At 36.0% G+C, this 256,522-nt stretch overlaps 4 protein-coding genes and 1 pseudogene across 5 annotated transcripts in view; 2 read left to right on the top strand and 3 right to left on the bottom strand.

Annotated features, from left to right (window-relative positions):
* Positions 1–11,827, top strand: part of RIOX2 (ribosomal oxygenase 2) — a 41,491-nt gene extending 29,664 nt beyond the window's left edge. Inside the window, exons 4-9 of the mRNA XM_044669259.1 lie at positions 148–251; positions 3,909–4,011; positions 5,085–5,256; positions 6,426–6,517; positions 9,808–9,903; positions 11,329–11,827. Coding sequence (XP_044525194.1) covers positions 148–251; positions 3,909–4,011; positions 5,085–5,256; positions 6,426–6,517; positions 9,808–9,903; positions 11,329–11,487 — 726 coding nt within the window. The 3' untranslated portion in view covers positions 11,488–11,827. The remainder of the gene's footprint in view (positions 1–147; positions 252–3,908; positions 4,012–5,084; positions 5,257–6,425; positions 6,518–9,807; positions 9,904–11,328) is intronic.
* Positions 11,828–13,463: 1,636 nt separating this feature from the next.
* Positions 13,464–159,782, bottom strand: CRYBG3 (crystallin beta-gamma domain containing 3). Its single transcript, XM_044669258.1, has 22 exons — positions 159,546–159,782; positions 138,689–138,755; positions 119,015–119,439; positions 80,095–84,841; positions 78,627–78,674; positions 78,233–78,348; positions 76,862–77,009; positions 66,650–66,786; positions 61,756–61,870; positions 58,525–58,560; positions 53,800–53,933; positions 52,129–52,255; positions 47,581–47,723; positions 47,344–47,470; positions 45,351–45,383; positions 40,277–40,386; positions 38,553–38,679; positions 24,106–24,245; positions 21,065–21,188; positions 17,207–17,365; positions 15,584–15,743; positions 13,464–14,049 (listed from the first exon to the last, which is right to left on the bottom strand). Exons 1-22 carry the CDS (start codon positions 159,689–159,691, stop codon positions 13,961–13,963), a joined length of 7,458 nt encoding a protein of 2,485 aa, XP_044525193.1. The 5' UTR covers positions 159,692–159,782; the 3' UTR covers positions 13,464–13,960.
* Positions 159,783–179,381: 19,599 nt separating this feature from the next.
* On the top strand, positions 179,382–179,494 carry LOC123243513 (annotated as a pseudogene).
* A 935-nt stretch (positions 179,495–180,429) lies between these two features.
* Positions 180,430–208,361, bottom strand: ARL6 (ADP ribosylation factor like GTPase 6). Of its 2 annotated transcripts, XM_044666936.1 has the most exons (9): positions 208,162–208,361; positions 199,808–199,958; positions 194,207–194,268; positions 192,478–192,546; positions 187,828–187,922; positions 186,874–187,003; positions 183,258–183,313; positions 183,120–183,132; positions 180,430–180,988 (listed from the first exon to the last, which is right to left on the bottom strand). In XM_044666936.1, exons 2-9 carry the CDS (start codon positions 199,928–199,930, stop codon positions 180,955–180,957), a joined length of 582 nt encoding a protein of 193 aa, XP_044522871.1. In that variant the 5' UTR covers positions 199,931–199,958; positions 208,162–208,361; the 3' UTR covers positions 180,430–180,954. The 2 variants fall into 2 exon arrangements, with proteins under 2 accessions (XP_044522871.1, XP_044522870.1); XM_044666935.1 differs by lacking the exon at positions 183,120–183,132.
* A 25,522-nt stretch (positions 208,362–233,883) lies between these two features.
* Positions 233,884–256,522, bottom strand: part of EPHA6 (EPH receptor A6) — a 1,373,534-nt gene continuing 1,350,895 nt past the window's right edge. Inside the window, exons 15-16 of the mRNA XM_044666934.1 lie at positions 241,305–241,454; positions 233,884–233,998 (exon numbers count right to left, since the gene is read on the bottom strand). Of these exons, the coding sequence (XP_044522869.1) occupies positions 233,884–233,998; positions 241,305–241,454 (265 nt within the window). The remainder of the gene's footprint in view (positions 233,999–241,304; positions 241,455–256,522) is intronic.

Raw genomic sequence — 256,522 nt, 5'->3', positions numbered from 1 at the left:
TATATATATATATATATATCCAAATTGCCTGGTGGGTCATTACATAGTTGTTGAAATTCAAAAGAAGTTGAAACTCAAAGACTTTATAAGAACTAGGAGAAGAGTTTATATTTATTTTTCCCTCTCCTTCCCTCCTTCACCTTTTAGCCAGGGGATTTTTTATACTTCCCTCGTGGGACCATCCATCAAGCTGACACTCCTTCTGGGTTAGCCCATTCTACTCATGTGACCATCAGCACCTACCAGAACAAGTGAGTATTATTATCTGTCCCCCTCTTTACTACTTCCCCCTTTGAAGCACTTCTCCTGTGGCCAGTGGTCACCTCCAAAATGGGGGGAAGAAGGGCTAATGAGAATCTAGTGTCTCATATAAGTTCTTCAGTAGGCTTCTGCTTGCTAATTCTCATGGCCTGGGTAAATTCTTTATAGTTTTTAGGTGTGGTTTTTCCATCTGAAATAATGGCGGGCTAGACAATAAGGGTACGTGTATTAAACTTCCTCACAGAAGTGTTTTGAATCTGAATGTGTGAAGAATGATTGTAAGGGGTAAGTGCCAAAGTTTGTATTCTTTGGAAACAAAAAGAATTATGTCCCTGGGCCCTTTAATGACGCCATTTATGGATCTGAGATTCTTCCTTTCCAAAGCTTTCATTTCTCATGTTTGTAGGAAGAGCTAAAAAAAGCAGTCATGAGATGATTAACTGTATTAAAAATTGTTTTCAAAGCATGCTTTCAGAATCAACTCCATCTTAAAATGAGTAGTTTTTAACATGGGGTCTGTGAACTTTAAAAAATTGATAACTATTTCAGTGTAACTGATTCCTTTATAATTCTATTTATGCATTTAAAAAAATTCTAAGAAGGGTCTCATAGGTCTTACTATGGCAGCCAGAGAGGTCCATAAAGTTAAGAGTTTCTGATCTTTTATATCAAGTTAGTTTTAAACCTCTTAATGGCTTTTCTAAGAGTGAAGTGAAACTCAAATGTTAATTTTGCTTGGCTGAGAGCCTAAAGATGAGGAAGTGTAATGCTGTATATTTCTATGTTTGCTCAGTCTGTTGTCTGCTAGTGACACAAGAAAAATATTTCTTAAAGAAAAATTAACCCACCTAAGGAGGAGTAATAATTATATCTAACATTTAAGAAGTACTTTTAAGATTGAGAAACATTTCAACATAGATCATTTGATCCTTACCACAACTGCAACAATAATAAGTAGGTACTACTATTACTCCTATTTTACAGAGAAGGAAATAGAATCTGAGTAAGGTTAGGTGACTTGCCCAGGGTCACAGTGTCTGAATAATATACTTATTATTATATGTAACATAATAATAATAACAATAAGTGTCTGAAGCAGAATTTGAACCTAATTCTTCCTGACTCTAGGTCAGCTATCAGGGTACTATTTTTTATTCTGACTATGTAGGAATTCTAAATTCTTAATTCTTCATGTTAATTAGAGGTAGAGAAAGCATGAATAATTGAAATCTACAGATAGCCCAGTAGCTTTTGCCTTTTCCCCTAGCAGACTTATTAAACATAATGTAAAATGTGTTTATTTGAGTTTCACTTCCTTTTGAAGCTATAAACCAAACCTTAGGAGATTGCGCCCCTTGTCTGTGAATTATCCCAACAAGGGAAACCAGACAAGAGGAGCAAGGGAACAAAGGACTGGAATGTTATTGCTGAGAATTTGGTTTAGGTTGGTTTGCCAAGAATTTAATAGTGTGTGTCTTCATGTTATAAAATAAGTCTTTATCTATAATATGTGAGCAGTTAAAAAAAAGGTTTAGTCTAGGATAATACTTACATTTTTCTGATTAATAGAGAATTTTAATTGTTAACATTAGATACATAGCCCTGCATTCATGTTACATTAGAAGAATTAGTTACATAATGTGGTGTGTTATCAAGAAATATAAGTAAATATAGTAAATAGGGTCAAATGAATGCAATTTGAGTGTGAGGAAGGATAAAGGGGAATATTAGAGTGATTATAAGGTGATTGGAGGAGGAATGAAGGTAAGAGAAGGTATATAGGAGATAAGGGAAATAGAGTATGTAGGAGAGGGCAGCTCAAACAGGTTTATTCCCAGAGGCTTGAGACAGAGAATACAGGGAGGAAACTAGAGCCAGTAAGAAACATTTAGGTTTGACTGGAGGGTTTCTCTTGTTAGTTTCAAAGTCTCTTGAGGGAGGGGTCGAGAGGGCCCCTCCCTGCCAGGCAAACTGATGGCTGGAGGAAATCTCAGGGAGGTACTTCCTGTCAAGATGGATACCCGAGTTTTCTCAAAAAATAAAAGAAAAATGATTCCTTCTCCTTGAGCCCTTGTCTTAATTTTTGACACAATGACTCACCACAGGGTTTGAATAGGTAACAAGGGGATTTATTAATACCAGGGTCAGTCAGAAGGGCGGAGGGGTTCAGGGTTTTCTAACTGCTGCTAGGGAGAGGGTGAGGGTGGGGGATGGGTCGTGGAGAGGTTTAGACAGAGAGAGCCCGGCTCTCCCAGTCAGGAAGATTTGACTTCCTTTTAAGTAAAGTCTTTATCAAACCTAGGGATAACTTATTTGAGGATACTCCAATTATCTAAAGAAACTAAAACCCACAATGTACAATCACCAAGTCCTCCCTTCCAACCAGAAGCCAAAGGAAAATCAGGGAAGGGGAGGGATGGAGATGGGAGATCAGGGAGAGGTCCAGAGAAATGAGATAGATCCAAATTTCCCAAACAAAATAAGCACAGGCCAAGGCCAAAGCAATTAGGCCAAAGCCAAAAGGCCAAAGCAAAAGCCTCCAGCCACAGCGAAAGCCAGAAGGCAAAAGCTTCATCAGTTGGAACTTCTATTTATAGCTTTAAGTTCTAACTGACTTTCTGAACATTCTAAGATGTTTAACTGACTTTTTGTGACCGTTAGAAATTACAGAAGCAAAAAGTTTCTGTTAGCCACCTTGCATTACAGGTGTCACTTTAGAGTTTCTTTATGTAGAAATCAAATTTTTGTTTTAGCATTGTTTTGGTTTTTTACCCCTTAACTTCTATGCCTTTAGTATCTTAAAATGTGATTGGACCCATGTGCTAGATTCTGCTATTTCCTAGGAAGCACTCTTTATGAAATCTGTGTTGTGTTTTGAGGCTTGTTTAATATTCCTTTGTTCTCATGAATTTCCTGTTTTATGAAAGGATATGATTCATTTCTCCAGTAGCAGCTTAAGTAGGCCTATGAAAATGCACCAATGCTTCTCAGCTTCCTCCTTTGAATTTATTTAGGGATCAGAGATTGTGGGGATAGGCACTGTAATTGAAATCAGCATTTTTTGGGGTGAGAGAAAACATGGTTGGCATTGTCTTTTCCTCTATAGGAACAGTGTGTTATAAAGCCATATTGAATTCACTGTATAGTCAAAGGAACTTTTACTTTTTACCCATCATTCATATCTTCTACACATGCATACACTCCTACATCTATGCATACAGAGACACAAGTGTACACATACATCTTATTTCCATGCCAAAAGCATTTGTAATTTTGTCTGGTGGGCCATTCCTGACCTACAGTAGTAAATGGTCTTCAGAAGTGATTGTGGTCAAATTAATCATCCTGAAATCAATATGGCGATGAGCCTCTCCAAATGGACCACCTTACTTTTGAAATCTTTCCATTTAGATCTGCCAGAGATTGGGTTCTGTTGGCATAGGCTTTTGGGTAGGAAACATGTCCACATACGTATGTACACACAAATGTAAATCTGGAGCTTGGCTTCTTTTCCATGTCCTGGACCACAACTTTGGGAACCGTGCCTCTCTAGTCTGTGAATTATCTCAAAGAAGTGAACCGGACAGGACCTTTGTGCATTTGTGTATTCTTGGGTGCACCTGACTTTTTTTCTTTATGTGCTTCAGTTCATGGGGAGACTTTCTTCTGGATGTGATTCCTGGACTTGTGTTCGACGCTGCAAAGGAAGAAGTAAAATTGCGGACTGGCATACCACGGCAACTACTTATGGTAAAGAAACCCAAGAATGGGTGAGATGGGAAGAGGACAGTCAGCGGCCTCCATATCAGGGCATCAGTCTCAGGACTGAATTTTCAAGGTTGCAGCAACAGTGGATGAGAGTTTCTTTCTGGAGTACTTCAGATACTTTCCACTAAGTATCTCCTAAGTGAATTGGGCCTCTCTGTGACCAGGGAAATAGGTCGTAGGATATTTATGAGTTATGGGAGTCAAAGAACTAGGGGCAATGATGGTTTTCATTTTAAAATCTGATGGCGGAGGGGGCAGCTGGGTAGCTCAGTGGAGAGTCAGGCCTAGAGACGGGAGGTCCTAGGTTCAAATCTGGCCTCAGACACTTCCCAGCTGTGTGACCCTGGGCAAGTCACTTGACCCCCATTGCCTACCCTTACCACTCTTCTGCCTTGGAGCCAATACACAGTATTGACTCCAAGACAGAAGGTAAGGGTTTAAAAAAAAAAAAAAAGAAAAGAAAAGAAAATCTGATGGCGGTAGCTGTATCTTGAGCTATAATTTTGATAAGACCTACTTGGAAACCTTGATGGGTACCTTCCTTGCTCTCTTGAATTTTTTTTTTAACACAAAAGAGTATTCATAACTGAGTTTGCACATGTTAATTAATCTGCTAATTTGGACAAGGACATATCCACATCTGATATATGATATTTGAGACAGAGCCACATGAATCAATTGATTATTGACTCAAAATATACAGTTTTGATTGATACAATTATTGATTTGTATTGATACAAATTGATACAAAATAGACAAAAACTTCAAGGGACACCATCTCCTAAAAGAAGGTAAAGGATGATTCTCTTACCCACAAGTCTCTTTTAATAAAACGGGTTTCTACCATGGGAGGTAAAGAGTCCGTTATTCTTGGAAATTGTCCCCTACCTGATCCACGATCATGATTTTGGGGAGTTTTTATAGTACCTACTGGATAGACACACTTGGAGTTTTGTTCTTAAGTAGATGCTACTGAACTGAGATTTAAGCAAGAAATGCCCCGTGTTTGTTTGGACCCAGGCCAGTGTTTGTTTTGTTTTGGTTTGGTTTTCTAGCAGGTAAATGGCACGGCTGTTGCAACCAAGAGATTAAGTGGCTTCCTGCGGACTCTTGCAGACCAGTTGGAGGGCACCAGAGACCTGAGGTCGTCTGAAATGAAGAAGGACTTCGTTAGGAGCAGATTGCCACCTTTCTATTTGGGAGATGGCTCCCATCTCTTCGCCCCAGGTGAAATTTACTGTTCACTCTTTGGTTCGATTGTGGGGATGCTTTATGAAGATGTGTATGCTCCCATTTGTGTGTTTTACCTTAGCATAGGATTGGCGTGGACCTAGGTCCAGTGTTGGTTTATTTTGTCATTTTTGTCCTGTTATAGTTTCAGGGGCAGCCTTTGAATGCTGTTATTCCAATGTGTCTCAGCTATAATTGAGTTACTACACGGGTGTGTGATAGACACAAATGAGTACAGCATATTACCAACAATTAATCGATGGATAGATGAAGATCCCTACTCTGTCCACATTTGGGACGAACATCATCCCTCTTCTTTTCGTGAAGGATTCAGGACACCCAGGAGCAGGTCTGCATCGATTCCATCCTGCACTGTGGAAGAGAGAACCTCGTAGCTCTGCTGAAATACTGAAGTCATTTAGTCACTGAATCATGTTAACTTACCAAATATTCCAGAATCTTTCCTATAAGATAGGCTTTTCATTCTGTTTTGTTCTGGGATGGTTTTATTTTTGGACTTTTTTTGTTTCTTGGAGTTTTTTGGCCTCTTCCTCTGAAGCAGCATATTTTTGCTTTCACAAAGACTTTATTATAGTCATTCGTACAACTCGTAAGAACCTTTGAGTGCCTGCTATTACAAGGTATCATATGTCACTTATGAACAAGAAGACATTCTTATTAGGCCAGGAGTTCTGAATCAGGAAACCATGAACCTGTTTTTATTTTTTCTATACATACTTTTACAACTATTTTTGTTGTAATTGATGTATTTCATGCACTTTACTTTTTAATTTTTTTAAAAATTAAAAAAGTTTTTTTTCATGCATTTTAAAACCCTATTGAGCCATAGACCACACTAGTCTGCAAATGGCATCAATGACAAAAAGGGTCAAGAACCTCTGCATTACTTCCTCCCAGAGCATCTTGTATACTGAGATAACTTTAGTTTAGGGAAACTGGAGGTTAGTCTCTGACTTATTAGAATTACAATAGGAGAGCGAGGCCATTCCAGGAAATGGATGGGATCTGCTGAAACAAAAACAAGTTGGAGAAAACACTTGAGCCTTTGTCCCCTACCTTTGCATCTTTTATGATCAAGTTGTATTTCTTACCTAGATAAAATGTGAACCATTTTACTTCTTTTCTTTGGATGGGTTTTGTTATAGGTGGAAGGTTCCCAAAATTAGACAGTAGAGTCAGACTGCGATTTAGAGACTACGTTGTTATGACAGTGGAGGTGGCAGACAAGGACACATCTGTGAGTATCCATGAACCAACATTGTCTGCACTGCTGGCTACCCCCCCCCCAAGGCTCTATGGCCTCCATCCCAGCAAGAGTCAGGTGTGTGTGTGTGTGTGTGTGTGTGTGTGTGTGTGTGTGTGTGTAGGTGTAGGAACTGAACTCTCCATACGTCTGTCAGTGTCTCCTTAGATCCTCTGCTTACGGGATCTTACAGTTTCTGATGGTGACTGCATTGGAGGCTAAAGGGTAACTTAAAAGAGAATTTAATCCAATTCTCTCATTTTATAGACGAGGGTATAAGTGCCATAGTCCAAGACATACTTGGGTCTAGAAGTGGATCGAGCATCCAAACTGTTTAGTATTATCTCTTTTCTAATTTCATTTTGTTTTCAAGGCATATTTTAAATGTAGGATTTTTTTTTCACCCATTTGATTTAAAAAAAAAAAAAAGCTACCCATATATGTGCCCATGGTTCCATAGACTTGTGCATTTAGAACTGGTTAGGACCTTATAGCTATTGCATTCAGCCCTTTAATTTTGCAGCAGAGGAGGTTAAATGACTTACCCAAGGGTAAGCAAGAAATGAGTCGCAAAGCCAGAGCTCAATCCCAAGGCTGTCGGCTTCAAAACCAGGGCCTTGGTAATGGTGCATTGTGCCTCTAACCCTTCCCTCCCTCCTGAGCTCTAGGCCAGCTTAAGCCAAAGACTTGGTAGGCTTTTGAGATGTGTCATTTCAGACTTAATGTACCCTATAATTACAGTCTTCATTTTATCTGCCCCTTCAGTCTTCTCTTTGAATCGATCACCTAGACTCAAAATATGTCACTGTTTATTTGTAGCTTGGTGACTAGTCTTGGAGTCAGGAAGAACCAAGTTCAAACCCTACCTCAGACATTTGGTAGCAGTGTGGCCTTGGGCAAGTCACTTGTTTGCCTCAGTTTCCTCATCTGTAAAATGATAGCACCTAACCTTTAAAGTGCTTTGCAAATCTTAAATTGTTTTTATTTTCTCCCCTCCTTGTCCAGCCATCTTTAGCCAGTTAGAAATTTGTCTAATCTTAAATGTCTCTCAAATTCATCTCTTCATCATCCCCACTGCCATCCCTCCATCTGTCTCTTGGTGGAAATACTCCTCTAAGCCATTGGCCGGCTTCTCTGCTTAGCCCTTTCCTTCATTTCATCCCGTCTGCTCAATTAATTTTTTCTCTAAGTTTCTGACACTCTTGTTGCAAGAATCTCTTCGTGCCTTTCCATCGCCATCTGGCACATACAGAGATCTGATCTTTGCTCTTTGAAGATAAAAAGATTCAGGGTTTGAGACTTGTTGGTTGGGAGCCCCTGAGCCAGTCTTCTTGGTAGGAATTGTAGGGTCCTGTAGCAATAGAGGTATGCTCAAGCGTGGGTGAGGGAGATATTTCTTGGGGGAATTCCCTTCTCCCCCCTCCTTCCTCAAAGCTCATATGAGCTTTGCATTATGTTCATTTAAAAATGATGTTGGCAAAGAGACCTAAAAGGGACAATTGCTGTAGGAAACCTCTTAAAGGTAGGAGCAGTGGCAGCAATTTTGTTCAAACAATTGGCAAACTGTAAATTGAAGGACTAGAAACATGACACCAGGCTCTCCAGGTGGGATTGGGCCCTGTCTAGGTTCTGGTGGTAGAGGATGCTTTTGGGAAAGAATCCCTAGGTCTCAGTGCCTTTCAGTAATAGGGACCCTGGTCTTAGTGCTTTACATATGTGACAAGTTAAGTGACTGGCTCAGGATCACACAGCTAGTGAATGGCAGAAGCAGGATTTGAATAAAGATCTTTCTGACTCCAAGTACTACTTTCTGTCCTCTATACCACAGTACATAGCAGCGTAGTAAAGAATGGAATTATCTCTGAGAAGTGGAGTTACTGCTCTAATAGTCATAGTCTTTAAATATCCTTAGGGGTTTAATTTACTACTTTAAGAAGGCCCTTGGAATTTGGTATAGTTGTTGAAACAATAATTACATTTTGTCATATGATTTACAGTGCTGGGCAAAACTAATAAAATCATCCCCCCATTTTTATGCCATGGAAATGCTTTGCAGATGTTCATTTTCCCACTCGCAGATTGGAATTAGGATAACTTAACAAGCTGTTCACTGCTCCGTGGTTGGATTTTTTTTTTTTAAACTTGGTCACTAAGTTACATTCCCTTCTTGTTTATCACTTTTCTCTGTGAAGAGAACTCGGAACAATTCAGGAGGAATTGCATACAGGCAAACTTGGATCCATGTAAGGAAAAACTTTCTATCAGTCCCAGAGTGGGATGGGTTGCCTTAGGAGGTACTAAAGTTCCCCTTTCTGGAAGAGAAGGCTAGATGACCATTTTATCAGTTATGTCACAAGAAGATTCTTAGATTAGATCTCTCAGGGCATTTCCAAAATCTTTGGGAAGTCTTTGGGAATGTTTGTAAAGTACCCAAAAAGTGGATCAATCAGAACTTTAAACCATAAAAATTAATCAATCCAGATAGGCAAAGTTGGAGCAGCCACTCCTGAAATGACTCAGAAGAAAGGATTTAGTTTCTTGCCTTTCAATACTAAATATTCCACTTCACCTTAAACAAATACGAGGTTTCTTGAAAACTTAAGTCTGTCCTATCTCTTAAGATTTTTGTCCAAATTCAACTTTGTTTTTAGTACCTTCTACATTCTGGCTTCAGTGTTTTCAACCTTATCTCCCCATCTAGTCATCTACAGAAATCCTTTTGCTTTCAACAGGCTTACTAATCAACTTTGCTCATACTTGTCTCTTTGTTGAGGTTTCCTTCGTTCCTTTCTTTGTCTCTGAACACCTTCAGGTTCATGTAAACAAAACCCTCCTCATTCATGAAATCTTCCACTTCCAAATTGTCCTTTCCATCTGTTGAACTCATACCTGGTGACCTTTCTTCTATTGTTAATTTACATTTATCTTAGCTTTCCATGTATATGTGTGTATTCCTTGTCTGCCTAGCTGGAGAGAATGACAGATAAGTAATGGAAAACCCAGGTATTCAATTGCCCACATAATGTTATGGAAGATTTATGAGAGATCATGGAGCACCATCACATAGGAGGGAGAGGAAGTATGGATGAGTTTGAGATGTATATACCCTTGGGAGAATATACCTAACACAAATCCACTGGGGCATTCTTTTTTATAGTCTTGGACTTTTCATCTGCCAAATTAGTGAAGCCTTGAGTACGTAGAAATTCAACCAAAACTTTAAGCTCTTAATGCTTCGTTAGCCCTGCAAATTTTGTAGCTAGTGACTTTTCTCTCTTTTTAAGGATGAGACTCAAGAACAAATGGTTTACATCTATCATTCTTTGAGAAATAAGCGGGAGACACACATGATGTTTGGAAATGACAATGAAATGGCAGAGGTTTGTTTCTACTGAACTCAATGAATACACTTTGTTGTGAGTTTTGGATGGTAAAAGTGGCAGTGTTTCAAAGTTAATTTTGTTTTGAGGGAGGCTTTATTTATTATTGGTTGATGAGCCATAATAATATAGCTTTCTTTACACTATTGTTTTTTACATCATTCCTTTAGAAATGACATTAAGCTGCTAGAAGGGGCTGTTCTTTCTCCCAATTTAGCAGAAGATCATAGACTTCACATTAGAAAAAGGTTTTCTAACTCAACACTCCCATTTTGTGTATAAAGAAGCTGATGCTTAGAGATAAAAAGTGATAGAGCATCATTAAGAAGTCTTCTCCCCCCCTAGGTCTTCTTTTCTCTCAGCTTAAGTTATAACTTCTAACTTGCTTCTAAGTATAGAAGTATAGAAGGAAAGACACTACCACCACCCCTGCTGGACTATGCAAATATAGTCTTCACTTTTCCTCCAACATATAAGACCCTGTTCTTTCCATATCTATACATCTATATAGCCACAGAAATTCCAGTTTTGATCCCAGAACCTTGTGGGTTACTTATAGAAACATACAATCTCTCTTTGGTCCAGGCCAAATACCTATTCTTCAAGAGCCCAAAGTGTTTTTGGTTCTATTGGTATGTTTTAAGCCCATGAGTGTTTAATAGCCAAATTAGTTGCTTCTATCGATTTAACGGAAATGATTAGAATTTTTTAGCCTTTTATATAGGTTATAAAATAATAAGGAACAAATAAATAAAGCAAGATTACTGCAGAAGAATTTTATCATGGGATCCAGAGTTGAAAAGGCCCTTAGATTTTAAAGATGAGATAACTGAGTTTTGGCCTCTCTTATTTCAAAATTCAGTTTCCTATTACATTTCCCCTTCTACAATTCAATAAAATATATAAATTCTCTGCTTTTTAGACCACTAACACTTTTGAAGTTTCACAGTGGTTAACTCATAGGAAGTTTATAGGGTAAAGACTAGGAGCAAGATATGAATGAGGGAAGAGACAATGAAGTAAGGAGAATTTGTTATATTTGGTTATGGTAGTCATTGGCAATTTTGACAATTAGTATAGTAGTACTAAGTCATGATTGTTACCTAGGGAAACATTTAATGACCATTATCATTCAGATTATTATTTTTTGGCTAATTTTTACATGTGTGTATCTCACTTTTGGTCTCTATTTTCATGGCTTCCATCAAGGACAAGCAGTATTTTTTATTCAGTCATTATAACTTTCTCTGAGGGACATTAGCAGTCCCTTTGGATCTGAGGAGGTAGGCCCAAATCTATGAAAATAGGAGGACTCGTATAGATGTTTCACAGTAGCATTTTCTCATAGACTTCCAGTGTTCTTTGGAATACAGTTTGGGAAATGTTGAACTAATTAAAAATTAACTTTTTTTTCCCCCTTTTCAGGTTCCTGGACTTCGCTTTCCTTTGTCTCATATGGATGCTCTGAAACAACTTTTGAGTTCTGAAGTTATTTCTGTTAAAGAACTGAAACTTAATACAGATGCAGAGAAAGAAAATCTGGTGTTAGCCCTCTGGACTGAATGCCTAATGGAAGTAATCTAATGCCTTTGCAAAGTCAGTCACCCCTTCTTATAAAAGGGTAAAATGATTTTTCCACTTACTTAATAAAGAATCGTTTGCTATCTTTGCTTAGTGAGGCCATTTATCTATCCACAGGGAAAAGTGTCTTACTGTCTTGTCTGCCTTGTCTTCCAGCCAAATCTTCATCCTGTTTTAGGAAAAAGGTCCACTTAAGATGGCTCATTTTAAACTACTGTGAAAACCAAGATCAGTTTTTAAGATATTCAGAATGGGAATAAAAAGGGGCTCTATTAGTTACAGGAAGAAAAGCAGCACCTGCACCAGCTTTGTTAAATGTAAGGTTCAGGTGTTCAGATCTAGCCCCTAACACAATATTTGTATGAATATGTACTAAGTAATTTGGCCACTTTTATTTTCAGAAAGGGGCATTTAAAAAGTGAAGAAACCACATCTGTGTATGACAAGTTTATTTTATTTAATCCAGTGTTGTAAAAAAAGCACAACTCTGATTTTTTTTTTTCAATTTAAATGTGGTACCTGGCCTTGTTCTTTGGATATAATAACTTTTTAAAGACCACCCATTTTTTTGCTTCAAAAAGAAATTCCTTAAAACAATTTAAGAAGGTTTTTTTTTAAGTCTAGTTTTTACATTAAAAATATACAGGTTTCTTGTATATGTACACAAGGAAGGCTTCCATTAAAAATTCTAAAGCCTCCAGTTATTCCTGTTACATAAAGTTCTATTAAATAACACTGGCACAGCAACGAGATGCATTCACATCAATGGGTCCACTGGAATTTTTACAAATGCTTCTTGAAGGAGCCAAGACGACAAAAGGGGGGGGGAGGTAATTCCTGTCTCTTTTAAGTTCTAAATACCAAAAAAAGTAGTAAATCGGAAATATTTACATTGAAAGATCAAGTTACTATAAAAAATTCGGAACAGCAGATTAGGTCTGAATTTAACTTATTTACAGTTAATTTATATCTAAAGTGCAAGGAGGCTGATACTTTAAAAATATCTCTGGATTTTCATCTGAATCTCTCCGAGTATAAAAATAGAGAAGGTGTTGAAATTTGGGGTGTTTCAATGCATTTTTAAATCTAACTCAGAATAAATTCTCTAAATTCAGGTGGGAAAAATACCTTAATCATTCACTAGAATAATGAAAAGGTGGAAAAGATTACCTGAAATAATATCAAAGATGATTATTTCCTACCTGATTTTGCTGCCTGTTTAGTTTCTTTTTTTAAAAATGTTTTATAGAAGAATGGGGGTTATCATTTAAAGAAATCTGCATAACCTGTATTTTGGGGGAGGGTGGGGAATTGTTATGGTCCAGGCCTAAAACACAACTAGGCTTTAATTTCAAACTAACATTGAAACTTTATACCATTTCAAGTAAACAAAGTAATTATTTGGCTTGTCTTACACTATTGTAAAGGAGCTCTCAAATACTTTTTTGGCAAGTGTAAAGGAAGAAGACTGCCTAAATTCAATGCATCTGGGATTGGTTACTAGTTAGATCCATACTGCCTTTTTTCCCATAGTACTTAAAATGCATTGTCTTTTTTATCCAAAGGGCTTCGTTCTTGTCATCTGTGCTTTTTCAAAAATAGAAGGAATCCATCCTTTAAAAGGAATAGCATCATGCTGTTGAGCAACAGGAAATAACATGTTACAGAGTTGTGCTTTTAATCCTGGAAGAATTGAGGGTCTTCTTTTTGTCACTGCCAGTGAGCTAGTTGCTTTGTGTAACATAGTGCTTCAGGTATCAAAAAAGGGAATGCTTTAGAAGGTGGGCTTAACTGCTTTTCAGATAACCTCTGAAAGCTACTCAGTTCTTACTCACCACTCTGATTCTGACTATAACTTGACTCATATAATTCCCCATGATATATAAATACACACACACACACACACAATCATCTACTATTTAGTCTTTAGTGTAGTCACCCTGTGGTAGTTATTAATAGCATAAGTGGAATGACAACTCTTTGAAAACACTAGCCTTTATAGCAACAATGTAAATTTGAGCCTGGCTAGCCAAAGCTGACTTTTCAACTTGCTCATTTGTGTCAGATAGCTTTCTGGGGAAAAATGGTATAGAATGCTGCATAGTATTCACTATGCTCCCAACCAGAATTCCCATCAAGAAACATCATCACAAAACAGGAAAGGTGGGCTGAAAAAGAAGAGAGCATATTCACAGGAATCCAAGTAATCTGTCACCTTAGTGACAGAAAAGCATTTTCTATAGGCTTATGTAGAAACTGGCAAAAATGTTTTAACTCCACCTGGCCTCTCCTGGTTTAGGCAATAGTTTAGGAGTCTATGTCCATAAACAGATGAAAGAAACATGAAAACAAGTTCATTATCTGCTTATTTTCCAGTGGCCTGTGACTTCAGTAGCTTCCTTTTTCACATGCTTAAGACAATGAGGCAAACAGTTCCACCTTCCTTAGCTCCTCTTAGTGATGATGGTGATTTTATTCACAATATTTCAATGTCCCATTTCTGTGTAAGTTCCCCCTCCAGAGGCTGGTTTATAATTATATGGGTCTTATCACAGTAACTTCCTCCTAAAATAGGGAAAAATGAGTACCTTTTGTTAAAACTCAGGATGTAACTGTAGCTTACAAAATGCTCTGAAACAGATAAAAGTTCATAAAACATTCATTCAAATTAATCCAGAATCCAAATCAAGTTTTAAGAGAGTACATTTCCCATGAGAATACTATGCTTGAATGTCAGACACTCTTAATGATGTCTATGGCTATTTGGGATGGCAAAAGGGAGAACAGGGAGATCATGAAGGGAAAGGAATGTGGATCTATGATTTCATCATACGGGCATTCCTGGGTTTGGAAAATCACTGTCCTAGAGAATAGCCTAAGGCCATGTTGGCAAGCCTATGGCACACATGCTAGAGCATGCCGGAGGGGGCTGCTCCCCTCCCCCTCTCTCCTCACACTTGCAGACATTTCTCTCATCACCCACCCCTCTGCTCAGCAGTCCAATGGGAGCAATTCCTCCCTCCCCTGACTGGGGTAAGGCCAGGTGGTTCACACATGGCATGAGGGTTGCAGTTTGGGCAATTGGTCTCTAAAAGGTTCGCCATCACTGGCCTAAGGCATTGAGAAATGGCCACCTAGCAAATACTATCAGGGGTAACATTTCAACCCAGGTCTTTAATTAAAGCAGCAGGTATGATCAAGGAAATAAGCACTGTGGCAAAATTTGGAAAGACACTGATCCAAAACCTTTCTCATTTAACTAGATGTGCAACCCTGGGTAGGATATTAAAACCTCTCAGCCTCAGTTCCCTCAAAAGCAAAATAAGAATAATAAAGGTCCTTATATCAAAGGGTTGTTGTGACTCTTAAATGAGCTCACAAGAACTAGAAGGGGTTTTAGAGGTCACCCAGTCTAATCCCCTCAAGAGAAAAGTGAAGCTCAGAAGCAGAATATTTTATAAAGCACTTTCTGTTCTTTACAGTGTAACTACAAAGATCTGTAGTCAAAAGAATTATAAGGCAGGAACAAAAGCTGGTATGAAAAAACAGGGATGTTTTCTTTTTTTAAAAACACAAGAGTAAAATTAATTCTATGGCTTATGGGGCATAGTAATTGTGATAGGTCATGTAGTAAAAAAGTTGCTGAGAATGAAACCTATTTACTCATCTAAGTGACCCTCTCTTTCTTCTTTTATCCTGTTGTCCAGCTAGTTTACCTTGAATTTGTGTCCATGTATTCTTTTAAAAATGTATATTTGTGGGGCAGCTGGGTAGCTCAGTGGATTGAGAGCCAGGCCTAGAGACGGGAGGTCCTAGGTTCAAATCTGGCCTCAGACACTTCCCAGCTGTGTGACCCTGGGCAAGTCACTTGACCCCCATTGCCTACCCTTACCACTCTTCCACCTATAAGTTAATACACAGAAGTTAAGGGTTTAAAATAAAAAAAAAAATTATAAAAAAAAAATGTATATTTGTGGAAGTAACATGCTCAGAAATATATAGTGGGATTGCTTTCATCTAGCTTAATGTTTGGATAAAAAGAAGAATCTAAATTAATGTGCAATTACAAGATGGAATTTGAGACCCAGTAAATTCATACCTTTAATGTCAAGGACAAGATGGTCATTCAGGTAAGAACTGATAGTTCCATTTTTGTTCATCTTCCACTTTTGCCTAAGCCTCCCATGTTCAGTCCATACAGCTACTTTAGCTCCAGCTGTCTCTTTTCCACCAATAACATCAAGACATGTATCATTAGCCTAAAATATTTTAAAGAGATAAAACTATGACGGCAAATGGAATAAAAAAGGATGAATTCCATATAGAATGGCTCTTTTTGCTTTATTTCACTTGGTATAAAGCAATGATGGTGAACCTATGGCACAAGTGCCAAAGATGGCATGCAGAGCACTCTCTGTATGTGGCCATTCCCCAACCCCCTCAACCCCCCCCCCCCAGTTCATTACAAGAAAGGTAGAGGGACTCTGGAAGAGCTGCTCCCCTCCCCCTCTCTCCCATGCCTGATATGTGTGTTCACATCCTCTGCCCCTCTGCCCAGCAGCCAATGGGAGCACATGGGGGTAAGGTGGGCAAGTCACAGGCGGCAGAGGTAGAGCACAACAGAACTCTCGGAACATTCCTCACTTCACCCACCCCTCAAGCCCAGCAGCCCAAAGGGAGTGCTTCCTCCCTCCTATATGGGGGCAGGGTGCACCTGACACTCAATGGGGGAAGGGGCATGGCATGCTGGGGGGTGGGGGCACAGCACTCCATCTCTAAAAGGTTTGCTATCACTGAGGATCTGGTCTTGTAAGGGTCAAAGTGAAAGCTTTTTTTTTTTTTTTTTCCAGTTTATAACATGATGAGAAAGAACTTCTAGAAAAGAAAATTTTTTTAACAAAATTACCTAGATATATTTTACAAATTTAACATTCTTTATGATGTGAATCATATTTTTTAGAAAATTCCATTTCAGAAAGGGAATGAGACAAGGAAGGGAAGAGTCTCATTGAACAGAACTTCCTACTTAGAATTTTTTTTTCAAAATGGACTTTTCATTTGCCCCTGAAGACTGTAGTCAAAGGCTCTTGTACTTGTCCAAAGGTCTCTAGCCACCATCTTTTAAGATAGAAAAGTGCCTGTCATAACATATTTAGACATTATAACTATTGTAAATGCTGCTTGTAATGCCATGTAATGATTCAGTTACATGTAGCAGTGTCATTTGCATTTAAGCCTTTAGATCTCAAATACAAGAGAAGTAAATTTAAGTATAGTGAATTGGTTGGCAGCAAAATTCTCCTCCTCAATAATGTCTTTCATTTTTCCTTCAGCAGAAGCATGCTTATTAGAATGTCAAAAGTTGTTTTATCAAGAGTAGGAATATTTTTACCACTGGGTGCACATACTCCGTTTGATCTCATTCTGTTGTGGTATTACATATACATTAATTTAGATAACATTTTGGCTTAAAAATGCATAGGATTGGGCAGCTGGGTAGCTCAGTGGAGTGAGAGTCAGGCCTAGAGACAGGAGGTCCTAGGTTCAAACCCGGCCTCAGCCACTTCCCAGCTGTGTGACCCTGGGCAAGTCACTTGACCCCCATTGCCCACCCTTACCAATCTTCCACCTATGAGACAATGCACCGAAGTACAAGGGTTAAAAAAAAATGCATAGGATTAAGGATATAAAGTATCAGCAATTAGTTTTCAAAACCATTTACCTTGGATTTAAAGAGTCCTCGACAGTAGTGCCACACTTGGGTATTTTTTCCATTATAGGGAGAAATACATAATGATGTTGTCCTCATATCAGCTAGATTTCCAGTGATTGTTAGATATTCACCTTGGGCTCTGTTCTTTATTCTGATATATACTGAAGGCTAAAACAAAAGAAAGAACTTATTTAAATTAGGGTAGGGGAAGAGGGGAGGTATTTAACCTTAGGATTTAACTAATTTCCCAAACAAATTGTAGACTAAAGCAGTTGCTTATAGGGAGGAATATATTTGTACGCATGTCATTTATGGATTATTTTTGTAATTTGCATATATTGTTGGGGGGGTGTGGGGAGCACAATTTCAGAGGAAAATGAAATTTTGAATTGGAAGGGGGACTTCATTTTACAGTGAGGAAACTGAGGCCCCAAGAGGATAAAAGATTTGGCCTGGATTTGGCTCTAGGTCTTCTGTTTCCGAATTACTTGCGCTTTCCATTATGTCACTGATATTGACTTAAGAAACCCTCCCAAGCTGCCAGCAATAACTTTGTTTTGTACTATAGGCCTCGCAGTGCTAATATCCCATGCTGGATCTTCAAAATCATCAAAGCAGCATGTAAGATGGGTGGAAGGATAATGACTAAATGAACATAAAGTAGTGAAACCTTGAAACTTTGGATACTTTCTTAGACCTGGTGGTAGCTGAATGGGGACCAGGTTAAAGTTCAAGAATCAAATCAATCTTGTGAATAGAGTGTTTTGACCTTCCTTTTCCCTTTCAACAGTGCCTTCTGTGAACACTTTTCTCTTGGTTCTGTACTCTCTGTTCCTTTATCTCCTTTTCTAGGTCATTATTCTTTTTGTCCATTCACTTTGAGTGCCCCCACCCCTCAAGGCTCTGTTGGGACCTCTCCTTGAGGATCTCTCTCATCAACTCCCATGAGTTAAATAATTTCTCTAGAAATGGCTTTATAGTCTATAAAATGTAGTCTTCATCTTTCTCATGAGTTCCTTTCCCCCATTATTAATAGAACATTTCCCAGCATGATGCTCTCACAAAGATGTCTCTATTTCAGTATGTCCCATGACATTTTCCCCTAAACTTCCCTCTTCTGTCAAAGACATCAGCTTCTTCCTTAATGTATCCCTTGCTTCCTACAACCTCAACCAGTTACTAAATCTTGTCAATTTTACCTCTACTTCTCTTGCTAGCATCTTCTTCTCTTCACATGGCCACTGAGACTCTCTCTTAGGCCTGATTTATTGAAATAGTTTTCAAACTGAACTTCCAGCCTGTCCACTAATCTATCTTTCACACAACTGCAAAAACAATAGTCCTAAAAATCAGATTTCAGTGTCTCCTTATTGTCTTTCAGATAAAATAAGATATAAATCCTCAGTCTGGTAATTACACCCTCTACTTGCATTTTTAGTTTAATTTTTTCACCATTGTCCCATTTATACATTCTTTATTCCAAACTGGCCTACTTGCCAGCCCCTATCCTAATACCTATGGACAGGTAGCCTCATCTTTAGAATGCATATCTTCCTTCTTAGTATCCACAGCTTCCTTCAAGACTCAATTCACGCCCTCCACCAAGATCTAAGTTGCTAAGTGTTTTCTCCCTATTAATTAAATTGGATTTCCCCCCTCTGTTTATAGGTTGTTTTCCCCTATTACAACGTAAGCTGCTTGAGAGAGTTTTGTTTTTTGTTTTTCTCCAGATAGATGAGATGTTAAATAGCAGTCCAATGGAAAAAGCATTCTCTAAAGTCAGAATACTTGAGTTCTGATCCTACCTCTGATGCTATCTCTGTGACCTTGGCCAAGATACTTGTTCCTTGGGCCTCAATTTCCTCATCTATAAAATGACATGGTTGTGTGAGATGGCCTCTGAGGTCCCTTCCAGTCCATACATATAAGCCTATGTTAAAAGACAGGCTGAAAGATGTGGAAAATGTAGAAGGTTATAGTCTAAAAGCAGAATTTCCAAGTTTAAGATCTTAGAGTTGGATGGAGTTCACAAATTGGTGAAGTTTGAAGTGTGAGTTGAGGAATTGTGGTAGTGTCTCAGGGATGATGGTAGGGAAGGAGCATGGAAGTGAATACAGAAGGCCTAGAAATAAGCAGTATGTGAATACAGAAAAGAACCATCATCTGATCATTTGAAAAGATTTAGGAAATGAAAATTAGAGGCAACTCTTTCTAGATCCAAGATTTAGAAATGGAAGGGAAGCCAGGGGTCAGCTAGTTTGATCCCCTCATTTTACAGATGGAAGACACTGAGGTCCAGGGAAACCATACAAGTAATGAATGGTAGAGATGGAATGCAAGTTAAAATCCTGAGACTCCAATTCTAGCACTCCTTCTACTTGGCAATGATTGGTTGTGAAAGAGAAAGAGTAGCTTGAGGGAATGGCAGGCTGTGAAGATGTTCTTACAGATGAGGAGATGAGTTAAGGAGAGCTTGAAAATGGGGAAGAGGGAATAAAGAAGGAGGTAAATAGCTGGAGATAACCTCCATCAGCTAGGCAGCAAGCACTTACTAAGTCCTAACCATGTGCTCGGCAATGTAAATAAGAATGGCAAGAATAAAAAGTCCCTGTTCTTGAGGAAAGATGGATTCTGTATAGCAGATGAAAGATGACCTTAGAAGGGGGGGGGCTTATATAAATGGGGAGTCTGAGAAGGCCTCCTGGAAAAGATGCAATTGAGGTGAATTTTGAAGGAAACCAGGAGGTAGAGGTGAAGAGAGCATTCCAGGGATAGGGAATAGCCAATTCCTCTCCTCCTAACCTGTGTACTCTATCCCCACTTCTCTTTGCAAAGGCCAGACCCTTCTTGAAAATGTCAATCTCTTCTTGAATTCTTGATTTTTCTTAACCCCATCTTCTCCAGCAAATTGCCTCCAAATTGCCTTAGGTAGAGCAGTGGAGAGAATGCTAGGCCTGGAGTTAACAAGACCTGAGTAACAATCCAATGTCAGATGCTGACTGTATGACCCTGGACAAGTCACTTAAACCTGAGCCTCAGTTTCCTCAATTGTAAAATGAGGACTAAGTTCCTAGGATTGATGTGAGAATCAAATAAAGTAACTGTAAATCACATAAGCACAATAACTGGCACATAGTAGGTGTTCATTAAATGCTTATTTTCTTATAGCTCTCTTCCCTTTTATAGCCATACTACTAGAAAAATGCTCTCTCCTAAGTTTTTGATCAACTGATGTATAACATCTGACCCTGTAGACTGTCTCCTCCTCCTAGACACACCTTCTTCCCTGAGTTCTAAAGCTGCTCTCTCCTTAATCTCTACCTATTTGGCTTCATCTCACTTTCCTTCCATGTATCATCATTCTTGTCTCATCCACTCATTTGCATTTGTGTATTCCCAGAGTTTTGTCCTGGCTCCTTTTCTCTCCCAGTGTTCTCAGACAGCTCTCACCTTTATGAAGGTGACTGCCAGATCCATACCCACTGCTAGGCTCTCTCCTAAACCATCTCCTTTGCCTACGGGACATCTCCAACTGGATAAGGCTCTCGAACTCAACTTGTTGAAAAGAGAACTCATTAACTGTCCCTACTATGTCTTTTAAGGGCAACCATCCTTCCAGACAATGAGGGTCAAAATTACACAATAAACCTTGCTTTTCCTCTCCATCCTTCATGTCAAGTTGCTGAGTCTTACTGATTCTACTTCCGCATCTATCCCCTTTTTGCAGCCTGGTAACTGTAATTCAGGCTCTCAGTAACTCACTTGAACAGCTGCAAAATCTTATCCTTAAAATAGAGACCATTATAAACTATTATCACCATTATATGAAGTACTAGGTGGGAAACTGGTTTAGATTTTTCTTATTACCTGTTTGACTGGACGGAGAGAACCAATTGTTTTCCAACCACTGAATGCTGTCCAGTTTGAAATCTCGCTAGGCTCTAGCAAAATTTGTCTTCCCAGGAAATTAGACCCTTCATAAGCAATCCACCTGAATAAAAGAATTAAAGAGAAGATTTCGAATATGCTGAAATAGTAATTTAGTGATAATCATACTTTACCAATCCCTCTGTGGCCTTTTGTATGTCTTGTATTTTCTCGGTTGGTGATCTCATCAGTTCCTATTGGTCCAATCATATTCTTTATGCAGATTATATCTATATATGCAGACTATGACTCTCTCCTGAGCTAGTCTTTAATTCATCACCAGGATACTTTAAACTGAATGTCCTGTAGGTCTCTCTAGTTCAACATGTCCTGAACTGAGCTCATTATCTCCCCCAAGCCCTCCTGTTTTCTGGGTGTCTGTTTTACTTTCAAGAGTACTGCCTTCAGCCCTAGCCACTCAACTTTGCAACTTCAGTATCACCTCCACTTCTCACTCTCCCCTTATATATCCCATACATTACAGTGGCTTCCTTGGGCTCCTTAAGTTAGTAAACAGTTATTTATTAAGTGCCAGCTGTGTGCCAGGCACTTTTCAAAGGGCTGAGGATATAAAGAATGGTAAAAGACAATCCCTTCTTTCAGAGAGCCAAGTCTGATGGAGTAGACAACAAGACAATAGAGGAGTCAATAATAAAGAACTACAACAATCTGTATACAGGGTAAACTGGTAATAATCAATAGAGGGAAGCACTAGAGCTAAAAGGCTTCCTGTAGAAGGTGGGAATTTAATTTGGACTTGAACAAATAAATAAATAAACAAACATAAATAAATAAATAGATAAATGCATCTATGAAAGCTATCAGGCAGAGATGAAGAAAGAGACAGACCACTGGGACAGAGCCAGTGAAAATTCTATTGAGTCCGGGAAGTAAGCTCAAATCTCACCTACCTCAGACAGACATCAGTGACCGATTTGCTCATTTATAGTGCTTTTCATTGCTCTCTATTGTTTGCCATTACCTAATTATTTACATTTCACCACAACTAAAGTGTATGTTCCTTGAAGGTAGGGACTGTTTTTGTCTTTCCTTGTATCCCCAGCACTTAGAGGAGTGCCTATCATATATTAATATATACTTAATAAAGTCTGACTTCTTTACAAAGAGACCTGATCTCCCAATTCTTGAAAAACAAACAAAAGATAAAAACCTTCACTTGATTCTATGATTTCTACTACATTTTTCCTAGAAAGCGTGGTCTATACAATAAGTTCTTAATGTGAGAGGAGGACCTTATGGATAGATTCAGGAGATCAAGGAATCTGGATGGGTAAAAAAAATTAGATCTTATTTCAACATAATTAATTTCCTCTTTAATTTTATGTATTTTATTATAAGCATTTAAATACATAATTCTGAAAAATCTAGAAGTTTAACCAGACTGCTAAAGTGGCCCATGATCCAAAAAAAGGTTAAGAACCCCTTGGTCTATACTCGTTGCTTCCACTTCCTTAACTCCTGCTTCTCATTCCCTTGAAATAAATGCTTTCGCTCTCTCTACAGTGTAACCAATTATCTTACCTGCTAAATCCAATAGTCTTCATTATGCTCAACCTTTCTGCAGTTTTTGACCTGTCAAGTGCTTTTCCTCCTATTTGTCTCTTTATTCCATTGCCTTCTCTGACCTTATCTTCTTTCTTGCTTCTTCCCTTTTCCCCTCATATCGGGATCCTTTTGGATATTAGCCATCTCCCACCCATTAAGCAGAGGTTATCTACTATCTATATCTATCTATAGGTTCTACTTCAGCCTTCTTTTTTCTCACTGAACTTGCCCTTGGTGATCTTCCCAGTTCCCATGTGTCTCTGTGTGGAACTCTTACTCCCCCTAAAAATTGTGAACAAAAACCAAGACCATCCTAATAGGTTCATAGTCTCAAATGATTGCTACCTTCTCTCTCTTTCACTCTGCTTTAACACATGACATCTTTTTTTTTCATCCACTGAGTCTTGCCTGTCCCACATTTCCTATCACATTTCAGCCTTTATCTTCCTCTTGTATGACTACTGCAGTAGCCTCTTAATTGTCTCTGCTTCCAGTGTCTACTCTCTCCAACCCATCCTCCAACTGGCCAATCACATTTCTCCCTTAAAAATCTTCAGTGCTTCCACATTCCACAAGTATTCTTGTGAAGTATGGTCAAACACTTTGTAGAATCAGGTATAGCTGGTCTGGGGCATTCTATGTGAAATCTTCCCTGAATCCTCCAATTGGTAATGTCTTTTCTCTCCAGAAATGGCTTTATTTAATATATGTTAATGTTAACATTCTTCTCCCCAACCTCAATAGAATGCCAGTTTCTTGAAGATATGAATTGTTCTGTTTGGGGCTTTGTAGTCCCAAAACTTAATATTTATTTGCTGAATTGAATGGAATGTCCAGTATTTCTACATGGAAGATTAAAACTTCCTTAAAGGTTATGAGGGAAGATGTACCCTATAGTGATTATTTTGGGCGATATTTGAACTATACAGCACTGCTGAGCCATCTTAGATGATTATTTCAAGCAGAATCATAAAATGAAAAAATTAAAATAGAAAGGTCCATCTCCACTATCTCCTGTTTCTGGGAGCTATGTGATGTCCTCTGGTTCAAGGACCAATTATGTATTTCTCTAGTAAGATGGCTGAGGAAATCTGCTCTCAAACTGTTAACCATTTCCTAGATTTAGACAATATATTATGCTTATTCTATTGGCTATGAATGAACAGCATTATCTCTTTTGGGGAGGTGGGAGCAGGAATCAACCATCTTCAGAACTTTACCTTGGAGAATGATGCTAGTTCTACATAGACAAAAGTCCTCATTACCAATTTTGCCCTATTTGTGAGAAATTCCAATATAGGAAGAATATCTTTAGATGTTCTAAAACCATGCTTGATAGCTTTAAAAATATTCAGAAATATTATCTGATGCTTAAGCCAGGGGGATAACTAAACCTAAGGTTCAATCATACTTACAGTCCACTTTTTACCCACACTGACTGTGTGTAGAAGTAGAAGTCTTTGTTTAGAACTGAGTTAATTGCATCTCCTAAACAGAGTTCTCTTCCTTCACAGTGTTCCAAAGCAAAAAGACTGATGAAGGGCTCTTCAAAAACCTAGTAACACAAGGTAGATATGCTGTTATGCATATGAGTATGACAGTCACAATTCAGCATAGCTTACATATAATTTGTTGTTCAGTTGTGTCCAACTCCTGCTGACTCCACTTGGGATTTTCTTGGCAAAGATACTGGAGTGGTTTGCAATTTCTTTCTCTAGCTCATTTTACAGATAAGGAAACCTAAGGCAACCAAAGTTAAGTGACTTGCCCAGGGTCACACAATTTTGAAGTGTCTATGAGGCCAGATTTTAATTAGTTTTCCTGACTGCCAATCCAGCACTATATCCACTGTACCATTTAGCTACCTCTATATCTATTTTCAAGTAAACAAACCCATTTTTTTTAGGTTCTAAGCCTAGGTTTGTCAGAGAATAACACTAAAAAACATGGGCTTCACATACTATCTCTCATATCACTGTATTTACGGTTTTATTTTGGGGTTTGGGTTTTGTTTAAGTGTGCTTTTACAATAATGCCCAATATGGAAGTGATTATACATGTATGACCCAAATCAAATTGCTTATCATTGCCGAGTGGGGAGAGGGAAGATAGCTTGGATCTCATAATTTTGGAAAACATATGTTGAGCATATATTACATGTAACTGGGAAAATAAAATTTCTGTGAATTAAAATGGAAAAGGAAAAGATGACAAGCTTATTTTTTCTTTTTTACTAACAAGTTTGACTTTAATGATATTTACATATTAGCATAATAGAGCTAGAATGATAAAATTTCTAGTACAGTGGGTGAGGAAGAAGCAGTCTCTAGTTATATGACCCTCAGTGAATCCCTTCACTTAATGGTGAATCTGGTTGATTCTGCCTCTACACTTTGTCACAGGGAGATTAAACATCCTAGCTTAGTGAAGGTGAAACTTTTAGAGATGGAGTGCTGGGCCCCACTCCCATCCAGTGTTAAGTCTACCTTGCCCCCACCCCTTACTCCACACAGGGAGGCAGGAAGTGCTCCCTTTGGGCTGCTGGGTAGAGGGGCAGGTGAAGTGAGGAATGGAGTGTAGAGAGGGCGAGGGGAGTATTCTGAGTGCTCTGCTCCTCTCCAGCTCTGCTGCCTGTGAGCCGCCCACCTTATCCCTTGTGCTCCCATAGGGCTGCTGGGCAGAGGGGCAGGGAGGTGTGGTGGAGAGGGGGAGGGAAGCAGCTCCACCCAGGTCCCTCTGCCTTTCTAGTAAAGAACTCTGGGGGAGAGGTGCGGCCACAAGCCCACAGAGTGTGCTCTGTGCGCCGTCTATGGCACCCATGACATCACTGTCCTAGTTCATGCTCCTAACATTGCCTCATTTCTCTTCAGTCTCCAATCCATCCTTCACATAGCTGCCAGATTGATATTCCAAAGTGTTACGATTAAAAATAATAAAGACTGATATAATAATATAAATCAACAGTTTAATTAAAGCCATGGCCATGCTGGTAAAATATATATAAGACCGCGCCTATGTTTTATATTTACCGCCGGAGACCATTCTCTCTGTGCGTCAGTCAGCCCTTCAGGAAGACCAAGAGGCGTTACTTACAGATTTCCTCCCATTTAAACTGTCCTATGCGCCCAAAGAACTGGAAACGAAACCCGCTGGACCACGGGAAATGTAGTTTGATAGTTCCCACATGTCCATAGAAAATATATATATACTTTTAAATGGCATCTCTCAAATTCCAATTTTACAAAAGACATCATAGTACCCACCTGCTTACAAAGTTCCAGTATAACATACAAACTCTTTGGCTTTTTAAAACCCTTCCAAATCTTAGTCCAGCACATTGTACATTGTACATTGTACATTATTCTCCTGTGCACTTTCCACATTATAACCAAACTGGCCTTCTTCCTATTTCATCTTCTATCTCCATGCCTTTTCCTAGGCTGCCTACCTCACTTTCTCCTTTTAGAAGGCTTAGTCTTTCTAAGTTGAACTGAAATACAACCTCCAATACGGTATCTTTCTTGATTTCTTGATCTAGTCTTTTCCTCCATTTTTACCTTTTTTAAAAAAACTTTTAGGTGCACATGTTAATCCTTCTGATAAGATGCAGGCTCTTGGGACTGTTTTTGTTTGGCATCCTCAGAGCCTGGCAGTCTCTGGAACATCAAAATGCTTGCTGATTAAGTGTCAAGAAGTCTGCTAGACAATTAACAGTAAGCAATTCTGTGACTTACGGGACTTCATAAAGGTCACGGATAACAGTTTAATATGTATTTTATGTTTTGAAGTCAATCATAACTACCTTTAAAAAGACTGAAAATTTTTTTGTACTAAGTTCAGAAACATTCTTTCACCTGGCTCTCAGGCTGTGGCCTGATGCTAATCTGGCTAGACTCTGGTATCTTTTGTGGTAAACATAAGGTTGGAGTAACTTGCCACTTCAAGCAATAGTCCAGTCCCCAAAAAGGTGCCCTGATTTATGGTTCTACTACACACCTACCTTGTCTCTCGACCTAATTTTTCAGCTTCTTTTTACAGTTTTTTCCCCATTAGATTGTAAGTTCCCTGAGGGCAGGGATTGTCTTTCATTTTTTGGGAGGGTAATTCCCAGTGCTGAGAGGAATATCCAGCACAGAGTAGGCACTCAGTGTTGACTTATTGATTGACAGTAATTACTGAGTGATGAACATAATATATCCTTGCTTTAGGCCAGATCTTAAAAAGAAAAAAAAATGTTTCCAGCATTTCTCCATTACATATGATTCTGGCTCTTGATTTTAGATGAATATGATTTACTATACTAAAGAAAGACCCATCTATATCTATTCTTTTTAGTGTTTCTAACAAAAATTGGTAACATGATTTATCAAGTTTGAAAAACTTTATCTGTTGATATAAACTGTGATTTAATTATTAATCATATATGTTTAGAATACATATTTGATATATATGAAAATGCAGATATATTCATTTCTGATTTTACTAATATGGAACCATCTCTTTATTCCTGGTATAAATCCAACCTTGCTAGTTTTTATTGTTTTTTTTTTTTTTGTGGGGAGGGGCCAATATATTCATTAACATGATTTGTATATGCCAGGTTCTTAGCCATTCTTAGGTTTTTAATCTTCGGCCATCTAGTGAAGCCTATGGACACTATCTCAGAAGGATGTTTTTAAATTCATAAAACACATAGGATTACAAAGGAAATCAAAGGTTAGTAAAGATAAAGATGTAAATTTTTTCTTTATCCAAATTCACAGACTACCTGAAAACCCCATGAACTCTTTTTTGAGTCCATGAACCTCAAATTAAGAATCCTTGGCCTATAGTTTTCTTTCCCTGTTCTGTCTATCCCCGTTTTAAAAAAACCATATTTTTATAACATAAGGGATTTGGAGGGATCTCTACTTGTTTTTGCAAACTTATGTAATGTTCAATGTTTAATTGGATTCACTTATAACTCCATCTAGTCTTGTTTTTCCTCCCTTTCGGAGTTCATTTATAGTTTATTTAATTTATTTTCCTAAGATTTATTTTCCTAAGATTTATCACATTACTTATTATTCCATTAAATCTGGGCATTTTGTACTTTTAAAAAATTCATCCTTTTTATCAGTTTTGTGGACCTATAATTGAGCAAAATTATTTCTAATAATTACCTTTTATTCTGTTTCCATTTTTGATACTTGCAGTTTGGTTTTCCTCTTTACAAAACAGACAAAAAAACCATGTTATTAATTTCTTTTAACATCTTTTAGTTTTATTTAAAAATTAATTTTTTCTTTTGATTTTGTTAATTGCCTCTTTTTTAAGAGTATCTATTTTAATGTTTAGCTGTTTGCAGTGGAGGGTGTGGGGTTGCTTTCCTAGATGGTTTTTTTTTTTCATTTTATGCCCAATTAGATGACTTGATTTTATCCTTTTTTTCACTAAGGAGAATGTGTAGATATACAATATTCCCCCACTTTGAGTGCATCTCACAAGATTTTATGTTATCTTATTGTTGTCATTTTTTGATGAAATAACCCTTTTTTCTTTGAGCTATTCTTTGAACAGCTTTAAACTTTGAACAAATTTATTTAGATCTTTTCTTCAAAAGTCTTTTATAAATATTATAATTCTTATTGAGGTCAATAAATAAATTAATATTTATGCTTTTTTGCTATTTCTTTATGAGATTTTTATACTCTAGAAAATGGATAATTTTTCTAAAAGCAGAATGCACAGATGAGAAATAAATGTACTCTTTTTTCCTATTTAGTAATCCAAAGACCTACTTCATGTAACCTTTTAAAAATAAGATTTATGTATTTAAATTCTTTTTTATATTTTTCTTAGATAAATCTATATTGAATATAGATAAAGCTATATTGAACTCTCCAATTATTATAGTTTAGTTACTGACTTTTCTCTGATTTAACTAACTTTTCCTTTAAGTACCTTAGCCATTTGATGCTTATACACTGGGTATTTATATTTGCCTGGGATTGGTTATTTCTTTTAACCATCTCTATCTTTACTTTTGCTTTGTCTGAAATGATTGCTAACTCAGCTTTTCTGAGTTTAATTGATATTTAATTAATTCTACTTCATTTAGTATACCTATGTTTTAAGTGAGTTTCTTATAAATAATAGTTTGATTTTGCTTTCTGATCCTTTTCTGTTATCCACTTCCATTTTATGGATCAGTTCAACCCAGTGACATTCACATATTTGTTAATCGTGTGTTCTTTCCATCATATCCTTTCTTAAATGTTTTCCTTTTTGTTTCCCACCCTTCTCTTTGCAAAGAAGGTAGTGAAAGAGGAGTTTAATCAATAAATGAAATGAATTGCATCCCCCTTTTTTTCTTCCTCTTGTGCAGGCACTGATTACTGGTTTTTACCCTTTCTTTTCTTTACTTTTAATCCCTTTTTGGGGCACTCCAAAACAATTTTGTTTTGCTTTGACTCTTCCCCACTCCCAAACATTACTTCTGTCTCAATTCTCCTTCCTATCTGTCCTTGGCTTTACCTGTATCCTTTTGATGAGAAAGAGAGAGAGAGAGAGAAAGAGAAAGAGAGATAAAGAGAGAGACAGAGACAGAGATAGAGAGAGAGTGTGAGAGAGTGTGTTTGTGTCCCCTTCTTGAGAAATACTGAAAAGTCCAATCTTCCTTCTTTACTTTCCAGTATATTCCTTCAACTTTCCATTTTATTTCCTCTTTTAAAACCAACAAAAGACCCCAGATAATTTATCTTACTTCCTCTACAACCCTCTAAGAAGTTAACATTTCTAAGAGAATATTTGGTTTTCTTCCCCCATTATATTAACACTTCATATATGAAGGACTTCATAGTGCCTTCCAAAAGCTTAAATTAATTTTTCTCCCAAATTACTATTTCAAATATTTCAAAACTTATAGAAAGTTAAGACTTTGTGATGCTGATAAGTCACTTTCCCTTTAATATTAAAAAGCTTTTCACCAACAGCAGGCAAATATAAATTCCCAATTTTTTTGGCTTAGATTTTATTTTCTCAACCTCCATGCTAACTAATTGACAAGTCATGACCAGTCCATGAAAATAACATAAAAGCAATAAATCCAAAGCACCACCCATCTTGAGGGAATGATCTAAGATGGAAAATTCACTTCACATTAAGTTCTGCCTGGCTTTAATTCAGGATGGTTACACATGAGTTCATGAAACTGAAACTGAAAATGAGACACTGTAGAATTATAAAAACCTTCAGTGTCAAGATCTGATGTCAAACTATAGTTTTTCATTCTCTATTAATATGAAATGATCTTTTCTGGTCTTTCTACCTCAGACTCCTTTGCTGGATTCATTATCTATGTTCCACCCCCTTACTGTGGGTACCCACCATTTGCTCTTCATTTTTCTCTTGCTCTACCTTTTGGTTTATCAGTTCCCAGAGGTTCAACTATCAAGTATGCAGATAATTTCTAAGCCTACCTATCTGGCCATAATTTCTTTCCAGAGCTCAGGATTACTATATTATTAGCTGTATAAAAGGAGGTCCATAAACCTGTATATAAAGATGCTTCCTTGGCATGTCCTCTTGGCTTATTCACAGGCATCTTCTCTTGGACATTTCATCAGTGAATATCCAAAGTTCAACAGGTGCAAGATAGAATTTACCTATCTCCCTAAACCTGTCCCACCTCCAGACCTCCCTATTCTCAGCATCCTCATAAGCCACCCAGGTTTGTAGCATTAGAATTATCCTTCTCTCTTCCCTCTTTCATCATTCTTCACATCCAATCATTTGTCAAAAGTCTTATGGATTCTACTTCAACATCTCTCAAACTTGCCCCCTTCTCTCCACTCATGCTTTGGTTCATTCCCTTATCATTTCTCACCTGGCACATTTCCTTCACCTTTTAACTAGACTATTGGCTTCTAATATCTCCTTTCTCTGATTCAACTCAATACATCCCTCCACCCTCTATATCCAGACTTACTTTATACAGTTTCACTCCATCTACTAAGTTTCAGCTATCTTGACAACTGACTTGACCCTTCCTCGGTCTCAGCAGTCCATCTCCCTCCTTTCTGCCTTGGTACAGGCTATCCCCCAGAACTACAACATCCATCTTCTCCATGTCTCCTCCTTTCTCCCCCCCTTGCCCTCCGAAGCTTTTCCTTCTAAATCATCTTGGATTGGCTTCCATATTTATTTTTTGGAAGTAATATGTAAATATCTTGAAAGCATAGACCATTTTTTCATTTCTGGTTTTATATCCCCAGCACCCATCACAATCCTTCGTATGTGTGTGTGCATACCAGTGCACATGTGCATACCAGTGCACATGTACACCCACAGAGCTGAAAGAACTAGGGAGAGGCCAGAACCTGTGATTTCATCAATCCTCCACTAATGTAGAAAGATTAATATAGTCACACAATTAGTGCATGTCAGAGAGAGGATGTGATTTCAGGTCTTTCTGAATCCAAAGTCAGTCCTGCATCCACTGAGGCATCTGGTAGTGCAGTGGATAGAGTACTGGGCCTGGCATTAGGAAGACCCGAGTTCAAATCTTTCCTCAGACCCTTATTAGACATATGACTGTGGGCAAGTTGTAATAACGTCTGTTTGCCACAATTTCCTCAATTGTAAAATGAGGACAATCACAGTTACCTACTTTACAGGGCTGGTGTGACAATCAAATGAGATAATATATATTAAAAAGTGCTTAGCATATGCCTAGCACATATTAGATATCTGTACATACTCATACTCACTGCAGTAGGTTTCCTTTCACTTTGCAAATAGTTGGTACTTAACTACTCCTGATAATACATTCACTGTATCCTTCTAAGATACCTATTTTGGGAGGTGGGAGAAATGGGGAAGTGTGGTGTGTGTGTGTGTGTGTGTGTGTGTGTGTGAGAGAGAGAGAGAGACAGAGACAGAGACAGAGAGACAGAGTCAGACAGAGTCAGAGAGACAAAGAGAGAGAGATAGGGGGGTGCTTCACAAAATTACTAATCTATTTGGTTTTCCCCTTTATAGCATCCCAACTATAATGGAGTTGGCCCCCTGGACTTCCACATTAGCTTCTTACTTTCCATTCCAATATATCTTGTTTGTTTCATAGTCCTATCTATACTAAATGTTTGTAATTATCTTTTAGAAATAGATCATAGAATTATATAACTAAAAGAGACCTCAGAAACCATTCCAATCCAACTACCTCATTATACAGATGAGGAAACTGAGGTCCAGGGAGATTAAGAGATTTTCATAAACACTTTGGTTCACAAAATTATTTATCCTGTCTTTCTCCTTTATATTACCCAGCGTATGTACTGAAATTAGCCTCTCTGACCTATATATGATATGAACTTCTTATTCTCCATTCCAGTATTTGTGTAGGGATAATAAAACACAGAACCCAAAGATATTAGCATTATAGTAAGGCTTCACTAGTCCTAATTACCAATCCAATGAACCAAGAGTCCTCTTTTAGATCATTTGAAGATAGTTATGTTGTTCCCAATTTTAATTGGTCGATGGCAGTGGGGGGATAACTCCACCTCCTCCATCAAATTGTGATATGAAAAGATTATTTTTGTCTCACATAGGTATTTAAAAGTAATTTCACAGGTTTGGGGAAGTTAAAATATGCAGTTTTAAATTGCCTTCAGTGGTTAAGGCAAAGATATTTAAATATGTATACTTTAATAGAGGGAAGCTTTATAAGTTTAAGCTTATCGAAAATGCTAAACAGAACTAAATGAAAAAGAACGTTGTTAAGACTTGACTGGAATTTAGAATGTTGTGTGTGATACATCATTTACCATATTCCTTAAAACCTAACTGCATCTGGTAAAAGCCTAATGATACTATTCTGTGTCTGAACACTAATTAAAAGAGTTCCATGGCATTATGGAAAACTTGAAGACCTGGTTTCAGACAAAAGTCCCTTTTCTGACACATACTACTAATATTAGTGTGATCATGATTGAGTCGCTTAACTTTGTAGCACCCAAAGCAACACTATGATTATAATTCAATTTGGTAGTGGGAGTTTCTTTATGGAAGGTACCTTTCCATATATACTGGTAAAAAACACTGGTCCAAAATAAAAATAATGCTACTTATCATCCCTGGAAAATTTTACCAATCCAAAAAACAATTCTACCTAGTCATACATACTTGGTGTTTGCCCTGGGCCCCAGAGATTTGGTGGGGTCATCCTCTGTACATGGTGCTTTAGAATTTCCTTAATGTCATGAAATAAAGTCTAAGTTGTCAATTCCAACAGGTTCTGAATTTTGCCTAAGGCTTTACCAGGTCTGGAAGCTACAAAGAACCTTTGATCTAAGCTGTCTACTCAAGAGATTCCATAAGCTAAGATGCCAGATCACATTTCTTAAAATAGCTATAAGTTTCTTAGCCCTATTTGGGCTCTATCCTGAAAATATGAATCAATTGTTACAATGGTTTTAGGAACACCTACAATGTAGTGAAATAGAAACCTGGTTATAATCCAAGGTAGTTACATGAGATAATATCAGGTGGTAATAAAGTAAGCAAACCTTGCTCTCCCTTCAAAACAAAAAAAATGAAATATTTTTTTAAATGTTGGAAGATGGAGGGAAAACATCATTTTTTCTACTTTTAAGAATAAGATGAATAATTTTTTCTTCCTCAAGCAGGGCCCTTGAACAAAAGATCCGAGAGAGGGTATTCTCATACTTACATAGCACTTCAAATAGAAACACTTGCAGTTCAAGGTACAGATCTAGGCTGGGCAACTACTATTCCTTTCCTCAAAAGAAGAGCAAAACTCCTATAGTCAAATGCCTGAAGAGTGCTAAGCGTGGGACTACTATCACTGTGGAAAGCAATAATCAGACTTGCTAACTGAGTGGCTACGTAGAAGGTGGTCATGCAGAGGTCTAGAGGAAATGTGGGCATTAGGAGGAGACTAAAATTTTCCTACCATCTGCCAGGGGATATTTTTATTCCCAAGCACAACAAATGCAGTTGTCCCAAAAAGCTCCCCAGAGTTCACCATCACTGCATTAATTTGCCTGCATTATTTTGGAAATATTAGTTGCCAATCTGTTAAGCCTTCATTCAGATTTTCTTTTTATTTTAATGCTTTGTTATCCAAAATTCAATCTCCCAAATCTTTATAAAATTCTCAAGCTGGCTTCCAATGCCTTCCCAAATAAGACTACTGCCTGCCTTTCCAGGCATATTTCATATGACTTACCTTCACATCCTCTCTATTCTAGTTAAAACTGGTCTGTACATTGTTCTCTGTTCTCACTATTCCCTAACATATCTGGAAAGCACCAGTCTCTCTTCATCTCTACCTCCTAGAATCCCTTAACTTCCTTAAAGTGTTGGTCAGGTATCACTTCCTGTGCCAGCTTTCCTTGACTCTACCCTCTGAGAGGCACAATTACAAGTACTCTCTTTCGTGAAATTACTCCTGAAATTATATTGCATTTACTCATTTATAAAACATATTGTAACTCTCAGTAGAAATTAGGAGAGCAGGGACTATTATGTTTTTTTCTGAGAGGAATACTCCCAGCACCCAACATATTGCCATACAAATAGAAGGTACTTAATAAATATTTGTTGAATTATGAAATGACACTTGGGCCATTTGTGAAAGGATTCAGATACCCATTTTGATTTGCAGTGATGCCTCCTAGCCAGCCACAGAACTTAAAAAAAATTAACTTGCATTGTAAACTAGGTTGAAAAACAGAAAAAAATGTTTTTTTTTTAAACTGGCTACCACATTTTTATGAATCTGTAATGTTCTGTAATAGTTTTAAGTTTATGCTAGTAACAGAGAACTTGAAAATTGCTCCAGTGGTCACATTTGCCAACATTGTAGAAAAGTAATTAGCTGATAAAGAAATTATTGTTCTTATAATAGTATATATTAGCTACCCACAAAATATGTAATAATTCTGTACAAAATATATAAATGAATATTAGGGTAAATATATGAAAACAATGTTATAACTTAATCTCCCATCTGTATGTTATTCCTGTTCTTCCTCCAAAATAAATGACTGCTTCTTCTCAGTCCCCTTTGCTGGACCATTATCTATCAACCACCCCTTAAGTATAGAGGAAACACAAGGCCCTGTTCTAGTACTTCTCTCAGCACTCTATGTGTAATATCACTTGGTTTCAATTATTATTTCATATCATATGATATGACTCTACAACCTGTATGACTTACTAATTCCGAGAGCCATACATTGATTGCCAAGCCCTGCTCTACATTCACAAATTCGAACTCTCATTAGCACTTCTATATTCTATCATATTAATTATATAATTAACTATTGTATTAGCTTCCTTATTCTTCTCCCTGCTTCAACTCTCTCTCTACTCCCATTTATCCTCCTCCACACAGCTTCCTTCTTTAAAGCACAGGTCTAATAATGTAAATTCTTTGTTTAAAAACAAAATAAAAACTTAAGTAGCTCCCTACTACAAATTCCTAAGCCTTGAATTTAAGCCCTCTATAATCTGGTTTTTATCTAACATTCATGTTTTTTAGTTATATTATTTCATTATTCCCCTTTAGCTTCTCAACATTCCAGCCACTCTTGGCATTCATGCCCCACTGGCTATCCTCCACATCTGGAATGTACCCCAACCATGTTTCTGCCTCCTAAAATCCTTTTTTTTAAGGGAAAAAATTATATTGAACTTAACAAAAATAGCAAAAAGAATTTTATATGAAATTGTGAATTTCCATTTCATGCCACTTGTTTTTTTAAAATATGATAAATTTTACACATTACTTTCAAAATTATCCTGCTTGTTAGTGCTTCCTTCCTTCCTTCTGATCTAACTTCTCTTTTTGTCTTTGCATAAAAAATGTTTTCAGTGGCTTTATTTTAGTATCACTATTGCTAAGAACTTGAAATTCCAAAAACCGTCCTTCATTAAAAATGAATCTACATAGTGGATATGCCCAAAAATGTCTATTTCTATACCTTCTCTACCAGCAGATGGATAACATGCTTCATCATAGTTCCTCTGGAGAAATGATTGGTCATTGCATTGATCACAGTTATATCTTTCCACATTGTTTCACTTTACTTTTTTTGGTTCTTATTCTGCTCACTTCACTCTGCCTAAGTTTATGACATTCGGGATCCTCTGGAAGCTATCTCTTAAGTAATTTTATATAACACAACAACATTCTGTTACATTCGTATGCCAAGATTTGTTCAGTTGCCTAAAAGGCAGTATCTCCAAGATATACCTTCATGCTTCCTAACTCTTTATTATTTTCTCCCTTTTAATTAAGTTTGTTTTGCTTGTGATGCTTTTTTCTCTGCTATTATTTTCCCTATTAACAAAACCCTCTTATCTCTGCCTATTTCTACATTTAAGTTTTTTGTATTTCTACACCACACTGTTTCTACGTGTGTGCATTCAATGCTTCTTTATCCATTTCAGATAAGAATGAGGTTCACTTGAAGTCCACTCCCCTTACATATTCTTCTTCCATATCAGTATATACTCTTCCTCTCATATAACCCACTTTTGAGAAAGATCAAGTTCCATCCCTTTTTTCCTCCTTTCTAACACCAGTGTAATTCCTTTCACCCTCCCTTCTCTTTCCCTGCTTCAAATAGGACCAACTCATCTCCAAGACCTCTACACTTCTTACTTAACTCCTTCAATACCCTTTCAAAACAGTAATATTCTGAAGGGATACTTGTTTCTTTTCACTATTAGAATGGTAATACTACATCATCTTAGAGCTCCTTCCAAATGCTCAATTTTATCTTTTTAGGTTGCTCTTGATCCTTGTGTATGTATTTCAAAGTTCCTACTCAGCTCTGGTCTTTCCATCAGAAATGCTCGGACATCCTCTGTACCCTACATTAAAGGCTCATTCTGTATCCTACCATTCTTCTTGAAAGATATATTAACTTTTTAGGGTAATTTCTTATTGGTTGTAAGCCACTCTCTTTTACTTTTGGGATTCTGCATTCTAAGATCTCTTTTTATAGTAGAATGTTCCAAGTCTATTGGAAAGTATTTTGTCTATTGTATTATAGTCTATTGACTATACTTTCCTTGGTAATTGAACTGATTCTTTCTAGATGCTTGAAGTCATTTTTTTGGGGTATAGGATCTCTAGATTTTAGGTATGATATCCTTGGCACTTTTCCTCTTAGGAGATATCACTGGGTTTTTTCTTTAATTTTATGTTATCCTTCACTCTAGAGCTAATAGATCTGAGTAGTTTCCATTTATTATTATTATTTTTTTTAAAACCCTTACCTTCCGTCTTGGAGTCAATACAGTGTATTGGTTCCAAGGCAGAAGAGTGGTAAGGGTAGGCAATGGGGGTCAAGTGACTTGCCCAGGGTCACAGAGCTGTGTGACCAGATTTGAACCTAGGACCTCCCAGTCTCTGGGTCTGGCTCTCAATCCACTGAGCTACCCAGCTGCCCCCTTCCATGTATTATTTATTGAAATACAATGTCTACACTCATGATTTTTGGAGTCTAATGGTTCTTAAATTATTTCTCCTTCATTTGCTTTATGAGTCAGATGCTTGTGGTATCAATCAATTTTTCAATTTTGTTCAGGGTATTTGGTTTATCCTAGCTTTATGGAATCCATTACTTGGGTAGTTTATCATTTTCCCTCTAGATTATTTCTAATCTTTCCAATTCTTTTCTTAGAGCTTTTATTTTATTCATTTTTTCTAAGTATTCATGTAGTCCCTGTGGGAAATCCATTTTTTTCTTTTGAGACTTCATTTGCAATTGCTTTGGGGTTACTCCTTTTTGATGGTGACCAAATAGTAATTTTCCCCTCACTGGTCAGGGTTTTCTTTCATTTATTAATCTCTTTATCCTTATTTTCTGATTTGATACTTTGTTCCAGGTCCATGTTCTGACTTCTGCTGTACTCTTAGAAGGGCTAGGCAGTCCTTTTTAGTCTTATTACTCCATCTCCCCTAGCTTCCTATATTGAACTATAGTTCCTTAGGTTGATCCTTGACAGTTCAGAGTGTTAGATCTTCAGGAATGGTATCACAGAATAGAGTGCTACTAGACACTAGTGTTCCAATTTAAGTCCTAGAGGAACAAGCTTGTCACTGCTTACAGCAAGGGATTGCTGGGCCTCCATGTTTCTACCACTGGGGTGTTACCACCTGGACCACATTCTCCTACTCCCTTAGGTCAAAAAATCTTGCAGGCTACCTATCATCTAGTTTCTGGCTGCCCTAGGAGGCTACAATCTGGTGTTAACTTTGCTGATGGGGTCCCCTATTCTACTGCCCTTGTGTTGGTAGCTGACTTTTTGTGTAGTCCTAGGGTAGAACTACATTTATTTAAATTTCTTACCAGATTTCTTGATTTATTATGGTGCGAACCTCAATATTTTTAGTAGGTATGTGGAAGCTTAGTGGTCTGCCTTGTGTTCAGGTGACCATTTTTTTCTGGAAGTCAGTCCTTACTTTCCTTCAAAGCCGGTGCCAGTTTTAACATAAAGCCTATTAAAATTCCCCTGGTTTTTAAAGTTCTCTCTTTCTTTAGTTATCTCTTTATAGAGTGTATCCTCTAGTACCATATAAGTTTCTTGAGGACAAGAACTATCTAATATTTGCTTTCCTGTCACCAAGTATAGTATCTTAAATGTACTAGGTCTTTAATCAATGTTAAGTGAATTTAATTTGAACATTTTTCCCAAGAATGATAAAGAATATCCACACCAAAGATCCCAAAGCAAAGAATCCACTTACATATTTTCTCCCTTACACTTATCTCTAATACCCCTGCTATAGGCCTAGGTAGTAAAGCATCCTATAAAAACAAGATTTCAATAAGGTTCTTACATATTTAATAGGCTTGAGAGATTTGACTTGAGCTGGAGAGCAGCCACAGGAAGTAAGGTCAGCATAGAGTCCTTCTTCTAACACACACTGGTTACTTGTGAAATCCCCTTGGCAATGCATGAGCCAACTAAAAGGTCAAAGTATAGAAAATGTAGTCAGATAACAGTTTTTTTATATTTACTCTGTACTCCATTCTATGTTAAGGGCTAGAAACATAAGAACAGGAAATAAAAAACTATTATAGACAAGATTCATACACCTAAGATAACTACAGAGCAATGAAATACAAATCCTGTAGTAATTTAGAATTTAGATAGGCAGCAAATGACTAAGGAGAAGGGTCTTGAATTAGGCCTTGATGGAAGAATCTGGATTAGTAGTAAAGGTTAGTGAGAAAAAGAACAATAAAAACAAAGGAATAAAAATGATAGGGGTGTATTGGGAAGTGGAGCATTGCCATGATTTGTTCACCATTTCCCCAGTTGCCAAAGAGGCAATCTAAAACATTTATGTTGGTTCCTAGCTCTTTACTATTTTTTATTATACACTGAACCATCTACCTGCCTCCAATGAAAGATACATTTAACTTTTTAGAGTAAGTTGGTATTGGTTGTAAGCCATTCTCTTCTTCTTTTGTAATACTGCATTCTAAGATCTCCTCTTTATGGTAGAAGCTGCTAGGTGTTGGATGATACCAACTATACTTCTTAGACAGAGGATCTCTGGATTTTGGCTATGACAATCCTAGGCCACTTCTTTTTAGGATTCCTTTCTACATAATGGAGTCATTTTAGGTTTGGTCTAGTCTTGTTTACAGGGAGTTCATTACTTGGACTTTCATATACTTTCCCTTCTAAGCTTTCTAAGTCTATTATATACACTTTCCCTTCTAAGCTCTTTATTCTGTTTCCAATTCTTTATTCCATAGTTTTTTTGTAATTAAAAATGAAACTCTTGCTTCATTTTTGTTGGCATTCATTTAGTCATCAAGAAAATTCTCTTTTTCTTCTTTTGAGCCTTTGCTTGCAGTTGTTATTGAGTTATTCACTCCACTTTGGTGATCATCAAACAGTCAATAATTTTTTTACTGGTTGTTATTTTTTTTCTTTTACTTGTCTCTAGTTTTAATTCCTGAACTAGAGATCTATGTTACCCCACAGTCCATTCTGATATCACTTCACTTTTGTACAGGGCGAGTAATCCTGTATGCTCTTGTCCAGGATCTCCTGTGTTCTTCTGCTGACCTTTTTAACTTTCCAGGGGATTTTCTCAGCTTATCCTTTGCTTTTGTTCCTTGGACATAGATCCTCATACATTGAAAATATCTTTGGCAGCTACCTTTCCTATTGTCTATAGGCCTCCAGATCACTTTTTGCACAGTTCTGACATGAGAAGTCATATTAATATAGTTTTTCATTGAATTTCTTGAAAATTTTCCAACTAGGTAAATTTCTGAAATCTAATAGGAAATGGGCATCTGCACCCATCTTGGCAGGCAGGTAGTCTGTATTTAATTTTTAAAGGAATGATCTGCCTTAAATGAATATGCAAATCAGTATTTCCCATACACTATTCAAATCACAGGTTCAGATATATAATCCTCATCTCTACTAAACAAAGGGAAAAAAATTAGCTATGTACACAAGAAAAACTACACTACATTTTTGAGCATTAAATACATTTCATTTTTAAATAAGTAGGAAAATTACATTAAAAATACTCACCTTCCCCGAAGAACCTTAAATGAATGTGGTGTGAAGGCTGTCAAATCAGAAATATGACCTGTGAAATCTACACAATTTCCTTGGAAATTTGGTTGATCATATGCTTTGAGCTATAAGAAAATAAAAACACAACTAAAAACTAGAAAAAAGTATCTATCATCTATAAAAGCCAAAACAAAGACCGTCTTCTTTATGCACTTAAAAATCACAGAAATCAGTCACTATTTCACAATGCATCTTTCAATAAAAAACAGACACAGGAGAATCAGTCAGCTGTTCTATAGTGCATATTCACTCTGAACAAAAATTATCATTTCACTGGATCTGGAATTAGGAAGACCCGAGTTAAAATAGAGCCTCAAACTCTTACCAATTGTGTGACCCTGGCCAAGTCACTAGATTTCTGCCTGCCTTGGTTTCCTCCTCTATAAAATGAGGATAATAATAGTACCTTCCTCTCAGGGTTGTTATGAGAATCAAATAAAATAACAGTTAATAAAGTGTTTTGCAAAACTAACAGCAATATATGAAATTATATTATTATCCTCTATACTTTTTGAGAATACATCTATTAATCATTTTCTTCACCTTCCCACATTAAATTGTAGCCACAGAAAGAACTAAGCCTGGAAAACAAATACATCCTCTGAAATAGGTTTTTTTCCAACATGAAAATGCTACTTGTCAATTACACTAATTCAGCTTCATTTCCTATAGCGGTACCACATTTAGCTAAAGGAAAAGAAAATTCTTTGTTAGCCCCACATTTTGGAGAGGAAGGAATAAATTGGTACTGCCTTTCTCTCCACCAAACTCCCTAAGTCACAATTAATAAGGGAAAATAGAAGGATATGATAGAAGATAATCAACCCACCAATCAACATGTGTCTATTATTTGCTTGGCTCCAAAGATACAAAGACAAAAAAAATTAAACAAAAATACTCCCCCTACCACCTTTATGTTATACTGAATTTTATTTTATCAGGTACAGTCAACATGTATATATAAAAGTATATATAAAAAAGCAAGACAATTTTGGAAAAGAAGACAGTAGCAACTAGGTAATAAGCAAAGATGAGATACATTTTGAAAGAATGTAGAATTTCTACGTATTTCTAGGTAGAGCTAAGGTACAGGATGCAGCCAGTAAGTTCAAAGACATTAAGATGTGAGATGGAATGTCACATTAGGTAGATCAAGGAATGTGTAAAGAGAAGTAATGTATAATAAAGTTTGGAAGACCATGTTTACATCATATTGTGAAGCGGTTTAGATGCCAAACAGAGGAGTTTGTATATGATCCTAAAGATAAAAGGAAAACATTGGAATTCATTAAGTAGAGGAGTGGCATGATAAGCCCCAAGCTTCAAGAAAATCACATTGACTATCACATGGAGGATGGAAATAAGAAAGAGGAGGAGGAGGGGGAGGAGGAAGAAGAAGTAGCTCATCAAACGCTGCAGAGGTAGATAAAGTTTTCTTCAGAAACAGAGAGCAATATTAGAAAGATAAACCCTACTGTGAGAAGAGGGAAGATAAAGATGAGCATTGCTCAACAAAAGTACAATCAATCTTTTGGGGTAGAGACTTACATTTTTGTCTTGGTTTTTCACAATGCCTCGTGCATAATAGGTACATAATAACTACTTTTTAAACTGATTTGGTTTTTCTCCTTTCTATTTTCTCCCAGGAAATCTTGAGAGCTGTATTATTCTAAATTCTGTTCAGTTATCCATTTATATTGCTCCAATAACTATAAGAAAAATATCTAAAAACTATAATATTTAAACAAACTAAAATAACATAATTATGTTTAGGAGGGAAATGCTTCCACTGTGCCTGAATTAATCTTTTTTTAAGAAGTAAGAACAAAAAAGCTTTTGGAATAGATATATGAAACTGAATAAAATTGAGAAATATAAATAATGCTGTAAATGTTATGAAAAACACATTTTTTATGTAAAACTAAATCCAGATGACAAATGATGGTCAATTATTTGAAAATAATTGAGTAATTTAAAGAATTCTTATGATCTTTTGATCCAATTATCCCTCTACTTGATCATATACCCTCTAAAGACAAAATATCCCAAAGTATTTTTATCATGGGTGCCTAAAAATTAATGTGCTTGAAAATTATGGTCAACAATCAAAATAGAATATTATTACACTGAAATAAAATGAGGAATCCAGAGAAACAATGGAATTGTAATGATGCTGAATGTTGCATTTACTGCAATATATGACTGATGTTGGTGGTTTTTGCTTATTTCTTTATAAGAAAGTAGGGCTTCATCAGGATTGGATGTGGTACATTTATAAAAAAAACTTTTACTAAAAGCTCTAGTGTTGAAAATGATAAGTTTGATATGGATTTCTCCTGATTTTTATTTTGTTCTTAAGTGGGAAAGTAAGGAAATGTATCCCTATTGAAGTATTGGGGATTATTATTCATGTTGAGGATGCTGTGGTAAAATAGTTTGTTAATGTTCACAAAAGTATCTTTTAGCTTTCCCCTCAAAAGGAAAGACAGGAGTGACTTCCCCTCACCAGGTCAGTACCTTACTTGGAGACTATATATTTGTAAAAAAATCTACTTATTTATATTTAACAGATATAAGTATAAGGATTAGTAACAAGAAAGTCTTAACACTAAAAGGAAACTTATCTCAACCCACTTTCTACATTTGCCTCACAGCAAACTCTTCTGTGTCTTGAAGCTACTCTGAAACTGCCTAAAAACCCCAAAACACTATCTGACTATAATCTAACTATAAACCTCATTAAAATTAACTTAATATTATTAAAGATGTCTTCAAGTAAACACCGAGTCAGTCAGTCCAATATGGCAAAGGCCGGCTGACCAAAGGGTAACCCTGAGATGGCCCAGAGTCCAGGCAAACAGGCCTTCAATCTGTCTTCTCTCAAAACCATTTTCCACCAAAGGAGATATGCCAACTTCTCCAAGGTGAATTCTCATGGTAAAGAGGGTAGGAAAATCTCTTTGTGATGATTTTAGAGTTCTCTCTCTCTCCTATATATATAACAAAGAGCAAGGTCTGAAATGTCTGTCTTCACCAGAAGCCAGAGAGAGTTCCCTAACTAAAGCCAGTGAGTGAGTATCAGTAACTCCCCCAGCTCAGTCACTAACTGTCAGAATTTTATCTGCTTCTTACCTTCAAAATTCTGATCTCACGCACAGCACTCTGCCTTGCCTGCAATCTCAGAGACCCCTTTCTCAAAGTTCTTATCTTATCAATACCTAATCAATATATTTCCTAATCCATTTCTACACTATGGCTCTTCTCACTTCCCCCTGCACTATTTTGCCATACAAATCTGTCTTATACTCTCTTCGCTGCTGTAGTAGGGCATTAAAAAAAATCTCAACAGTGAAGGTTTATAATTACAATAAATCTGAATACATATTAATTATCCACAATGAAATGGAAAGCACATAAACAGAGCATCTCCTTGATCAATTCCATAAAGTCGTTTTACTTTTAAAAAACTTCCAATAACAGATTCTACTCTATATTCTCCAATAACATACACAATATATATTTAATGTTAAATATTATTATATATATTCTTTAATAACTATTTACTACTATTTACATAACAATAATAATCTTGGGATAAAGAAAAGAAGAAAAATGAAGATTAAGAATGAGTTAAACATTAAAAAACACATGGAAGGCTAAAAACTGAAATTTGAGTTTTTAAAAATAAAATCTTTTTACACAGAGACTGATGCACTGTAGTACAATTGAATGTAATGGACTTCTCTACCAGCAGCAATGCAAGGATCCAGGACAACTCTGAGGGACTTATGATAAAGAACACTATCTACATCCAGAGAAAGAACTGTGGGAGCAGAAACACAGAAGGAAAATAACTGCTGATGGGGATATGACTGGGGATGTAGACTCTAAACAATCACCCTAGTACAAATATCAATAATATGGAAATAAGTCTTGTTCAATGACACATGTAAAATCCAGTGGAATTGCGTGCTGGCTACAGGAGGAGGTTGCGGGGAAGGGAGAGAAAGAACATGAATCTTGTAACCACAGCAAAATACCCTAAATTAATTAAATAAAATTCCCAAAAATAAATAAAATCTTTTTTATATAATCATACCTAGTTATTAAAAAATCTGTGCTATTCAATTTTTTAAAAATGTATTTTAAAGACAATATGTAATGAGAAATTATATTATAAACCACATTATAATATCATTCTTCATTGAGAAGAATTTGTTATACAATGGAGTAATGCTGGACAAAATCCAAGGGTGGTTACTCAAACACCAAATGAAGCGTGGCATGAACTCTCAGGATAGAAGTATAGTGAGGTCTAATTTTTATATAGTGCTTGATATGTCATTTGATATAGAAATAATGGCACTCTGATATTTTTGACACTGAGATTAGGAAATAAGGGAGGTGGAAATTACAACATAACTGCTTCCTTTAAAAAGAAATGTAGTTACAGAAATATATTTCTACATTTAACAGACTAAGCAGCACAGAGATTTCCACAGGAAAAGGCTTTTTTTGGTTTGTTTCTTTTAAACCTTCATTTTCTGTCTTAGAATCGATACTAGTTATCTGTTCCAATGCAAAAGAGAGGTAAGGAAGGGTCAGGCCATTGGAGTTATGTGACTTGTCCAGGATCATACAACTAGGAAATGTTTGAGGCCAAATTTCATAGAAAGTTTGTACACACACACACACACACACACACACACACACACACACACACACACACACAAGAATAGGAATGTGATCTAAAGGACAGCATGGGAATGAGGGGAAAAAATGTGGCAGAGATCCAAAAATTATCCTGAAGTTGTATGAGCTCCTAACATTATTAGGGAAAAACAAAGGGAAATGAGACCATTGACAAATAAATGTTTACATTCCAAGGTACCAATTATATATAACCATCTTGCCACTAGGTAGGAATCACCAGAGCAGGGGACCTTGTAGGAAAGGTACAAATATTTACAACAAATCACTTTAAAAAGTAGTCATGAAATAGAAATGTTGCTTTTTTTTTTTAACATACCAAATATGGAGGCTCATTTATCCCAAGAGGTTCCTGCAAAATATATAATATATTTTTAAAATATATTTCAAATATTGTGCATACTTTAAAAAATAACAAAATTTTCAGACTGATTTTGTGGTTCAGTTTATGGAACACTGGGATCAAAATACAAAAATCTAAGGTGGCAAGGGGAAGATGCATGAGTTGAGATGGAGAAAAATTCAGAAAGTCGCCCACAGACATCTACACCTGTAGTGCAGACAACAGATGATGTTGTTTTATTTTAGTCACCTTCTAGGACTAATACTGCTAGGAGTAACTTTCTGAGTTACACTGCAGGCCCATTTAAAGCAGGGCTTCTTAACCAATAATTCATGAACTTAAAATAAATATATATATTTTGTAAACTATGTTTCAATATTATTTCTCTGTATTTTTTTTTAATTTTATGATTGTAAAACATTCTGAGGAAGAGTCCATATACTTCAGCATTCTACCAAAGAAGTCAATGACACACAAAAAAGTCCAGAATCCCCGCTTTTTCCCTGAGGGGCCCAATGATTTTGGCAGCAAGAAACTATACCAACCATACTCTCAGGGAGATTATAGTCCTTTCAGAGGCTGGATCTTCATCAAAAGCAGGGTTCCTGACCTTTGTTGTATCACACTCCTTTTGCAGACTCCTTTTCAGAATGATATTTTATTTGTTTGTTTTTTTTAATCCTTACCTTCCTTCCATCTTAGAATCAATTCTAAATATGGTTCTAAGGCAGAAGAGCAGTAAGGGCTAGGCAATGAGGGTTCAGTGACTTGCCCAGGGTCACACAGCTAGGAAGTGTCTAGGATCAAATTCAAATCCAGGACCTCCCCAATCTCTAAGCCTGACCACTGAGCCACCCAGCTTTCCCCTCAGAATGATGTCTTAAACACATAAAGTAAAATACATAGGATTACAAAATAAACCAATGGAGTTGAAATACAATTATGACAAATAAGAATCCTAAAGGATCCCCTTCTCTTCCCAACAACAGTTGATTCTCCAAAGCCTGATCAGAGACAGAGAGCATGTAAATGACATTTACTGAGCTTTCTGTATCGTCTCTTAGAGAGGTTTATGATTACATTCCATTACTTCGCTGTGGCCAACTCAAACTCTTTTAAGAGTAATTTCAGGGGGGGATGTATGTTTTATAATCTATGATGTAAAGTTTAAATTCTTTTGAGAGTAATTTCAGGATAAAAAATGTACCATCTCCCCAAAAGCCAGACAATGAACCTGTTTGGAGAAGGCACCATGAATATGCCTGAAGAGCCTTCACTGGATCATGAAGATCCAAATTGAACTTTGGTGTGCAGTTGATTGAACTATGGGGAGTTGAATGCACTTGTTTTGAATGTACACTCTTATGCCAATAGGGGACTACCCCAATTGGCTTTTTGTCAATGCGGCTAGTTTTTTATCCTCTTTTCTTTTATCCCCAAATTTCTGTAATTTAAAAGCTATGTTTACAAGAGCATTCAAGGAGACGAGTCTCTTTTCCACTCTTAGGGGGGGATGTGTTAGTGGAAATTTGGGGTTCACTGCACTTAAATATTTAGATATATGACCATAAACTTCCTATGGACATTTAGGGGACTTTGAAACTACATTTCCCATGATTCAACGGGTTTCCTGTCTTACATGGTGACATGAGCCAACGTAAAGCATAACTTAAATAGAGAGAACTTGATTCGATTGGAAAGCTCCTTTTCCTACGAAGCAGCCAGGTAGGCAGAAGGTAATGGCGGGTGATTTGAATTAGGTCTTAGCAGGCATGTGGTCTTCTTTATTTTTACCAACATGGCTTTAAATAAAATATTAATACTTCTATCTATATCCATCTATATCAATTTTACTCATAATAGAGGGGAAAAACTAATCAATGACCTACATAATTTTTTACTGTAATAGTTACAATTTAATTGATGGCCTACTGCATTAGTCAGTTGGAATATTCAAAAGTTAACTCACCAGTCTAACAGGCCTAATTGACAGGATTTGGTTGTTGGCTCCTCCCCAGTCAAAAAAGCTCTTGTATTTCCCTTTCTCAAGTATATACTGTTCACCGCAATAGAACCGCTGCTGGTAGCCAACCCAACTAACAAAGAAAGACAAAAATCAAAGTTAGAAAATTCAGCAAAACCATAGGTAATTAAGCTATCAAAACTTGATAATAAAATACTTTGCATATCTCTGCAAAAAACTTACACTCCACTTTTAACATGAATACATCTCGTTTCACTACCAAACCCGACTTCTTCCAAATCAGGAACCTCTCGATTAATAATATTAACAAATTTTGAGTTTTCTACAGTATCCTCAAATAGTGTGACTGAAGATTCTATAAAATTCTAAAAAGAGGGAAAAGAAAAATTAGTAAGTTGTTTTATAGGCAAAAGTATTTTAGTTTCAATTTTTTGTTAGAGAATGTATTATCAAAAGGGTCTCAGGTACAGCATGACTCCTACTTCAAAACAATTTTATTTCTGTTCATTTTTATTACAAGGTGGGGTCTTTGAATAATACAAATCATCTTTCATTTGACATATTTGAGAAAGTAATAATTATAACCAATTAATGATACTCTTTTATATTTTAACCATGGTATTTTAGTAAGAAAAAAAACCTTCTAATAAATAAGAGCCCTCCTAAAATTGAATGGGCTCCTTTGAGGCCCTTCACTGGACTTCATCAGGGCAAGGTTGGATGATCACTTGTCCAGTATGTTGTAAAGGGGATTCTAGTACAGATAAGCTTTGAACTAGGTGTGTGTATGAGTATATGCATGCTCTAGATGAGGAGTAGGAGGAATGGTTGGGACAAGTTTTTCTATTTTAGTAGAAATAAGAGTTTTCTATTTAATTATAGCATTTTCCACTAAACATTTCAGCAATGTTTTTAGACAAAGGTTAATACAGGATTTAATTTAACCTGTGAAGGGAGGGGCTCAGGAATTATTTCTTGTCTGCCAAAAGAATTGAAATGAAAATATAAAATCAAATGCTTCATCTCTGTCTCATTAACTATGAACACATTTCGAGGAGGGGAGGGACCTCAATTATCAGGTCTCCTGAAAATCTACTATGGTTCGACAAGTGTCTATCAAGATCATCTATTTTTTCTTTGCTTTTTTTTCATACACGCTAGACACTGGGGTAGGAATGTGAGGATTCCAAATAAGAATTTTTCCTTTTAAAGCAATTATATGAAGGAAATACCTGAAAATTTCATAATATGTTAGCTTAGGAAGCAAAGAGGGGCAACAGTTTTATTTAAAAACAAACCATCTTCCATCTCCCCAACTCCTCTGTCTCTCTAAATAAAAGGCAGAAAAGGTAACTTAGGGGGAGAAATTTATGCGTTCCAATTTTTTTAAATGAAAAGGTAAACTGTATTTAGCAAACTAAAGGCCATTAAACTTAACTTTTACTTACAGGAAAATCTAGAACTTATTAAAGAAAGAGTGATCACCAGTATTAACAGTTTCATGTGAAGAACAGATTATGCTAGACTAATATTATTTCTTTTCTGCCAGGGTTATTAAACTGATACATCAAGACTGCTACTGTGCAATGGATAGAGGGCTGGGCCTGGAGTCAGGAAGACCTCAAATCAGCCTCACACTCAGTATCTGTTTGACCCTGCAAAAGTCACTTAACCCTATTTACCTCAGTTTCTTCATGTTTAAAATGAGCTATAAAAGGAAATGGCAAACCACTCTAGTATCTTTGCCAAGAAAACCACAAATGGGGTCACAGAGTTGGGATACATCTGAAACAACTAAAAAGCATCAATAAAATAAATAGTTCTGTATGCATACAAACACATAAAACAGAAAGGAGGCCAGAAAATAATACAGACAAGCAGGACAGCTTTTGAAATTCCATATTCAACTTATTATATACTTAAAAGGAAAAATAAGCTATATATAAAAGGCCAAAGTCATTCAGTCAAGATTCAAATACAAGACTTTCTGACTCTGAGTACACTACTATTTTTTTAAGATATCAGAATTATTTTTGAAATTTTTTTCTATTGTATATTGTGTACCCAATCTATTCCACTGATCCGACACTTTATTTCTTAGCCACTACCAAATTGTTCTGGTGATTAGCACTTTTTAATATAGTTTGAAATAAGGAACTGCTAGGGTATTTTCCTTCAGATTTTTTTATTGAACTTGATGTTCTTTACCTTTTATTCTTTCAGATGAATTTTGTGACTATTTTTTCCAGCTTTATAAAATAAAGTCTGATTGGAATGGCACTGGAAACTGAATTAATTTAGGTAGAATTGTCATTTTTATTATATTGGTTCCACCTATGTGTAAGCAAATAATATTTTTTCTGATTGTTTAGATCTATATTTGTGTGGAGTTCTTTGTAACTGTGTTCATATAATCCCTAGGTTTGTGCTAGGAAGAAAACTATTTTATTTTGTTTGCAGTTATTTTAAATGGAGATTATCTTTCTCTTGCTGCTAGGTTTTGTTGGTAATAAAGAAAAATGTTGATGATTTATGAGGGCTTATTTTTATATCCTCTAGCTCTGCTAATGTTAAATATTTCTACTAGGTTTTAGTTGATTCTCCAAGGTTCTTGAAGTATAACATTACATTGTCTGACAAAGTGACAGTTTCTTTTCCTTGTAGCCTATTCTTATTCCTTCAGTTACTTTTTTTTGGTCTTATAGCTAGTAATAGTGATGATAATAGATACCCTTGTTTCACTCCTAATCTTACTGGAATTGGCTTCTAGTTTATTCTCATTACAGATAAATTTTGCTCTTGATTTTAGATAATCACTTATTTCTATGCTTTCTAGTGTTTTTAATAGGAATGAATGCTGTGTTCTGACAAAAGCTTTTTCTGCATCTGTTGATATATGATTTTTCTTTACTTATGTAATCAATTATGGTTACATTTTTCCTAATTATTAAGCCAGCCCTACAATCCTAGTATGAATCCCATCTGGTCAGAATATATAATCTTTGTGATAAATTGCTGTAATTTCCTTGCTAGTGTTTTGTTTAAAAATTTTCTATCAATATTCATTAGGAAAATTGCTCTATAAGTCTTCTTTCTCTGTTTTTGCTCTCCCTGGTATAGGTACCAAAACCATATGTATGTCATAGCAGGAATTTGGTATTTTTTCAAATAGTTTATATAGTACTGGAATTGTTCTACAAATGTTTAGGAGAATTCACGTGTAAATCCTGGGGAACTTTGCTTGAATTTTTCTCTTTAAACCTTTACCTTTCATCTTAGAATCAATACGGTATGTATGTATGTTCCAAGGCAAAAGAGCAGTACGGGCTAGGAAATAGGGCATAAGTAACTTGCCCAGGGTCACACAGCTAGGAAGTATCTGGGGCCATATTTGAACTCAGCATCTGCCATCTCTAAGCCTGGTTCTTGGTCCACTGAGCCACCCAGCTACCCCTTTGCTTGATTTTAAATGGAAAAATAGAACAGTATTAGTGGAGTGGTGAAATGTGTCAGTTATCCTGAAAAATAGTTCTATACTTTTTCACCTAGATATCCTACTACAATGACTTCTCAAGGAAGTCAGAGAGAAAGACTGAATATTAATAAAACACTAACAATAGTATTTTTTGTAATAGCAAAGAACTGGAAATGAAGTAGATATCAATCAGGTTGGAAACAGTTGAATAAATTCTGGCACATGAATGTAATGAAAAATATTACTCTGCTATAAAAAATGATAAAAAATTAAAAGAAATATGAGAAGATTTCTATGAACTGATACAAAATGACTATAACACAATAAATGGAAAATAAAAAGCAAAACTGGAAGCTATTTCATTATAATGACAAGGCTCAGCCCAGAAGAAGCACTGAGAAAACACACCTCCTTCTTTGGGGTAGAATATGAGTGAAGAAATGCAAGTGCAGAAAATGCTTATACTTTCAGATAAGGAACCTATGTGGTTTCATTTTGTTGAACTCAATTTCTTTTTTAATCTTTATTAAAAGGGAAGTCTATCTTCCTATAGGAAGACTACATATTGGAAAATAAATAAATATAAATAAATAAATATAAATGCAAAAGGAATCAGTTTCTTAAAAAATAACAGAAAAATAGGCTTGGGTAACAATGAAAATCTATATAACATGTACTGACAATTTCAAAACCTAATCTCAGAGATGGAAAACCAACAAAAGCAAATACATTTTTCTAAACTGTATTTATCAATATATTTTTTCAGATGTTTATAGCTTACTTCATACTTACATGGGTAAACAAATATAGATCCTGTTATTTGTCTGCATTCTTACATAGACTGGATAAGAATTTTTCAAATCCTGAGAAGGATGACTAAGAAGGAGATAAAACCCTGCAGGGGGTGCTGGTAGCCACTTTAAAGCTCCATAGCTTTAATTAAATGTCCTCAGATAGGTGCTTAGGAATTTACAAAGTAAAAGTTAAGAAATTTTTAAGACAAACTAATATATGCCAATAAACCCCCCTAAGTAGTTAAAATTTGTCTCTTTAAACATCCTGAGACATCACTGGAAAGATAAGCACATTTTGTTAAGAAGTAATATATATTCCATAATTCATCATGATAACATGGCAAATGAGATATTGAGCCAAGCACTTCACTGTCCTGATCCTCAAGTGTCAGTAATGTTTTTATAATTGTCTAATCTGTACAGAATTATGACTGATTTCCAGCCATATATATTAGGTAAGGTGAGTGTGAAAACAAAGACAACAAAAGAATAAAAACTTACTGCTTGTAAATACCGGAAAGACAGTAAAGTGCTGGTCAATGTCTGCCAGGTACTGATGTCTTCATATTCTCCCTCTTCAAGTAGATACTGTTGACCTTTAAAACGTTCTTTTTCATAGGCAACCCACCTAGATATACACATGACACAAATCCAGCAGTTAAAAAAAAAAGGTGTAGGTGTAATCAGCAAGTATAAAAGAGAAACAATGCAAATAACTTAATTGAGTATTACAAATCTGATTCTACAAACCAGCACCAGCTTTCTTTTGGTTTAAAAACAATAATTCTTAGTCATGAGGTTTTCCCCAAACAAGAGATTAATTGTAGACATGTAACAGAACACCATCACTTTTTGGGTGTTTGCAATGTGATCTGATACCATATGTTTCAAAACAAATACAGTCCTATCAGAAAAAATATATAAATAAAAAAGAGAAGAAAAGGTAGCAACTACACAGCTGAATCCTATACGGTCAGTTTTTAATCACTTCTATTCACTGGCTTTAGCTTATATGTTTCTATAGTAAATCATTTATCCAAGGTTTGAATCAAAAGATAATGCCACAAAGATGTCAGAAAATTGTTGTTTGGGGCCTGAGGGTGGGGTGGGGGGTGGAAGAAACTGGGGGAGAGGGGAAGGGACAGTAAAAAAGCAACAGTAAAAGCAACTAGGAAAGTCAGAGTTGCTTTTCAGGAAGAGATGTTGGTTGCAGTCTTAAAGCCCAACATTTACGTACAGACATATAGATAATAGATAGATGTTTCTCCACCTTTGGAGATGATAAAAAAATTGAGATGATTACTCTCCCCAAAACTAGTAAAATGAGTTTCATATGGTTGCTCATTCATAATCTAAAACTCTATCAAGAGAAGAAAAATTCACTCTTTAATTTGAAAACAACGATACTTATCTTTTTTTAAGTGTTAAGAATAAAACTATAGAAATTTCTTATTTTTTACATGTAAACATAGTTATGACGAAAATGCCCAAATTAAAAAAAAAGTCTTTCTTAATCATTTGTTACTTTTTCTATGTTCATATCTTATAAAAAGGTCAGAATAAAAATAATTCCAGTTGAATTCCTCAAGCTGGGGCATAGGAAAAGAAGAATTAGTACCTGCCTCCAAAATAAATTGGATGGCCAATAAAAAATAAAAATAATAAGCAATACAGAAATTAGACAAATAAAATCATCTCTTGATCATAATGTAATAGGGTTTCCATGAGTTTAATACTACTAAGTACTCTTTTATTGTCTTCACTTAAATGATATATGAATAATAAATCTTTCTGGAATAATATTCTCATGGGAATTCTAAAAAAATGTTTCTCTAGGTTTTTTTTAATCAGCTGCAAAAAAAAATAGTGGAAACAAATGTTGCAAGGAAATTTTAACTTGACAGGAAATTTCCTTTTTAACACAAACTACATTCAATCAACCAATCAATAAGCATTTAATATGAGTCCATTATGTGCTAAGCATTAGGAATACAAAATAACACACAAAACCATCCTTATCCTCAATGAGTTTACATTCTATAGGGGAAGGTAACATGTACAACATACATATGTGAGAATATATACATTTGCAAATAAACAAGGCAATTTATTGGGCAGATCAAAGATATTTAGAGATCATTAAATAACTAATAATGAAAATATACCACTCACACTCCACCAATGACACGAATTGATGCAATTCCAAAGAAAATCTCCTCTTTTCTGAAAAGCTCTGGGACAGAGTCTACATGTTCGTTAAACTCCTTGGCGTGTCCAAGGAAATGTGTTTTATCATATATAATCACCTAAAATATGAATAAAAGATATTGTACTATGTAGAATGGCAAATATTTACTAAATGTAAAGAGACTAAGATTAAATCAAAGGAAACAAGATAAAATAAACATCAGGTACATCTATATCAAGTAGCTAACATTTGCATAACATTCATATAACAGAATGCTCTAACAATGTATTGGGGGTCACTTCCCTAGAAGGACTTTATCAATGAGTAATTTCAGAACATAAATCTCTGGGAATGGAGCTTAAGAAAGATGTGCCTTATCCTGAATTCTACTGGAAAGTATATCGTTACAGTGAGCTTTCAATAAACTCTATAAACATTAAACTGATCTAAATAATAATATTTATGTACAAAGATGCTCTCTGCAACACTGGACCCTTCCACATCCTTTACTAAATAGTAGGCATAAAAGGCATGCCAATATTTTAAATGAAATGGACAGTTACCAAAAAATCATAAAAGCTTATATTCTTGTAGTGCTTTAAAGTCTGATCCACATAACAACCCTACAAAGTAGGCACTAGAAACTAAGGCTCATTGACAACAATGTTTGTTTCATTTTTATGTAGTGCCTTCTATATAGTACCAACCACATATTAGGTGCTTAATAAATGCTTGTTGAAGTGATGAATAAAACGAGGCTCGAGAAGTCAGGTGACTTGCTATTTGTTGTTATGCAATCACCAAGTGTCAAAGGCAGGATCTGAATTCCAAGTTGCTTCCAATTACAAATCCAGTGCTCTACTACATCACATTGCTTTAGAGCAGTGATGGGCAAACTTTTTAAAGGGGGGGGGCAAAGGAAAGGAAATGCTCATCTGTCTGTCAGTCTGTTTCTAAGACAACTCTTTCGAAGTTTCATTGTATCATATCCTACTCATTGTATTCATCAGATTAGGAATAATGTCATGTGGCCAGATAGAACATTTCAGGGGGGCATATCTGGCCCGTGGGCCATAGTTTGCCCATCACTGCTTTAGAGGATGTTAACTATGTATAATTCTTCTTCTATTTGCATCATGTAAAAAATACAAAAATGAAAAAGGGGAAATTGTTAAGAAACAAATTTCTAAATCTATATTTTGAATCCTTTCTTCTTCCTTGAAATCCAGTCCCAATTAATTTACTACATGCTAAATATCTTTACCTGAATGTACTGATCATCTCTGCAACTAAATTTACATGAAATTGAATGCCTTCTCTTCTGTGTCTCCTAAGATCTTTCCTGTTGCTGTGGAGGGTACCATCATCTTCCCAATCACTAAGGTTCATGACCTTTGACTCTTCCTTTTTTTAAATCTTCCAGATTCTAGCAGAGCATCTGCCACAACCTCCTCCTCCTCTCATGATGCTACTCGTTGTCTGGACAGTTGTAACAGCATCTCAATTGCTCTTCCAGTCCCTAGTCTCTCTCCTTACCAAACCATTCTTGTATAGCAGACTCCAAAAGTCTTCTGAAGGCAATCCAATCATATCATTTCCCTTGTTCAAAAATCTTCAGATGTCCCTCTATCACAGGGGTCAGCAATGTATGGCTCTCAAGCCATATCTGGCTCCACCTCCCGACGAGCAAGTCTGGGCAGAGCCCCAGAATGTGCCCCAAGGGGCCCTTCAGCCCCCGCCCCATATTCCAGCACCTTCCGCCTCCATCCTCCTCCTTCCGCAGGCATTTATGGCTCTCACAGCCAAAAAGGTTGCCGACCGTTGCTCTATTATCTAGAATTTGAAGTGCATTTCTTTTCACAGTACTTAAGATTTTCCACCACAATCTATCAATAAGGGACCTTTCTACCTTACTTCATAGTACTCCTCTCATCATTTTCTGTACTCCACGCAAACTAGATTAATAGTGTGCCAGTCATCTCATGCCACAAGCTTTAGGCATCACCACTGTCCATAGGCTCATTCTCTCCTTATTTTGCCTTTCAAATTCCTTCTCTTCCTTCAAGATTCAGCTCAAGTTGCATCTCTCTGAAGCGTTCCCTGATGCTCTGTGCCATCACTGTTGTCTCACTCATTAAAACTTCCTTAGCCACTTTGCTACTTTAATCCCTCCACTCCTTGTAAGCATTTTATAAATATTTGTTGACCTGACTGTGATACTGATCTATATCTGTATCTTCACCAGCATGACATAACCCCTCTCCCTAATGGCAAAACCTTTGGACATTTTTATCTTAATACTGCCAGCATCTAGAAGAGAGCCTTGATTATATATAGCATGCACTAAATAAATATTTATTGAATTCATTTGTTTTATAACTGAACAAAAGGACAAGGAATAGACTCTGACTCTGGTCAGCCTCACAAAATATTTCTAGCATTTCACATAATTCTTGTCCTTTTCAAGTGATATGGCCTTAACAACTTGGCAAATGGCATCAAGTTTCCCCAGATTCATAGTGGTGTGAAATCCTTAGTTCAGACAATTTTCTACACTCAAGGCAGGAGAACTAGGTTAATTTGCCCTCAACTCCCAAGACAATTTGGGGAAAACTTGTGTTTGCAGTCAGAGAGAAAGGACCAATGAAAGGTTCTTTGGAAACAGAATAAATAAGTGCTTCCTGAAGATCATTAGCCACTTTTTCAGAAATTATGAATCCAAATTATGGAAGCATGGGTAAGGTAATAGTTTGGAAGTATTTTCTTAGGAAAATATTAATGGGCCCTATTTGAGAAGGGGTGGAGCCAAGATGGAGGCTTATAGCAGCAAAAGCCAAAACCACTCTGACTATCCATTTCCAAATCAATCTTTAAAAATTGCCTCAAAACAACAGGAGTTAAAAACCCAAAATGAGAGGGAGTGAGAGGGATCTCCTACTGAATACAACTTGAAAGGCAGGCAGAGAGAGAGAGAGAGAGTCATTTCTCATGGGATAAAGGGGAATCAGAAGCAAACCTGCACACAGAGGTATGCTGGTAGATCACTCTCCAACCCCTGCCAAACACACCTATCACACCAGGTTCTGAGCCTGCCTATAGGCCAACTTTGAGACCCCAAGAGCTGGATTATACCACCACTAACAGAGCCCCACAAAATCCAGATCCACCCCCTTGAAGTCCCAGGCCCTGGCACCAGATCATGGCGAGGCCCAAAAATTCCTAGCTCTTGGCCCTTTCAAACCTGCACTGTGGTGAAGCCCTTAACCCCAGAGCAAAATAACTCAGTGCTGCTGAAAGCCAGCAGCAAAGGAGCTAGAATCATCAGCTTTCAAAACTTCCAGTGCACAGGCAAAAAAAGGCTAGGAAAATGAGCAAATAGCAAAAGAAATACCCAACCCTAGAAAACTTCTATGGAGATAGAGAGCAAAACACAGAATCAACAGTGGACACTAAGATTCAAGAAACCACAAGCAAAACTTCAAAGAAAAATGGGAATTGGTCTTAGGCTCTGGAAGAACTCAAAAAGGAATTCAAAAATAAAAAAAAACCAGCCCAAAGAAAAATGGAAAAAAAAGAAATGAATGTAATGCAAAAAGAAAAGGGCTTAAAAAGCAAAACTGGTTGAGACACAAAAATACAATGAATAAGAGTTTCCTAAAAAACAGAATTGACCTAATGGAAAAAGGAGGCAAAAAAATCCAATAAAGAAAAGACTGCCATGAAAAAGCAGAATGGACCAAATGGAAAAGGAGAATCAAAAAGTCACGGAAGAAATTCATTCTTGAAAAATTAGAATTGGGTAAAGACAAGCCAATGACTTCGTGAGACACCAAGAAACAATAAATCAAAAAGATGAAAAAATAGAAGAAAATATGGAATATCTTACTGAAAAAACTGTCCAGGAAACTACATCCAAGAGAGACAATTTAAGAATTATTAGACTACCTGAAAGTCATGATATAAAAAAACCCTAGACACCATATTACAAGAAATTATCCAAGAAAACTGTCCTAATATTTTTGAACAAGAGGGTAAACTAGAAATTGAAAGAATCCATAGGTCACCTCCTGTAATAAATTCCCAAATGACAACCCCCAGGAATGTTATTGCTAAGTTCAAGAGCTCCCAGGCCAAAGAGAAAATACTGAAAAGAAGCCAGAAAGAAACAATTCAAACATCAAGGAGACCCAGTCAGGATTAGGTGGAAACTGCCTTGTATTCATTCAAGAACCCTGAGAGGTAGATATTATCTTCATTTTATAGCTGATATGCCCAGGGACTGAATTAATAAACTGGCCTTCCTCACTCCAAGGCCAGCACTCTCTCCACTGTGCCACTTGGCTGTCTGGAGTAGCCAATGATACTCATGTGATCTTGAACTACATTAAGAGCAGCCTAGTATCTTACAATAAGGCAGTGATAGGCTCTGCTGTAGCCAAACATAATATCTGTTCAGTTCTGGGCTCTGCATTTTAACAAAGACAGTTATTGAGTTTACCAGACACTATGCAGATATAAAGAAAATGGGGGTAAAAAGTAATACCTGCCCTCAAAGAACTTATGTTCTAATAAAGGAGGCAAAATGTGCCTAAACTATACATACAAGATTTATGCAGAATGGATGAAAGGTAGCAGAACATACTAGAAGTTAGAAGGTCAGAGAAAGGCCCTTTACAAGATATGGGGTGAACTAACCATTAAACACTTACCTTTAAGTTCATGGGCATTTCTACCTTCAATCCACCCTAAGGATAAAAAGAAATTTTAAAATTAAATATATACCTATTTGTACATAAATGTGTTTATCTGAAGAAACTATATGCTATTTTTAATTATATCAATATCTGAAATAAACTACTTAGATTTAATTATAAACCAAGCAAAAGATTGTTGACATCTCTGAAGCATTTATATTGAATAATACCTGTAGGCAACATTTTCCTAAGTCTTAGCGACTCTCATTATCAAGATGAGGGCTTAGAATAATATATTTCTAAAGGGAAAAAAAAAGATAAAAGTTTTACAACCACGAATAACCTATCTGGCAAAACTGAGCATAATTCTAAAAGGAGAAAAGTAGACATCATAATGAAAAAGAATTATTCTTGATGGAAAGACCAAAGTTGAGTAGAAACTGAAATTCAAAGAAAGGAGTCAAGAGAAACATAAAGGATAAATTGATTTTTTTAAACTGAAGGAGGCTATACATGATAAGGATGGCTAGGTGGTGCAGTAGATAAGAGTGCCCAGCCTGAAGTTAAGAAAACTCATCTTCCTGGGTTCAAATCTGGCATAGGGCAAATTCGTTAATTCTGCATTTTAACAAAGACAATTATTGAGTTTACAGACACTGTGCAGATATAAAGAAAATGGGGGTAAAAAGTAATACCTGCCCTCAAAGAACTTATGTTGTAATAAAGGAGGCAAAATATGCCTAAACTATCATCTGTAAAATGAGCTGGAGAAGGGACATGACAAACCACTCTAGTATCTTTGCCAAGAAGACTCCAAATGAGATCACAAAAAGTTAGACACAACTGAAATGAGTGAACAACAAATACAGTAATAATCCGTCTACAGGCTTACTGGAGAAGAAACTAGTGTCCTTTCAAGGCCCTAATGGGCCTGGAGGTGGCCTGTACCATTTGGCTTATCTTAGGGTGGGTGGTAAATATGCATATGGTCGGGGAGGAAAATGGAGAAGGAGGGGGAGGTAACTTATGTCATCTATTGAAGTGGAGGTGATATACAAACATGGAGGGAAGGGTAGGGGAAATATCTCATGAGATTCACTTTCATGTTCTTCTTTGTCATGTCTAACTCTTCATGACACTATTTGGGGTTGACTTGCCCAGGGCCACACAGCTATTAAGTGTCTGAGTCTAGATTTGAACTCGGGCCTTCCTGACTCCAGACCTGGCACTCTATCTAATGCACTAGCTAGTTGCCCCATCTTTCATCTTAAAGGAAGATTAAAATACACTACACACATATTTTGGTATATAAATATCTTTATTACATTTTTCAGTGAGTTCATTATTTAGGCAAAATTTTTTGCCTTATGTTCTAAGTTAAGTAAGTTCCTTTCAAATTTTCGTTCCTGACCTACCATATTATTTGTAATTTCTTTTTAATTTTTTTTTCATTTCTTCCAGGCTTTCCTGTATTCCTTATGGTTGCCATATTGGTTTTTTTGTTTTGTTTTTGGTCTGAGGACGTGTATGCAACTGTTGTAGGTTTTATCCCTTCTGAGTGTACCTCTTGGACTTTGCTGAATCTCTAGTATTTCTTCTTCATTGTACTTCGTGTTTTCTTCTTTTTACTCATTTTTTTAGCCTTAAGATTTGGTTTAGGATTTTGGCTGTGGGTCTGTCTACTCTGGCACTCTTGGATGGTTTCCAAGACTTTGGTGGTCCTGGCTGTTAGTCTGGATGTCACTCTTATTGCCAATCTGCATGGGATGGATGCACATGGTGTTATGCACCACCCTATGCCTCAAGGCCTGCATTATTTTTCTACTTCCTGGTGGCCCAAGATCTAGCTTTAACTACACTCCTATCTTCTTGAAGAATCCCTAGTTGGGAGTTAGGCCCTTCTGGGATTCTGGGGATTGTACTGGTCTAGGGCTTCCCTTTAGGACAAGAGCACTGGCTTGGCCCTTTCTCCTGTGGTGGCTGCCAGTGCTTAAAGGAATGCCCAGCTAAGCCTGCTTCCCTTAAGCAGAGATCTGTGGAGACCAGTTCTGTCCTCTGTCTGAAAAGCCAGGGCCAAGATCAAGCTTCAGATCTGAGATTTCTTGAAGTTTCTTTGATTTGTGATCCCAGGGTCTGGCCCCTCTGTTTAGAGTGCTGTCCCATTTAATGAAGTGCAAGCCCTTCTCCTGCATGGGCTGCCTTTACCTGAGTTATGCAGTTTTTGTCAAATAGTGAAGTCTTGTCTTAATAGCTAAAATCTTTTGCATTTACCAAACATCATTTGCTTCTAAATATTGTGTATCTAATCTGTTCCTCTGGATCACCCACTCTGATTTATCAAGTGCTGAATTGATATTCTTGACCTTTTGTTCCTCCCAGTGAATTTTGTTATTCTTTTTATTAGCTCTATAAAGTGGTTCTCTGGCAGTCTGATTGGCATAACAGTATGTAAATTAATTTCGGAGTGTGCTGGGCCCAGCTTGAACTGCCTCAAAAGAACCAATTGTTAAATTTTCATTGTGAATATTTAGAAATTGGCAAATATTGGGTTTGGGTTTATTATTTTCCTTGCTGTTTAGGCTTAAGGAAGTGATGAAGAAAATGTTAATTATGCAGATTAAACTTAAAGAGTGTGTCATGTATAATTTGGTGGGGAGGGATCCAATTGTTCCCTTAGGTCCCTCATAGGTTTCAAATAAAACCAAGATTTTTCTGGTATATATTGTAGTGGGGTTTTTTTTTTCAGATACAGTTTGGACTAGATGGCCATTGAGGCCCCTCTTAATTCTGAAATTCTGTGATTCTCTGAAATACAAAGACTATAAGATTCTTATGAAAAGAGATTTAAATGTCTTTAAATTAGAAAAGACTTCGGAGTTATCAACTAGTCTAATCCACACAAAAAAGAAATCTCCACTACTAAAATGTAACCAGTAATTAAATAGCAACAATTCTTTTGTTTAGGGCTCTATATGTCTTATGCACAACATCTAGCACAGTGTTTAATGTTTGCTGTGTGAAAGGTAATACTATATAACTATTATCTTGTGGATAAATAAAATACACTATCATATAATAAGTATATTAGGTGGGTGCTTAAATGCCCAAATTAATAATATTAATATTTTAGCCATTTGTATAACATGGATATTTAGCTCTGAAATCCGAGAAGAATAAAGGAAGAATATAAGCTATTGATTATGATAGATCTTTGGGAAAATGTAGTATTATTTCAAATCTTCTCACCATTTGAAGTGAATACAGTGATTTAATTTCAGATGCTGAAATCTCAAAGAGTCCATGGCCTTCTTCCAGAATTGTCATTTGTCCCTTAAAATTAACATCTGTGTAGGCAAGCCAACTAAAAAAGAAGGCAAAATGGTTAGTTAACATAGAAGGTAAGACATCCTTTAATCCTAGCCTTAAAATAAATCAAAAAGCATTTGTTAAGAACTCTATTAGCCCTAGAGTGACAGTTCTCATTCAGCATAGCCATCCCAAAGCCCAAGTTTTTTATACTCAGACATACCGCTGGCCCCATTGATATCGAATGGCTACATAGTCCTTTCATAGTCTCCCTGGATAAAGGAATGTCCATGTAAGAAACACCAGCTACTCCTGACAACTTCTGGCACTGGGGAGTGATTTTGTTTCCACAAGTTTACTATCTTTAATTCAGGGGCCTAATAAGCCAATGCCTGAAAATGCAAAGAACTCTAGAACAATGGTGAGAGAGAAGTTCACTGCTCCTTTGTTTCTGATGGATATGTATATAAGATATACAATACCTATATGAAAGAATTGCTATAACTTAATAGATTTTATGCTGTAAAAAGAGAATCAAATACATCATCTGAAATGGGAGTTAGCCAGGCACAAGTACCAACAAAACTGTTTCCAATCTGAGTAAATAATATTAGTCAATATTTCTATATCATATCAACCCTTATTCATATGTCATCACTTCTGTAAGATGATTTCTCAATGGAGCCAGGGTTTAGGACCTAACCTGCAAGCAGCTGGATCCTGAAAAGCAGGGATTTAGACAGGATAGCAAAGTTTAAGATAAATATATTACTATCAGATAAAAATGATAATAAAACATTTTATTTCCTTTTAATTTTTTAAATCTTTAATTTCCTTTAATTCAAAAATGCTATAAATATTTAAAACCACTATATATTTATATCTAAAATAATATGAACATATCCCCTCCCTTCTGATTTCCATAGAGAACGGTGGCAGAGATTGAAGGCATTCACCATTCAAACTGAGAATTCTACAATCTGAGCTACACTCTGTGCCAGTTCTAAAAATGGTTTTAGGAACAATACTTGATTTTTAAATTATATTTTATTTTATTTTCAAAAATCAGCCTTTTCTTTTTACCTTCCACTTTCTGCCCCCCACTAACAAAGCAAGAAAAACAAAACTCCTGGATCTTGGTTATGATGTTCCTGGAAGTTTTCATTTTGGGGTTTCTTTCAGGAGGAGAGCAGTATATTCTTTCAATTTCCACTTTGCCCCTCTGGTTATGACATCTGGATAGTTTTAGTTTTAAGATTTCTTAAAATGGGATGTCTAATCTCTTACTTGGTCTGGTGTTCAGACAGTCCAGTGCTTCTTATATTTTTTCTCTTCACCCTCTTTTCGAGGTCAGTTAATATTTGCTATAATAACTTTACATTTTCTTCTATATTTTTAGTCTTTTGACTTTGTTTTAATATTTTTTGTTGCCTTATGAAGTCACTGATTTATATTTGGTCCATTGTAATTTTGGGAGAGTTGTTACTAGGGCAAGGTTTTATACCTCTTGTGCCAAGTTATTAATCCCTTTGCTAATTCTTTTTTTCATAACTAATTTCTTCTCTTGCTTCATCTCTTCCAGGAATTCTAGCTGAGTTCATACCCATTCTGAGGCTTTGCTTGTAGATGTTTCAAGATCATTCTCTTTTTTCTATGTTTGTGTCTTGAGTAGCCCTGCCACCATACTAACTCTTAATGTCAGGTTTCTTTTTTTGGTAGCTTGTTTTTCCAGTCTACTTCCTGACTTCAGATTTTAAACTGGGGTTAGGTTCTTCCTACCACATTTATGAAGTGAAATGGGATGGTTGTGTTTCTGCTTTCTTGGGGTATTCTTAGGATCTCAGATTTGAGATCTACAAGTTTTCAATGTTCCCAAAGTCTGATCTAGGGGAAAATCTCATCACTGGCCCTCTGAACTGAGTCTTACATGTTATTGACCAGGGTTAGGGTCTGTGAAAGTGTATTCTATTGCTGGATTCAATTCCTATTACTCAGCTGGAAAGTTTTATAGGTTCAAAGTGACAGAATTGTAGGTTCCCTTTAGAGCTGGGACTCCACCTTGATTATTCCATGCAAAATCAGCTGAGACCCTACACTGAATTCTATGGCAGCTGCTCCTTTATGAACTTCTTCCTCAGTATACTGTCCTACCACGAATGTCTTTCAATCTGGATCTCTGACCTGGGACTGCTAGTTGATAGCTGTCCTTGTCAGAGTCCCTCAGTACGGGTCTGGGGTACCCCAATAGGTCTCGTTGGTGCTCAGCCTCTTCCTGGGTACTTGAGCTCTCTACCCAATGAAGCATCTTCTGTCTTGCTGTCTCCTGCTCCCACTGACCATCCTGTATGGCTCCCTACACTAAGTGTGGCTAGACAAAGAACTCACTATGACTTTTTCTGGATTTCGCCCATCAGGGTTTAAATGGATGGGATAATAATATCACTACCAAAAGCAGTAATCAATCTATTTGAATCAGTTACATTCAAATATTTTTTAAGCACATACTATGTATAAAGCACCACTTGGCACTGAGAGAAACAAAAAGATAAAGACACACCTCTGCCCTAAAGGAACTTAAAATCTAGTAGGGAAGATAATATATATCACATAAAATAAAATTCAAGTTTAAATGAAATTGGACATATCAAAGTCACAGATTCTTGAAGTAATAAAGGACCACTTTAGTTATTTAATCCAATTCTTTCATGAAAAATTATTTCCTCTATAAGATACTCTACATGGAATCATGTAGCCTTTGCTTTCCAAGAGAGTTATTCTATTTTGGGAAATTTTTCTTTAAATCAACATCATGCACTCTGGAACCTTGGTTGAGCAAGTCTTATCTTGATCTTTCTTAAGACAGCTCATCAAATATTTGAAAACTGCTATTTGTTTCTCTCTTCCCTCTCTCCACTTCCCTCTTGAGCCTAGGTTCAAATCTGGCCTCGGACATTTCCTAGCTATGTGACTGTGGGTGAGTCATGTAACTGCAGCTGCCTAGCCCTTATAGGTCTTCTGCCAATCAACATTTAGTATTAATTCTAAGAAAGAAGAGAAAGTTTAAAAAACAGTCATAACTTTATATTTATACTTATTAAATTTCATCTAATTAGATTCAATCTAATTTTCTGATCTGTATTGTGTTAGCCAACCCTCTCTGCTTTGTCTTCTGTGACCTATAAATTTTATAAATGCCTTTATCTGGATCACTGATTAACAGCAGTAGATAGGGGAGCAGCTCCGTGGCTCTGTGGATTGAGAGCCAAGTTTAGAGATGGGAGGTCTTGGGTTCAAATCTGGCCTCAACCACTTCCTAGCTGTGTAACCCTGGGCAAGTCACTTAACTCCCAATACCTAGCCCTTACCACTCTTCTGCCTTGGAACCAATACATAGAATTGATTTTTTAAAAATTAAGTCTATTTATTTAATTATTTTAGACTATTTTTCCATGTTACATGATTCATGTTCTTTCCTTTCCCCCCTCCCACCTCCCTCCCGTGGCCAATGAGCAATTCCACTGGGTTTTATATGTGTCACATAGAATTGATTCTAAGCAGAGGGTAAAGTTTTTTCTTTTAAAGTAAATAAAGGAAAAATCCCTAAAGGCATTCCCTTAGAGACTTCCTTCCACGATGACAAGCTATTACTAAATGTTAGTGAAACTACCTTTGGGTCAAGTTTAACTAGCTTCCCATACACTTATATTTAATATCCAGGAAAACCAGACACAATTTCTTGATTTCTCCAGTCTTATTAATTTGCTAACATTTTAATTTCAAATGGTAGTGGAGAGAGGGTATATTTGTTGCTTTACTCCTATACTTATAGGGGAAAACTTCTAGTCTTTCAGCATTGCAAATACTACCACCTTTTTATATCAGATCATATTAAAATAGTTCTTCCATGCTTTGGCATTATAGAATGTGTGAAATATATTTCTCTGATAATTTTTCTAAGGTTTTTTTCTGCATTTACTATTATATTATTGTGTGATTTGGGGTGCTTCTATGTTTGGTGTTATTAATTATGCTACCTGTTGATGTCATATTGAACCATCCTTACATACCTGATATAAAGCCAACTGGTTAAACTGAACAATTTTTTTGCATATATTTCTATACTGATGCCATCTTTTTAATCAGCTCTTTATTTCTCAGATCTGCTTTCTATGGAAATGTTACCCGCTATAGGCAGTAGTGAGCAAAATACTACTTGTGCCCCTAAATTCTTCAGTATTTTTTTGTTCAGCTAAATAAGGTGATGTAGTAGAAAGACTCATGGACTGGAACTCAAAAGACCTGAATTTGCCCCTTAATAGTTATGTAACTCCAGGCAAACACTTCATCTATCTCTTCAAGCCTCATTTTCTTATTAGTAAAATGGAGATTTAAAAAAAAAAGTGTTGTTCTAAGTGGTTACTTTTATTATTGCTATTATCCTTATTATTATTAAAATGACTATGTCCTAGAAATTGTATTCCTAAAATTATGAGTGGACGACACCAAGATAGTGAATGAAGTCACAGAAAAGCTGAATATGCCTGCAGAAATGCACTCACTGAACTAGCCAAGCAAATGGGTAGAAATAATTGGCTCTGTTTCAGATACATCTACGTAACTTCTTAGTTGATAATGTTGGCTTTTTATCGCTTTCTTATACCCAAAATAACCATTATGAGGGCACATGAAGCTCATTTAAATTTTCCTTTAAAAATTTGGAGGCTACACCATTGGTTGCATATATGTTAAGTATTGATATTACTTCATTGTCTCTAGTACTGTTAAGCAAGATGTAATTTTATACCTTATCTCTTTTAATTAGGTCTATACTTACACTCCTGACTTCACAGCAAATGATACTGATCTTGGTAAATTCAGTTCTTCTAAATTGGCAACTGATTTTTGCACATAGATAGGGCAACATGCTGCATCAGATTGTGGGCAAAGCTCTATTTCTGGAACACTACAATCCTGAAGAAAAAAAAGATAATTGATTTTTGGAAAGTTGTCTTGAGTTGTTCAGTATACCACCAAACCCCAGAAGCAGAGTAATTAGATATGTTTCATTTGCTATCTTATGCAATCAACCATACATTAATAATAGCTTTGTTACAAAATGAAGCTAAACACAAGTCAGTATGAATTTTGGTTGAATTCAGTAATATAAAGTTATTAAATTATTTTAATGTCAACTAGATTTTAGGTGAATGGCTTTTTAAAGCAACAATTGTACAAGACAAGAAGGAACTAAAATTAAAATTAATTTAATGGGGGGTAGTTCCATGTTAGTATAGTTCTATTCAGAATACTCCAAAAAGTGTAAATTGTAGTTGAGAGAAAAATAAACTTGTTTAAACCATATATTACATTATTCAGTAGGGGTGGTACCTTGATTTGCCTGAATTTTTTCAATCTCATTCTACAAATGGCAGACTTTTTAAAATAAGTGTTATTTTGTTCACAATTCAAAGTTCATGTGGTTTTATTCCCCAAAGAAATTTTATTCTCCTTTATCTGTTACAGTCTACTATTTTTTGTTTCTTCCTCCAAAACATTTCTATATATCCATCAAACTCTTCTTCCATCCTTACTTCCACCATTCTTAGTATCTCATACTTAGTTTCCTAGAAAAGCCTCATAACTTTGGCTTTTCCCCCATACAAATGCATCTTACATACCACTACAAATTTAATCTTCATAGAATATAGTTCCTGGTTGAGCACTCCTCTGTGCAAAAACTCCTGCTTCCTCTCATTTCTCACATGAAATATAAATTCCTTTTTTCATGTACCATGCTCCTCCATACAATTTGGTTTCAACTTACCAATTCAGACTTACTTTACAATTTTCTGCCATTTAATTGTACTCAATATAGCAAATTCTAAAGTTCTCAAAGTATGGTTTGAGAACCTTTCAAGAGGCTCATGAAGTTAAAACTATTCTGATAATATTAAGATGTTTTCATTAATATGTTAAGATCAATTGGTCTAACCCACATAACAGTAGCTCTTGGAGAGGGCACTCATTTTTTTAAGAGTAGCAAAGGGCTTGAGACCAAAATATTTGAGAACCACTGTCTCATACTTTTCTGCCTCCAAACATTTGTTCATTTTATATACATACAAGAACGGCAACCCAGAGAGAGAAAGAGATTGCAAATCTCCTTGACCTTTCCATTAGAGCAACTGACTTCCACTAATTCTTTACAGATGAGGAAACTGAACCACAGGGAATTTAATTGACTTGGCCAAGGTCATACAGCCAGTCTTTCATTTCTTTGATCATTTACAGAACTTTTTTTTCAGCCCCTTTCATATAGCATTTAATTATATATTGTTTTAAACTATTTCCTTTGTATTACTCTTGTCTAACCAGTTAGAATATAATCTACTTGATATGTATTCTAAAATATGCCATGTTAAACTTTTTTTTTATTATATTAAATGACCAGCCATGGATTTGGCAAGTACATTCCTGGGGATTGACTTTTGAGGGTTTAGTGTAGAGGGTGATCTATGGATCCTTTCAATGTCTATTTTGCTCTCTTGTGGAAGAACACCAGGGCAGTTTTCTTGGATAATTTCTTGCAGTATGGTGTTCAAATTTCTATTAATTTCTGATTTTTCAGGAAGACCAATGATTCTCGAATTGTCTCTTCTAGACCTGTTTTCTTGATCTGTCATTTTCTCAATGAGATATTTCATGTTTCCTTCTATTTTGTCATTCTTTTGACTTTGCTCTATTAGTTCTTGCTGTCTGGCAAGATCATTGGCTTCTACTTGACTTATTCTAGTCTTTAGAGACTTGTTTTCTGCTAAAATCTTTTGATTTTCCTTTTTGATTTGGTCTATCCTGTTTTTCATGGTTTCTTACTGTTGAATTTGGGTCTCCAATTTGCTTATCATTTCATTTGATTTTAGGGCATCTTTCTCCAATAGGGAGTTTCTGTCTTTTAAACTATTCATTTCCTTTTGAACTATTTCCCACTCTTCTTTACATAATCTCAGATTTGAACTCTTCAAGAGCTTGTGACCAATTTTCATTTTGGGGGGAAGGTTTGGATGTGTTTCCTTGTTTGTCCTCCACTGCTGTCTGCTCTGTTGTCTGGATTTTTTCTGTGTAAAAGTTATCAACTGTTAATGCTTTCTTCTTGTTCTTTCTCTTGGTTAGTTCTTGAGCATTGCTTGCCATAATTGTGCTGTTTTTCTTTCTCAGTCAGAAGTTTGGGTAAGACGGGCAGGATCTCTGTGGAGCAGTTTTAGCCTGAGTCATAGCACAGTGCTACCCCTCTCAGCTTTATCCTCTCACTCAAGGTCTACACTCTTTAAGCTCCTTGAGTCTCAAGTCTAGCTATTCTCAGGGTCAAGCCTTCTGGTGGTCCCCTTGCTTGCTTCTCTGCCCAAGGGAGAGGTCTCAACACACTGCTTCCACAGTCCGGCACCCCTATGCTCTAGGTCCACGCTCAAAGTCCACATTCTTTAGCCTCTTGGGGTCTTAAGTCTTGCTGCTCTCAGGAGCAGGCCCTGTTGGTCCCAAGTAGCTACCAAGAACTTAGCAAATGCCCCACACTTGCTCTAACTCTTGTGTGCTTGCTTTGGCACTGTAGGTGAGGTGGGGGGGGTGAGGAGGGTTGATCAGCTTGTGTTTTAGTGAGAGCTATTTCACCCCCTTATAGCATGGAAATGCCCAAATCCCACAAAGCTTCAATGCTGTGCCCTATTGTGGGGTCCCTTTGTTCATCTGGATTTGGTTTTTGTGTCCTTTTGAGGTATCATGTATAGGTTGGTTAGGAGAATCAAGTGCCCTGCTTCTACTCTGCAGATCATCTTAACCAGGAAGTCCCATAGAATTGGAAATTGGAAATGGAGAATTTATTCACTAAATATGGCCTAAATAATTACACAACTAATCACTTGGCAGCATATTTCTAACCTGTGACATTTCAAAAACAGCTAATAACCAATAAGTTGTATAAAGACACTTATTAGAAAGTAAGTAGTAAGTTCTTATGGGGTTACCTCAACAAAAAGTTTTGAATTTCACTTCAGAGATCACAATTCCCTGAACTTCCTCACGTTTCTCCCATAGCTTCTCAATGGCTTCTAATGCCCCTTCCAGCTCAAAATCCATGATCCTATGATCCTGTGGTTATGCAGAGAAGCCCAAGCAAAATCAAATTTTCATTTTTTCCTGTAAACTGTTAGACTTCAGCACATTAACAATGCCTAACTACAAGGAATCTTTTAAGTTATAAAAAGACCTGAGTATTTCCTTCCCTGGGAAGGATTTAATCTAGTTTAATTCATACAACACCCAAAAATATACTATATATTTACATGTTGATATATAAGTTTCCTTCATTTGTTATTCATATCACAATAGAGCTAGTAAAATTTAAAATACAGCTACCTTAATATCTCCCCAGAGGTCCATGGCATGTTAACAGACCATAAAAGTGAAGGGGGCTCACAATAAAGTTTCCTTTATATTGTACTATTCAAACACTGTTTTTTTATTTGTTCACTTATTTTGATCATCTGAACTACATAAAAACCAAACGACATAAAGCTAAAAGAATGAGGGATTTTCAGAATAAAAATGGATAGAACCCATAAAAAATAGTTAATCTAATATCACACTTGTCCTTAACCACTTTTTCTAAAAGCTTAATTTACTGATCTACCTTTTATGTCATTTTCCTGCTAAATGAATAAAAAGTTACTCTGCTTTATAATCATTCTGTGGGTCTATTTACAGAAAGTGGGTAAGGGGGAGGAAGGGGTGTGTGTGTGTGTGTGTGTGTGTGTGTGTGTGTGTGTGTGCGTGCGTGTGTGTGTGTCTTTAAGATTTCTATTCTGTGAAGGGAATGAGCATTTATATAGTGTCTATTAGCTGCCAGGCACTGTCAAGTGTTTTTACAAATATTATCTAATTTGATCCTCACAGCATCCCTGACCTATCCTGAAGAGAACCTTTGTTTTTTCCAGGAGTGGCGGTGAATTTATGCTGGGGCATCCTTATATCCTCCTTCCTTAATTCCCTTGTGAGCAATGGCCCTTTTTTCCTGTAACAGCATAGATAGTGTTAATTCAACACAAAAATACAAGCAGCCCAAACAAGGATTGAATCCTGTGGGGAAAAAGACCACATTGGTACTAAATCACCACATTTCAGAGTCATGCAGGCCATCACCTACCAGAACAAAAGGTATGTCTACAACACTGTCCAGAAGTGATCAGAGATCCTTGTGAGAAGCCGGGGAATCCCCACCCCTTAAGGAAGCCTCCCATTCCCTGGTCCTAGGACTGACCTCTGGGGCCAAGCTGAACAAGCCTAATCCCCTCCTCCATGACAACCTTCAAGTAGACACGGGAAGATAATTACTGTACATCTTCACCAAACACCTCCAGTTCTTTCAAATGATCCTTAAATGGCATCATCTCCAATTCTTAAACTATTTGCGCCCCCTCTGGCTATTATTCAACTCACTAATATAGTTATAAAAATATGGTACCTAAAATTTAATACACTATTCCAGATGCAGTTTTTTTTAACATCGATTTAAGTTCTGCCTTTGTTTGGGATGCAGCGTGGTAGGCAGAGTTTGGGGCCAGGAAGACTTGGGTTCAAATCCTGCCTTAGATATCTACTAGCTGTGTGACCCTGGACATGTTAACTAAATTTCTTGAGTTTCAGTTTCCTCATTTGTAAAAGAAATCGGTGGAAGTCAATGTTTCCAAGGTCTCTTCCAACTCTAAATCTTTGCTCCTATGCCACTATACTACTAACTAAAAGACTTGGATAAATTAGCTTTTTTGGTTGCCATGTCAACCTTGATAACTGATATTGAAATTACAAGTCACTAGAATCTCCAGGTCTAGCCATGCATCCTCTTATCCTATACTTTTATACATTTTAAACACTATATTTACATAAATGTAGAATTTTACAAAACAGCCAGGAACAGTAGATAGAATCTGGGTCTGGCATCAGGAAGACTCATCTTTCTGAGCTCAGATTGGTCTCAGATATTTGTGACCCCAGGCAAGTCACTAAATCCTATTTGCCTCAGTTTCCTCACCTGTAAAATGAAGGACAAGGCAAATTACTCCAGCATTTTTGCCCAAGAAAATCCCAATAAGGTCACAAAGAGACAGACACAACTGAAAATGACTAAACAAAGAATTTTAAATTAATCTCTAATACAATTGTTTTAGCTAATGAAATGTCTTTGGATCCTGATTCAAACGACCGTTTAGTTATTACTCCTAGCTCCATATCATATTCAATTCTGACCAGTACATTTTCATTGATAAAATTATACACTAGAGCTATTTTGAAATATCTTGAAAGAGACAGCTAGGTGGCTCAGTGGACTGAGAGCCATGCCTAGAGATGGGAGGTCCTGGGTTCAAATCTGGCCTCAGACACTTCCTAGCTATGTGATCATGGGCAAGTCTTTTAACTCCCATTTGCCCAGACCTTACTGCTCTTCTACCTTGGAACCAACACACAGTATTAATTCTAAGATGGAAGTTAAGGGTTTAAAAAAAATCTTGAAATAACTATCTGCATTTTTTTTAAAAACAAAGACAGAAATTAGAGACCCTGGTTAAATAGTGCTGATAATGCATTTTATCACTCTTGCACTGCTCCTATAAATTAAATTGTCCTCTCTATGTTGATGATTCTTAAATCTACCTATTTACAGCCTTACCCTCTCTGATCTATAGTCTCACATCTCCAACTCCCTACTAGAAATTTCAAAGTAGACATTTCATAGTCATAAATTCAACATGTCTAAAACTGACCTCATCTTTCCCCACAAATCTAGCCCTCTTCCTAATTTCCCTAAGAGCCTCCTCATAATCTACAAGTCATTCTTTTTTTAAATTTAATCAATTTAGAATATTTTCTCATGGTTACATGATTTGTATTCTTTTCCCTCCTTTCCTCCCATAGCCAACGAGCAATTCCACTGGGTTTTACATGTGTCATTGATCAAGACCTATTTCCATATTATTAATATTTGCACTAGAGTGATTGTTTAGAGCAGTGATTCCCAAAGTGGGCGCTACTGCCCCTTTGTGGGTACTGCAGTGATCCAGGGAAGCGGTGATGGCCACAGGTGCATTTATCTTTCCTATTAATTGCTATTAAAATTTTTAAAAAATTAATTTCCAGGGGGTTAAGTAATATTTTTTTTTGGAAAGGGGGCAGTAGGCCAAAAAAGTTTGGGAACCACTGGTTTAGAGTCTACATCTTCAATCATATTCCCATCGAACCATGTGATCAAGCAGTTGTTTTTCTTCTGTGTTTCTACTCCCACAGTTCTTTCTCTGGATGTAGATACCATTCTTTCTCATAAGTTCCTCTGGATTATCCTGGGTCATTGCATTGCTGCTAGTACAGAAGTCCATTACATTCGATTGTGCCACAGTGTATCTGTCTCTGTGTACAATGTTCTCCTGGTTCTGCTCCTTTCACTCTGCATCAATTCCTGGAGGTCTTTCCAGTTCACAAGGAATTCCTCCAGTTCATTATTCTTTTGAGCACAATAGTATTCCATCACCATCAGATACCACAATTTATTCAGCCATTTCCCAATTGATGAACACCCCCTCATTGCCAATTTGTTGCCACCACAAAGAACGTGGCTATGAATAGTTTTGTGCATGTCTTTTTCCTTATTATCTCTTTAGGGTATAAACCCAGCAGTGTTATGGCTGGATCAAAGGACAGGCAGTCTTTTAATGTCTTTTGGGCATAATTTCAAATTGCCTCCCAGAATGGTTGGACCAATTCACAACTCCACTAGCAATGCATCAGTGTCTCAATTTTGCCACATCCCCATCCGACATTCATTACTTTCCTTTGCTGTCATAATAGCCAATCTACTAGGTATGAGGTAATATCTCAGAGTTGTTTTGATTTGCACTTCTCTAATTATAAGACATTTAGAACACTATTTCATGGGTTTATTGATAGTTTTTCTTTTTCTGAAAACTGCCTATTCATGTCCCTTGCCCTTGCATTAATTGGGGAATGGCCCAAGAGTCATTTTTTTTAAATCCTTACCTTCTGTCTTAGAATCAGTACTATGTATTGGTTCCAAGGCAGAAGAGTGGTAAGGGCTAGGCAATGGGGATTAAGTGACTTGCCCAGGGTCACATAGCTAGGAAGTATCTGAGGCCAGATTTGAACCCAGGACCTCCTGTCTCTAGGCCTGGCTCTCAATCCACTGCACCACCCAGGTACCCTGCCAAGAGTCATTCTTGACCTCCAATCCCATATCCAATCACTGGTCAAACCCTACCATGTCCATCTTTGTGCCGCTTCTGTACACAATTCTCTCCCCTTCTGTCCTCTGGGCCTGGGCTGCAGGCCCCCTTTGCCTCAAGCTTAGATGATGACAAGCTGTTCCCTGGCAGAAGTCTCTCCCTGTCCCCTCCATCCTCTACTCAGTTCTCAAAGTGACATTCTAAAAAGGCAGATTTGTCCATGTCACCGACCCCGACCCCCCACCCCACTCAATAAATCCTAGTGGTTCCTTCCCCACAGAGATGTCAAAACAGGTCACCAACTCCTCAGTGTGGCCCAAACCAGATAAAGTGTTTGTAACTGGGGAATATTTAACAAAATTTAACAAATAAATAAAAATACAACAAACATAGATGATATCACATCTTAAAATGAAGTCGATATGCAATAGGCAGAAATCCTTATGTACAAATGAATGGTCCTCTGGCCTCTATAAAACCCTCTGGCATTCCAAGGCCTTTATATGCCACCTCCTCACTTGAAGTCTTCTGATACTTTCCCTCAGGCACATACTCTGCTTCCTCACTACTCCTGGCACAGAGACATGCTCTCTCAGTGGCTATCTCCCATAAATGGAATTCTCTTGCTCCTCATCCCTGCCTTCTGGCTTCTTTCAAGTCCCACCTAAAATCTCACCTTCCAGAAGATGCCTCTCCACTCTACTGCCTTCCCTTTGTTGATTATCTCCACTTTATCTTATGTATAGGTTTGCACATTGTACACAGCTGTTTGCATATTGCCTCCACTGTTAAGAAGTTAACTTCTTAACTAGAAGAACTGTGTTTTGCATTTCTTTGTAGACCAGTGGTTCAGCAAAAAAATTGCCCATAGTACCTGCTTAATAAATGTTTGCTGACTGACTCACTCTTTTGCAAAAAACAAAATCTAAACTGAAAGTGAAACTCCAATTTTGTAGATTCTGGAGTATTATGAAGAAAAGAATATAACTGTAAGAAGAAAAAGCACTATATGACAACTAAAATGCAGATAATCAAAAAGGGAAAAATAAAACTTGAAAGATGAAAAATTAGAGTAAGAACATAATGATGGAAAATGCTAGTTAAGAAATATTGAATTACTCCTCATTGTGGCTGCTTCAAAGTATATATTTTTCTACTTCAAAAGCATTGACATAGCTGAGAGGTTTGGAAAATTACCACATCTGTCCCCTAAATTTATCTAATCAACTGATAATAGCATTTGGACTATACTACAATACTGAGATGGGGGGAAATGTATGATAAATTTGAAGGAGTATATAAAAGAGCCTAATCTGAACAATTAAAAACTTATCATCCCTTTTGTATGACCAAACTTCATAAGACTATGTGCTGAAAATTGTGATACAGGCAAAAACTTAATATTCAGAACCCTAGAAGGGTCAGTGAAGAATTTACAGATTTTAGAAATGAATTGTGGGCCCATATAAACTTTACTGTTTAATGACAGTTTTTTTTAATCCAGCTAAGAGGTTGCTATTATTGTAATTTCCCCTAGAAAGTGCAATATTGTATGCACTTTTAGTAAGAGATCTTTAGAGATATAAGCTGGTTATGTGAAATGATTCATTGGGGAAACTAGGCATGTAAATCTGAGAGATTTCAACATGCTCATCTCCCAAAGAATCCCAGGGGGATTTGTGTGAAGGGAACCCCTTCCTCTTAGGATCATGAATTTTCTGCTCATCCGCACCAGTCTTTGCTGGAATGCTTCAAACAGAGAGACTTTGATTGGTTCCCAAGATGTGTTAGAGAACAATGCACAGGAAAAGGACATGACATGGAGAAGGAGGACTACAAAAATGAGACCAGAGAGCAGCTTGGGTCTTTTGTCTGGAGATTTTTGGCTAGGAGCTTGTCTGCAATTCGGCGTTGGTGGCTGGAGTGGAAGACACTCACGTGGGCTGGTAAGATTAGGTGGCAGGCTAGGAAATATTTTTTTCTATTTCCTTCCCTTCTTATTTCTTTCTTATATATTAAAATTAAATTGTTAAAAGATACCATCATCCTCATGACTTAAGAGTTAATTATTTTATAAATGGCAACCACACCAATTTTAAACTAATATTATATTTCCAAACAAATTTCTAAATATTACATTTAACATATTACATTTGGTATAATATTAATTTTCAAAATTACACTATAAATTTATAAGACAGGCAGCAAAGACAATATTATAGGACTCATCCAATCATAGTGCAGATATGATTATAGTTTTCCAGTTACAAGGGAAATCTGAAGTGACATTACAGACCAAAAATATCCAATTCTATTACTTAGCCCAAAAACAAAACAAAAATTCCACAAACTGACTTGTGACTTTAAGCTTAGAAATTCTTGATAAGAAAGATTAATGGTCCAGATTTGTCTCAATGTCCCTGATTAAAATTTTCTTTTTATATAAAAAAAAATCAAACCATAAAAAAAACACAAATACCTCTATTATAGAGACATGATGATACTCATCCATTGAAGCACACTACTGGTAATTTTCAGTGTTTGCTAAATGGATGACAAAAAAAATTCCTTATTTTTCCTTTTCTCTTAATAATTTACATTTCATTTAAAAATGCAACATCAAAAGTCACATCTTCAAGCACAAATGCTTAAAGGAAAACAATTCGGATAGCAATCGAATATTTTTTAATATAAGATTACTATAAGTGTCAGACCCCATTCACATAAAAAATACTGGAGACAAAAACCAAAAGCACTTGAGATACCTTTAATACTCTCTTGATAGAACCAATCACAAAGTTTCTCGTTTGGTGCTTTTTACTCCGAAAAATCCAGTCACGATTGAGCACTTTTTCTCCTTCTTCTAAAACACATTTATGACCTTGGAAATGCGGCTTCTCATATAAAATCCAGCTAAAGTAACGACAACAGAATAATCAAGGTATAGATAGCTTGTTTTAAGAGACCTTCCAAAACTAGATATTAGAAATCACACCACTTCTGATTTCCCTAAATTTATACAGATTACCTTTTTTCCAAGATAAAATCCTGCTTCTAAGTAATGTTTATATTTTAAAATTTTTATCCAATGAGATTGGTTTTTTTTAAAGGAACAGAAACACAGGGAATTTGGAAAGGAAAAAATTTTCTGCAAAAGTATGTAGTATAAACAGATATATCTGAGCATAGTGATATTTACTTATATACACTCATTTTGAGGGCACACAAAATCACAACCCAACTTTTAACATAATATGTATTACACAAGATAAAGCCAATAATAAACTGTACTGTTTATTGTAATGACAAGGCAGGTACATTATTAGATTACATAAAATGCAACATTATTAATACAAGTAGGAAAGACTGAAAATTTCTTGTAACAATCTAGGCTTTTGCTAATTTTAGTAAATCCACACAATAGTATTCATTCCATAATAACTAACCAAAAAAAGAAAATAAGAGGTTGTCTATCCCCTTTCTAGTTCATAAAGCATATTAGTCAAAGGACAGACATTTGAGCTACACAAAATATTTTAAGCAATTTTTTTGCCATTTGGCCTTCATATTTTTGTGGGCACTTCAAGTGTGCGCTGAAATGGACAAAGAGATGCAATAGAATTTTGCTTGGTTAATGAAATAATACCAAGAAAATATAACTACAAGAATTAGTTATAATATTCTATTGAATGACATATTGGATTGGCATATCAATGTGACTTAGAAGTCAAGAAGTCCTGGATTCAAATACCAAATAGCAGTATGAACATGAACAGATCATCTCATTTCATTAATAACAAGGTCCACAATCTATAAAATGGAATAATAGCACCACCTCACAAGTTGTTCTAAGGATTAAATGAGAAAATGCATGCCTTAAAGAACTAAATGTGTTCAAGTTCTTATCTACAGATGAGAAAGCATGGCTTTATCTAAGAAATTGAACTGGCTTATCTATTCTACCAAAAATAAAGGAAGAGAATATTCACTGTATCATAAAAGCCTAATTAAAAAGTTTTCTTCTGTCAAGGAAACTAACAGAAAGGGAATATAACTTCATAGATATTAAACAGATGAAAGGAAAAATATATACTTCAGAAAACAGATTAAAAAAAACTCCTATGAGGATTTCTTACCATCCTCTTACAACTCTGATGAATGCTCCATTTGGAAAGGTCCAGGAGGCAGCATCAAGAATGTCATTGTAAATCTCCTGTTTATATTTACTTCCATGAAGGTCATAGATGACCATCTGAAAACATACAATGCCTAATTTAAAGAATGCATTTGAATTTCAGAAAAATGAAATATATGCTAAAAATTGTTTCTACATACACAAAAGCAATTTATTAGTGTAGATGCAAACCTACAGTAAAATAAAAACTTTCCATTCTAAGTCACTTAAAAATAAGATTTAAAATTTCCTTTCCCCCTTCCAAAACAATACCTCTTCTTCCTTCTTCCTTCCCCACCCCTCTCTCTCTCCCTCTGACTCTCTATGTAGATCTAGAAAAAAATGATTATTCTTACCTTTCCAGGTCTGGGGTTACATTTCAGGCTTTGCTTATCAAAAGAATTCTGAAATTATAAAAACAGGAAATCAACATTCAAGGAAAAGTTAATTGGATAGCACAAATTTCAAGTTCTGAACTTGAAAAACTGTTTCACATTATGATTATTGGCTGATCTGCAAAGCATTATTACTCACAAGTTGACCAAGGCAGGAAAAAAGATAAAAATTTTGGCAATCCTAATAAAAGTCGCATCATCTCAAATATTACTAGCACACACGTACAGATACAGACACAGACACACACTCCTAAGTAAAGAGTTTATCTAAAGAAGAAATGTGTAAACTTAAATGACGAAGAGTAGTTTGCTTTCATAAAATATTTTTCAAACAGACAAGTAGGAGTTCCAAACCCATTTTCAGCTGTGTTTCTCTGAACTATACCAAACTATTCTACTCTACTTTGTATAACATAAAATAAAATTCCCACATGAATAAAAGGATGTAAAAAGGCAGGCAGTTATTCATAAAGCTAAAAAATAAGATTTCTCCTCAGGTAGAATATCTGGAAAGTTGCGACTTTCTGTTGCATACATCTGTACTTATTCATATTTATGTTTTGAAAATATAAATATCCCATAAAATTTTAAAGTGTTTGCTAATGAGAACTTCAAACTCCAAACATCTGATGGGTCACAAAAGTATCAATATTTTTATTATACCCTATTTTCTTTTTTTCCTCTCCTGTAAATACATACATACATATATTCAAATTAAGAGTAAAGAATAACACATGAATTTGTTTCCTTTATCAATAGTTTTCTTTTTTCCTACCATCATCTTTTCTGGAATTGTGACCCATCAGATGAACAAGTGCAGATGTATGCAACAGAAAGTCACAATTTTCCACATATTATACCTTGAAAACTTTAAAAGATTCTCATTTAAACTAGTTTGAAACTTAAACATTGGCAAAGAATTGTATAAATACATTGCTTTCAGTATTTATTTGCATATCAATATTAACTGGAGGATTCTCTTTGTTTAATGTAATGTAATAATAATCCAATCAAAATTCCACTAACAAATAAATGAGCACCTGAATTAAGGGATCACTACCTAAAAATGTAGACCTCTACTACTGCTGGTAAATCCAAGTAAGGAAACTTTCCCTTCCAAAGCAGAAGACTAAACTATAATTTTAGAGAGGTTCTAGGGCTTAGAGAAATGAGGTGACAGGTATGAGTCATACACCCCATGTGTCAGAAGCAAAAATTGAACATAGGTCTTTCTAACACCTAAGGCCACTCTATTTACTACACTATGCTGCATGTACTAAATGTTATTTTAAAATAACAAAAGCTTCACTGAGCATATCTCATCAGAATGCTCATCAAATATCTGAATGTGCCTTTATATTGTATCACTAAAAATATCATTTTATCATATATATTTTTAAAAATTAAATATTCAAGTAAAATGACCTACCTCTGGATAAGTATTTAATCTGGGGACTGGCTCCTGAAGAATACTTCCAAACTTCGCTCCTTTCTCAGGTGATAAGGTTTTGGTAGTTTGCAAATACTGATGATAGGCACTCTTGAAAGATGAATGCAATTTAGTACTGAGGTCAGATTTTTGCAGAAAAGGACCTGATGCATGGTGAAGTAAAGCCCTGTCTTGCCACAGGGCAGTTTGCTGATTAGAGGTAGTGGCTTCATTTGAAAGAAAAAGTGGCATTTTGGAAGATCTAGTTCCTTCTTGGTCCTCTCCTTCATAAATTAGAGTTGAAGAATCTGGAAGCTGAAAAGTAATATGTTCTCTCTTTCCAGTTTTCAGAATATTCTCTTTATGTTGCAGTCCCTCCTCATCCTCATCCACCATTTCTTCCTCTTCTGTCTCAAGTTTTTCTCCGTCATCAAAATTCATCCTTAAACGCTCTGACACTGATTGAAGAAGTGACAACACAGAAGAAGGTTGACCAGAACCATCTCTTGACTTTGCACTAGATCCACGGTGACCTGGTGAGACTTCATTAGATAGAATATCATCCTGAGGGCTGTCATCTTCATAAATAGGAGACAAGGCTAAAGGGTAGACTTTGTATCTTTTTGCCTCTACTGATAAGAACATTTCAGAATTGTCACTATCAAACATTTCACTGGATTTACTCTCCTTTTCAAAATGATGCACGAGGTCAGTTCTACTTTCAGACCTTTCACATACCAAAACAGGCTGTAGACTGTTGGTGGACTCATCAGGAAACCGCAGGGAGTGTGCTCCCTCTTCTTCAGCAGATAAATACTGAGCCTCATCTTGAAGGGGTTCTTCGTACAAAATGGTGAAAGAAGGATTACTTTGTTCATCTTGTGGTATAAAAGCTAAACGTGGCTGTTCATTGGCAAAGTCATAACCTAGATTTCTTTCTTTCCCATACACTGCAGTCATATATAGATTCTTTTCTGTCCTTAGTTTGGAATCTTCAGGTAGAAAATCTGGTGTCATAAAACCAATATTTACTTTACAATCCTTACTTAATGTAGGTAATTCATATTCCTCAAAATGTGACTTAGTGTTGTCACCTGGTGCCACATTTTTCGTTATTTCTATAGGTCTCATTTCAATTTTTCCCAAATTCCCTTCGGTATTCATTTGGTATATTTTTCCCACTTCAAATATAGCAGGTATCACTTTACTTTCCCTAATATTCCCTTCAACAATCTTTTGGCTTTTTTTTTCTGTTCCTAAGATATTGGTTATTGCCAAGTCAGCTTGTGTAATATTCATATCATCTTTACATGTTTTTTCTATTTTTAACTTGGGGGATGTCACTGAAGCTTTTTCAAAATTCCCTTCGATACCTTTTTGAAATGCCTTTTCCATTTCTAGCATGACAGGTGTCATTTCATCACTGTTCCCTTTATATGGTTTTCCCATTTTGAAATTGTCAGGTGTTCCTTCAAAATTTATAAGATTTGATCCACTTCTTTTATATGATTTTCCCATTTCTAAGATTGAAGGCATCAGCTCAATTTTTCCTGCATTTAATTCAGCATGCATTGTGTATGCTTTTCCCATTTCTAACAACGAGGGCATCAGCTCACTTTTCCCTACATTTAATTCAGAACTATTCTTGAATACAGTTCCCATTTCTAAAATGGAAGGTTCCATTTCAATTTTGCCTAAGTTTAATTCAGCATCTTTTCTGTAAACTTTTCCCATATCTAACATGGCTGTGGGCAGTGGTTTATTACTATGTCCTGGTAGGCATTTTTCATTAATACATACAACACTATCAGAAAAACTGCCTTTGGATGTACTAGGTAGATGGGTATAAACTTCATCATTAATGAAAGGGGTCCATTTGAGATTTAAAACAAATGTTCCAGTATCTTCTGTCTGAGTTTTGTGGTTACCCATACATTCTAATTGAGATGGTACCCTTTCCCCTATACTTTCTTCTTTGTTACAGGTTAATGGCAGACCGTTGTCATCTAAATCTTTATGAGATGTGTTCTCTGATAGTAAAACACCTGGTTCTGGCAACTCTGCACTATCAAATTGCCCCAATCCATTTCCAGCACATGAGGTTTTGGGGTACAGCACTATTTCTGTTCCTTTAGCTGAATTTGTGTTGTTATCGAAATTAATTTTAGCCAAAAGGCTTTCTGATTCTTTGTTTTCACTAACTTTAGTTATGCTTTGGCATTCTGGTTCCTCCAAGGCCGAGAATTCTTTATCCACATAAAGTGGTATAATATCACTGCTCAGAATCTTTGAGGCATTTGCCTTTTCAGTATCTCTGGTATGGCTCCTAGACTTAGTTTTTCTGTAATGATCATTTATCACAATTTGTTGGGCACGTTGAATAACCTCACTGACCAATTCCTTTGCTTTGATTATTAAAAAATCAGACACATCCATTTTATCAATATCAATAAGGAGATTCCTCTCACCAACAGTAGTTAAAACACAGGCTTTTTCTTCTCTTTTGTCTTCTGCCACATTTTCAACACTGTACTCATCCAAATGGTCTGGTAGCTGAATCAATGCCTTCACTTTTTCTTCAGATGTTTTTATTCCAGGGGCCTCTTCTTTCAGGGCAACTGCATTACACTCCGCGTAGTTAACCCCTATTTCCAGAGACTTTAGTTCTTGCCTGTCAGAGCTCAAACTTACACCAACCAACTTATCAGCCTTTTTAAGTAAACCACTGTTGGAGTCCAGAGATTTGTCATGTGCTCTTTTCCTGGTTTCTGTGTCCTCAGCTGAGGCTTCAGAACACTGTTGGCTTGAGCTGTTAACTGACACTGTGGCACTAGCAACGGTCTGAGCATCAGCTTCTATGGCATTTTTCAGCACAGCAGCAGTTAGATAATTAAGCCCTAGCTTTCCCGTATGAATCTTAGGTACATCTCTGCCATATCTATGGCACGTCATTTTTGTCACTGCCTGGTTAGCTTTTTCAAATTCCCAAGGGCTGTTAGCAGATATCATCATAACTAAGGATGTATCTTCACATGTGAGATCTGGAGCAGCTTTCAAAATTTCAAAATTATCATTGGGTTTAGATGAATTCATATCCATGGTAGCTTCTTCAGGCTTACCGATGGAAGATGAAATACTCTTAGAACTGTCACCTAATAAATTATTTTTTTCATAATGCCTTTCAAATGAGGCTGTTTCTTCTGACCTAAGCATAGAGGAAACCTCAAGAGAACTTTTGGCTTTTAATTTAGAAGAGGTTTTTGCCATAAACTGTAAGGTACTGTCTTCTTGTTGTGATTTAGGCAACATATTAGAGGAGTTGAGCCCTATTCCAGATTTATCAGAAATTATTTTAGTGTCACCAATGTCTCCAGGTTCATGAGAAACAAGAGAAATTGCGTCCTCATTATCATATGTCACTGACCCGATGACTTTACTGTCATGGCTACAAAGGAAATCCTCTACCATACCACTCTCAAAAACAAGTGGGGTTTCATTTGGGGATCTATGATAACTTTGTGGCATTGTCATAAGGTGTGTATCTTTAAATTTTAAGTCAGATGGAGAAATCTCAGCTTGGTAAATTTCTTCAGTGTCAAAATTATGGAGGACTAGGTTAATTTCCTTAGGTTTGGTAGAATGAACAATTTTATCCTGTTCATGTTCTGTACAAGGCCTCATATTCTTTAAAATTGGAGCTTCCCACTTTCCGAAGATGCCACTTTCAGAATCAAAGGTAAGAGTGGAATCATAAGAATCAGTCTTTTCACATTCAAGGATGGGAGATGTTTTTTCATTGTTAACATCTGAAGAGCTAATTAAGACTTTAACCAACTCAGGATTCTCAGATTCAAAGGAAGATATGGAAATATGATTTCTATTAAATACTTCAACTTTCAGTTCAGGTATTATGTTGTTTTGTATACAATCTGCCTTTTCTGACTCCTTAACAGGTTGTAGAGAGGGATGATCATTTTGAATTATTACAATACCTTGAGATACTTTATCTGATGACCCAGAATCAAAGCTCTGATTTTTTGTTATAACAATATAATCAGTGTCTTTTGGTAAAGATCCAACCATTTCATTTTTTGCACATAATGTGTTATCCGGGGATGAGAGTCCACCAGTGGAGATTTCTTTTGCCTTTGTCCTTTCTTTAACTTGCATATTTATCTGTAAGTCCTGAATAACTGGTCTGTTTTCTTCATTCATGTGCTGAAAATACTCTCCTCTTTGCTCTGATGCTCTACCATTCTTCAAAAAGTTGTTCTCTAAAGTGATTTTTGGATTCACACACCTCTGAAAAGCAGGATTTCTAGGGTCTTTGGTATCATTTTCTATTAACACTGATCCTATTATATTGTCTATTTTATAAACAGGTACACAATTTAAAGGATGTTTATAACAGGACTCAACTATAGAACTTGAGCTACTTTCAGTAGATGATGAGGGCCCGCTTCTCTTACATTCTTTATAATTACTATTATTTAAAATCACATGTTTTAAAGAGCTTTTGAGTAGATCTGCCTCGTAGTTGATAGGTGAATTTGGAGAGAGAACAGCCTCAGACTCACTTTCATTTCCAGTTTGAGTACTTGTACTAGAATCAGAAGTTTCATCTGCTTTTTGTGCAGAAGTTGAAGTCTCTAATTTGGTCTGTTTTCTTATAATTTTCAAAATTTGTCTGGGACCTCGGTAAGTTGAATATGTAGTTGAAGGTATCTCAGGTTCACATTCTACGTTTCTATAATAAGAAGTTTCAGAACATCAGGAAAGTTAATTAATACATCATATTAATATCATAAGTTGTGATGAAAGTTTCACCTTCAGTCAAAACACAACACATTCAAAACCCAACAACAATGCGGATATATATCTATGTAGCAATACAATTCAATAAGCATTTGTTAAATACCCATTATTATTCTAAGCTCTAAAGGCACAAGATAAAAATTGAAAAATCCCTTTCCTTGAGATGCTTATGTATGTTCTCATTTAATTTAATTAATAAAAATAGCTAACATCTATATAGCACCTACTACGTGCTAAGTGCCTTACAAATATCTCATTTTTTCTTCACAACACCAAGAGTAAGGTGCTATTATCTCCATTTTATAGATGAGAAAACTGAGGCAAATAGAGGTTAACTGTCCTGCTCAGAGTCACACAGCTAGTATATGTCCAAGGTTGGATTTAAACTCAAGTCCTCCTGATTCTAGGCCCATGATGACAAACCTATGGCACACATGCCATCTCTGTGGGCACACACAGGTCCCTGGCTTGGCTGGCTGGGAGGGCTGGCTCCACCCCCAAACACAGGGAGTGGGGCATTCTAGTCTTTCTCCCCTGTTGCAGGGCCTAGGGCATGCTCCCCTCCACTCCACCCCACAACCCAGGCTCCTACGGGTTCTGGGAGCAGAGCAGTGGTGGCAGCCACTCCCCTCAGATTGGTAATAGATTCTCTACACCTATCACCCTGCAAAAGGTACAAAGTCCTTTGTGGACCCTTACTGGGGGAATAGAACTGGTACCAATCCTGCTTTTGTAAGCAAAGAATTCATTGGGTTCAGGTGCTCCTGACTGCACAGAACCTAATTAAAATGGAGGGATGGAACCAGCTAACACATTCCCTCCACCCCCACCGTTATAAAACTAGAAGGGCAGAATACATGGACTCCTGTCTCTCACATTAAACCATTTATCCCCCCAGAAATAGGTTGGGGTCTTCTCCTGGGTTTTTAACTATGCATACCCAGCTACTTGGGCAGATAATTCCCTAACTCAATTAGCAGTGCTAAAGCAAATCCCTCAAAAAGAAGAAAATCTCTGGCCTTTGCCTGGTCTTCCTGACTCAAAGGCCTACCAAATGCCTGAGGCTTCCAGGAAATTTGCATCCACTCCAGTTCTAGTGGCAGCCTTTCACTTTGAATATCCCAGGCCCAGCCCAGTGGGATGATGCTCATTCAGAATGGATGGATCCCTGACCCTTTTCCTTTTAATATGACTCATGCACTGTGTAGAAATTGCACTGGTTTGGAACCCTATCACCTCCAGAAAGGGAATGATGATGTGTTCCTCTGATTGTGAATAATTGTACATACTGGTAATGTAACATCAGAGGCCATACCCCTGTGTGTAGTCAGGGGGCAGGGCACGAAGTTGGTAGGGGTGGGCAGGCACTGACACATAGTCTGGGGTTGAGGCATGGCACAAGATCCCTAAAGAGTTAAAAAAGGTTTCCCATCACTGCTCTAGGGCAAGTGTCCTCTATCCATTGCAAGCTAACTACCTATTATTCTTCTTCTTTCTTTAGAGATGGTATATAAAAGGATTAGAAAGGTTTCAATGATTTATATAACATCACAAAGCAGAGACAGATAAAGTAGGAATCTGAATTTCAATCTTCTGACTATAAATGCAGTGTTCTTTTCATTGCAACATAGCTGTTTCCCATTTTATGCTATTTTGAAAACTGCTAATTGTTTTTAAAGGCTAAATTTAAGCAATAGCACTGAAGTTAAAGCTGGATGGAGCTAATGTGTAAAAGTGATAGTTTTTGATGAATTAATAATATTAGAACTTCAGAGGGATCATTTAATCTTTTAGGGACATTTAAAAATATTTTTTTCATAAAATATTTATATTACACATTAAAAATACAATGAACAAGGAAACTTCCGGTTAAGATGGCAGCAGATTAAGGAGCAGCTGCTTGATCTCTCCTTACCGAAGCATACAAGACTCCTCAAAGGGACATAAAAACGAATCCAGACGAACGAAGGGACGCCACATCAGGGTGCAGCATTGAAGGTACGCGGAATCGGGGCATTTCCACGCTATGGGGTGAAACAGCTCTCACTAAAACGTGAGAGAAAGGAGCCTCCTCGACACCCCCCACACCACGCGCAGCTCCAAGGCCAGCCCACAAGAGTTAAAGCAGATATGGGGCACCCATTAAGTCACTGGCAGCTCCAGGGCTTGTTCCTGAGAGCAGCAAGACTTAGGACCCCAAGAGGCTAAAGAACGCGCACGGACTTTCCTAAGCATCTGAGTGGGTGAAGCCATTGCTCTAGGCGTGGACAAGGATCTTAAGCTCAGGTTTGGACATCGAGTGGGGACACTGTGCAGATGGGAGCACGGCTGTAGAAGCAGCCCGAGACTGCTGAAAAAGCCTTGGGCAGAGGGGCAGACCAGGGATGACCAGGAGGCTCGACCCCGAGAACAACGAGACCTGAGACCTCAGGAACCTAGAAAGCACAGACAGACCCCGAGTATGAGGACAAAGCTGAGAAGGCGCTGGACTAACAACAATGGCAAGCCAAAATCGAGAACCCCAGAAGAAAAAGATTATCAAGAAGAACTCTGTAACACTCGACAACTTTTACACAGAGAAAATCCAGACAACAGAGGAGAACAAACAAGAAATCATATCCAAAACTTCCCAAAATAATGAAAACTGCTCACAAGCTATTGAAGACTTCAAATCTGAGATGATGAAAAAGATGGAAGAGATCTGGCAAGAAAATAACAGTTTAAAAGGCAGAATTTCACAATTGGAAAGTAAGGCTCAGAAATCAAATGAACTGATAAGCAAATTGAACACCAGAAATGAGCAGATTGAAAAGGAAAATCAAAATATTATAGCCGAAAACCAGTCCCTAAAGGCTAGAATTGAGCAATTAGAAGCCAATGATCTCTCAAGACAGCAAGAACAAATAAAACAAAGTCAAAAGACTGATAAAATAGAAGGAAACATGAAATATCTCAATGAGAAAGTGACAAACCAAGAAAACAAGTCTAGAAGAGACAATATGAGAATCATTGGTCTTCCAGAAAAAGCAGAAATTAATAGAAACTTGGACTCCATACTAAAAGAAATTATTCAGCAAAATTGCCCTGAAGTTCTACAACAAGAGGGTAATATGGACATTGAAAGGATCCATAGATCACCCTCTATACTAGACCCAAAAAGGACAACACCCAGGAATATAATAGCCAAATTCAAGAGCTTCCAAGTAAAAGAAAAAATCTTACAAGAAGCCAGAAAGAGGCAATTCAAATATCAAAAAGCAACAATCATTATCACACAACATCTGGCAGCCTCCACACTAAAAGACCACAAGGCTTGGAATATGATATTCAGAAAGGCAAGAGAAATGGGTCTACAACCAAGGATTATCTACCCATCAAAACTAACTATATATTTCCAGGGGAAAGTATGGGCAGTATTTGCACAGAAAAGACCAGCACTAAATGGAAAGTTCGATATCCAACCACAAAAACCAAGAGAAACATGAAAAGGTAAATAAGAAGCAGAGGGGAAAGAAAGAAAACTCTGTTTTTAAATTTGCCTCTTTAAGGTCTTCAATAAGATCTAATTATTTGTATTCCTGTATGGAGAAATGTTATGTGTAATTCTATGTAGTGAACTCTATTCACTATTATAGTATCCACTATTATAGTAATTAGAAGAATTATTCATAGGGAGAGGTTGGAGTACTAAATGTTCTATAAGGGGGTGGGTGGGAAAGAGGGGGGTGAATAGTAGAGGACACCAAGAGAAACTTGAATGAATAAGAAAAATAGGATATTCTCTTACACACAAAGAGGGCATGGGAAGGGGAAGGGATGAATAGTATTATAAGAAGGAGAGGAAGAGAGCATTAAGAGGTAATATTTAAACCTTACTCTCAGTGTAATCAACCCGGAGAGGGAACAGTAGCTACATTATCCATTGGGATATAAAACTCTATCTAAGCCTACTGAGAAAGTCAGAAGGGATAAACCAAGGGGAGCAGGGGAGTGGGGAGGTTAAAAATGGGAGGGGAGAAGAAGGGGGAGGGAATTCATTAGGCCTTTAAAAATAAAAAGAGGGGAATAACAAGGGAGGGAGTAGAAAGGGAAGTAAATCAAGGGAGGGGACAAGGGTTACTGGCTCAAAGCAAACCACTGGTTTAAAAGAAAATAGTGTAAGAAGAAGGGGTGGGTCCAGGGGAGGATACAAAAATGTCAGTGAATGCACAACTGATAATTATAACTCTGAATGTGAATGGGATGAACTCTCTCATAAAACGGAAGCAAATAGCAGAGTGGATTAGAAACCAAAATCCTACCATATGTTGTCTACAAGAAACACATATGAGGCGGGTAGACATACACAAGTTTAAGGTTAAGAGCTTGAGCAAAATCTTTTGGGCATCAAATGAGAAAAAGAAGGCAGGAGTGGCTATTATGATTTCTAACAAAGCCAAAGTAAAAATAGATATGATTTAAAAAGACAGGGAAGGTCATTACATCCTGATTAAAGGCAGTATAGATAATGAGGAAATAACATTGCTCAATATGTATGCACCAAGTGCATTCAAATTCATAAAGGAGAAACTGGCAGAGCTCAAGAAGGAAATAGATAGTAAAACCATAATAGTGGGAGATCTAAATACTCCTCTTTCAGATCTAGATAAATCAAACAAAAAAATAAATAAGAGAGAGGTAAGAGAGGTGAATGAAGTCCTAGAAAAATTAATTTAATTGATATGTGGAGAAAAATAAATAGGGACAAAAAGGAATACACCTTCTTTTCAGCTGCACATGGTACATTCACAAAGATTGACCATGTAATAGGGCATAGAAACATTGCAAAGAAATGCAAAAGAGCAGATATAATAAATGTAATATTCTCAGATCATAATGCAATAAAAATAATAATTAGTAAGGGCACCTGGACAGGCAAATCAAAAACCAATTAGAAATTAAACAATATGATTCACCAAAACCAATTAGTCAAAGAAGAAATCATAGAAACAATAAGCAATTTCATTGAAGAGAATGACAATGATGCGACATCCTACCAAATTCTGTGGGATGCATCCAAGGCAGTACTCGGGGGGGAAATTTATACCCTTGAATGCATATATTAACAAATTAAGGAGGGCAGAGATTAATGAATTGGGCATGCAACTCAAAAAACTAGAAAGTGAGCAAATTAAAAACCCCCGGATGAAAACTAAATTAGAAATACTAAACATTAAGGGAGAAATTAATAAAATCAAAAAGTAAAAGAACTATTGAATTAATAAATAAGACTAGAAGCTGATATTTTGAAAAAACAGATAAAATAGACAAAGTACTGGTCAATCTAATAAAAAAAAGTAAAGAAGAAAACCAAATTGACAGTATCAAAGATGAAAAGGGAGACCTCATCTCTAATGAAGGGGAAATTAAGGCAATCATTAAAAACTATTTTGCCCAATTATATGGCAACAAATATAACAATTTAGGAGATATGGATGAATATTTACAAAAATATAAATTGCCTAGATTAACAGCAGAAGAAATAGAATACCTAAATAATCCCATATCAGAAAGAGAAATTGAACAAGCCATCAAAGAACTCCCTAAGAAAAAATCACCAGGACCTGATGGAATCACAAGTCAATTCTATCCGACATTCAAAGAGCAACTAATCCCAATACTATACAAACTATTTGATATAATAAGCAAAGGAGTCCTACCAAATTCCTTTTATGACACAAATATGGTACTGATTCCAAAGCCAGGGAGATCAAAAACAGAGAAAGAAAACTATAGACCAATCTCACTAATGAACATAGATGCAAAAATCTTAAATAGAATACTAGGCAAAGAGACTCCAGCAAGTAATCAAGAAGATCATCCACCATGATCAGGTGGGATTTATACCAGGAATGCAAGGATGGTTCAATATTAGGAAAACCATCCACATAATTGACCATATCAACAGTCTAACAAACAAAAATCACATGATTATATCAATAGATACTGAAAAGCCTTTGACAAAATACAGCATCTATTCCTATTGAAAACACTGAAAAGTATAGGAATAGAAGGACCTTTCTTAAAAATAATAAACAGTATATACCTAAAACCATCAACAAGCATCATATGCAATGGGGATAAATTAGAAGCATTTCTAATAAGATCAGGAGTGAAACAAGGATGCCCATTATCACCTCTACTATTCAACATAGTACTAGAAACACTATCAGTAGCAATTAAAGAAAAAGAAATTGAAGGTATCAAAATAGGCAATAAGGAGACTAAGCTATCACTCTTTGCAGATGATATGATGGTATACTTAAAAAATCCTAGAGAATTAACTAACAAGATTGTAGAAATAATCAACAACTTTAGCAAAGTTGCAGGATACAAAATAAATGCACATAAATCATCAGCATTTCTATATATTTCCAACACATTAGAGCAGCAAGAGGTAGAAAGAGAAACACCATTTAAAATCAACCTAGACAATATAAAATACTTGGGAATCTATCTACCAAAACAAACAGAGCTATTATATGAAAACAACTACAAAACATTTTCCAAAAAAATAAAACTGGATCTCAACAATTGGAAAACCATTGATTGCTCGTGGGTAGGACGAGCTAACATAATAAAAATGAACATTCTACCCAAATTAATTTACCTATTTAGTGCCATACCTATCAAATTACCAAAAAACTTCTTTACTCAACTAGGAAAAACTATAACAAATATCATTTGGAATAACAAAAGATCAAGAATATCAAGGGAAATAATGAAGAAAAATGTGAAGGAAGGGGGCCTAGAAGTACCAGATATTAAACTATACTATAAAGCAGCAGTCATCAAAACAATATGGTATTGGCTAAGAGACAGAAGGGAGGATCAGTGGAATAGACTTGGGGTAAATGACATCAGCAAGGCAGTGTATGATAAACCCAAAGAACCCAAGTTTTGGGACATGAATCCACTATTTGAGAAAAACTGCTGGGAAATTTGGAAAATAATATGGGAGAGATTAGGTTTAGATTAGCATCTCACACACTACACCAAGATAAATTCAGAATGGGTGAATGACTTGAATATAAAGAGGGAAACTATAAATAAGTTAAGTGAACACAGAATAGTATACTTGTCAGATCTCTGGGAAAGGAAAGATTTTAAAATCAAGCAAGAGTAAGAGAAAATTACAAAATGTAAATTAAATGGTTTTGATTATATTAAACTAAAAAGCTTTTGTACAAACAAAAACAATGTAGTCAAAATCAGAATGGAAACAACAAATTGGGAAAAAATCTTTATAACAAAAAACTCTGACAGGGGTCTAATTACTCAAATATACAAGGAGTTAAATCAATTGTATAAAAAAGCAAGCCATTCCCCAATTGATAAATGGGCAAGAGACATGAATAGACAATTTTCAGGTAAAGAAATCAAAAGTATCAATAAGCACATGAGAAAGTGTTCTAAATCTCTAATAATTAGAGAAATGCAAATCAAAACAATTCTGAGGTACCAACTCACACCTAGCAGACTGGCTAAAATGAAAGAAGGGGAGAGTAATGAATGCTGGAGGGGATGTGGCAAAATTGGGACATTAATGCATTGCTGGTGGAATTGTGAACTGATACAACCATTCTGGATGGCAATTTGGAACTATGCTCAAAGGGCTATAAAAGAATGCTTGCCCTTTGATCCAGCCATACCATTGCTGGGTTTGTACCACAAAGAGATAATAAACAGACTTGTACGAAAATATTTATAGCTGCGCTTTTTGTGGTGGCAAAGAACTGGAAAATGAGGGGATGTCCTTCAATTGGGGAATGGCTGAACAAACTGTGGTATATGCTGGTGATGGAATACTATTGTGCTCAAAGGAATAATAAATAGAGGAGTTCCATGTGAACTGGAATGACCTCCAGGAACTGATGCAGAGTGAAAGAAGCAGAGCCAGAAGAACATTGTACACAGAGACTGATATACTGTGGTAAAATCGAATGTAATGGACGTCTGTACTAGCAGTGATGCAGTGACCCAGGACAATTCTGAGGGATTTATGGAAAAGAACGCTACCCACATTCAGAGGAAGAACTGCAGGAGAGGAAACATAAAAGATAAACAACTGCTTGAACGCATGGATTTAGGTGGACATGATTGGGGATGTAGACTTGAAACTACCACACCAATGCAACTAACAACAATTTGGAAATAGGCCCTGAACAACGACACATGTTACAACCAGTGGAAATGTGCGTCTGCCATGGGTGAGGGGAGAGCTGGGGGTGAAGAGGAAAGTAGGAGCATGAATCATGTAACCATCTTAAAAATGAATATTAATAAACAATTAAAAAATTTAAAAAAATGTACACTGAACTATAATTTTAAAAAACAAGCCCATTATATAGCTGAAAAAGACTTGGACTGAAGGCCAGAAAGAATATAGATTCTAATATCCTTTTAGACACTTATTAATGTCATTTCTCTGAGCTCAGTTGTTATGAAACTTAAAAAATAGAGATGATACTGATATTATCTACCTCACAGGGTAGCTGTTAGGCACAAATGAGATCTGAGATGTAAAAATGTAAGAAATCTTTAAAGTACTTGTTATTGTCATTAGGACATCTAGTTTGACCATTATCTGTGAAATCTTCGTTGAAAAAATTGATTTGTTTCTCTGTGCCTCAGGTTCTTCATTTGAAAAATAAAAGGGTTGTACAAGTGGATCTCTTTTTATAACAACATTCTCCCCCAATTTCGAACTGCAAAACTTAGTAGCCTAGTATTTTTAAGGACCAAATTTTGAGCTATATATCGTGCAGATATAAAGGAAATTAACTTACTAATTATAGTTAAATTTTTTCGTACTCACCTGGAGATTCTCCAAATCTACAAGGATGGTGTTTCTGGAAGTGCTCTGAGGGGATAATCCACCTGTATATCACTGTAAATCCCCATTTCTATCTTTGGACTGTTTGGTTTTGTGTGTTTGTATATACAAACACGCATGTATTTTCAATAGAAATAATTATTATTAAAGGTTGTTAAGGTATCAAACTTGACTTTCTCCACTCACCTACCCTCAAATGAAATGAAAAACTCAGAACAACCAACAGCACTTACCCGAAGGATCACAAAGATATATAGGCTTGTTATTTTCAACATCAATACAAGTATAGATGCCATGGTACTCTGAGCTCCTCATACCACATTTGGAATCACATGGGCAGTTCAAGACACTTTATTTTTAGAGTAAAATTGGGAAAGTGAAAGAATTCAAAAGGAAGGTAACTAGGATATTGAAAAGTCTTGAAAGTATATTCTGCAACAAAATGTTTAATAAAAACTAAAGGGAAATGTAGGTGAAAGGGTAAGGATATGTGTTCAGCTTGAAATAAAAAGTAGAGAAGGGAAGAGAGAAAAATTGGCTTGAAATATCTGAAGTTCTCATATGAGAGACAATCTTGCTTTTTTTGCTCCATAATCCAGAAATATAAATAGTGAAAGTTAGAGAAGAAGATTTTAGATCCATAAGAAGGAAAAACTTTAAAAAATAATTATATATTTCCATGGTAAAGTAGGAGCCTTCAATTTGGAATCAAAGGACCTTTGTTCAAAATCTTAGCTCCTCTTTGAGGCATCTATGGAATCACTTAACTCACAGCGCTTCAGTTCTCTCATCCATAAACTCAAGAAGTCAAGAGTAAATGGTTCCTTCTGGCTCTAAATTTTGATGGTCTTTACAAGAAACACATTTGAAGTAGGGAGAAACAGTAAAGATAAGGGGCTAGAGTAGAATCTATTATGTTTTAGCTAAAATTTTTAAAAAGCAAGAAACAATGATCTCAGAGAAAGCAAAATCAAAAATAGATATAATTAAAAGTGGCAAGGAAAGAAACCACATCTTAATAAAAGCTACCACAGAAAAAGAAGAAATATCAATAGTAAACATAAACAAAGCAAATAGAATAGCCTCCACATTCTTAAAAGAAAAGTTAAAGGGATTATAGGAAGAAAAACAGTAAAACAGTATCATTTATAGTTTATAGTGGGTAACCTCAATTTTTCCCTCTCAGAACTAGATAAATCTAATGAAAAAAAAACAAACAAGTAAACAAGTTATGGAGGTAAAGGTAATTTCAGAAATGTTAGATATGATAGATCTCTGGAGAAAAATGAATGGGACCTATATACAAAAATTAACTGTGGCATAAAAACCTCTGAACCAAATACAGAAAAGAAGAAATATTAAATGCATACTTTACAGACTATAAGGAATTGAGGAATTATAAACAAAAATTAATTGAAAAATATTAAAATCCTAAAGAATGAGTGAATCAAAGAACAAATCATAGAAATAATCAATAATTTCGTTAAAGAGAATGATAACAACTTGACAACCTACCAAAATTTATGTGATACAGCCAAAGGAGTACTGAAAGGAAAATTTCTCTCTCTAAAAGTTTACATCATTAAAATAAAGACTAGATCAATGAATTGATTTGATCAATGAACTGACATCAATGAATTGATCAAATAAAAAAAACCTAGAAAAAGAACAAATTTTAAATTCTAAATTAAATACCAAATTGGATATCCTCAAAATCAAAGAAGAGTTTAATAAAATTGAAAGCAAGAAAAGCACTGAACTAATAAATAATAGGACTTGATTTTATAAAAATTAAGTGAATCATAGTTTATTTGATTTTTTTAAAAAAAGAAACCCAAATTATTAGCATCAAAAATGAAAAGGGTAGACTTCCTGGTTAAGATGGCAGTACAGTAAAAAAACAGTTGCTTAACCTCTCCTAAACAAAACATACAGGACTCCTCAAGACATAAAAACAAATCCAGAGGAGGGACCCCACAACAGGGCGCAGCATTGGGGGTACATGAAATTGGGGCATTTCCATGCTATAAAGGGGTGAAACAGCTCTCACTAAAACACGAGCTGAGCAATCCCCTCCCCCACCCCACACCACCTAGTGCCAAAACCAGCTCACAAGAGTTAGAGTAAGTTTGGGGCACACATTAAGTCCTTGGCAGCTACCTGGGGTCACCAGGGCCTGCTCCTGAGAGCAGCAAGACTGAAGACCCCAAGAGGCTAAAGTAAGCAAGGACTTTGAACACAGACCTTGAGTGCAGGCACAAGTGCGGGCTCGGACGCAAGCCCAGACACAGATCTTGACCTCAGGCGAGGACTCGGATCTTGAGCACAGGTATGGACCTTGAGTGGGGACCCAATGCAGAGGGGTACACAACTGTGGAAGCAGCGTCCTGAGACCGTTAAAGGAGCCTCGGGCAGAGAAACAAGCAAGGGGACCAAAAGGAGGCTTGGCCCTGAGAACAACTAGACCTGAGACCTCAGGAGCCTAAAGAGAGCAGACAAACCCCGAGTGTGAGGATAAATCTGATAGGGCGCAGGGCTAACAATGGCAAGCCAGAAGCAAGAACCCCAAAAGAGAAAGATCATCAAGAAGGAATCTGTAACACTTGACAACTTTTACACAGAGAAAATCCAGACAACAGGGCAAACAGCAGAGGAAAACAAACAAGTAATCATATCCAAAACTTCCAAAAATAATGAAAACTGCCCACAAGCCATTGATAAGTTCAAATCTGAGATGATGAGAAAGATGGAAGAGATCTGGCAGGAAAATAACAGTTTAAAAGGCAGAATTTTGCAATTGGAAAGTGAGGCTCAGAAATCAAATGAACTGATAAGCAAATTGAACACCAGAAATGACCAGATTGGAAAGGAAAACCAGTCCCTAAAAGCTAGAATCGAGCAATTAGAAGCTAATGATCTCTCAAGACAGCAAGAACAAATAAAACAAAGTCAAAACACTGATAAAATAGAAGGAAACATGAAATATCTCAATGAGAAAGTGAAAGACCAAGAAAACAGGTCTAGAAGAGATGTCTTCCTGAAAAAGCAAAAATTAATAGAAATTTGGACTCCATACTAAAAGAAATTATTCAGCAAAATTGCCCTGAAGTTCTACAATAAGAGGGTAATATAGATACTGAAAGGATCCATAGATCACCCTCTATACTATATCCAGAAAAGACAACCCACTAGGAATATAATAACCAAATTCAAGACCTTCCAAGTAAAAGAAAAAAATTTTACAAGAAGCCAGAAAGAGACAATTCAAATATCAAGGAGCACCAATCATTATCACACAACATCTGGCAGCCTCCACACTAAAAGACCCCAAGGCTTGGAATATGATATTCAGAAAGTTAAGAGAACTGGGTCTACAACCAAAGATCACCTACCCATCAAAACTGACTATATACTTCCAGGGGAAAGTCTGGGCATTCAACAAAATTGAAGATTTCCAAGTATTTGCACAGAAAAGACCAGGACTAAATGGAAAGTTCAATATCCAACCACAAAAATCAAGAGAAACATGAAAAGGTAAATAAGAAACTGAGGGGAAAGAAAGAAAACACATATTTTTAAAATTTGCCTCTTTAAAGGCTTCAATATGATCTAATTATTGGTATTCCTATGTGGAGAAATGTTATGTATAATTCTCTGTAAGGAACTCTAGTCACTATTTTAGTGTTCACTATTATAGTAATTGGAAGAATTATTCTTAGGGAGAGGTTGGAATACTAAATGGTCTAAGATGATATGGGGGTGAGAAAGAGGGGGAATAGTAGAGGACACCAAGAGAAACTTGAATGAATAAGAAAAATAGGACATTCTCTTACACACAAAGAGGGCATGGGAAGGGGAAGGGATGAATACTATCATAAGAAGGAGAGGAAGAGAGCATTAAGAGGTAATATTTAAACCTTACTCTCAGTGTAATCAACCTCGAGAGGGAAGAGTATCTACATTATCCATTAGGATATAAAACTCTATCTAAGCCTACTGAGAAAGTCAGAAGGGATAAACCAAGGGGAGCAGGGGAGAGGGGAGGTCAAAAAAGGGAGGGAAAAAGAAGGGGGAGGGAATTCATTGGCCTTAAAAATAAAAAGAGGTGAATAATACGGGAGGGAGTAGAAAGGGAAGTAAATCAAGGGAGGGGACAAGGGTTACTGGCATAAAGCAAACCACTGGTTTAAAAGGAAAGAGTATAAGAAGAAGAGGTAGAACTAGGGGAGGATACCAAAATGTCAGCAAATACACAACTGATAATTATAACTCTGAATGTGAATGGGATGAACTCGCCCATTTAAAAGGAAGCAAATAGCAGAGTGGATTAGAAACCAAAATCCTACCATATCTTGTCTACAAGAAACACATATGAGGCGGGTGGACATATACAGGTTTAAGGTAAAGGGCTTGAGCAAAATCCTTTGGGCATCAAATGAGAAAAAGAAGGCAGGAGTGGCTATTATGATCTCTGACAAAGCCAAAGTAAAAATAGATATGATTAAAAAAGACAGGGAAGGTCATTACATCCTGATTAAAGGCAGTATAGACAATGAGGAAATAACACTGCTCAATATGGATGCACCAAATGGCACAGCAACCAGATTTGTAAAGGAGAAACTGATAGGTCTCAAGAAGGAAATAGATAGTAAAACCATACTATTGGGAGATCTAAATATCCTTCTTTCAGATCTAGATAAACCAAACCAAAAAATAAATAAGAAAGAGGTAAGAGAGATTAATGAAGTCCTAGAAAAATTAGATTTAATAGATATGTGGAGAAAAATAAATAGAGACAAAAAGGAATACACCTTCCTTTCAGCTGCACATGGTACATTCACAAAGATTGACCATGTAATAGGGCATAGAAACATTGCAAACAAATGCAAAAGAGCAGAAATAATAAATGTAGCCTCAGATCATAATGCAATAAAAATAATAATTAGTAAAGGCACCTGGACAGGAAAATCAAAAACTAATTTGGAAATTAAATAATATGATTCTCCAAAATCAGTTAGTCAAAGAAGAAATCATAGAAACAATAAGCAATTTCATTGAAGAGAATGACAATGACACGACATCCTACCAAACTCTGTGGGATGCAGCCAAGGCAGTACTCAGGGGGAAATATATATCCTTGAGTGCATATATTAACAAATTAGGGAGGGCAGAGATTAATGAATTGGGCGTGCAACTTAAAAAATTAGAAAGCGAGCAAATTAAAAATCCCCAGATGAAAACTAAATTAGAAATACTAAAAATCAAGGGAGAAATTAATAAAATCAAATGTAAAAGAACTATTGAATTAATAAATAAGACTAGAAGCTGGTATTTTGAAAAAACAGATAAAATAGACAAAGTACTGGTCAATCAAATAAAAAAAAGTAAAGAAGAAAACCAAACTGACAGTATTAAAGATGAAAAGGGAGACCTCACCTCTAATGAAGGGGAAATTAAGGCAATCATTAAAAACTATTTCGCCCAATTATATGGCAACAAATATAACAATTTAGGAGATATGGATGAATATTTGCAAAAATACAAATTGCCTAGATTAACAGCAAAAGAAATAAAATACCTTCAGAAAAAAGAAATTGAACAAGCCATCAAAGAACTCCCTAAGAAAAAATCCCCAGGGCCTGATGGATACACAAGTGAATTCTATCAAACATTCAAAGAGCAATTAATCCCAATACTATACAAATTATTTGATATAATAAGCAAAGAAGGAGTCCTACCAAATTCCTTTTATGACACAAATATGGTACCAATCTCCCTAATGAACATAGATGAAAAAATTTTAAATAGAATATTAGCAAAGAGATTCCAGCAAGTGATCAAGAGGATCATCCACCATGATCAGGTGGGATTTATACCAGGAATGCAAGGATGGTTCAACATTAGGAAAACCATCCACATAATTGACCTTATCAACAATCTAACAAAAATCACATGATTATCTCAATAGATTCTGAAAAAGCCTTTGACAAAATACAGCATCCATTCCTATTGAAAACCCTGGAAAGTAGAGGAATAGAAGGACCTTTCCTAAAAATAATAAACAGTATATATCTAAAACCATCAACAAGCATCATATGCAATGGGGATAAATTAGAAGCCTTTCCAATAAGATCAGGAGTGAAACAAGGATGCCCATTAACACCTCTATTATTTAACATTGTACTAGGAACACTAGCAGTAGCAATTAAAGAAGAAAAAGAAATTGAAGGTATCAAAATAGGCAAGGAGGAGACTAAGCTATCACTCTTTGCAGATGATATGATGATCTACTTAAAAAATCCTAGAGAATCAACTAAGAAGCTGGTAGAAATAATCAACAACTTTAGCAAAGTTGCAGGACAAAATAAATGCACATAAATCATCAGCATTTCTATATATTTCCAACACATCACAGCAGGAAGAGTTAGAATGAGAAACACCATTTAAAATTAGACAATATAAAATACTTAGGAATCTATCTACCAAAACAAACACAGGAATTATATGAAAACAACTACAAAACACTTTCCAAACAATTAAAACTAGATCTAAACAATTGGAAAAATATTGATTGCTCATGGGTAGGACTAGCTAACATAATAAAAATGACCATTCTACCCAAATTAATTTACCTATTTAGCACCATACCTATCAAATACCAAAAAACTTCTTTACTGAATTAGGAAAAACTATAACAAAGTTCATCTAGAATAACAAAAGATCAAGAATATCAAGGGAAATAATGAAAAAAAAATGTGAAGGAAGGGCGCCTAGCCGTACCAGATATTAAACTGTACTATAACGCAGCAGTCATCAAAACAGTATGGTTCTGGTTAAGAGACAGAAGGGAGGATCAGTGGAATAGACTTGGGGTAAGTGACATCAGCAAGACAGTGTATGACAAACCCAAAGAGCCCAACTTTTGGGACAAAAATCCACTATTTGACAAAAACTGCTGGGAAATTTGGAAAACAACATGGGAGAGATTAGGGTTAGATCAACATCTCATACCCTACACCAAGATAAATTCAGAATAGGTGAATGACTTGAATATAAAGAGGGAAACTATAAATAAGTTAAGTGAACATAGAATAGTTTAATTGTCAGTTCTCTGGGAAAGGAAAGATTTTAAAACCAAGCAGGAGTTAGAGAAAATTACAAAATGTAAAATAAATTATTTTGATTATATAAAAAAATTTAAAAAATTAAAAGGGTAAACTCATCACCAATGAAAAGGAAATTAAATTACTGAGCAATTATTGAGAGCTATTTTGCACAATTATATGCCAATAATTTGATGATCTAATAAGCAAATAGTTAAATATTTACAAAAATATAAACTACCCAGATTAACAAAAGACGAAATAGGATATTTAAATAACTATCTCAGAAAAAAGAAATTGAACAAGCCATCAATTAATTCCTTAAGAAAAAAATTTCCTATGGTCAAATGGATTCATGAGTGAATTCTAGCAAACATTTAAAGAACAATTCCAAATTCTCTATAAAGTATTTAGAAAAATAGTTGAAAGAAAACTACCAAATGTCTTTTATGACACAAATATAGTTCCAAACCTAAACCAGGAAGAGTAAAAACAGATAAACTATAGACTAATTTTTCTAAAGAATACTAATACAAAAATTTTAAATAAAATGCTAGCATGGAGATTATAAAAATATAGCTTCTTCAGTCTGCCATTCTGCTAGACTTTTCATATATTTATAATTATCTCATTTTGTTTTCATTACATTGACTTTTCTTAAAAACAACAACCACCATCAAAAAACCCAACTAATTTCCCTCTTGTAAGAACACAAAATCTTTACACCCTAATTTATTTCTCTACACTTCTACCTCTCCCTTCACCAGACTACTGCTATGGAAACGCACTCCAGCTCTTCTATTTACTATATGTGGATGTCTCTTTGACCTTCCTCCAGATCACACCCTCTAATCATAAGTATCCCTTAGGGTTCTATCTTGGGCCTTCTTCTCCCTCTCTAACCCTTCACCTGATAATCTCAGCAGCTCCCAGTAGTAGGCTGATGATGATCCCCAAATCTCCCTATCCTGCCTCAATCTTTTTGCTAATCTCTGATTTCACATCTCCAAGTGCCTTTCAGGCAGATGATCTTAAAGTGAATGTCCAGTTGAAATCTTAAACTCACATGTCCAGAATAGAATTCATTATCTTCCTCCTTAAATTCTACCCCTCTCCAATCTTTCCAATTACTGTAGAAGACATCACCATTCTCCCAGGCCTCAGGCTCATCCTGGCTCCCTCACTGTTTCTCACCTCCCCATACCCAGGCTATTGTCCAGATCCGACAATTTCACCTCAGCATCTCTCAAATATGTCCCTTTCTCTTCTCTGGCACTGCTACCATCTCTAGAGTGGTCTTCATCATCTCATTCCTGCTGGTGGGTTTACCTGCCTCATGTCCTCTCTCTACTCCAACCCATCTTTCAATTTTCAATGTGATTTTTCTAAAGCACAAGTCACTCCTCTACTCCATAAACTCCAGTGGCTTCCTATTTTTTCCAGGAGCAAATACAAAATGCTCTCTTTGGCATTCAAAGCCCTTCATAACCCAATCTTCTCCTTAATTTCCAAATTTCTTGTACCTTACATCTCAACAAATATTTTTAGATCCAATGGTATTGGTCTCCTGCCTCTTCTACAATGAAGACACGCTACCTCTCACTTACAGGCATTTTTTCTGGCTTTCCTCCACTCCTGAAGCATTCCCCCTCCTCTACTACAACTAATAATCAATCTGGCTTCCTTTAAATTCCAACTAAAACTCAACCTTCTCCAGGAAGCCTTTCCTAATTCCTCTTAATTCTAGTACTTTCTCTCTTAATCATTTCCTATTTAGCTGTATAAAGCAAGCTTTGTATAGATGTTGTTATATTAAATTAGTAAGTTCCCATTAGATTATAAGCTTCTTGAGGGCAGGGGCCATCTTTTGCTTCTTTCTGTATCCACACTGCTTAGCACAGTGCCTACATATACTAGGTGCTTAATTAATGGTTAATGATTCGTTAAATGAGAGGGTTGTATGAAAAACTTCTGAGGCCCCTTTTAGATCTCAAACAATTATAAAATAGTAAAGAGAGTCAGACAAACAGAAGCAAAACAAAATTAAATACTTGTTTCCTTTGAAGCACCTATCAAAAGCTTGTACATTTAGCTAGAAAGCACTACAGGAAGTGAATCATCTCAGTCTCCATCAATTAAAAAGAAGTTGAAATCATCACTAGCAAACTGCTTACATATGCCTGAAGATAGGGCATAATCACCCAGTTAAAGGGAAAGTCTCAGTCTCCCAGAGCCAAACTGAAAATAATAACTATTACAAGAGAGTGTACTTGAAAAAGTACCATTTCTTGTAAAATAAACCGAATTAAAAAGTGGAGAACTTGGGAAAAGTTTCTTTACTGAGCTATCTGTATAAAGAGCTAATTCTCTGTATAAGAACTCTTGAAAAGTTTGTTATTTTTTATAATTATTATTTTAAGGAGGTCTTTGAATGAGGGAGATTATGCCACATCTAAAATGTAGTTGAAAAGAGTGGAGGTAGGGGGAGGACCAGTCTCCAAATCTATAAAAAATTCTATATCTAAAGACATCTGACCTAATTCCAAATAGGAAGATTTCAAGTAATATAATATTCTGGTTTGTTCTTTTTCCAAATATAAATCAATTACTATGTGCCCCTTCCTTTTCTCAAAGTCATTTAATACCATTTGGGGCCATCATATCACCTTTTCCCCAAACTATTGCTATAATCTCTTATCCATCTTTAGACCCTCCCCCTTCTAATTTATCTTATACACAGCCAAAACAAAATTCACACTACACCTCCTCTTCCCCTTAACCCTAACTCAAAAACATTTTTTTCTAAATTTGTCAGGCACATATGGCTATCCAAAATGAGTCTCAATCTACTTTTATAGCCTTACCTATCCTTTTCCCCCTTTGCTTCATTTAGTCTATACCTTGTCTCCAGAACAAGCAAGGCATTCTTTTATATGCTCTTCTTCCTAAAGTACCTTGTCTCCCATTTCAATTTTACCCTTACTAGACTGGCCAGCTCAAATTCTATTTCCTCCACGAATTATTAAGTCCTCAGTAACCAGTGTTCACAATATTGTCTAATCCTACAAGCACTCAGTGTTCATATTCATCATTTGATGCAACATACTATCATTTCCTAAAACCCATGTAACCCCCCGTCAATTGTTTCACCTCAATTTGCTTTCCCAGGTCATCAACCTTATTTTCTGACCTTATTTTTTTCCTTTGCTTTCTTGACTGTATAGTGAATCAATTCAACTTTACAATGTTCTCTATCATTAAATTGCTTGACCTTTGCCCTTTTCACCATTCATCCTTTCCTAAACTCCAACCAATTCTACTATCCAATTTCTCTGTTTCTACATTCATGGTACTGAATGGAGTAGTGAGTGGAGGTAGAGGGAGAAGTCAGATGATTTTGCTGATTACAGTTATTTAGAATTTATGTAAACAGACAATTCTCAAGATAATTCAAAATTTCAACAATAATATGAAAAATTTCTCCAAATCACTATTATTAGGAGAAGTGATAATTAAAAACTCTTACACCTCACACCTATCAAATTAGCAAAAATGACCGAAAAAAAGCAGTAAGGAAAATGGAAAGAACAGTCCTACTGATACATTAATAGTGGAATTTTGAATTAATATAGCCTAATTCTAGAAAGCAATTTGGAATTATTTGCAACCCCCATCAGTAAAATGCATATACTCTTTCACTTAGCAATATCTATTATTGTTAGATTTGCACCACTGTAAGTGATCAAAGAAAAGGAACCATTTATAGAAAGATATCCATTCCAAAAAAATTTTATGACTAAGAACTGTAAACTCCATCAACTGGAAAATGGATGAACACATGATGGTACATGAATATAATACATCATAAAAAATGACAAAGGGGCCATTTCAGAAAAAAAAAATTTCCACTGTAAATTCCAAATCCAAGAAGAGACCTCACCTCAGATATATCTCATTTCTCACCTGGTTACATTATGATGGGTCCTCTCACTAACTTCGACACCATGTTCAGGGAAATTCATTACTGGGATAATGTCATCATTCTGTAAAGTCATTAGTCTTGGTACTCCTGCTCTGAGGAAAGGATGGGCTACAAACTCCAAACTTCCATTTAAAGAGAAACTTCAGTTAACACATTTCATTTCTGATCCTGTTGCACATACCTCTGACCTCAATGGGACAACTCTTATAGCATTCTCACCTTGGTATTCTTCTCTGGCTTTTCAATATCCTTTTGTGTTTTGCCTTCCTCCGTTATACTGTAAAGCTACTTGAGGGCAGGGGCTATCTTACTTTTTTCATATTTATTTCCTCAGTATTTAGCATAATGCCTGGCACAATAATAGGAGCTTAATAAATGTTTACTGACTATTGACACTCCTACCAATTTCCCCATTTCTGAGGGCTTCAAAATTCTTCCAGTTACCCATGATGACAACATAAAACTCTTCACTCTCATTCACTCGCCCATGCCAAATACCATCAATTCCACCTCCACGAAAGCCAGCCTTTTATTTCCATTCATAATCTACTACCATAATTCATTCTTGTCACTTCTCAAAGTGGACTAAGTCAAAATTGGACTACTACAAATAGTATCCTTTTTCCAATTCATTCTCCACTATTTTGCTACACTGATGTTCTGAGTGCACAGCTCTTGTCATTTAACTTCCATATTTAAGAAGTTAGTGATACCTTTATAATGCCTCTAGAACTGAAGTGCTTCCCTGTCTGACTCTAATACATTTCTCTGGATTGATTTTACATTTTTTACCCCTTAGACACTATCTGCCAGACTTGGTCTTCTTGATGTTTCTTATAGAAAACATCCCAACTTTTGCTTTTGTGCTTCCATTTAAGCTGCCACACCAATCCTGTTCACCTCCAACTATCTGAACCCCTGGCTCTATCTATTCACTTCTGCCCTCAAGTATCACCTCCTACAAGAGATTTTTCTTCACTTCCCCAGTTAACTGTCTTCCTGAAATAACTGTCTTCATTTTTTATATATTTTGTGTTTATCAATGCATATGTTGTGATCTACCACTATCGCTTCCACCCTGCAACCCCTTAAAGAAGATACATTTCTGAGAGTAGCAGTGGTTTTAACTCGGATAAATTTTTAATAGATAAACATTTATTAAGTGTCTATTTTGTGCCAGTCACTATGTGAAGTCTTTAAGGAGTTTACAATCAAATGGGGGAGACAACTTAGAAACAAATATTCACCAAGCAAAATGTAAACCCAATAAATATGAAATAATTAACAGAAAAGGCACTACATTTAAGAGAGGTTGGGGAAGGATTCTTTGGGTTCAAAGATGGGATTTTGAGATTTAAAGGATGCCAGTGAGGTCAGCAGTCAGAGCAGAGAAGGGATGTTCACAGGCATGGGGGATAAACAGAGGGAAAGTGTCACTTGATCAAAAAGTACCTGCTAGAGTATAAGGTGTAAGAAGACTTGAAAGGTAGAAAGGAGATAGGTTATGAAGGCCTTTGAATGCCAAACTAAGATTTTGCATTTGATCTTGGAGATGGTAGGAACCCACTGAGTTTATGGGGTAGAGGTGACCAGAATTTTAGGAAGATCACTTTGGAGACTGAGTGGAAGAGAGACTGGAGTGGGGAGAGACTTGGCAAGGAAGTCTGCCAACAGTATATTACAAGTCCAGGTACTAGTTGATGAGGGTCTGTACCAAAGTGGTGGCAGTGTCAAAGAGGGAAGGGGCAGATTAGAGATGTTATAAAGGTAAAATCAGCAGGCCTTGACAACAGCCTGGATATGGGAAGGTGAGAGATGGTGAAGAATCCAGGATGGCTCATAGGTTGTAAGCATGAGGGACTAAGAGGAAGGTATTGCCTTTTATAGGAAAAGGAAATTAGGAAGAGGGGAAGATTTATAAGGAAAGATAATGAGTTCAGTTTTGGACATGTTGATTTAAGATTTCTACTAGACATTCATTTTGAGATGGCTGAAGGGCAATTGGAGATTCGAGATTGGAGGTCAACAGAGAAATGGGGTAGAAAAAGCAGATTTAAGAATCATCATCACAGAATTGGTAATTTAATTCATGAAAGATGATGAGATCACCAGGGAGAAGAGAAGGGGGCCTAGAGCAGAATACAAGGCACATCTCTAGAAAAACCAGGAGTGAGTACTATCCTCAACAAGTTGTTGTTGTTTTTTTTTAAACCCAGACCTTCTGTCTCAGAATAGATGCTACGTTCAAATTTCAAGGCAGCAAAATAATATGGGTTAGGCAACTTGCCTAGGATCACACAGCTAGGAAGTACCAAAGGTCATATTTGAACCCAGGACTTCCCATCTCCAGCCTCAATCTACTGAGCTACTTAGCTGCTCTTCAACAGAGTCATTCTTAATATCTGTTAAACTGAATTTTATTTGGACAAATCTCAGTCCTTCTGGACCTCAGCTTCTTTACTTATAAAATGAAGATGTACCAGAAAGTCTCTTTTGATTTTAAGTCATGTATTATTTTTCTTTTATAAATATATGCCTGATCCCCTCAGCTATAAGCTTCTTAAATATGACAGTTTGTTTACATTTATTTTCAGCACTATTCCACACATTAGGAGTAAAGAAAATAATTCTGATAATAATATAAATTTAACCTCATAAAGTGCTTTGTTGTTTGTTTGTTTTTTAAATATGTAGCACTCAAATTTCAATCTCAGATTTATCTTCCTAAAGTTATACTGCAAGAATAGAAGATAAAAGTTGTTTTTCTTTAGTTCTTTAGTTTTTCTGCTCAATATTTGGGGAGAAAACTTTCTCAAATGGTAGTGTTTAACTGGCAAGACTTTTTACATACATTTTTAAATGTCCAATTCTACAACTTAAGTGTCCAAATCTAAAATTCCTTCTTTGTTCCTCTTTCTTAAAATAGTCTTCTCTTTCTAATTAGTTAGTAGAAGACTTGGAGCAGCATTTTTTTATATTTAACCTTCATAGAACTGGGAAAGAGCAAGAAAACAAATGGTAGACAGCAGCACCAGATCTCGGATCCAGAGTAGTGTCTTCACTGTGCTTCTTAATGGTAGAAAGAAGTTGTCTGGGAACACATAGCAGTTTTTCTCCTCAAATATTAGGATGTAAACTTGAAGAAGACTTTCCACATTGTATAGTATGTTTGCTCAATTGGACATAACCTATACTTCTCTTTGGCATGAAATATGGATTGGAATAGTTATACTACAAAATGAAGACATGCCAAGAAGAAAGGGTTACTTAAAAGTTCTGTCATGCTAACTAAACTTAGAATTTAAAGAGACCATTAATCTTTACATTTTAAAGGTAAACTTGTAGAATAAAATTAGTTTTTTGTTTTCTTTTTCCCCTAGAAAAAGTTCTGGCACAAATTCCAAACAGTGTTTCTAAACTTGTCTCACTGTCTACTTCTTAAAATTCTATTCATTTCCATTAATAAGCAGCTTTGCCACTGAGATAAACAATAGGTAACAGTTAACTTTGACAATGTTAGGATAAAAGTGTTCTGGTCTGAGTCTGACTAAGTAAGGCCAGTCTTCTGATAGTTTAGGCTAGATAGTAGAACAAAATGAGACACTTGTAGATAATTCAACAGTTAAAAGATTTACTACTTCACTATCACAGAAGGATATTTAAGAAGCAGCACTGAGAATACTTCTAATTAATTCAGCTAAGTAAAGCTCTTTGCTCAAGAGTCCTGCATTGTTTTCCACTAGCCAACCATCAGAGTGCCTAGAGAAGTTTGAGGCTGTTTTGTAGCTATCAAGAGTGTGAGTCTTAAGACCCTCTTAAGCCAACTGAGTCTTGAGATAGTCTTAATACCTTTCAAGGAATAATTGGCTTAACTTGCACTGGAGCAGGCCCTGGGATATTGTTCCTGTCACAAGGGATTGGAGAAGGTTAAGGGGAAAGAGTTTTGATTCTTCAGTGACTTAATCCAACAAAAAACTTTGCTGCTGACTATTATTTGGTTAAAAAAGCTTCAGTAAAATTTTAATGATTAATTCTCAATAAACAAATGCTCCCATAGAGCTAAAGAATTTAAGATAAAAGTTTCTCATTTGGAAAGACCTCCAGGAATTGATGCAGAGCAAAAGGAGCAGAACCAGGAGAACACTGTACACAGAAACTGATATATTGTGGCATAATTGAATGTAATAGACTTTTCTTCTAGCAGCAATGCAATGACTCAGGACAATTCTGAGGGACTTATGAGAAAGAATGCTATCCATATCCAGAGAAAGAACCGTGGGAGCAGAACCATGGAAGAAAAGCATATGATTGATTATGTAGTTCAATGGGGATGTGACTGGGGATCTTCAAATGATCACTCTATTGCAAATACTAATAATATGGAAATGGGTTTTGAGCAATGATACATATAATTGCTCATTGGCTCTGGGGGGGTGGGGTAGAGAAGAGGGATTGGAAAGAATATCAATCATGTAACCATGGAAAAATATTCTAGATAAATTAAATTTTTTTAATTTTCTCATCCAAACTTGTAAGCTACTCTATAAATGACAATCTAAATTTTAATTTTGCAGATGCAGAAACAGGTAGTAAGCCTCTTTTTAAAATATTTTTAAAGGTTGTTTTCAATTTATTCTGGTCAAATATTTCATATATTTTCAAAATTTATGTCTAGAGCTAAAATTAAGTGCTAGATATTTACTAAAGAAGTGATGTATAAATGATAAGTAATTTGTCTCCAATGATACATCAATAAGCATGCTATATGAAATTAATGAATAATTGAGGGCTTTATATTTCTTTGGTGTTTCAAAATTTCATTGCCAAATTATGATGCATTTTCCACACCACCTAAAGAACTACTTTTAATAATCTACATAACTGCTGACTACTAAAAAATGTTATTTCCAAGTATTTTACTACAACTATATACTAATTGTTACTACTCATTATAAAATTAAGCCAAAGGAAATGTTTTAGGGAAAGAAAATGAGCTTGTCTTGTCAAGTCTGTTGTAGATACTTTATGAGTTTCATATGAATACTCCATGAACTAACAGAACAGGGGATTAACTATGAAAATACAAACGTAATCTATCAAAAAGATAAACATTTTTATGTTAACGTTATTAATAAAATTCAGGAAAGTCAGTATTGTCTGCGGTAGGAGGACAAATTATATGGAGAACTGTTGATATAGGATGCCACTCTTCTTTACTGAATCACTAATCTCCAATGCCATATCTATGGAAAGTACCACAATTTAAGGAGGCTGTGATTTTCTTTTTCAAATGATAAGAAAATCTGTACAAGAAAATTTAAAAGGTTTAGAAAAAATGAAGAGCATTATCATTAACCAAGGCCTGATCAATCAACTGCAAAGGGACTTTGTGGTAAAGAGAATGCATCCCACAAGTCCATTTTATTTTTTCATATGCTCAGCTTGCATGACACTGTTCTCACCTACTAAAATAAAACAGAATTTAATTCTCCCCAAAATCTGGAACATATTGTTTACAAAAGTCTTATTTATATCTCCAATAATTTTTTTAAGTCATCCAAAGCAAAAGAAAATCAGGAACAAAATTCCAGATTAGGTCATTTAAAAAGCTCACAATAAGGAACTTATTTATGTGAGACTCATTGATGCCAAAAGCCAGACCCAAAAAACTGATCTCACTATTATGGAGTCATATATGATGTATAACCATCTAAGTGTTTCAAATGATAGCAATACTAGCACCTCATATTTACATACCATTTTAAGGTTTACAAAATACTTTCCTAATAACAACATTCTTATGATCAAGGTAAAGAGCAGAACCCACAGATTTAAGAGCTCTGGATTTTGAAGTAAGAGGACCTGTGTTCAAATTTTCTAGCTCTTCTCTTTACTCTGTAAGTAAGCTTAGGTTCACTTTACCTAAATATATGCGTTTATGACCCCAGCCTAGCTGGTACAAGTGATGCTGCCTTCCTTGTTACTGAGAGGAGAACTAAGACTCAGAGTTAAGGGTATTGCTCAATGCCAAACCATAAGTAAGTGTTCTACATCAGTTTTTTTCTTGCTTCTAAGTTAATCTTACAAAAACATTGCTTCCACAGTTCCATCTAATTTCTCTTGCTATCCCCTTTCCCTCAATCCACCTTGTTAATTAGTATTAGAAGCCGCTCCCAACAAGAAAGCATAAATGAAATGATAAATGAAATAGCTTTAAAACTCTAATGAATATATGTAACTCTGTGGACTGAATTTAGCAAAAGGAGACAAGTAAAGCTACAGCTTTGAGATGAAATGGAATTGAGCACAAGCCCTGAAGATTCTGGAAGTTCGGAATGTGAAGGAGGGGCTAGAGGAGGAGGAGTTTTCAACTGTCGCTTCACTCCTGAACCTACAGGGGATTAGGGATGTAGTTTGAAGGGAGGTTAGATTTGGTAGATCCTGAGTGAATTTAGCTCCTCTGTATCCCTACATTGGAGACTATTTGGAGATCAAAACTACTAACATCCATTTCTACAAACTTCAATTTACCATCTAAGAAGACTTTTGACACAGCAGTTCTCCAATTTGACCCAAGAGCTCATAATCCCTGGGAAGCAGGCTTGGGGAACCTTTTCCTGATCTTGCTTAATTCATTTATCCTTGTTACTTCCCTTTATATTAATTTAGAGATTAATGAATAGGAGATTGTAGGGGGAGAGGGTCAGTTACTGAGACCAAACCTCAAAAGAAGTCCTGTGCTGCTCTCTCAGGGAGAAGAATATAGTTGATAGTGAAACTCATTCCTTTCCCACAATCCTTGATTTCCTATATCCTTTCCCTTGAGTGGCTGAGGGGAAGACAAGTACACACTCCATCTTGAAGGAAAAAAGTCGTTTGAACAGGGCACCTGAGGGGTTTGTCTTAATATATGTGGCACTGAACACTGGATCCAGTCCATTAGGGTCTCAATTGATCCCTAACATCTTCCTTCAATAACTCCATTACAGTTTTTCCTTTTTGGGGAGCCCTCTCAAGAATTACACCCTCCAAGGTCTTCCCCATGTAGGGGAGGGGGGGTGAGAAATCAGCTACTTTGGCCCATTGGTATCTAAAAGGGGGGGTGTTCAAATACATACCCCATATATCATCAATACCCACCTCCTACATATAACTGGAATCATATATCCAAATCAATACAAAACGTTAGCAACCTATCTATTACAAATAGAAGTAGATCTATCTATTACAAATAGAAGTAGTGGGCATTGTTCTGGGCCTGAAGGCAGCAAAATCTAGGTTCAAGTCAGGTCTCTGAAACTTTTTAGCTTCACGAAGCCTTAGTAGGTCACAACTTCAGAAAAATTCTAAAATTTATTCTAAGATTTCAATTTGATTTCATCCTCCATAGAGAGATTCCTTCACTACGGAAAGCTAAGCTCCTTTTTTTATTGTTCTTGGAGGAGGAGGACAGAAGGGCTGTGGCAGGACTGGTATTCAAGAATTTACTGTTTAAAATTAGATACAACTTCAGAGCACTTTAAATACCATTCCCTTCTAAAAAAGGATCTGTGATTGGGGAAGGGATTTGAAAACCTAGTCATTCTAAGTCACAAGAAAAGGTCAAATCAGAAGGGAAAGTTGACAGGACATGTATAAGTAGAATGAATGATACTGTTGTTTCTGATCACCTTCAAAATTATCTAATTTATTCTAAGTGGATAAAACCACCTATTCAAGTGTTTTAAGGATAAGACTGGTAGGAAAATATTTTGAAGCAATTCAGTTAACACTCCAAAGAGTAGTAAAAAAGTAAAAGACTGTAAAGAATGCTTATTCTTCTGGAAAATAAGCATCATTTTGGGGCTGCCAATGAAATTACAAACCCAAGATTACAAAATGGGATCCAGGGGATATACTCAATTTTAATATAAAGTCTATCAGAGAAAGAAAGAACTAAAGAAAAATTAATGAAGAGTAAAGTAATAATGAAAAAGAAAACTGAATAGCAAGAGAATAAAACCAAGTAAATGCTGCATAGGAAAAGTAAGGAAAAGAAATTTCGGCCAAACAGTTAACCACTGACATTTCTGAAATAACTTTCTTAAAAGAACCATATTCTGTATCAAGATGGCAACTATTTATTGGGTTTCTCTTATGCTAAAAAACTGAATTAAAAGGCTTCTCACTGTCCTATTTTTTCCCTTTCCTCTTTAGTAAAAATGAACACCTTACAATATAAGCTTGAGAAAGCTGATCTAACTGCTATTGAAATGGTCAAAAAATTCAAATTCCCTTCTTCAAAGAAAATTTTTAACTCCAGAGTCCATTTAATTTGGCCCTTCAGCAAAATTGGTCGTTTAGTCCAAATTTTTCCATTAACATTTCTTTTATTTTTTACCTTTATAGGATAAAGAATATCATTCTCACAATGATGGGAAAGTTTCACTAAAACATTTAGACCTGATAAGTAAATAAAAAGATAAGTAAAAAAATTTCACAAGAAATTTGACAGAAGCCACTATTCATTTTGTCCACTAGCTTTGCACTGCTGTCAGTTACTTTGTATCTCCAAATGTACAAAAGAAGAAAAACAAATTCTTGCCTTGCCTTACGGAGTGAGCTAACTGGAATATCAGAGGCAATGTATGCAAGTTACTAGATAAACAAGCTATTGTTGCTCTTACTTCTTTTATCACTGAACTACTCATTTTATAGAAATATACCACGGAAGGGAGAAAAGGTGGGTCAAGAGTTTTTCTTACAATTTTAGTCTAGTGAGGACAAGCTGGAGAAGACCAGGAAATTATGAGAAGTCTCTAAAATGAAAGAAAGGTACCAAATGGGTCAAAAGCAAGGAATGTGAGAACTAGGGAACAATCAGAATGACTTGTAAGTGGAAAGGGAAATAATTGAGATGTCTGTAAGTGTTATAGATCACGTCAAGAAATCATGACTTCCCATTCATTAGATGTTTTTGAACATGTTCCCAAAGGAGTTTTTAATGACAGAATCCCAGCACTGAAAGAGTACAAGTTCAGAGACTAGGTTAACTTCCTGGCTCATCTGGTCCACTATGTACCTAAACAGGAATGCTCCCTACAAAATAAAGAAGATATGTAGCTCATTATACTTTTAGTATTTTTTTCCAATTGTTTCTGATTATTTGAGAATAGTATTGTTGAGAATTGTGATTGTTGAGTAATTTTTCTTAAATTATGTTAAAATCTCCCTCTCCAGAATTTATGCCAGAATGTCTTGGCCCAATTGGGCTCTGAGGCCCAATAGTACATCACAGCCCTTTAAATAACTTATAAATAAATTTAATAACTTTAAATAAGCTTCTATATCTTTACCTACTTCTCTCCCTATTTCCTACTGCATAAACTTGCTGCTCTTCTGATTTCAACATTTCTGTTGCTGGCTATTATCATTTACCCATTGTTTCATGTCTGAAATGTTGGTATTACCTATTAATCCTCCTTTCCTTCACTTATATCAGTTATAAGTTACCAATCCTCTCAATTCTGGGCAACTTTCTCAGACATAAATTGCATAGAAGGTGTCAAGTAAGTGGACGTTTTCTAACCTGGATTTCCCCATGTCAGTGAAGCCATAAATGTAATCTTAATCCCTATCCTGAAATACCTCTCAAATCTTTCTCTTCTTTATTCTGATAGCCATTAATGAAATATCCTAACAGGTCTTTTTTCCAAACTGTCCCATCCCCTCATTCAGTCCATGGAGTCAGAATTACCTTCCTTTTGTATGGATTTATTAATTTCTCAAAAATCACATACCTACTTCTTCACTTAGCATGTAAATTCCTTTACAATATGGCACAACTATACCTTTTCAGACTTCTCTTTAATTATTTGCTCCTGGTACAGTTCCCCCCAACTAAATCATTTGTTCCTGCCCACTAAACATATCCTTCACTTTCCCATTTCCATGTCTTTATGCTACTCCTCTTGTTTTCTAGTGAATTCCTACACATCTCTTAAAACTCAATACAAAAACAACAACCCCCTCCTTCTTCCAAAATTGTTCTTTTCAAAGTTACTAGGGGCAGCTGGGTGGCTCAATGGATTGAGGGCCAAGTCTAGAGAAGGGAGGTCCTAGGTTCAAATCTGGCCTCAGACACTTCCTAGCTGTGTGACCCTGGGCAAGTCATTTAACCCCCATTGCCTAGCCATTACCACTCTTCAATAAAAGTTACCAATCACCTTCTAATTACCAAATCCAAAGGTCTCTCAATCCTCATTCTTCTTATCTCTCTGCAGCCTCTGACAAGGTTGCTCAACCTCTTCTCCTAGAAAATCTCTTCTAGGTTTTTAAGATACCATTTGGTCCTATTCCCCTCCTGCCTTTGTGACCACTCCTTTTCAGTATGTTTCCTTCGCTGGATCCTCCTCTAGAGCATGCCTTCTAACCATACATGTGTGTGCCTGTGGGTTCTAGTGTGGGTCCTTTCTTCTATCTCATCTATCCATGGATTTGACTAACATCTTTCTGTTGACAACTGTCAGATCTTCCTGTCCTATCCCAACCTCTCTGCTGACCTCCAATCTTGCATTTACAGTTGCCTTTCAGATATCTCAAAATTGATGTCCAGAAGGTATCTTTTTAAAATTTTCCTTTCTTTTTAAACCCTTACCCCTTCTGCCTTAGAATCGATACTTTGTATTGATTCCAAGACAGTGGTAAAAGCTAAGCAATGGGGGTTAAGTGGTTAGTCCAGAGTTACAGGTAGGAAGTATCTGAGGGCAGATTTGAACCTAGGACCTCCTGTCTCTAGGCCTGGCTCTTAAATCCCCTCAGCCATCTAGTTGCCCTGTCCAGTAGATATATTAAAACACAGTATGTCCAAAAGTAAACTTCTCTTTCCTCCTAAATACTTCCCCCACTTCTACTTCTCTCTATACTGCAGAGGGCAACATTATCCTCCTAGTTCCTCAGACTAGCCTCCTAAGTGTCATCCCAGATGCCTCACTTTCACCTCCCATAGCCACACAGCCAATCTGTTGCCAACATCTGTTGATTTTGCCTATTTGACATCTACTGAATACTGCCCCATCTCTCCTCTGACATTGCCATCACTCTGCTGCAAGGTCTCAATTGAGAGAGCCTCATGCCCAGACCTTTGCAAAAGCCAGTTGTACGTTCTGCCTGCCTCAAGTGTGTCTCTCATCTTCAATCCATCCTCTATTCAAAGACTAACGTGATTTTATTTAAGCTCAAGTCCAATAATGTCTATCACTCCTTACAAAACAAACTTCAGTGGCTCCCTATGTCCCCAGCTCTTAGCATAATGCCCAGCATATTAGTTGTTTAATAAGTTATTAAATGAAAAATAAGAGCTGAAATGGCATCAGTTCTCAAAGACCAATGTTTTTCAATCCATTGTTTTCTTCTTTAAAAATAAAAATAAAGTTAATGTTGTATGACAATATAATTGTAGAAGAACAACCTTAGAGTCCAAAAAGAATCATAAGAATAGCATTTAGGGGAACTATGTTCAAATCCCAGGTCTGCCAAAAACTTAAGTAATCCAGGGAAAATATTTACACTATTTATGAAAATACTCCGAAAGGTATAAAGTCTTATTAAATGAAAAGCATTAAGTATAATTACCTTATTAACTTGTAACTACCTTATTATCCCACACATTTTGAAACAATGGAAAAATTGTTCATCCATAGACATAAAAGATCATTGTGATTTCAAGGTATAAAATGCTATATTTTATGTTTGTGAGACATATAATGCATTGGTTAATTAATTGGCTAGGTTGCATGGGGATAGACTCCTGGGGATGTAATTAGGAAGACAAGTTCAAATCTGGCCTCAGAGACTTACTAACTAATGTGATTAGTGGGTAAGCCACTTAACTTCTGTCTGCCTCAGTTTCCTTTACTGTAAAATAAGGATAATGATAATAGTATTGACTTCGTTGTTCACTATGAAAATCAAATGACTATCTGTAAATCACTTATTATAGTTATTGTCACATTATAAATGCTTAATAAATGCTTGTTCCCTTCCCCCTAATTAAAAATGAATTTCTTTATGGTCACCCTCCTCATTCTCACTTTTGCTTATACTGTATCCTATGCTTGGAATAGAACTTTCTAACTCCATCTCACGCTACTGAAACACCCCCTTTTTTTCCAGGACAATTCAGGTACCACTTCTTCCATGGCATTTTTCCTGCCTTCTCTTCCTTCTGTGAGAATTTGCTTTTCATATATTGTATTAATTCCTATATATTAGAGAGAATTACTATGTATTCCTGTGTCTGGGATGTGGGCCAGAGATATCATCCAGTCCACTGCTCCTTCTTCATTTTTCTTTGTCTTTGGGAATCCCAAGGAATGTTTTCCTTTTTGAAAGAATTGGTTAATAATTGAAGGGTGAGGAGGGTTCTTTTCCTGTGTACCGATTCCCCATGCCATAGGTATGGGAAGAGGTGGATAGGTCAATGTAGATGGCAAAACCTGAAAAACTCCAATGGAGCAAAGCTCTGGGAAACACAGGTCCTCAGAAAAACTGAGGCCATACCTCAGTTGAAGTTAGACATGTAACTCACTCCTCACCTGAAGCCTCACACCCCTTTCTCTCCTTATTCCCACTGGAATTGAATATTCTTACAAAATCACTTATGTATTTCCTTGGGAATCTAAGCATGTTGATTTATGATCTATAGAAATCACTGTGTAGACTTGATGAGGTAAACTAGATTATACTGTATCACTTTATGAATTATTTACCTTCATTGTATAAGTAGAAACTTGTGCAAAATCCTCAGCTTGCTTTCTCCCCATATGAAAGTAGATGTAACTTTCAATAAAGTGCTTTTGGTTGCTATCAGTACCTCTAGCCCTCCTAACCCCAAATTGTGTCTGTGCCATTTTCCTTGCTACCTTTTGGGGACCCTAACTGATTCTGTCGAACTGGCACTTGCTAGACTTGACAGATTGATGCTTCAACTCTTAATCAACTATCATCAGTTAAAGATATTTTGGGACATTCAAGGGAAGGAATGAAGAATGAGCTCCTAAAAATCTATTATGCCACCTGACCCAGCACAGATGATTCTGAGGGAGCCATGGAGATCTAGATCACTTTATCAGTTATGATACGTACCTGATATAATCAATAAACTCATATTCTTACCCCAAAATCAATCTCTCAGATAATTTTAATCATTAATGCCTCTATCCCTGATTCAGATGAGTCATCTTTTTCTCTTCCAATTTCTCAAAACACCGTTTCCTGGTTTTCCTTTGACTTATCACATTCTACCTTTTATTACATTTGTGTACATGTTTTATCTTCCCCCCTTCCCCTTTACTTCCATAAAGTTCTTGGAGGGTAGATGACATGTAATTTTTCATCATTTTATCTCATGAATTGAATAAAAATTTTAATCAATAGTCAATGTTTCATAGTCACAAATTAAATTGTATTCAGCTTATATGAGCTATTAGTATTAATAGTAGCAACAAAAATAATAGTTATAATGAGCTATTTTAGAACTTTTTCATTGGGTAAGAGTCTAGTTCATAAAGCTGAGAAATAAAGGCTGGTGTCTAGAGATTTTAGCCTCTTTCAAAAGGACAAAAATTGGATCTGCTAAAAATAAATGCAATCTCTTGCAATCCACTATTCTCTTCTACATGGATCTAATAAATGAAATAACCAAAGTTTGGAACTATTTTCTTGAAATTCATCTATCTATCTACAAGAAAAATAGCAAATGTTTTCAAAATCAGGAAATCTAGAATATAGTTATTCTTACTGCAATTGTAATACCAAATACATATTGACTATCCAAAGGAATATATATATAAAAGGATCTCTTGTCTGCCTGTACAGTACACATGGAGTGTTCTGTCTTCCCTCATTTTCCAAATAATGAAGCTAAATCCTGAAAAGCTAAATGCTTTGCCTTTGTCAAAATAACTAAATCAGGGGCAAGGCAAGAAGTAGAATTCTCAGCTCCTAATTACTTGTCAGTTTTTCTTTCATTCTCCTTTTCTATACAGATTTCTACATATCTTCTATTTATCTTCAATTATACACATTCATGAAACAATGTAGTATGCTTATCTATTGGTCCATTCACACTTGAACATTCTTGATTAAATAAAGTCTGGAACTTACTTTAGCAATTCATTGCTTTCTTGCTCACTATCTTCTCTTATATCTTCTGAAGTAACATCTGACATATCAGTTGAAGTGGGCAGGCCTTTTTTTTCAATTGTTGGACTTAGCTCTTCCAGAGGAGGACTGTAATATATATCATTTTCCTTTTTAAACTTTTCTTTATGAAGAACAATGAGATTTTGTGAATCCTTTTCAGTTTTTTCATGTTCACCTTTGAGGGGTAGTTGCTGGAGGGATTTTGCTGAGATATTAAATAAGTTACCAAGGAATTGGAGAAAGCCTTCTTTGGGCTGTTTATCAATGTCTAGAGTCTTAGAATCTGAGGATAAACTGGTAAAGTCATCTAGTTTTTTTGTGTCTTCTTCTGGTGAAAGATTAGCTGGTTTCTCAGAATGGCTCCTACTGTCCTCACTTTGGGAAATCTTTAAAAAAAAAAACAAAAAAGAGACGGCAAATAAAAATCAATTTAAATATGTACATGGAAATATGTATTTATATATGCAAAGATTAATCTTATTAGTCATAATTACCAGGTTTCACAAATTAGGTTAGAAGTAAATATAACAAGAATGAAGTTGATTTAAGACTCATAATTGGGAAAAAGCGTTGGCATATAACTATACTAAATCTCAGAGAAATGTATGAAATATTCAAAAGCCAGTTATAATAAAAATAAATAACAATTTCATTACAATCCCACTTGATACATGTCTCTGAGGACAGCCTTTACTCTATGAGTGTTAGTAACGTCTCACAAACGATTTATGTCCTCACTACATCTTGCCTCACCAAATCCTAACAAGCAATTGTAATTCTTTGGAAAAAATTGTATTCCATGACTAGAAAAAATTTTGTTAATCACCCACAAAGTATTATCATTATAAAGATAGAAAGTGAAGTTAGATACATCAAAGAGCACATTCTTCATTTTGTTTCACAATGATCAATAAATTTGGACACTTATGGTAATTTATATTAAATTTCTTAACATTCAGTTTATATATGTATTTGTATACATGCTCAACAAATTGTCAAATGTAATATACATTATTCTTAAAATAAGAGATTAAATTAATCAGAAAAAGGCCCCCAAAATATTACAATGGTAGAAGAGTTAAATTATCAGAAAGCACTGCTAGAACCATACAAACCAAACTTCCTATGCATATATTTTTCAAAAAAAATTGCTGGATTTCATCTGAAATAAAAACATTTCACAGGATGAACTACAATCCAATGTCACTCAATAAACATTTAATCAACGACTATTATGTAATAAGCACTGTGCTAAGCACTAGAGATACAAGAAACAAAAGATAATCTCATCACTCAAGGGCCTCACAATTTAATGGGGAGACAACAAACAAAAAGAAATACATAAACTTTATAGAGAATAGCTAGGAAATAATAACACTGGGAATGTACTAGAATTAAGTGGGGTTAGAAAAGATTGCCTGAGGAAGATAAGGTTTTAGATGGGACTTAAAGGAAGGTAGCAAGCAGCCAGGAAGGAGGAAGAACATTCCAGGCATACAGGAGAACAATGGCCAGAGATAAGAGGAAGAAAGTTTGGTTCACAGAAGAGCCAGGAGGTCAGTGACACTGGGCCAAATAGTATATGGCTGAGGGTCAGGTAAAAGAAGAGGAGTTAATGGGGGGATGGTGGGGGGAGGGAGATGATGTGATTAGACCTGAGCTTTAGGAAAAGCAATTTAGTGGCTAAAAGTGGGATGGAGTAATGAGGGCTGGTATCAGAGTATCAGAGGAGAGAAGGCGGAGTGTTCAAGAGCTATTGCAAGGTGAAATCAACAGGTCTTGAAAACAAATGGGCTACTGGGAAGTGAAGGAGAATAAGGACTCCGGAAGAGTCCCAAGTCTGAGGGACTAGGAGGATTGTGTTGCTCTCTGCAGTAGTAGGAAAGGTTGGAGTGGGGAAAGTGATTAGGAGGATACCACTGCTGGGTTTATACCCCAAAAAGATAATAAAGAAAAAGACTTGTACAAAAATATTCTTTGTGGTGGCAAAAGATTGGAAAATGAGGGGGTGTCCATCAATTTGGGAATGGCTGAACAAATTGTGGTATCTGTTGGTGAGGGAATACTATTGTGCTAAAAGGAATGATGAACTGGAGGAATCCCATGTGGACTGGAAAGACCTCCAGAAAGCAGAACCAGGAGAACATTGTACACAGATACTGATAACACTGTGGTCCAATCGAATCTAATGTAAAGGACTTCTCTACTAGTAGCAATGAAATGATCCAGGACAATTCTGAGGGACTTATGAGAAAGAATGCTATCCACATCCAGAGAAAGAACTGTGGGAGCAGAAACGCAGAAGAAAAACAACTGCTTGATCACATGGGTCGATGGGGATATGATTGGGGATGTAGTATCTAGACCATCACCCTAGTGCAAATATGGAAATAGGTCTTGATCAATGACACATGTAAAACCCAGTGGAACTGCTCACTGGTTGAGGAGGTGGGTGGGAGTAGGGGAGAGAAAGAACATGAATCATGTAACCACGGAAAAATTTTCTTAAATAAAATTTAAAAAAGGAAAAAAGTGATTAGGAAAGAGAACGAGCTCAATACTAGTAACTTTAAGATGTGTACTGGACACTCATTCTGAGATATCTGACAGGCAGTTATAGTTGAATGATAGAGGGTCAGCAGAGAGGTTGGGGCAGGAGAGGAAGATGTGGGAATTGCATAGAGATGGTAATTAAATCCATGAGAGCTAAGATCAAGTAAAGTTCTTTTGTTTTCAAAGAGATCAATAACATCACCAGTGATGCCTCGAATTGTGCATGAAGTGGATCTAAGTAAAGCCCAGTTGCACAGTCCTCAGTCTCATTCTCTCTTCCAGAGTCATGTGGCAAGTCCAGTGTCCAGAAAAGTCAGGACCACTGGTGATGTCCTGTGATGCAAGGGATGGCCATGGCATTTTCAATGTCTGACCAACCTCTAAGTTCTCCCACAGCACCTGCTTCAGTTTGGCTTTTGGTATAAATTGTTCTCATCCACTCATTGCACCAGGGGAAGTCTTCATTTGTTTGGGGTAGACACCTTTAGAGAGGGAGAAGAGGGCCCAGACTTGAAGCCTGAGGCATACCTCTCATTAAAGGACATGATCTGGAGGAGGTTCCAGGAAAGGAGACTGAGACTAAGAAAAAGCAGTCAGGTCAGAGGAAAACTAAGAGCAAGTGCTGTCCCAAAAACCTAAAGAGGGGAGATTTTCAAGGAGAACTTGAGCAAAAGTGTCAAAGGCTGCACAGAGAGGTCAAAAGAATAAAGCTTGAGAGGCCACTGGATTTAGTGATTAAGAGATCAGTGGCCATTTTGGAGAAAGCAATTTTGGTGGGATGTTGTGAAGTTGGCTGCCAGACCATAAGGGGCTAAGAAAAGAGTGAGAGGAGAGAAAGTGTCATTGATGACCTTGTCAAAGACCACAAAGGGCAGGAGACCCAGAATAATACTTAATAGAGATGGAATGATCAAAGTGAGGACTTTTGGAGTAGACAGGAAAATGGTAGACAAGGAGTGACTGGAATAAGAGACAAAGTAGAAATGATAGGGAACAGTCTGTTGGAAAAGATGGGATGGAATGAGGTTACTTGAGCAGGTGAAGATGTTAGCCTTGATAAGGGGGAAAGGTACCTTGTCATATGAGATGGACTGAAGTAGGAGGGCGTGACTGAAGGCCCATGGGCAATGTGAGAAGAAGGGAGAAGATGGAATTCATGGCAAAAGGCTTCAATGTTTTTCCTTTAACATATGAGACAAGTTTCTCATATGAAAAGATTTAGTAGGAACAGGAGTCCTGGGAGGTTTGAGAAGGGACAGTAGAGCCACTGCAGAGAGTAGGGTAGTGAGATGGTGAGGTTGGACCTCCTAATAACATTGAGGATCCAGTTGTGTAACAAATTTGTAGTGGACCAAATCAGAATGATTGTGTGATTTTTCTCCACCTTTGTTAAGCAGCACAAATAGAGGATTGAAGGCAGTGGATGGTGGGAGTGATCCAAAGCTGACACTTAGCAGGGCATAACTGGTGATATGGTAAGAGGGTTAGGAACTGAGAAGATTTATTTCTAATATACTGAATTCTAGTCCTGAATTTTGAATTGAAGCTCAGGTTTGTTCTTCAAAGCTCTTTTGCTCGTTCCTTTTTTCCTAGCAAATTTAAGAAATGTTCCTACTGTAGAATATCTCTCATTGCAGTTACAGAAAAGTGAGATTATAAGTTCTAAATTGCGCAGTAAATAAAAACCAATTTAGGCCAGGTGTGTTTGTGAGTAACAGGACACAGTCCCTGAATCTTGAATTGAAAAGTATGGAACAAAGACACTCCAAACCAGGCAGAACTTGAGTCTTCCTTCAAGATGTTGGAATCAAAGAATTGGGCATGTGATTTTCCACTATCAATCAAGGAACTGGGGAAGGACTGAGAGAATAATGGATCACTTCCTCACTGACTATTTACCAACTAAAGATATCTTAGGATATGTAACGGGAGGGCTGAATAACGAGCTTCCAAAGTTGTATATAATGATCCATTCAGTGGAATTTCTTTGTCTTTGATCACTGAGAGAAATCATTGATCAATTAACTTATTGGTTATTTCTAACCTAATCAATAAAATGATTTTCTTACTCAGAAGCCAGCCTCTCAGCATTTTTAATCATCAGAGAACACAAAAGAAAACAGCATAGCACTGAATTGCTTCAATCAAGAAATCAAGGGAAAAGAGAAGGCTGGCTGGAGTAGGAGAAAAGGTCTATAAGAAAGGGGTTGAGGAATTAAGAGGTCACAATGCAGATGAAAAATAGGGTTTTGTAGGAAAAGGCAGAAAGAAAGGCAAAAAGCCAATAGATTAAGGAATTTTGGAATTCTTGAATATAAGAAACTGGTATACTTGTGAACAATGGCAAGATGCATCTTTGTGTGTGGTTAAAGGAATAGAACAAAGGAAACAAGGAACTTGAAGAACTAACGGTTGTAGTGTTTGAGAGATTTTTGTTGAAGTTTCCATGTAGAAGAGAAGGAATAGTGGAGAAAAGAAAACCAGTGAGCCATGTGCTAAATTAATTGAGGAAGGAAAAGGCCTGGCCTTGGGATCTACAGACAACAGCTACAAGTATTCTGAATGGGTGATAAATATGAGTTGCAAGAACCAAGAATGAATAAAAGCACAGCCCAGTATTGGAAAGGGTAGCCAAAGAGGCTGAGCCATCAGCAGAGAGTCAGGTTTCAGTAATAACTAGTAGACAAAAGGAGAGGGAATGAAACTAAATATATAAAATGGTTCAGAATCATTTTTTAAAATCCTCTTAGTAACCTGAGTTCCACTTAATTTAATTTGTAACTACATAAATACATGAAGATGTTCTCAGATAATTGGTTGTTATTCAAGATATATAAACAATATATACATGTATTTGCATAAATTTATTTATATTATTTATATAGTAGCTTTTCCATAATAGATTAGTGGCTAAAGCACACAAGCAAAACAGTTTTCCAAAAAAGAATTGCAGAGTATTCACAACTACATGAAAGAATGCTCCAAAATATAAATCAAATGAGCCCTTAGGTTTTCCCTCACATTCTGCAAATTGGCAAAAACGTGAAAATATGGCAATAATCAATTTCAAAGGGGTTGTAGAATGATAGGCATGTTCATATGTCATGGATCTGTGAAATGGTACAACTACTTTGGAATTATGTGAATAAAGTGACCAAAATGTCTAAACCTTTTGAACCAAAAATTCAATTACTGGGCTTATCCTAAGAAAGTATTCAATAAGAAAAAAGTTCCCACATAGACCAAAATATTTATAGCAATACGTTTTATGATAGCAAAGAACTGGAAATGAAGTAGATATCTATTGACTGGAAAATGTTAACAGATATTATCTCATATACATATAATGGAATAGTATAGTGCTGTAACAAATGACATGTGTGATGAATACAGGGAAGCATGGAAAGATCTACATTAACTGACACAAAGTAGGTAAACTCAAGAAAATAATATAACAACATCTACAGTAGTATGAAATAGAAAAACTAAACCCTCAAAAAATCAAAAGTGAATTAATAATATAATAAAAATTAAGCAGATTTCAAACAAAAAAAAATAAACCACTTTTTAAAAATCTTTACCTTCTGCCTTAGAATCAATATTATATAATTGTTATGTTAAATGGGGTTAATTAACTTGCCCAGGGTCACACTACTAGAAAGTGTCTGAGGCCAGATTTGAACCCAAGACCTCCCATTTCTGAGCCTGGCTCTCAATCCAACCCCTAACTCACATTTTTTTTAAATAATTTTTATTTTTTAGAAAAGTTATCATGGTCACATGATTCATGTTCTTACTTTCCCCTTCACCCCCCAACTTCTCCCCCCCCCCATAGCCGATGCACATTTACCCTGGTTTTAACATGTGTCATCAATCAAGACTTATTTCCAAATTGTTGATAGTTGCGTTGTTGTGGTAGTTTTGGGTCTACATCCCCAATCATGTCCGCCTCAACCCATGTGTTCAAGCAGTTGCTTTTCTTCTGTGTTTCCTCTCCTGTAGTTCTTCCTCTGAATGCGGGTAGTGTTCTTTTCCATAAGTCCCTCAGAATTGTTATGGATCACTGTATTGCTGCTAGTACAGAAGTCCAGTACATTCTATTTTACCACAGTGTATTGGTGGTCTCTGTGTACAATATTCTTTTGGCTCTGCTCCTTTCACTCTGCATCAATTCCTGGAGGTCTTTCCAGTTCACATGGAATTCCTCCAGTTTATTATTCCTTTTAAAAGCAATAATATTCCATCACCAGCATATACCACAGTTTGTTCAGCCATTCCCCAATTGAAGGACATACCCTAGTTTTCCAGTTTTTTGCCACCACAAAAATTGCTGTTATAAATATTTTCATACAAGTCTATTTATCTATGATCTCTTTGGGGTACAGACTCAACAATGGTATGGCTGGATCAAAGGGCAGGCATTCTTTTATAGCCCTTTGAGCATAGTTCCAAATTGCCATCCAGAATGGTTGGATCAGTTCACAACTTCACCAGGAATGCAGTAATGTCCCAATTTGGCCACATCCCCTCCAACATTCATTACTCTCCCCTACTATCATTTTAGCCAATCTGCTAGGTATGAGGTGATACCTCAGTGTTGTTTTGATTTAGATTTCTCTAATTATTAGAGATTTAGAGCACTTTCTCATGTGCTTATTGATAGTTTTTATTTCTTTATCTGAAAATTGCTTATTCATGTCCCTTGCCCATTTATCAATTGGGGAATGGCTTGATTTTTTATACAATTGATTTAACTCCTTGTATATTTGAGTAATTAGACCCCTGTCAGAGTTTTTAGTTATAAAGATGTTTTCCCAATTTCCCTTCTGATTTTGGTTGCACCGTTTTTGTTTGTACTAAAGCTTTTTAAGTTAGTATAATCAATCATCCCATTCACATTCAGAGTTATAATTATCAGTTGTGTATTCCCCAACATTTTGGTATCCTCTCTTAGTTCTACCCCTTCTTCTTAGGCTATTTCCTTTTAAACCAGTGATTTGTTTTAAACCAGTAAACCTTGTCCCCTCCCCTGAATTACTACCCTTTCTACCCCCTCCCTTGTTATTCCCCTATTTTTATTTTTTTTTATTATTTTTTTTAAACCCTTGTACTTCGGTGCATTGTCTCATAGGTGGAAGATTGGTAAGGGTGGGTAATGGGGGTCAAGTGACTTGCCCAGAGTCACACAGCTGGGAAGTGGCTGAGGCCGGTTTTGAACCCAGGACCTCCTGTCTCCAGGCCCGACTCTCACTCCACTGAGCTACCCAGCTGCCCCCCCTCTTTTTATTTTTAAGGCCTAATGAATTCCTTCTCCCTTCTCCTCCCCTCCCTTTTTTGACCTCCCCACTCCTCTGCTCCCCTTGGTTTATCCCTTCTGACTTTCTCAGTAGGCTTAGATAGAGTTTCATATCTCAATGGATAATGTAGCTACTCTTCCCTCTCCGGGTTGATTACACTGAGAGTAAGGTTTAAATATTATTACCTCTTAATGTTCTCTTCCTCTCCTTCTTATAATAGTATTCATCCCTTCCCCTTCCCATGCCCTCTTTGTGTGTAAGAGAATATCCTATTTTTCTTATTCATTCAAGTTTCTCTTGGTGTCCTCTACTATTCACCCCCCTCTTTCCCACCCACCCCCTTATAGAACATTTAGTACTCCAACCAATAGTGAATAGAGTTCACTACAGAGAATTACACATAACATTTCTCCATACAGGAATACAAATAATTAGATCTTATTGAAGACCTTAAAGAGGCAAATTTAAAAACAGAGTTTCCCCTCTGCTTCTTATTTACCTTTTCATGTTTCTCTTGGTTTTTGTGGTTGGATATCGAACTTTCCATTTAGTGCTGGTCTTTTCTGTGCAAATACTGCCCATACTTTCCCCTGGAAGTATATAGTTAGTTTTGATGGGTAGATGATCCTTGGTTGTAGACCCATTTCTCTTGCCTTTCTGAATATCATATTCCAAGGCTTGGGGTCTTATAGTGTGGAGGCTGCCAGATCCTGTGTGATCCTGATTGCTGCTCCTTGATATCTGAATTGTCTCTTTCTGGCTTCTTGTAAAATTTTTTTTTCTTTTACTTGGAAGCTCTTAAATTTGGCTATTTTATTCCTGGAGGTTGTCTTTTCAGGGCTAAGTGTAGAGGGTGATCTATGGATCCTTTCAATGTCTATATTACCCTCTTGTTGTAGAACTTCAGGGCAATTTTGCTGAATAATTTCCTTTAGTATAGAGTCGAAATTTCTATTAATTTCTGCTTTTTTCAGGAAGACCAATGATTCTCAAGTTATCTCTTCTAGACCTTTTTTCTTCATCTATCAATTTCTCAGTGAGATATTTCATGTTTCCTTCTATTTTATCAGTCTTTTGATTTTGCTTTATTTGTTCTTGTTGTCTTGAGAGATCATTGGCTTCTACTTGCTCAATTCTTGTCTTTAGAGACTGGTTTTCTGCTATATTCTTTTGATTTTCCTTTTCGATTTGGTCTATCCTATTTTCCAGCTATTTGATTTTGGTCTACAATTTGCTCATCAATTCTTTTGATTTGGGGGCATCTTTTTGTAACTGCCCAATTCTAGCCTTTAGGGACTGGTTTGCAGCTATAATCTTTTGGTTTTCCTTTTGAATCTGGTCTGTTTGGTTCTACAAGGCTTCCAGCTGGTCATTTCTGATCTTCAATTTGCTTATCAATTCATTGATTTCTGAGCCTTACTTTCTAATTGCGAAATTCTGCCTTTTAAACTGGTAGTTTCTTGCCAGTTCTCTACCATCTTTCTCATAATCTCAGATTTGAACTCTTCAATAGCTTGTGACCAGTTTTCATTTTGGGGGGAAGGTTTGGATATGGAGGTTAAGCAGCTGCTCTTTACTCTGGCGCCATCTTAACCCAGAACGCCCCCCTAACTCACTTCTTAAAGGAGGTGAGAAAAAGGTCTACAGATGTTATACATTGCACATGTATTCAGACTATTTTAAAGTATTAATTGATTTTGCCTCCCCCTCCCCTTTTTTATTACTCTTTATTACTCTTTAAAAATAATTTTTTTAATGGGATGGCTCTCTGGAAAGGGAAAATGATGGGATACCTATTTTAAGGAACAGAAGATATCAATAACAACTTATTTTAAAAAGTAAATGAGGTCCCTCCTCATTATCACAGAGCATCTTGAGAATATTTCAGCTAGTTGTTTTTTTTAAGATGTTTTATTCTTTTAGGTTAAAATCTAAATGTAAGCTTTAAGTCTCACCATGAGGAGTACTGTTTGAGATCAAATAACTTACATGCCAGAAGGTGATTCATTTATACTCCCTGAGTTTTAATTTTGTTATGTAAAAAATAAGAATGATACTTGTATTACCCTCTTTCTTAGGGGTACTGTGAAAGTGTACAGCCAACTGTGAAACTCTATATAGATGTAAGCCATTATTAAAATTACTAGTTCCTATGCCCAAAGAGCACTAAAAGACTGCCTGCCCTTTGATCCAGCTATACTACTGCTGGGTTTGTACCCCCAAAGAGATCATAGGGAAAAAGACATGTACAAAAATATTTATAGCCACACTCTTTGTGGTGGCAAAAAACTGGAAAACAAGGTCTTCAATTGGGGAATGGCTGAACAAATTGTGGTATCTATTGGTGATGGAATACTATTGTGTTAAAAGTAATAATAAACTGGAGGAATTCCATGTAAACTGGAATGACCTCAGGAATTGATGCAGAGTGAAAGGAGCAGAACCAGGAGAACATTGTACACAGAGACTGATACACTGTGGTAAAATTGAATGTATTGGACTTCTGTACTAGCAGCAACACAATGACCGAGGACAACTCTGAGGGACTTATGAGAAAGAACATTATTCACATTCAGAGAAAGAACTGTGGGAGTAGAAATACAGAAGAAAAACAACTGCCTAATCACATGGGTTGATGGGGATATTATTGGGGATATTGACTCTAAAGGAACACCCTAGTGCAAATATCAATAATATGGAAATTGGTCTTGATCAATGATATATGTAAAATTATGGATTTATGCATCGGCTATGGGAGGGGGTTAGTGGGAGGGGAAGGATAGAACATTAACCCTGTAACCATGGAAAAATGTTCTTAATTAATTAATTAACTACAAATTTCAAAATTAGAAATAAAGGGCAATACCAAAAAATATTACTACTTCCTGTCTTGTTGTGACAGTCTATTTTATACAATTCTTATTTATCAGGGGCTGTCTGAGTCAAGTGTCTTTTCCTTATACATTCAATAACTATGAAAAGCACAATTTTTTTTCAATGAGGACATAAGTAACTACCCTGTAATTCAAAATACATTTTTAAACACAGATGGATATGGGGCATCTAGGTTGTTCAGTAGATAAGAGAGAACCAGGCCTAGAGATTGTACTGGGTTCAAATTTGGCCTCAGGAACTGCCTAGTTGTGTGACCTTGGGCAAATCACTTAATCCCAATTGCCTTTGCCCTTAATGCTCTTCTGCCTTGCAACCAAGACTCAGTATTGATTCTAAGACAGAAGGTAAGAGGGTTTAAAAAAATAGCTGGATATAGACACAATTTACAATACCTAACTTTAAAAGACATTCTTATATAAATCTATTAAAATCTCAGTTTTAAAGTTTTTCTTTTTTAAAATATGTCAAATTTTCCTTATCCTCCCTGAAATATATAGCAAGCATAAGAACAAGTAGCTACTTGTAAAAACAGATAAAGCTTTAAGGGCACACATATTAAATATCTATAAATCTCCTTAGAATTCTTTATATAGTCACAAAATAATCTTGTGAAATGGCAACCTAAAAAAAATTAGGATAAAGAGAAATAAATGTATTATATACCCTCTGACAAGATTGATTAACTCTCAAGATGGAACCTGTGAAGATAGGATTAAATTAAAATTTCAAAATTAGAAATAGTGATACCAAAAAAAAAATTACTAGTTCCTATCTTGTTATGATGGTCTATTTTATACAATTCTTATTTGTCAGGGGCTGTCTATCCCCTTGTCTATTTTTAGCTAACCAAATCAAGAACTTAAAGTACCCCTACTTAACACTAAGTAAGAGAGTTCATGAGTCACTTATTGGAGAAAGCTCACACCTCCAAAGGCCACTGCCCTCCCCTGGGCAGTGCTAAGCAAATTGGGAGGCTGTGATTGGCTCCTGTAAAGTGGGGAAGCAACAGGAAGTGATATCAAGAAAACCGCTTTAAAAAGGGCAGCCTGAAGACTAATTCTCTCTCTCTGCATTGGTGAGCTGGGCTGGAGGAGGACTCTTTGCTTCCTTGGCTTTGGAGGAGACTTTTTCCCTGCATCGGCTTGCTGGGTGAGTGGCTGAGATTCCTTACTTGGCTTTGGAGGAGGCTGCACTGGTGGACTTCTGGCTGAAGACTCCACAAGGAGATCAAGACCTGAGGAAGCCTCCTGCCAAGGGTGCTGAAGCAGACTTCACTTCCCAAAAAAACTCTTAAGAGCTGGTAGGCTTGTTAAAAATCTGTCTCTTTATCTACACTTTCCTCTTTTACTCTTTCCACCTGTTTGTAAACAAAAGCTGCTGAAATTCATTTTGACTTAACCTATAATATTTTAAAATTGGCAACTACGATATTACTTTATGACTTTCGTGGATTTCGAGAAGGCATTTGACAGCGTAGACAGGAACATCATCTGGAGATTGATGCAGCATTACAGGATTCCCCCGAAGCTCATCAACATCATCCAGCGGTTATATGAAGACTTTACCTGCCAGGTCATCCATAATGGGAAACTGACAGCTCCCTTCACAGTGAAGACTGGAGTGAAGTAAGGCTGCATGCTTTTGCCCCTTATCTTCTTGATGGTCATAGATTGGACCATGAGAAGAATTACCAAGGACAACAATACGGGCATTCAATGGACTCATACCAAACAGCTTGAGGACCTTGACTTCGCGGATGACATCTGTCTCCTTTCTCACAAGCAGCAGGATGCGCAAGCCAAACTTGCACGACTCTCTGAAGAAGCGGAGAAGACAGGTCTGATGATCAACAAGAAGAAGACCGAGGTGATCACAGTCAACAGCAGACAGGACCTGCCAATCCAACTACAGGGAGAAAACATCAAGGAGACGGACCACTTCACCTATTTGGGTAGCATCGTCAGTAAGGACGGCAGAGCAGATGAGGACATCAGAAACCAAATCAACAAAGCCAGACAGGCATTTAACACCTTACGGTCTGTCTGGATCTCCAAAGCACTGTCCCTCGTCACTAAGCTCCGAATCTTCAATACCTACGTAAAGGCCGTCCTCCTATATGGAGCAGAAAGCTGGAGAGTGACGAAAGTCAACACCAACAAACTCCAGGTCTTTGTTAACAGATGTCTACGCTACATCTTGAACATCAGATGGCCTGAAAAGATCTCCAATGCTAGTCTCTGGGAAAGAACAATCCAGTACCCCATTAGTCAGGACATAAAGAACGTAAGTGGAGATGGATAGGACATACGCTACGAAAACCGGAAGACAACGTAGCCAGACAAGCATTGAGCTGGAACCCTTCAGGGAGGAGGAAAGTCGGAAGACCAAAACAGACCTGGCGAAGATCTGCCGAAAATGAAACAAAAACAGTCGGAATGACATGGGCCCAGCTGGGGGAAGTTGCCCAGAACAGAGTCCGCTGGTGTGAGATGGTTGCGGCCCTATGCTCCTAAGGAGTCAACAGGAATAATAATAATAAATAATAATAGCTATAAAATACCAAGACAAGGAAAGCCCTCGTATTTTTAATAAAATAACTCAGTATCATTGAATTCAATATCAATATTAGTAATATTGAAATCAATAGCTGTGTGACCCTGGGCAATTCATTTAACCACCTTTTGCCTAGCTCTTGCCCTCCTATCTTAAGAGTTGTTACTAGGACAGAAAGAAAGGTTTAAAAAATTGTAAGAGACAATAATTTTGCTTCGAATAACAAAGAATGGTTCAACATCAGAAAAAAATCAGCACAATCACATTTATAACAAAATCAACAATAACCATCCTTAAAATGTCTCATCTTTCTGGATACTCTTCTCTAAGTTTTCATGACATTTATCTCTTTTGGTTATTTTCTCAACTATAACCACTTATCATTCTCAGTCTCCCATTATCCATGGGATAATGCACACTAGGACAGGTATTTCCTAAGGCTCTATCCTAGGATTTCTCTTTCTTCCCTTTTCTCATCTAATTCAAACTGGATGTCCCAAAATAGTGTGTCCAAATGAAAACTTGTTATCTTTTCCTTGAAGCCTACTCTTCCAAACTTCGCTACTCCTGCCAGGGGTACCACCATCCTTCCAGTCACCCAAGTTTACAAGTTCTGTGTCACGGGGCAGTTAGGTGACTTAGTGGGTACAGCACCAGGCCTGGAGACAGGACGTCATGGATTCAAATTTGGCCTCAGACATTGACCAGCTGTCTAAAACTGGGGCAAATTACTTAACCTCCACCAACTAGTCCTTACCAATCCTAGGTATTGATTCTAAGACAGAAAGGTTTAAAAAAAAAAAAAAAACCTCTGACATTTCTGAGTCATCATTCTCACTCCACAAATCTAATTATTTGCCAATTTTTTTTCATTTCTATTTCCACATTTCTCCGATGTGCCCCTTTCATATAGTCATCGCCTCTCACCCAGCCTACTGCAACAGCCTCCTAATTGGTCTCCCAGTCTGCAGTCATTCCACTCCATCTTCTACACAGATGCCAAAATGTTTCTCCTCAAGGGCAGCTCTAAGGGCAGCATGTCATTTCTCATCCTCCTTCCCATCCTACCCACATACATTCAATAAACTCCAGTAGCCTTGATTTACTTCTAGGATCAAAGCTCTTTAAACCCAGGCCCTTCCCATCTTTTCAGAAGTTACACATCACTCATGTCCATGCACATTACAGACAAGCCATACTAGCCTTTGATTGTCTCAAATGCCTGGAATTCTCTCCTTTCCTACTTCCACCTCTTAGAATCCATGGCTTTTTTCCCCTAAGACAGTGATGGGCAAACTATGGCCTGAGGGTCCGATGCAACCCCCTGAAATGTTCTATCCAGCCAGGAAACATTATTCCTAATCTGACGAATACAATGCAATGAGACTTCCAAAGAGTTGCCTTAGAAACAGACTGACAGATGAGCATTTCCTTTCCTTTGGCCCCCTCTTTACAAAGTTTGCCCATCACTGCCCTAAGACAACTGAAACATCTTTTTCCAGTTCTCCTAAGTGCTAGTTAGTACCTTCCCTCTAAGGTCACCTGGTATGTACATTCTGAATATCTCTTGAATGCATCTATAAATATTGTAAGTTGTCTCCTTCATTTGAATGTAGGCTTTTTGAGGGTAGGGATCATTTCCATTTCTTCTTTATAGCTCTAGAACTTCATCCAGTGCTAATTAAGCACAAAGTAAGAGCTTAATAATCATTTAATTGATGATAACTTAGTTTCTTTCCAAGATGCACTTTTACAAAAGCTGTCAAAAATAAATCAACTTACTTTGGAGAGGAAATTGACTCTCAGATAGAAAAATGGGTGAAAAATTAACACAAACCCTTACTCTTTTTCTGGTTAAACTTGGATTTTTAAAAAGGGAGTTTTGATACTAAGTTTGAAATACCCCACTCTCTGACTGAATTAAGTTACAATTCAACACACCTTTTGATTAAATTAAGAACAAACAAAGCTTGTTGCTTATCTGTCAACAAACTACTTAAGATAGCCTCAGTGTGCACACTTCCCTGCCATCTAAAGGCCAAACTAGAGGACTCCTGGCTTCCACAGAAGACACTTGTCTCTGTTCCTCATAATTTGTTGGCATCCAGAAGACCCACCTCTTGCTCCGAGTGAAGTCAGAGTCCTCCAATTGGAGGGTCTTTGAAAAGAAACATCACAAGGAGGATAAATTGGAACTGGAAAAAGAGGAAGAGAGATCTTTTTGGCTGGGAACTGAAAACAAAAAGGGTGCATGAGCCATAGCTCAAAGCCGGTTTGGTAAGGGAACTGCCAGCCATATGTGGCTAGAGGACTTTTCTTATTATATTATTCTATTATATATGTACATATATATACATCTATATAATACATACATTATTATATTATACAGACATTATTATATTATACATACATCTTTCAAAAAATGTATTAAAAAATTTAACACATTCCATTATATTAGCTTTTTAGCTATATTAGCTATTATAGCTATATTTATATCTAATAATCTAAGTTATTAGAATAAGAAGTAATATAAACTATCAATTAATAAATAGCCCTGATCCCAAACTAAGTAAAACATTCTTAAAATATAATTTTCTCTTTTTTAAACTCTTACTTTTGGTCTTAGAATTGATATTAAGAATCAGTCCCAAATCAAGTCCACAAGTGTGGTAAAGACTGTCTAGCAGTAGCCTGTGTGAAAGGTGATGACTATATGAAAGGGACACAAGAAAGATGTGGAAATAGAAATGACAAGATTTGCCAAATGATTAGATTTGTGAAGTAAGAATGAATATTCAGAGATGTCACAGAGATTTTTAAAAAAATAATTACCTTCTGTCTTAGAATCAATACTCGGTATTGAATCCATGGCAGAAGAGCACTAAGGACTGAGCTTTTAGGGTTAAGTGATTTGCCCAGGCAGTGTCTTGGGTCCCATTTGAATACAGGACATCATGTCTCCAGGCCTGGCTCTCTATCCACTTAGCCACCTACTTACCCCTAAAATATAATTTTCCATTGTCCAGCAACATTTTTTTGAATTTACTTCATGGTGCAAAAACAAAGTTTATCATTTCCCCCAAAGTATACAATTTACATGCAATAACTAGTTTACTCTCTTTAAGAATGAGACATGAATTATGATGAATCAAAAGTAATTTTGGTATGTTATGCTGAGCTAACAAGTCCTTGAATCCTAGTTTCCTTAGAACAGAAACAGGAATATTAGGATCTATCCCACTAGCTCCCTTGTGGTGCTTCACTCTTTATCTACCCAATAAGAACAGCCTCCATTCCACATTCACTTAAGATTACATAAAGGAAACTAGTGATTTATTTGCACAGCAGTACCTTGATACATGAAGACCTCAAGTCACAAGCAATTTGAGATATGAGTAGTCATGATCAGATACTTGAATCACAAGCTTCTGCCACCCTCCACTAAACAGCCTGCTGAATATTTCAGTCTCACAAATTACACAAGGCTGTCTCCTTTAGTTCAGTGTTTAGCTGGCTGCGAGAGCATCTGTATTGAATTGCTTTTCCTTGACACTGATGACCTTGTCAAGAAGCATAGCTAGGAACTGACAATGGAGGAACTGAAGGAGTTACAGCAGCAACATATGGAGGTTTTGCAGGAAATTAGTGGGGAGGAACCTGAGGTAGATGAGGTAATCAGTACAAGTGAGATATGTTGAGGATTTGGGAAAAATTAAAGTTTATTGAAAAGACACACCCAGAAAAAGTTGCAATAGGTTGTGTGTTAGAGCTGTGTTAACGACTTATTTCACACATTATTGAAACATTCTGAAAGGGAGGAAGGAAACAAACTTCCATGGAAAGTTTTTTGGGGAGCTGGAAGGGGAAATTCAATTTGACACATGAGCAAATTGAGTTACAAGCTTTGTCTTGGAACTAATTAAACTTGTGTGTCAAGATATAAAGAACTCCCAGGTGAGGAAACTCTTAACAAGTCACAGAAAGTAAAGCCAAGTGACTTGTCCCAGGTCATGTAGCCACCACATGTCAGAGGTGGGACCAGAATCTGTCTTCCTGGCTGGCTCTCTATCCATTACATCATGACAGAGGATAAAAAACTGGGTCAGTCAGAGGTAGGATTTGACATGAAACAAACTCCTAATTCCATTAAGAATAAAATACACTTTGTCATCTAGGAGTTCATTTCAGGATATGATGGGGAATACTCGTGGTTCATACTGCATTGCTTCATTCATCTCATAGCCCTGTGTATTTTTTAAAGGTACTGATGACAGATTTAAACAGGAATTTTAGTGAATGTTATGTACAATCACTGCATGTGTGTTTACTATGATTTAGTTTACTTGGTATTTAATGTTCAGACTTGGGATATCCCTGGTGTAGGGAACTCCAAGGTTAAAAAAAAAAAAAAGAAAAGAATAAAACACCAGACATCTCCCTCAGTCAGTGAGGATCCACAAGTCTTCAGCAACTTATAGCCTTAGGGAGGTCAGCTGGGGCCATTCATGAATCCATCAATCAAACAGCCAGGATCTATTAAGTGACTACTCTGGCACTGTACTAGATCTTGGAGATACCAGAGACAAAACTGAAAAAGTCCATGACCTCAAGGATCTTTTTTCCCTAATAAGAAATATATGAGACATGAAACATTTGCTCAGAGTCACATAGCCAGTCTGTGCAGAGATAGGACTGGGCCTCAGATCTTCCAGGCTTTCAGGCCAGCTCTTGGTCCACTACATCACTGCTTCTCATACTCTTAGACCTGGAATTTTTTATTTTTCAGTTGTATCAGACTCTTCATGAGTTTGTGGGCCTGACACACCCATACTGCCCAAGGATTTTTTTGGACTGACTCTATCCACTGAGACACCTAGCTGGCGCTTTTTTTTCATCTTTAATGGATTTTAATAAACTTTCTTTTTATTGTGAACTTAAACACAAATATTTCATTGTACGAAGAACAAGAAAGAGGATGGTCTAAAACAGTGGTGTAAAACTCAAACAGAAACAGATATCTGCTGGGAGATTGCCTTAAAAAAACTATAAGCCAGAATTATCTATGCTGTATTTTATTTTTTGCTTATTTTGATAAACATTTCTCAGTTATATTTTAATCTGATTCCACCCCACTAGGAAGTTTTGCTCCCATGAGTTTGATACTTCTTGTCTAAGACACTGTGAACTGTTACAAAACAGAACTTCCAAATTTTCTTGGCAATCTAATTTTCTCAGAATCTAGTATGAATCAGTTTTTATAAACTACCTTTGATTACTTTTCCTTTGTCTTCTATTAAAATTTTTATTTTAAAGCACATCACTCTCACTCCCAGGGTTGTTTTTTCTCCCTACCCCACTCCCCACAACCAACAGAACTCTCCCTTGTAACTACCTGCTTCACAAGGAAATTCCTACAAGACGAGTACCATCAGTGAAGCAACAAGGGTAACCCAAAAGAGGCTTTTATGCAAGCACTACCAACTGGGGAGGAAGGATATTTCCCCTAGAGAGACTTTTTCTATTGGCAGTCTAAATACTGCTTTGAAAGACATATAACCTTCCCCACCGATCCTCTAGAAAAATTAGCCTATACCCATTTTACCTAGGTGGCACCTGATCAACTGAAATTACACTGACCTCTCATCAAAAGAAATAATTCTCTCACTCCAAAGAATCCTGATCTCTTGCCAGAGTTTTGGTGTACCCCATTAAGAACCTCTCTCTCTGGTAAAGAATAAGATTTACCAAAGTACACCTTATTCTCAGAGCCATCCAGCTCTGGAATTATGTTCCCAGAGAGAAAGGATCCTGAAGTGTCCTGTCTTTATAGGAAGCCCTCAATCAACAGAAATATTTCATACTTTCTAGATCAACTTGAAAGTTCCTTCCCCTCCCACTTTGTCTTCTGCTTCCATTAGTCCCTATCTCCAACTGTTCTTTTTGCTTCTCAAAGTGAAAAGCCAGGAATAAGAGATACCCAAATGGTTTTGCCTCAAGTGAAAAATTCCTGGTTATAACTATACATTCTTGCATTGAATTAACTGAGTTAATCTTCATATGAACTGCCTTATAAATTCTTCAGAATTCTTCACAGAAAAATATTTTAATACATTATCTTTTATTTTTGAGAAAAATCCAATTGAAAAATTACTTTTAATCTCCTTGGTGCTTTTTTCCTAGCATTATCTTTCATATAACCATAGAAAACACAACTTGGACTAAAATCCAAAACAAAATATCTTATAATCTGAGAAACTTAATAGGAGAAAATATAAAAAGCATAATATATCCTACTCCCTCTATCTCCCTACTATCACTCACACATTTTTAACTATACCTTTACTGGCTCTGTTGAAGATGCATTTTCCTTTTTCTGACTTATAATGACAGGCTCTTTTGCAGGACTGAAAAATAAAAACCACAAAAAAAAATTTAATTGAAATCAATACAACATATAAATCATATTCATTATAATTTAATTGAAAATAAATATTTGTTTCCATCACATATCACTGATTCATTTACCAAATATCCTATCAAGAAAATACTAATTTGAATTTAAATCAACTTCATAAATTTGAAAGTATTAGCTTTAATCATTTTTTCCAGTCTATACATTGCTTTACTGATCGCCAGTATCATAACAATGATACAACTGGAGAAAGTAGCAGTTGTTAAAAGATTTGGTAGATAGTTTAATTAAAATATGCAATTGTCTACAAACAGATTCATTTTATATTTTAATTCTGGGACCCATAATGTATAGTATGCAGACTAAATGAATAAGATTGTAAATAAATAACCATAAACATCCTTGTTCTATTATTAAAAATGTTCTTTCTGCATAAAAAGTAGTTATTTGTCACCACTATGAAGATTCCTTTTCTAATTATATTTTTTTCATTTATTTTCAAATTTTATGTGCTATTCATTCTTAACTTAAAAATAAAACAAATATTTCTATATGCATAGAAAAACAGGAAGATTATAAATAAAATTGTAATCACTATTCTGTATTTTTTTTCATTGAACTAAATTTAACATGTATCTTTCCATACCATCCTTCATGTCAGTGGTTCTTTCTGGCCTTCTATTATATTCAGTGTATTAAGAAAATGCTTCAGTGACTATGTTTTAGCTTTTTTCTTAATATTCCTGCCTTCCCTCTTCCTTCTAGACACAAACTCCCAATGAAAAAGAGAAAAAAAAAACCACCTGTAACAATTACGCATAGTTAAAACCAGCTCTTCCATTGATCATATGTGAAAATGTATATCTTGAGCCCATCATCTCATTGTCAGGGAGGGGTGTATTATGCATCACCATTGCTCCTCTGGAAACATGGATGGCCATTGCATTGATTAAAATTTTCAAGCCTTTCCACACTGTTTTCTTTATGGTGTTGTTGGTATTGTATAAACTGTTCTGATTCTTTTCACATCATTCCTCATCAGTTCATACAATTCTTCCCAGCTTTCTCTGAAATCAGCCTTTTCATCATTTCTTATGGTGCAATAATATTTCATTATATATCATCTGCAAAAAGTGATAATTGTGTGTCTTCTCTGCCTATGCTTATTACCTCATCTTCTTTTCCTTGTAAAGCTATGGTTAGCATTTCTAGACCTATTATCAAATAATAATAGTGATAATACACATCTTTGTTTTTACCTCTAATCATATTGTAAAGTCTTTCTAGTCTTTGTCCATTACATACAGTTCATCAATTTTTTTTTGGGGGGGGAGAGCCTCGATATAAAATAGATACTGCTTCCCTTGAAAGCTGCATTTATTCACATGCAGTTTGGTGGGGCAAAGGGTAACAGAAATAAGTTTTGGACTTTGACAAAAAGCTTTTTCACTCTCTACTGCTTTCATGTTCCTTTTATAATTCTTATTGCTAATACAATCAATCACATTTATCACATTTCGTTTATGGAATGAAATTTACATTTATGGCATAACTCTAACAGTCACGGAGTTTAATTTTTTAATGTATTGGTATAGCCTCTCTGCTAATTTTTAAAAATATTTTTGAATTAATGTTTATAGAGCAAATAATCAATACTTTTTTTCCCTGCTTTGCCTCTTTGATTTAGGTATCAAAGTCATATTTGTATCACCGAAAGAAAAAAAATTATTTTTCCAATATTTGGTTAGCTATTCATAGTACTAAGGTTTGTCTATGTATACATTATTAATTCATTTATTTTATATTCTTATATTCATCCTCTTCATCTAACTTATTAGTTTTGTTGGCATATAATTGGGCAAAATAATTTCTGGTAGTTTCCTTTATTTTATCTTTAATTCCTGTAATTGTTTTTCATTTTTAACACAATTTTGTTTTCTTCTGATTTAAAAATATGACTAGCTACCTATTGATCTATTTTATTAATTTAAAATTTTATTTATCAATTAAATGGATTTCTTGCTTTTGATTCTGCTTATATTTGATTTTCAGAATTTCTACTTTGATGTTTAATTGGGAGTTTTTTTATTTATTGCCTTTTTAGTTTATTTTAGTTGCATGTTCAATTGATCTTTTATCTCTTGTTAATGGAAGTGTTTAGAGATATGTTATATTATGTTAAATATTAACATTACTTTGGTATCTATTATTTAAGCATGATGCTGTTTTCCCACTTCTCTTACTTTGGTGTCTATTTTTACTGTTGCTTTGTCTGAAATCATAGCTGCTACCCTTGTCTTCCTTGTGAGTTTGTTCTTCAAAAACAAGGACAACCAACAAGCTACTGATGGATTCTGCTTTCAAATGTAATCCATTGTGACTAGTTTCTCTCTTCTTAGAAGTGATTTTATCCAACTTACAGTCACTATTATGATTATTAACTCTCTATTTCCCTTGATCCTTGTTATCTTGCACTCTTCTTTTATTCATTCCCAACCATCCCTCTTTAAAAGAAGGTGCCAGAAGAGGATTTTGCTTAACATCATTTACTTATAATTGAAGTCTTATTTTCTTCTCTGCCGACCCTCCTCCCTTACTTCTACCCCCAATTTTAGGTTTTTATTTTTCTTTCCTTCCTTTCTATCTTCTTTCTTTCCAGCATTTCCCTTTTATTCTCTATATCCCAAACCACTCTCATATATGCTTGATTTTGTTTTGCTTGTAACTATTTCCTCATTCATCTGGTTCTTCATTTTAAACTCACCCCTCAGACTCTGTGTTTGTGGATGGGCATGTAATTTGTATGAGTAAAGCTTTCTTTTGCTTCATTCCTCCCAGATATTTTTGGAGTCCATGTGGCCAAGACATTTTTTTCCCTCTGAAGATCTCACTGGACTTATTTTGTAGTACTCTCTTCTTTTGAAATTATCTCTTGAATTCTCAATCCATAATATTTCTTCATTGTGTTCAGCCTGTACTTCAGTTTAATCTGATCTATTCTATATTTCCACCTTTGTCTTCAATATGATGATTAAGAATAGGAGCTGATTTCTGCAAGAATTCATGGGTTTTGGCCAAGCCTCCTAATGGCTTATCTTGGATTTTGGCTTTGTCCTCTTCTGTTTTGATCTCTTGCAGAATTCCAAATCCAGAGTTCACTCCATCTCCTGCTTTGAGCCTGATAGGAACCAACCAGACATTAGTTATGCTGGTAGCAGGTATTCTGCAAAGCCTCAAAGCACCATTGCTTTCCAGGCATTTTCCCAAGTCCTGGAATATGCATTTGGTTCTTCTTCCTGCTCCAGGTCTGTGAGCTGCTGACTTTTCAATTCTCTTGCTGTGTCTCAGGAAAGGCAGCCTGGGCCCTGGCCTAGAAAAGTGGCCAAGTTCATAGGCTTAATTGAATACTGCCTTGTCTTGCTTAGAGCTTCGAAAGGCTTTTGGCACTCTTTTTGGGTACTACTAGACTGGACAGAAGAGCTTATAGCTTCTCTTCACTTTTACTGTTCCTTCAGTTGCCTTTTTCAAGTTTTACTGGGGTGTCTAGAAGGACTCTATACCTTTCCAGGCCCTGACATACCACCACTTCCCACAATCCTGTCGAGATCTGAAAACTTAGATCTAGTAAAATCTTAACTTATCCAATTCTTTCACTTTTTCTGTATGTATCTTATATATGTTAAAATAACTTAATAGATGTGATCACTAAGTCACCATCAATAATTCAGGATGGTTAATGAACAATTACAGAAAAGAAGTGGTGTTCATGAAGAGCAAGCATAGCTTCATCAAAAACAGGTCATGCTAGATTAATTTGTTTTTCCTAATGCCACAACTAGATTTGCGTGATAAGTAAAATAATATAGTTTATCTATATTTCAGCAAATTCTTCTTTTGGAAACTATTATGATATAATTAGATACATTCAGAACTTGCAAAATTCCTAAAAGACACTGAAATTCATTTCTAACATTCATAATGAGTAAGTAAAGAAAAGCTAAGCATGTTCTAAAACACACCCTAAGTTTTATAACAGAGTATTTAAGAGTTCATAGAAAAGACAAATATCCTAAAATTCTACTGGGGAGTAAAGATCAAGATTCTGATAAGTACTTATTTACTCATGACACAAACCATTCCAATGGAGGATGTGAATATGTATTAAAAAAAAATAAAACAAAGAACAGCATGACTTCACAAGTAATTAACTAACTTAGATCTTAAAAAGACATGCCATGGAAACAAAAGTTGTTTTAAATGATAGTATACCCAAACAAATGTCTTTCAAGTTCAAGATTATATTCCAGAATGATAAATGATGCTTCCAAAGGGGCAATTAGGTGACCCAGTGACTAAAGCAATAGGACTGGAATCAGGAAAACTCATCTTCATGAGTTCAAATCCAGCCCCAGATATGTACAAGCTGTTTGACTCTGGTTAAGGTACTTCATCCCATTTGACCCCATTTCCTCATCTGTAAAATGAGCTGGAGGAAGAAATGGCAACAAAGATACTCCAGTATTTTTGCCAAGTAAACTCCAAATGGAGTCGTGAAGAGTTGGACACAACTGAAAACAATTAAAATAACAAGCTAAATTTTATTTTCAACACACATTTATATCCTAACACTTTTCACTTCATTTGTCAGCTAAGTTTTCTCTAATTCTTGTTGAATCAAAGCAGTATATCTAGAACTAGTTAGGTACTAAATAGAATAAAATTCAAATTATATGTAATTGATGAAGTTAGCCTAGGTTATAGAATAAAATTGCATTAAAAATAAAAGTAAAGAAAATAATTTGTATAAAAAGCATAAATTAGTAAAAATAACTCTATCTACAACTTTAGAATGGCATATTAATGCAGTGCAAACATTGTAAGATATTTTCTTTGTAGTATAATATATACATCATTGTTAAGCAAGATTCTTATCTGACTATTTAAAACAATGAAATACAATAAACATTACTACAACTTTGCTTTTCTTTTGACTAATTTAGCACATAATAGTACTTTTTTTCCAGCTAGGGCGTTTTCCTAGTTCCAAGTTCCATTTATAGGTTAGACAATGAAGGTCAGGGAGTTAAAGTTTTACCTGACCTCTCCAAAATTAGCCAATTTAAAATTCAAAACATTTTGTTACTTGTTGTAAAAAAATACAACCACTAATTAGATTATAACAAACTATATTCTTATGCTGATAGAAAATATATTTCATGATATTTTTGTTCAAAACTGTAATTTTTCACTTGTGTAAGGAACTCCCTATGAAAAAATTCTTATCACATATGTGATTGAGCAACTATTCTGAAATCTCTCTAAGACTTGCCTGAGGCATTGAGAATTTAAAGTTCAGTCTAGAAGTATTTTTTTAAACCCTTACCTTCTGTCTTAGAATCATTAAATATAGGTTCCAAAACAGAAAAGTTTTAAGGAGTAGGCAACTGGGATTTAAATGACTTGCCCAAGATACAAGTACCTAAGGTAAAATTTGAACCCAGAACCTCATCTCCCAGCCTAGTACTCTATCCACTGAGCCACCTAGTTGCCCCAAAAAGTATTTACTAAGCACCTATTAGTGCCAAGATATGCAAAACACAGGGGATACACTAAACAGTTCAAAATCAAATAGGGAAGATAATTTACAAACAAGCTACATACAGAATGAATTGGAAATAATCAACAAAGAGAAAGCACTGGAGTTAAGAAAGAATATGAATCTTCAGGAAGTTGAGATTTTAGCTGGTACTTGAAAAAAGTTAGGTGATCTAGGAGGCAGAGATGAGGAGCTGGAGCATTCCAGATGTGGTGAACAGCCAGTGAAAATGCCCAGATTCAGTTTCCTGGCAAGGCAAGATGATACACATCCAGGTTTCACAGGCATACGGCATTGCAGTGAACACAAAACCTCTCTAGACCTTCAGTTTGGTAGGCAGTCTAATACCTTTTCTTTCCCACACTTTCTTTTGGAGCCTCCCAAACACTGAGGTAGCTCTGGTAATTCATGCATCAACTTCATCATATATGACAGACATTGGTAGGAGAAGTGAGATATACAAACTGAAAAACTATAAGGCAAACATAAAGGACCAGATAAAGGTTAATTCTTTAAATATTTTAGAGTATATATTCATTTTTTTTTTAATTTTAAACCCTTAACTTCTGTGTATTGACTTATAGGTGGAAGAGTGGTAAGGGTAGGCAATGGGGGTCAAGTGACTTGCCCAGGGTCACACAGCTGGGAAGTGTCTGAGGCCGGATTTGAACCTAGGACCTCCCGTCTCTAGGCCTGGCTCTCAATCCACTGAGCTACCCAGCTGCCCCCTATATGTTCATTTTTAATGTATAATGTATTTATCATGGTAAACTATACACAAATTGGCAAAATCTAAGTATAGTCATTTTTTAAATTCTAGAAACCTGATATCAAAATTGAAATTAATTTTATTATCCTGAAATGTAAAAGTTATTTGCAGACCATTCTATTATGTTAATATATTCTCTATATTTTTCCACAATTAGTTTTAAACTATTAAAATTTAAAACTGAATTAAGACTTCTGGAACATCTTGTACTTTTGTCCCATTTTAGTTATTGGAAGTTTACTCATGAATTCCACTAGAAATACTCCCTTAAATATTCATGGATAACTGATAGTTTTTAATTAACCATTGATAATTTGTATGATGAAATTTGAGATACAGTTGATGCAAAAGATGTACAAAATTGGTCAATTTAAAAAGAGAAATCAGAAAGTCCTGGTAAAAGACATTCTATTAGAATGTTATATCAATCTATAATGAATTATTACTTTTTAAAAATCCTCTAAGATTATTATTTTTGCCTTCCACAAGAAGATAACAAGTTTTTTTTTCCTTCCAAGACAAGATAATATTTATAAAACAATGAAAGTAAACTATCAGTAAAAAGCGTCATCCTGGTCATCTCAATCAAAAAAGCCAGAGACCTGAGTATGAACAATTTAGGATAGCAATAACCAAAAAAAGAGATCAATGGCCCTCTCAATGACCAATGGCCAACAGGGTCTTTTAAACCTAGGTGTGTGTCTTCCTTTTGATTGGCCTAACAGTACATCATTTGAACCTCCCTTGGAAAAGGTAAAACAACACCAATGGGTAGGTACTTTAATAAGGAGGTAGGTTAAGAGTTACCTCAGCTCTTTCCCTATTATTTCCTCCTCTGGAGAGTAATCTTCAAGTGATAAGATTAGTCTGCAGCTAGGGAAAGTGGGTTGGCCTACAGGTGTGACAAATCACACCCCTCTCTGGCAAGTAAGGAATTCTAATTGTTTGATGGGTGTCAACTCCAGAAATCTGGGCTAGAAAATTAGAACCACCTCAATCAAGATTCACCAGTTTGGTTTCCTTTGGAGACCAGATAACCTCTAACTTTAACAAGAAAAGAGAACAACAGGAGAATCATCCCAGGAGGAGGAACCCAGATCAGCCTGGTCCTTTGTTTTTTTTCTGTAAGTAAAAACAAGGGTCCCAGGTTAGCCGTTAAATATCCTGGGGGCTTGGGAATGTAAATTCAGTAAGAGTATTAAGTTAAAATTATTTGTAATGTTCTATAATGATGTAATATTCTTTAGAAAGGTGTGGAATTTAAAGATAGTTGTAGTAGTGCACACTTGTAGTCCCTCCAACTGGAGAGGCTAAGATTGGTGGTTCATTTGAGTTTGGAAGTTCCAAGTAGTAGTAGGTCTAAAGCTGATCTGGTGTAAACACCAAAATAGTGAAGAGCCCCCTTGAGTGGAGAGAGCCATCAAACTAACAAAAGGTAAATTTTCAGCTTAGGTAAAAAAAAAAAATGATGGTTAAAGTTTCTTTATCAATCAGTACATGCATTGGGTCCATGAGTGGCCATTGCACTTTCTTGTTATGGATAGGAACAGAGAGATCAAGTCTCCCTCCAAAAAAATTATAGCATGAGATCAAAAAATGGCCTCCTCAAAAGTATATTTTTTCTGAGTGACATAAATTCAGCATGAAGAAATACTATCAAAAGACAAACAATTCCTAATGTCTCTGGCCTCAGGGGCCCTCCCTTCACTACAAAAAAAAGTTAGAAAACATTTTGAAGATTAAAGTGAAATAAAATGAAATTTTATTTGATAATATTTAAAATTATATTTGATTGCTGGTTATAAAAGTAATTTCAAGTTTTTTCTTAAAAAATGCATACATACTATCAGGTTATTGCAAATATAGTCATATAAATGAAAATAAGACAAGTTGGATGACAGGCCATTAATTTAAAAATTCAATTCTAGGGAAAAGTGGTATATAGATTTCAATGCTGAGAGGGAAAAAAAGAGGTGGGTTAGATCAAAACAAACTATTCTGCTAAAAAAATGCATAGATACTTGTTTGGGAATTTAAAATTATAGAAGAATCTAAAACTATGAACAAAAGTAAAAAGAGATTCAAATGTTCAAATATTATATGCATATATGGATTGTGAAACATCAAATCTCCAAAGAACCAGAACTGCAGGTGACCCAAGGGACAAGATGGATCTATATGTTAAAAGACTTTGAGTAGGGTTTCTTTACCTTCTTGGCAGTCTTGTAAGGCCTATTGACTCTTTTGAGGATCATGTTTTTAAATACATGAAATATATAGGATTGCAAAGGAAGCCATTACATTGAAATAGACCTATCGAAATACAAGCTCATATACCCCAGGGTCAAGAATCCTTGACCCAGGAAAATTTCTTAAGTGTGTTGGAAGCATATCATATTCTATAGTAAATTTATGGGAGGACACGAAAAAGAACCACACAGGATGAAAAGGCATGTATGGGCTGTAATGTGCACCAGAGAAGGGAATTTCCACATTAATCAGCTCACAGGTTCATAAAGGTTTTTTTTTAATATTTATTTTATCTTCTTGTTACATTTTTAGTTTCAAGCTGTCTTCCTCCCTCCCAACCCTATATTAGAGAAGCCAACTTTTACAATACATACTTTGATATATCAGTTCTTCTGTGAAAGTGAATAGCATTTTCCTTCATAAATCTTTCATAGGTGATTTATGAAGTTTTAAAATAAACAAATATGACATCTCATTCAAATTAGGCAAATACAAATGCTATACATAATACACAAATTCCATATATTTGCTTTAGATTTAACACATAAGGAATTAGTTACATAGAATTTGTTCATGTAGGCACATGAAGCCCTACATACACATGTAGGTACAGCGAGGGAAATCAGATACATATATGGTAACAGGAAAGGCATGCTCTCTACCACACATCTTTAAGCAGCAATTTCATGACAAGGAAGTCCAAGAAGTGAAGCTATCTATTCTCTTCACCAACTATTCTTCAAGGACTGAATTAGTCACCCCTCCATTTTAACACATCTGTTTGAGTCAGAGAACCGATTGCCTGAATGGATAGCAAATGACAGCAGAAGGATAGAGTGGGATAGAGAACATGCTAAGCTGCATGGGCCTCATATGACTTTGGTTTTCTGTTTAAAGGAGGAATAGTCCAGTGTTGAGTGTCCTGATCATTTCTTATGAAAAAGGAAGCAATAACTACTGAATAGCTTCTCTGTCTCAAAGTATAGTGTAGCTTCATCAACTACAATGAGGGCATAATTCATTCAAAAAAGTAGAGGAAATCTTAAAATACATGCTAACAGAAATTATCTTAGTTAGAGTCTAAATTAATTTCCCAAATGAAATAATAGCCAAACTGGGTCAGTGCTATTTTGAGATATTCACAAAGAAATGCTACATTAAGAAGGAATGAGGAAATTACTCCATATTTGTCTCTAAAAAATTTTATGTAGGTAGTTGAGAATTGGGAGGAAAGGGTCTGCTGAACTGACCAGGTGAAAGCATTTAATAGAAATACCAGAAGAGAAAGAAATAACATGAGCAAATACTAAACTTATCTGAAAACCTAACTACCACCATCCTTCAAGCTCACCCTACAACTCCCTCTAAAAACACCTCTCTCCTCTCATCTCTACCCATATTAAAATCATGACGGAGCCTGCTCTCACAACTGTAGCCAATACAGATCCCTTGACTAAGGATCTTATCCAGAGGAATGTAGTGGTAAATGTTCAGGGAAGATAAAATGTGTACATACTTTTTTTTAAAATAACCCTTACCTTCTGTCTTAGAACCAATATTTTATTGGTTCTAAGGCAGAAGAGCAACAAGGGCTAGGCAATGGGGGTTAAGGGACTTGCCCAGGGTCACAAAGCTTGTGTCTGAGGCCAGATTTAACTCAGGTTCTCTGGACTCCATGCCTGGCACTCTATCCACTGTTCTACCTTGTTTCCCTCCAACACAAAACATTTTTAAGTTTAATCTTCATTACTAACTTTTTTCCTTCACTTTCTTATCAATAAAAGAATAAATCAACCTCTGATTTATAGCACTTACTGATCTTAGTTCACACTGAAAATTAATCACCTATTCAAGCCTGAGCCAATTAGTTCCAGCACACAGCCCTCACTCTATTGTGCCTTAGTTACTTAAACATTTATCGTTCTGTTTCTACACAAGCAAAGTTAACAGAAAATGGCCAGGGTCAACAAAAAGTCTATTCTGGCACATTAAAACAAAGATGTTTAGGGCAGAATACATTGCATTTACTCATCTAGCCTAGTCATGCACAGAGCTTCCTCCACAGCTGCCTACCTTCTATTAATTTTGCTTCTGCAGACACTAAATGATGGGTATTTAAGACACAAGGGCCCTAGTGTACAACAGAGGGAGGACTGGGGTGCTTCTGATGGGCCAGATCACTTCACTTCATGTCTCTGGTCTATGGACTCACTTCTCCTGGACCTATTTACTTTTGCACAATTTTGGCCTGAGTAGGTTCAGTGGGCCAAGCCCTGACACATTCAAAGAATTGTAAAGAGTACCAATGCCTTTCTTTTAATAAGGACAGAAAGTTAAATGATTTGTCTAAGGTCTCAGAGCTAGTCAGTAGCAGGACTGGTTCAGAAAAGAGGGATACACTGTATCTCGATACGTAGCAGGCAAGCTTTTTGTAATCTCACAAATGGTAAATCGAGGTGAGTTACTATGGCTATCTTCTATACAAATGCTTACCATCTCTTGGCCTTATCATCAGTGAGGAACTAAAGTAGGGCATCTTTAATAATAATTCATAATATTAATAATGCCATTAGTTTGTGCCTAAGATGTATATATGCTACTGTTTTTGTAGTGATACAATGTTCTGTGACTTTACTGTCAGAGTAATTTAATGTAATAAGAACATGTCTTACCTATGTTTTTCCAAACATTTCTGCCAGGAGCTTCCTTTAAAGGCTGACTAAATTATGGGCCCTGATTTGGGATTAGAAATCATTGGGCAATAAATACTGAAAAGGCTGTCATGTAAATTGGTGCTTTTATTATAGTTTGCTGCTCTGATTAACACTAAGAAGTCAAAAGTTGCACATCTCATTTTTCTCATTTGACAAGTGGGGGATTGAACTAAATAATTCAAATTTCCTTAAAGACCTAAATCAATGGTGCTATGAAGAACACAGGTCACTTGCTATTTGTTTCCACCTTTCCCCACCCCCAAAGCATAAGCATCTCGTCTGTACCATCCTGTCCTAAACTAGTGATGGGCAACCTTCTGATCTTGGTGTGTCAAAATTTGCCAAAAAAACGAGCATAACTCAGGTGGTGTGTCACTTCGAGGAAACAAACCATGATTTCACGATATTTATAGTTTAAATAACAAAAATTTATGATTGTAATATATAGCTGTATTTAATAAACCACAATAGGTAAATTAATATAGGTAGAATAGTCATCTATAGTGCAAAGAGTGTCTACACTACAGCAAATGTTTCATCCTCGGCATGAGGCCCCATACTTCTCTGTTTGTGGCTGCATGTCATTGAAAATGGCTACACGTGTCAGTGCTGACATGCATGTCATAGGTTTGCCATTACTGTCCTAAACCATGAATCTCCTAACTGACCGTTTTCATCATTAACATTGACAAGTATCCATTGTATATTTTTTATTTGCATTCATGTTTGTAAAATTATGCAGAAAGTTCATGAATGAGTTAGATGACAATGTTAAAAACATAAAACAATTTGCAAACAGGTCTTTGGGAATAAGACAAGTTGACACAAGTAAGATTTTTAATTTAGCAGAAAAAATCATGAAGCAAGACACTAAGAATAGTACATGGAGGTTAAATATGGGTATATAAACCAAATACAAGGAAGGCATTTGATCACTTACTTTTAAGGGGAAAATACATTCTACATATATTTAGTATATATTATAACAAAAAAATTCTGTTCATTTCACTTAAGTTGATCATGCATTCTCTTTTTTGGTATCTCATCCTCTTATAAAAATTAGAACTCATTGCAGACATCATCTGTCTGATTTAAACAGTACATTCACATTAAGTCTGATATGCTCTTTTTTTTTTTAAATAAAAACCCTTGCCTCCTGTCTTAAATTAATACTAAGTATCATTTCCAAGGCAGAAGAGTAGTAAGGGCTAGGCAATAGGGGTTCAGTGACTTGACCACTGCTAGGAGCTGTCTGAGGTCAAGTTTGAACCCAGGACCTCCTGTCTCCAGGCCTGGCTCTGTATTCCCTGAGCCACCTAACTGCCCCTTGATACACTTGTTACACTGTTAATAAATGTCTGCTGAATGTTGAATTCAGAAATATTAGCTGAAACATTATACAAATAAGTCATTGATTTTAATTAGCAGGTCCATAAAATGTAGAAAAAATAATTCTCATGTGAATAACCCATCCATTTAAAGTCTGCAGAGAAGTATGTGGAATATTAAGGTCAATCAAACTAACTAATCCATTGGGAAATTTAGCCAGGATATGTAATGGATCCATGTAAACTAGTTATCCATAGTATTATGAAGTGAACATGATCGATTCATGAATTACAGCATTGAACAAGTAAGCTTAGGTCCATTGCCCACAATGACTGCAAGAGTGTCACAAATTATGATTTCATTTCTATACAGAAGAAAGAGGAATAATGTCTTCCACTGGATTTCCGGAAGTACAATACACATCCTTTCTATGAATGGTATAAGTCATAACGGCATTTAAGTAAAAGGTGGCTTTGAAACAAAACAATCCATTACAATAGACTAGTGGAAGAAGAAGGTCCAGGTCTATTAGGCAAATGATCACACTTGTTCACCTTTATATAGTTTTATTTTAGAAGTAAAAGTGGTTCCCTATAACTTTGCCATGTAACATACTCTCCTGCCACAGGGTCATGTTTTGTTTTGCTGCATGTGATATGCCTATTTAGCTATTGAATATAATTCTGTTATATGTATTATATGTCATATATTGCATGAGACTTGCCCTTTTTCTTTTATATGCAGTGCTGCCATATATATGTGAGTTGCTGTTCAGTAAGTAAGTGCATGCAATTTTGATGTGAATTCCATAAGTTGGGTACCTGCATATGCACTATACAAGTTGGGATCATTGCCTATGACTATGTTACATGCCAATTTGTGTTGATGATGACATATCATACAATTTGTCAGGCATTTGTTTCATAAGGCAAAACGTAGAAAAGATAGTAAGGTTTTTAATGGACAGAATATAACATTAAAGTTAATGGATTGTTTTTTGTTTGGGCTTTGTTTCATACCCAATTCAGTCATTTATCAAGTATCCACTCTGTGCAAGGCACATTCATTGTATTAAGCACTGGGGACACAAAGACAAAAATTGAATACTCTCTACTCTCAAATTGTTTACGTTCTTGGGTGGGTGGGGGGAATAAAATGTATGAATAAATAAACATCAACTACATAAAAGTGACAAAATGTAATTTCAAGAAAGAACTAACAAGTGGGGAGATCAGGAAAGACTTTGTGTATCAACTGACATCGGAGCTGTACTTTAAAGAAAACTGGGCAATAAAATAGGTGGAAAAAGAAGTGCTTCCTAAGCATGCAAGGATACACCTCATAAAGGCATAGAGGTCAGAGATGAAAAAACATGTAGCAGAAAATAACTAACAGGCTACTTTGACTAAACTATCATTCCAGTGAAGGGGTATAATACAAAATAAGAAAATCAAACATAAGAATCCGAATTTTATCCTAGAGGCAACTTAGAACCAATGAAGCTTCTTGAGCTGGGGAGTGACATGATCAGATCTGGCCTTTAAAAGGATTATCAATTTGGTAGCCATGTGGAAGACAGATTATTTGGAAGGAATCCTAGAAGCAAGAAGAACAAAGAGGCTATAGTAATATTCCAAGCAAAAGGTGATGGGGGTCACAACAAAGGCTGTACAAGTAGAGAGAAGAGAACATGTGTAAAAGATAAGGTAGAGGGAGAAGGTAAAAGCCTTAGCCATGAATAGGACATGGAGGCTGAAAAAAAGGTAACACTAGATTAACTTATGTTGCAAACCTGGGTCATTGGCAAGAAAAACTGTCCATTTTGACATGTTAAGTTTTAGATGCCTGCAGATATTATTTAGGTAGAGATGAATTAGGATTGCTTATGTAGATTTGAGAGTGAATAACATTTGAACCCATCTAGCTACTGAAATTTCTACTTTGACAAAATTCAGAAATTATAGTAGGATTTGGCAATTCTTTTTCAAAAGCATATACTTGAACTGGAATTGGCAGAAATTTACATTAAAGGTTTCATTTAAAAGGCTTCAGTTAAAATAAGCAAATAATAGGGTCAAAGATTTTAATTAAAAGGATGTCGGAAGTCTTCTAAACTAACTTTCTTATTTTATTCAAAGAAACTAAGATCAGAAAAGTTAAATGACTTGTCCATGGTTCTCAAAAGCAGCAGAGAATCACTTCTAGACCTTTTGGCTAAGATCAAGTGTAGCATCAAAAGCAGCAAAGAGCAAAAACAAAATCTGAATACAGATCTTGTGATAATTAAGTACTTGACAAATTCTATTTCTTCTAAACTACCTATAAAACAGTAACATTTACTGAATCAAATTACAGGAAAAAATAAGCCATTAAAATTCAAAGAATCAGAAGTGAAATTTAAGAGTATAACCATTTAGGTTTTTCCAAACAAAATTAACACTGATACAAAGAATCCCATATACTTGCTTTCTTTTGTTTTTCCTTTAAAAGCTATTCAGAACCATTAAGTATGTATGGAGTCTCAATACCAGAGTGTTTCAATCAGAAAGAAAATGTCTAAAATTCAAAACACATTTTTTAAATCACAAATAATATGATGAGCATCACAAAATGACAGAAGTCTTTATTTTCTTTGCACCCCTTTTCACACTATGCTCTCACACTAAAGTGACACTGACTTATTTTGGGAAAAGATAGGTCAAAAGAGAAAGGATTATCAAAATAAGGGCTGCACTAAATAAACTTGTACACAATACATTTCTTTATCTTATAAAAATCTATCAACTTACTGATCTCACTTAATAAAACACGACAATGCAAAATCAATAGGATCAAAACCTAAGACCACAAAAATACAATGAATTATTTCCCCCTAAAACTTATAAAGGGGCAATTAAATGATGCAGTAGATAGAGAGATGGGTCTGGAGTCAGGAACACCTGAATTCAAATGTGGCCTCAAACACTTCCTAGCTACGTGACCCTAGGTTAAGATCACTTAACCTTGTTTGACTCAGTTTCCTCATCTGCAAAATGAACTGGAAAAGGAAATGGCAAAGTACTCCAATATCTCTGTCAAGAAAACCCCAAATGGAGGTCACAAAGAGTTAGACATGACTGAACAACAACATTAAAATGTCACAATTTACATAAACCTTAAATGTTGTCAAAATCAAGAACTAATTATTACAACATATGAAGTAGTACTATATGCCAATTTTACATGTCTTCTAACTTCAGGAAATTGAATTAAAACTCACACTTAATAAAAGTATATTGCTATTTACTAGAAGCATGGCAAGTATGAAACTTCTTCACTCAGAAACATTTCTAATATTAACTGACTTCTGAGAAGTCTTTTCCAGCTGGGTAGCTCTCTTTATGCACAACTCAAAAGTATGCTATTTAAGTTCATGATACTTAAGGAGCTTAGAGTTCAACTGGAGTCAACTGGGAGGCACAGCAGATAGAATGCCAGGTATGAGGTCAGGAAGATTCATCTTTCCTAAATTCAAATCTGGCCTCAGGCACTTGCTATCTCTTACTATCTGTGTGACCCTGGGCAAGTCACTTAACTTTGTCTCATTTTCATCATCTGTAAAGTGAATTGGAAAAGGAAATGACAAACCACTCTAGGATCTTTGCCTAGAAAACCCCAACAGGATTAATGAAGAACTGGTCACAACTGAACTGACTGAAATGACTGAACAACAAAGATCAATTTCTCAATCCTCTTCATTAAATGAGGAATTTGAGGCCCAAAGAATGTAAGTGATCTATACTAAATCACAGTTAGCAAATAGCAGAAGCAAGTGTCTGATGTTGATTTGTCACATGAGTTCTGATAGGCAGAGAACATATTTCAATTATTTTAAGTTGACTTTAATGATTCTTATTCAATTTTATTGTCATAGACCTCTAGTCTAGGAAGCCTTTGACTCCTACTCAGAATAATGCTTTTAAATGCATAGAATAAAATTCGTAAGATTACAAAGAAATTCAATTATACTAAAATATAGTTATTTTAAAAATAAGTTCATGGACAACACATTAAGAACTCCTAGCCTAGAGTGACCAACATATAAGTCCAGGCCCCAAATATTATTCATTGATTGCCCTGATATTTTAAGATTCTCAACCACACACAGCTACAAAACAAATGAAAATGTTTCATTTCCTAACAACAACAACAAAAAAGCAAAATTAGCTCTCTACTGCAATGAAAATACATTTCATGATAAGTTACACTATTTCGGGGATTTCAAAAATCTTTTGAAATGTGAAATCCTAAAAGTAGGCACTTTCCTATACTGGCCTAGGATTCTTCAAATTTGTAGAATTAGGAACTAATGACAAGGAGAAGTAAGGGCACAATGCACACCATACAGTTCTTGTTCTGATTCCCTTCAAACTAAATGACTTAGTAGAAGAAAAAATGTAGGTTATTGGCAGATCTGCTAACATCCTACTCCCATCTCTAAACTTCCTTCCCTAAACCAACTATCTAATCCATGCTGAGAGAAAAGGTATCAAAAGTTATTATCAATAGATGTTTTTAAAGCCCCATACATTATATTACTCAATTTAGGTTATCTTATATAAAATTTCACATGGCTATCCTTAATAGGAACAAGAAAAAAATATGTAAAAAAAATCTGCAAAGAAATCTGCTGTAGAATACTGTATCAAATGTGTTACAGTGATTCCCTTTTGGAATATTGTCTTAATTCTTTCCCTTGCTTCAAGTTTTGGGCAAAAAATTCTAGAGGCCAATTTCTGAAACAGCCCTTCTCTTTGGGGGCTTCTAGCATCCTGTAGTGCCATGTTGGCAAACCTATGACACATGTGCAGAAGAAGCTTTTCCCTTCCCCTCCACCCCCCCAGGCATGCCTGAGGACATTTCTTTCATCACCCCCTCACTTCTTTCCTCCCCTGTCTGGGGTATGGGAGGGGGCTCACATGTGGCATGAGGGTGCAGTTTGGGCACTCAGTCTCTAAAAGGTTTGCCATCACTGCCATAGTGCATGCTACATATAGCATGGGTATGAAGTGAGTTTATCCTAACAAGAGAAGAAAGTGAATTTTCCTCAGATTAGCTAATCAATTCTACTCTACCAACTTCAGTTCCAAATCAGTAGAAATATAGTCATTGACAAGAATAAGATAAAGGTTTCTATACCTTCCCTCCCCACTGACCAACCCAATACATATCATGGAGATATTGTTTGGTAAACTATTACTGAATCTGAAGGTTGATCACAGTGGATATTTTGATAGTCTCTATTTTGCCACAAGGGAAGATCCAAATTTACCATTATGGTTGTCTCTATTATACAAGGCATTATCTACTAAACACAGAATTTTCATTATGAAAATATTCCCTAAATATTAAGTTTGTGGAAAACCAAAGCCACTTATGTATAATACTGCAAAATAAAACTCTTCATTAGGGTGTAGACTTTCACTGAACAGATGCTCCTCCTTTCATCTTGAAAGAAGAGAGAATTTTGACAAAAAATTACTACCCCAGGAGCAGTTAGGTGGCTCAGTGGATGTAGCAAGCCAGGTCTGGGGATCAGAGGTCATGGGTTCAAATTTGGCCTCAGGCACTTCCTAGCTATGTGACCCAGAACAAGTTACTTCTTTCTTCTGCCTTGGAGCTCTGTAACAATTGATTCTAAGAGACAGGTATGGGTTAAAAAAATTTTGCATCCCTTTTACATCTTGTTAACATCACTAAATTGTATTGTCATTACATCCATACATGTCATACATTACATACATTACATACATACTACTAAGGAAACCCATTTGTTTCATTAAACTCTTAAAAACTTTGGCCCTTCAGTTCCTAGTACTGAAAAGGAAACTTGGAATTGATGTATTATTTAAAATGTCTTTCCTATTTCCCCCAACCCTTTTGAAAAGTGTAGTAGCAATGTTATGGCCTTATTTAAAATGTAGACATAATTAACAATCATACGATATAAATATAATTAAAATAAATATTATCCAAAATAAATGTTGAAGCTTTGGCCTGTAGTGACAGGAAGATAGAGCACCAGTAGAATTAGCTTATGCAAGAAGAGAACTGATTTCAGAAGTCCCTCAAACCTGCTGTGAAGACATTTCTTTGCAGTTCCATCTCTCGCACCTTTAAAGGATGACTTTTCACTTCTACCTCTCAATAAAATTACCAAGCCAGCAATATAGTGTTTCGGTTTTTTAAACCCTTACCTTCTGTCTTAGAATCTATCTGTTCCTGGACATTAGAGTGGTAAGGGCTAGGCACCTGGGGTTAAGTGACTTACCCAAGGTCAGAGCTAGGAGCTGTCTGAGGCCACATTTGAACCCAGGACCTCCTGTCTTCAAGCCTGGCTCTCTATCACTGAGCCACCTAGCTGCCCCCTGCAATAGTCTTAATCTGGATTTACATACTTCCACAGGATTTTCAAGTGGTAAACTGTGGACCACCCTTAAATCTCAACTAGTTTCAATACTTTTGCTCAGACAACAAGGACTGTTTTAAAGAATTTTTGTTCTCATGTCTTCCTTCATACAGTAACAGTTTTAACTGATGCACAATGTAGTTATAATAGTATACAATACTATATAAAAAAAGAAAGTAAAGAGGAATGCACGTTCATTAAAGCACACCCCCTCAAGGTAAGTAGTTTTAGTCTTTTTAAAATGTGAACAACTAGTTAAACAAAGCTGAACCTCTCAGCTCTCACCAATTAGTAATTACAAAAATACCTTAGTCTATAGGAATAGTCAATTATAACAACAGAACGATACTTTTAGGAGTGTGATTTTTTATTTGCTATTGAACCTCCAAATAGGTGGAGTATAATTCCACCTATTTTACTATTGGGAAACTAACTTAAAAGAATGAAAACCTAGGAACTAGGAATCAATTCCAATCGGAAAGCTCCCATTTCTCTTACTGGTTATGAATTTACTCTGTGGAAGATGAAGCCTCCTAAACTAAATATTTTCCTTAGATTTATGTATAGATTTTTCCAATAATCTTCTAGTTTATGACTGCATTAAGGGAAAAAAGAGGGAGAGGAATAGAAAGAGAGTAGCTTCTCTTTTAATCAAGTTTAAAAGTGCAAGGGAGTGCCTGGTTTTAGGTTGTTTGGGATTTTTTTGTTTGTTTTTTCTTCCTTAAGGATGGAGGAAGGAATGAATTTAGGGAAGTACACTTTAATCACAGATAACCACAAACTTTACTCAGATTGTTTCATTTTACAGTAGGTGGGAGGGGAGCTTGCTGAGAGAGCAGAGGGAACGGCGAGCCAAGTTCCACTTTTTGCAAAATCTTGGGGAGCTCTAGGCAGTTGACTGACCCAAAGTGTGGAGAGGAAAAATTGCTAACTGCTTCAGAATCTGGCCACTGGTGGGTTCTCTCGCTAGTGTTCGAGTTTGGGCTATGTCTCTATGTAATCGATCCCGTACTTGTTTGGGTCCTGAGGATCTGGGCAGTAAAAATAAGACCATGCTCGCCGACACACACACACACACACACACACACACACACACACACACACACACACACACACACACACACACACACACACACACACACACACACACACATATATATCCCAATGAGCTCCAGTCCCAAAGCATCCCCTGGCTGAGCCTAGGCGCTACCCCCACCCCCCATTCCAGATTTCTAGACTTCAACTGACAACCGTTTCCCATTAGAGCCCGCAGTGCTGGAGGAGGAAGTGGCTTGGATTAGGGGACGTGGAGGGGTGTGTGGGTGTGTGAGTGTGTATATGATTTTAGGGGTTGGAGACTCCTCCGTCCAACTAGCCAGGGAAAGGATGTCCAAGCGCAGAAAGCTCCAGCGAGTTGGGAGGGGAGAGGGCTTAACGGTCGAGGGCTCCAGCAGGAACTGTCTCCAGACTTCCGTGCGAGTGGTGGGGCGTGGGGGGGGTTCGGGTCTCTGGCGCCGAGAAGTAGGAGGAGTACAAGCCGCAGCTAACTTTGCAGGCGATCCCGCACCACAGCTGGGCGGAAGATGCCCCGGCCAGAGCCCCTCGCCAGTTTCAAACCCACTCCCCCCACCCCCATTCCAGCAACCCCCGCCCCGGCCCCAGCCGCCCCCGCCTACCTGGGAGCTCCTCCAGTTGGGGGCTGGATCGCTGCAGGCTTCTCCTCCTCTTCCTCCTCCTTGTCCCGAGAAGGGCTGCGAGGAGTGAAGAACCGGGAGAAGCTGGGCCAGGAGGAGCCGCCCCTCCTCCGGCCGCCGCCGGACATCTCCGCGGGGGGAGAAGCGGCCGCCTGCCCCGAGCAGCGGGGGAGAGGTGTGGGAGAGGGGCCGGCGCGCGCAGCACCGCTCGTGGACCCGGGCGGCGCGGGACCCCAAGTCGGAGCGGGGCGGGACTGACCGGGGCTGCCCTGGCTCCCGCTCGGCTCCCTGCGCGACTTTTAATCCATTACCTGGGCACTGCGGCCCGGAGAGCGACTAGTCCAGGACTGGAACTCAAGAGCTTGGAGAAGTCAGCCAGAGGCGGCCGCGCCCCGCCCCAGCCTGGCCCGGGAGGGGCCAAAGGCGCCGGTGCCGCCCCCAGTCCCGGGAAGCAGAGTACCGGTGCAGGCCTGGGTACTCTCTGCTCCTTCCCAAACTGGCCTCTCTCCCCTACTTGTAACTTTTGATTAAAAGATGGAGCTCTGCCTACCCCTCCCCTCTCCTTCTCCACCTCAGTCATAAACCCGAGGAGTTGGGGGGGGGGGGGAAGAGGAGAACCTCAACCTAATCTAAGAAGAAAGCTTGGGTCACTCTCCCAGGGAGGAGCTTATTTACTACTTGGGGAGGTAGAACACCTGGGCTAACTCTTGCTGGTGAGTTTTCTCCATATGGTCCCAGGGAAACTTTTTACAAATGTATCTGTATCTCTAATATGGAGAATTAAGTCTGTATGTGTATACATCCACATATATAGGTAGCTGGTTCATTTTCCCCATCCATGGAAATCCTGAGAACTTTTGGGCCATTGAGCTATACTATTCCCAGAAAAGAGGGCACCCTAGCTCCTCTGCAAGCATATTCCATATGACAAGGGCTTGAAACAAAACACAGGAAGCATCAGAAAAGACTCTCCCTGCCTACTTGTAGAGATCCTAATATACGGTGCTACACTCAAGAACCCCCACCCAACATCTATGCAGTCCATATGCCACCACCACACCACACCCCCCCAAAAAAAGCTTGGTCTATTTTTGCTCTTCGACAGAATGCTCCAGGCATGTGTGCTCCTCAGTGTTCAGTGGGGTGCTCCTGGGCTCTACCCCCCCATCTGGAATATGCTGTTTTGCTGGAGAATATCCTCTGGCAGCTTCTCCCAGGCCCTGTGCATCAATCAGGCAACTAGCATTTATTAAACACCTACCATGGAAATCTAATAGGTTTGGGACTTCTATCTAGGGCCTGCTAGATGGCTAGAGCAGCCATTGGCACAGGCTTAGGCTTTATCCCAGGCCTTCATTCTTTCTTATTCTCATCCATTGACTGGCATCTTGTGAAAAATATGGTCTGAACCCAATACGCATCTTGTCAGGCTGGTGAACTAGAAGGGAAAACTGCTCCTCTCGCCTTTCTTCCCTTCATTTCCTTAAATAATATTCATGATCCAGTATTAGGATATTAATAGGATATTAGGATATTTCCTAATAATAATAGGATATTTCCCATAAATTGCTTTGCTATTACTTATGGATGGGTATGGTTGGTTTTCTTTAAGAGGATTCAGGGTTAAGGAACTTGTCCAGGGTCACACATCTTTAAGTATCTGAGGCTAGATTTGAACTCTGAAAGATAAGTCTTCCTGATTCCAAAGCCCTGTGCGATATCCACTACATTACCTCGTTGGCCATTGTATTTTTTTTTTAAACCCTTACATTCAGTCTTGAAGTCAATACTGTGTATTGGCTCCAAGGCAGAAGAGTGATAAGGGTAGGCAATGGGGGGTCAAGTGACTTGCCCAGGGTCACACAGCTAAGAAGTGTATGAGGCCAGATTTGAACCTAGTACCTCTTGTCTCTAGGCCTGGCTCTCAATCTACTGAGCTACCCAGCTGCCCCTGAGCATGTGTATTTTAGGAACTCTTCTGAGCACATATGGAGAACTGAGACAGTAAGCAGAAAGAGTTTTTAGAGGGTTTTCTTTTGTGTATTCTCTATTTATAAAATATGTACCACAGCATGCTGAGTCTTCATCCTATGATAGAAAGTGGGGGTGGTGAGGAATATGATCAGGACCAAAAAGAGGACTATCTGGATTTAGAGTAGATACAGATAATACTCCATTTCACACCCTTACATAACCCAGATAAACTGCCCAGCACTGAGGCTTGAAGAATCAGTGTTAGGAGTAGCAGGGAAGCAATCTAAGTATCTGAGGCTAGATTTGAACTCTGAAAGATAAGTCTTCCTGATTCCAAAGCCCTGTGCATTGCCTCAGGCCTGTTGCAAGCTAAACAACAGTGGATATTGGTGACCAGTGATTATACTTCAGCTTTTAGGAAGATTGTCTTTAATGTACATCAGAGAGGAACTATACTGGGCTGGTGGTTCAAGGAAACTGCCACCTAGCAAGAAACTCAGACATTGAATAATTAATACAGTGACACACTGTCACATTGTGAACTGAAGGAAGGTAACCCACAAACCTCTCTGGACTGATGGTAAGGTTGCAGCTTTCACATGGGTGTCATACTTGGATCCTAGGAAGTGCCTTCTTTGGTTGATTTCCAAGCTGATTCCTACAACCATGTGTCCCACTTCAAGATTTTCCAGAATTTCTAAAAGGAAAGCAAATGCAGCCTATAACAGTAACCTTTTACCATATTTCCATTCAGCTATGATAGTACCACTCAGAATCTTTTCTGAGAATACTTTCCCTTTTCCCCTGCTCATTCTCAGGATCTTTTACACTTCAGCAAAAGTAAAGAAACTGCTCTCCCTCACAAAAAGATATTTTTTATCCCTAATAAATCCTTTATATGTAAAGAAAAGTAGGATACAAAGAAGCTAAGTAAATATAACTACTTAGAAGTAGTGCCAGAAGTAGAACTCAAGCATCTCTTTCCCAGACCCGTGTTTTCAGTATTTTGTCATAGTTTCTAGTTAATTTAGAGTGATTATAAAATACAAACATGATAATGTCACATAGCACATATGAGAGTCCATTAACATTGTTGTCAACACAAATAATGTAAGCAAGAATCAAGTGTGGCTCCAAAAGGCAAGTCTTTTTGTCAGAAAAGTCTGCCCACAGGATCCAATGTGTATTTACACCCTAGAGTACAGTATTTACCATGTGGCAGGTGGCCCAAGCATATTAAGACAGCTGTCAACATCAAGAACAGCACCAATCCACGAAAACCAAGCAGATGGAATGGGACACTTTGCTAGCTGCTTCCTATTAGAATAGCTCTATATGGCCAAAATGAGATGATGCCATTCTGCCCAGGGCAGCAAGAAGCCATTACCAAACTCTGACGCTCAGTGCAGAATTAAGGTGGCAAAGCCAGCTTTTTACTTTGGTTCCTTAGGCTGCTTTGCTATGATTTTCATTAAGAACCACTAAAGCAAATGAGAGAAAAAAATGTGAGCACTTCCCATTCTGTTCTACGCAGATTTACATGGTTTGAACACATGGGGGAAACCCCCTTTGCCTTGATGCTTCCCTGGGAGCAGATGGTGGAATTTTTAAGTAATTGGGCATTCTGGCTTTAACAGAACTCATGAAGTCACATGGTCTTTGTTTTTATGAAGACCATGAGAATGAGATTACCCTTCAGATAGCATTCTCATACTACTTAGTATGAAGTGTTCTAATCTAAATCATATTATACGTACATAGATTTTTCACTCCATCTCCCAATAAAGTGCTGTTCACAAAGTGAAAGGAATCTCTCACATCTTTAAGAAAAATGTAATCATTAGCTAATGCCAACACATCTATATTCTGAAAACACTTTTCAAAATAAAAGAAGAAATTTTTCTTTGGCACAAGTATATGGTAGGACAAACACATTCCAAAATAATTGTTCATATGATTTCAATTTGATATTGTCTGTTGCTTGAGTCACATAATCTGAAATACACTGCCATATGTACTGTATTAATTTTATTAATGCCTAGTTAATAATAAATTCCATAGAAGATAGCTCAGTACCAGATCAAGTCACTGCCCTGTCAAAAACTTCGTACAACTGCTTTCTTCCATTTCATACAGTCTTTTGTAAAACTATTAAATTAGAATACAGCGTATTATATTTTGTAGTATTTGTAGGCATTTAAAAATATTTTTTCTTCTGGAAAACAAATGTTTTTAAACTATACAAAGTCTCAGTCTTGTGAGTAAAGTGCATTTATGGGACTTCATGAAACAAAGCTTTAGAATAAAAGTTGATTTGCTAAACCAGTTTTCCTTTTTTCCTGTGTTGGGAGCTTAGAATCTATAGCCTCCCAGAAGTCCATTGCTGTCCTCTCTCTCTATGGATACTTTGTTCACAGTATGATTTGTTGCAAAAGGCTCTAAGAAGAGACACATGGGCAGCTGCTATTGTGAACAAATGCTTTGGTGCAAAGAGAGAAGGCAGCTGGAAACTGTGCATGTGCATATTATTAAGAATGAACCCTAATTTCCACTTGAAGCTAATGCAAAATTTTACTTTTATTTCTCTTATACAATTTCCCTTCAAAACACTAGTGTAGGAATTCCTTATCTGGTGAATAAGGTATCAGGTTATAAATTTATTATACTTACACAGAGAAATAAAGCTTGCCAGCCTCCTAAAAATTATGAAATAATAAAGTGATTGAAATTAATATTCCAAGAAAGGTCCTTTTAAAATATTTCTTAAGGGAGTAACTGAAACCAGGTTTCTTGGGACTAATTAAAAAGAAATACCAACAGTTATGATTTTTAATTTTTTTTTCAGAAGCAAGGTCAGCACATTTACTTGTGATCCCAAACTAATCTATATTAAATAATTTAGGTTTCCAAATTATTCCATTAATTTAAATTTTAAAGGAATCTCTTTCATACAAAGTTATCAAACTAAAACTTTAGTTGGCCTGGGGAGTACCAAAATGTATTCATAGGATTGTTGCTTTACAGCTGGAAGTAACTTTTGAGATCATGTAATCCAGAGGTGTCAAACATGCCCTTCCCCTTTTCTCCCCTCCCCCACCTCTGAGACCACATTTGAGCCTCAGCACTTCCATATGACCTTAATTTGCTTAAAACGTAGTTGGGAGATATTTAACAAAATAAATAAAATTCATCCACTTTTTAAAAATTCTTCTCTACACAATACTGGTCATAAAATTCCTTCTTATTCCAAGAAGTCACTGAAGTAACTTAAAAAAAATATGGGGAATAGCTAGGTACCTCAGTAGATAGAGCATGGGGTCTGAAGTTGGAAGACCTTGGTTCAAATTTTACTCCAGATATTTCCTAGCCATGTGATTTTAGGCAAGTCATTTGACTCAATTTGCCTAGCCCTTGCCCTTCTGTCTTAGAGTTGTTACTAAGACAGAAAAGGAAAAGTTTAAAAATAAAAAAAAAAAAACTTGGAAGGAAGGAAGAAAGGAAAATAATTTCTTAACCTCTATGTACCAAGCAAGTACTGTATTCATAAATCAGCACAGGAAACCACAAATGTTCTACCCATCAGTTTTCTATTTCTAGCACAAATAGGTATTTGTTAGGGATTGTCAATTCTATGATAAGGAAAGAAATAGAGTATGATTAAATATTGATCATTATCTGATCATCCATGCCAATTATTCACCCCATGTCAAATTCCTTGTCATTATGCACATTTTCCCAGGTTGCATTTCTCAAGTTTATAAACCATGGCTCAAGGAATACAAGTTAATTTCTATCCAGTATTAGCTAAATTAAGAAATGGCAAATAATGTGGTCTGGTGCAAAGAAATGTTCAGTTGTGTACTGACAGACCTGAATTCAAATTCTGATTTGCCACTTACTACTTAATTAATTACTAACTAATCTTCCTCACAACACTACCTCTGTGACTTTGGGCAAGTTCACTTCATCTTGTCTGTAAAATGAGGAACTATATAACTTCTAAGATTTATTCTAACTCTAAATCCTATGATCTCTTCTAATTCTCAGATCCATCAAGTAGGGATTACTTTTGACTTGGATCACTCTCCATCTTTTCATTTAATTTCCTTACTAGTAAAAATAACAGAGTTGCCTATGTGGAGACAGAGGAAGACTGGAGAATTGAATTCTAGCCAATATGGTTCTCCAAACAACTGCACCTCATTTCACCATCCATAAAATGAGTAAATTTAAAAAAATATGAAATCTTTACATATTAATTTCTTGTAGTTAGCAACCAAGATAAAAGGCATACTATAAATGATAACAAATCCTATGTCCTTAAAATCTTTTTATAGTTATTTCTCATTTTATAATTGCTAGAAATTATTTAAGTCCTTAGAACATAAAGGAAGAATTAATTAGTTTCTAAGCCCAGAGAAAATTGAGTTTGAGTTTGGACAATAAGCAGTACTATCTTTTTGATGGCAAAAAGGTAGTCAAGTAATATAAGTATGATCAAAGAAGATTACTGTCGACATACTTCATAAACCTTCACTGTCTGGTGTGTAGAATATAAAATTTCAAAGAAAGAATAATGCTTCCCAAGATGGATTTAATGTTAACAATCCATTCTTAACAGTAGGAAGTCATCATAATGATTGTATTTTGGCTTCTGTTCTATATTCATAACTTAGACTTCACAACTACTTCTATAGCTCATCTGTTTTTTTTTATTTCTCTTATGGCTAACCACATTCACATGTTGCATTTAGGGTAATGAGTCAGGCAGCCAATTAAACACATTCAAATAATTTTCTAAGAACTTTGGCCAGTTTTAATTTTAATTCAATGAAATACTAGTTCCATTTTTGTAAGGTTGCACAGTAACTCTTAAGTTATAAAACCAAAAGTATATCATCAAAAATTTAGTAAGTGCTCATACTACATAGATAACAAGCTTTAAAAAATAATAGCCTGTAAAGCATGCTGTGTGCTACCATTGCTGAAAGGATATGGATATGTATTTTCATCCATCTTCTTTCATCTCTCATCATTTAATGAAGAAAAATCTAAAAGGTAGAATTGCATCTGATTAATAATATGAATAATAGCATTTACATAATTCCTTTTACCTTCCAGGCTCTGTGCTAAGCACTTTACAAATTGTATCTGATCTTTACAAATGCACCCTGAAAGGTAGGTTCTATTATTATCCCCACTTGACATTTGAGGAAACTGAGACAAATACAAGTTAAGTAACTTGCCCAAGGTTACACAGCTCCAATATGTCTGAAGCAGGATTTAAAATTGGGTCTTCCTGACTCCACAGCCAACACTCTGACCAGTGAGATATCTAGTTGACCTTGAAACCTCAATCAAGTTATAAAAATAGCTTTCTTACTCAGACTAGCCACTGATAAAACTATTTCAAGATGGTCATTAAAAACTTTAGAGGCATCATGGATCAAGAACATGTAGTCTCTCTAATTACCACACCAAAAGAATGTTGTGCTTCGAATCATTATTAAATAACTTTTCTCTAAGGAAAAAAAAGTCATCCCCCTTTCCATTGACTGTGAGAATAATAGTCATGATTTTAAGCCTCAAATACAATTTTTTTCAGTTATGAAGACTTTTCACAAAGAAAAAGTTTAGTCCAGATGATAGTCTAGATATTCTGATGAAGTTCTAAGTCTAATGGATAATTTATTGAATGAGGTTACATTCCTAGGGGGATTTTTCACTTTAAACAGTGGAGGCCTTTTTGCATTCTGGAGCTCCTTATTCTTGGATTCTAAAGTCTCTCTACAAAAGGAATAACACATTATTTTTACAAAACCTTTTTCACACTTGGCATGCTTAGTCTTCTGGGAAAGCATTCCCAGACTTAACCAGACAAAGGCCTGCAAACAGAAAACCATGCTACAGTTTGTAGAATAATGAAAAAATCTACTGAAATAGGAGTTAGAAGACAGTGGGTTCTAGTTGAAACTCTCCTATCATGTTATATGAGACTTAAAGCAAATTATTTAATTCTTCTAGGCTTCAGTTCCTTCATTTGTTCAATGAGGGATTTGGATTAGATAATCTTAAATTCTCTTTTTACTACAAAAATTTGTGAATATAACTAGTCAAAAAGGAATCCATCATAATCATAAGCACCTACAGTACTAAATACATTAAATATTCAATAAATATTTGTTCATCGACTGATTTGGTGAGGCAACATTTGTGCGGAAATGGTTCTAGATAATAGAACGACTGCTACGTGAACTATCAAATGTCACTTGAAACATGAGTGTTTCCTTAAGTTAATATGAAATAGTGTTTGGTAAGCCATTGTCTACACTTTTGGCCTTCAGAATGATTGCCTGATTAAAAAGTAAACAGAAATGTTAAAGTATGAAAAGTATGAAGGTGGAGTACTTATGGTACTGATCCCGACCTGACCTACATAATCTCACTCTAGAGCTGCCAAGTCATGAGCTAGACAGGTTGGACCAGTAGATCGGGCTGGAGAAGTCCTAACCCTGCCCGAGTCATTCATTGGGAACACCAAGCAGAATGGCCACCGAAGGGTTAGCAGCTGGAAGTCTCTCCCTCAGCTGCCTTCGACGGAATGTCCTCCGGGACAGGGTCATATTTATAGCATCGCTGTCGTAAAAGAGCCAGAAAGGCACTTGACTCACCTTTACTTTGAGAGGGTGTTTAACAAATGCCTTTTGATGATGTTACTTGTAAAATGGGTGTTTTATAATGCATCTATAAACAGTCATAAATAGTATAAGTCATACCTATATAGCTCATTCTCTGGGGCTACTATCCAAAATCTTATTTGCAAACTCCTTCTATAATACGAATATGGTCCTACTACCTAAACCATAGAAAATTAAAGTAGAAAAAGAAAACTAGTAACAAATATTCCTAATGAATATCAACATAAAAATATCAATTAAAATATTAACAGAAGGAGTGAAACAACATATTAAAGAAGATTACAGTCTTCAGGCTTGTTTATAACATTAATATATGGTTGATTTAATATTAGGAAAGCCATAAACACAATATGGTCTATATGAATAATAAAACAATAAAATCATGATTATACCAATAGATGCAGAACATTTTTGACAAGATATAATACTTATTTATGTTAGCAATATTAAAATTAGGAATAAATGGATGTTTCCTTAAGTATAGTTAATAGTTTCTACCTAAAACCGAGAGCTAGAGTTATTAGTAAAGGAGTAACACTAAAGTTCTTTATGATAATATTGAATAAACCAAAAATTTGTGTTGTCATCACTATTACTGTATTTAATGTAGTTTTAGAAATTCTAGTTAGAGTTATAAGACAAAAAAAGGAAATTTAAGAATTAAGCATGGGCAAAAAGTAAAACATAACTATCTTTTCTTAGAAAGCGTGATCATCCTAGAGTCAACTAAAATTAATGGAAACAATAATTTGATAAAGTTTCAGGATATAAAATAAACCCACAAAACATTCTTTTCTTTTTTTTTTTAAACCCTTACTTTCCATCTTAGAGTCAATACTGTGTGTTGGCTCCAAGGCAGAAGAGTCATAAGGGCTAAGCAATGGGGGTCAAGTGACTTGCCCAGGGTCACACAGCTGGGAAGTGTCTGAGGCCAGATTTGAACCTAGGACCTACTGTCTCTAGACCTGGCTCTCAAACCACTGAGCCACCCAGCTGCCCCCACTTTTTTTTATGTATTATCAACAAAACCCAAAAGAAAGAGGCAGAAAAAGGAATTCCATTAAAAAATGTATAAAAAACGCATACTGAAGTCTATCTACCAAGAAACACAGAAGAATTACATGAATGCAACTACCAACACTTTACAGAAATGAGGGGGGGCCCAAATTATCATATATACTCATTATAGTTGGATCTTCCAATGTAATGAAAATAACAATACTACCTAAATTAATTTACAGGTTCAGTGCAATTCTAATAAAACTGCTAGCAAACAAAAAAAGGTGGGACTAAAAAAAAAGAAAAACAAGAAACAAACAGTTTACCAGGAGGAATAAAAAGGCAAGAATCTTAAAGGAAATTATGAAAAATAAAAGGAGAGGTGAAGAAAGGGCCTAATTGACACTAGATCTCAAATTATATCAAAAAGCAGTAACAATGAAAACTATTTGATACTGGTTAAAAAAAGATTGATCAGTGGAGCAAATCAAATAAAAAATCTCAGAAGCAAACAAACCTAGTAGGATGGTGTTCAGAAAACCCAAACATTATAACTAATATAGTAAGGATTCACTATTTGACAAAAACTGCTAGGAAAGCTAGAAATTAGGTTTAAACCTAAACAATATCTCAAACTATATATCATAATAAACTTTAAACTGATACAAAATCCTAGATCAGTGGTTCCCAAACTTTTTTGGCCTACCTCCCCCTTTCCAGAAAAAATATTACTGAGTGCCCCCTGTCACATACTATCACAACCCCCTTACAGTTATTCACCACCCCCAAATGCACCTGTGGCCATCACCGCCTTCCTGGATTGCTGCAGCACCCACCGGGGGTGGTGGTGCCCACTTTGGGAATCACTGTCTAGATGATAGGAACAAAGATCTAGAGCTAGAAGGGCCCTCAGAACCCAACTACTCCAATAATCTCTTCATCTTATAGATGACGAAACTGTAACCCAAAAATTTAAGGGACATCCCCAAGGCCAAACAGGCAGTATCAAAGTTTGCATAAACAAATTAGAGGATCAGGAAAAGAGAGACCTTTCACAATGTCTGGATAAGGGAAGAGTTTTTGACCAAGCAAAGACAGAATTACCAGAAATAAAACAGAAAATTGTGAAAAGTACCTGTACAAATGAAATGAACATAGTTAGAATTATAAGGGAATCATCTGTAAAAAAATCTTTGAAGCAAATTCATCTGAGAAGGGTCTGCTATCCAAGATACATAAGGTATCATATAAAAATATATAAGAACAAGTAAAAGATATGAACAAGCGATTCGCAAAAGAAAAAAGGCAAGCCATCCACAACCACGTGAAAAAAATACACTATGAAAATAAAGTAAAATTGAATTGAAAAAATGTCCCAAATCTTTATTATTAGAAATAAGAATTTTTTAAAAATCTGAGGTTCTACCTCACACTGATCCATTTGGCAAAGATGACAGAAAGAAAAAATACTATTTGTTAGAGGTGTTGTGGAAGGAACAGCACTAATACGCTCTTGGTGGAACTGTGATATAGGTCTAACCATCCTGGAGAGCAATTTGTAGTTCACTAAATTCTGCATACCTCTTGTTATAGCTCTAACACTATTAGATTTCTACTCCAAAGAGAGCAAATAAAAACAGAAAAGACTGATAAGCAGAAAACTGCTTATAGCTTCATTTTTTTTTTTTTTTGCTGTAAAACAAAATGGGTACCCATTAAATGGGAAATGACTGCACAAGTTATCAAAAACAAAGGAAATAGAATATTATTGCATTGTAAGAAATAACAAAAGAGAAAGACTCAGAGGGACCTGGAAAGATTTGTATAAACTGGCAGTGAGTGAAATAGGCAGAGCCAAAATATATTATACAGTAACTAAAACACTGTAAGGAAAAACTACTGTGAAAGTTTAACGAACCATGATCATCAACACAATGACCAATTGCAAACTCCAAAAGAGTAACAGTTCATCATATTTTTTTACATTTTGGCACAAAAGTGATGAATAAGAGGAACAGAAGGAGACCTAGGTTTTTAGACACAGCCAATGTGTGCATTTGTTTCCATAACTCTATTTATTACGAATTAAAGGGGTTTATATTTGAGCTTTAGAGGAAATAGTGAAATTGGAGTTTATTGAGCAATGGACAAAGAGGTCCCTGTCAGAGTCAATCAATCAGCCACTTATTAAGTGTCTATGTGCATTTGTTTCTGTGAATTTTCAAGCATCTATTGCTTGTCACACAGTCTGCTAAGTGCTAAATATACCAAGAAAGGCAAAAGGCCATTGCTTTGAAAATATCGCCTTGGCACCGGTGTAGAAGATTGATCTGGGCGAGAGATTTGGGGTAAGGAGACCAGTTAGGAGACTACTGCCAGATGTGAGGTGATATGGTTTTGGACTAGAGTGATAGCTGTGAGAGCAGAAAAAAGGGAAGCGATGGGGAGAGAGGTATTATGGAAGTGGAACTGACCAGACTTGGCAAACTTGGGTGTATGCTTATCAGAATACTGGTCACTGGAGTCTTTGGGAAGTCCAAATCCATGAGATCAGATATCAGTCTCAGAATCTGAGAGTATTAAAAGTTGCTTTTTTGGTCCACGTTTTCATAAATTTGCATATTTTACATACTCTTAATTCACATATATTTTCACAAATATATACATGTTAATATTGAGTCAAGAGCTTTTGGACCAGACTTGTGATTTCCTTGTTGTAGGAAGTTCATGAGGAAACCTCTCTTTAATGCAGATCTGCAATTGCTCTACCACTTGAAGTGTTAAGAGAGTTTTGTGGAGTTCTGGGGGTTTGTTATTTGCTCAAGGTAATAAAGCGAAAGGCAAAGCTTCAACTCAGTCCTTCTTGACTTCAAGGCCTGGTTTTCTATCCACTTTGAGAAATATCCTCAAAATAATGGATCTGCACATTAATCTCATGTGAGTGCTTGCTAAAGATCTGGAAGTATCTAGTGGGACAACGGAGGACACAGCTGTCCTGGGCAGCATGAAAGTAATAGGTATTTTGGGGTGGGGACAGAAGTGGGGGAAAGGAAGAGCAGCAATGTAAGGTGAAACATGTGGCTTGCATTCCACTTTGGCCTGTTCCTACTCTAAGGAGGTATCACAGACTATTTCTGAAATTTCATCTAGTGGAGAGGAGGAGGAAAGCGAGAGGGAGTGGAGAGAGAGATGGAGACAGAGAGAGAGAGAGACAGAGACAGAGAGATCCAGAGAAATAGAGACAAGAAGAAAGACAGAGACAGAGAGACAGAGAGACAGAGAGAGGGATCCATAAGGAAGCAACGTAGCAACTCAAGGACAGTGCCTGGGTAAGTGAACCACTATTACAAGTGATCTAGCCCTCCTCTATCCTGGTAGAGCCTCTTCCTAGTCTCCCACCCCTCACCTACTGCTACTCTGCATGAACTTTCATCATCAGGCCATCTAGATGATCCCAGGTTCAAAAACCTGAATTGATTTAGAAAGAAAAAAAATCAAAATAAGCATAACATTGAGAATGATTCAGAGTTAAAAACTACCTAAATGAAAACTCCCATCCTTCTCATATCCTGTTCCATTATCCCCATCCACCTCACTTCTTTCTCCCTCTCTCTCTCCTACTTGTAGCTCTAGCTCATTTGGCCCTTACTTTCCAAATATGCTTTCTTGAACCTCTTTCTGTTTTTAGTTATTTGCCTTGGTTCATGTGAAAGGAGAGAAAAGGATGAATTCGAAAGATGTTGTGAAGGTAAAAATGACAAGATTTGGAAATAGATTAGATGTTTGGGATGAGAGTGATGACAACCTGGGTTGTAAAAGCCTTGGGTGACAGCACAGTTAAATAATAAAACTGGGGGCAGCTGGGTGACTCAGTGAATTGAGAGCCAGACCTAGAGATGGGAGGTCATAGGTTCAAATGTGGCCTCAGACACCTCCTAGCTGTGTGACTCTGGGCAGGTCACTTAACCCCCATTGCCTAGCTCTTAACCATTCTTCTGCCTTGGAACCAATACTTAGAAGGTAAGGGTTTAAAAAAGAACAAAAACAATAAAACTTATACAACCCTTGAACCCCATTGTCTTACCTTACCTCATCTCTTTCCAAACCCCAACCACAGAGTATCCTTATTATCCTCCTTTTCCACTTCTACTTCATTGCCAATAAATAGTGGAGTCATACAATTGGTCTACAACAAATTAATGAACTTCAAATGTCCTTTTCCTCTTCTCTGTCTGACTAACACTCTTTAGAATATTGCATTCTAAAAGCAAGTCCCGAAAGTAAACTGAACTTAGAATGGCATCCCTTTTCTCTGTCAAGTTCTGATGTGAAGTTCAAATGAGACCCATTCCTCTATACATGTCTCCCCGCCGCCACTTCTCTGTTGGTGCCTTTGATCACTATCAACGATGGTAATGTATCAGCCCTGAAGGAGAAGTTATAGAGAGGGAGAGCACTGAAATGGCATGAGGAGGAAGTAAGCCATATGTCTACTCATCCTGGCCCAGGGTTTAGGGCATATGAAAGGAAGTCCACACAATTCTAGAAAAGACTGCTAGAGATGCAGCATTTTCTGGAGAGGCCCAGATGTCCCCCCAAAACACAACAGATAGAAAAAGTATGAAAGTGGATCATGAGATTTACAGAGAATATGATGGAAGGGGAGAACAAAATAGCTACTCTAGAGAAATAGGTTTGAAATGAAGTGAGATGAAGAAGCCAGCACTGAGAGTGGAAAAGAATTTTAGAAAATCAAAAGTTGAGATGTTATTTTTTTGTTAGTAGAATTTATTTCTAGGTATTTCAGTCCCTCTCTCCCACTCCACATCAGAGAAGGCATCATCCTACAGATATGCATATATAGACTATGTCTTTCATGTTTCTGCTTCCAAGTTCATTCTCTGGAGGTGAACATTCACAAGTTATTTTTCAAATATTAAATCTGTAGCTGTATATATGTTCTCTTGGTTCTACTTGTTTTAATCTTCATTATCTCAGCTCTTTCCAAGTTTTAAAAAAATGAATCTGTTCATTTCTTACAATGCAGTAGCATTCCATCTCAACCATATGTAACAGTTTGTTTAGCCATTCCCCAACTGATGGGAAATCCCCTCGATTTCCAGGTCTTTGCTACTCCAAAGTAAACTATCAATATTTGGAACATTGAGGTTCTTTTCATTTTTCCCTGATCTCCTTGGGAAATAGACCCAGCAAGGGTATACATTATTTTATACCTCTCTGGGTGTAATTCCAAATTGCTTTCTAAAAATTTTGGATCAATTCACAGTTCCACCAACAGTGTATTAGGGTCCCCACTTTTCCACATCCCCTCTAATATTTGTCATTTTGCTGTTTTGTCATTTTAGCTAATCTGATGAGCCAAATGAGATGATACCTCAGAATTATTTTGGTTTGATTTCTTAATCAGTAATTTAGATCATTTTTCATATACCTACATATGGCTTTGATTTCTTCATCTGAAAACTGTTCATATCTTTTGTCCATTTATTAATTATGGGATGGCACTATTTCTATCAATTTGACAAAGTTCTTTCTATATTTTAGATATGAGACTGTCCAAGATATTATCTGTAACCCCACCACCACCAATTTTCTGCTTCTAATCTTGGCAATATTTGTTTTGTTTGTATAAAACCTTTTTAATTTAATATACTCAAAATTATCCATTTTACATCTCACAATGCTCTCCATAATTTGTTTGCCATACATTTCTCTCCTATCCATAAATTTGATAGTAATATCTTCTCTGTTCTATATCTCCTTTTGTATCTAGACCATATAACCATTTTGTTCTTATCTTAGTGAATAGTGTAAGATATTGACCTATAACTAAGTTTCTGCCAAACTACTTTCCAAGTTGTCCCAGCAATTTTTACCATATAATGTTTTCTTATCACAATATCCTGGAGCTATACTTTTGTCAAATGTAAAATTACTATCATCTTTTACTACTACTTGTTGTATGTCTGTTATGTTCCACTGAGACAGTTTTGGTAATTTCCGTTTTATGATACAATTTAAAACCTGGTACTGCTAGACTTCCTTTCTTTACATTTTTTCATTGTCTTTTGATATTCTTGATTTTGTATTCTTCCAAATGAATTTTGATATTTTTCCTAGCTCATAAGATATTTTTTTTTGTCAATTTGATTGGGATGTTGAACAAGTAGATCAGTTTAGGTGGGATTGTCAATTATATTGGCTCTGTCTATCCATGAACAATTAATATTTCTCCAGTTATTCAGATCTGACTTTATGTAAAAAAAGGAGTTTGTAATTATGTTCATGTAGTTCTTGGATTTGTTTTGGCAGATATACTCCCAAGTATTTTTTTCTAACTGTGGCTATTTTAAATGGAGCATCTTATCTTCTTGCAGGACTTTGTTTCATATATAAAAGTAATGATTTTTGTGGATTTATTTCATATCCTGCTACTTTGCTAACATTATAGATACTTTAAACCAGTGATTCCCAAAGTGGGTGCCACCGCCCCCTGGTGGGTGCTGCAGTGATCCAGGAGGGCAGTGATGGCCACAGGTGCATTTTGGAACATGGATTCAGTGCGGTAACCAATTTATTAACCAAAAAAAAAAAAAAAAAAGAAACCAATTGCAAATAGTCAATCACGGTGATTTAAGATTACTGCTGACGAAAATAGAGCTGAGGATTACTAAATTGGTAGCAGCACACCAGCCAGGTTCATCCTTCTCATTAAGATGATTTCGAATGTTTTAACTTTTTTTGTAATATATTCTATTCTGAGTTCAATAAATAGTTTCATAATTTCAAAGTTCAATGTTTCTAATTTACACCTTTCTTTATTATATTTTATGAAAAAAGTAGAAACATTAATACATATGTCTTTCCTATTAATTGTTATTAAAATAAAAAAAATTACTTTCCAGGGGGCACTAAGTAATATTTTTTTCTGGAAAGGGGGTGGTAGGCCAAAAAAGTTTGGGAACCACTGCTTTAAACTAACTCTTTAGTTAAGGTGGGTTTTTTGTTTCATTTTGTTTTGTATTTTACCCTTCCCAGTATGCAATGGTAATTGTTTACCAGGTAGCTAATGAAGGACTGAGATGTTGATTTTCTTATCCTCTCTAGTGACTGAAGCATTGGTTTAGAGCAAAAGTCAGTAACCTGGGGTGGCAGGGAGGCACAGTGGACAGAGCACTGAGCCTGGAGTCAGGAGGACCTGGGTTCAAATATGGACTTAGACACTTCCTTGCTATGTGACCCTGGGCAAGTCACTTAACCATGTTTCCCTAGTGCTTGCTTGCCTTTCTGTGTTAGAGTTGTTAATAAGAAAGAAAACTAATGTTTTGTTTTTTTTTTTAAGTCAGCAAACTATGGCCCATTGGCCAAATTTGGCTTGTCACCTTTTTTTTGGTACAGTTTATGAGCTAAGAATGGTTTTTAGATTTTTAAGGGAAAAAATCAAAATATGAGTAAGATTTTGTGATGCAGAAAAATTATGCAAAATTCAAATTTCAGTGTCCATAAAATTTTATTGGAGTACATACATGTTAATTTATCTATGGCTGCTTTTGTGTTATAATAGCAGAGTTGAATATTTGGAACAGAGACCATATGTGACACTCATCACTTCACACTGCTGCTTGCACACTGTGAATTGCAGTGACGTGTATAATTTGACAGCATTTTGTGCCAAACATATCACCATATCACCCCCTTTTTTCTATTACCAGTGCATACCCAACATATCAAAATAAGCGGACTCTGAAGGCACAATGGAGTGTGTATTTTGTTACTGAAGTTAATGGCAAACCATTGTTTATTATGCTAAAAGAATACAATACATGTCAACATTACCAGACTAGGCATTTGTCACAATATTCCCAACTTACAGGAAAACAATGGTAGGAAAAATTAGAAAATTTAAAATGGAGTATCTCATCACAGCAAAATTTCTTGACAAAAATAAAAATGACAATGAGGCCGCATTAAATTTCCAAGCAGCTCACTTGCTAGCCAAGCAAGGAAAACTGTTTACCAATGGCAAGTTAATTAAATTGTTTGATTGCATCTGCCAAAGAAATATGTGTAGAGAAAATAAACTTGTTTAAGATGATTTGCCTTTTAGCTCAATTAAAATCATATACTCATGAATTGATGTCAGCATTTGACAGCATCTATGTGAAAAGATATTTTCAATGATGAAATAAGATTTTATAATCTTATTATAGATCCACACTAATAGGTGAGTATTTGCAATCATTTTGATGATAGGGAATGCCAATTTTGAACCTCAATTAAGTGAAAGGTCATCTCCATCAAGAAAGAATTCCTTTATTAGTAGTAGACCTGTATAATGAAAAATTCTCATTTATTATTGTTTCATCAACAAAAAATTTGTAGAAATGTTTTCTTGCTTGTTATATAAGTATCTATATGATATCCTCAATTTTACCTAAATTTTCTATGTACAGAAAAGGCTTACTGCCCCCTGGTTTGGAGGGCTGGTGAACGTTTGGACCTTAAATGGTTAATGGTTAGTCTAATTTTCTTCTCCAAAATTTCAGATGAAAATACAGAGGATTAGACATATGTAGCCCATGAGGCTTTGGAAACACAGAAATAAATGACTACTTTAGTGGTTCTGGTTATTTCCAATATATATCTAAGCATGGGTAAGAGAGGCAGGGTAGAATCAATAGGTAAAAGGCTCAAGCTGAAGTTGGTAAGATTCGAGTTTGAATCCTGCTTACATTTACTAGCTCTTTAATCATGGACAAGTCATTCTCTTTGAACCTCAGGTTCTTAATCTGTAAAATGGGGATAATACCTATGCTGTTTGAACTGCATTTCAAAGAAGACCAATGACATCAGAGGTGATGTCTTGACCTGCAAGTGAATTGGTTTTTTTCTTTTTTTAGTTTATAAACATTTATTAATTTTTTTTTTTAGAAAAGTTAACATGATTACATAATTCATGCTCTTACTTTCCCTTTCACCCTCCGAGCTCCACCCCACCATGGCTGATGCATATTTCCACTGATTTTAACATGTGTCATTGATCAATTGTTGATCAATTTTTTCCAAATCATTGATAGTTGCATTGGTGTGGTAGTTTCGAGTCTACATCCCCAATCATGTCCACCTCAACCCATGTGTTCAAGCAGTTGTTTTCTTCTGTTTCCACTCCTGCAGTTCTTCCTCTGGATGTGGATCATGTTCTTTTTCATAAGTCCCTCAGAATTGTTGTGGGTCATTGCATTGCTGCTAGTACAGAAGTCCATTACATTCTATTTTACCACAGTGTATTGGTCTCTGTGTACAATGTTCTTCTGGCTCTGCTCCTTTAGCTCTGCATCAATTCCTAGAGATCTTTCCAGTTCACATGGAATTCCTCCAGTTTATTATTCCTTTGAGCACAATAGTATTCCATCACCAGCATATACAATTTGTTCAGCCATTCCCCAATTGAAGGACATACCCTCATTTTCCAGTTTTTTGCCACCACAAAAAGCACAGCTATAAATATTTTTGTACAAGTCTGTTTATCTATGATCTCTTTGGGGTACAAACCCAACAATGGTATGGCTGGATCAAAAGGGCAGGCATTTTTTTATAGCCCTTTGAGCATAGTTCCAAATTGCCAGCCAGAATGGTTGGATCAGTAAGTGAATTGGTTTTAAATGAATAGAGTTGCACAAAGTTGTCAGGCTTGCTCTCTTTTCCAGTTATCAATGTCTAGTGTCAGGACAAAAAAAGTCAGGACAACTGCCGATGGCCCAGGATACAGTGCTTCAATGTCTGACCAAGCTCAAGGTGCTCCACCGTGCCTGCTTCAGCCACTTTCATGGCTGTTGGAACCAGTTATTCTCATCTGCCCAATTCTGTACTGGGGGAAGTCTTCACATGCTTAGGGTAGGCAACACCTTAACTCATGGATGCCCTTGGAGTCTGTCAGTTACCCTCCACTTGCCTTAGCCCATCTGTTGAGATGGTCTTACTGCGGTACGGCTGCTGAGCAGACTACAGCTTCTTAGAGCTACAGGTGTGAGACAGGTGAAAGGTGGCCACCCAAGATGGATGAGCATCCCTGAAGAGGCTCAAACAAGTCTACACACCAGAGGTGCTAGTCCTCTGTGCACACCCCATGTTGTATGAAAGAAAAGGTTAGCATTCTATTCCTCCTGACAAATATGGAAGAGGACCCATTGGCCTTTACATAAAGCATTGCCACCTACTCTGTGGCATCTAATGCTTATAATACCTATCTCATAGGGTGGTTGTGAGTATCAAATTAGAAATGTGTATAAAAGCTGTTTGTACATTTTAAATCATTATGTGTCAATCTTAGAAGATATTGCTTTGCCATATTTAAAAAACTCATTTGTTTTCTCTAGTGAAAAGACTTCAACAATTTAATAGTAATTTTGAAATAGTTTAAAGTCTCTAGACAAAGAAAGTTATTTTATTATTCCAGTGCATTATATGATATTTTTACTATATATTTTCTTTTTTCTTTCTTAGTTTTCCATTTTCTTCTATCAGGGCTTTTAATAAGGTTAAATATGGTCATCCATGATTCCTTTATAAATCTGTCCTCATATCTGAGGCCATTTCCCTGCTAAAAAACTCAGTTTTCCTCTTTAAAATATATTTCCTCAGTGAATAGTTTACTGTATAGTTTCTTAGGTGAAAGCTGTCCATTTTCAGTGGCTATTAGTCAATGTGTTTATTGAAGAAAAATCATTGATAACATAATTTGTTATTTGATTTATGTGTTTCACACGCAGTTTCACATCTAAAGTATACTGATTCTATAGTATTTATATGTGCAGTATGTGTGTACATTGCACTTTAGTTAAACAGATAGTTTTATGATTCATATATTGTCTATTATGGCGAAGTTCTGTGACAAAAACAGAGGCACTGTGGTAGCTTGGTGGTGAGAACAAAAGTCTAAAGCACAGAATTTACAATGATTTTTCAACCCAGAGTGGAAATTAAATTGTTTACTTAGCTGATGAAATTAAATCCTATACTATACTAAAAGAAATCATATTTTCCTTTAAATTCTAGTTTGGTTTCCAATGACAAAGTATGTAAAATGTTATTTGGTACCATTTTAAAAAGAACATTTTTCTTTTCAGCCTAAACAAACACACAGTAGTTGATACATTCATTTCATATTTTATTAATGATAACATGTTATGCTTAGTAACAAGTTAAATACATACTAATAACCAAAGTCCCTCATGAGCATCTGTAGTCCTCTTGAAAAACAGAATTCATAAGGTTCCATCATGTACTAAGTTACAAAAAATGAGACATCTTTTAAAATAAAAGATATTAAAAAAAAAGATTAAGCCAGGACAAAGAGATGGCATATATTTTACTTTTAATGTATACTAAAAAAACAAAAAATGATTAAAATTGAATGCAGACATTTAATGGACTCATTATTTTAGTGTCCTTGCTAAGGAAGATTTGGCCTGAATATATATAATTCATGGGCTCAGCGTACCTGAGAAGTTATATTGCTAAAAAATAAAAAGCTAATACTTCTCAACTCCATGAAGGCAAACAGAATAATGTATGACATCCTTAAACACACACAGAGGCAAAGCATAAAATAAAATAATAAACAAAATGTGCTTTAAGAAATCATGCCTTGAAATGAAACAACTGTTGAAGTTTATGAACATCATCGTGTCTTATAATCATTATCTTTTCATGTCTTCACTGCTTGGATCTGATCTGGGAAGAAGAAATAAAAATGAAAAAGCATAAATCCTCACTTGGTAAAAATGTACTAAGTAATCCCAAAGTACATACAGCATATTCCAAATCTAAACACATATATTTTTATAAAGTTTTATGCTTTCAATTTGAATACTCAAGTGTATAATAAAGTAAAATGTATTCCAAATATACTGTCTGTATGGCTACTCTTAAAGAAAGACAGATTTCAAAGGGGGAGGCAAATAATTTGTGGTTAGATAAAAGGAATGCACATTTTCTTAAGGTTTTTACTAAACAACATATTGTTTACTTTGTTGGTTATCTAAGAATCCTGCCTTTGTTTTCTAATAAATAGGTGGTTATACAAAGCCAAAAAAAAAACAGGACACAAGAGAATAAAGATCTTAGAGGCCTCACCCAGTCCCCTTCATTTTATACATGACTAATGTCACCAAGAATTTTTCAAAATTAAGCTTAAAATGTTAAATATGTATAATATTTATCATAAGATGAAACAAAATTCTCCTTTTTTCTTGTACTAAGACATGACAGGAAAATGACCAAAGTAATCCAGTCTCCTGACTTTATATGTCCTCTTTTACAATTTAACTTGACCTAGATGCCTTTGGTCAACACATCAGCAATTGTGTGCACTAATGAATATTCTTAATTATTATTTATTTTCCAAAGCAGCTTAAGCTTAGGTCCAAGTATAGACATTTAACAAATGTCTATTGTATTGAATTATGGAAGAGAATTTTATGGCTTAGCTAAAATGCCACCTTTTTTATGTTCAAAGATACTTCTAGCCCATTGAGCTTTCCCCTTAAAACTCCCCACATACTGTTAAACTTCCTCATTTTCTCATTCTCTGTTTTGTATTATTATGTATCCATTTATTGCTCTTTTAAATCATAAAGTCTTTAGAAGTAGTGATTATATCTTATTTATCTTGTAACTCCCTCACCACCTAGCACAGTCTTGCATTAGATAAACACTTGAATGAATTCATTAAAACAATAAAAATGTAAGCTGCCTGCCATTATAAATAAATTTGAATGCTAAGATAAACAAAAATTATATTTATAACTTAAAAAAATACATTAAGTTAATGGTCATCAAGGTGTCTCTGATTCTGGATCACTACTGACATCTAGTGGTTAGTTTGAAAAAGAACCCATTTTTAGGAAACCCAGCACTGTTCTTTTAACATATACAGTTCCCCACTTCCTGCCTTCATCTCCTTCAAAATCACCAATAAACATCTATAAAATGACCGGTCAATCAGTCAATCAACAAGCATTTTTATGTGCTGGACAGGATGCTAGAAACCCAAGAGAGGCAAAACTGTCTCTGGTCTCAAGGAGTTTACATTTTTAAAGGAGGAGCCAACATAAATAAATGGATATATATATATAATACACAGAGAGTATACAGAAAGGAACCTTAGAGGGGAAGGGAATAGGAGAGTAGGCCTGCAAAAGGTGGCACTGAGCCAGGCCCCGGGGAGAAGCCAGGAATCCCAATCCCGGCTTCAGGGACAGCGGGCTCAGCGGCTGGCAATGGGAGCCGGGATGTTTGGTGGGAGGAACAGCAGGTCCGTGATGGCTGTATCATAGAATGTAGGGGAGTAGAGAGTAAGAAAAATGAAAGGTAGAAAAGGGGCAGGATGAAAAGGTTTCAATGTTGAAATACCTGATTTTTGCCTCAAAGGGTAAGAGTTACTGAGTGTGTGTGGTGAGGAAATGGGGAGTGTGAAGTAAGAATATACATCTATAATGTATATTATATTATTCAACCAGCTTTGAAATGCCTACTATGTTCAAGGCACTGTGAGTATGCTATACTCTTCATGATAATCCTTATCTATAGAAGTTGGAGAGAGAGGGCATGCAAGATTCTTAAAAGGACAATCTGGTTCATACTATTCATGTGTGTTATGTTATGGATAATAAATGTTTAAAACCAATTGCTGAAATAATGTTAAAAAATCTGACTGAAATACTTTCACTTCTATGTTATTCTGTATTTAGATTTAATGTCACAAGTTTCTGAAAAAATACTGGCTATAATTTTCACTTGTAAATTTTCCTATAAATAAAGCCTTAAAAATATAAGAAAATGGAGTAAGATTCTGAATACTTACTCTGTAGTTTTTTCTGACATCAAAATTATGTGGAAGTAAGAAAAAAGGCAGGTGACATAATCAAAAGAAAACTTATAAAAGAAAAAACTGAACAAGAAGGAAACAAAGAGTTGAAGATCTATAAAATACTAGGTGTACCTTGCAGCCAGTCTACACCTTCTTGTAACCCTTCTCCCTTAATGGCATCACTAGCACTGCAATAAAAACAAAATATACTTCATATAAGTACATAAAAAATTTTATTTTAAGTCTACTATGTACAGATTTATCATAATTTAATATCATATATTCTTTAAGTTTATGAAAATACAAAATGAGTAAAAATATTGGATAACAGCATTTGCTCAGAAGCAAAACATAAAACCTGTTCACAAAACACACTGAATTTTTGTTAAACAGTTTTGCCACCCTTGAAAAATGTTACTCTTGTTATACTCTACTGACCTACCATCAAAAGAACATGCAATTTCAGCTGTTTTTTCCAGAATTGGCAATGGATCTGTACTGAAAGATTTACACTGAACCTCCTTTGTCCCTAAATGGCATTTATTTTTAAGGTCAGTATTATAGTATGACCACAGAGTTGAGTCCTTTCTCTGTCTAAAGATAATTGATGTGTACAGGAATCAATTCTATAATTAGTCAACATTATTCTCTAATCAAATGAATTCCCCAGACAGTCTTCCTCAACATATTAACTGTTTTATAGGTAGCCACAATCAAGTTATAAAACTGATAAGAGGGGGGCAGCTGGGTAGCTCAGTGGATTGAGAGTCAGGCCTGGAGACAGGAAGTCTTAGGTTCAAATCCGGCCTCAGACACTTCCCAGCTGTGACCCTGGGCAAGTCACTTGACCCCCATTGCCCACCCTTACCATTCTTTCACCTAGGAGCCAATACACAGAAGTTAAGGGTTTAAAAATGTAAAAAAAACCAAACAACAAAAACTGCTAAGAATATAATAGGCATAATGTAGTAGATAGAATTATAGCCTTATAAAAAGAAATACTTATGTCCAAGACCTTCCTTTGATACATGCTGGCGTTGTGATCAGAGAGAAGTTACTTAATTTTCAGTGCCCCAGACAATTAAGACTATAAATTACAGGTAAACTATAATCTGTAGCATTCTAACCTTGCTGAAATCACAAGTCTGGATAAAAAGATAATATGATTTAGACAATTTTACAGAGAACCAAATATTCTACCTTTTTAATTAAAGTGGGAATTTAAGTGTGCCCAAATCAGTGTACACCGTATTTTCTGTAAGTTTTTAATTCATTCAGTAGATGCTTTTCAAAGAATAAAGATACTGTAAGAATAATAGGCATATGTAGTTAACACTTTCAGACCATTAGGGTTCCAATTCACATTTGATATTTATATAGCACTTTATAGTTTGCAAAGTACTTTATGGGGAACATAGGTGGCACAGTGGATAAAATGCTAGGACTGTAGTTGGGAACACCTGAGTTCAAATTTGGCTTTAAACTGCTAACTGTGTGACTCTGGGCAATTCACTTAACCCTTTTTGCTTCATATTTTTCATCTGTAAAATGAGCTGGAGAAGGAAATGGTAAACTACTTCAGTAACTTTGCCTAGAAAACCTCATATGGGGTCACAAAGAGTTGGACATGGCTGAAAACAACTAAACAAAACAAAAGTACTTTATAGACATCAATAGTGATCTGAATAAACTAAGAATATTGCAGTCAAAATTTAAATCTGGGAAGGACACTAAGAGGCCATTGAATTGTATGTCTTTATTTCACAGATAAAGAAATTAGGGTATTTAACTTCCCTTGTGTGGTTACATAGCTATAATTTGTCTGAGGCAGAATTTGAATTCAGAGCTTCTTGAATCCAAATCCTTAGCACTATATTGTCTGCATCATCTAACTGCCTACCCCCAAGCATTCATTATTTAGTTTAGAAATTCAGAAATTGTTTGATAATTAGTGAAGTATCAGAATTTGGCTTATCGATTAGTGCCTCAGAAGACAATTTGACTTCAGTTTCTTCTGCTCCTTTCATTATTCAAACTTTCTCAATAGTTCTTTCTCTCCTTCTTCCTAGTCCAGGAACAGTGATATTCACATTTCTCATACCAAAGCTAATTCCTTTATTTCTGCCCTGAGTCCCATTAGCTCCAATTTTTCCCAGGATCCTACTGTAACAGCTATTCCCTTTTTAAAATATCTTTAATCTTTTCCCCCCCTTCCCTTCTGTCTACAAATGTGTTTAAATCTCATCAATCCTTTAAAAAACAAAGAAACAAACCAAGCTTTCCTTAATGCATTTATCCCATGTCTACCATCTTTACCCTCCTCACTTTTAAAAAAAAACTGTACACTCAAAGCTTTTACTTCCTCAATACCCATTTTCCCCTCAATCTCTTATTATTAGGCTTCTGACCTTACTATTCTAATGAAAGTCATCTAAGCCTCATACTCAATTTTTTTAGAACTCATCCTTTATTTGAAACCCTTGACAGTACTGAACTTGTCATCTAGATATTTTTCTTTACTCGTTTCAATGGTAGCACACTCACATGGATCGCCTATCTCTTTAGTCACCCGTTCTTTGTCTTCTTCATGAGCTTAGCTTCTTCTGGACTGTTTAATATGCACATTATAAGTACTGACCAAGGATTTGTATGATACATGTATGAGTGTTCGTGCAACTTTATTGTTGTGGGGAACTTTGAGTGAGGAAACAGACTCTGCCAATGCAGAAACCATATTGTACCTTCACATCTTGGAAAGTTAGCTTACTTAGGGTCATATAATAACTCCATTTCAAAGGAAGAATGTGAATAGAGGTTTTTCTGCCTCTAACACCATTTTACTCTTCATTATTCACTATCTTCTCTATTTGTGCTACTTCTCTAGTCAAGCTTTTCTCTCTATGTTCTGTCTCATCAGTCTCATTTCCCACCCCCTCCCCATAGCTTTGCCTACCACTTGGATGAAGATGACTCCCAAATGTCTAGTGTCAAATCTTTTTGATTTCTTCATTGTTTCTGATGTTGGTCACTCCCTTTTACCTTGTAATATTTCTTTTTCTTTGTTTTTAAATATATTAAGGGTAGGTTTGATTGTTATCATAGGAACTTTTATTTTTCTCTTCTTACTGACTCTTCTCTTTACTTCTCAAGGACAACCATGCAATATCTCTTACATTACTACCCTTCTCTTTGCTCCCATTGCCATTACTCTAGTTCAGGCTATTATTGCTACCTTCTGAAATTAAACCAATATCTTAGAATTTGTTTATCAGATTTTCTCTTGTACCATCCTTTGTAATGTTCTGTAATAAATGAGTGTTGGGGGGAAGAAAACATTTAAAAGGGAAAAAAGAGAAAAGAAAAATGTGGTGAGGGGCATTAAAGGAAATTTTGGCTACTTCACTTTTTTCTTTAACCCAGGGCTATTTTTTTTGGATATTTGTTAGATAAGGGTCACTAATTTAATTAAGTAACAAGAAGCTATTTTCCAAACATGTAATAAAGTTCATATCTAAAAGTAATTGCTGATAAGATAGTTCAACCTTATTAGTTTTTCCAACTTGCATTAGTGCCATAATAATCTTATGAATGTACAAATCTGACAAATAAATACCTTTGTTTTCAAAGTTAACATCTCATCATTAATGTCTAGCTATATACAACTTTACTGCTATGTTGTAGTTCAGAAAAGAATGATCAAAGCTGAAAGTTTTTGTTTTAATGAGAAAGGAAAGGCAAAGAACTTTACCAAATATGCCATGGTTTATCTTTGATGTTCTCTAAAGACAGCAACTGAGACACTTTTACAGATGTTACTGCATCTCTAAGATCCATTTTGTTAGCAAAGAATAAAATTGGTATTCGGCGGTTCTTAATATCTGAGAAAGAAAAAATAAGACTGTAATCACTTTTTAAGTCTGTCACTATCTTAAAATTATCAGAAATGAAAACAAAATAGGAAAATTCTTAGCATTTGTAAGTCTCTATGCTTCACAAAACACATTTAAAAAAATATACATATATCAGGAGATGAAATTTATACTTTACTGCAGGCAGCAATTCTGAACCAAACTCATGGTGGAAAACAGTGAAGAGTTAAAGATTCAGAAATTCTTTAGAACTCTGGAGAAGCAATCAGGTGCTTGCAAAAAAAAAAAAAGAAAGAAAGAAAGAAAAAAAATCTCATCTTACTGGCTTCAGAGTAAAGGAAGTACAATAAATTTGAATAATAAGGTTTTGTTCCAAAGATTTTAACATATAGGGAAAACTTAAATTTCAATAATTTATTTCTAAAATTTAATATAGAAATTTCAAAAGTAGCTTTGAAAAAGCCCTGAATTGGGGGCAGTTAGGTAGCTCAGTAGATTGGGAGCCAGGCCTAGAGATGGGAGGTTCTGGGTTCAAATATGACATCAGACACTTCCTGGTTATGTGACCCTAGCCAAGTCACTTAACCCCCATTGCCTAGCCCTTCCACTTTTCTGCCTTGGAACCAATACACAGTAGTGATTCTAAAATGGAAGGTAAGGGTTTTTAATACAGCAAAGAAAAACTTTAAAACACTAAAAAATAGTAAGCAAATGAAATTATTTATCTGTTTTATATAATGCATATTTATAAATTTTGGAAATTTTAATTATATAATTACAGTACATGAATTATATGTGATTAATATAATATACTGGAAGATAAAATCACTCACCTGGATGATTCAGGAGAATATCAAGTTCTTCTTTGGCTACAACCATTCTTAATCTGTCACTACTATCAATGACAAAAATAATGGCCTGGCCTTCTCTGTGTAATATATAAAAATGAGGAGAAAAATTACAAATGCTTACAGAAATTACCAAAAGCTATACTGGTAACAAATTAGGATATATTTTCCCCTATGGTCCATAAATATATGTGTGTGTGTGTACATATATATATATATATATATACATATATATATATATATATATATATTCCCAAATACTCTTTGTAGGAGATGGTGGTTTTAAATACATGCTCTAAGTATGGTCCCTAAGGACCATAAATATGTTTTGGAATGTAGCATTTAAATTTTGAGTAAAGTTGGGCAAATTTTTCAGACAAGAACTTCAGAATATTAAGAGTAATGATAACAATTGACATTTATCCAGTGCTTTAAAGTTTATAGAGTGATATTACCCCTCTTCCCATACAGTCACTCATATGAATCTTACAATCTAATCTCCCTGGGCCTTTACAGCCTTCCCTTTTATAAAATGAGGCCTTTGGGGTCTCAATCTCTCAAGCTCTCAATCTGTGATTCTATGAACCTTTGAAGCTTTTCTGGTAGGTACTATAAGTGTTATTGGTTCTTTTTTTATATATATGACAAAAATGAGGCTCAGAGAGGCCCAATGTCTTCTCCAGGGCAACAGAGCTGGTTAGTAGTTAATGTCAAGAGATGGAAAAGACCCTAGATCAGCTTTGGCAAACCTTTTCTGAGTTTGAGTGCCCAGAGGGCAACTTCAAGCTATCTGTGAGCCCGCATTAAGGAGAGAGCTGAGGGAGGAAGTACTTGCTTTGGGTGGCTGGATAAAGGGGTAGAACATGCAAAAAATGTCCCTGGGCACTAGGAAGAGGGAAAACAGAATAGCTCCCCAAGTGCTGGCTCTACGTGGGTGCCACGTCTTTGCCAATGCTGTGCCTAGACCCTTTTTTAAAACGCCATTACCTTCTGTCTTAGAATTGATACTAGCTATCTGTTTCAAGGCAGAGGAACAGTAAGTACTAGGTAAGTAGGGTTAAGTGACTTGTTCTGGGACATATAGTTAATGTCTAGGGCCCGATTTGAACCCAGGACTCCTGATCTCCAGGTCTGGTTCTCTTTAATCTAAGCCACCAAGCTGCCCCCACTCAGGCCTAACTATGCCACCCCGTTTATTTTATTTAAGCACGGGAGATCTTAAGCACGGTAATATTATGGATTGATTCAAATTAGAGGGTAGTAGAACAATTTAACTAGTGGTATTAAGTCATTGGCATTAGTTTGTATGTCTTCTCATGCCTCTCTCTTGTTTTTCTTTTCTTACAGCATAATATTTCTTTACCTCATGTACCACAATTTGTTCATTGTTGGGTTCCCGCCAACTATGATGAGCATCTACCATGTTTCCATTTTTGTGCTACTACAAAAAAGTGCTGCTATAAATATTTTGGCATATGAGGGCCCTCTCTTTTATCACTGGTATTCTAGGCAAAGGTATATATCCAGAAATGGGCCCTGTGTGACAAAGGACATATCATTTTATTGGCATAATTTCAAATTACATTCTAGAATGTTGGGACTATTCCCATCTTGCATTATTGTATATTTTCTAGGTGAAACTTCAGAACTGTTTTCATCTGCATTTCTCTTATTATTAGTGATTGGAGGTGATCTTTCATATGCATAGTTTGCAAATTTTTTTTGAGAATTCTTTTGATTCTTTATCCATAATGATCAAGTTTGGTCCTGAAGAAGAGATATAAGACTATATGTAACTTTCCCTTTTTGGCAAAGGTGGGAGACTGTAGGTATGAAATCTTACATAAAAAGATAAACCTAGTTGATGTGTGGGTTATTTTTGATAAACTTTTTTTTCCCTTGATAGTCTTTGGTTTAAGGAATGGCTGTCTGGGAGGAGAAGTAGTTTCTTTCCATCTATCATAGGTCTATAGATTTAGAACTGGAAGGGAGCTTAGAAGTCATCAAATACCACCCCTTTATATTTCAGATTAGGACACTGAAACCTAGAAAGATTAAGTGGCTTGCTACAGGGTACATAAGTAGTATGGTGGCAGAGCTGGGATTTGGACCCAGATTCTCCTACTCTAAATCCTAAAAAGGGAAAAAGTCTGCAGTTTTCCAGGAAATTATACTGTATTTTGGAACAATCAGAAAATACCAAGTGACTATAGTTGTGCAGTAAAGCTAACAGTTTGCTACTTGAGTTCCTGGATAAGAATGTCAAAATAGGCTATAATGAAATGTAATAAAAACTTAAAAATTTCAGGTATACAATTTCAAGCAAAATAATAATAACTTTAACAATGTATCATACTATACAACTACATATACTATGTCTATACTGCTTGTTGTTTCCTAAAAGAGAAATGCTTTATAACAATATATCACAAAATCAATTGTAAGTAAATTCGACTAAGATACTATGTCACATGATGAACCTTTCAAAATATTGCTCAATCTAAGTGGACTAATCCTCCCATCAAGTGGATTTTAAAATATGAAGCCATAAATTTCTATTATGTGCAATTTTTTAAAAAAATGTGTATTAAATATAACAATGTAACAATTGCTATTTGTGTCCCTTTTTGAATGTGTTTTCTTCTGTGTATTTTTAAAATTTGTTATTAATATACTTAATAGATTTTGAAAAAATGAACTTGGCAAACTTTAAAGAAGTGGAAAAATCTGAGAGAAGTTTCTCATGCTGTCCTAATTCAACCTGCTCTAAAAAAAAATCATATAAAATTTATTAGTGCCATAGAGACAGTTATTATCAATTTTTTCAAAATAAACAATAAAATCAACAATATGTCTATATACTAATTATACTCAAACATAGTTAGCATGGTATAATGAAAAAAGAGCACTGAACTTGGAATTAGAAGGACCTGAAATTGAATCCTAGTTTTGACATTTACTATCAGTATAACACTGCTCAAATCACTTCAGCTCTGAAAGCCTCAGTCCCCTCATCTATAAAATGGGGATAATAATATTTACACAATCTACATCAGAGGTATTATAGGGGAAGATCTTTGTAAACCTTAAAACAACATAAATATGTTACCTCTGTTATTTGGTAGTAGGACAGAACACACTCCAATTCCTCAGTAATTACAGTTTTATCCAGCACAAATATACATACAATAAAAGTAATGCCTGTAATGTGGGTAATTTGAGGAAAGGTGGGGTATAAGGGAGTTTGAAAGGAGGATGTTGGAGACTTGCTAAGTGGGTAATCTCGGTTACAGGTAGGCTGGGATTAAAGGAGATTCAGGGTATAATAGGACTGAAGTCAGGAGTATAACACAAAAGGGAAACAGAGATTTTCAGGGAGAAGAGAAATTAAACTAAACAGACAAACACAGCAGGCTTACAGACTGGGACTTAGACTCAAACACAAGCTGAGGGAAATAGACTAGACTGAAATTAACAAACAGGCTTTAGTTAATTTCACAGGAAGGGACTTATTTTGAAGTAACACCTTCCTTCAAGATGGATGCCCCAGCTTCCCTCTAAGCCCAGAGTATGTTGTTTCTTTCCCTCTTCTTCCCTCTTGATAACTAACAGACAAATTATACTAATAGGGCTGTTGAAACACAAAAGGGTTTATTTTCTTTGAAGGATGTTTGTTAGGAAGGTGGATCAAAGGAAAGCCCTATCAGTTGTCTCAGGAACCTTAGGTGGGGGAAGGGAAGCAAAGATGGAGTCTGAGTAAGGGCCTGCCTTTAAACTCAGCTTTACTAAGTGTTATTGCTATCTAAAGGGAATAAATGATGACTGACTAACTATAACTAATGCTGGCAATTAGGTACCCTTCATAGATTTAACTCCTCTCTAATTACTCTCCTTATTAACTCCACAGACCTATAAGGTAAGGGAGGGAAGGCAGGGATGGTATTAGGAAAGGAAGATATAAAGGGTCTATCTAAAATAATAATTTCTTAAGTAAATATATCAAAGCTAGGCTAAATTTCAATATTAAAGCTAGGTAATCAAACAGCTCGGCTCATTGACAACCTCCCTCCACGGAAGATCCAGCCAACTCCTTTTCCTCAAGATTCCAAACCCCTAACAGCTTTTGGAACTCAGCCAAAGCTAGAAAAAACTATATCACCCCAATTCTGTATACTACATGCCAAGCACATAACCTTGTACACAGGGGTTTTGTAATAAATGGTTTTTAAAAATAGAATTGAATTTACTTGGCATTTTGCAGATTACAATTATAAATCTTTCCCTTGAGAGATTATTTAAATTAGGGGAGAATTTAAAATTATTCCCCACAAGCCCATTCAAGTCTATTAAAATTACCATTAAAATAATTTGCTGTGATTTGCTATTAAAACAGAAACATTCCATTCATCAAATCACATTGATACAGATTCAACTCAAATTCTACAAATACTCCAAACTCTGTAATTGGCATTGAGAGTAATATGAAGAAAAATATATGCTGTCAATATGAAGAAAAATATATGCTGTCTTTAACCTCAATGAGAATGTCTAATAAATATGTTCAAAATACTTAGGATGTAAAACATCTAGAATAAGAGGCAAAACATTTTATGGAAGCATTGAGAATTTACTTACTTGTAATAATGTTCCCATAAGTTTCTATATCTCCCTTGACCTGACATGTCAAATACTGTGAAAGACAAGCTGCAAAAGAAATTCTGTGTTAAAATATGTCACTAATTGAAAATGTATATGCACTATTAATAATTTTTTTAAATTAAGAAATAACTATTGGGATGAAAGCTTTAAATTGAAGAGGATTTAATTTTCCAGCTATATAGATTGACAGTGAAATGGGATAATTATTATCATTATTTTAAGTGGGATAATTATTGTTAGTAAACATGGCTTTATACTATATAGCATTAAAAAAGATGATTTTTTTATTGGTCAAATAACCAACTTTAACGTTAAATTATAATAAAAATTCAATGAGTTCCAACTTTTGAGAGCTTTTAAATCATTAACTTTAGAACAAAAAGGTTAATTTATTAGTCATTTATATTTGCAAGTAACAATCAGAAGTTCATTATTTTAAACTAACCTGAGACAAAAAAAAAAACAAATGAAAAACTCGTGCTCTGATGAGAGAGGTATTGTGTGTGTGTGTGTGTGTGTGTGTGTGTGTGTGCACGAGAGTGAGAGAGAGCACTAAAGCACTAAATAGAAGAAAATGCACAATTTAATAATTTTAAATGTGACTTTATGAATTCTCCCATAAAATGGAAGCGTATAGCAGAAGAGATAGAAACCAGAATCCAACAATATATTGTTTAAAAGAATCTATTCTGAAACAGAAAGACATTTAAAGTAAAGGGCTGTAGCACAATATTATGCTTTAGATAAGGTAAAAAAGGTAGGAGTGGCAATCATGATCTTAGAAAAGCAAAAGAGATTTAATTAAATAATTCAAAAGCATAGGCAGGGAAATTGCATTTTGTTAAAAGGTACCATAGACAATATAAAGCAATGTCAAAAAGTTTTAGTTTTTCTGATGAGAGCCTCATTTCTCAAACGTATAGAGAACTGAGACAAATTTATAAAATAAAAACCATTCCTCAGTTGAAAAGTGGTCAAAGGGTATGAACATTTAGTTTTCAGAAAAATAAATCAAGGCTATCTAACTAAGGTCACATGAAAGAATGCTCTAAATTAATATCAATTAGAGAAATGCAAATTAAAACAACTCTGAGATACCACTTCACACTCATCAGACAAATGCTGGAGAGGATTAGGCAGACTAATGAATGCACTGTTAGTGGGACTGTGAATTGGTCTAAGCATTCTGGAGAACAATTTGGAACTATACCCAAAGGGCTTTAAAACTGCATATCTTTTTACCCTGCAATACCATTATTAGGTCTGTATCCTAAAGAGATCAAAGGAAAAGGAAAAGGTATAAAAAAGTATAAAATATTCATAGCAGTTATTTTGTGGTGGCAAAGAATTGGAAATTAAAGAGATACCTATCAATTGAGGAATGGTTGAACAAATTGTGTATAGGATTGTGATGTAATGCTCTTGTGCAATAAGAAACAATGAGCAGGTTAGTTTCAGAAAAACCTGGGAAGATATATCTGAGGTATATTTTTTATTTTATTTCTGTTTTTCTTGGGGGGGGGACAACATAGCTAATATGGAAATATGGTTTGCATGATTTCACATGTATAGAATTGCCATCAGATTGTTTGCTTTCTCAGTGGGTTGGGGCATAGGCTGGAGTGAGGGAGAGAATTTGGAACTCAAAATTAAAAAAAAAAAGAAAAAAATTTCATAACCATTAATTATAATAAAATTGAATTACCTGGATGTCTTGAATTTCTCTATACTGAAGCCTATTGTTGGAACTATGTCTTGAGTTTGAGCCTATGAAAGAAAATAGTAGTTATAAAATGTCATTTACCCCAAACTGCTGTTCTCTTGTTATATCAATCAAAATATTCCATTTCAATAACATCTACCTCAACAGATGACATCCAATTAATTTAAAAGATTACTCTTTTTGATAGTTATAGGTGCTTTATGGTAGCATGTCTAATATTCACAAATATAAGTAACATTTTGAATCTGAATCAACATATTCATATCCCAAACACTAAAGTGGCCAGTATAGATTTCCTAGTGTCACTGCAGGAAAAACTATTATCTTATTAGTGTGGTATTTTAATGGTAACAATGCCTCCCAAATCAGGTTTTTTTAAACACAAAGTTTCCTTACCACAAAAAAAAACAAAACAAAATAAAACCCTTCCCCCAATCCATAGACTCTATTGATGCCTCCATTAAACACATCATGGTCAGATCCTTTAAAAAATCCTAAAGTAGGGGCAGCTGGGTAGCTCAGTGGATTGAGAGCCAGGCCTAGAGACGGGAGGTCCTAGGTTCAAATCTGGCCTCAGACACTTCCCAGCTGTGTGACCCTAGGCAAGTCACTTGACCCCCATTTCCTACCCTTACCACTCTTCCACCTATAAGTCAATACACAGAAGTTAAGGGTTTAAAATAAAAAAAAAAATCCTAAAGTTGGTTGCACTTCCCCATACCCAGCATTCTAGCCAAAATAACAAGCCATAATTATATAACAGCATATGGAACATTTTTCTGAGATGGAAAAACTTGATTTTGTGAATGCAGGATCAAACAGTATAGTATTGTGCACTGTTGAAATTGGCCAGTATTCAAAGTCTGAGCATTTTATATTTTATGTTGAGAAGCAACAACTAAGTAATATCATGAATTTTGAAGTTAATTTAATTGAGCTAATAATATGGTGGTTAGGAAAGCCAAAAAGAAGAAAAGATCACCTTGGTTTAACTCAGTGATTCCCAAAGTGGGCACCACCACCCCCTGGTGGATGCTGCAGCAATACAGGGGGGCAGTGATGGCCACAGGTGCATTTATCTTTCCTATTAATTGCTATTAAAATAAAAAAATTAATTTCCATGGGCGCTAAGTAATATTTTTTCTGGAAAGGGGGCCAAAAAAGTTTGGGAACCACTGGTCTAACTTATGTTTGTTAAAGAGAAATTTATGGTGAGAAAATAGGGCAGCAAAATGCATAATCCTCAATAAACTTTTCAAAAAAACCCATCTAGTGGTCCCAAATCTCCCCTGAGATTTCATCAAATGTGCTAGCCAAAATTTAACTGAGGAAACTATTCTGAATTCCATGCTATTGATCAAAGTGTTCCTTCAGCTTTAGTAAAGATATGGTTGTAATTATGACGATCAAAAACCTTGTAGAACAGCCTGTAATGTAATACTAGATTGATATGAAAAATATTCTCTGTATTTCACTTGAAACATACTTTATTAATAGTATCTATTAGTAGCAATATTAATAAAATTTATTGTTTTCACAAGCTCATATTTATAATTTATATAGAATTATATTGGCTGTAAAATGATTTACATATGAATGAAAAGTATTAATTAAGCACTTACTCTCTGCAGAGCACATATACTGTATATTCTAATTGGTTCTTTTTGACAAACCGGAGATAAAGAACACAAACAATACAGAGAAAATAGAAAGTATATGCTATCCTTAAATACATACTTAAGTTTGGTCAGACATTTAATTAGTAGGGCTTCTTAGAATACTAAGAATTCTATTCAAAGCAAAACAAATAGGACTCAGAAAAGCTTGTCCTTTGTCCAACAATCTTCTAAAGATTAAGAGAAAACAAAGCATTTTTTCCCAAGAACAAGGCTTTTACTTTGTTTCTTTAACCTGAACTGATCATAATGTAGTATTGTGGTTAGGTAAAACCCTAAAAATCACAGATATCACATTACTTATTACATGTAATTGACCCTTAAGAATAAAATCCTAGAATTATTATTAAGGTCTGACTCTTGATATTTTGAAGGACCCAGGATCCTACTGAATTCTCTCCAATAATCACAAGCCTTTAGTTAATATCATGTATGAGGCACCAGAAATAGAAAAAAAAAATTTAAAAGGTCCCTGATATCCAGAAGTTTATATTCTATTGAATGTAAAATCAGATGGCAGCCCCTCTGCATCCTCTCATGCTGGGTCCCTTAGATTAAAAAAAAAAAATTAAGATGAATCACTTAAACCAGTGATGTGCCAGATGCAGCCCCCTGAAATGTTCTATCAGGCCTCGACATTATTCCTAATCTGACAAATACAATGAGTAGGATACAATACAATGAACCTTCAAAAGAGTTGCCTTAGAAACAGACTGACTGATGAGCATTTCCTTTCCTTTGGCCCCCTCTTTAAAAAGTTTGCCCATCACTAATTTAAACAGTTCACCTATTATTCTTTTATATTCTACGTGTCTCCTCACTAGAAAGGCAGACAGTGTAGTGGAATAAGCACTGTTCTAAGAGTCAGAAGATCTAGGTTTTAGACCTGACACCTTTATTTATTAATTATATGAAGGAGGCAAAATCAAGATGTTAGAATAATCAAGGTATAGATCTAGTGGGCTCACCTCCACAAATTCCTTTAAACAGATCTAAAGGTGCAATACCTTGAATTCTGATGAAGATTCTGAAAAAAGTCAAGTCATTGGTCCAGTCCAGCTCAGCACAGGGAGACAAAAAAGAAGGTTTGAGGACCATGGAGATAAATGTGGGGCAGGTACACACTCTGCAGACTATTCTAGAGATAGGGTTTGCATCAGCATGTGTAGATCCTAAACCATAATGGGTCTCCACTGGATCCATACCAAGTACCACAATGCGGACAAGTATCAACTTGCAGCTTTGTTGTTCACCATCCAGTTCTGGGTCCCAGATATGGGGTGGAGTAAGAAGGGGATCTATGCATGGGGTAGTGTTCCTAGGTAGGCTCCATCAGTCAATCATAAACATTAAGTTCCTACCATATGCCAGGCACTATGCCAAATACTGGCTTAGTTATAAAGGGCTTTCAGTGGCCTCACAGGGCATTTTATATTTGCCCCTGGGAGTGTGGGGATCAGAAACCACTGGACTTTACTTAGTTTAGGGTTGATTGGACTTGTGTTTTAGGAAAATCATTTTAGTAGTTGAAATGAGGATGGAGTAGAGGAGAGCCTTAAGGATGATTCCTAGGTTATAAGACTGAAGGACTGGGATGACAGTGTCGCCCTCCACAGGAGTATGAGGAAGATTTAGAGGGAAAGATAATGAATTTCATTTGGAACATATTGAGTTTAAGATGTCTACTGGACATTCAGTTCAAGATGTCCGAAAGTCATTTGGAAATGCTAGATTGGAAGTCAGCCAAGAATATGGGCCAGGATATGTAAATTTAAAAATCTATAGCATACAGTAATTAAATCAATGAAAACTGATGTGATCGCCAAGTAAAGAAGTATAGAGGGAAAAGAAAAGAGGGCCCAGGACAGAATCCAGAGGGACACCTAGGGAAGACAGTTGCAGAGTAGAAGCAGGGCTCTTTACTCTCCTCACAACTAACCACCAGCATACCTCCAAAGGACAAAAAAATCAAATCCAGATGAAAGAAGGGACCCCACAATAGGGTGCAGTATCGAAGGTACGTGGGATCTGGGCATTTCCATGCTATAAGGTGGGGGAAATGGCTCCCATCAAAACATGAGCTGATCAACCCTCCCCCACCCCACCCACAGTACCAGAGTCAGAGGCTGCTCAACAGAGTTAGCTCAGTATCCCTAGTCTCAAAGTTGATCCAGAGCTTGTAAAGACCTCAGGGATCATATCAATTAAAGTAATCCTGTAACTGAGTCAATACTGACCTAAAGTAAAGGTAAAAGGGGGGATACACACACGCACACACACACACACACACACACACACACACACACACACACACACACTCTGCATTTGACTATTTGAAAGGTGACACAATGCTTTGCATTTGAGTATGCAATAAAAATTTGTTGAAGAATAATGCTGATCAAATTCCATGTTTTACCTATCCTTGATTTAAATGTTTGGCACCATTTTTGCTCAGATTAGAAAATCACATCAAACTGTTAAATTCAATAAAATTACATTGATATAGAAATGAAATTTTCACTAAAGCCCTACATGAATGCAACATAAAAACAAATATTTTACAAGATTTATGCATTTTCTAGCATTATTTTCTATAATATCCTTCATATATGTTAGGTCACAAAAATTAATAAAAATAAATCATTACTTTTGTGAATTGAGTTTGATGTATTAGAAAATAAACAAACCTACTATGCCCTGATTGTTCTTATCTCATTCCACTCCATTCCATTGGACCATACCCTATCGTGCCATTCCCCTACCTTTATATTAAGGTATATATTTTATGTACCTTTATGTTAAGGTACATAAGAATGAGGGTATAGGTGAAAATGGTTGTGTGTCAACAACTAGAATCTCTTGGAACTTATCCAGGTCTCCAGGCCTGGCTTGAGGTCAGACCCCATATACTACAAACTACAGGGCCAGCCCTAACTGGATGGTCGTGATTGCTTCCATTTAATTATTATCTTACATATATCTTATCAATTCTAGAAAAAGCCCTAGTTGGTGATATGTTGCTATTTATATTAATAAGTCAGGAACTCTGTTTACTGCTGGGACAGTTTGGGCCTTTCTGGCCTAAATCTCAACAACATATTTTTAGTTCTTGGAACCAGCCACCTCATTCACTATCACTGGCAATTCCATTGCTAGGAAAGCCTGGCAGCAATTGGTTTCTCTATAATGTGAATTTGGCCAGTGTAGAAAGAAGAATGTTATTAGGGAGAGAGGAATGAATGGCATTTAACTACTGTAGAGCAATTTCTTCTCATAAAAAACCAGAACATTTATTTTCTAAAATATCAAGAATTGTGAGTGTAAATAGTCAATTTTTAACCATCATCTGATGGTACATTTTTTCATAGAACCTAATTATGTTGCCACCTTTATAGGCATTATCCTGCTAAATTCAGTCCTTTAGTAAGGCAGACAATAGGAAGAAGAAAAAATGAAACTGAAATAAGAAAATTTTGGAAATCAGAAAGAAATGCTTTAAAGTAATTGTTAAAGTCAGGTTTTAGTCATTTGTAAATTTTTTTTACCAGAAATAATTGAGAGTTGGCTTTATAAAAATACATAAATATAAAATAAGCAACAGCTTAGTGTACTACTTCAATTCTGTGAAGAGTTATCATGCACTTATGAAATGGTAGCAATGATAAGGGAAAAGAGAACAAAAGTTGGAGTTGCATTTTACAATCCTGGATTTGTCACTGTAAAGTAATGTAAACTTTGGCACATCATTTAACTATGTTGGGAATCAGTTTCCTAACCAAACAAATGGGAAAGGATAGAGCTCTTTGGCTTTGAAGTTATGACATCAAACAAAATATGGTTCACCATTATACTTGCTAATTCTCTCCAATTATAGACAAATGTTAAAGTAACTTAGAAAGCTACTTACATTCGAAGGTTTGAGTTTGTTAATGATGGTAGTTTTGCCACTGTTATCCAGCCCAAGGCATAGAACATGAACTTCCTTCTTCTTTAGGCCAAGCAAGCCTGACAGCTTGTCCAGCAATCCCATAATGATGATTCAAATTTTCACAAACCAGCTGTGAGTGCACAAACGAACACAACACTATTATAAAAGGCACTCCAAATATATACTTCATACATATGTGGGTCAAGAATATGAGGCCTGGAGAGACAATGGAAAAGGCAATACCGATGCCTCCACAGTTTGTAATCAGTAAAAAGAATATAAGCTGATTAGAGCAAAGGAGTCTTGTCTACAAAGCAGATTGACTGCTAATAAACTGGGCACACAGGATAAGTAATACCCTTGGAGTTGCTAGACAAGTTTCATAACAGATATAATATATTAGGCAACAAAATGGATCAGGATCAGGACATTACTGTTTTAGGGTCAGTAATTTTAAAAGTTCATGGATTTGAAGAAGTCTTTCAGTTAGTAATGATAATAATTAAAGAGTTGGAATCTAGAACCTATGAGAATCAGGATGACTAAAATAGTCAATTTACAAAAGAGAAAAAACAAACTGTTAATCATCATTTGAAAAAATGCTCAATCTCACTAATAACCAGAGAAATAAAAATTAAAACAAATTTAAGGAACTACTTGAGATCCATTAAATTGCTAGAAATAATTAAAAACAACAAAACATAATGCTGGTGGGACTGTGTATGGATAAAGAAGACTATTCACACATTGATGGTAGGCTTGCAAATGAATATTGCAACATACAGTAAAAGATGCAAAACTAATCAGACCTTTTGTACCAATATTTCTTTTTTGGGATATACACTGAGAATATAATCAATAGCAACAACAAACTGTTTAAAGTCATATTTTTAAAATTGCAAAAAAACAAAAAACCCCAAACCAAACCTTAAATGAAACTGAAAGCAAGCTAAATGTCCAATGAGGGAAATGAATATAAAAATTATGGAGAATTTCTTATGAAATATGCATGGTGAAAAAAACACATCTAGACAGAGCACACTATGACTACATGAAATGAAAGAATAGGAATGGACACACATATAAAGGACTGCAATAAATACAGAAAATAAATACAAAATCTAGCATTTTACAAATTGAAATTCATTGTACAAATTGTTGTAAAGCGAATCTGTTTATATTGATATTTAACATTACAAATAAAATAGATTTAATTAATCAAGAAAGGACAAGAGAGTGAATTAACACTTTATTTAAAAGAAGAGAGGAACGGATATTTTTCATTTTTACTGACAACCAAAGTAAATAAAATAGATTTAGGTTAGATATAAGGAGAAATATCCTGCTTAGAATTGTTTACAATTTTTACTAAGAGATGAAGACCATGCAATCTCCTTCCATGAGGAAATAAATAATAGTAAATAATAATAATAAAGAACAATATACTTAGATGTATTCATTTGGGATAATTTAGATATAGTCTTGTATACTAGGTCATGTTTCTTCAAATTGTGTTTATGCTATTTAGATTTCTTCTTTCAAGCTAGAAAAAAGATAAAACTGTAAGATGCAAAATGCCCATTCAATTTTATTTCAAATTCCAAATCTGGTTAAATTTAAAGTTAAAAGCTTTTAAAATTATTCCAGCTTTGATCATCATTACTTCTTTTCATCCAAGATAGTTGTTATAATTTCCAAAACCTAAACCATTAAGGTTTAGCAGGCATTCTTTAGTGACTATCAAACATAATTTAAAAAAATTAAAAATCTGATTCTTAAATCATTATTCTTTTCCCTATGCCATTTCTTTAAATAACAATTCAGATTTGATGCACTTTAGTCTTATCAGCTCTGATAATTTCTTTTAAGTAATTCTGAGGTAAGAGCAACATTCAACCCTTCCCTAAAATCCCCTATGATTAAAAAAACATTTTTTTTTTGCTATTTTTTCTTTAGCAGATATTGAAACTGTCTTTCAGATCTGATTAGTTCTGGGGACCAAATTCTCCCTGGTGATATGATTTCTTGGTCTTCTGAGTGGATTGTAGACTATGATAGGCAGGAAAACTTTGAATCAATTTTGTTGAATCAACTTTGTGTCCTTGTTTAGTCTTCTTTGATAACTACTAAATGGCCTAAGACTACATTGGCTATGGGTAAAAAATACACACACACACACACACACACACACACACACACACACACACACATCAGAGTTCTAAATCTTTCAAAGTTGTATAAATTATTCACCTGTTTCTCTTCACTGCACTCTGCATCAGTTCATACAAGTTTCCCTGGTTTTCTCTGAAACCATTCCCTTAATCATTTCTTATAGTATAATAATATCTGATCTCATTCATATTACTATGTTGTTTCAGTCATGCCTGCCTCTTTGTGACCTCACTTAGGATTTTCTTGGCAAAGATACTGAAGTAGTTTGCCATTTCCTTCTCCAGCTCATTTTATAGATGTAGAAACTGAGGCAAACAGGGTTGGGTAACTTGCCCAGGGTCGCATGGCTAGTGTCTGAGGTCAAATTTGAACTCTCTAGGCTCAGTGCTCTATCTATTGTACTATCCACTGTACATCTACCTGCTCTCACATTCCTAATTGTACTATAACTTGTCAATCCATTCCACAAATGATGGTCACCTTTTCAGGTTCCTGTTCTTTGTCATTTCAAAAAGAGAAATGAATAGTTAAAAATGTTTTGCTTAGGTCTAATTTTTCCCTATTCTCCCTTTACATGCCTATCTTCCTTCTCCGCATTCCCTTGACTTTTCTTGATTGAAATGTAGTTCTCTACTTACTTTTCTATGACTTGTTCAGATAAGTGAGGTTCAAATGTCAACTGCATCCCTGACTGCTTCCTTCTTTGTTTGCATAGTCTTAACTGCACATTTTAATTATGTGAGATATTTTCTCCTACCTTTCTTTTCTCTTCGCCTTCCCTTGTGTATTCTTCTTCCTCTCATTCTATTCTTCATAAGATTTAAAAGAATCACTTCCAGGACTTCTGTCCAATTATACTTTCTCTATTGCTACTGTTGATGACAGGATTAAAAGAGGATACATATATCATTTTAGAATGTAATCAGTTTATCCCTGCTTAATCCTTTATATTTTATTTATATCTATTTTTTAAATGTTTCTCATAACCTTTTTGTTTGAACTTTAAAGTTTTTATTCAGCTCTGGTCTTTTAGTGAGGAATGTCTGGAAGTTCTCTTTTTCATCTGCCTCCCCTATCTAAAAAATAGATTAAAAAAAAAAGTTTTCCTAGGCAACTTTTTCTGGGTAAGACCTTTCCCTTTTAGAATATCATATTTTAAACTCTTCACTCCTTTAAAGTAGTGGCTGCTAAACTATATCTCCTTTATATTTGAATTTTTTCTTTCAGACCATGGTATTTTTCTTTGACCTCTCTGAATTTTAGCTATCATATTTCTGAGGTTTCTTTTAGAAGGCAAATGGTGGACTGTTTCTATTTCACTTTGTTCTTTGATTCTAAGGGATCTGGATAATTTTCTTTTTAAGATTTCTTGAGAGGGCAGCTGGGTAGCTCAGTGGATTGAGAGCCAGGCCTACAGATGGGAGGTCCTGGGTTCAAATATGGTCTCAAACACTTCTCAGCTGTATGAACCTTGGCAAGTCACTTAACCCTCATTGCCTAGCCCTTACCATTCTTCTGCCTTGGAGCCAGTACACAGTATTGACTCCAAGATGGAAGGTAAGGGTTAAAAAAAAAAAAAAAAGATTTCTTGATACATGATGTTTAGGCTCTTTATTTTGATAGGCAAGTAGTTCAATGATTCTTACATTTTTTTCATTGACTTGTTTTCCAAGTTGGTTGTTTTTGCTATGAGATACCTTATATTTCTCTAGATGTTTCAGTCTTGACTTTGGTACATTTCTTGCCTATTTAAGTCATTGGCTTCTACTTGACCCATTCTCATTTTCAGGGGTTTGCTGCTTGAGTAAAGTTTTATACTTTTTGTATTAAGCTATTAATTTCTTTCCAACTTTTTTCTACAGTTCTCATTTCTTTTCCAGTTTTTCCTCTAAAAAGTCTAAAGCTTTCCTTTTTAAAGACAGCTTATTCATTCTAAGAATTCTAGTTGAATTTGTATTTAAGCTGATTTTTCTTTGAGGCTTTGTTTGTAGATGTTTTGGGGTCATTCTTTACTTCTGGGTTTATGTATTCAAATGTCCTTGTCACTATACTGGTTTTTCATGTAGGATTCTTTTTTTTTTTTGGTTTGTTTATCTGCTCATTCTTCCAGTCCACAGTATAACTTCAGACTTTATGTGAAGGCCAGATTTCTGAACATTGCTGAAGGATGGTCTAAATTGATTGCTGCTCTCTTGAGTGTATGGAGTTATATTATTCTAGATTTTTTTTCTTTATAACCCTTACCTTCTGTCTTGGAGTCAATACTATGTATTGGCTCTAAGGCAGAAGAGTGGTAAGGGTAGGCAATGGGGGTCAAGTGACTTGCCCAGGGTCACACAGCTGGGAAGTGGCTGAGGCCAGATATGAACCTAGGACCTCCCATCTCTAGGCCTGGCTCTCAATCCACTGAGCTACCCGTCTGTCCTCTATTCTAGATTCTTAAGGACAGCTCAGGCAACTTTTCACTGAATGCAAGGTGCAGTCAAAGTCTGATTGTTACCCCATCCTCTACCCCCATCTGAACTCACCAAGTTCCTGACTTCAGTTTGAGTATGAACAACAATTTACTGCTGTTGGACTAAGTCACTGAAAGTCAACATGAAAGCTCTGATGATTCAAAGTGATGGGACTATTTATTGGCTTCTTTAAGGTCTAGCTGGGATTTTTATCCAGGTTATTCCTCTACAGAGTTCAGATTGTACTGTAAGATAGTAGTAACACTTGTCTCTGCTCCTGAGGTCCAAGCCATGTTGCTACTGCTTGTTTCTAAAGTTACTCCTTAGTATAGTTCTCCTCACACTTGGGCACAGATCCCTTCCTGGCACACTTACCAGTTAACACCTATTCCCACATCACTGTATGACATCACTGTGTGGTATAGGTGTAGGTCCATTTCTTGCCCTTGGACACAATCTCTGTGCAATGAAATGATCAGCAAAACCCATTCCTGCCCAGATCCTGATACCAGCACCCACAAATGTCTCTATTGACCTGGACAAATGACTCATTGTAATTTCTTTTTCTTGGATTTTTCAATGTGTTTTGTTTTGATGCATCACTTTAGAGTTTTGGGGAGAAGCTCACTATATTCCTTCCTGCTACTCTACCATCTAGGTTCTATCTCATAAGTGATCTCTGCCTATATTTAACCAATAAAAATTAATTGCCATGCAGAGAAGGCCAAAAGGGCCCAGAAAGAGTTAGCAAATTTTTAATTTTCTGAAAATAATGCCAAATTACAAAAACAAACCATTTTGAATTTTTAAAATGAATTTTATTGGTATCTTTTAATTTTACATCACTTACATTCCTCCACTATATCTCTTTGACTCTCTCCCAGAAATCCATACCTTATAATAATGAAGAGAAAGGAAGAAAATGCTACACAAAATTAATCAACATATTAGAGAATAGTCTTATACTTTTGTGTAGTCTATAAGCCATTTCTTGATACTGTTATGTTTTTGAAAATAATATTTAAGGGAGCAACTAGGTAGCTCAGTAGACTGAGAATGAGACTAGAGATGGGAGGTCCTAGGATCAAATCTGGCCTCACATTCCTAACTGTGTGACTCTGGGCAAGTCACTTAACCCCCACTGCCTAGCCCTTTCCACTCTTCTGCCTTGGAACCAATACTCAGTATTGATTCTAAGATGGAAGGTAAGGGTTAAAAATAAAAGAAAGAAAATAATATTTAAATCCTTCCTCATGATCAGTTTTATCCTGAAGTCATTGAAAATTAAAAAGTACATGTTGATTTCATTTGCGTGCTCATATTCAGTTCTTTGGAGGATTTTCGCTTTCTCTACCACAGAGGTTGTCACATAAACTTATCTCCATGGTAATCAATATAATGAAATGATCACACAACCCATGAAATTATATCTCTTTATGTATTTGGGTATATAAGAAAACCAATCCCCTCAAATTCATTTATTTGTCTTTCCAAAGAGAATTTGGAGCTTTTTTTTCCCATTTAGTTACAATTTCTTTTTGTCATTTGGATTCATTTGTAGCACTGGCTTTTAAACTTTTTTCTATCATGAAACTGGTCATTTTGGCAAAGTCTATGTATTTCTTTTCAGCATAATTTTTAAAATGCATAAAATAAAATATATAGGATTACAAAGGAAATGAATCATGTTTCAATACCTTTCTCAAAAAAGATTTTTTTAAGTTCATGGAACTCAGGGTTAAGAACCACAAGTATATCAAGAATAACAATAATGAAAAGATTAAGTTTCTCCAGCAATAGTAGGTTAATTCATTGGTTGTAATGTAAGGAACTCATATTTAAGGTACAAACAGTTAAATGAGTGCTTATAATAGTATAAAAATAATGTGATTCTGAGTATCCTCTGCCTCAAATCACTGCTTAAGTGGAAGAGGGAAACACAAGATGTAGACATTCATTTTCCATTTTTCTTAACTTTTTTTTTTGCCCTTTCTAGATTATTATAGCAAAAAATTCATCAGTTGCTGGCCTGATAACAAACCTGTCTGTACTTGGTTAGCTTAACTATATGAATCCAACTACAGAACACAGCAGAAATAGAGATATGAATAACTGGAGAAACATAAGTTGCTCATGACTGGGTCTAGCCAATATAACAAAAATGACAATATTATCTAAATTAATTTACTTATTAAGTACAGTACCAATCAATATTTTATAGAACTAGAATAACTTATAAAATTCATAAGGAGGGAAAAAAAGGTCAAGAATCTCAATGGTAATAATTTTAAAAAGTGATGTTAGAGAATCTATCAGTACCAAATCTCAAACTAGTCAACAAAACAGTAATCATTAGTCAGTTAATAAACATGTATTAAATGCCTATGTTTCAGGCACTGTGTTAAATATTGGGGATTCAAAGAAATGAAAAGGACACTCTTTGCTCTTTAGCTCAGTCTAATGGGAGCCAATATATGCAAACAATGATGGACAAATAAAACTATACACAGGATAAATTTGAAATCATCAACAAAACATCAATTAGTATTAAGGAGGATCAGGAAATGCTTCCTGTATGAGTTAAGATTTTAGCTAGAATTTGTAGGAAGCCAGTAGATACAAATGAGGAGAGCTAGGCATGGAGAACAGGCAGTAAAAAAACCCAAAGTTGGGAGATACAATCATATCTTGCTGTTTTGTTCCAGGATAGCAAGGAGGCCACTGTTACTGGACTGAAGAATATGTGGGGGTGAAGGATGGAAAGGTGGTGGTGAGGGCAAGTTAGAAACAAGAGGATTTTATATTTGAATTAGGAGGTGATAGGGAGCTACTGTAGTTTACTAAATAGAGGAGTGGCGTGGTCACACCTGCTCTATAGAAGGAACACTTTGACAGCTGAGTAGAGAATAGTATGCTATAGCCTAATACAATGAAGGTTTTCCTGACACAGCTTTCTCCCTCTACATAACTTTATTTAGCTCCAGCTTTCCTGATGTAGCTTCCTGGTCTAGGGGCATAAAAAGCTCCAGATGTTAAGAAAATGGGAGACTCTGGATGCCCGAGACCAAGTTGTCATATCCTCTGACGTACAGACCAGATATTTGGCGGACAATATAGCATCCTGGAGAAACTACGGACCACTTTATCTTTGTTTTCATAGTCTTACCATTGGGGAAAAATAGGATGTTTCCTTTGTTAAATGTTCAGTGACTTATGGGGTTGCATCATTTCATCCTAATAACAAACCTGAACTATTTGGGGTTGGACTTGGAGAGACTCCTCCAACAAGCAGGCAAGAATGTGTGGCAAGCAATCACACCTGAGGCGATGAAGGCCTGCATCACAGTAGTAGCAATGTCAGAGGAAAGAGAAGGGAGTTGAATTCCAGATGTTACAAAGATAAAAGTAATAGACCTTGGCAACAAGTTGGATATAGGGGGAGAAACAGAAGACATTTCCCAACCACAAGCTTGGATGGCTGGGAAGAATGGATAGGCTAACAGCAGGATCATGGAGGAGGAAGAAAAGGAGGAGAAGAAGAGAAGAGGAAGAAGGTAAGGAGGAGGAAGCGAAAGAAAAGAAAGAAAAGGAGAGGAGAAAGAGTTAAAGAAGAGGAGGAGAAGGAAAAGGAAAAGAAAGAGAAGAGGAGGAGGACGACCAGGAGGAGGAAGCGATGGGAGTAAAATACCCTCCATTGCGACTCACCCGCAATTCACCACCAGGGAAGGGGGCGGGAACCTTCCGCGTCCCTGGTCGGGGCACGAAGGACCCCTTCCTCAGCTCTCAGGTCCTATCCAACCCCATCTAAGAGAACTTGCCCAGAGGCCGGAGGGATTCATTCACCCGGACAAGTGGGTCTGGGAAATAGAATCGCCCACGGAGTCCCAAGGGGAATTAGCAGAGGAGTTCACAGTGCTGGCTGCGTCCCCTAGGCAACCGAAACCTCTTCCGGCCCTGAGGCTCCGTCCTCTCCAGGCTCCTCCTTTCTGCTTCCTCTTTCAGAACCCGCAGAATTAGCCCTGTGTGAGTTCCGGAGGTTGGATGGGGAATTTGGAGGGGTGGGCGGTAAGGAGGGAGTGCGCATGCTTAGCTAATGAAGCGTGCAGAAAGCATTTCCGCTTTCAAGTAAATCTCTATCCTGGAACAGGTTAATATGAGGGATGAGGCTTTTGAGGGTGTGGGGGAATGACGGGCGTAGCCTCACAGCCGCATGGGAAATGGAGTCCTTTCCTTTCTTTCTACCTAGGTAGTTTGGGCCTCTGGGAGCGCCTTCGGCAACCGAGCGTTCTCTTCCCTCGAGGTTAGCTCCTCCCAAGAGTAGATGCCTTTATGGGAAACTGCGTTTACATTGGTTCCTGGCTGGAGGGATTGTCCCTCCTTGCAAGCCCCATCCCTTTTTTTTTTTTTTTTTTTTTTAAACCTTAGTGGGACTCTTCCAAGTACTAGCTGACCTGAAGCTGGATCACGGAACAAGCGCTCTGAGGGATGCTTGGTAGCTGCTGGCTGCTGGCTTCAGGGGAGAGTTTGCAAAATTTTAACTTTGCATTTTCCCATTATGTCAAGTTGTGGGGCTGGGGTGCATATCAAATTCTCTGACTTTTGTTTTAAAGGGCATAGGAGCTGCCATGAGAGTGCCCAGACCCTCCCAGCACTACCCTCCTCCTGAGGGAGATGGAAACAGGATCTAATTTAGTTCAGGACTACCAAGCTCTGGAGAAAAAATAATCATCATAGATCAACTTTATGTAAAATGTGCCAAGTACTTTGCTTAACCTCCTACCCACTAATTGATAATGCAGGTTACTGACCCACTTATAAAAGACAAAGGAACTTCTGGACATTTACTTTTTGTTTTCTTTATTTTTTGGAATTCTTTGGGATAGCTACAATCTTCAAACTGCTGTTACTGCCCAGTTTTTGTTCATCGTCTGGCATATTCCCTTTTATCTTCGGAAACTTTACCGTATTGTTCACAGGTAGTTTCTTGTGACCTTGAACTGTACAACTGTTTTCACATAGGTTGCCATGGATCCCTTAATTACTAAATCCAATTTTTTTTTTCTCATTCTTCATCTCAATCTTCCTTTTTTCTAATAAAACGTAATTGATGACTGCCTTCTGGGCATTTCTCTTCACTGCTATGCTACCTCAAACCTTTGTGCAATTGACTCTCAAATCTACAAAAGCCACCCTAATCTTTCCATTAAATTTTAGTTCCACATCTTTTAACTTAATGCTAAACATAGTTTATATGGCTCATCCATACCTCAAATTCAATATTCCTAAAGTAATTAATAATCTTACCTCCAAAACCTACTGTGTCCAAATTCTTGTCTGTTGACAGCAACATCATCTAGTCACTTCAGTGTAAAACGTCATTTTTGACTCTCTTGCACCCTGTCTCATATCCAGTAAATTATAAAAACCTCTATTCAACCTTTATAATATCTTATATGCATCTTTTTTTCACTACTCATATACCAGCATCCTAATCATCAGCTCCTCTTGCTTATATTACTGTAACCTAAATGATGTCTATTCCTTCAGTTTCTTTCCTTTCTAATCACACAGGTACCAAAATAATCTGATCATGTTATTCACATGCTCAAAAAAATATCAGTGGCTTCCTGCTGTCCATAGGATAAAATACAGTTTCCTTACCCTGGCCTTTAAGGCTTTCTACAATCTGGTTCCGTCCTACTTTCCTAGACCCAACATAGACTATCAATTTTATCCAAACTTGGCATGCTATCTTTTGCTTTTGGCATTCTTCTGAAATGTACTCTCTTCTCATGATGACTTTCAGAATCCTTCAAGGACAACCAAATGGCAAAGTCAATAGAGCACCAGGCCTAGTGTTAGGAAGATTTGCATTCAAATTTCGCTTACCAGCTTTGTAACCCTGGGTAGGCCACTTAATCCTTTTTTGCCCTTAGTCTCTTTATCTATAAAATGAGCTGGAGAAGGAAATGGCAGCCCACTTCAGTATATCTGCTAAGAAAACCCTAAATGGAATCATGAAGAATCAAATGAACAGCAAAAATCTTCCTTCAAGGCTCAAATCAAAACCAACTTCTCTTTATGGCCTTCCCTGAATTCCTCTTTAGCTGCTATTCTTCTCTTCCAAGACATCTCTAAAGTATTTAATCTGGGTCTTTGCCTTTCTTCACTCTCCTTACTTTGCTGCAGTAACTCCTTATGTATATGTGATATCCTCTCTCATACAGGATGAGGATTTTTTGAGGTTTGGAGCTATATCATTACTTGATAACCCTAGCATGAGATTTTAAAGATGAAAGATACAAAAAGCTTGGAGAAAATCTCATGTTATTTCCCAGAAAAATGTGCCTAAAAGAATATTAGTAACAACAGACCTAAATAATAGCTAACTTATAACACCTGAAAGTATTTTATGTTTTCTTAGGTTATGTTAAGAATTGCACTATCAGCTACATTCCCCATTTTTACAACCTTTTAAGGTTAGTAATCTATACATCAAAGAACCTCCTTGGTGAATTTACAAGAAGGGAGTTAGGTAGGTTTTATAAATTATATTCTTTAGAAGATCACATCTTTATAGTCCAAATGATTGAAAAGTATAGAAAATATAACATATCACTGTGCATATTGTCTGTTGACTATAATAAAGCATTTGGTTCAGTAGAGCAAAAAATTGCCTTAAAAGCTCTCTAAAGAGGAATTTCTTATGCATGTGTAAAAATCATGCAAAATTCATTCAAAGGGATAACAGCAGAGATGATTTCATTCAGTGATGCTCTGATATAAATATTAAGTGGGGTATGGAACAGAGAGATGTATGATTGTCAGAGGTATTTACTATTATTTTATTGCAGAGTCCATGTAGGAGAGGGATTCTGTTTGATAAGTAAGGTCCTCCAGATGCTCCCACTGGCAGATAACATTGTATTGATTGTATTATGCCCTGGAACATTGCAGAGCCTTCTATGTCTGCCATAATAACTCATAAAAGGTGTCCTAATTAGTAATCTAGTGGGTAAAGAATTCTTATTTTTCAGATAATGATTTGTTATTGTGTAGAGAAAACCCTTGGAGCTAGTCCATGAATACATGTATTTTGGATGGTCACTACACATGGCTAATGAGCTTGATCCGAAATTGAACAGGGGAAGAGTTAGTCAGATGATCTTTAGGAAACTGTGCTTTATTAATCCCAAGCTTCACCCTGTAACAAAGGCACTTTCAAACTAATAGCATTCCTCCATTGACAATAAATGGCTGCATATTTTAAATTACCAGTCTTTGAACAACTGAAATTGAAGGTCATCCAAAGAGTAATGGAGAGATGTGTTATGGGTAAGGTAAACTTTATACTTAAAGGAATGATAAAACTGAAATAAATGATGTTATCAGAGAGACATAAAAGAAAAAAGAGAGACTTGTGATACACTGGACGTCATAAAATGAAAAAGATATAGACCATAGGTATCAGTCTTAAATTCCTGGGTGCATGGAACCAAATTAAAAGGCAAGGAGAAATTTTTAACAAAATAAATAAAAATATAGTATAGCACAGATAATATTAATTTGTAGTTTTCCTAATCAATGTATTGCCTGACTGGATCTATTTGTATTTGAGTTTGACTCTAATGGCCTTCAAATCTGTAAATTGTGCCAGCCATTCTGGAAAGCAAATTTGGAACTATGACCAGCCCCCAAAACAACAAAAAAAACCCCAACCTCTATTAAATTGGACATACCTTTTCTCAAAGAGATCAAAGAAACATCAAAAAATATAAAATAATTTTATAGCAGCTTAGTGGCAGAAAATTGGAAAACAAAGAAGTACCCAATGATTGTCTAATGATTAAAGAAGTTATATGGTGTAATGATGTTATAGAATGCTACTGTGTTGTAAGAAACAATGAAGGGAATAATTTTAGAAAAACCTGTAAAAATTTGTATGCATTGAAGCAAAGTGAAGTGAGGAGAAGCAGGAAAAGAATTTGTATATTAGCAACAATACTATAAAGACAAACAACTCTGAAAGACTTAGGAACTCTGTAGTATAGAGAGAGGGGGTCATGATAGTTTTTTCAAGCTTTGGCTGAGTTCTGTAATCAGTTAGGGGTTTGGAATCTTGAGAGAGAAAAGTCAGTTGGTTTGTAAATCTCGTGGAGAGAGTTTCAGACCTGCTGAGCTGCTTCATTACCTATCTGTAGAATTGAAATTTAGCCTAGCTTTGAAATATTTATTTAAGAATTGTTATTTTTGGGGCATCTGGGTAGCTCAGTGGAGTGAGAGTCAGGTCTAGAGACAGGAGGTCCTAGGTTCAAACCCGGCCTCAGCCACTTCCCAGCTGTGTGACCCTGGGCAAGTCACTTGACCCCCATTGCCCACCCTTACCACTCTTCCACCTATGAGACAATACACCAAGATTAAGGGTTTTAAAAAAAAAAGAATTGTTATTTTAGACAAACCCTTTGTATCTTCATTTCCTTTATTATTTCCTACCTTCCTTCCCTTACCTTATATGTCTGTGGAGTTAATAAGGAGAGTAAATTAGAGAGGAGTTCAAATCTGTGAAGGGTTTAACTATAATTTGATAGTATTATATATAAAGAAATTAGTCAGTCGTCTTTTATTCCCTTTAGATATCAAGAGCACTTTGTAAGCTGAGTTAAGGCAGGTCCTTGCTCAGACTCCATCTCTGCCTCCCTTCCCCCACCTGAGGTTCCTGAGACAACTGTTAGGGCTTCCTCAATCCACTTTCCTGACAAATCATCCTTTAAAGACAATAAACCCTTTTGTGTTTCAACAGACCTATTAGTATAATTTGTCAGTTATTAAGAGAGGGGAGAAGAGGGAAAGAACTAACATACTCTGGGCTTGAAGGGAAGCCGGGGTATCCATCTTGAAGGAAGGTGTAACTTCAAAACAAGTCCCTTCCTGTGAAATTAACTAAAGCCTGTAGTTAATTTCAGTTCAGTCTATTTCCCTCAGCCTGTGTTTAAGTCTAAGTCCTGGTCTATATGCCTTGCTGTCTTGCCTGTCTAGATTAATTCCTCCTCTCCCTGAAGATCTTTGTTTCCCTTCAGTGTTATACTCCTGACTTCAGCCCTATTATATCCTGAATCTCCTTATTCCAGCCTACCTGTAACCTAGATTACCCACCTAGCAAGTCCCTGACAACCTCCTTTCAAAATTCCCTTTTACCACACACCTTTCCTCAAATTATCCCCATTACAACTCTGATCAAAACAGTGGAACCAACCGCAGTTCCTGAAGATTCGTGACGAAACATGCTATCCAACCCTAGATAGAGAGGGAATGATTAAGGCATATATTTTTTAACATGGACAATGTGAGAATTTGTTTTGCTTAACTATACATAATTGTCATGGTTTTTTTCTTCTTCTTCTTTTTTTTTCCAATGAATGGAGGAAGGTGAAGTGAGAAGGAGAGAATTCAGAACTGAAAATAAAATGTTAAAAAAATATAAAAGGTCCAGACAAAATCCTTCCCTTTTCTCCCAGTAAGTAGGGTGGAACTCATTTGGAGGATCGATGGGAAGATATACATAAAAGTTGCATGAGCTAAGATGACATGGATGGACTATAGTTATATCATTGGAAGGGGTACCAACACTGATGAAATCACAGGTTTATCTGACTTTCCTTCAATACTCTTGTTTCCTATCCCATTTATTATGCATAGTTGGCATTTAATAAGTTGGCTTGTTTGTTTTCTTTTTTTTTTTAAACCCTTACCTTCTGTCAAGGCAGAAGAGTGTTAAGGGCTAGGCTAGGGGTAGGCAGCGTATGGCTCTTGAGCCATATATGGCTCTTTTGAGGGCCAGATATGGCTCTTTCTACAAGAGCCATAAAGTCCATTTTTTTTTCAGGCACTCTTACAGGAGTGTGCACTGTGAGCACTGTACGGCTCTCATGAAATTACATTTTTTTTTTAAACCCTTGTACTTTCGGTGTATTGTCTCATAGGTGGAAGAGTGGTAAGGGTGGGCAATGGGGGTCAAGTGACCTGCCCAGGGTCACACAGCTGGGAAGTGGCTGAGGCCGGGTTTGAACCTAGGACCTCCTGTCTCTAGGCCTGACTCTCACTCCACTGAGCTACCCAGCTGCCCCCATGAAATTACATTTTAAAAAATGTGGTGTTTATGGCTCTCACGGCCAAAAAGGTTGCCAACCCCTGGCAAGGAAATGGTGGTCAAGTGACTTGCCCAGGGTCACACAGCTGAGGCCAGATTTGAACCTAGGACCTCCCATCTCTAGGCCTGGTTCTCAATCCACCGAGCTACCCAGCTGCTCCCTTGTTTATTCTTTTAAATTGTAACTACAATTCTTTCTACTTCTCCACCTTTTTTTGGTAATTCTATTGAGGACTCTACTTCTTATATACCATTCCTCTAATGTTAACTTTTCCTACTCCCCTCAAATTATGGAGCCAGCAAGAGATATGAGCATAATCCTTGTTTCCTTTTTCCACTTCTATACCTTTCTTCTATTGTTAGTCCTCACTTAACTTGTTTTTTGTGCATCCATCCCATCTCCTCACATAATTGTTAGGAAATATGGTATTCATGTTTATACCTTTAACAAATTAAACTCAATTTTTCAAACTTATCAGCTTTGCTTTCTTTTCCACCCTGATTCAGCCACACACTTGCCCAGCGATGTCTCAGATCTTACTCTATTGAAATTGTACCACCTCTCTATTTCTACTCTCTAACCATAGAATTCTATCTTTCTTTTCCTAGTCAGATTCACAATAAACTGTAGGGAGCAAGCTGTGGGGGGGAAAAAAAAGAGATCGTATTTGTTGCCAGAGAATCTGAGTTTCACATCATGATTCTACCTATGTGAACCTGTATGACCTTAGACAAGGTGCTTAACTCTTTATAGGCCTCAGTTTCCTCATCTGTAAATGATGGAGTTAGGCTAAATGACCTTGAAGTCACTTCCAGCTCTAAATCTGTTTCCTATGATTTACTGTGCTTTTATTGTGATTTCTAGTTTTATTTCTCTCTTTTTCCCATTCCTATTTTCTAGGTCACTCCTCTGACTCATACTTCATTTGTTTTTATGCCTGATTTTGTTGTCATAGTTTCCCATTTTAATGTCTCATTTCCTAATATACCCTTGAAATTCTTTCCCCTATACCTGTCATTCCCAACCTATAAATCATTTTCCTTAAGTAATCTCCACTATCTGATTCCTTCACTTTTACTCCAGGGCTACTTAGCATTACTAGAGAAATTCATACACCTGAGGTCATTCTACACATGAATACATTTATGCTAGGTGGTGCAGTGGATAGAGCAATGATGGTAAATCTATGGCATGAGTGTCAAAAATGGCACACAGAGAACTCTCTATGAGCACTCAGCTGCCTCCCCCAACCCCATTTTGTTCCTAGAAAGGCAGAAGGCCTCAGACAGAGCTGTTCCCCTCCCCCTTTGCACCACATCTGATGACATTTTTTCAAATCCCCCACCCCTCTGCCCAGCAGCCCAATGGGAGCATACAGAGGGAAAGGTGAGTGGCTCACAGGCAGCAGAGCTGGAGGGGAGCAGAGTGCTTGGGCTACACTTGTTGAGGACATTCCTCTCTTCACACACTCCTCTGCCTAGCCTAATGAGAGTGCTTCCTCCCTCCCCTGTGTGGTGTTGGGGTGGAGCAGGGTGTGCCCTACACTCAGGGTTGGGAGGGGCATGGTCTCTGGGTGGGGTGAGATGGAGGCAGGGCCCAGCACTTTGTCTCTAAAAGGTTTGCCATACCTGGGATGGAGCATTGGACCTAGAGTCAGGAAGATATCTTGGTGAATTCAAATCTGGCCTCAGACGCTTACTAGTTGTGTGATATCTGGGCAAGTCACTTGACCCTCTTTGCCTCAGTTTTTCATCTATAAAATGGGCTGGAGAAAGAAATGGCAAATCACTCTAGTGTCTGGCATGAAAATGCCAAATGGGGTCATAAAAAGTTGGATACAACAATCTCAGCTAAATCTATGCTGCTCAATTGCTCCACAGTCCTTTTCTTATACCCATATCTTTATTCCTTAATTTATCACCTAGTGCCTCTTTTACCAAGCCCACTCTAGTCCCTGTATTTAAAACAGATAACTTAGCCATTTATTTCATTAGGAAGATTGAAGCTATCCTCTATGCCCTTCCTTGAGAATTCTCATCCATTCATCAAACCTGTTTAGTGTCTCTCTTTTCCTCTCCTTCCCTCTATATTACCAATTTAGACTAATTGCTTTGCCTGTGCCTTTGATTACATTCCCTGCAAACTCTTCCAGAACTTCGGTCTAGCAATTTTCCCCTTTTATGTCTTTGATTTCTGCCTTGCCACTGTTTCCTTTCTAGCTGCCTATAAACATGTTTATATCTACTCAATCATAATAAAGACTTCCCTTGACCCTACCCTATCCATCTGTTCCATCTTTTCTACTTCACAAGTGAGTTCTTGGGGGGAAAAAGCTCAGTGCTCAATGCCTTCACTTTCTTATTAACCAATAACACTGGGAACAGGAGGCAGGGTGAGAGGCTATCTAGGAGGGACAAAAATTCCAGAGTCAGAAATGGAACAGATCAAAGCTTCCATGCCCATCAACATAGAGTTAGAGTACACGAGTGGCAATTGCAAGTCAAATCTGAGGGAGACAGAGAGACTCAGTATCAAAAAGGCCTTAAAAGAGTGCATGACCTTTGATCCAGCAATACTACTACTAGGTTTATACCCCAAAGAGATTTTAAAAATGGGGATGGACCTGTTTGTACAATAATATGTATAGCTGTGCTTTTTGTGGTGGCAAAAAATTGGAAAATGAGGGGATGTCCCTTAATTGGGGAATGGCTGAACAAATTGTGGTATATGATGGTGATGGAATACCATTGTATTATAAGGAAAGATGAGCTGCTTGATTTCTTTAAGAACTGGAAAGTCCTACATGAACTGATTCAGAGTGAAATAAGCAGAACCAGGAGAACATTATACATAGTAAATGAAACATTGTGGGATGATCAAATGTGATAGACTTTTCTACTAATAGTAATGCATTGATCCAGGACAATTCTGAGAGACTTATGAGAAAGAATGCTATTTACAGCTAGAGAAAGAACTGTTGGAGATGAAATGCAGAAGGAAACCTATGATTTATCCCTTGTTTATATGGTTTGGGGGTTTGGTTTTAAAAGACTATTACAAAAATAAATAGTATAGAAATAGGTTTTGAATGATATGTGTATAACCCAGTGTAATTGCTTGTCAACTCTGGAAAGGGGGAGGGAAGAATGAAGGGAGATAACATGAATCATGTAACCATGGGAAATTTTTTTTTAAATTAAAAACAAAAAACAACTAGAACCACCCAAAAGTAGAATGGTCTGCCTAAAAAGCAGTAAGTATTTTCTCCTTGGAAATATCCAAGAAATAGGTGAATGATGATGTGTCGGATATATTGTAAACCAAGTGGTGTTAAAATTCAAATAGAAAAGGGTTGTCTGAGACTTCATATTGACTTAGAAAGACACAAATTAATGGTATCTTTTACTATATTTTTATTTATTTTGTTAAACATTTCCCAATTACATTTTAATCTGGTTTTGTCACACTGGAGAGTTTTGCAGTCATTAGTGCAGTGAGTTTGACATCCCTGTTGTAGACAGAATTATTTTTTGGTATATTCTTTCTGGGCTCTCTCCCCAAAGTACTTAACTCCTAGAAGGCACTTAATAAATGTTAGTTGGAAAAAAAAGTTAATTGACTAATGAGTTTCATCTCCAGAAGGAGGAATCTATTCCTACTTAGAATTCTAGGGGTAATCTAGTGGATCTGGATTTCTATTTCTGACACTCATGAACTACCACAGGAGTGCTTCCAATTGCTTATCAGCCAGTAGTCTCAATTATCTTTTAGAAAGTATGGCATGAACAACTGGTATGAAACATTTTCCCTAAACTGGAGATATACTTGCTTATTTGCTTAAAACAGGGTCCTGGGCTGAGTGGACTCAGACTTACAAAGGTAATTTGGCATGTGCAGAGAACACATATGACAAAATGGTATCCCACAGACCCTGATTTTGGAAGTCCTTTACTCATTTTGTAGAGTCCTCACATGAGCTTGTCTAGGTATTTACTGCTGGGTTCCAGGAATCAGTGCCTTTGAAGTAATGGGCCATAGCCAGCACTTCTATCTTTCATGAAGGATTGTAATCACTGAAACTGTTGTCATTCTCAAGTGACTTTCTTTCTGTCTGTCTGCAGACACTTCCTCTGTTATTTAGCACTGTCACTCTGGTGAACTCTGCTGTCATGCTAGTCATGAGTAGAAGCTTTGATGAATCTTCTGAATTGAGTTGCTTATCTGGGATGGGGATGGAATGGGAGAGGAAGAACTCTATTTCTCCTTCAAAGCAATTTCCTTTAAGGGACCTGACTAGGATTCCTCTATCACTAGATTAACTTTCTGCTAGAATATGAGATTCTTTCTTTCTCTTTTTCTTTTCTTTCTTTTGGATGCTGGATCTTTCTGTTTCTCTTGGGCTAAAAAGTACAGTAGCCCCTCATGAGTTGCACTTGAATGCTGATTAACATGGAAGCTTTGACTTGCTCCATTTCAGACCTGGGCCAATTGTCCTTCTTTGGCAACCTCATGTCCCCCTCGCCTCCTGAGGAATGACTTTATTAGTGACAGACAGTGCAAACGACCAATCTATTTTAGTTTTCCTTTAGCTCGGTGCTCCTGAGCTCAAGCAATCCACCAACCTCAGCTTCATCAGTAACAGGGATTATAGGCATGGTCCCTTAGGTTGCCCTGGGAGTGTGGGACTAAGGCTGGTTCAGATGTAATATTGTGAATTTATCTTTCGCATTCCTGGCTTATCCCCTTAACCTCAATAAGGGCAGGGCTACATCATATATTGGAAAGAGTATTGGATTTGGGGGTTCAAAACCCAACTCTATCATTTACTGTCTGTGTGACTTTGAGTAAGTCATTTAACCTGTATGTGGGCCTCAGTTTCCTAAGCTGTGAAATGAAGAGGTTGGCCTCTCAGGTCCTTTGAGCTCTGAACTGTGATCCTATGGTATCCCTCCCTCTAACCCTATATACTGTGGCTAGGTAAATCTTAATGGACGTCTATCAGGATATTATTCTTTTGCTCAAAAGACATTAATAGAATTCCTTCCATTGCCTCTTGAATAAGATCCAAACTCGAATTCAGTAAACATTTATTTTTTAGAAGTTAAATTTCAGTCCAAATTCAAAATTTAGCTTCTTCTTTTATTGAATTTACATATTGAGTAGGCAGATATGACATATAAAAATAACTTTAGTGTGTAATTTTATATGCATATGCATACATATATATTATATATACATACATATATACATACATGACAAATGCAAAGTGGTATTTGAGGTCCAAGGAGGCCAGGTCTTTACTGATAGTATATAAGTAAAAGCTTTCTGGAGAAGGGAAAATTTAAAAACTGGTCTTTAAAAGAAACACAGAAACTCAACAAATGGCATCAGATACAAAAAACAAAGAGAGGCAGTGAGGAAAAAAATATCTTTCTGAGTTAAAATCTGACCTTAGACACTTATTAGCTGTGTGGGCAAGTCATTTAATCCTGTTTGCCTCAGTTTCCTCATCTGTAAAATGAGCTGAAGAAGAAAATGGCAAACCACTCCAGTATCTATCCAGCCTCCAAATAGAGACTGATCCACCAGAGTTTCATCTTTTCCTACTCTCTGTGTTCCTGAGTTCCAGTTTCTTGTTTATATCTAAGTTACTGAGAAGAAGCCAACCTGAGATAAGAATATCTATCAACAAGGATACTTGTAAAAGGATAGCCTTTTGGGCTGAGGCCTAGAGGTTGACTTTACCATCTACTTTCACCCTATCAAAACAACCTGAACTATAAGCTTCCTACCAAGAATATTTTGGAGAGTCAATAGTCAGGAAAGCTAGACAGGGGATTTTGGGGAACAGGCAGAGAGTGTTGGTTGCAAGTAACATCAAGACCAGAAGAAAGACCCCTGAGGATCTTATGGGATTGGAGGGAGGAAAAATTAGAAATTTAGATTTAGGGAACTTCCCTTTGACCCTCCTTACTTTATCTGTGTGAAACCCTGCAAATAAACCCTTTTTGTTTATAAAAGGAAGTCAGATTGTTTGTATCCCAGAATCAGGTCTGACACCTACCATTCTGGCCTATCAGCCTGACATAGAGAGCAGCACTTTTTCAATTTATCATTTATAAAGGTGAAATAACTCACTTATTTCATGGCCAAGAGAACTCCAAATGGGGTCACAAAGAGTGTTTGGCAACAACAGTTAAACAATAACACCAACAAGAATATGTGGAGAGAATAGAGTAAGATGCTAGTTTTAACAGTTGAGAAGCCAGTGTGGTGCCATAAACTATAGGGCCTTAAATGCCAGGTAAAAGGTTGGGGCTTTACTTATCAGGCGGTAGGGAACCATTGTAGGACTTTGAGAAGGAAGGCAGGAAGGAAGAAAACAAGTATTTATTAACCTACTCTGTGTCAGGAATTGTATGAAGTTCATTACAAATATTATCTCATTTGATCCTCATAACAACCCTGGGAGGCATTATTATACCTCTTTTATACATAAGGAAACTGAGTCAGAGAGCAGTTAAGTTACTTACCTCTAAGGTCCTTTCCAGTTCCTATGAGAGCCCATTCTTCAGTCCTCTAGGCTGTGGCCAGGTAGATCTCAATAGCCACCTATCAAGATATTATGTATGAAGTGAAATGACTGACCACACATAGCAGAGAAGTTTATATGTAGGCATGAAGGAGGACATTCTGGCAAACGTGTCAAGGATGGATGAGAGGACAGAGAGGAAAGACAAAAATCTGATAGAAGGCTATTGCCATAGTTCAGGCAGTTCTTAAAGAGGGCATATACTCGAGTGTTGGTGCCATCGCCAACTGGAGATGAAGGAATGGAGAAAGGCTGAAATGAAAGGACTTGGTACCTGAGAGACACAGAGAAGAAGAGCCAGAAGGGTGGAAGGAAAGCTTTTTTAGGACTAGAAAGATTTGGGACTATAGTCAGCGGAAAAGATGGAAAACAATTGTCAGTGGTCAGGGGGAATGGTTGAGGGCTTGAGACTGGAAAATATTTTGAAAAAGTCATCATGGGGAATACCTGGAATTTTCTTCAGTTTAATTTCTATTTCCCCCAACGTTTCATGTACCATAAGTTGGAAATATTTAAAATGCTCTATTCCCAATTCTCATGTCACACTAGTTCTTTGGAATATCGTAATTAGTAATAAAAGATTTAATGTTCAGGGGACTTGAATATCATTCTTCTGACAAACCAATGCGATTTTAGGTTTTATTTAATTCATGCATTATCAAAATCTTTTAATAATAACAGCTAGCATTTACATAGTTCCTTAAGTCTTGTGTTGTGCTTTATTTTTTTTTTATGTTATCCTCACACTAACTCTGAGAGATAAGTACCATTATTATCCTCATTTTACATAAGAAGAAACTGAGGCAGGCAGACATTTAAGTGACTTGCTCAGGGTCACATAGCTAGTAAGTGTCTGAAGCCAAATTTGAGTTCTGGTATTCCTGACTTCAGGTCTCCATTCACTATGCCAGGGCCAGATATAGCTCTTTTTGCAGGAGCCATAAAATCAATTTTTTTTTCAGGTGCTGTTACAGGAGCTCGCATTGTGAGCACTGTACGGCTCTCATGAAATTACATTTTAAAAAATGTGGTGTTTATGGCTCTCATGGCCAAAAAGGTTACTGACCCCTGCACTATGCCATATAGCTCTGGCTTTTAGAAGAGGGGCATCTTACTTTTTCACCTTTACAGTTCTGAAGTGTAAAGAATATTACCCATATTAAGAAGCCTTGGGCATCTTTTACACAGTGAGCTTTATGCGTGTCTCTTTTGGGTATTTTCATATTTTTGGCATAACACATACAAAATAAAAAGTAGTAAACAATAAAAACTTATCAAAAATTAGGAAATAGGCCTATTGACGTTATTTGATTTGCTCAAAACTTAGTAGCTAGTTAATAGCAGAATGAGGATGAGTTGACCTGAGTTCTGATCTCAATTTTGCTCCTACCTCTCTGACTTTCAGCCGGTCATTTAACTCCTTTGGACTTTGGTTTCTTCAATAATAAGATGAGGGAGCATCAACCTTCTCAAAGTTCCCTATGTGTGATTTTTTAAATCTCTGAAGTAAGATACCACAACAATGGTACTATAAAAATAACATTTCCATCAATCATTAATTATAAGTTACATAGGATATTGGCTAGACTAGCTAGAGCCCAACTAAATATCCCAGTTTGCACAGTGAGATAGTGGTGAGGCCAGGGAACAGGATGTTGATCTGTTACTAAATAAGTAAATTATTTTGTATAATGACAGCAATAATGAATTGGGTAGCCAGAATTCCCAAGCGTCTGTTGTTAGGAATGAAGTCTTCACCCTAAACAGTAAAGATATCTTGAATGTATATCAGTGAAGGCAAAACTAAAAGTCATGAACTCAAACACCAGAACTGTAACTTTTATTCGCTAATAAATATCTTAATAAACAGGCTTACTCCATCTGTAAGACCTGATAATGCCTCTTAGGAAATCATAGAAAAATAAAATACAATAATAAATAGTAATTTGTACTTTGTACAAAAATCTTATTATGTTGCTCAGCAGGTAGTTTTGCTAAACTCCATATACTTTCAGCAAATAGATGGCAAATATGATGCAAATCACCATAAAAACTCCCTCATGTCGAGAGCTGAGCATTCTATAACACTATTAACTTGTAGGCATGCCAGCACATGAAAATTTACATGGAGCATCATAATAGTATAGTGGGCTTTTAAAAGATGAAAACAGTACCACCTTCAAACAGATAGGGACTACTTCACTGCTGAAGTAGGTAAAAGGTAGGTTCCCCTCGGGGATGGTGGTTCAATTGTGAATACCATTTCACTATGATTATCTCTCTACCATATTGTGATTACAACCAGAAAAGGGGATGTAGTATGTGTTAGGAACCTGAGTGCAAGGCAAATACTGAAGTTTTAAATGCTGATGGAGTCCCAAGAAGAAAAGTAGCTTCATTTCTGGTTTGCCTAAACTATGAGGTCTTATTTCCCTGTTGCAAAATCAGATGGGTGCATTGTAAATGTTAATAGCTAATGGTGAACATAGCTCAGAGACAAGTTCCCAAAGAGACATGCTTATCGTGACCACTTTTTTATGTGGAAAAAGCAATTTTTAGCAGCAGTCAAATGTAGCTCTATGAAGGATAAGACCTAGAAAGGTGTAAGCTAGGTATCTTTATATAACTGTGCTCTTCAATATTCAACCAATTAATAAAGTTTGTAAGATTTGTGCCATAACCAAAGGTTTCTTATGAGTTCTTTGATTTCGATTATATTGCAACCCTAGAAGCTATCTACCATTTAAATTTTGACATGGCTGTTTAAATATTATCTAAAGTGTCTCATCAAATACATATTAATATGTACACATACATTATTACATCTTATGGCTATGCTAGAACAGCAAACAATGGAGAGCAATCTTATTTACTCACAATCTAATTTCACAAAAAAATACACAGAATAGAAATCCATATTTAAAGCCCACAACATTGAGTTAGAGACTCTCCTGAGATAAAGCATCAAATACAACTAGAAAGATCACATTCTTCCTATCAGATAGGAACACACTGAGTGTAACCACCATATTGCCTGCATGGTTCTCTTAAAGGAAGGAAAGACATGAATGCTTTTAATTTGACCACAAAATGGATAAAATGGAGTTATTGCTTTTTTAAAAAAAAAAAGTATTAGGACATGTCTCTGTCTTTCTCTAATCTCATATCTCAAGATGAAAATTTCAGTACTTTCCAAATATGTGCTCCAAATTATAAAGTTTTTAAAATTATAGTTGAAAGGACAAACATACATACCTAAAATTTGGTCATGTCTTTTCATTTTAAATTATTACAGATATAGAAGAAAAAGAAAAAACACTGTAGATTATACCTATAGTGTTCAGAAAGAATAATTAACTCTTGTATTGGGAAATAAATCTGTGGTCACATCCTTCAGAAGAAAAAAACAGTGAAACCTCAGAAGTCTAGAAAAAATCTGGAAAATCTTAAAAAAAACTTAATAAAGATATCTTTCTAAAATTTAATTTTTGTATCACAAATTCTTTTTTTGTTGAAGTATTTTATACATAGTATATCTTTTGAAAATCAATCCATATTTTTTAAAATAAGAAATAATGAAAATTTTAGTCCTGAGTCTTCTGCCTGGTTTTTACTCCCTCTAACAAATTTGGAAGACTAAATCCATAAAATGGAACAAGGGAATACTCTAGGAAGAATATGTAGGTCACTGGGAAAATCATGATCATCATACATATATGAGACATCTGTTTACCCAGTTTTAGCTCTGAGTTATTTATTTTTTTTTTGCTATACACATTTTCCATATTAGGAAAGAAAAGATCTCTCCTATGCAAAGTGACCAAGAAAGTATTTTTCTTTCTTTTTCAATCTTAGGAAAAGGGGGCAAAGGCATATCTATTCTAAGGACAGACTTTATATACATCAGAACAATAAAAAGCAATATGTAAATTAATAAATGTGAGATGTTTTGGGTTCTCTAACACTCAAAACACTCTGAAGAAAGTAGGAAATTACCTAAAGTAAGAATATTTGATTGACACAAAAATAGAAACGAAAGTTTAAAAATTTAGATTGATATATAATTTTAAGCTCTAAGAAAATCTAATTTAGCTTATATATTTCTTAATTATATGTAAACATGAAAGATTAATATCAGTTTTGTAATTTGTAACCAATATTGAACAGGCTGTTCTTTACACAGTTATTCCTGTTTTATGAATATTATGCTATCAATTTCAATTTATCTATCTCTGAACTAAACTAGTATTAGAACATTCACTTTGAAGAGTGATGATGAATTTATTTAAGAAGTGTAAAGTACTTTGAAAAAAATTAACTGTGTTATTGATATTTATGTAAAAGGAGAATTAAAAATGAGAAAAAATTAATTATAATTAAGAAATATTTGGTCAAAGCATTTTATGCAATTATCTGCTTATAATTTTACGTAAACATATACTTGAACGAATGATAATGAAATTATTTATATTAGACATTCCTACACTCATAATACATTTGGATTTTAAAAGTATTATCATCAAAGCCTAATGTATTCATGTTAAACTGTAATTTTATCATTAAGCCAGTATTTTTCGATCATGTAAGGAACTTCTTGACTAATAATACAAAGAGTTATTTGTGTTTCTAATTGTCTGTTTCTCCCCACCCCTTTATTTGAAACATCACTTGGTTTTCTAGGTCCTTTCTGTTAATGTTATCCTTTCATATTTCCTATTTGATTTTTCACAAAATGTGGTCATTACACTTAATGTAAAATAACCAATAACGTTATAGTAGTAAAAACAAAATTCACTCACAATTCTAAATAGCCTGTTCTGTACATACAAATGAACTTAAGCACAATGGATGACATGATTTTATTATCTGTAGTTCTAGAGGTGTACCTACCAATCTTAGGACATTCTGAGTAATAGTAAAATTGGTAGTTTTAATCAGTGCAATACATACCTGGAGTGTAAATACTGTCCTGTAATATGGCATTGTAGATTGTTCCATAAAAAGAGGAGCTTCTAACACCACTGGATTTCTTTTCATTTTGAAATCCACTAATGGAAGGGGAACCTTTCTGAATTTTAAAAATTGGAGAATTTAAGTATATATCCCTATACATAGTCACATTAACTTGCTAATTGAGAGATTGCATAGGTAAAGCACACACACATATTGTTAACACAATTCCAGATTTTGCTCTAAGTACATGTGTGTATTCAGTCTCATTAAAGCAAATAAAAACTTAGATTACAAATTTACAGCATGTGCATATATTATATGAAACCATAACCAGAATTACGCAGGATGAGCAGGCATGGATGGGGTATGATTTGCACCCACATTCATGAGATCACAGATCATTTGAAGTATTTGAAACTTCATCTTTCATTCAATGCTAAAAACCCATCAAATGTAAATGTAAAATGTAAAAACTCATCAAAATTAATTTAATTTTTCCCATGAATTCAGTTATCATTTTAAGATACATTTAGAAAGATATGACAACAAATTGCTTGAATAAAAGCATTTTGGTCATCAAACAAGTTAGGTATAGTAATAGTTTAGCTTCAGAAGAGCCACCAATAGATACATCTTGTAAAATTATATCAGCAGATGAGCATGAATTAGTTGTCACTATGCCTCTGAAGACTAACTTGTTTTATTTTAAATACACTCAAAAACCATAGCAGTCAAATAAAAAATATGCCCACTTGAAGAAAAAAATTACAAAATTTTTGCCATGAAATTAATGACTAAATTAAAATTCTCATCCTCAGGGAACTTACAGTGCTATAGGTAAAAGAAAGCAAAGTTGGTAGAAATGGAATATAGTGTGGTTTCTGTCCATTGTGGTCAATAAAATAGAAGTATGTGTTTAAGTAAAAATTGAAAAAAGAGCATAGACTATTCCCAAAATACATGCATAGAGTTCATTTTGGCAATCATTAAAAGTAGGATAGAACTTGGTATAAGCAAGGTTCCCTACACCATTAGAATAGAAATGTTGAAGTGTATGGGCAATTTTGCTTTCCTCTCCAGAACTCAGTTTCCTTACCTGTAAAATGACAGGGCAAAATGACTAAATGATATCTTCCAGCCCTAAAATCCTATGAAATTATGTAGAATTAATATCTTTAGTTAAAAAAATAGACCTATATCCATGATCTAATCTCAATATCCACTGTGGTTTTTTGAGGGAAAGGGCAAAGAGTGTGAGAATTTGAGTGTATATGTATGTGTCTAGAGAAGTGATTTCATCAATATGGGAAATTTTCCATTTAGAAACTAGTTTCTGTTTGTTGCTCAGTTGTTTTGTAGTTATGTCCAATTCTTTGTGACTACATTTGGGGATTTCTTACCAAATTGGAGTGATTTGCCATTTCCTTATTCAGTTTATTTTACATTTTAGGAAACTGAGGCAAAACAGGGTGAAGTGGCTTGCCCAAGATAAGCAGGAAGATGAATTTTCCTGACTCCAAGTCCAGTGCTTTATCCACTGAACCACCTCGCTGCCCATCTGTTATGTAATTTATAGCAAAAAAGTGTTGTTCCTAGCACTAAGTAGTTCGTGGTCACACAGCTAGTACAAATAAAGAGTCAGGACTTAAACCAAGGTAATACCTTTTCCATGATCCACTCTATACACTTTACCACACTATTTCTCTAATCACAAATAGGAAAAGCAACATCATCCTGGGTAGATTTGGATCAAGTCGAGTAGTAATAATAGTGAAGAGATTTACTTATAAATATTTTTATAGAACTATTAAAACCAATACCATTTGTTATGTAAATTCAAGTTAGTTAAAATAAAGGAATCTATTTTCAAAGTTCTTAATAAACAAACAGAAAATATCTTCAGCCAGCTCTTATCCATTTAATTGTTATTTCAGTCTCTTTCTAAAAATTAATGTAGCTTAAATAAATATTTTAACTGCAGAATTTCTTAGGGTCTTAAATTTCCCTTTTGTCACTTCCTTTGGGGGAAAGACATCTGCTGATTGATATGAATTGACAAAATGAATTTTTATGATGAGGTGAAGAGTCTAGGATTATCTAAACCAGAGAGAAGTCTGAGATATAATTTTGCTGTATTTTGGTTATACTTGTTATTTTGTTATACTTTTAATAATTTAAAGAATAATCCACTCATTTTTTGATCAGTTATTTGACTCTTCTATATATCTCATCACAAAGTCTCCATTGAGAAAATGTTCATAAAATAGAATTCTAAAAGAAAATGCTTAGCAGCTACAAACCATGGAGGAAAACTAGCCAAACTTCAGGTGTTAAAGTCTTATATAATAGATGACTTTTGATAAGAAAGCATGATTTGTATTACTAATACTTTTCTACTTAAGTATCAAGAAGATTAATGAATGCTTTTATTTTTTTCAATAAAATCTATCCTTCCTCTTTCTATTCTGCAGCACAGATTTTTCCATTCTGAGCTATTAGTCTTTTTGTCTTCACTGTCTGCCATTTTGGAAGATGAATGCAGTAGTATATCATTATTTAACCTCTTAGATTAGCTCTAAGAAATATGAAGTTTAACTGATTATCTGGTGGATTTGGGGGTTCTTATTAGCCACTCTGGATAACTGAGAAGAAATTTCTTTCTATTTTGGTTATTCACAACACTAATTTCAGTAGGAGAACTTAAAATATGGTGGAATGGAGATTAAAGACTTTTATTAGGGTTGAGGTGCAAACCCACCAAATATTTGTTAGTATTTTATCATCCTTATAAGGTTGACGTACAGGCCGTTCTTTCTTTTTCTTCTATTTACTTACAAATCTGATCTACTAGCTAAAGCCTAAATTTTTTTTTTGGCCTCTGGTGGAACGTTTCTAAATATTTATCAGAATAATCCAAAAGCTGCAAATAAAATTGCTTTAGCAGTAGTAAAATTGTCTTTCCAACCTGAAGGGTAAAGGAATAGAAGGTTTTCAGGTAAAATGCAAGTGACCTTTTTGTGTCATTGTAAAGAAATCCAAGATAATGTTACATTGATGGAAATTTATCAAAAATACACTTTGACATCTGTTATCCATTTTAAAAATAGAAAACAGAATATTGCTACATTTCACTAATGCTGAGGGAGAACTTTCATTATCTTAAAAAAAAGTTCATCCCACTTGCCTGATACTTAGCATTAAAAAAAACTCAGAAAATACTCAGAAACCTCAAAAAAAAAAAAAAAGATGGGGACATTGTCCACACTAAGACTTTTTTCCTTTTGTCTTAACTGTCTCCATATTAGTTAAAGAGATGAATAGTCATATCTCTCTTTTGTTAAATGGGGAATAAGCAAATGAGGTTATTTCATGCTGTCACAGCAGGTCAATAGTCATTACTAAATTTACTAGGATCATTAGATTGGGCTGGGCAAGAGATAAGGAAGTAATGATTGTCCTTGACCAAGGGCCATGGAACCCCAAGTGAAAGGGAACTTTTGAGGAATTAGTTAAGAACTTTTAAACAACATATCACCATCACTCACCTGAGGTTTCCTTAAGTAATAGGGAAAGATGGCTTACAGAACTCAGTAGGGATGGTTAGTGATTATATGTTTTCTAGGATATGAGGCTAAAGTTCTTGTACTAGGACAGAATATTTTGGGAAATGGAAATTTAAAAGGTGGTTCCAAGGAAAGTTGGGCTGATGGAGTTATCACATTTTCAGCACTTGCTACCAACTAGGTACAATTTCTGTGTACTTATCCCTTGCCCCCCAAGACAAGGTCATCCCAATATCAGAATAATGACCACAGTATCATGACTCCATATTTTATAATGCTCAAAGGTCGAATATTTCTTAATTTAATTATCTTTCCCAAATACCAGAGATTAAACCTTGATTGAGTTGTTGAAAAAGTTGATCAGAAAACCAAAAGGCATTGGCAATCCCTAATATCCCTATTTCCTCCAGGAATCTTATTTTTTAGTATTGTCAGAGACAGAAACTGTGTGGCAAGGGTCAGGGAACAAATCTATTTTTATTTTTCATGATATGCTCCTTGACCTGCCAATGTCATCTACTGAGCTCATATTAGATACTACATAAATACATAGAAGAATATGATTTGGATGCTCTTTACTTAGGATGGATTGCAGTTAGGGGAAAAGAAATGGAACGTCATAAAGAAGTGTACATATTTGTTTTGTTTCCTCTGTTGTCAGGGAAGAATTTATTTATGATCAGTCAGCTAACTACCTGTTTTGATTTCTTTCACGTTTAGATTAGTACATTGATTAGAAAGTCATAATGAACTCCTTAGTGAAAACTCTGAAAAAGCTCCCAATTCATTTTGAAACTATCTTTTTAATTTACTTTATTTTCAATTAATAGCAACATAGAGCTAATATCCTATGGGAAACTAAACACTAATGAAATTTAAAGGGTAATGCAGTAGAAAATGGGACAAATCTATTCTGTTTGACCATGTGTCCATGACATATGCAACCCCTTACAGCAACTATAAAAGAATTCAGTAAATGTCCATGTTTTTTTCTACTAAGTCAACAATTTTGCTAATCACTGGTTACAATTTGAACATGTTATTTGCTTTCTTATTTATTTACTTATCTCATTCCTGAACCATTCATTGTTTTTATATTTTCTACTAAATGTGGACTTTAAGATAGTGAATCTTTGTAGAGAAGAAGGAAAGCTGGTTTATATAGTGACAAGGTACAGAACTCAATAGTGTAAATTAGTCATTATAAAGAAGAGTTTAAATACACATGTATATTTTAATTATGCATGTTTCTTTTCCAAAGTTTGCTTCTGATTTTTATGTAGGTTATTCATTTTATTTCTATAAACAAATTCTACCCTGTGCATGTTAAATAGTTTGGATTCCTGTGCATCAAACATATCCAGATTCAATATGTAAGTTTGTATTTCTCAAATTTCTCTGGTAGAGCAATTATCAATATGTTAGGAGAAGTAGTGGACAATTATGGCCCATGCTTCTGGTTAGTTTTGTGCATATTTGAGACCTACTCTGGCTTTGTTTTAAAATTTACAATTGAAGCCACAGAGACTTATGGATCTGGAAAAAAATGGCCATTTCACTCTAACAGAATTTTAAAAGGCATTAGCTATGGAGTAAGGTAAAAGAGATACAGGGATTATCAAGTTTATTTTAGGTGAGTTAATAATAATAAAACATGAATAAAAGCCAACAAGATCTAGAAGAGGATGATCCAAGTTTTAAATAGAAAAGTATTTCATAGAGACCTTACATTCAATACATTCTCTGCCTATAGAATTTTTAAAACAATTTTGGAAATTTATTTGACCTGGAGTATACAGAATTTGCTGGACAAGGATAGTCTTACTGAAAATTATCATTCCTTCCAGTTTCCACTTTATGACAACTTTTTTCTTGTTTTGTTTTATAAAAATAAATATATCTGCTTAATAAATTTTGCTTATATTATTATTACATTTGTCCTTACTAAATGTACATGTATATTTAAAGGAAGGTAAATATGGAAATTATGTTACCACTAAATGTATCCAGGTTTGTTTAAATGCATCAAGCAGCCTGCATCTAGTCTATAAGAGATGCATGAACATGCAAATGAAGGCAAGAATACACACCTAAATTTTAGACTGATGCCGAGCTATTTCAGACACATACATTTCACAACTGAGTGATTGCCCTGGTTTTGCTTTTGTTTGTAAAGGTAAGGACTCTTTACAAGGGCCATATTGCCTTGGTAAAGGAAGGGAAATTAAGCTGAAGTTAGCAAAAAGAGGAGATAAAACCAATAAAAAATTCCATTTGAGGAATCTAGTCTAATAGTATAATCAACAAACTCTTAAAAAGAAAAAGAATATGATATTGAAAAAATTGGGGGCTGTATCTAGTGAGAATGGTTTTCCTAGAAATTGTAGTTTGGGGGCATAGAGGTGGATCAATGGATTGAGAGCCAGGCCTAGAGATTCAAATCTGGCCTCAGACACTTCCCAGCTGTGTGACTGTGGGCAAGTCACTTTACCATTGCCTAGTCCTTTCTTCTCTTCTGCCTTAGAACCAATACACAGTATTGATTCTAGGATGGAATGAAAGGGTTTTAAAAAAAATTGCAGTTTAGAGAGAAATTTAGGAGTGTAGTGAGGGTACTATTTTCTCTGAGGTAAAATAGAACTGATTTGTTAAATCATCGTCTTTAAAACTGTTTTTCATTCCAGGAGTGTTTTCTCTTTCCATCCCTCTTTTACAAATCCTGTTAGGAGCCTTAGTTTTTTGTATCCTCTATTTTCTTCTATTTGTTACAGCAGTTACTTTTCTAGTTTCACAGGAAAGAATATTTGAGCCTTGAATTAGTCCAATGAATGAAATTATCTTGGTAGGGTGACTGAGCTTTAAGTCATTGAGAAATAGAAGTTTTTTTGGTGCCTGTTCAAAAGTAATCAGAATATTATAGGGATAGCACATTCTAGCCGTAATCTCCTTATTGCTATCCTTCCCAGAGTAAACAGGTAGACATTTAGTTTGCATATGATCATGTAGTAAACCTGGACATGCTTTTTTTAGGCAGAAAAGCATACTTGTATCATGTAAGCTTTTGAAAATATGGCTGATCATGATCATGTAAACTTGTTTTTGAATAAAAGATAAAAACTCAAAATCTTGCCATATTAATTAGTAACAGACAATTGACTTGGTATTTGTGTCCATTTTTATGGACTACAATATTGGTATAACATAATTATAAATTTTAAGAATGTTATTTATATCTCATTCAAGGTATTTGAACTAAGAATAATTACTCCTCTAATCCTCTGATGATGATTTTTTTCTTAAACAAACATCTAACAGTAAACCCAAGGCAATATTTTAATTATACGTTCCCCTCTGCTTCTTTCTCTTAACCTACAAACCTACATGGAAGCTATTAGTGCCATATGCTCATAGATTTTCCAGGGATGATTTTCATAATGTACTTATTAAAAATCAAAGTGAAAATGACAGTAATAAACTACAACAAACAGCAAATGATTTAGCATTGGATGCTGATTTAAAAAAGAAAATTAAACTCAGGGCTTCGGAGGATTTAGAAGTACATTTTTTTTCTCTCCCTTTCCCTGCCCCCCCCCCCCCAAATAGCTACAAAGAACAAGAATTTACCATATGAAATTATTGGTCACTTATGCAAAGAATCCTAGCATGATCAGGTACTAGTTACCAACAGTTAAACCATTACAAAATAAGGGATGACACATACAGTTAAATTTAGTTAATTACAAAATAAATACTTATGTCAAATTGGAAACTACATGATCACAAAACACGAAAAGAAGTCAATTACTTTTTTTTCCATCTACCACCAAACTCTTAAGTACATCAATTAGAAAGCCACACCTGAGCAAATGGGCTATTACTTTCTATGACCATTTCCCAAATATGATTATACAAAGTTACATATCCATGCTGAATTTTTTACCAGTGTGGAGCACCAGTCTGCAGTGCGCCAGTGTATTGTCAAGTAATTGAAGGAAGAACTATGCAGTGTGATTAAAAATCCAAGTTGGAAGCATGAACATAAAATGTGTTCATCGTCTGAACAGAAGACAGTAGTTTGTGAATTTGGGAGAATCAGAAGGGAGAAAGGAGAGAGAATATCTTCCATTTTAGAAATGCTGAGGCACAAAACATTGTTGTTTCTATAGTACTTTCATACATGAAATCCCTTCTCCTGTATGTGCATCATGTGTAAACGTAAAGTCTGTATGCTGCTCACTATGCGTCTCTGGTGTCCAATGAGCACAACCCCAATTCTTCTAATATCACTGTGAAGAAAGAGAAAAAAAAATGAGCCCCATGACCCTAGCTGTCCAAGAAGATTGATTCATTTACTGATCAAAGACAATTACTGATAAAAACAAAATGGAGACTCTTTAACAATAAAAACCCATAAACCAATAAAGAAATCTCAGTGGCAAGAGTACAGCACAGAAATTCACATTCAGGTACGTATACATTATAAAAGCATTTCTTAAAAAAAAAAAGGAGTTCAGATATTTTGAGAAGTACAATTGAGGTAATTATGCAAATCTAATATGTCACAATAGGGTACAACAATTAGGAATTTTGGAACCTTGTAGGGTGTAATACATAAAGGATTTATGTTGGTTACCCCTATAATTTTCTGCACAAGATGCCTTTGAATTGTTTAGGTTAGATGAATTTCTAGAGCTTTCCAGTGAATCACAAAATCTCAACACTTTATAGGCTATGCAGTGTGCTTCTTATTTGATCTAGAATTCCTTTCTCAATATGCCCCTTCCCCCACACCCCCATTATGGTAATCCAGTCTCTATTTAAAGAACCTGAGTGAGGGGGAATCCACTGTCTTGCAAAATAATCTGTTCTGTTTTTGTGTAGTTCTAAATGAAAGTGTTTTTTCCCCTTATATCAAGCTTAAATCTGCCACTATAATTTTTAGCCAATTCTCCCAGTTCTGCTTTCTGAAGCTAACCAGAAGAAGTCAAATCTCTCTTCCACAATGATAGCCCTTCACATAACTTGACAATGGCTATCATGTCTCTCTGAAGTCTTCTCTTAGAAAAGCTAAATATTCTCATTTCTACAGTCTTGGTTGCCTGATTTCAGGACAAGCTCCAGCCTTTATATATATTTTGTAAAATGTATTACAGAATTGAACACTCCATATGTGCCCTGAAATGGACAGAGAATACTATGTGTTATTTGTTTTGGAAAAAAATACTTCTTTCATAAGACAACTTCATATCACATTAACCAATTTTTCAGCTTCCATTTTGCTTACAAAAATTAAATTAAAGAAAAAATTAAATTAAAATTTTATTCTGAATTTGATGAGCACAAAAGAACATTACATATGTGAAGCAGAAGAGAAAAGAGAATAAATGCAAATTTCTAACATGTATAGCTTGCTTAAAAATGTAAATTAATTGAGCATATTACTTTCAAAGCTGTCCTATCTGTCTCCTTTGGAACTTCTTTTTCTCTTTTGTGCATTTAAAAAATACCTCAATCACTCTTTCTTTTTTTTCCCCCAATACACTAATTTCTTTAAGTATTCTATTTCTTCTACTGTTAATCTAGGCAATTTATATTTTTTGTAAATATTCATCCATATCACCTAGATTGCTATATTTATTGCCATATAATTGGGCAAAATAGTTTTTAATGATTGCCTTGATTTCCTCTTCATTAGAAGTGAGGTCTCCCTTTTCATCTTTGATACTGATAATTTGGTTTTCTTCTTTCCTTTTTTAATTAGATTGAACAGTACTTTGTCAATTTTATTTGTTTTTCAAAGTACCAGCTTCTAGTCTTATTTATTAATTCAATAGTTCTTTTACTTTCAATTTTATTGATTTCTCCTTTAATTTTTATAATCTCTAATTTGGCTTTTAACTGGGGATTTTTAATTTGTTTCCTTTCTAGTTTTTTGATTTGCATGTTCAATTCATTAATCGTTGTCCTCCCTAGTTTGTTAATATATGCACTCAATGATATAAATGTCTCCCTGAGTACTGCTTTAGCTGTATCCCATAGATTTTGGTAGGATGTCTCATCATTGTCATTCTCTTCAATGAAATTATTAATTGTTTCTATGATTTATTCTTTAACTGATTTTGGAGAATCATATTATTTAATTTCCAATTAGTTTTGATTTGCCTGTCCATTTGCACTTACTGATTATTATTTTTATTGCATTATGATCTGAAAAGGTTACATTTATTATTTCTGCACTTTTGCATTTGTTTGCCATGTTTCTATGCCCTAGAACATGGTCAGTCTTTGTGAATGTACCATGTGTAGCTGAAAAGAAGGTGTATTCCTTTTTGTCTCTATTTTTCTCCACATATCTATTAATTCTAATATTTCTAGGATTTCATTCACCTCTTATCTCTTTCTTATTTATTTTTTGGTTTGATTTATCTAGATCTGATAGAGGAAGATTTAGGTCTCCCACTAGTATAGTTTTACTATCTATTTCCTCTTTGAGCTCTGCCAGTTTCTCCTTTAGAAATTGGGAAGCTATACCATTTGGTGCATACATGTTGAGTACTGTTATTTCCTCATTGTCTATACTGCCTTTTATTAGGATGTAATTACCTTCCCTATCTCTTTTAATTAGATCTGTTTTTACTTTGGCTTTGTCAGAAATCATGATTGCAACTCCTCCCTTCTTTTTCTCAGTTGAAGCCCAATAGATTTTACTCCAGCCTTTTATTTTTACTCTATGTATGTCTACCAGCCTCATTTGTGTTTCTTGTACACAACATTGGTGGGATTTGGGTTTCTAATCCACTCTGCTATTTGCTTCTGTTTTATGGGCAATTTCATCCCATTCACATTCAGAATTATAATTATCAGCTGTGTATTACCCAACATTTTGATATCCTCTCCCACTTCTGCCCCTCCTTCTTATGCTACTTCCTTTTAAAGTGGCTGGGTATCAAACTTTCCATTTAGTTCTGGTCTCTTCTTTGCAAATACTTGGAAATCTTCTATCTTGTTGAATGCCCATACTTTCCCCTGGAGGTATATTGTCAGTTGTAGACTTGGTTGTTGACCCAGTTCTTTTGCCTTTCTGAATATCATATTCCAAGGCTTGCAGTCTTTTAGAGTGGAGGCTACCAGATCCTGTGAAATCCTGATTGGTATTCCTTTATATCTGAATTGTCTCTTTCTGGTTTCCTGTAATATTTTTTCCTTAACTTGGAAACTCTTGAATTTGGCAATTATATTCCTGGGGTTGATTTTTGAGGGTTTAGTGTAAAGGGTGATCCATGGATCCTTTCAATGTCTATTTTGCCTTCTTGTTGAAGACCATCAGGGCAGTTTTCTTGGATAATTTCTTGTAGTATGGTGTCCAAATTTTTATTAATTTCTGATTTTTCAGGTAGACCAATGATTCTCAAATTGTCTCTTCTAGACCTGTTTTCTTGATCTGTCATTTTCTCAGTGAGATATTTCATGTTTCCTTCTATTTTGTCATTCTTTTGACTTTGCTTTATTAGTTCTTGCTGTCTTGCAAGATCATTGGCTTCTACTTGCCCAATTCTGGTCTTTAGAGACTGGCTTTCTGCTATAATCTTTTGATTTTCCCTTTTTGATTTGGTCTATCCTATTTTTCGTGGTTTCCTGCTGTTGAATTTGGGTCTCCAATTTGCTTATCATTTCATTTGATTTTAGGGCATCTTTCTCCAATTGGGAGTTTCTGACTTTTAAACTGTTAATTTCCTTTTGAGCTATTTCCCACTTTTCTTGCCAAATCTCTTCCATCTTTCTCATGATCTCAGATTTGAACTCTTCAAGAGCTTGTGACCAATTTTCATTTTTTGGGAAGGTTTGGACATGTTTCCTTGTTTGTCCTCTACTGCTGTCTGCTCTGTTGTCTGGATTTTTTCTGTGTAAAGCATTATCGAGTGTTAATGCTTTTCTCTTGGTTAGTTCTTGGCATTGCTTGCCATTATTGTGTTGGTTTTTCTTTCTCAGTCAGAAGTCTGGTGAGGCAGGCAAGCTCTCTGTGTATAGAGTTGTGGAGCAGTTTTCGCCTGAGTCACAGCGCAGTGCCACTCCTCTCAGCTTTATCCTCGTGCCTAAGGTCTGAGCTCTTTATGCTCCTGGGGTCTCAAGTCTAGCTGTTATCAGGATCAAGTCTCCTGGTGTTCCCCTTGCTTGCTCCTCTGCCTGAGGCTCCTTTATGAGTCTAATTGCCCTGCTTCCACAATCTGTCACCCCTCCACTCTAGGTCTGTGCCCAAGGACTATGGTCAAGGTATGTGTTCAAAGTCCGTGTTCTTTAGCCTCTTGGGGTCTTAAGTCTTGCTGCTGTCAGGAACAAGCCCCTGGTGATCCCAGTTAGTTGCCAAGAACTTAGTGACTTAGTGAATACCCCACACTTGCTCTAACTCTTGTGCACTGGCTCTGGGACTGTAGGTGGGGTTGGGGTGGGGGTGGGGTGAGGATTGGTTTGCCCCCATTTTAGTGAGAGCTATTTCACTCCCTTATAACATGGAAATGCCCAAATCCCATGTACTTTCAATGCTGTGCCCTACTGTGAGGTCCCTTTCATTCATCTGGATTTGGTTTTTGGGTCCTTTTGAGGTATCATGTATAGGTTGGTTAGGTGAGTTGAGTGCCCTCCTTCTACTCTGCAGCCATCTTAACCCAGAAAAGGTCTAATTTCTTTTTGTAAAAAAAGATCTTTATAACTAATAACTACAATCAAGCAAAATAAACCCACACATTTGCCATGTTCCAAAATGCACATCTCATTCTGAATCTTGGTTCCATTACCCCTCTGTTAGTGCATGCATTCTTCATTATTGGTCATTTGGAGTTCTGAAGTCTTATATACTTTGTTTTCTTTATAATTTTGTTGTTGATGCATAAGGTGTTCTGGCTCTGCTCATGTTCCTTTGCATAAATTTAAGTGTCATTTTTGCAGTTTCTTACAGTATAATAACATTCAATACTTGCTGTAACAAAGGGTAGCTAGAAATATTTTTGTTTATATACACATATCTCTTTTCTCTTTTTCTCTTCTTTTTTTGATCTCTTTTGAGGTATAGGTCTGTTAAACAATTTGCCCAGTTTAGTGCCTTTGGGAACTCAGTTCTAAATTCTCTTCCAGATTTTCTGGACCAATTCATAGTTCTACCAACAGTATATCAGTATGTGTGTCTTCCCCCTTGCCTTCAATAATTGTTGTTTTACTTTTTTTGTTTACTCCGCCAATCTCTCAGATGTCAGGCGGAACCTCAGAGTTGTTTTAATTTCTCTAATCATTTGAAGCATTAAAAATGGCTATTTATAGTTTAGATTTATTCCTTTGATAGCTGCTTGTCTGTATCCTTTGACCATTTATTCATTAGGGAATGGTCATACATTTTTAACATTGATTTTTCATAAACAAATGTATAAATTTTTGTTTATCCGGATTAAATTAAATTTCACTTTGTTTGACCTCTTATTGTTGCCTGTTAAGATATTTCTGGAGTTTGATTCATCCAACATGTTAACTATTTCTCTTAGCTTAGTATCATTGGCAAACTTGACAAGCAGGCCTTCGTACCTTCTGCTAAATCACTGATAAAAATGTTGAACAGCATAAAGCCATGGATAGATCTTCAAAACATTCCATTACAGAGCTCTCTTCATGTTGACATTGACTCATTAATGGAATGCTTTTGGGACCAGCCATTCTACCACTTCTGAATTCACTTAATAATATTATCATCTAGGCCCTGCAACAAGGATAGCATAAGAAACTTTTGTAAAATGCTTTAAAATCTAAATACACTGTTTATGGCATTTCCATGATCCACCATTTCCTTTTAGTCGATCACACCCTTCATGGATTTTTCTCATTCTATTTTTCATTGAAATATCTCTTGAATAGATTCATAAAACCCCAAGAAAACAGGTTTTTAAATTAATTTTTTAAATTAACAAGCATTTTTTCTTCCTCTCCTCATCCCTCAAGAAGAAAAATGAAATCCTCAAAAGAAATAAATTTTTTATATTTAATTTGTGTTTTATATTTATATAATTTATGCTTTATATTTAAATTTTCTTTCAGAAATATAAATTACTTTTATCATGTACCTTCTTCTTAGCCAGTTGTTTAGTTTTCAAATCTGCTTTTCTTGTCTGAAGCCCCAACTTCTAAGTAGTGGGAGAGAAATCTTGTTTGTATTCCTCATAAAATCTTTAGGTTGTTTTTTGTTTTTGTTTTATTTTTTTTATCAGAAATTCCTAATCTATAGCCATGATTTCTACATACTTTCTGGTGGAATTATTGGAACCCACATGAATTACCAAAAACATGTCCTGCTTATCACATCTGGTATATCTTGGAAAACTTTCTAACATGTCCTGAATTCATGTTTCAGGAAGACAGCAGATCTCTGTTATTCATGCCAAGTCCACAAGTGGCTATCTCAGATACACCTGAGGAAGAAATATTTAACCATCCTTTGTGTCTTCTTGTGTGTATGTATGTCCTTTACTGGATGATAGGTCACTTGATAATAGCTGTAGGTCCATATCTTCATTCTTTGAGTCCACGACAATTTCCTTGAGAGATGATCTACTTCTGCCCCCTTCTAAACGAAGTCTCATACATGTTAAATAGATCCAAATATTCAGTAGCCTTTTTCCTTTATTTCTTTCGCTGCCACATTCTTCCACTTTCCATACTCCTGATATAGACGAGAATTTCTTGTCTCTTCACTTCCTTTTCTACATTGATACCTTCCTTGGAGCCCTTATTTTATTCTTTCAAGGAAAGAATTCTTTCTAATTTACTACTCCCTGACTACTCTCCCTGGAGAGCATAAGTACTTTCTTATATAGTCCTTTCACTTTCTCTTCTAGGATGTAGACCAATTTGCACTTCATGAAAACAGGGATTAGCTGGTGTTGGCAGAAATACAAACAGCACATTCTCTTTAGGACACTGCATTATTTGCCTTGTTCTTCATATGTACTTGAAATAAGAACAATTATTTTTAAGAGAATAAACTCTTAAAATCAATTGATGCAGTTACTCTAAAAAGTAACTAAAAAGCAAAGGATGAAAGTAAAGACAATGAAAAATAATTGACAAGTATGATATACAGGCAGAACACTCAATGAGATTATATACTTTGTATGTGTGTGTATGTATATATACACAATATAATGTTGATAGATTATTTTGTATGACTAATATTTAACATAAGTGATTATATTGATGTACTTTCTACAAGGTTTAAAATAAAATACATTTTTCAGAAAGCAGCTATTATGATAATTATTTAAAATAACTCATAAAATGAAAATAGTCATGAATAATGACAATTCAGCAAAGAATGCAGCCTTGAGGAGCTTTATATTTGTTTACACACTGAGACCTCACTGTTACCTACTGCTCTTCAGAATGTCATGGAATAGCTGATTTCCACTTGGAGAGTTACCAGAAGAGAGAGGACTTCCTAATGTCATCTCAGATACCGGGATGGCCATTATAGCCCCGGTGAACAAAGTATAGCATGCAACTTTATATATCCACAGCAATGCAATTAAATATGGTAACAAGAAGAGTACTACTTACTCAATGCTCATTCTTGAAATCAAATCCAAAGTTGTAAACCCTGCTGCCATAAAGTTATTTTGATATTGGCCCATTTTTATTGAATCTAGCCAATCACTGACTGAAACAAACAAAGGATATTCTGAGACTTCACTAGGTGAATCTGGCATTCTGTAAGGGGAAAAAAATCACACACACACACATAAAAAAAAACAAAAAAACAAACAAGCAAGTTATTTGAGTCAGTTGAAACAAACTTTCTTTTGTTTCTGTTTTTTTTATACCAATGATTGTAATGTTTACACTTTTTCTTTAAAAATAAATTTCAATTCAGAAATGAAGCCAGAGATCCTATGATTCAGTACTGGCACTGCCACTTGTTATCTGTTCAAATTTGGGTACATCATTTACTCTATCTTGGAGTTTGTTTCCTTATCTATTAAATATAGATGATAATTATTACCTAATTCAAAGAGTTTATGTGAGAATCAAATAATATAAAGTGTTATGAAAATGTGAAGTTTCAAATTTAATAACAAAGATCTTTCTAAAATTCCATATTTAATTATTTTCCTCCTGAAATTACCCACTGTTTTTGGGTCCAACATAAATTTGGTTTTTTTTTTTGTGTGTGTGTGTGTGTGTGTGTGTGTGTGTGTATGTGTGTGTATACTCCTACCACTGTTGCCAACCTCCCTTCCCTTGTGTAATTTAATATACCCTGAAAAAACTCACATGCCATAAACATTTATTCCTATAATTTCAAACTACATTTGTAAACTTCAGTTGTGTGTTCTGACCATTAGGAACTTAAGTAGTCATAAGCTTGTGAAATTCTCTACCACGTTGTTTTGTAACTTTCTCTGTATTCTCTATTCCTTTTCCACATTCATATTTATCTCCTGCCTTTTAAGGCTAACTCTATTGGATAAATCTCTCAGCTAGTTAACAAGCTTGTGTTGAACATTTATTGATATCACCTGCTATTGAAGAGGTCACCCTTCTTACCAAGGCCAACCCTTCTATGTATACCCTTCAATCTTCCTCGCCTAATTTTTTCCAGAGATTGTCCCCATAAACAATGTCTTCTCTGACCTTCAATCTCTACCTATCCTCTAAGTTCTTTTCTTAAGGTCTACAAATACTCTTGAATTTCTCCCATCCTTAAAAGCCTTCACTAAATCTTACCATCCCCTTCAACTTTCATTCTACATTTCTCCTTTCTTTAAAAAAAAGATTTATGGTCATTTCTATACTTAAAGAAGGCAAAAGACACTAGCTGAGATAATAAAAATAACTGCCAAGTATGATGTACAGGCAGAACTCTGGCATTACAGGATTATACTGTGTATATTTATTGATAAATTAGAATTGATTAGAGAGTATTAATTTGTATTAATAAGAATTTTCACAGAAGACAACCATATTTCTGTAATTTCTAGAAGGTCTGAAACATTTTTCAGAAAGTAGCAAACTGTGTAGAAAGCAGCTATACTTGCTGCCTTCATTTCCCCTTTTTTTCTTTACTTTTCAGCTTTCAGTAATCTGGCTCTTTATCTCATCATTTGAAAGCACACCCTCCAAAATTACAAGTGATCTCTTAATTGCCAAACCTTTTCTTAATCCTTATCCTTCTTATTTCTCCTAGATTGTCCCTCCTCTTTGGTTTTTCATAACTACTCTCTCTTGATTCTCAATCCACAGTTGCTTGTACTGTTGGTTCCTCATTTGTATCATGCCCTTTGATTATGAGTGTACCCCAAGTTTGTCTCAGTGCTTTGCCTTCTCATGTTTTTCTACATTCTCTGAGTGACTTTGCCAGTTCCATGGGTTTAATTATCCTCTCTTTGTTGATGATTCTTCTCTTTCTATTTTATTCTTTCTCTCTCTCCCTCTATCTCTGTTTATTTCTTCAATCATCTTGTACACTTAAAACTGGTTGTTCTCAAACTCAACATGCCCATGCTACTAGGAAAACACATATGTGGTAACAGATATGTTATTGTAACATCAAGGAGATTAATACAAATGAAAATAAACATACACATTCATATATTTACAAAAGAGATCCAAAAACTATCCCAATCCATCATGTCAGTAATAATCATTTAAAAGATGTTTCAAGAAAATCTGTATTTCTGAGTAAACAAAAACTTTCCTATTAGAAATACTTTACCTCTTGAATAACGTTTTCTAACTGAACAAAGTAGATTAGTAAATTAACTTATTAAACTGGTTTTTGTTGAAAGTCTATGACTTTTAGATGTTGCAGGGGAACCCCCCCAAAACCATAGTTTTTGTCCTCAAGAATGTACAGTCTAGTACAGATTACTCTTTCATTCCCTTTGTCCCTTTGGGTTTAAAAAATGAGAAAATTGAAAACCAAAAACCAAAAACCAAATTGTAGAAAGATTAGACCAAACTGAAACCAGAGGGCTAGAGCAGTATCTCTTCTCACCCCCTCCATTAAATGAGGGTCTGTTGTATGCTTCTTGGCTAATGTAATCACTCAGTGTTGAGGATGTGAGAGAGTTTACTTCTAGGGGAGTCATGATGACATTTAAAGGAAATGTCTTGGATAGACTGTGCTGTAATATGTGTTACATGTTCTATAACTGGTTTTGATTAGCTAACCGGTGGTGAAAGAGGTTCTTTGATTGACTCTGGGGGCATTCTCAAGGGCCTGTTATCATCGTCATTATTATTAATACTATCCTCTTTTTCCTCAGACATTCTTGGGGGAGCTTCCTGACTTTTGCTCAAAGTGTTTGATGAGAGGTCATTTTGTAACAGGTTTTGGGCCCTTCTCCCCCTCTGAGGCTCTGTGGATGTAGATCTTTGGCCTCTGTATTTATTCTTTTCTGTTCTAGGTGAAAGGAGAAGATCCTCTGTGACCGTGAGTTTGAAAAAAGTAGAGAGACTCTCAGCATTCAGATTCCCAGATATTATAGCCAGTCCAGAGTAGATGTTCCATGGAACAAGGAGAGACTTGAACTCAAATTAGGAAAGCTAAACAAGGAAGTCATTTATTCAATAATTAAGTTATTTTTGGACTTGAACATGGTGGGATTAATGCTTTGTAGGAACGGAACTATTTTGAGTCTATTCCTCCAAAGACTGGGATGATTTAGGGAAGAGTATGCCTCTACATGTATTGCAGGAAATATTTTGTCTTCAAATTAAATATCTCTGTAGAAAGTTAATCAATGGTAAGTGGCTAAATGGAACTGAATTAGAGCCTCTAATAGTGGGAGGAACACAACAGGTTTTAAGCCAATGGAAGTAGAGAAGAAATACCTCAAGCCCTCAGGCTTATTCCTGAAATACTGAAAAGTGAGATGTAGCTGGACTGACCATGAGAGAGCCAGTACACATTTACTATATTCATATTTAGCATTACTATTTCTGCTTTAAATTAAAAATATGTTGCCCAAGAAGCTATAGTATTAATAATTATAATACATGAAATAAGATATTCCCACTGCAAACTAGATATATTTGGAAATATCTGTGGAACGGTACAGAGAACATATATTATCTCAGAGTTTACTGATTCTTAGAACAACTACTTATATCTACCTTTCTCTAACACAATGAATTACTCCTTTACTTCACAACAGAGGCTGATGAGCTATATTCTTTATCCCATATATTGCTTTAAAAGTCTATTTGGCTATAGTGTATTTTATCTTAGTTACTCTCAGAGTGACTCCACATTGACATGAAATGTAGATTAATCTTGTACTAAAAGGCATTGACATAGTGTGTCCCAGAAAGCCACTTGAATTATAGAAGCTTTGCACTTGTATGGTGAGCACCTCTGTTTTACTGGCTAACCTTAAAATAGCATGACCCTGCTTGCTATAAACATAAATATACCACTACCTGTCAGAAAATTGTGATAAATATCACAGTCTAGAAAAAAATTATTCCTTTTATTCTTTCCTTCTCCTTTCCCTGGAAGTTTGGTAAAATTAGATAAGATTAAGACAGTCTGATTCTGTGATTTCCTCTGCAAACATGTGCTTTTGAATCAATCAATAAGCATTTATCAAATACTACTATGTGCCAAAGACCAGGCTGGCTCTACTGTGATATAATCAGGTGACCTTTTTCTTCAAAGGTAATGATGGAATAACTATGACATTATACAATTTAGTATAATTGGTGAGGGACATGCAATTTGCCAATTTGGTGCTTTTAATGCAGAAAGGTCACTAAAGGATATATTGTTTGCCAAACCATCCAAATGATCTCTTTCTCTGGAAAAGGAGACACCAGTTGTACTCAGAATGTTTCAAAACAATTTCTTTTTTCTCCATATAGCTGAATATTACTGTCCCTCTAGTAAACTGGTTACCTTTTAGCCTTTAATCTACTTCGCTGACAGGAGATTTAATAAGGTCAGGGTTTTCTCATTGTTCAGAGCAACCATGTAATGACTTATCTTTGTGGTATCTCTTAACTAGGGGGAAATGCCAGCTGCTAGGACCTGACATCGTCACCTCCAAACGAATCCTCGGGAATATTACCGAGCAGACAATAAACGTCCTCTCTTATCAATCATGTGAGATGATAAATTCAGTCTGCCACTTACCGAGCTCTTCTATTTGGACAGCACCAGTTGTCCGCTGCTGAGAGATACAAAAACCAGCAGCAAAAATGTTCATATGCAGAATGGTGGGTGACTTGAATATCTGTTGTTTTCCATCAAAAAAAGGAGGAGGAGTTGGAATATATATATATATATATATATATAAATATATATATATATATATAAATATATATAAATATATACATATGTATATGCAATCTCTTGCCAACACTGAATTGTCAGGTTTCGAATACCTATAGAGCTGGGCTAAGTATTCTGAAGTTAAAGGAATGATAAACACATACCCCTATTCTTATCAGGGGTAATTCAGACACAGCTTGAACAAGCAAAGCTTACTTAGCCAAAAAGCTCTTAACTTAATGGATATCTGCACTCAAAGTAGTACCATTTTTGACACTAAAAGGTTTTTTAGATATATTGTCAATAGGCTTCTAAAACTGCCATGAATAAGAGAGAAAGTTTCCATTCTCATTTATTTTTTGGAGTTCATTGTTATCATATCATTGTAATTCTAGAAGGAACCTTAACATGTTAAAAAAATCAAGGTTACATATATTCAGGGGCAAAATCTATCTAAAAGCTGGAGATTAGCACTTTTAGGGAATATCCTTTTAAATTAAAACAAAGCAGAAAACAACTGCAATATAATATAATACCAAGAGCATGGCACAAACAAAATATATAGCAGAAAACATGTTGACAGTACTAGATGGTAAATTCCTTGGTAGCAGGGATCATGGCTCATATTTTTACTCCTGCAGTGCTGGTACCTAGAAAACTGCTGTGACAATCAGCACTCAGGGGCTTAGGATGTATTTGCTGGTATTGATTTGAACATAAAGCTCTCTTTAGTAAAACCATTTTCATGTTCTAGTAGACAGTCTGCAGGAAGAAGGCTTTGTTTTTCTATTTTCAGTGCATTTTGCTAAATGACAAACCTGTTGAAGAGATTAGTTCATAAGTCCTCATTCATGAAATAGTCAATCTATTTAATGACAATGTTAGTTTGCTTTAGCATCATATATTTCTTGCTGTAACTCAGCTGCATTAGTTTGAATTTGGATTTTTTTTGTGGGTTACAAAGTGGACATTTGGGACAGATAATGTTCAAAGTGGACAATGTGACAGAGAGAAAACTTGTTCCAAAGGTGTGCTAAAGATAGGGGAAGCAGCAGAACCCAGGGAAAGACTGGGAATCTCATATGAAGCTATAACAGAAGGTATAAATACAATTGTGGCATTTCTCCTCCTACATACCATGACATTTAATCATTCCTCATGTCATGACCCACATTCTGCACTCTCTAAATCACCAAGGAATCCACAAAAACCCTTCAATATACAAGCTTCTGCTCAGGGTGGCCAGATTCTGTTATTTCTAAAAAAAATGATTGTGTACTAGAAATAAAAACACTTGTCTTATGCAGACAAACAAAAAGGAAACAACTCTCCTGTAAACTTGGTAGTAATAAGTGCCTTATTTAAGCACAATTTGAATTAAAACTTAGGAAAGCAGATTGCAAAAATTTCCACGAAATGATAGTTATGATATAGTGACCAGAGACTCTAGAAAGGAAGTAGCCATGCAGGGCAATCTCCAGTGGATTCTGATTTCAAAAGGGCACACAAGGGGATATGGAAGGGAAAGTATGTCATCTAGGACAAATGCAAAATGGAAGTATATATGACCTGAAAGGTCATGATTAAGTCAGAAAGCTCAGACCTAGAAGAAGATTCTGAAAAATGCCAAGAACACCAGAAAAAGGCTTTCTTTAGTTAGTTTCAGAGTAATAAAAACCAAGGATTCCATTGACAGCAGAAAAGCAGACAGAAAGAAGGCAAACTTCAAATTCTATTTAGTTTCTGACTCCTCTATCAAGCAGAATGAAAGACAAACCAGAAAAGATAGAACAAACATGATTAATAAAGCATTGAAGACCTCAATAGATAAGATGGCACTTCCATGAAGAGCTTGGCTCCCTATGCTTGAATCCTGCCAGGCCTCACAGATGATATTAACCCCTACTTCTGACATTTCTTTCCACAGCTTTGGAACCAATCCAGACTCCAGGCAGAAGAATGGTAAAGACTCATAGAGCTATAGCTTATAGGTGCCTCATTAGTAATTTTGCCTTGCTTGTTGCCACTCTGACATACGAAAGGATTAGTAGAGGTAGGTGGCACAGCAGATAGAGCTCCAGACTTGGAGTCAGGGAGACCTGAATATAAATCTGACCCCAGACATTTACTAGCTGTGTGACCCTGGACAAGTAACCTTGCACTGCTTGCCTTTGTTATCTGCAAAATGAGGCATAGAAGGAAATGGTAAACCACTCCAGCATCTTTTCCAAGAAAACCCAAAATGGGACCACAAAGAGTTGGACACAAGTGAAATAACCGAATGACAAAAGTACTGATATATTAGCTTTCTCTTTTGGGGAAGTAGGAGTCCAATGAGCTTTTTGTGTGTGTGTGCTGTATATGATTTTATATCTGTCCGTGGTGTGCAAATAGAAAATTTATACCCCTGAACTACATTACTCAGCATCCCTTTCCTTTTTGCCCCCAAGTTGCATGCTTATGTTGTATAGATAAGTTTGCTATGAGCCCATCCTCGCTCTTTCTTCTCCCATGTGCGTGGTTTGGGAAGCTTCTCTTTACTAAGGCTATCATTTTCTTATATTTCAAGTTATTATTAATAAATCTTAAAAATATAATACTTGGAGTGTCAGATATTAGTTTTTAATCTTACAGTGGGTTCTTTTGGGACCTTGCATCTTACACATTTTCTGTTGGAGTAAATAAAAGCTATTCCATACCAGATACCCATGTTGTATAAGAAGTGTCTTTGATGGAGTTTGGAATGCTCTGTTGGGTCAAGCTCAAGTATAAGTCTTGTTTTGGAGATTTTCTTGGAGTACACCAAATCAGGGCAATGAAACAAAGAAAGCAGGGTCGGTTGGTCAGAGTGGATCTATTTCATATTAGTATGTGATCTTTTAGGGGCCCTGGGCCAGAGGATATACTTAAAACTTTACATTTTAAAAGTAATGTGCTTACATACATCTTATTAGAATCTCACAATTCTGCTTGCAAGCGTCATAGGTAGCAGGTAAGTGGCCACAGTGGATAGAATAATGGACCTAGTAGTCAAGAAGACCTTCTGAATTCAAATTTGACCTTGATCACTTACTAGCTATACGAGTCTGGGAAAGTTACTTAATCCTTATCTGCTTCAGTCTCCCTACCTGAAAAATGGGAATAACCACAGTAACTATATCTCATAAGATTGTGAGGGAAAAATGAGATAATATATGTAATGTACTTGTAGGCAGCTAGATGGCAGAATGGGTAAATATTAGACTAGGAGTTGGGAAGATCTAAGTTCAAATATTGCCTTAAACGGTGGGTTGGAAGTCCCAAGATTTGAGTTCATATCTGCCTTCAGACTCATACTAGCTTACAAGCTTGGGCAAGTCACTTAACCTCTCTGCCTCATTTTCTTCATATGTATTTATAAATGAGATAATAAATGCAACTACCTCATAGGGTTGTTGTGATGATTAAACGAGATAATATTTGTAAAGAGCTTAGCACAGTTCATGGCACACAGTAGGTGCTTAATAAACATTTGTTCTCTCTCACTCTCCGGTTCAAATCCTTTCTACCAACATCCCCAGTGTGAGTGACAGGCAAGTCACTTAATAGTTCTTAGCCTCCGTTTGATTATCTGTAAAAATGGGGATAATAACAGCACCTTCTGCACATGGTTGTTGTGAAGATCACATGAAATTACATATATAAATATAAATTGCTTTGTAAAACTTTAAGGGAGTAAATAAATGCTAGGTATTATTTTTATTATCCCAAATTTATATATGAAGAAACTCCATTTCAGAGAGATAAAGTGATTTGCCAATGTCTGTAAATAGCTAATAATTCCTAGAGATAGAATTTGAACCCATGTCTTCCCGATTTCAAGTCCAATGCTTAATGAACTATTCCCATAGAAATTAAAAGATGTGACCAAATTTACTGTGTGTTAATGGCAAAATTGGTAGGAGACTATAAGTTTTCCGTCCAAGTTCTCTTTTCCCTATACCAACTATCTCAGGGGTCGGCAACATATGGCTCTTTTGAGGGCCAGATATGGCTCTTTCTGCAGGAGCCATAAAGTCCATTTTTTTTTTCAGGCGCTGTTACAGGAGCGCGCACTGTAAGCACTGTTTAGCTCTCACAAAATTACATTTTAAAAAATGTGGTGTTTATGGCTTTTCACGGCCAAAAAGGTTGCCAACCCCTGAACTATCTCCTTCCATTATATAATCAAATATAATTATTAACATTAATATAACATTCAAGAGTTTATAAGTTATGTTTAATATGCTAATAATGAATAACTTCTTGTTACAGCATTGTGTTTTCCATACTTTAAAAGTGGTATAAAGGTGAGTCAAGTCTTGGAACACTTAACCATTAAAAGGGAACCAAAGAAACCATGGTGAATTTTACCAGTAATGGTGAAAGTTGATAATCATTTTCAAGTTAGATGTCTTAAGGTCGATTTTGAAGTTCTAGGATGTTGATTATTGTGATACAGGGTTTCTATACTGACTTTTATTCTTGGGTTTTTTTTTTAATGGAAGAAAAATCTTCACCCTTCCATAAATTTGTTACTCACTTATTTGCTACTGAAGCTCAGAAAATTTAATTCAGATAGTTTTATTTTTCTTTTGACAATTTCTGAATTCCACTCAGTGATCAAATTTCCTGTGACTCACTAGAAGCTTGGCCTATTAAGGCACTCAATGACTATATTGGATGTCTGATTTGAGATCAGGTCCTCAGCTATATTTCACCCTTCAGTGCTCTATTGATAGATGTAATTTGCAAATATTCCTCAGAGAGGAAACAGGAAATTAAAGGTCTAGGATAGTGCAGATAGTGGCAGGAGCTAGTTATTTTGTACATTTTGTACATGCAGGATTAAATTAGCACAGGAGCAACCTCAACCTCATCAAATGGAGAAAAGAGAGACAAGATGTTGCTAAGCATGGTACTATTTCCAGAAGCTACAGAATTTCCATATTAACTATTTATAGCAATGATTAGGAACAATTTGCTTAAACTAGTTAATTTGATATCTAATTTGGAATAGGCTTCATTCTGCATCTTTCACTCAAGCAGAACACCTACTTAATAGTGTCATTGTAAACAGTTTTTGGGAGAAAAGTAAAGGAATCTTCAAATGACAAAAGAAGGCATTGGTAAATCAGGCGGACCAGTACCATAGCTATAGGTATAACTAGTATATAGAATATGAATATGGGTAAATTTTCATTTGCATTAGTCCATTTGTAAACAAAATATTTAAACAGGAGAGTAAATTCAAATGACCAACTTAGACAGAACTGGTGCTCACAGAACAAAATGCATAATCTATGTACAATTATGTATCAATACAAACAAATGGGAAGTAGAAAGTGATTGCCATTTCCCAATAATTTGGTAACAAAAAAAATACTAAAACCCTTACCTTTGCCTTATATTGATTCTAAGACAGAAGATTGGTAAGAACTAGGCAATGGGGTTAAGTGACTTAACTTAAGTCACATAGCTGGGAAGTGTCTGAGGTCAGATTTGAACCCAGGACCTCCCATTTCTAGGCCAGGCTCTTAATCCATTGAGCTACCCATCTGCCCCCAATTTGATAACTTTTAACTGGCACTACTTTCTAACTTCTGCACTTCTATTAGGTGTCCCATTGTCTCCCTTATCTTTTTTTTAAACATTTATTAATATTCATTTTAACATGGTTACATGATTCATGCTCCTACTTTCCCCTACACTCCCCGTTCTTTCCCCCCTCCCCCTCCACATGGCCGATGCACATTTCCACTGGTTTTAACATGTGTCATTGATCAAGACCTATTTCCAAATTGTTGTTAGTTGCATTGGTGTGGTAGTTTCAAGTCTACATCCCCAATCATATCCGCCTCAACCCATGTGTTCAAGCAGTTGTTTTTCTTCTGTGTTTCCACTCCTGCAGTCCTTCCTCTGAATGTGGGTAGCATCTTTACCATAAATCCCTCAGAGCTGTCCTGTGTCATTGCATTGCTGATGGTCCATTACATTCGATTTACAATGTTCTTCTGGCTCTGCTCCTTTTGCTCTGCATCAATTCCTGGAGGTCTTTCCAGTTCACATGGAATTCCTCTAGTTTATTATTCCTTTGATCACAGTAGTATTCCATCACCAGCATATACCACAATTTGTTCAGCCATTCTCCAATTGAAGGACATACCCTCCTTTTCCAGTTCTTTGCCACTACAAAAAGCACAGCTATAAATATTTTCATACAAGTCTGTTTATTTATGATCTCTTTGGTGTACAAACCCAACAATGGTATGGCTGGATCAAAGGGCAGGCAGTCTTTTATAGCCCTTTGAGCATAGTTCCAAATTGCCAGCCAGAATGGTTGGATCAGTTCATAACTCCACCAGCAATGCATTAATGTCCCAATTACTCTCTCCTTCTTTCATTTTAGACAATCTGCTTCATATGAGGTGATACCTCAGAGTTGTTTTGATTTGCATTTATCTAATTATTAGAGATTTAGAACACTTTCTCATGTGCTTATTGATACTTTTGATTTCTTTACCTGAAAATTGCCTATTCATGTCTCTTGCCCATTTATCATTTGGGGAATGACTTGATTTTTTATACAATTGATTTAACTCCTTGTATATTTGAGTAATTAGACCCCTGTCAGAGTTTTTTGTTATAAAGATTTTCTCCCAATTTGTTGTTTCCCTAATGATTTTGACTACATTGTTTTTGTTTGTACAAAAGCTTTTTAGTTTACTATAATCAAAACCATTTAATTTACATTTCATAATTTTCTCTAACTCTTGCTTGGTTTTAAATTCTTTCCTTTCCCAGAGATCTGAGAAGTATACTATTCTGTGTTCACTTAACTTATTTATAGTTTCCCTCTTTATATTCAAGTGATTCACCCATTCTGAATTTATCTTGGTGTAGGGTGTGAGATGTTGATCTAAATCTAAAGCTAATCCCTCCCATATTGTTTTCCAAATTTCCCAGCAGTTTTTGTCAAATAGTGGATTCATGTCCCAAAAGTTGGGCTCTTTGGGTTTATCATACACTGTCTTGCTGATGTCATTAACCCCAAGTCTATTCCACTGATCCTCTCTTCTGTCTCTTAGCCAGTACCATATTGTTTTGATGACTGCTGCTTTATAATATAGTTTAATATCTATTACTGCTAGGCCCCCTTCCTTCACATTTTTTTCATTATTTCCCTTGATATTCTTGATCTTTTGTTATTCCAAATGAAATTTGTTACAGTTTTTCCTAATTTAGTAAAGAAGTTTTTTGGTAGTTTGATAGGTATGGCACTAAATAGGTAAATTAATTTGGGTAGAATGGTCATTTTTATTATGTTAGCTAGTCCTACCCATGAGCAATGAATGGTTTTCCAATTGTTTAGATCTAGTTGTACTTGTTTGGAAAGTGTTTTGTAGTTGTTTTCCTATAATTCCTGTGTTTGTTTTGGTAGATAGATTCCTAAGTATTTTAGGGTGATTTTAAATGGTGTTTCTCTTTCTACCTCTTGCTGCTGGGATGTGTTGGTGTTGGAAATATATAAAATGCTGATGATTTAAGTGCATTTATTTTGTATCCTGCAACTTTGCTAAAGTTGTTGATAATTTCTACAAGCTTCTTAGTTGATTCTCTAGGATTTTTTAAGTAGACCATCATATAATCTGCAAGGAGTGATAGCTTAGTCTCCTCATTGCCTGTTTTGATACCTTCAATTTCTTTTTCTTCTCTAATTGCTACTGCTAGTGTTTCTAGTACTATGTTGAATAATAGAGGTGATAATGGGCATCCTTGTTTCACTCCTGATCTTATTGGGAAGGCTTCTAATTTATCCCCATTACATATGATACTTGTTGATGGTTTTAGGTATATACTGTTTATTATTTTTAGGAAAGGTCCTTCTAGTCCAATACTTTTCAGTATTTTCAATAAGAATGGATGCTGTATTTTGCCGAAGGCTTTTTCAAGCATCTATTGAGATAATCATGTGATTTTTGTTTGTTAGATTGTTGATATGGTCAATTATGTGGATGGTTTTCCTAATGTTGAACCATCCTTGCATTCCTGGTATAAATCCCACCTGATCATGGTGAATGATCTTCTTAATTACTTGCTGGAGTCTCTTTGCTAATATTCTATTTAAGATTTTTGCATCTATGTTCATTAGGGAGATTGGTCTATAGTTTTCTTTCTCTGTTTTTGGTCTACCTGGCTTTGGAATCAGTACCATATTTGTGCCATAAAAGGAATTTGGTAGGACTCCTTCTTTGCTTATCATATCAAATAATTTGTGTAGTATTGGGATTATGTGTTCTTTGAATGTCTGATAGAATTCACTTGTGAATCTATCAAGTCCTGTTTACTTTTTCTTAGGGAGTTCTTTGATGGCTTGTTCAATTTCTATTTCTGATATGGGATTATTTAGGTATTCTATTTCTTCTGCTGTTAATCTAGGCAATTTATATTTTTTTAAATATTCATCCATATCTCCTAAATTGTTATATTTGTTGCCATATAATTAGGAAAAATAGTTCTTAATGATTGCCTTAATTTCCCCTTCATTATAGGTGAGGTCTCCCTTTTCATCTCTAATACTGTCAATTTGATTTTCTTCTTTCCTTTTTCTTATTAGATTGACCAGTACTTTATCTATTTTATCTGTTTTTTCAAAAATACCAGCTTCTAGTCTGATTTATTAATTCAATAGTTCTTTTACTTTCAATTTTATTATTTTCTCCCTTGATTTTTACTATTTCTAATTTAGTTTTCATCTGGGGAGTTTTAATTGGCTTGCTTTCTAGCTTTTTCAGTTGCATGCCCAAATCATTAATCTCTGCCCTCCCTAATTTGTTAATATATAAATTCAAGAATATAAATTTCCCCCTGTGTACTGCCTTGGCTGCATCCCACAGAGTTTGGTAGGATGTCTCATCATTGTCATTCTCTTCAATGAAATTGTTGATTGTTTCTATGATTTCTTCTTTGACAAATTGGTTTTGTAGAATCATATTGTTTAATTTCCAATTAGTTTTTGATTTGCCTGTCCAGGTGCCCTTACTAATTATTATTTTTGTTGCATTATGATCTGAGAAGGTTATATTCATTATTTCTGCTCTTTTGCATTTGTTTGCAATGTTTCTATGCCCTATTACATGGTCAATCTTTGTGAATGTACCATGTGTAGCTGAAAAGAAGGTGTATTCCTTTTTGTCCCTATTTATTTTTCTCCACATATCAATTAAATCTAATTTTTCCAGGACTTCATTCACCTCTCTTACCTCTTATTTATTTTTTGGTTTGATTTATCTAGATCTGAAAGAGGAATATTTAGATCTCCCACTATTATTGTTTTACTATCTATTTCCTTCTTGAGCTCTGCCAGTTTCTCCTTTATGAATTTGGATGCTATACCACTTGGTGCATACATATTGAGCCGCGTTATTTCCTCATTGTTTATACTGCCTTTAATCAGGATATAATGATCTTCCCTGTCTTTTTTAATCATATCTATTTTTACTTTGGCTTTGTCAGAAATCATAATAGCCACTCCTGCATTCTTTTTCTCATTTGATGCCCAAAAGATTTTGCTGAAGCCCTTAACTTGTGTATGTCTACCCGCCTCATATGTGTTTCTTGTAGACAACATATGGTAGGATTTTGGTTTCTAATCCACTCTGTTATTTGCTTCCATTTTGTGAGAGAGTTCATCCCATTCACATTCAGAGTTATAATTATCAGTTGTGCATGTATCCTCCCCATGTCCTACCCCTTCTTCTTACACTATTTCCTTTTAAACCAGTGGTTTGCTTTAAGCTGGTAACCCTCATCCCCTCCCTTGATTAACTTCCCTTTCTACCCCCTCCCTTATTATTCTCCTCTTTATATTTTTAAAGGCCTAATAAACTCCCTCCCCCTTCTTCTCCCCTCCCTTTTTTGACTTCCCCACTCCCCTGCTCCCCTTGTTTTATCCCTTCTGACTTTCTCAGTAGGGTTAGATAGAGTTTTATATCCCAGTGGATAATATAGCTACTCTTCCCTTTCCAGGTTGATTACACTGAGAGTAAGGTTTAAATATTTCCTCTTAATGCTCTCTTCCTCTCCTTCTTATAATAGTATTTGTCCCCTCCCCTTCCCATGCCCTCTTTGTGTGTAATAGAATATCCTATTTTTCTTATTCTCTCAAATTTCTCTTGTTGTCCCCTACTATTCACCCCCCTCTTTACCACCCCCATATAATCTTAGACCATTTGGTATTCCACCCTCTCCTTATGAATTATTCTTCTGATTACTATAATAGTGAATACTGTAATAGTGAATAGAGTTCACTCCAGAGAATTATACATAGCATTTCTCCACATAGGAATACAGATAATTAGATCTTATTGAAGCCCTTAAAGAGGCAAATTTAAAAATTATGAGTTTTCTTTCTTTCCCCTCTGTTTCTTATTTACCTTTTTGTGTTTCTCTTGATTTTTGTGGTTGGATATCAAACTTTCCATTT

This window comes from Gracilinanus agilis, chromosome 3 (genome assembly GCF_016433145.1).
Source record: "Gracilinanus agilis isolate LMUSP501 chromosome 3, AgileGrace, whole genome shotgun sequence".
NCBI lineage: Eukaryota > Metazoa > Chordata > Mammalia > Didelphimorphia > Didelphidae > Gracilinanus > Gracilinanus agilis.
Note: the sequence above shows the minus strand (reverse complement) of the source record. Positions and strands in the feature narration are given on the sequence as shown.

What these genes read in the sequence shown, in the direction of transcription:
- ARL6 (XM_044666936.1), bottom strand. Translation starts at nt 199,930, where the DNA reads ATGGGATTGCTGGACAAGCTGTCAGGCTTGCTTGGCCTAAAGAAGAAG. An exon ending in ACAAACTCAAACCTTCGAAT is followed by an intron (nt 194,269 to 199,807) that starts GTAAGTAGCTTT and finishes TTTCTTTCATAG; the next exon opens with GCTCAAACTCAAGACATAGT. An exon ending in TTATGGGAACATTATTACAA is followed by an intron (nt 187,923 to 192,477) that starts GTAAGTAAATTC and finishes TATATTACACAG; the next exon opens with AGAAGGCCAGGCCATTATTT.
- CRYBG3 (XM_044669258.1), bottom strand. Translation starts at nt 159,691, where the DNA reads ATGTCCGGCGGCGGCCGGAGGAGGGGCGGCTCCTCCTGGCCCAGCTTC. An exon ending in CAATTAGGCCTGTTAGACTG is followed by an intron (nt 45,384 to 47,343) that starts GTGAGTTAACTT and finishes TATATTTTGCAG; the next exon opens with GAACCTCTTGGGATAAATGA. An exon ending in TTTAAGGTTCTTCGGGGAAG is followed by an intron (nt 38,680 to 40,276) that starts GTGAGTATTTTT and finishes TTGACCTTTTAG; the next exon opens with TTGGCTCATGCATTGCCAAG.